A 272,551-nucleotide genomic window follows, 5' to 3' on the forward strand; every position below is an offset into this window, starting at 1 on the left:
GAAAGTGCTATATAAATAAATTGCTTGCTTGCTTGCTTCATGGCCTAAAAAATAAATAAAAACGTGGGCGTGGGGGGACAAATCTGTGCAACTAATGACTCAAATTCTGAAGGTGACCTGTGTTTGAACATGAAGACAGAGAAGGTTAATGACACCTTGTATCTTTCCAACTCTATAGTTCCAAACATACTTTGCATCCAAATGCCCAGAACAAAAGCCAACCAGATTGTTTTATATAAAGACATTTTTAACAAAATACTGCTATAAATTAATGTAGTCAGCTAAAGAGTTGATGTCCTTTTTTCAGTGAAAGTATTAAATCTATTTATTACTAAAGTCGTGACTTTTGGGGGGGGTTTTGTTGTTGTTGTTTTTTTACTACTCAGCCATGACAAGTCAAAAATGGAATAGTTCAGAGAGAGAAACTGGTCAAAGAGCTAAAACCTTTGGGACCCAAATCATCTTTGATACAGATTTTAGCTTTAGGTCTCATGTGGAGTCTGTCACTAAATTTTACTGTTAATTGGCTTAAACTATTTCTGAAATGTGGCTGATGGGGTAAAATGGAGGTCAAAAAATGTGCTAGTGAAAAATACATCCTTTGAAATGTCATATTTTAAATACTGGGAAGACTATCACTGATTGAAATGGTTTTGTCTGTCTATAATAAAGCTGTGCCATTTGGTAGGGGTTGCAGGAGGTACTTCTTCAGTTCTAAAACAAGAATCAGTCACATGTCTGGGAAGGTTCTCAGTCACCTTCTTTCCAAGCTCCTTAGATTGCTGCTATTCATACTGTCACTGTCATTATATTAATGCTGCTATCCTGTAAATATCATACTTACTTTTGTTTGAGTACTTACATTGTTTTATTGTACCTTTTATATTTATTATTGCATTTTGCACCAAGGGAGTGGCACTCCAATTTCGTTGTACCCAGTACAATGACAATAAAGGCTATTCTATTCTATTCTATTCTATTCTATTCTATTCTACCATGACTTGGATCACTGAGAACCTACACAGACAATGTCTATACTTCTTTCTTCTGGCTTCAGATTGAAATTTCAGTGCTCACAGTTCATGGTCTTCAGTTCATCACTGCAAGATTCACAGCAACAATCCAGAAACCCATAAGAAGTCAAACTTCTCAACAGGACATCTAATCAGCGCTCACATGGAGTCATGCTGACTAAACTGTTTGTCCTCCTCCATCCAGCAACACCTTAAAAACCTGAGTGGAAGTTCCTATCTATACTGTGTTTGAAGGAAAGTACATAGGAGACACTGGCTGGAGCAGCTGGATTCCTACAGACACTCAGCCTTTTCACTACAGAAACACCTCCTACAACATCCACTCTTTACACTCTGACTGCTGTGTTTGTGGAAACACTCCAACACACACCGCTTCACATATGAACATAGAAATGTGTGTGAAACAGAGATGAGCTGACATTAAATGTGATGGAGGATTTATTCACAAACATTGAGTCAACACAATAGTTAGACACACATTACCTCTCTGCAGGAGGACAGAGGCCTGCTTTAAACTCAATACCAAGATCCTTTGACCCGTCACTCTTTAAGGAAACACAGCTGGGTCCAGGTTCAGGGTTATGTTTGCGTTTAGTTCCTCGTTTCTTCCTGTGAATAATGATGAGGCAGTGATGTGAGTGCTGAGCTGTGACATGGAGAAGAGTCATGGACAGTTAGAGATGGTCATCTCACCTCTGAGCTTTGGTCTGGCTCTCATGTTCCCCACACAGAGTGCTTTTAGAGGGAGGGACTCCCTCCTCTCTGTCCTCACACTGATCCATGCTGCTCAATTCAGCTCACACACACTTTCTACCTTCACCTGCAGAGGAAACACAAATCATTCATGTGCACATCAACTGAAATCCTCCATCATGTGTGCTGTCCAAAAATCAGCTGCTTCTTTCCTGCTTCATCTCAGTGTCAGCTGAATGCAGTCAGACTTTCACTGACATTCACTGATTTACTTTTAAAAAGTTATATTTCTAAAAATATATATATTTTTAGCAGCAGTGCTGAAGTGTCTGTGAAATGAGGAATTATTTGATCCCCAAAGTAAACTCTAAACACAGTATGATGTCATGTGAGTATTTCTCACTGTTTACATTTTAACTGCTACCTTAATTAACATTTTCTGTTCTGAAACTCACAGCAACAGCATGTAATTAGGCATTTTAATGAACACAAGACATCAATGATAACTTGAACATGTTTTTAAATTATTTGAATACATATGAGTGCTTGTTTATAAATACACAAACAATACACATATGCTTTCAATTGTGTAATTTAAGTGACCTGGGTAGCTCTGTTTTGGAAGTTCAGTTAATGCTAAAAATGTGTTTTGAAGTTTGTACATTCTTTGGAGTTTGTACATAAAGAAAATCACATTTTCTTTACATTAGTAATTCCTTTTGTGCATAATTTTATATTGTTATTAATAAATTAATTAAAGCAACCAAACAACCTGAAGAACCGGTTGGGAGCCAAAAGAGACAGATCTTTTTAGTGAGTCAAGCCAAAAGAGACGTTTCTCTAAAAAGAGGCAGAAATCCCATCACTAGAAACTAAAGCAGACGTGTCTCCGGACCACCAACCCCTGACTTTCTCCCACACCGATGTAGGAGTGGTGCTGAGCAGGATTAATGTCCACAAGGCTGCAGGTTCTGATGGCATCCCCGCAAATGTTCTCAGAGCGTGTTCTGGGGAGCTTGCAGGAGTGCTGACAGAAATATTCAACCTGTCCTTGGCCCACTCTGTGGTACTGGCCTGATACAAATCCACCTCCTTCATCCCGATACCCAAAAACTCCAAACCATTAAGCCTCAACGACTACTGCCCAGTAGCCCTCACCCCCATCATCATAAAGTGCTTAGAGCAGCTGGTCCTAGCACACTTCAAATCCTGTCTCCCCCCCACGCTGGACCCCCACCAATACCGTCAGAACAGGAGCACAGAGGATGCTGTCTCTATAGTGTTGCACTCTGTCCTCTCACACCTGGACAATAAAAACACCTACACCAGAATGCTGTTTATAGACTTCAGTTCAGCATTCAATACAATCCTTCCCTCACGACTCATCAGGAAACTGACAGACCTGGGGATCAGTTACCTCATGTGCAAATGGTTACTGGACTTCCTGACCAACTGGCCCCAAGATGTCTGGCTGGATAACCACTGCTCATCTACCATCACAATGGTTCCAACAAAATCGTTAAGTTTGCAGATGACACCACAGTGACTGGCCTCATCAAAGACAATGAGGGAGGAGGTGGATCGTCTGGCTGAGTGGTACGACACCAACAACCTGCTGCTCAACACCGAGAAGACCAAGCAGCTTATCGTGGACTACTGGAGGAATCCTGACCCACATCCACCCATCTACATTAAGGGGATGGCTGTGGAGCGTGTGAGCAGCTTCAAGTTCCTGGGTGTCCACATCTCCGAGGATCTCATCTGGACGACCAACTGCTCCAAGCTGGTCAAGAAGGCTCACCAGTGCCTCTTCTTCCTGAGGACTCTGAGAAAGAACCACCTGTCTTCAGACATCCTGGTGAACTTCTACTGCTGCACCATCGAGAGCATCCTGAGCAACTGTATAACAGTCTGGTACGGGAACTGCTCTGCCTCGGACTGGAAGGCGTTGCAGAGGGTTGTGAAAACTGCCCAGAGCATCGCCGGAGCACCACTTCCTGCCATAAAAGACATCTACAGGAAGCGGTTTCTGAAAAGGGCTGGGAAAATCATCAAAGACCCCAGTCACCCAGCACATGGACTCTTCACCCTCCTGCCCTCTGGGAGGCGCTACAGGAGCCACCGGACTAAGACCACCAGGTACCGGAACAGCTTCTTCCCCACAGCTGTCAGACTCCTGAACTCTGCCTCCTGACATCTGTCCCACATTAAACTCATGGACTGAACATACGCACACCCCAACCACTCATAACCGAAAACACACACAGTGGACTGAATAATAACATGGACTGAACCACCACTCACAACCACTAGCACTTTATATAACCTCTGTAGAAATTAGCCACATATCTCACTGATCTAAACTGTGCTACCGTAAATTCTGTACAGACAATCATTCTGTACAATAATAATTATAGTTCTACAACTGTTTACAACTGTTTTTAACTTGTTCATATTTCTGTATAGTTTCTCATATTTATATCCTGTTCATAGCCTGTACATAGCTTGTACACTCACTACAGCCTGTACATACTTATAGTTATAGCATATTCATACCTTCATACTGTGTACATTGTAACATACCTTTGATAGACCCATTTTGTAATATATCTATATATCTATATTGTTGCTAATATAAATTTTGTAATATATCTATTAATAAAGCACTTTCTGGATGGATGCAAACTGCATTTCGTTGCCTTGTCCTGGTGACATGCACAATGACAATAAAGTTGGATTCTATTCTATTCTATTCTATTTTATTCTATTCTATTCTAATCTAATTCTAAACTAGAAGATCAAACAGATCTAATGAAGGAAATGTTCCAGATGAAGAAATGTTGCTGCACAGATGACACTGAGCTGGAAATGAAAAATGTAAGTGCGGTTGTTTAGCTGTGAGGGACTAACTACAGCAGGACTGCAGTGAATCACTCGAAGTTACTCCTCCTTGGACTCACACTCACTCCTGACTCTTGGTGGCGCTGTCACTTGGTGTTCGCTCACTCTGTGGTAGAGTATTACTTCCTGTTCCTGCTCAAACACAGTGGTGTTTCTGAGTAGCTTATCTGCTTAGCAATTTAATTAAAAGCTTTTAAATGCATTCTTTTTTCATAGTATAATCTTCACGTGCTTCATCTGAAGCACCCTTTCTGTGTACTCACTACCTAATTTATAGCCAAAGTATTCACCCACTGTCTTTGTACTGTTTCGCTAGCTTAGCTTAGCTCATAGCCGACTCATTAGCACCATGGTTACTTCACCTGTCCCTCCTGCACTTTCCTGCTCATTGTGTCAGATGTTTAGTTACTCCTCGGCCTCCTTTAGCAGTAATGATACCTGTAACAAATGTAGCATATTTGCAGCTCTGGAGGCCAGGATTACTGAATTGGAGACTCGGCTTCGCACCCCTCATTCACCCGTAGCTAGCCAGGCCCCTGTAGCTGGTGCAGCCGAAGATAGCGTAGGCCCCGCTAGCTGTTCCCCGGCAGACCCCAAGCAGCTGGGGAAAGAGGGCGGCTGGGTGACGGTGAGGAGGAAGCATAGTCTTAAACTGAAGCCCCAGGTACACCACCAACCTGTTCATGTGTCTAACTGTTTTTCCCCACTCGGCGACACACCCGCCGGGGTCAAACTCTGGTAATTGGTGATTCTGTTCTCAGCCATGTGAAGCTAGAGACACCGGCAACCATAGTCAATTGTCTTCCAGGGGCCATAGCAGGCGACATTGAAGGAAATTTAAAACTGCTGGCTAAGGGTAAACGTAAATACAGTAAGATCATAATTCATGTCGGCAGTAATGACACCCGGTTACGCCAATCGGAGGTCACTAAAATCAATATTGAATCGGTGTGTAACTTTGCCAAAACAATGTGGGACTCTGTAGTTTTCTCTGGTCCCTCCCCAATCAGACCAGGAGTGACATGTTTAGCCGCATGTTCTCCTTAAATTGCTGGCTGTCTGAGTGGTGTCCCAGAAACGATGTGGGCTTCATAGATAATTGGCAAACCTTCTGGAGGAAACCTGGTCTTGTTAGGAGAGACGGCATCCATCCCACTTTGGATGGAGCAGCTCTCATTTCTAGAAATATGGACCACTTTATTAAACCCCCAAAATATGACTATCCAGAGTTGGGACCAGGAAGCAGAGTTGCAGTCTTACACGCCTCTCTGCAGCTCCTCTCCTCCTGCTACCCCCAAAAACCCATCTCCATTGAGACTGTGTCAGCTCCCAAACAGACAAAAAAACAAACTAAAACCAGCAACAAACAACTTAAACATAAAAATCACAAAGAAAGAACAATACAGAATTCACATCTGAACCAAAGAGTAAAACAGTGAAATGTGGATTATTAAATATTAGGTCTCTCTCCTCCAAGTCTCTGTTAATACATGACTTAATAATTGATCAACAAATCGATTTACTCTGCCTTACAGAAACCTGGTTGCAGCAGGATGAGTATGTTAGTTTAAATGAATCAACACCCCGAGTCATTCTAACTACCAGAAACCTCGAAGCACAGGCCGAGGGGCGGTGTGGCAGCAATTTTCACACCAGCCTATTAATTAACGAAAGACCAAGACAGACTTTTAATTCATTTGAAAGCCTGATGCTTAGCCTCGTCCACCCCAGCTGTAAAACTCAGAAACCAGTCTTACTTGTTATCATCTATCGTCCACCTGGGCCTTACACAGAGTTTCTCTCTGATTTCTCAGACTTTTATCTGATTTAGTGCTCAGCTCAGATAAAATAATTATTGTGGGTGATTTTAACATCCATGTAGATGCTAAAAATGACAGCCTCAACATTGCATTTAATCTGTTATTAGACTCAATTGGCTTCTCTCAAAATGTAAAAGAACCCACCCACCACTTTAATCACACTCTAGATCTTGTTTTAACATATGGCATAGAAACTGAACATTTAACAGTGTTTCCTGAAAACCCTCTGCTGTCTGATCATTTCCTGATAACATTTACAATAATTGATTACACAGCAGCGGAGAGTAGACTTTATCAAAGTAGATGTCTTTCTGAAAGCGCTGTAACTAAGTTTAAGAATATAATCCACCCACTGTTATCATCTTCAATGCCCTGTACCAACATAGAGCAGAGCAGCTATCTGAACACTACTCCAACAGAGGTCGATTATCTTGTTAATAATTTTACCTCCTCACTACGTACGACTCTGGATACTGTAGCTCCTGTGAAAACTAAGGCCTCAAATCCAAAGTACCTGACTCCGTGGTATAATTCTCAAACACTTAGCCTAAAGCAGATAACTCGTAAGCTGGAGAGGAAATGGCGTGTCACAAATTTAGAGGATCATCATTTAGCTTGGAGAAATAGTTTGCTGCTTTATAAGAAAGCCCTCCCGCAAAGCCAGAACATCTTACTATTCGTCACTGATTGAAGAAAATAAGAACAACCCCAGGTTTCTCTTCAGCACTGTAGCCAGGCTGACAAACAGTCAGAGCTCTACTGAGCCAACAATCCCTTTAACGTTAACTAGTAATGACTTCATGAACTTCTTCACAAATAAAATTTTTATCATTAGAGAACAAATTACCAATAATCATCCCACAGATGTAATATTATCTACAGCTACTTTTAGTACCATCGATGTTAAGTTAGACTCTTTTTCTCCAATTGATCTTTCTGAGTTAACTTCAATAATTACTTCCTCCAAACCATCAACGTGTCTTTTAGACCCCATTCCTACAAAACTGCTCAAAGAAGTCCTGCCATTAATTATTTCATCAATCTTAAATATGATCAACCTATCTCTAATAATCGGCTATGTACCACAGGCCTTCAAGCTGGCTGTAGTTAAACCTTTACTTAAAAAGCCATCTCTAGACCCAGCTGTCTTAGCTAATTATAGGCCAATCTCCAACCTTCCTTTCATATCAAAAATCCTTGAAAGAGTAGTTGTCAAACAGCTAACAGATCATCTGCAGAGGAATGGCTTATTTGAAGAGTTTCAGTCAGGTTTCAGAGCTCATCACAGCACAGAAACAGCTTTAGTGAAGGTTACAAATGATCTTCTTATGGCCTCTGACAGTGGACTCATCTCTGTGCTTGTCCTGCTAGACCTCAGTGCTGCATTCGATACTGTCGACCATAATATCCTATTAGAGCGATTAGAACATGCTGTAGGTATTACAGGTACTGTGCTGCAGTGGTTTGTATCATATCTATCTAATAGACTCCAATTTGCACATGTAAATGGAGAGTCCTCTTCACACAATGAGGTTAATTATGGAGTTCCTCAGGGTTCAGTGCTAGGACCAATTCTGTTTACATTATACATGCTTCCCTTAGGCAGCATCATTAGAAGACATTGCATTAATTTTCACTGCTATGCAGATGACACTCAGCTCTATCTATCCATGAAGCCAGATAACACACACCAATTAGTTAAACTGCAGGAATGTCTTAAAGACATAAAGACCTGGATGGTCGCTAATTTTCTGCTTCTTAATTTAGATCAAACTGAGGTTATTGTACTCGGCCCTGAAAATCTTAGAAATATGGTATCTAAGCAGATTCTTACTCTGGATGGCATTACCTTGGCCTCCAGTAATGCTGTGAGGAACCTTGGAGTCATTTTTGACCAGGACTTGTCCTTTAACGCACATATTAAACAAATATGTAAGACTGCTTTCTTCCATTTGCGCAACATCTCTAAAATTAGAAATATCCTGTCTCAGAGTGACGCTGAAAAACTAGTTCATGCATTTATTACTTCCAGGCTGGACTACTGTAATTCTTTATTATCAGGATTTCCAAAAAACTCACTGAAAAGCCTTCAATTAATCCAAAATGCTGCAGCAAGAGTCCTGACAGGGACTAGAAAGAGAGAGCAGATTTCTCCTTTATTGGCTTCCCTTCATTGGCTTCCTGTTAAATCCAGAATTGAATTCAAAATCCTGCTCCTCACATACAAGGTCTTAAATAATCAGGCCCCATATTATCTTAATGACCTTGTAGTACCATATCACTCTATTAGAGCACTTCGCTCTTGCACTGCAGGCTTACTTGTTGTTCCTAGAGTATTTAAAAGTAGAATGGGAGGGAGAGCCTTCAGTTTTCAGGTCCCTCTTCTGTGGAACCAGCTTCCAGTTTGGATTCAGGAGACAGACACTATCTCTACTTTCAAGATTAGGCTTAAAACTTTCCTTTTTGCTAACGCATATAGTTAGGGCTGGACCAGGTGATAGACGTAGGCTGCCGGGGATTCCCATGATGCATTGAGTTTTTTCTTTCCAGTCACCTTTCTCACTCACTATGTGTTAATAGACCCCTCTGCATCGAATCATATCTGTTATTAACCTCTGTCTCTCTTCCCCAGCATGTCTTTATCCTGTTTTCCTTCTCTCACCCCAACCGGTCGCAGCAGATGGCCCCACCCCTCCCTGAGCCTGGTTCTGCTGGAGGTTTCTTCCTGTTAAAAGGGAGTTTTTCCTTCCCACTGTCGCCAAAGTGCTTCCTCATAGGGGGTCATATGATTGTTGGGGTTTTCTCTGTATCTATGAAGCACCTTGAGGCGACTTTTGTTGTGATTTGGCGCTATATAAATAAAATTGAATTGAATTGAATTGAATTGAATTGAAAGCCTCCATAAATCCATCTACACGATCATTGGAGACTGACAGCAGCACTCAGAGGGAACCAGCAGGGGGCGTCACTGAGTCCTGTTAAATATTGTCCATGAATTCTGGAGAACATTTAACTTGAATGTCATTATCCTTCATAAAACAACTGAAGTCCAGAATTTTACAGTTTAATTGTGAGCCTGTTCAGAGTCCACATGGACACTGAGTGTCACTGAACATCACAGTACAGTCACACTACCTCTGTCAAAGAGGATCAAACAGTGTCAGATGTCTGAGGAACGTTTCATGATGTTGATACTGACCTGCAGCAAAGTCTGATGAAGACGCCCACACAGACTGTTAGTTTGATGTGATGTGAGGAGAACAAATCTCTGTTTGAAAGGCTCTGAGCTGGATGTTGAAGACTTTGTTGTTGCTTTGGAGTCTTTATCCAACACCAGGCGTCAGAGATGAAACGAGTCTTCGTGGGTTCTCCGAAGAAAGACGCTAACAAACAAAGAGCAGCTGCTCTATGATGAAGAGGAAACCTCAGAGACTGGAATGAATCAAAGTTGCACTTACTCAGCTTCTTCCCATCAACTTCTTCACTCTGCAGCTCTCTGCTGTCTGGACCAGGTCTGTGTAGAAACAAAGAAAATCCTCTGCTTCTTCTCCGTCGTCAGTCCTCTGTGTAGGCTGCAGGCTGTGTCACATTAAATACTTCAAAACATAAAACAGTCTCATGATGTGGCTCACAGGTCAAAGATCAGCTACCACACTCTGATATAAAAACCCACCCACTTTTCATAGCAATCCGTAAATAATTTTCAAAAGTATATAACCTGACTGTGGGTGTCTCTGCAAGTTGAAACACTTTAAACATTAAACAGGTCACAATATAAAAGAGTCTGATTTGCAGCTCATGGGTCAAACCTCAGTTACTGCTCTCTCATGTGACTTTAGCTCAGTTATTAACCTTCAACAAATGTGCATCATCATCATAATTTCTTCCCTCTATACACATTTTACTGGGCTTTGTGGTGTTCATGATTGAATATATTATCCAGCAGTTGCATAAACTTGACTCTATCCGTCAAATTCCTTCTTGCCTGCTGCGCATCAGTGTTTCACAGCTTTTCCACTCTGTTCCATATCTTTATTTTACAGTCGGCATATAAGATGTTGTAAATAACAGCACTCAGGTTATATCCTCTTGTTGTGTATTGGCTAACTTAAAGCTCCATCTAACACACTCTACTTATGTCTTCAGATCCTTATTTTTATGACCAGCCTGACTCGGGGCATTCTTGCATCCAAAGCCTCTGAGGACCATTTTTCTAAGAGAGCCATTAGTTCCACTTCAATGAGTTCATACTTAGACAGTTCCCACGCTTGGATGCTGTATATGGGCAGAACTTTGTGCCATCAGAAACTGAATCTGAATGAGTTAAATTTGAATTTGAATTGCTCAGATTGATTTGAATTTGAATTAGTCTAATTTGAAATTCAATGTATTGGTTTGAAAATGATCATCACTAAATTGAAATTGAATTTTATATTTTGAAAATGAATTCACGTGCGTAGAAAATGTATTTTATCCTTTAAAAATGTAGCTCTTGAATAATTTCAGTTTCACTTCTACAATTCCGTTTTTTGGGACTTACATCCAGTTCCGGTTCCAGAGTAATCAAGCGCAGATTAATAGAACTCTGTTTTGCCAGTGGACCGAAAGTGTTACTGACGGGAATCTACAGCATCTTGAGCTGGAGCTGGATTAAGATCTCAGAAGTCATTCATCATGTCGCATGACCAGTGGATAAACTCTCAGGCTGGTAATAAATGTATTACATGTATAAGAACAAGCGTCATGTAAACAAATGATAGCTGTACAGTAACTTTTATGCTTATTGTAGCTGTTAGCTAAAAATGCTAATTTAGCGTAGGTTGCCCTGGATTCAGCTTTAACAAACAAATATGATCGACTGTTTCCAAAGTTGTCATCTTGTACCCTCTCAGAGCCCTGTATGCTTGCAGAGACCCCTACAGTAGGGAAACATGCAAAACAGTGTCCAGACCTTTGTATTTTAGCTTTATATATGTCTTACACAGCATCCCAACTCTTTAGCTAACTTAATAACTTTAGCTAAAGTGAATAGTTAGTCTAATTCATTAGTGCAGCATTACTGGATCACCTCTGTTTGAAGTGATATGATATGTGACTATCACTTTGTTTAACTACCATAATAATTCTTAGGTTACTGAGTGCATGCTTAATTAGTTTTTTAAAAAAACATACTGTTCCATTGTTTTGTTTGACAGGCTAAAGTTGTCAGGTCATCAAGGCATCTCCTAAATCAACCAGCTTGTTCTTTACATGCCACCGTCAGACATCAGCAGCATCGGGTTTCCTGTCTGACAGCAGTGTAGTGGCTGAGGAAGGCCGAGGTTCATGCTCAGCTGGTGCTCCTCTACGAGACTCTCCAGTTCAAGGGCTGCTGGGAGCACTGGCTTGATATCAGGCTGTTCTACAGCAGGACCACTTCCAGGAGACTTCCTCTGATACTGGGACTGTTGAACATCCTCATAATCACTCCCATGACAGCAGCTGAAGCTCAGAGGTGTTTCTCCACCTTAAAGAGAAGCAGACGTTCCTGTGAGATGCAGGACGGGAACGTCTGAACGCCGTTGCCATGCTTTCATGGAGAGGAGCTACCTCCTTTCTACCTCCTTACACGTTTACTTTCTCCTCTTCCTTTACTCCTTCATTGTCTCCTCTGTCCTCCCTTTCTCCTTTTCCACTTCCTGTTCTCTCCTTTCCTCGCTCCCTCTATGTCACCTCCTCGTGTCCTTTCTTCTCCTTCCTCTCACCTCCTCCTTCAATCACACTTCCTTCCATCAGTCCCTTGTCTCCTCCTTCCTTGTCCTTCTCTCCTTCCTCAGAGTCTTCCTCGATGAGATAAGCCGATTTTTCCTGTTTATTGTGAACATGAAATATTAGATTTACGTGTTTATTTCACTGACACTTTTTCATCTCACATTTTTAAATTTTTAGACCATTTTAAATATAGTTTTAAAATAACATTTAATTTCGTGTTTATTGAAAATCCCAGCCAGTGATTTAATGTTATTAAACGAATGTTAAATACTTGCCTTGTTGGTTTAGTAAAGTTTATTATTTGTATTTCTATAAAAAACAAATTTTTCTTCACTTAAAAAAAAACTTTTAAAATGTGTAAAAATAGAATGAAGCCTGTGAAAACGTCTCCATGTCAGACTGTGAAGACACCGTCCACGCCGTCGCTGGGCGGAGCCTGGTCTCGTGGTCCTGCATGGAAACCGAGGCGTCCGTCAGAGAGATGAAGCTACAGCCTTTAACACAACAAGTAAGAGTACAAAGTAAAAAACAGCTGATTGACTTTATCAAAGTGGTTTCATTCATTAAGATGTAAATTTGGGATTTCTTTGATTTGACAAACTAAATTTGACTCTGTGAACTTTTTGATTTGACAATATCAGATGATCAGCTGAAAAGCGAAACGTATAAAAAGCTCTTTAATTCTGCTCATTTTGCTGTGAAACAAATGTTCAGATTATTGATAAATGTCTTTTGATGGTTCTGGCCTTTAATGATAATGTGATGATAAACATGAATCTGAGGAATGATTGGTTCTTTAAGAGCTCTGAGAGCTCAGCACTTCCTGCTTTGATGAAAGTTAAACATGAAGCTGGATTTCATATTGAGGAGACTCTAAATGGGCCTCAGGATCTATAAATGTCCTCAGTTTATTTCAGACACTCATGAATATTATACATCTATACTCTGCTGCAGCCTACAGCTCACTGATGACAGAGACAACTGACTTTAAACACACATCCAGAAATAATGTTAGCACTGAGAGCACAGCTGAAAGCATCTGTCCAATCACCGATCGCCTGAAGGAGGCAACAAAGAGCAGAGCTCATTGGCTGTGAGCTGTTTGTGACACTTCAACATCTGCACCAGTTTCCTGCTCATTTCAAACGTCTCCTTGGCATCAAATTTCAAACATGTGTTTAAAAACAGGAATGTTTCCAGTTTCAGAGTTTGATCTGTCATCTCTGTAGGATTTGACCTTCAATATGGATGCAAGTGACTGCAAATCACCGCTTTGTCTGCTTTTTATGGACAATTTATAAACATCACAGGAGCCAGAGATTAATAACAAGTTTGATTCAGTGCACAGAGGTCTATTAACACACAGTAAGTCAAGAAGAAACTCCCAGTGCATCATGGGAATCAACCAGCAGCCTAAACCTATTACGGCAATCATTTCCAGTCAGGTGGTCGGGCTTGTCCACAGGCACAAACTTGGACGCTCAGCTCTCCATTCCTCCTTCACATTCGTCATATATCCATGTTGGAGAGTGTAAATACTGGGGCTGAATGCCCTTTGTACCAGAAAAAAGGGCTGAGCTATCAGCACAGGTGGTAAAAGTACACACACTATTTATCTAAGTAGAATATTCTAATAAAACGTAAAGAAATGTACTGAAAGTAAAAAGTAGCTCATTGTAGGACAATTGTAACCTATTGTAACTGTATGCAAACTGAACCTTAACATTAATAATATAATATAATATAATTAGATGAGAATCCAAATGTTGTTCTAATGTAAATCCTAGTTGTTTCCTTGAATCCGTTCTATAGGGCACAAGCACTGACAGCGAATTGTAAAAGAACTCTTTCCTGTTACATGGTAAAGGGTTTGGACATTGGGGGAAACCCTCAGAGCTTTTGTAGTGGCTCCGCATGGAGAACAGAATCACAGCTCACAATAATTTCTAATGTGAGCTTCAGTACAGGCTGTGATCAGCTGACCTGCTGCTCTTTGTTCATTTAAACAGCTGAACTCAACAAGATGGAAACAGATGTTTCACAGCTACCGTGGCTGATTTCATCCCCTAAGCTGACAGCACACATCAAATCTTTATACTAGACAGGAGAACATCGGTATATAAATTGAACTGAGTGAATCAATCTAAGCATTATCAGCTGAAATGCAACAAATCTCTGCTACACTTGATGTTACTGAACTCTGGCCATGAGCACCAGGCCAACAGAGCGCTTTACTAAACACTTTAAGGCTCATGTAGCCCCATTATTTTATATTGCACAGCTGCCTCGTGGTTTGTGTCACATATTTGTGTTTTGTTGCCCACAGATGTGCATCGTAGTATAGTTTTGGATTTGGACTGCTACACTCAGATACTAACAGACAGAAACAAAGAGAAGCTGTCTTCTCTGAAGATGGTCTGCCTGGACTGGTGATGACACCAGAACGTCCAAACCTTTGAGACTGACTCTCCCAGAGAAAAACAGGGATATAAATTCTGCTGTTAGGACACGCCCCCTTCTCTAACTCTACAGGCCTGGCCAGAGGACCAGAGACGGTTGCCATGGTGATGTGAGAAGCGACGTGTCCATGTAGGGAGATGTGGGAAAGGTGCAGGAGATGAAACGTGAGCCGTACATGGGTCTAAAGGCTTTCCTCCTGCTGCTGAGCGATCACGTTAACATTCAGTTTTTACCACATGCAGTAAAAGTGTTTCCTGCCTGGGTGGGGCAGCCTTTGTCTCTGAGCCAGAGAGATGGAGCCGTGGAAAACTCATCTGAAATTCTGTTTGATTAGAAAGTGTGATAAAGGCTCATTGGAGCATATTTGTCTTCTCTCTCATATAAAAAAGCCAACACAAGCTAACCTGGTAACCCAACAAAAACTCCTCAGTATTTGAAGAACACAAAGTGAGTGTGTTAGTTTGTTTGCAGGACATCCCACAGTGATACATCATTTATCCAAACACGCCATATACAAATCCAAAATGTAAAACAAATTGCAAATGGTTTTAATGACTTTTTTCTTGATGTTGGTCCTGGCTTGGCTAAAGAAATTGTAAAAACTGGGCACCCTCTTAAAACTAAAACTATTAATGTAGCAAACTCAATGTTTATGAGGGGAGTAGATGAAGAGGAAATTATGGATGTAGTTACATCCTTTAACTCCAAGAAATCAACTGACTGTGATGGCATTGATATGCACTTAATTAAAGATATTTTTGGATGTATTGTGAAACCATTTACCTACATTTGTAATCTGTCATTACAAAGTAGTTTATTTCCTGATAAGATGAAAATTGCAAAGGTAGTTCCAATATATAAAGCTGGAGATAAACATCTTCTCACAAACTATCGGCCCATCTCTCTACTACCGCAGTTCTCTAAGATACTGGAAAAAATATTTTACAATAGATTATATGACTTTATCATAAAAAACAATGTACTATATGAACAGCAGTATGGATTTAGACCCAAAAGGACCACAACGCATGCCTTAATGGAGTTTATAGATACAGTAACAACTGCTATTGAAAACAAAAAATATGCTGTCGGAGTTTTTTTAGATTTAAAGAAAGCATTCGATACAGTTGATCACAGCCTTTTACTTAACAAACTATGTACATATGGGGTCAGAGGGGTGGCATTATCATGGGTTAACAGTTACCTTAAAAACCGTAAACAATTTACCCAAATAAATGCCATGAAGTCAGAACTGAAACCTGTTGTGTGTGGGGTTCCCCAAGGATCTTTTTATATTGTATATTAATGAGATATGTGCTATTTCAAAGTCTTTGAAAATTATATTATTTGCGGATGATACAAACTTACTGTGCTGTGGAAGTAACTTGGAACAACTTCTGAATGAGCTAGAAAATGAATTAAATAATCTGAAGACCTGGTTTGACCATAATAAATTACCATTGAACCTGAGCAAAACAAAATTCATAATATTTGGGAATCGCACATATTCTACTAACAGTAAACTGACAATAAATAACACTGAATTAGACAGAGTATCTGAAATAAAATTCCTTGGTGTGATAATACATCACAAACTATCCTGGATTCCCCACATTACTCATATCAAAGGCAAAATATCGAAGTCTCTGGCAATTCTCTATAAGGTTAAGGATCTCATAAATCAAACATCATTATATACTCTCTATTGTTCTATTATACTGCCGTACATGACATACTGTGTGGAAGTGTGGGGAAACACGTATAAGACACACACTTATCCAATATACATTCTGCAAAAAAGAGCAATAAGGATAAAAATAAAGCTACTTCAAGAGAACCATCAAATCCACTTTTTATCAAATTAAATATTCTCAAATTTAAAGATTTGGTTGACCTCAGAACTGCGCAAACAATGTACAAAGCAGCAAATAAATCTTTGCCCCACAACATTCAGAACTTGTTCCAAATAAGACCAAATACTCCTGACCTGAGAGGAATCCTTATGTTCAGCAAGCCAGTAGTAAGGACAAATGTAAAATATCACAGCATTACAGTCAGAGGAGTTAATGTGTGGAACACCTGTACAGATGAAATCAAGACAAGTACATCAATACAAAAATTCACACGATTGTTCAAAAATAATAAATTGCATGAATATAGGAAATCTTCCTCTCAGTGAGTGAGTTGTCTCATTGTGTCCTCATTTTTTATAGATCAAGGCCTGAGTAACCCAAGCTTAAGTGTTCATTAAGGTGTTTGTCACATAGATATAAAATAAGCTCAGAGATTAAGCGGGTGTTTATAGACAGGGTGATTAGTTTATGTAAAATGTAGTTTGTTGTTGTTCTGGTTTATGTGCTGAAAATTTTTATGTGTGTATGTTCAGTGTGTTAGACTTGTACATAGTTAACCATATATGATCAAATAATGTTGAATCCTGGATATGGATTTGTAAGCAATGAAATTTGAAATAAGGGGGTAGGAACAAGAAAAGTGTAAACTTCATCCTACTCCTTTTCGAGCACACGCATTCTGTAGACAAAGATATATACATGAAAACTTGATGATTTTTAAGTTTTGTTTTTTGTTGTTGTTTTTTTTTTCTGTTGTTATTTCAATTATATTTGCATGTTCGAAATAAAATTATATCTATCTATCTATCTAAAAAAAAATGTCAATAACACAATAAGGTTACATTAGTGGAATATTTTTGTGAGCCCGTTGAGCTAATGTGATGAAATCATAACTATATGTTGATTAAAGTCTAATATAAGTACAGTGCTGGTGTGCAGGGCTGTTATATGCTGCTGACATATTATAAACTGTTATGTTTATATCAACCTTTTAGCCTTATAATAAGCAGAGATATTTGTGTGTTTATGTCAAAGGAAAACCTGGAAGGAGAGCAAGAAACACAAACTCAGTTTATTTCGTGTACACGGGCGAAGCTTACTGCGTGGCAAGACACAAGCAAGTCGCGCAGAGCCTCAGTCCGTTCTTTATTTTATAGCAGAGAATAGATTACACAGCATCTCTAGGTGGACCATACGTAATAGAAAAACATCTCTAGATATGGTTATCGCATGAGTGGCCGTTATCCATAAGACAAGAGGAACTAGTATCTTTTGTCATATCAGCTTCAGGTTGGAACTGTCTCTGCCTGAGAGTGTGTGACTTTGTAACTTCCTCACGCATGCTTCTGTTCCTTAATCTGTAGGTTGCAGACACATCATGTTCTCACAAGAAATTATACTTAAGCAAAATAAAGGTTATCAAAGTAAGTAAATGTAAAAAATCTCTTAACAGTTTATCTTCAACATTCAGATCCATAGAGATGATTTGATGTGTGGATCAACAGCATCACTACTCGAAGCACTTTAAAGTGGAAAGATCTCCCTTATTTCAGGTGTGATCACACACTTTGGTTTTCAGAGGAATGGCCTGTAGCTCTGTTTACGACAACACAGACACAGGTCAGTTCTTTGAAACGGGTGTTTATTACTTGGGCTTTCTCTCCTCAGCTTCACGCTGTGAGAACTGGTCACAAGTGAGCAGTACAAACCAATTAGCAACTTTACAGTACACATATTAAGTCCAAACACAAATAAAAACATTTCTCAAACGACAAATACCTCGTTGGCTGCTTGTCCTGAAAAGAGGTCCTTAAGTTCTTGTGTTGCTTTTTCTTTTAGTAAACTTTTAGCTTAAAATCGCCTCATGAGAAACATCTGCTCCCTCGCAGTCCATGAAAAGTCTTGTGTACTCTTGTTAAGGGTATTCTCACGAGACACTAGCTCTTACACTTTACACATGTACATTTCAAATAAAGACATTTCAACACAAACATTATATATATATATACATATATATATATATATAACAGCACCCAGCACGCCCCTGCGGGCGGTTTATCCTTCAAGCTCGGGTCCTCTACCAGAGGCCTGGGAGCTTGAGGGTCCTGCGCAGTATCTTAGCTATTCCCAGGACTGCGCTCTTCTGGACAGAGATCTCTGATGTTGTTCCCGGGATCTGCTGGAGCCACTCGCCTAGCTTGGGAGTCACCGCACCTAGTGCTCCGATTACCACGGGGACCACCGTTACCTTCACCCTCCACATCCTCTCGAGCTCTTCTCTGAGCCCTTGGTATTTCTCCAGCTTCTCGTGTTCCTTCTTCCTGATATTGCTGTCATTGGAACCGCTACATCGATCACTACAGCCGTCTTCTTCTGTTTGTCTACCACCACTATGTCCGGTTGGTTAGCCACCACCATTTTGTCCGTCTGCATCTGGAAGTCCCACAGGATCTTAGCTCGGTCATTCTCCATCACCCTTGGGGGCATCTCTCATTTTGACCTTGGGACTTCCAGGTTATACTCGGCACAGATGTTCCTGTACACTATGCCGCCACTTGGTTATGGCGTTCCATGTATGCCTTGCCTGCTAGCATCTTGCACCCTGCTGTTATGTGCTGGATTGTCTCTGGGGCATCTTTACACAGCCTGCACCTGGGGTCTTGCCTGGTGTGATAGACCCCAGCCTCTATGGATCTTGTACTCAGAGCTTGTTCTTGTGCTGCCATGATTAGTGCCTCTGTGCTGTCTTTCAGTCCAGCTTTGTCCAGCCACTGGTAGGATTTCTGGATATCAGCCACCTCCTCTATCTGCCGGTGGTACATACCGTGCAGGGGCCTGTCCTTCCATGATGGTTCCTCGCCTTCCTCCTCTTTCTTGGGTTTCTGCTGCCTGAGGTATTCACTGAGCACTCGGTCAGTTGGGGCCATCTTCGTGATGTATTCGTGGATGTTTCTTGTCTCATCCTGGACTGTGGTGCTGACACTCACCAGTCCCCGGCCCCCTTCCTTCCGCTTAGTGTACAGCCTCAGGGTGCTGGACTTGGGGTGAAATCCTCCGTGCATGGTAAGGAGCTTTCTTGTCTTTATGTCAGTGGCTTCTATCTCCTCCTTTGGCCAGCCTATTACCCCAGCAGGGTATCTGATCACGGGCAGGGCGTAGGTGTTGATGGCCCGGATCTTGTTCTTACCATTCAGCTGACTCCTCAGGACTTGCCTGACCCTCTGCAGGTACTTGGTGGTTGCAGCTTTCCTAGCGGCCTCTTCATGGTTCCCATTCGCTTGCGGGATCCCCAGGTACTTGTAACTGTCCTCTATATCTGCAATGTTGCCTTCTGGTAGTTCAATCCCCTCAGTTCTGACTACCTTCCCTCTCTTCGTTACCATCTGACTACACTTCTCCAGTCCGAACGACATTCCAATGTCATTGCTGTATATCCTGGTAGTGTGTATCAGTGACTCGATGTCTCGTTCACTCTTGGCATACAGCTTGATGTCATCCATGTACAGGAGGTGGCTGACAACCGCCCCGTTCCGTAGTCGGTATCCGTAGCCAGTCTTGTCAATGATCTCACTGAGGGGGTTCAGGCCTATGCAGAACAGCAGTGGGGACAGAGCATCTCCTTGGTAGATCCCGCACTTGATGGTGACTTGTGCTATGGGCTTGGAGTTGGCCTCTAGTGTTGTACACCACATCCCCATTGAGTTCCTGATGAAGGCTCTTAGGGTCCTGTTGATCTTGTACAGTTCTAGGCATTCCAGTATCCAGCTGTGGGGCATTGAGTCATAGGCCTTCTTGTAATCAATCCAGGCTGTGCACAGGTTGGTCAGTCTGGTCTTGCAGTCTCGGCTGACTGTTCTGTCTACCAGTAGCTGGTGTTTTGCGCCTCTGGTATTCTTGCCAATCCCTTTCTGTGCCCCGCTCATGTATTGACCCATGTGCCTGTTCATCTTAGCCGATATGATGCCTGACAGGAGCTTCCATGTAGTACTGAGGCAGGTTATTGGTCGGTAGTTGGATGGGACCGGTCCTTCTTGGGGTCCTTGGGGATCAGGACCGTCCGACCTTCGGTTAGCCATTCCGGTGTCTCTCGTTAACTAGCAGCTGGTTCATTTATGCTGCCAGACGCTCGGAGTGCAGTCAGCTTCTTCAGCCAGTAGGCGTGAACCATGTCGGGCCCTGGTGCTGTCCAACTCTTCATACTGGAGACCCTTTCTTGGATGTCTGCCACTGTGATGGTTACCGGACCCTGTTCAAGGAGGTCGCTATGGTCTGCCCTCAGATCCACTAGCCACTGAGCATTGCCGTTATGGGTTGCGTCCTTCTCCCATATGCTCTTCCAGTATTGCTCCGTCTCCAGCCTTGGTGGTGCTGTTCTGCTATTGTTCCTCTGCCACTGAGAGTACACCTTTGCTGGTTCTGTGGAGAACAGCTGGTTTATTCTCCTGCCTTCGATCTCTCTGGTGTACCTCCTCAAGCGGCTGGCCAAGGCTGTGAGTCTTTGCTTGGCAGTTTCAAGGCCTCAGGTATGGACAGCTTGCTGTATTTCTTATGCACCTTCTTTGTTGCGCCTTTCTGCAACTCCGTTAGTTGGCTAACCTCCTCCGTGCTACTTTGATCTTGCCCTCTAGCCTCCTTCTCCATGGAGGGTACTGCCCCTGTGGCTGTTCAACTTGTAGCCAAGCATCTCACTGATCACTGCTGCCGTAGTGTAGATCAGCTTGTTAGTGTCGGTAATCATGGTTGTAGGTATCATCCGTAGTGCTGCATTAACATCATCTAGCAGACCTTCTGAGGGTACTTCACGTAATCTTGGTAACCGGCTACGGGGGGTCCAGGTTTCAAGCTTGGCCATGATCCTATCTTTCAGGTCAGTTCCTCTCGCACTCAACGATCCTTCTCCTATCGCACTTGGGGCTATGTACCTAATCTCGAGTGGGGGTGATGATATCTCCCCTGACCTGGCGTCCTGACTCCTCCTTGCCGTAGCATTTATGTTGTACCTCGTCAATCTCTAGCTGTGAGAGCAGTCCCTTCTTTCGAATGTTGGAACACTGAGCTACTAGTTGTTTCGCCGTCATTGTGGATGTTGGGTATATATATATATATTCATGAAATTATGTAACTTCTTATAAATCAGTCATCTACATCATGAAATCTACACAGAACATTTTTAACAGCATTTACACTCCCACCAAAATCCTCATTGACTTAAAATGAGAGATTTTCCTCAAAGAAAATTATAAGGAAGTGATGTTTGAGTGTACATTTAAGTATAGGTCATTTAGCTTTACGTGTGTCTTAGGTGGCCTCAAGTAATGTAACTACTTTGTGAACAGGCCTCTCAACGTAAACTGATTTAGTGATTGGTTTTCCCTTATCAAAGGTAGTGTCACAGAGCAGAAGCTTTAGCTTTCGCACCTTGCCATCTGCGCTGGGCAGGGCTTCCACAACCCTTGCAAGCTTCCACTGGTTTCTTGATGCACTGTCATCGAAGTATCGCAGGATGCTTTACATCATGGTGTAAGGCTGACTGAGACAGCCGTCCTCCCACCCTGAGAACATTGGTTTCGTCCAGGGAAGCATTCAGCTGGCGTAACCAGTTGTGCCTGCTCAAAGTGTGTTTCTTCTGGCCTCTTATTTTCTTTATATCTTCAGCAAACGCCTCTTCTTGTACGAGTTTGATGATGAAGATCTCTGCTTCTCTTCGTTCTTCAAGATTAGTCAACTCATTAGTTCTCGATTGAAATCCCTTAAACTCGCTGACAAATCTCTTGAGCCTGGCAATGGCTCTCACCACTCTGGACCAGTCAGAAAATTTAGTTAAACGGTTTACCATTGGATTCTGTTCTCTTCCTTTAACTGCATGAACATGTGCTCTCCGAAATTCAGGATCAGTAGCCTCAACTTGTCCCACCATTCCCACTTCATGTGGGCGATTTTGCTGCCAAAGGAATTTGGGTCCTTTCAGCCAGTTAGATTCTTTAATTTGAACTGCAGTCAATCCTCTTGGGGCTCCGTCAGCTGGGTTGTCTTCAGAGTTGACATATCGCCATTGTTCAGGTTTTGTTCTAGATCTTATTCACTGGAAGCGGTTGGCCATGAATGTGTGGAACCTTTTAGCATCATTGTTCACATAGCCAAGGACCACCTTTGAGTCAGTCCAGTAATACTCTTGCACATTTTCAATCTCCAGCTCGCCTCTGATGATATCACCAATGCGGACTGAGGTCACAGCTGAAGATAACTCGAGCCTTGGGATGGTTGTTAGTTTGGTAGGGGCTACTCTTGCTTTCCCAAGACAAGTGACTTATCTGTCCTGTTTCACTCACCGCTCTAAGGTATGAGCATGCACCATACCCTTTGAAGCTTGCATTGGAAAAGTTGTGAAGCTCATATAGTGAGACTTCACCAAAATTTGATGGAAGGTAGCTTCTTGGAATCTTTAGAGCTGCCAAATGAGGCAGATCTTTGAGCCATGACCCCCATTGTGGCTGGATGTGGTCGGAGAGAGGTTCGTCCCAGCTTACCTTGTCTCTACACAGCGTTTGAAGAATCTGTTTACCGACAAGTAGGAATGGAGCCACGAAACCTAGTGGATCATAGACTGAGGCAACAGTTGAGAGAACCCCTCTCCTTGTCACTGGGTTTTCTTTTACCACCACTCTGAACTGAAATTAATCCGCCTCAACACACCACTGAACTCCAAGTGTACGCTCGATATGAAGTTCTCCTAGAGCCATGTTTAGATCTTTGGTCTGAGCACATTCTTGTGGTGGAATTGTTGCAATCGCACTGTTGGGTCTGCACTCTCAGAAATAGAGGTACGAGAGAAGAACATTTTTGTACCTATAGGTACATTTTTTGTAAATGTTCCCTTAAAAGTACAATACTGGTCTTTAAAAGTCCAGAAATGCCCCTTTAAAGGTTCAATTTGAAATAAAGTACAAATCTGTACCATTTTGACCTGTACTGCAGTGACAGTGGCAGAATGTGGTAATGGGTCAGCATGGGAAAATCTGGATGGGCCTGGTTAATTGTAAAATTCATATGAGATGTGAGTGTGCTCATAAAAGCTACATGTTATAATCAAATCTGTTGGTCCTCTCTCTGTACGTAAATTATCCTATGATGCAAAGAATATCTGTAACCTACCTTTGTGTAAGTTATGTTAAATTATATTAAAAAACACACACACAATGACATGCAGGCACAACCAAATGATGTTAAAAAAAAAACTGGTCCATTTCCATTTTATTAAGTTCCAGTTATAATTTTTAATGTTTTAAATCTTGGTTGTAGCCTTCAAAAACGTGAAATCATTTTACTGTTATGTTTGGCCATTTACTTTTTCGCTTTTACTACATCCTAGAATTGTTCATTAATTGTGAGGTTTTTATGGAATTTGCAACATCAAGTTAAACCGAGGTTCTTTGGAAGTTAAAATGTCAAGCAGATTTTTATGTTACGGTGACTACATTTTGTAAGTTACAAATATAGTTCGCCAAGACAGCATAACGGTTTCTAAACAACTGCGCATTAATACCACAATGTTGTATTTTCATGTGTCAAGTTCGCAACGCAAGATTAATCCCAAAGGCTGAAAAGCCAGCAGCGATGAGTGCTCCGCCTCCCGCGCTGACTAGCGTTGACACAGAAAATGACTCTCAGGGGTTATTGATGGAGGAGCTCCTTAAAAAGTTGATGGAAGAAGGCATTGATGTGTCAGACGACGAGGCGCAAAGGTTTAGAGGTAAGTCGGGTGTGATTTTGTGTTTTTATAAAAATTACAACGTGTAATTTTACAGTAGAGTTAGCAAAAGTCCGAAGAGCTAGATTTAACATGGGTGAAAGCTAGCAGTTAGCTAAGTTTTAAACAAAGAAAGATACAAATGTGGACTATTTAGACTGTTGGTGGAATGTTCAACGTCTGTCTGCCCGCCCGTATTCGAGTGTTTTATCAATAAATAGTGACTAACCGTGTACAACAATGTAGAAAAATCAATAATTTCTCAAAACGTGCTAGTATGTAAATATAGTTATTAACAAAATCGTTTTCTAAGCAAAATTTATCGCATCTAACTTGTTTCCCGCTCAAAGGATTTTAAACAATGGAAGGTACACATTTGTACCATTCCACCTACTTAGTGGGATTTTCGAATATGAGAGCTGTAAGCTCTGCGCAGGGACACTGTCTGCAAACACCTGTGATGCCAGCTAGCTGCTCGATCAGGGATTGATTTATAATTTCAAATAAACCAAAATCAAGGAGGCAAATTGTGGGCAGCAAAAACAGACAAGATAGCCTAGGATTCTATTCTATCCACAACTCGGGTTATTGTTTTGGTTGCAATGAATAATGCCTACAGCCAACAGGCAATCGGCGCAAGGATTTCCCCCAAAAGAAATTTGAAAATGGTTTTATTTTTATTTCATACTGTACTTTATATTTCAGATAACGATGTACAACATTGAAGGTACAGTTGAAGGTCCAGTGTCCCAAGCAAACCAGAGGTAGGTTGTGATAAATGTCTAAATTTGCATATGCATTTAAGTGCTTGCAAAATGGCTAGTTAATGCTGTTTTCCTACTGTATTGCAGTTCTATACCTTCTTGCCTGCAGTTATTTCCATTCCAAAATTCCCACAAGATGTCCAGAGTCGCTTGGATCTCAAAGAACCAGTCCAGAAAGAACAGAAGTACCGAAACAAAATAATTGGGACTCTTTATGAAATGCTGTCACAGTACACAATGTAAGGGTTCCTTTCTGAATAATTACATTAATTTCTTAATATTAATATTGCTGTTGTACGAGAGGCAGAGAACAAATGGTTAGCCCATCTGCCTCCCAATCTGGAGACCAGCGTTCGAGTCTGGCGTGACACACGGTTCCAATGAACTGGCAATAGTGGTAAAACCATACATCCTGTGTCTCCAGACCTTGTCTGGACTATGATATCCAAAGTGTTCATTTTCGAATTTGCTCAAGAGTAAATTAATAATTCAGGACTGCAGTCAATTAATTAATGAAGTTTGGGAGAGGTGTGGCTGTTTGTCCACGCCCATTTTTAAAAAAATTAAAATCAACTTTAGCTACATTGATTTGACATTGGTCTATAACATACTATTTAGGGTAATAACAATATGAGTAGAAGAATTGAAGAACAGAAAAGCCCCCAGAAAAGGATAAGAGTAATCAGTGTACTGTGTGTTGTTTTTCTTATGTTTGAAACAGGTACCCAACCCACTCAGACTACATCCAGGTCATCAAAGCCCTGATTGTGAAGTATCCTTTCTTAAGAGATGTACACGGAAATGGTTATGTGAGTACCTCTCCTTTTTGTTTCTTTTATAGATTATATTAATATAAAGTAAGCATAATTAACTACTTATATACATTTGAAACAACTAGGACACCTGGCACAGCCAACTCAAGAGAAAGTTCAAAGCAGAACGGGCTCCCCTAATCAGCAACGAAGAAGTGAACCGGGTTAAAGAAAAGTTTGGACGCACGCAGAAACATCGGACCACAGAGGAATCCAGCGGCTCCTGTCTGAAGAGACTGAAGCCCCTCTCGTAAATCCTCACACCCTCAGCCTCTAAGAGCTAAGGTAACATATGTAGTCTTATTATGTTCACTGTAAAGCTAAAAGTAAACATTAATTGAAAGAAACATGTTAACAGATAACATTAACATAGAAAAGGAACTTCACAGTTGATTTAACAAAAGTCAGCTCAACTTGCAATTCCTATTCAACATTTTTGCATTTTTTTCAAAGCATTTGGTGTACAAATTACTGCATTTCGAGTAACATTAACTTATCAGATTTTACTTATGATAATACTGATATCTGCTTTGACAAAGGATTCGTGCTTTGTGGGGAAGATGCAGCCTCCGTTGATGCTCATATCAAGGTGCTAAATGATCAGCACAGGACGCTACATCCTGACACAGCACTGGTGAAAGACCGCATGACAAAAACCTTTGCATGGAGACGTCAAGAGGTAGCTGAAGGAATGTGTACTGTGGACCTATTAAAGAGATATCCATTCCTGGGGACATCTGCAGGGGTAAGAATTGTTAAGATGATTGGGCAAACAGCTAATGATTTTTTTGTCTGTAAATCTGATTATTATTTTCTGTACTAACTGATTAATCAATCTGTTTATTATCTTTAGAATTTTTGTTTCAAGGGTTAAAGCACTTTACATTTATCTCCAGTCTGTGTCTTTAAACATGTCAAAAGTTTAAATCCTCAATGTAAAATGTCATTCTTTTGTCTATTCTACTCTTTTCATTTCCAGTTGTGTGATGAGGTTGATTTAATGCATCCCTGCCAAGACAACATCTGTTGCCGCTTTAGCGAGAACTTCACTGCTGTTCTTCAAAATGTTCTTCAAATGACCAAGGATTTGCCACTGAAGAAGGTCTACATGGAGGCAAGAGAGAATGCACTGGCTGAAGACATTACAGGTACTAATTTGACCTCATACAAATAGTAAATTTTGTGACAATTCATTTGCGCTCTCTTCCAAAGATAATTGATGTACCATAGTGCCATGTCAAGAGCATGTTAATGGGAATTTGCATGCTATCAAAATCTAATGAAGTGCATTTGCATCTGTATGACCTAGGAATTGACTTCAAGGGGCACTTCTCCTCTTGCCATCCATCTTCAAGGAGAAGATAGAAGATTTCATTATCCTTGGAGAGGTAAATGCATGATGCAATGCATAGCCTTTGGCCACAAGTTTCATTCTCGGTGTTTTGTTGGCATGGAGCTGAATTCAGCTGCGGTTCAGCATCACAGCTAAGCTAATGTAGGGGAAACACTGCTGTTAATCCACAGACTTACAGAATGCTCTGGAAATGAACAAAAGTTTTACAGATGTGCATTTTCAGGATAAAGTGCTTCAGCGTGTGTCTGCTATATCTGTCAGCAGTGTCAAATATGAACTTGAGGATGTTTTTGTAGTTGGCCATGTACACACTGAAGCCATACCTATATTCTTTAAAATCAAGTATATTTTGAATGTTGATACTTGTTGGGTATTGTGTGGGAAACTGTTACTTCCTTGCACTTATGAATGTCATTTCCATGCTTACCAAGTGGCAGTTGACAATGACTGGATCCTGTTCAATCCAGGAAATGAATTAGACTTTCAAGCTCTAGACACCTATTTAGTTGATGATAGGCTGTTTGTGTCCTTGAGGTATTCTGTGTGACGTTGCAAGCACATTTTCCACTTTGTCTATATATATGACATATATATATTCTGGCTTGTTGAAGTAGAGCAAAACATTTGTGTGGACAGTTTTTAAATACATGCCATCTCTGTGATCCGTCAAAAACATTGTGTTCAGGTGTTTAATGTCTTTATGTGATTGTTTACTTTTTTTTAAATGAATGTATTTTTCTTGACATGTCCTATGGCAATATACGAATGTAATCAAGGATGTATTCCTGTGGTTGTTTAAATGCTTTGATGTGATTCTATTATCGAAAATAAATGGTTAAATAACCAAATATTTTGGACTATTGGGGGTACATTTTTGTCTCTTTAGGTACGAAATAGGTTGTCGCTGGGGGGGTACCCTCATAGGTACCCTATTGTACCCTTTTCAAGGGAACATTTCTGTACTATAGTTTGAAGGTACATTTATGTCTTAGGAAAGTACATGATTGTACTTCAGATGGTACAACTTCATAAGGTACAAAAATGTACCACGCCTAAAGGGTACAGAAATGTCCTTCAAAAAGGAACACCCCCAGCGACAAGCATTTGTACCCTTTTTGGTACACTTTGGTACCCCTATTTCTGAGAGTGTGTGTTTCCACAAGCCCCGCTGGTTTAGAGACTTATTCCCGTGAAAGAAAAACAAGGCAACAGCGATTGATCATTTACTTGCAAGGGAGGCCTCGTCGGTGTCTACTACACAATGACCCCAAATCCAGCCTCCTCCCGCTGCCTTTTATTGAGAAACAGTTCACACAAAACACATCACAGCAAAGCAACGCCCACATGGTTCTAAGACAAGGCGTTGTATGTATATGTGTGAACTTCTGTATGTATGTAAGAATGTGTGTGTGTGTGTGTGTGTGTGTGTGTGTGTCCTCCTGCTGGGCAGGAAGCTTACATCAAAAAGACCTTCACAAGGATGTCTCTGTAATAAAAGACTACAGCCCCTCACCCAGAACCTTGAGAATCTGGGGAGGGGGACAGAAGAATTCCTTTCATCACAGAGTTAAAACAATGTAGAGATGGTAAGCATAAAAATGACAACATTTAACAATTCACTCTAACATTCCCTCCTGTTTTGTGATTTTTATGCCCCAAATTATTCCTGTGTAGTATATTCTTAGCCATGCACCTCTTGCTTAACATTTTCAGCGCAGGCGTCATTTATACACAGGCTTCTGTCATGTCATTCATTTCAGTCAATTCATATTGTTGTAAAAGTACATAATTAACAAATGTATTAGAAATCATTTTAGTTAGCATTGATCTTATACGCTGTAAAATGCATCCTATACATAAGCAAATCAATGTCAACAGTCCAAAAACAGGAATTAATATTTTCAAAAGAAGGTGCCACCAAGGACCAGACATTCACCAAGCTATCCAGCCTTGTGGTGCATCTACTCCTGTCGTGCGATTCATTATGTATTTCTGCAAGTAAACAACTAAATGTCACAGTCAAACAAGAATAATCAACATACTCAAAAATCAAATGTCACTACAATCCAACTGTATACAGACATAGACATTCAAACACATCAGTTGACTTCATTGTTTGTCCATGTGGCTCTCACCTAACTTCAAAGCTGTAGCCTGGTCAACACCCTTCTTTATGACTCCTATCAACCCCCCAAATCTTTTCACTGTAGGCATCCTGTCGGGGTTAGAGTCAACTGGTGAATTATCTGCATTTACAACTCTTCTCCTGTCCTGTTGTCAACGCAGGAAAAGCTTTGTAAAGGAAATTGGATCAAGGTGTTTTGATCTTCTTGGCTCACAACCTCAACCAGCTTAGAGAAGTGTTTATGATGTAACTGTAGACACAAGGCTTCTCTGTTTACATCTTTCTTGCAGAGGACAAAAAGAATAGGTGATGTTGCACAACTTCCATGGTAAATCTCCAACTTGGACTAATCATTGACTGTAGAAAACATGGACGACGCGACAGCACCCCAAAAATGAAGCCAAAACGTCTCCATCGCCCCCTGGTGTCTGGCTGCAGTATAGGTCATAAACCCCGCCTCCTCCATGTTAGCGGATGGGACTGGGGTCAGACTAAAATAAATTTATTCTCCTTAGATAATTTTTTTCCAAAGATTCTTTCTTTTGTTATCAATAGTTCTCATCATGCTGATTGATATCCAAGGGGTCTCCTTTCCCATAAGTTTGATTCTAATTCCTACCGCGGTGATGTTAAATTGGGGTGAAACATCATCATAACAGCTTTGACTGACAGCTGCAGGCACGGAAACTTGCGTATCTCTGTTCGGGAATAGCAGATAGAGCGTAGGCTCTGAGAGGTGGGCCAGCGTTTACGCTACGAAAACACGACCGACTGTTTTAACCTGACAGCCTGAGGTGTTCTTCAGTAAACTGGACTACCCGACAGAACGACCCGAGGCCCCGCTGCACTTTTTCGGTAAGTTAAGCGTGTTTGTAAGCTACTCCGTAACTACCGTCCTTAGCTAGCTCCTCAGACCTAGCTAGCTAAAATGAGCACTCGGCTGTCAGGGTTCGTTTAGCTAATCTGTGCAGGTGAATGAATTTACTGAAGAAATCAAGAGAAACGCCCCGGGCTACTCAGTCACTAATTACTGTTACTGTACTTTTATTACAAGTATTATACTGTAAAAGCAACAGGCTGCACCCTGCTGCAGCTCCTGTGCAGAGCTGAATATCAAATATATGCCAACAGCATGTTTTCAGTCTCTTGCCACATCTGTAAAGACAGTAACATCTTTTTTTAAAGCTTGTACTTCAGTAACTCCTCATTAATCAAGAACTATGGATTAAAGTACTGTAGTGTACTGTAATACTGAAAAAATGTAAGAGAAGAACTTCAGATCCTGAGTGTGTGAGGACAGAAGAATCAGCTTCATTTCAATTTTGAGGGATAAAATTTATATCTGAGTTTGATGGTTCTGTTCTCTTTGTGATTACAGGAGCTGCCCTCAGATTCAGACCTCAGCACCACCCAGTGACAGCAGACAGATCATCCAACATGTTCACATGTTAACTGCGAAATGAACTGATGAAAACAGTGCAAAGGTTAAAGTACCACATGTGCTGTAGTGAAAGCTGCAGCTTTATTGATAAAGTTAAAGACAAAAAAACAAAAGGATTAATCACTCATGTAACTGTGTCACTATATATATCAGCATTAACAGGACCTCAGTTTGGTGTTTCATAAAGCTGCTGATCTCAGACCTGCACAGCTTCCATTTTAAACACTTGATGTACTCAGCTGCATGAAGAGCATATGAGATTTTCTCTAAGACAATTAAATAAAACCTGGTGAAGGTCAAAGGTCATCACTTGTATGTTGAACTACAAATTTGTCATCTGGAATTCTTTCAGTTTTTTGCAGATAATGTGTTATTTACCATAAAGTGATGCAGAGTTATTCGTACCAGAGTAACCAGAGAGGATCATATATTTTTAAATATATAACTTTCTACAGAACTGAACATAATATCTTTATGTAAAAGTCCGGAGTCTCTGGGGAGTATCCGAGTATTTATAACATTACACAAACCAAAGGTCTCCATCACAGTGTTCATGAAATGCTGGGTTTATCCATCTCCTGGATCGGGCCTACGGAGGAGTGCTGAAGATTTCCCTGTGAGGGAGCTGCTGGTGAAGATCATGAGTCCTGCTTGATCAATGCGATGAGCTTCAGTCTTCCTGGTGTTTCTTAAATGATGCCTCTTACAGCGGGTCAACAGAACTGCTGGCACAGGACAGCTGTGATGAAAGAAAAGGAAGAAGTTTCTCCAAACCTCTGGACCCAGGAAACCCAGCTTGGTCCTGGTGGTCTCCCTCACTAGTTTCTCTCCAGGGTGAATGTAGCTGTTGATATAATATGGACTCTATTATTAAATGAAAAGAACAAATTAGACTACACTACTGAAACGTTCTGCTGATGTTTTTAAAGTCTCCATGTTACCAGGCTGTAGAGGGCTCTGAAGATTTAAACAGTTTTAGATCCATTACACTCACAGTCTTATGTTAAAATCTCAAAGGGCAGCATTATATTTTTGATATTAACAGTAACTCTGGGCTTCTGTAGCGTGTGCAGATGATCTCATCGCTGTCTAAAAAGGGATAAAAAAAACAAGTGTTGAAGATTATTAAGAGTAGCAGGTGTGTAGCATCGCTAACTAGCTAGCAACAAGCCTCCAACACAGTGCGTATGCTAGCGGCTAATCTAACTAACGAATTAACAACAGAGTGAGTTTAGAACTATAAGATGATAAGCTGTGTGTCTTTTTTATAACAGTGACATGGTTGTATTTACCTTAATTAAACGAGTCGTCAGTCGTGGTAAACCAGCAAAAAAAGCTCGAGCAGCCGGGCTACGTAAGTGTAGGGGGGCGTGTTTGCGATCACGTCTAGCGGGTGTGTGGGCGGGAGCGTTACACAGTCGCTCCACCTCAAGTCACTACTGCGCAGACTCTGGCTCCAAATTTGCAAGATGGCAGCCTCCACAAGCGGGATATTTTGGCTTCATTTTTGCACAGTGGGAGGAGGCGGAGTCGCGTCGTCCATGTTTTCTACAGTCAATGGTTGGGACTGTGGGAGGAAGCCGGAGTACCGGAGAGGACTCACACAAACATGAAGCTCAGCACTGAAACAAAGATGGTAGATTTGACCTCAGGACCAGGCGCATAATTTCCAGGGGGGTTACGGGGGTCATGACCCCCCAATAATCAGATCCAGCCAATATAATTACATCATTCCAGTTTATAAAATAATGAATTATGTTGCATAAATAGCTTGTTGATTTTCTTTAATCGTTTCAATTATTATCAGCAAAATAGTTTCATGTTTAATCATCTAGTAATGTAACCCCGCCTCCTCCGCTGCATACTTGATATTACCCAACCAGCTTTCTCTACAAACCTTCACTGTTTGCTGTATGTTTGTTAGCGCAGTCGCTGGTGCCAGAGACTGCCAGTGACTTCAGTCTGAGGGTTTGAAGTTTCCATGTCTGTGTGATGTGTGGTGTGAAGGCTGCTGGTTAAACTGGGACTCACTGTTTAAAGCACTGAGTGCTCATAGAGAGATGCTCCATGAGTCCCAGTACAGACTACAAACATGGTGGAAACTTAGCTTTGATATCCACACACTCTGCACGTCTGTGAGTAACTGTGATGAAGATGTGCAGAGATCTGTGTACAAACAGGAGAAAGACTGTAAAGACTCTGTGCTTCTAACAGCCTCTGTTAACATATGTGAGGCTGTTTGTTGTTGTTGCCATGGAGCTTTTCACTGTTTGGGTCAGCAGGTCATGTGATCAGGTTTGTTCTGCTGGACGATGGTTCAGTGTCAGGGTTTGTTTGCATTCATCAATAAATATCTAAATAAATCAAAGACTCCATGTTTGTTCTTTCATCATGTGACCTCTGCTCATCCATCTCTGTGTGTATCAGGATACATTTAGTTCATAATACACGAGTCAGAGAAATCCTACAAAAGACAGCGTGATGTCCTGTATGGACAGGTGGAAGGAACCAAGTCCTCAGCTGAAACACTCGTGTTTGTCCACAGACAGGAAACACAGCAGGAAACAAAGAAGCTCATGGATAACACACTTCCTGTCAGTCACAATGAGGCTGGAGCCAAACACAGAAAGGTGTTTTTGTCCAGATGAGCCCAGAGAAGAAACACGAGTGTTCACAGACATCAGAAGCTCAGAGAGGTGAAACATGAGGTTGGAGTCCTCGTCAGCATCCAGAAGAGCTGCTGTGAAACCCTGAGTACTCATGACAGACTCTGATGGCACAAACACATCATGATTCAAACATGAAGACAAACATGGAGCTCCTGATCCTCCTGCATGAGAACAAGCTGACATGAGCGCTGTGTCTGAGAGTGTCTCCCTGTCACAGTGACAAGAACACAGCTGCTGCTCACAGTCATTAAACTGACCTGAGGTCAGCTGCTAGCACGTCTCTGTGCTCCTTACATATGAACCATGTGACCTCACATCAGTGCTGTGGATGACTGTAGTCATAGAAGAGTAGAGCTGCAGCAGGTGGTGTGAGGAGGAGGAGGAGGTGGTGTATTCTAGTTAACGCAGTACTGAAACACTCCAGCAGAGGGCGCTGTTAAGTCCTTATTGTAACACAGTTACTGTGTGCAGTTATACTTCATACATAATCTGCACTTATTTCCATCAGACATGCTGTCAGTAAATGATTGTTTCTATTGATTCTACTTCCTGTTGACTAGTTTGATGACAGTGAAACAATCACAGCTGATTGTGTGATGATGTAAACTGTCACTGTTACATTCAGTGTGTGTGACATCATGTTAGTGCAGCTGATAACAGCCTGGTTCTGTTAGAAACACATGAACGTGTCCATAGATCAGTGTGTGTTTAACATGAGAGCTTCAGCCCTGCTGATGTGTTCAATAAAGACATGCAGGAAAACTGATGAGACTCTGAAATAACTCTTTATATTTATAATGTAACTCTGCATCAAAAGAACAACAAAGGATCCCAGACAGGTTTATGTCAACAAAGACCATGTTTCTGTGTTTCTAACAGTTTGACATTATTAGTAAACAGACTGCAGTGAACAGGATTTATAAAGAGCTTATATATAAAGATATGACAGCTGTTTGTTGATCACTCTGTGTTTGGACCTGATCAGTCCAGCTGTTTACTTGAAATACAGTTAAGCCCATAATTATTCATACCCCTGCCGAATTTTGACTTAAAGTTACTTTTGTTCAACAAGCAAGTTCTTTTTTGAGCAGAAATGACACAGGTGTCTCCCCAAAGATAATAAGACGATGTACAAGAGGCATCATTGTGGAAAAGAATATTTCTCAGGTTTTATTTATATTTTAGCCAAAAGTATCATGTCCAGAATTATTCATACCCTTCTCAATAATCAATAGAAAAAAGCCTTTATTGGCTATCACAGCAATCAAACGCTTCCTATAATTGCACACCAGCTTTTTGCATGTCTCCACAGGCATTTTTGCCCATTCATCTTTAGCAATGAGTTCCAAATCTTTCAGGTTGGAGGGTCTTCTTGCCATCACCCTGATCTTTAGCTCCCTCCACAGATTCTCAATTGGATTCAAGTCAGGACTCTGGCTAGGCCACTGCAAACCGTTAATGTTGTTGTCTGCTAACCGTTTATTCACCACGTTTGTTGTATGTTTTGGGTCATTGTCGTACTAAAATGTCCACTGGTTCCCAAGGCCAAGTTTTTCTGCAGACTGCCTGATATTGTTGTTGAGAATCTTCATGTATTGCTCTTTTTTCATGGTGCTGTTTACTGTGATTAGTTTCCCTGGTCCATTGGCTAAAAACACCCTCAAAGCATTAGGTTCCCACCACCATGTTTGACAGTGGGGATGGTGTTCTTTGGGTTGAAGGCTTCTCCATTTTTATGCCAAATGAAGGCAACATCATTGTGACCAAATAATTCAATTTTTGTTTCATCTGACCATAACACTGAAGACCAGAAACCTTCTTCTTTGTCCAGATGAGCATTTGCATGCCTTAGAAGTGCCTGGAGAAGTGGCGTTTTCCTTGGTCTGCATCCGTGGAACCCAGCAGTGTCCGTTGGACTGTCTGCCTTGAGACATTGCCACCAGCAGAGCCCAGATTCACCAGAATGGCCTTGGTGGTGATCCTTGGATTCTTTTTCACCTCTCTCACTATTCTCCTGGCCAGCACAGGTGTCACTTTTGGCTTCCGACAACGTCCTCTGAGATTTTCCACAGTGCGGAACATCTTGTATTTTTTAATAATACTTGTAGCCACTGGAACTTGAAAACATTTGGATATGGCCTTGTAGCCCATTCTTCACTTGTGAGCAGCCACAATGCACAGCTGCAGGTCCTCACTGAGTTCCTTTGTCTTAGCCATGAATGTCCACAGACCACCTGCAGAGAGCTGCTGTTTTTCACCTGTTGAGTTGATCAAAACAGCTATTTCCAATTAATCAGGGTAATTAGGATGCTTTAGAGCAGCTTTGACTATTTGGAATGGTATGGAACTTTGGATTTTCCCAGAGACTGTGACAGTTTGTAAAGGGTATGAATAATTCTGGACATGATACTTTTTGCTCAAATGTAAATAAAAGCTGAGAAATATTTTTTTCCACAATGATGCCTCTTGTACATCATCTTATTATCTTTTGTGAGACGCCTGTGTCATTTCCAGTCAAAAAATAACTTGCTAGTTGAATAAAAGTACCTTTAAGTCAAAATTTGCCAGGGGTATGAATAATTATGGGCTTAACTGTATGTTCATTTACCTGTGACGTTATATTTATATTCTTGTCTCTGTTGAAAAACACATTTTAATGTCCCTCAGATTTTTCTCCCAGATGAATAAATATAAAAATGACACAAACTGACTGCAGCTACTTTTTGTCCTTTCTGTCAGAAACCTTCATGTGACTCATGAGAGACACGTTTCAGCTGTTTGTGACAGATCAGAGGCCAACAAGTCATTTATAACACTTTCCATCATTGTTTAGCACAAACACATGTTGACACAGCAGCGGGGCCGCAGTGAGAGTCAGAGCCAGGAGATAAAAACTCCTGTTTGACCACAGCCTCAGTTTGTTCCTGCAAACACTTCCTGTTGTTGACTGGGTGGAGTCAGGAAGCCAGCGAGGCCCTGCAGGACTGAGACTGCAGACTGGGACGTGCTCTGTGATGGAGATCAACAGCATCACTGACTGTTTCTGTGAGGACACCATCATCCCAGCAGGGCTGTTTCCCAACAACAAGCCTGGACCATCAGAGACCTGAAGCTGCTGCTGAATGAAAGAAGAGGATCTTCAGGTCTGGAACAAGGACGAGCTGAGAGTGTTAATAATGTTACTAATGTTCAGTTACACTTTACTAGGTCACATCTGTGACACACGTCACTTAAATAAAGAAGGAAATATTGGCTCTGTTTTATCTGCTGGGCCCAAAAGTGACTCCCCGTATTTAAACTGCTATGAATAACTTGTTGGTCTATAATATGTGAAACATGTGTAGCGCCTCTACTCAGGACCAGTACACTTTCACTTCAAATAGAGACCCTAGACATCTTACTAGGTTCAGAAGGAGGTTTTGTTTTGGAGACTCACAAAAGGAGTTGGCTTGGAAGCGAATAACTGGGACCTTTATTGCCTCAGTACCATTTGTAAACATGTACAACACAATAAACTAAATTGCACACTAATAGTGCATTTTAAAGGTGAATAGATGTAAAACAGAAAATAAAATAAAATAAAGACACTTAAATGGAAGACTTATACTGAATTGTATCAGAGCTCTTTTGAATGAATGAAACAGATTAAAGTGTTCCTCTTGTGAAGTTTGAATTGTCCTTTAAAGTTGTTGAAACCCAAACAGGTGTACTGTAGGGGAATTGTCAGTGTGTAGACCCTATTATCCGGGTAGGAAAAGTGGTGCATAGGGCTTATCTGAAATCCAGGGTTGCTTGAATCAGTTTCTCAGGCAAATCCCACAATCCGATCGCATGGCTGGCCACACCATTTCACGATCATCCAGGATCTCATTTGGGCTGTTCTCGCCGTTAGTGGTTCTCCAGAATCCTTCTAGTAGTCAAAAAACCAATCTACACAAACAGTGCAGAACAATCAATTTCTTTTCCCATCTTGTGTTTTTAAACATGAGCTCATTAACTTCTTTTCCAAATGTATTAATAACAAATGGCAATCCCTTTAGCTTGACCAAGTTACAAGAGTTACAGTAACTTGTTTGTACCAGTACCAACTATTTTATCAAAATTATATCACGATAAAGAACATCAGCAGCTTAAACAGTAATATAAACAGACATAGCAATGAAAGCGACATTGATCCTTAAGGCTTACAAGCAAATGTGACTTAATTCACAATGCAAATACTATTAAACTTGTAATATGCTCATATCTATTAAGACATAACCATTCTAATATATACAGAGCTAGTGCTTCCATCTGAATACCTCCCCGATCGGAATATGGCTTCGGCGGTGGGGTGGCTAACAGCTATTAGCAGCTAGCATCGCCAGTAAAACATCGTTAGCTCAAAGCATTCAACACTTATAACACACTGTAAAGAACAACAAGAGAAGCAAAACAACACACCAGATTCTCATAGCTCCCGATTGGTTTTTGTTCAAAGGTTTCTGAGCTGAATCGGCTAGTGAAATACATTATTTAACTTAACAGGTAGCTAACAAAAGCACGTGACTCACCGGGATTTTCCAACACAAATAACTTGACAGACGTTATTCCCTTTGTGGTCAGAGTTCGGGGCCTAATAAAATAGTAGCTTATTAGCATTTATACATAAAACAATCTGGTCTCATTAACCGGGTTGCAGCATTGCATACCAAGATGCTTTTTCCATGCGCTCCGACACGCACTTGACCGCCATCAGAGGGAAGATCTCACAGGAAGAGACAGGTAATACTTCCTGCGCACTAGACGCAAGGTCGTCAGAACACAAGACTGCATCACAGCACCCCCTTGTGACAATAACAGGCTATAGCCTTAAATAACAAAAAGGGATTTTGCAGCCCTGTATTTCACATGGGTTACACATGTGTCAAATGTCTCCATCATGAAAGATATCAGGTCATCTTGAGCCACAAAAACATTCCTATCATGAGGTCGAAGCTGGAATCAGTTTGTTGCAGAGGGACGTTTATATAACCCATATTTATCCAGTTAAAGTCACATTGAAATTCAAAAATGTCTTTTCAAGAGTCGTCTGTCCAAGAGGAGCAGAAACAAATATAACAACAGTTATTTAAGCTGTTTTAAAGGCCACAAAGGAGCAGATTGGTTATAATGCAGCTGCTTCACAGGAATAAAGATGAAACACTGTTTTTATTTCATGTGTAACACCTTTCAATCATGTGTTGACTAAAGTCTATTGACCAGTATAAGTAAAGACATCACACACACACACATGGAAACACTGAAACCTGTTTTTGGTGCAGCAGCGGTCCCAGCTGCTCGCCTTTATCTAGACTGGGTCGGCTGCTTATCTCAATATAATCAATGTTTAAAGTTCTCAGTGTTTCTGTGTTGCTTCAGTATAGGATCTCCCAGCATCATCACTGTGCTGTCCAATCATTGTGTGCTAGGTTACCCTTATAGTGCGATGTGTGTTTGCACAAAGAGAAGCATGTGTGTCAAATATAAATAAGCACAGAACAGAAAAAGCTGCCAGTTTCTTCTATTTAGAGTCAAGTTAGTGTTTTGTGTCTTTGTTTGAGGCCTAATGTCAAGCAGAGGTGTGTGTAACTGGACTGCTCTGTTATATGTGTGAAATGTGTGCTTCAGCATCATCTTCGTCACTGCTGATTCCTTTGTGTCATCATGTGTTGAGAAGAGAGAACAGTTATAACGGAGGAGCAACAGGAAGCCCTGAAATCTGCATCAACAAGGAAGTGTTGGCTCACCAGTGATCCCAGCAGAGCCACTGGTTTGGCTCCAGTTGTTATAGATTCAATGATGTTGTTCCTACAGATACATGTTAGCATCTTTATTGTAGTAAAGTCTTGTAATGTGAAGCTAGAAACAAGGCAGGAAACAGCTCCATGATCTGATCTTAATGATGTTGTTTTTATTTCTGTCTTTCAGAACTGGATTGAAACTATCAAAGGTCTAAAACAGCCTCAACCCTCCCAAAGACAAACTTTACACACGTCATCTTTCAGCTACAATCTTTGTTGCAGGGATCTTCTGCCAAACAAGGCTGAGAGAAGATTTCTTACAGCTGTCATGTTGATGCTGTTTCAATCTTTGGGCAAACACACTCATATATTAGGGCTGATATCAGGGCTGCACAAGTTCTTTGTGATCATGAATAATAGAAGTGTGCCTGTTGAAGATCATGTTTCTACATGATTATATGTCCTGTTATTGTTCTGTATTATATTCAGCTTTCAGCATCCTTTCCCAGCCCCTGTTACACCATCCATACAAAGCCAATCTGACTGTGAGCCAATGTGTTTGATAGTTTGTGTTGGATCAATAGATTTGACAGACTTGGTTCTCATCCAGAGGGAAACAGTCCAAATTCAGATCTAATGAAATGATGGAGGCTGTTTCCTACCACGGTGCTAATGTGTGACTAACAAGGCTCATGGTCTCCAGCAGACAAGCGCCTGGAATGAGGTGAGCTGAGTGTTGCTTTGGTGGGTCTGTGCCCACGTCATGCATCAGGATTCATATTGGCAATAGTTCATATCTCTGTTCTTTAGCCTTCATCACAAAGCTGTGAAGGAAAACAAACATCTAACAGGATTTGATGGATGCAAAGTCCACTGAGCTCTTTGTCATTTACAAACTTGTCCAACCAACAAGAGCACAGATGAAAAACACAGTGACACTTAAAGGATTTTGCCATATATGAGCATAGATTACTTTCATATAGATTTTCAATGCAGGCTTTTGGTGAGCCGCTGGGTTGTGTCTAATAATCATCTCAGCATTTTACAATAGAATAGCTCTTTATTAGCTCTTCATTTATTGTTATTGGACATGAAACAAGGAAGCTGTGTTTCTCATTGGATGTTAGTTTCATGTTCATCAGGATCATTTTCTAAAGAGCTGATATTTAGACCATTTACTGCACTGGCTGCACATCCTGTCTACATTTCTCTGTATGTGCTGTGTTTGTCTTTCATATTTCTCCATATTGACACAAACAGTGAACAGCAGTAGATCTACTCTTCATCTGTTTTAGGCCCAGTGAAAGATCTGAAGCAGAAATGGTGTCATTAGGAGAAGAAGAACGGCGAGGAGGCAGCAGCTCTTAAAGATGAAACACAGCAACTTAGCCCTGAGCTCAGAGAGCTTCACATGAAAAAGCTCCTCAAGCAGATCATGTCAGAGGTTTGTCATCAACAGGAGGAACTGTTCATATCATAGAATGAAGGATGCTGTCAGCTGGATGAAGAAGGTTATTTAATGGCAAACGTTCACATTGAAGTCAAATTGTTGTGGTGTTGAACAGATTCATGGACTGATTGTCTCCAGAATGTTAGAAGAGCTTCAATGAATCATTAGAAACAACTTACAGCTGCACAGTTGTGTCAAACACATCTTTGTGTCATTGTGGGATTTTTTTGTGTTTCTACATGTGACACACGTCTAAAACATGCACACAATTTGAAGACAAACAGGGATCATTTGTTCCCACAGCCAGATGCTGAGAGCCATTTCCTTGTAGTCCTGTGTCTATATATATGTACCATTAGATGTTATTGGAATGATTGTCAGCTTTGATAGTTTCATGTATGTTTAGCTGGACGGCTGTTTGATCCTCCACATGTTTAAAGGTGTCCAGTCCTGAGACACTGGGGTGGAAACAGCTGTGATGTCATTGGACTGTCACAAAGACAGAAGTGCATGAAGTGAGCAGCCAAGGAGCCGCTGATGTTTTGGATTCAACAGCATTTGAAAGGTTGACACAGACACATTTGCACATAGAAAGCTGAATTTGTCATATGCCACAGTGAACTCACTGTTCAGTGTTTTTCAGGAAGCTTCTTAACTGCCTCTGCTGCCAAACAAGCAGCTGATGTCCTTGAGAAGAAGCTGAAGAAGTCTTCAACAACAAATACAGGAAGTGGACTTTCAAATACTAGATTCACTTTAGACTCACACAAGAAATGACTCAACTAGCTGTGTTTGATTGACTCCTTTGACTCTATGAAAGCTCAGTGTGTGTCTGTACACAGACTGTTGTGTTGGACTATTATTCAGTTGTCTGCTTTTCAAATGTCTGCATCTCAGTGTAGATGAGGCTGGGGGTCATGGGAGGCCACCATAGCAGTCTCTTCAACATCATGACATCATCATAAATGCTGCTGGACTGTCTGATGGGCTGACGGTGAAAAAGCCGTCGGGAAGGAAACAGAAGACATTTCAGAGGCTGCAGCAGATTTCTTTGATTTGGGGCCTTTTTCAGCTTTATTGGACAGAGCAGTGAAGATAAGTGACAGCAAAGCAGAGGGAGAGAGAAAGGGGGCGTGGTCAGAATCAAAGCCAGGCCAGCTGCTCTCCACCTCGTGGCACATGGTCACCTGCTCATCCTAGTGAGCTCCACCAGCAGCCCTTTCACACAGTTTACACCAGGGGTCCCCAATCCCAGTCCACGAGGGCCGGTGTCCCTGCAGGTTTTAGATGTGTGCTTGATCCATCACAGCTGATGTAAATGGCTAAATGACCTCCTCAACATGTATTGAAGTTCTCCAGAGGCCTGGTAATGAACTAATCATGTGATTCAGGTGTGTTGACCCAGGGTGAGATCTAAAACCTGCAGGGACACCGGCCCTCGTGGACTGGGATTGGGGACCCCTGGTTTACACTGTCAAACACTGTGTGTGGACCTCAGCTAACAATAGGCTACATTTAAGTCTGGACTACATGCTTTTATATTGAGGCAGATTTTTACCTGTTTTTATTCCATCAGCAGCTCAACATCATGAGCAGCTTTGACATAAAGACATCAAACTCAAGCTGACTTTAAACTGGATCTACTTTTAATACAGGGGCTCAAAAACAACCAACATCTTTATTATATATCAGGACAGAAAGTCATTTCATCTCAAATGGAAAACAGCTTTATTTGGAATAATCAGCACTATCAACTGGTTTGGGATCTCCACCAGTTTCATGTCTTTACAGCTTCTCCAACAAAGTTCCTGTAAAATCAGCATCTTTATTGGTTTGATAGTGATTGATTATTCAGTCCCAATCTGCTGTCATCTAAAGAACAAAATGATGTTTCTATGAGTCAAAAAGCTCCAGATGTTGTTCACAAAGAAAACAAAGATTAGGAACTTAAACACAAAGTGTTTGGAGCCAAAATGTTCCCAAGCTGCTCTTTTTGAAATGGCAGAGGTACAGTGGTGTCTAACAGCACACTGTGGAAGGCAAACATGTTCTTGTTGGATGAAACTTCATGAATCCTTTGTAGATTTGAGCTTTTGGAGCCTTTCTTTTCTCTTCAGGTGTACAGAGGCTGAGGAGGCAGGTGAAGCAGGTGGAGCTGTTGTAATGCTGGCAGAGGGTGTGTCTTAGTAACTCTGTGAGGTAGAACTGGATCCAACATTGTGGATGTGTTGATGTTGGAGCCATTAAGATTCTCTGCCACACTGTAGGATTTCCCTGTGATTCACTGCGGGGCATTTTGGAGTCTGTCAATGAAACTCTTCATATTTGTGTTTGACACCAGTTTATAGAAACAGACAAATGTGTCATGCTTTTGTTCGGCCTCCACAAATATACACATTTGTTCATTGGTTGGACTTTTGGAAGGAGACACATTGAAAACCATGTTAATAAGATCTTGTTGTTTCCTGTGGATCCGACACAGAGAGTGGACTTCAGACAGAAAGCGTGGAAGAGATTTTAGAGGCCGTGTGTGGCAACAGGAAGTTTCTGTATGTTTGCTGATCTTACATGTGGAAAACAACACGTGATGTTTGTGAAGTTCTACAATGATCATTGTTCTGACAGCATTTTGAGTGGGAACAGTTCAAACTGAGAGTAGTGGGAGTTATTTACTGATTGAAACAAGCTGAATGTTTCTGTGCACGATGAAGATCAGCAGCTCAGCTGATCAATGAATTGACATCTATCAGTCATTTCATGAGATGAAGTCATCAGCAGACATTTGTTCTAACTGTGTGATAAATGTCAGAACGTCAGGGCTCTGCTTTAGTCACTACTTGATGATCATTGGCTCATTGTTGAATCACGTGGCCCAGTCTGACCTCTGACCCTTTGCTGCAGGTCTTCTGTGTTATCTCCACTTTCATGTCTGATCTTCTGCTGTATCGTCCAAAATAAACATCTGAATCATTTCCAACACTTCAGCAGATCTTTAGTTTGGGCAGCACAGTACACAAAATAACACATATTGTACTATACTGCCCACTTCCTGATCTTATTGGATCTGTGTGTGAGGTTGGTGAAGGAAACACATGTTTACTGAGTGAATCGCTGCCATTAGGAACTAGTTTTTATATCACAGCCTAGAAATCACACAGGACCATTTCTGCAAGTGAAAAGTCCTAATTGGAGGAAAATGATTGTGTAGTTTGTGCGACTGTTGTTTGTAAATGAAGAATTGTCCCAACTACATGTGCTGCTGACCTTTGACCTTTTCTTTAGGTGCACAGAGGAGTCTGTGGAAACATCCTGAGGCAGTGCTACAGATGTCTTCAAATAAAGTGGTGTATTATCCATGTTTTCTATGGATCACATCAATATCCTGATCTAACAAGCCCCCTTTTTGTGGATTTTAGAGCCTCTGACTTTTGCTGCGTCATGCCTCATTTCAAGCACAAGAGCAAGAAGTGGATGAAGAAATGGGGCGAGTGGGGTCAGTGTGGTGCATGTCAGCTGTGCTCATGCTTTCACAAAGAACATGTGTATTCATTGGCAGCATTAAGGTGCACTTTAGTCTTCATAATAATAAAGTATTGTGACTTTATTATTGTGAATCCTCACAGTCATGTTGCAGCTCTGCTTTGCTTTAAGAAAATGTTCTACCAGGATGTTACTTTCCTAAACGTGTTCTCCAAATGTTCCCAAAGACTTTGTTCTAAGTAGTTCTACATGATGAAACATTCACACTAAGTTTAAGAAGGACACACAAACACCATCTGTCCTTTCATCATGTGTACAAACGTGTTCAGATGTCAAATGTACCGTGAATGGATGCAAATGTGGATCGTTCCAATAAAATGAGACAGTTTTGTAAGTGGATCCCAGTTTGAAGTTCATTGAAACCTATAAGAACATGTTATTCAAACCAACTTTATCCAACAGGAAGAAGCATCAGGGGAACAGGAAACATTCAAACATGTTTACTGTAAGAACTGCACAAAGGAAGGAAACACAATCCTACACACGACCACTTTAAAATGGACATTTAGCTTTTCAAACATCAGGGAGTGCTGCAATAACAACACTGTGCCCATTCTGATCAGACTGAAAGATTTATGGAGATTTATCCATGTGCTGGAAAAGGATTTGATATCAACATATATGCAGATTAGTAGGAGCATTTTCTTCATATTGATTTAGAGTTCAGTACTAGGAATATGTAGAATTAACATCTGTGTACATGACGAGTGATGAAAAGTTTCAAAGGACGTCAGAATTGGTGTCTCTATCTGTGACTGTCCCAGAGGAACCTACCTGAGGGATTATTAAAGATCTGTCTATCTAGAAAGACTTGCATTGATTCACAGTGTACAATTCTTTCTAATCTATTAACATCTTCCTCCAAATCCTGTTTCTGCTGCATCAGAAGGGCTCAAACCTCCTGCTGTTGTCTGCTGGACCATCAATTCTACTTTATGATGATCTTCAAAGATAAAAACGCGAGTTTATTTGTGAACTCTGTGAAATGATGTTTAGTTTGAACCAATCCTGTGTCAGCTGCAGCCACATCATTGCCACGCATACAAATGGCTGCGTTCCTGTTTAGACCTGCTGGCTGTCAATGGGCTTCATTCCATTTCAGACTGCCGGTGGTCGCTGTGATCTAAACTCAACATGGCTCCTGTGTTAGAAGAGCCTCTGATTTTAAATATGCACATTGAATAGTTTCTTTGCAACACTATGGAGCTACCAGCCCAGTATATGTAGCCCACAGTAGATGGAGTTATCAAGCTGCATTGACAAACATCAGGACTCATGTGATCCCTACATGTGGACCTTTCACAGATGGATCCAAGTGCAGATTCAACTCTGCATTACATTTGACTTCAGCTGTTACACACTTTCATTTTCTAGCTGTGTCACTTCCTGCTTTTTGGATCAGAGAGTTTATCCATGTCCACAAATGTTTGGCTGCATGTTTGTATCATCTATATTTTCCAGTCTTCATACAGCCGATATTTCATGTGGACTCCAATCTGCCACCTGCCATCACGTTTTCAGGGTTCATTCAGTGTTGAAATGTAGGACAAACAGCAGCACATGTTCTCTAAATGTTTGCAGTCATTTTAAATGAAGCTGATACTACATGAGACATTTTCCACATTTATTGTCTTTGAACAGAGAATAATAAAGCCATCAAACATATACAGGCTGTGCAAATACAAACTTCTGTGGTGCATTTGATGACCTGCAGAGGAGAACAAGTCGGGCTTTTCAGCCCTAACACAACCTCTTTGTTCTCAATACTACAAAACCTTCAAAGGCTGATATGCAAGTTTGCATGAATCACCAACACAGTTGTGTTTGTTTCTAGTACAGTTATAAATAAGCTGATCAAATATCTGCTGACTGATTAGATCCAGTATCTATTACAGATGAACTGGATATCACAGCATGTTGTTAATCCGTCATATCAAACTAAACAGTGTTGCTGGTGTAAATATCCTCCAATAAAGTCAGATGAGGGCTGCTGTTGCCAGGTAACGATGATGTCACACTGGATCTTCTGATCTTTAGCATCGTAGCGCTCGGAGTCTGATGTTGGCTCATGTGTTGTCAGACACCAACATGACGTTCTACTAGTCAAGGCCTCACCTTAACCCACTGATGCTGATCACACAGACCCACTAATAGAACTGTTTGATCAGGTTTATGCAGCGTCACCATTAATGTCACATTTAATCACATTTACATTACAAGCCCACTACAACCATTATCAACATGTTAAATTACATTATACATCTACACTGATTTAAAGCACCACTATTTCAACCTGATTCATTTTTTCCACCTTAACAGTTCATTCCTCAAATCAAACAAGATATTTGACCCTCAAAAAATGTACGAACAAATAATTTTGCAATAAAATATTTTTCAGCTTTTACAAGTGAAATCAAACAAGTGTATTTAACAGTGAAACCAGAGTGGAAGCTGCTCATATAAAGTCCAACCCAGGCTAAAGTAAGTTGAGTAGACCAGCATCATCAAAGTGTCTCTGAACACGGTGCAAGATCGCCATCTGCAGGACAAAACTAGTTTTTCTCCTCGTCAACATCAAGATGACGTCATCGTACAGCAAAACATGCAGATCAGGTGACATGACTGTCTGAGAGGTGGAGTTAAACTGTGGCAGGTAAGCATGTGGAGGAGGAGCAACAACATGACGCAGGAACATCATCATTGCATTACACAGTTTCCTCTCTAACTGGATGCAGCTGTGTGCCCCATGATTGGAAGGTCGGGGATTCAATTCCACTGAACTACCCTGAGGTACCCGTCCCTACACACTACTCCCTGGGCGCTGCATTGGTGGCTGCCCACTGCTTCACTGGGTGAATGGGTTAAATGCAGAGGAGTAATTTCCCTACGGGGACTAACACATACGTATTATTATTATTATTATTATTATTATTATTATTATTATTCTATAAATAGTAAAAAAAAATGCTTTGTGTTGTCAATAGAGACACATTAAACCAAACTTTGCTAGATGACAATAAGCAGAGTTAAATCAGTACAATAAGTGTGGAGCCCTTCCTTCAGAGCGTGTCTGTGTAGGTTCTCAGTCATCCAGGTCATGATAGTCTAAGAAGCAACCACAGCTTCCCTGCACAACATTTTGCAAAGTGAAACTTTTTTTTTTGTCCCATCAACAGTTCACCTACAGAATCTTCTTTGCAGGAGTGCGGTACAAATATCTTTACTGTGAGGAAGTGCAGCAAGAAAATACAACGTTTCCCTCTCTGTGACAATGAAGAAGTGCTTGTTAATATCAAAGGCTCATCATTATAACGGCCACAATGAATATAAATAACAGCAAAGAAAAAAAGTACCAGGAAACTTTTTTTGAGATTGTATCAGCAGCACAGCAGCTTCTGCAGGGCATCGTCCAGAGCAGCAACACATGGATATCACATGAACTTTCAGCACTCAGCTGTGTTAGAGCCTCTTTCACACAATGATTGTCTAATAAACACTCAGAGCTCCATGTTGATGAAGCATGATTCATGAGTGTAAACTAAGATTTATGATGTGTATTTTATGATAGTATTGTAGTTTTTGGGATATTAGACTTTATTCTTAAATTTACAGATTTTTCAATGGCAGCAGGTTTTATTTTTGCAGTCACTGAAGGATAAAACCCCCGTTGTAGAGCCAACAGTCTGCTGCGGGACCCTGAATGCATCATAAGTGTACAGGTAAACTGTCAGGTCAGGAACATGAATCTGATCCTGGATCAGTGTGGTCAAACACACAGTGAGGATGAAACACTGCTTTAATGTTAGTTTCATGTATTTTCAGGTTTATTGCTGCTGTTGGGATCAGCCTGTCTGCAGTATTCAGATTATTTACTGCAGTAAAAGTCCTGCATCAGAATCCTGCTGATGTTCATACATCAAATGAAGGTAAAGTGTTACAGTAGAAGTTTTGTACCTCACACTCGACCATGATCACTCTCATCATGGATGTTTGACTGTCAGGAGAGAACTTTGGATGTTTGGATGAATGTGGAGCTGAAACAAAGTGTTGACAGATGTTTGTGTTTCAAACAGGAAAATGAGCAGAAATAAATCAGCTCTGAACAAACAGCCTGTCAGTATTATTATGGTCTGTGCAGACAAACATGTGCTGTTCATTCACTCAAACTAATCTATTCTGTGTTTTTCTACGTTCAACAGAAAATGTGCTGCGTTCACTGACTCTCTGTTACTGACAAGCAGTTTACTGCTGTGGAAAAGCGGAGGGGACGTAACAAAAGCGGAGTGAAATGGAGTGCTGTGATTGGTCAGAGTGTTTGTGGCTGTGGACCCTCTGTCCCACAAGCCCCTCCCTGGTTTTTCTCTTCCCGAAGTTTTTCTCTCCTGAACTTTGACGCTGATCGTCTCCGTGTGAAGCTCCGTGTTAAGGTAACGTTAGCAGTGTGTAATGTTTCCTGGCTAACATCAGCTGTGTGCAGCTAAGTTCAGCACAAATCTGCCGCTCCATAGTTCACGGTAACGGACTACAGCTGGACTAAGACGCTGACCCGCCCTGAGCTCTGAGTGAGGCCGCTGTACGTGACGTGGAAACAGATGTTTCTGCCGAAAAAAGATAACATGCTGTGAATATTTGCTCTGTTGTTTCTTTCTCTGCTCGCTCTGCTGTCGCTTTGTTTTTAAGAGAAAAAAAACGTTTCAGTTATTCTCTGTGTTTCAGGCTCTGAGTGTTTGTGTTGGAATCTGGACTTAAATGTAAAGTTAAAGTAAAGCTGTTTGTCATCGTGTGTCTGGGATGAAGTCACATCAGAAACAGATGGTTTGTTATCTCTCTGAATAATTAGGAACAGAAACACGCAGGCCCAGCGTCATTACGTCACTGAGTTATTCTGGAGAACGCAGAAACTCCCTCCTGCAGCTGCGCACACTGACGTCAGCGCTGCACAGCTGCTCTCTGCTCTCAGTGCACACAGGTGACAGTCAGTAACCATGGATACAGGTGACAGGGAGGGTTTCTCTTGGATGAAGAGTCCCAATAAAAGATCTCAGCTCATTAACAGACAAACTGGTCTCTAGAGTAACTCGACTGGGTGCGATATGATCCACAGATTTACACAGGTGTGCAGTGATTTGTGTGTTTCATCTGAGGACTCACAAGTGTGTGCTTCAATCCACACATCCCAACCTGAATTGATCCTCACCATTTACACTCAGTTTATTAAATTCAGCTTCACGAATCAAAAACCATCCTGTGCACACAAATATCTAAAACATTTCTGTCCATCACACGTGTGTAGTTTGAGACAAATGTCACGCTGCCAGCTTCATGCAGCTTTCCACAAACTGAGCTATGTTTGTCTTACAAATAAACAGATTTATCAGCATTTCCATTTTTTTCCTTAAGATTTTTTTTGTTGCTTAAAAAAAAATCAACTGTAGCAATGATGAAGAACTCAGTGCTCTGTTTGCTTACATCAGCATCATCCTGTGACTCCAAGCTTTACTTTTCACTCGTTAATGTTTTATTTACATTTTCTGAGCAGCATTAACATGAGTTAGCTTAGCAGAGCAGCTAGCAGTTAGAGCATGAACTCTGTAAGCAGTCAGCTCGGTCCTGGACATTGTTACTGACATAAAGTTGCTCTCTGCAGCCATATTTGACCTTTGTAGGACTACAGTAATGGAGGATTTGGAGGCTGAACTCGGCTCTGTGACACTTTTTGTAGTGAACTGATGAAAGCTGCGTCTCAGATGGATGTTAGTCCAACACATCAGACACGACCTCTGCAGCTCTCAGTTGATGTGCACATGAATGATTTGTGTTTCCTCTGCAGGTGAAGGTAGAAAGTGTGTGTGAGCTGAATTGAGCAGCATGGATCAGTGTGAGGACAGAGAGGAGGAGTCCCTCCTCTAAAAGCACTCTGTGTGGGGAACATGAGAGCCAGACCAAAGCTCAGAGGTGAGATGACCATCTCTAACTGTCCATGACTCTTCTCCATGTCACAGCTCAGCACTCACATCACTGCTCCATCATTATTCACAGGAACCCACCTGGACCTCCACCCAGCTCTGTGTCCTGTAAGAGTGACGGGTCTAAAGATGTCATCATTTATTTTAAAGTGTCTGCTGCAGAGAGGTGAGCTGTTAGTAACATGAGCTGTTTGATGTCAGTTTATCTCATTTAAATGAACTGTTTGATGTTTTCTGGTCTCTAAAATGCATCTCAAAGAAGTCAGTGAACCTTTATTCCTTTATTCTATAAAACATGTCAAACATTTAAACTCCTGCTGCTCACAGTGGGACCATCAATAGTCCTGCACAGTATAAATGACCTCTGGGTGGCGCTCTGTCCTTACACTGTAAAACAGTAGTTTGGAGTTTCCTTCTGCTCATGCTCAGCCTGCAAACCTGTTTCTCTTTGGGATGATGAAGGTAATCTAAGTCTTCATCAGCTTCTGTGGCTCCAAATGTAAAAAGACATTTTTCTTCTCTAACAGGATCAAAGGGAGACCTGCTGAACCTGAACCTGAACCCAGCTGTGTGTCCTTACAGAGTGACGCGTCTAAAGATGCCATCATTCATTTTAAATCCCAGCCTGTGTCTGCTGCAGAGAGGTGAGCTGTTAGTAACATGAACTCTTTGAGTTGGTTGGTTGCTAATAGACATAGATTAGTTCATGTTAGCTAATTAGTGACAGAGGCAATGACTTAGTGAAGAATAAGAACACTGAAGCTAAAAATCTGTCTCACTGTTGTGCTGCTCTTTGCTGCAGCAATGAGTTTATTTAAAAACTTTCACTCTCTGTGTCTTCAGCAGTAAGTGGTTCTGCTTTGTTTGCTGGCTGAGCTAAAACAGGAAAATCCACTTGTTAGCTGTAGTGTTTGTAACGAGGCTAACGAGGAGAAACAGAGAGAGAGAGAACTTTACTAATCCCTCGAGTTGGTTCCTCCGGGAAATTCAGTTGAACAACAGCTGGAACTAATTAGGTACAACAAGACAGGGAGAACACACAACTTAACAAAATCCTGTAGAGACACAAGACTGTCAGAATAAAACTGAAACACACACAAAGACACAGACTGAGTAGATGCAGGAGACAGACAGGAGAGAGAGGGACACAGAGACAGTAGTTACACACATGAAGCTACATCAGAGATTTTGAATGTTGGGTTTTCATAAGCTGTAAGCTATAATCATAGCTAATAATAAAAGCTATAATAAAATTATAAAAACCAAAGGATTGAAATGTTTTACTTTACATGTAATGAGTTGATATCATATATTACTTTGTTCTTTTAAGTTGAATAGCAGACAAATCAACGATACAGCTCTTCTTTCAATTAATGGCTAATAAATATTATGCTGAACACAATCCAAAAGATTGAATAAGTCACATCAGTGTCTGTCTGCTGTTTACTATCACAGCCAAAGTGCCTGACAAATGTAAACAGAGGTTTTCCTACTAATGAATGTTTCAGGATACATAATAACTGCCATTATCCAATCACACATCTGCTTACATTTCTTCTTTTCTCTGTTTTCTAAACTGAGCACCTGATGACCTTTGACCTTTTCTCGTCCATCTTCAGTTGCTGTTAATTTGCGCTCCAGTATGAACACAAATCCCCCAACCTGAGAGTCACCACAACACAACCTAACAGACCCACACCTCAGTGCACAGATTCAGATTCAGGGTTTTTTATTTCTGGGATTTCACACAACCCAGGATTCAAATCATTAATACATAACATGTTTGGACTGACAACATTATGAATGAAATGTGCTCTCTTTGTAAGCAGACCCCCTCCCCCTCCCCTTTAGACAGGTTGTGTGTGAGACTTCAGCAGTAGCAGGTGCACTGAGGCCCTCGCTCACTTTTCTCGTATAGAATTTAGAAAACGCATCGGTGCAAATGACCTGTCTCTATCATGATGTCTTCAGTTTTTCTGTTTGCTGGTTTGTTTTTATTCAGTTTTATTTTGCGAGCTGGTTATTAGATGCTGAGAATCCCCCGCCGCCCCGCCCCTCTCCCCCAGCAAGCAGCAGGCGTACTTCACAAATGGAGGGCGCTTTACTCCCCGCAAATGAGCGATAGGAAACCGATCGGTGCCCAAGTAATCACAAAAATGTGCTGGCATGATGTTGGGGGAGCAACCTTTTTTTGCCAATGCCAACATTGACTCCGCCCCCACCACGATGCCGCCCTGAGCAGCGGTTCATGTCGCCTGTATCAAAAACCACCACTGTACACAGGAGAGGAAACAGAACCATTATTACACACATTATACACTAAATCAAAGAATATTAATGAACCCAGAGAACACATAAACACTGGGTCAGAGGCCGTAACACTTACTGTCTGTGTAACACATTTTTGGGGCGTTCTTATTTCACATCACTACGAGCCGTCAAACATCTCAGCCTAAAAAGAAACACATGAAAGGCTTCTGTTCCTTTATTTATAACCAGGAGATGTCAGATAAATACAGACGACGAATGTCAAAGTCGCAGGTTAAAAGTGGACACTGATTTATTTTGCAGGTAATTTCAAATGCAGCATTTCTATCAGCTCAAAAACTTCAGCTGACAAACTAACAGACAAAAAGAAAGAGAGCTGAAGAAAGATAAGGACAGGGATAAGAGAGCTTACATTTAAAGGTACAGACTGCTCATTAGTGTTGGATAAACTGGAAATGTAAATCTCATACATGTTTTTAAATCAGATATCAGGTCTGTACATGTGAAATTATGTTTTTTTCATATTGTGAAACGTGCTGCAAAAAACTGAGGCAGGCGAACTGTGTTTGATTCAAGCTGAAAACAATCAGAATTAAAAGTTTTTGTTCACATCTACTGATATTAATTATTATATTAATGTCCAGTTCATTTTTATTTCAAACATGTGCATTCACAATCATTACAAAATATAATTCCATTCTTTTGTTTGAAAAGGAGTAGGCAGAAGTATACACTGATTCAAGGGCGTAGATTTGGTTTTGGCATTGGTGGGGACGGATGATTCAACCACCACACCCCGCCCTGTTTCTTTTTTTTTTCCTTTTTGTCTTTGCTTCTTGATAAAAAAGGACAAATATACTTGCCTACATATGCTATTCTACATGCTATTAAACCATTTAAAATTACAATTCATAGTTTTATATGTGAATTATATAATGTTAAATTACTATTAAACAAATGACTGACTAAAGTATTTTAGACTTTAGTTTACTTCAGCCATATTCCACATAAATCAGGTATCATACAAAAATAAAAATAGCTTCAAATAGAGTCAAGACAATAAAAGAATATGACTTTAAGGACTTAAATGTGGGATGGAGCGATTTCGCAGGTCTTTCCTCCCCACTGCTGTCAGACTCCACAACAAAGACTTTTGCAGCTGCTCAAACACACACACGTGCAATAAGACGTTGTAAGTTGTATTTTTACTCAGTTGTACATAACATTTGTATTCTATTTTTATCCTAATGTATATTTTATTCTATTCTGTACAGTTGTGTACAGTATATTATTCTTATTGTATTCTAATTTTCGCTATATAACTTTGCACTGTCCACTTTCTGCTGTGACAAAACGAAAGGTAATCTTATCTTAACACGATTACTTCAGTTACCAACTTCTCTTATACATTAGCACTAAGGGAACACTGAATGACCTGCTGGTTTTTGTCCATAAAACTCATCTAAGATGACCACAAAATTATTATTCTGTGCTTGATGTGCCTCACCTTTGGCCCTGGCTTTTCCCCTCTGACTGCACTAGGACATATTGATAAAATAACACATTGATTCGTGCCATATAAAAAGTGAGACAATTCAGATTCTTTGTCAAATCTACACTAATCAATCAATTTACATCAGCAGCCAAACAATTGTAGTGCAAACTGCACTACAAGGTGGAATATTTGCAAAATCATGACTACCTCATGATATTTTGTCTCAGAAATTAACCCTGTGAATATGTCAGTGCCACTAGGATGAAATTATTGTGTCACCAACATTTTAATGTATAATTTTATCAGCCTCTGTAAACTAATATCCTGGCTTGCTCGAGGCTGCCATCTTTTCTGACATTTTCAATCAAAATTAGACATGTTGCTCTGGGACTGGGAGAACTAATAGAGCTGCCTGTTGTGCAGTTAGTGTCCAAAACACATCATTCATGGTTGCATACAATTTTAGACTGATGTGGGCCAAAACCTAGCATAGCCTGTAACGTTATTATGATGGACACATTTTATGAGTGAGCTTGGCTTTAATTGACTTACAGGTTTCTTTGAAAAATACTTTCTTATATGCACGTTCTTCCTCTTTGCTACCATCCTCCTCTCCTCCTCGCAACGCAGGTTTGCCGCTGCTGAAACTAAACAGAGCTCCTTGAAAGGCTCAGCCAATCACATTGGCCATATTTGTCACATGAGGTCGGACTCCAGTAGAGAACGTAATTTAACTCTTTCTGCACCGCTGGGTGACTGAGACGCTGACAGATCTTTTTTTTTCTTTATATTGGGTTTCTTTTTTTTTTTTTTTTACAAGAAGCGATCAAATTATTGGTGGGGACATGTCCCCTCCGTCCATGCCAAATCGACGCCCTTGCACTGATTAGTCCCTACCCCCTCAAATTTGATTTAATTTTCTTTGTAGCACAAAGTTCAGTGAGCTTTGAACAAAAACGAGTTACTTTTACTTTCTTACGGTGTGTTCACACCGAACGCGATAGGCGCGAGCGAAAACGCCCCAAACGCCCCTAATTTGACGCCTGCACATTCGCACCTCGACGCGTGTCCAACAGAAATCCACCGCGCCTCAAAATTGCATATTTTGACGCGCGTGAACCGGAAATGTGGGAGGGATGTGGGAGGAAGTTGTGCCAGACGGTATCTTTGCTAGATGGCAGCTGTCGAGCTAGCGCTTGAACATGACAGCATGCATAAAAGCAGAACGGTATTTGTACATCAGTGGGAAAATAGCGGTGGCTTGCTAGCTTTTTGTGCGGCTTCCCCGGTCAGTGAAAATGTAAAAGAGAAATGAATGAACTTACCAGGTTGCCCGAACTGTTCACATTTGTTCCTCCAAACTCGGTCCTTTATATTCCTGTCTCGGTACACAAAGCAGCTGGTGTCGTACAGCTCCGGGTTGTTTGCTACGGTGTTGATTAGCCTTCCCTCCATTGAAGAATGAAGGGCTTTGGCTGAATCTGCCCCTTTGACCTGGTTACAGCCACGTCACCAGGCTCCTGATTGGTTGACGCGCGCGATTTGACGCTGGAGTTCAGATTTTTCCAACTCGGCGGTAGAGGCGAAAAGACGCGTATGCACAAAATGCAACACAAAAACTCACGCTGCGTGTTTTTTCCGCGCGAGTCAAACGCCGCCAGACGCGGTACACTGACGCAGCGTTTCAGGCGTTTTGGCGTTTACGACGCAAATCTATGGCAAGCCATTAGTGCCAAAATTCGCCACTTTTCTAACCCGTTTGATTAAGAAACGGCGTAAAAACGCCGTTTAATTATTCAAACGCCGGGAAAAACGGCGTTCTGTTTCGACAAACGCCGCTTTTTCCGACTCTCATGGCGCCCTGAACGCACCATCCGAGTGACGAAAAGCGGCGTTCAAAGACACACGGAAGCGCCGTTTTTACGCCACTCGGCAGAAAACGCCGTTCAAAGATGCATAAAAACGGCGTTTTTACGGCGTTCTGTGCCAGCTGTAACGGCGTTTAAAACGGCGTTTTATTGAAATTATGCAGGGCACTCCCATGGTTCCCTCATCCAATTACTTTCAACTCATTTCACCCAATCAAAGAAGAGGAAGTGCAGACCACACTAATGCATCACCGATTCACCTTGCTGCTAAGTGATTGCCTATTCAGTACCAGTGCTTGTCACAGTATTGACTTGTATTATAATCCCACTATGCATTTTGATGTGTTTAAGGCATGATCAAGCAAACAAACGACAGAATACTTTTTCTGAAACCTTAACTGTGATACATGGCAGCTAACAGGTAATGAGCAGCGCTAGCTCTGCTAATTTCTGAGCTTCTTTCTTATTTTCCTCTTTACTTCTCTTAACCTTTAACTTATGTCTTAGCAATCAGATTCTGCCGTCATGCATTACCGCTCCGTGCTAGTTATGTTGACTTTTCTCTTCTTTTGTCTTCTCTTTTTTCACCCGTATTTAGACACTCGGCGCATGGCTCCTTTGTTTACGTTAGGGATCAGCTGTTAGCGCTGCGCCCTGCAGCTGCGCTACCGGCAGACAGACCCCACGTCCCCAGTGAGGGAAGAGACGGGGTGATGTCTCCCGAGAAGGACACCTTACACACCATCTCTCCTTCCTGTAATCACTGTAAACGTGAGATCGCTCCCTGATATGATTGAGGAGCTAATGACGCTAACCCGGTCACAGTGGCAGTACCCGACACTGCCCGGTACTCCCTCTGTGAGTAGGCTGCCCGGCTTCCAGCTGCTGCGGCCGGACAAGACCAGAGACAGCGGTGAGAGGAAAGGAGGGGACTGGGCAGTGTTTGTTAAAGACAGTTGTGGTATCCCTGGGCACATTGCTGTGAAAGAACAACTCTGCAACAGAGACATTGAGCTATTAGCCGTTAGCATCCGTGGAGGCAGCCTGTGACTCTCTGTGGTCCGCAGACTGCAGACGCAATCTCCGAGAGCTCTTCTTCTAATATCAGGGGACTTTAATCATGTCTCGCTGGACTCCACACTGCCCACCTTCACCCAGTATGTGACCTGCCCCACCCTAGGCAATAAAACATTGTACTTAATGTATGCCAATGAAAAAGTGGCATACAGTTCATCACCTCTCCCTGCCCAGGGAAGATCTGATCGTAACCTAGTGCACCTTGTCCCTGTGTGCAGCACTTGTGCACGGAGCCACCAATCACCCACGCAGTGCAGAGATGGTCCGCGGAGGGCATATGAATAAATAATAAAAGCAAATAAATGACAGAATGCTTTTTCTGAAACAAACGGAGACCTTAACTTTTATCAAAATACCATTTTACTCAAACAAACACTGCCCAGTCCCCCTCCTTTCCTCTCACCGCTGTCTCTCGTCTTGTCCGGCTGCAGCAGCTGGAAGCCGGGCAGCCTACTCACAGAGGGAGTACCGGGCAGTGTCGGGGTACTGCCACTGTGACCGGGTTAGCGTCATTAGCTCCTCAATCATATCAGGGAGCGATCTCACGTTTACAGTGATTACAGGAAGGAGAGATGGTGTGTAAGGTGTCCTTCTCGGGAGACATCACCCCCGTCTCTTCCCTCACTGGGGACGTAGGGTCTGTCTGCCGGTAGCGCAGCTGCAGGGCGCAGCGCTAACAGCTGATCCCTAACGTAAACAAAGGAGCCATGCGCCGAGTGTCTAAATACGGGTGAAAAAAGAGAAGACAAAAGAAGAGAAAAGTCAACATAACTAGCACGGAGCGGTAATGCATGACGGCAGAATCTGATTGCTAAGACATAAGTTAAAGGTTAAGAGAAGTAAAGAGGAAAATAAGAAAGAAGCTCAGAAATTAGCAGAGCTAGCTCTGCTCATTACCTGTTAGCTGCCATAACAGGTACCACAGTTAAGGTTTCAGAAAAAGTATTCTGTCGTTTGTTTGCTTGATCATGCTTTAAACACATCAAAATGCATAGCGGGATTATAATACAAGTGAATACTGTGGCAAGCACTGGTACCGAATAGGCAATCACTCAGCAGCAAGGTGAATCGGTGATGCATTAGTGTGGTCTGCACTTCGTCTTCTTTGATTGGGTGAAATGAGTTGAAAGTAATTGGATGAGGGAACCATGGGGAGTGCCCTGCATAATTTCAATAAAACGCCGTTTTAAACGCCGTTACAGCTGGCACAGAACGCCGTAAAAACGCCGTTTTATGCATCTTTGAACGGCGTTTTCTGCCGAGTGGCGAAAAGCGGCGTTCGCGTGTGTCTTTGAACGCCGCTTTTACGTCACCGGATGGTGCGTTCAGGCGCCATGTGAGAGTCGAAAAACGGCGTTTGTCGAAACAAAACGCCGTTTCTTTCGGCGTTTTGAATAATTAAACGGCGTTTTTTACGCCGTTTCTTAATCAAACGCGTTAGAACAGTGGCGAATTTTGGCACTAATGGCTTGCCATACAAATCTGCTTCAGAATTTTCGCCGGACGCGCAATCGCGTGTCATCACCCTCTTTCCATTGACTTTACATGTAAACCTGACGCTCTGGCCGCCTCTATCGCGTTCGGTGTGAACGCACCGTTACTTTGAGCACAAACAGCACAAATCTGCCGCTCCATAGTTCACATTAATGGACTCACAGCTGGACCAACGAGGCCGACCGCACCCTGAGTGAGGCCGCTGTACATGAAACAGATGTTTCTGCCACAAACAGAAAAATGCTGTGAATATTTGGTTTGTAAGGATGTTTCTGTATCTGCCCGCTCTGCTGTCGCTTTGGTTTGAAAAGAGAAAAAAAGTTTTTTGTTAGTCTCGGTGTTTGAGGCTCTGTCCCAGATGTTTGTTCGGTAGCCTCGGATCGAAAGTTAAAGTTACACACTCAGCACGTTGCATGAAAACAACATGAAATTCAGAATTTTACAGAACTGAACTGATCGTGTAACCTAGAAACACAGAAACACGTTTTTATGGAAAAGTCCTCCTCAGAAATTGGACTGTGAAGAAAAAAAACTGAAATGAAGCGATGATGAGCTGCTCCTCATGTTCCTGAAGCAGAAAAGAAAGAAAGAGAGATTCTGGTTCTCAGAGCAGCAGCAGGGAGGATATCAGGGTTAGATCCAGGAGTTAAAGCTTTGGCTCTTGTTTCAGGATGTTGGTTAGGAGTTTAGATTAATTTACTTTAGTTTACTTTAGTTTAGTTTGAACTCTTGTTAGCAGAGTTGGGATCACATCTGAGGAGGCAGAGGAATCCTTTCAGACCGCTGAGTGAACCAGAGCAGCTCCAGCTGTGTGTCCGAGTAAAACAGCATTTTTTACTATTTCCATGTTGTTGTATATTTAATACAGGTGTTTGATTTGAGCTCTGAGTGCCACATGTGCCACAGTAGTTGCCAAATGCAATGATCTGATTGGTTAGATCAGAAAAAAGTCTGATGAGTGTGTGTGCTGTTACAAACCAAGATTTAAACGTGTGCAGTTGTAACAGTGTTTATGTGGTATTATTGCACTTGCCACAAATGACAGTGCGATGGGGAAACAGCTAAAACTAAGCAACAAGAAAATGGTCTGAGTCAGGACAGCATGGGAACAATGATCAGGTCTCCAAAGTGTTTCTACACTGAGAAGTTTCACTGTGGATCTTCTTCATGTGGACATCAGGTGAACTCTTCTGCTGTGGATCAGAGTTTCACACAGTCACAGAAACGAAGTTCTCCAATTCAGCAAAGAGTTTGAGCTGCATGTGAATGAGTCTCTATGACAGCTGATTGGTGCTGATTACAGCTGTCAGCTGATGTGTTAGTTTCACTCATGATTAAACAACTTCAATTCAAACTGAGGAGATGAAATAGTCCAAATGTGGATTAACCATGCGATTCATGCATCTCCATGAATAAAGTCAGAGCCTGCAGGAGCTTTAAGTTCATCCTTGTTTCCTCAGACTGTTTGAATTCAGTGTGTCAGAGAAACAGAAACATGGAGGTGTGTTCATGACAGCGTCTGATTCCTGATGTCAGAGAAACTTTAGATTATTCAGCAGAGCTGATGAGGAGCTCAGATCTGCATCAACATGAAGTTCACTAGGACAGTCACAGATATCATGTGTGAACATCATGTGATCCTAAAAGTGTATGAGAGCCCATAAAAGTGCTTTAATTCATCCTCAGGTCGGAGTTTGCAGAGAGCTGACTGTATCAAATCCAAATCCAATTTATTTATATAGCACATTTAAAAACAAAAGGTTTGCCCAAAGTGCTGTACAAAAACACAGTGTAAGACAAGATAAAACCACTGACACTTACATAAAACATAATAAAACACATAAACTATCAATGTCAACACAACATATACAAATATCAACTCACGCCAGTCTGAACGCTATCGAAAAAAGGTGTGTTTTCAAAAGCGTTTTAAAAACAGGAAACGAAGATGCCCGTCTAATATTTAAAGGCAGCGTATTCCAAAGTTTTGGGGCCATAACTGAAAAGGCTCGCTCTCCTCTGCATTTGAGCCTTGATTTTGGGACAATCAACAGCAGCTGGTCAGCTGATCTGAGGGTCCGTGAAGGAATATAAGGCTGAAGTAACTCGGAAAGGTAGACTCAGAGCTGTTCCTAATGTTCTGTCAGTTTCTGCTTTTTGTGCTTTGTTGCTGGAAGGTCTTAAATGTCAGAGTCAGCAGGTGAGATCAGGTTTCTGTGATTGATGATGTGGATCATGTGACCTGGTTTCTAGGTTACATGACAGGTCAGAGGTCAGCGACTGTAACTCAGTGACTCCTGTTAATGTGAACTCACTGTGTGTTTGTGGTTTATCTCTCAGACTGGCTGAAGTCCAGAAGAAGATGATGATGGAGGAAGAGGAGGACAGAGCAGAGTCTGCAGGGTCCAGCTGTCCGTCTGTGAGGAGTGACCGGTCCAAAGATCGAAATCCTCCAAACTTCAGTGGTGAACCTGGACCAACGAGGTCAGAGAGCTGAACTCACTGAGTAACAGAAATAATTCTGCTCTGACATTATAATCAGTGTTGATTCTGGTTGATTTTCTGACTGTGTTTGTGAGCTGAGAGGAAATGAAAATGAATTTGTAACAAAATCAGTTTTGTCCAGTTTTCCTGTAAAAAGCTGAACTCTAATCTAAGAGGATGTTACTGACAGGAAACAGCTGCATCATCTGCAGTCTGTGTGATCACAGCTGCTTCAATCATGTTTGTGTCTGCAGAGGTCAGAGGTCACAGTCTGCAGGGTCCAGCTGTCCGTCTGTGAGGAGTGACCGGTCCAAAGGTCTACCTCCAGACTTCAGTGCTGAACCTGGACCAATGAGGTCAGAGAGCTGTGATGACTCCTTTACATGTTTGTGTTTCCTGGATAAATCTGACCTGAAACATCCTCAGATTGTTACAAAGATTCATTAAAAAGAAAACAATGAAAGAGAAAAGATCCAAATGTTAGACTTGGTCATTTGCTGTTTGAGGACAGTGATGCTCATATCTGTGGGGAAAGTGTGACCTGAGTGGGTTCATGTTTGTCTTTAAAGAGCTGCTCTGATTCTCTTTGTGTCTGATCTGTTAAACAGTCTGAGAGGTCACACAGAGACCCAGCAGCTAAAGCCTGGATCATACTGGCTGCTGTTACTCCATCAGGACAACACTGAACCACAGTGCTGTTCATGGAAATCAATCAGTGCAACTTCATTCTGTATTACCAAAAGTACTGACTCGTCTGCCTTCACACACACGTAAACTTGAGTAGCATCCACAGCCACAGCATTTAATATGATGTCAGCCCACCCAAGTGTTGATGACAACTTTATTTTTTGGGCGCAATGTTGTCATACAAGTACTGTTGCCCTGGCAACCACCAAACCAAAAAGTGCGAGAGAGAGAGAGAGAGAGGGTGAGAGAAAGAAAAAAAAAAAAACACGGCTCCCAATAAGGAGCCGGCTCACGTCGTTCACTTCAAAGAGTCGGCTCTAAGAGCCGTTTCGTTCGCGACCGACACATCACTACACTGCACCATTGTGCTTGGTGATGTAAGGCTTGGATGCAGCTAGTCGCCATGGAAACCCATTTAATGAAGCTCTGTTCATCAGCTCATCTGAAGGCCAAATGAAGTCCTGATTGGCTCTGCAGAAACTCTGCACTTCATCATCCACTGACCCCACTCTGTGATTTCCACTTCATGGCTGAGCTGCTGTTGTTCCCAGTCACTTCCACTCTGTTATAATCCCACTAACAGCTGACTGTGGAACATTTAGTAGTGAGGTCATTTCACAGCTGGACTTGATGCACTGGTAGCATCCTGTCACAGCACCACGCTGGACTTCACTGAGCTCCTGAGAGCGAGCCTTTCACAGATGTTTGTAGAAGCAGTCTGCATGCCCAGGTGCTGATTTGGTACATATACGGTCACGGAAGAGACAGGAACACCTGAGTTTAGTGTTTTGGATGGTGAGTGAATCCTGTTGGCAGTATCCTCCTGCAAACTGAGGCCAGAAGAATCTTCCCATTAAACTTTTCTTGTGATTTCCTGCCTATTTAGAGCTCAAAGAGGCCACCAAACATTAGATATCAATGGAAAGCCCAGGATGTCCTCTATCTGTCAAATCAGGAGTTAGTAGGGTAGCTCAAATAACTCAAAAGATATAGACCAAAAACAAATGTCCTTTACAGAGGACATAAATAGGCTGGTTCTCACGAGGATATTGTGTATATGAAGTAAGTATCAGGAGAAAGTAAGACAGACGCAAAGCAAACAAGTCGTTGTTACAAAGAATGTCAAAGAAAAGTAAGAAGATGTTTTAGAAGCATCAAACTGACGGGAACGATCAGCAGGTACAGAAATGTTTAGAGTTGCTGTACAAAGACGTCACAGCAGATTCTGTCAGCAATGTTTCACGTATTTCTAATCTAAACCATCAGAACTTCTGCACCATCTTTTACATTTGAATATTTTTAGCAACAGTCAGTAAACGATTTTAGTAATGAAGAAATATGTTCACAGAGAGAGGAAGAGGAGTGGTGTTTGTGAGGAGGAGCAGCTGTCCTGCTGTGCTTTGTGTCAGGACGTCCTGAAGGATCCCGTCTCTACCAGCTGTGGACACTGGTTCTGCAGACAGTGCATCTCCTCATACTGGGACCAGTCTGCTTCATCAGGAGACTCCTCCTGTCCCCAGTGTGGAGAAAGATCCAGAACCAGAGCTGGACTGCAGACAGCCAGTCAGAGCAGCTGTGTACAAAGTAAGACTGAACATCTGTCTGCTGATGGACTCATTTCTGAAAACTGGACTTCTTGTGTTGTTCAGACATTGAAGAGTTTTCTTTCTGTTTTTCTTTCTTTCAGCAGATGTTGGTCTGCAGGAGGTTTTAGATGAACATAAGATCAGTCTGAGGAGGAGATGTGAACATGTGACTGAAGGAAGTGATGAAACAGGAAGTAGAACCCTCCTCAACACCATCTACACTGAGCTCTACATCACAGAGGGACAGAGTGAAGAGGTTCATACCCAACATGAGGTGAGGCAGCTGGAGACAGCTTCCAAGATGGACGCCCGCCATGACGCTCCAATCAGGTGCCAGGACATCTTTAAAGCCTTACCTGACCAACAGAGACCCATCAGAGTGGTTCTGACCAATGGCGTGGCTGGTGTTGGAAAAACCTTCTCAGTGCAGAAGTTCACTCTGGACTGGGCAGAGGGCTTGGAGAACCAACATGTCAGTGTGGTGGTTCTGCTTTCATTCAGGGAGCTGAACCTGATCAGAGATGAGCAGTACAGTCTTCTGGAGCTGCTCCATGTTTTCCATCCAACATTACAGAAGGTCACAGCAGAGAAGCTGGCTGTCTCTCAGCTTTTGTTCATCTTTGACGGCCTGGATGAAAGCAGACTTTCATTGGATTTCACCAACAGGAAGCTGCTGTCTGATGTCACACAGAAGTCATCAGTCAGCCAGCTGCTGACAAACCTCATCCAGGGGAATCTGCTTCCCTCGGCTCTCGTCTGGATAACTTCCCGACCTGCAGCAGCCAATCAGATCCGTCCTATCTGTGTTGACGTGTGTTGACAGGGTAACAGAAGCACGAGGCTTCACTGACGCCCAGAAGGAGGAGTACTTCAGGAGGAGATTCAGTGATGAAGAGCTGTCCAGCAGAATCATCTCCCACATGAAGACATCCAGGAGCCTCCACATCATGTGTAGAATCCCAGTCTTCTGCTGGATCACTGCTACAGTTCTGGAGCACATGTTGACTGCAGAGCAGAGAGGAGAGCTGCCCAAGACCCTGACTGACATGTACTCACACTTCCTGCTGGTTCAGACAAAGAGGAAGAAGAACAAGTACCACGAGGGACATGAGACGAGTCCACAGGAGCTGACGGAGGCTGACAGGGAAGTTCTTCTGAAGCTGGGGAGGCTGGCGTTTGAACATCTGGAGAAAGGAAACATCATGTTCTACCAAGAAGACCTGGAGCAGTGTGGTCTGGATGTGACAGAGGCCTCGGTGTACTCAGGAGTTTGTACAGAGATCTTCAAAAGAGAGTGTGTGATCTTCCAGAAACCAGTCTACTGCTTTGTTCATCTGAGCATTCAGGAGTTTCTGGCTGCAGTCTACATGTTCCACTGTTTCACCAACAGGAAGACAAAGGTGCTGAAGAACTTCTTTGGGAAAAAATATAAAGAGTCATCGTTGGATGATTTTCTGAAGCAAGTCATGAGAAAATCCCTCCAGAGTAAAAATGGCCACCTGGACCTGTTTGTTCGCTTCCTTCATGGCCTCTGTCTGGAGTCCAACCAGAGACTCTTAGGAGGTCTGCTGGGTCAGACAGAGATCAGTCCAAAAACCATCCAGAGAGTCATCAACAACCTGAAGAAGATGAACAGTGACAAAATCTCTCCTGACAGAAGCATCAACATCTTCCACTGTCTGATGGAGATGAACGACCTCTCAGTACATCAGGAGATCCAAAAGTTCCTGAAGTCAGAGAACAGATCAGAGAAGGAACTCTCTGAGATCCACTGCTCAGCTCTGGCCTTCATGCTGCAGATGTCAGAGGAGGTTCTGAATGAGTTGGACCTGCAGAAGTACAAAACATCAGAGTGGGGACGACTGAGACTGATTCCAGCTGTGAGGAACTGCAGAAAGGCTCGGTGAGTCCAGATGTGATCATTAACATCATTAATTAGTGTAGATCAGTAGTTTAGTTCTTCAGATATACACAGTACTAAACGACTCTCATTAGTTTGAGTTTCTCAGATAAAATGTGTGTGTGCACTCAGCATGATCCTGCACTGACAGTCGTACGCTGTGTGTTGTAGACTCACATCTACATGTAGTACCTGTGTTGTGTCATTAGGGGGCAGTATTTTAAACCTGCTGCTGCTGTTGTTGGTCATTCAGACGCTCCTGTTAGAGAGACAGAAATAAGAACCTATGAAGAGCTTCTTTGTAGTGAAGTGAACTCTGATGTTACAAACAGAGACAAATATCCAGAGCAGTCACCGTCTGAGCTTCTTCTCTGACTACAGACAGAACTACAGACACAGAGTTTAGTGGCATAAACATGGTGAGTGAGATTGAAGGTGCTGAGGAAGACTCTGATTTAGTGTGATTAAAGTGTGTTGTCCTGATGAGTGACAGAGCTGTGGGTCAGAGTGAGGCTCAGAGGTGAACCAGCTGTGCTCTCTTACTGCCACCAGTGGGACAAACTGAGTGAGAAGACACTGCTGACATCTGGACTGAACATGTGTCAAATCTGTGAGCTGATGTCACAGCAGCTCATGGATTCACTCTCATTCCTGCTGCTGATCCTAATGTCTGACTTCATGTCCTCATTAATCACACAGCTGATTGTTCAGTGTTTAGTTGTTGCTGCTGAAATGTCGTCCCTGTTTTCTGCTGATGGAATTCACTGCTGTGTTTCTGGCTGCTGTTTACATCCCCGAGCTAACCTCCTGACAAACGTCATGATGTCATCAGTGCTTTATAGACGGTGGGAGGTTCATGTTGTAACCACACAGTGTTTGTGTCCGTACGCTGCAACCTTCCACACCATCCTTTATTGTACAGACTCAGCAGCAGCTCCATGGATCCCAAATCCAAGAGTGGAGAACAGATTTGAAGTGTGTCACATCCATGCAGTCACAGCTGTTTCCACCATGTTTCCACTGATATTAATCCTGTTCAATGACACGTTTCATATCAGTGAATATGTTCTTTAGGACGTCCACTGACATGTTTAAGTGTCCTGCTGGAAATCACTCAAATCATCCATGAAATCCATGAAAAATCCTTTTAGTGTTTCTAACTTCACCCTCTGTCCTCTCTCTCTCTCCATCCTCCTCACTGCTTCTTTCACTGATAATCACACAAACATCGTATTCAGCTACAAAATAACACAATAATATCATCTGATGATGGTTATTATAAGAGCAGGATCCATATTTGATATCAGAGTAACACACTGCTTGGTTATGTGCAGTCATCATCAGTGACTGTGGGTCAAACAGAAGCTCTCTGATTGGTTGCTGACCTTGGTCACCTGTCCACTCTCACCTGTTTGTGTTTGCTCTCTCTTTGCTGTCTCCATCCTCTCTCTCCTTTCTCTCCCTCTCTGTCTTTGTACCGTCACTCAGGTCCAGTGGAAACAGTGACATTTACAAACCAATCAAAGACAAACTGATCCATGTCAGGTTATAACAATATTCAAAGTGAATACAGGCTGCTGCTGGACACAGACAGGTAACATCATTTTGACTTGCTGTCACCTGGATCTGGACTCATAAACACTGAAGCCCTGAACAGGAATACAAATCATTTTCTGCCAACTAGCGACACACCAGCAGATAATGGCTCAGAAAGCTAAAATGAGCCAATCATTTCTGTGTTTAGTTCCCCTGAAATCAGATCTGATATCAGCAGCTCTGAGTTCATTCATCATTATTGTCCAGTGATGAGATTTCTGCTCCGTTTGGTAACAGTCAGCAGGTTTTTCCTGCGTGTGGACGTGAACAGTCGTACCTGACAGCAGGTAGCAAACAGAGATCATCTTTCCAGCTGGAACTCTTCACTGAGCTGAACTCATTCAAAATTATCTAGATTCAAAACAGGAAACTGTGTTTATAATGCAGATTTTCTGCTTTTATAATAACACATTTTATATTTTCTATAATCACAGACTGACTCAGTGTCGACTCTCAGAGACTCACTGTGAAGTTGTGGCCTCAGCTCTGAAGTCCAACCCCTCCCATCTGACAGAGCTGGACATGAGTGGAAACAACCTGCAGGATTCAGCAGTGAAGCTTCTGTGTGCTGGACTGGAGAGTCCAAACTGTCGGCTGGAGACTCTGAGGTGAGTTCACTGACTGCAGCTGTTGTTGTTTTTCTGTATTTCAGATCTTTGATGTTTCAAACTATATTTTGTTCCTAAATGTTCAGGATGTGTCAGAAGACAAATGTGAAGTTTGGGTGCTTTCAGAAATGTTGTGTCTTTCCAAACGACTGAACAACAGTTTTTCCTTTTGGCTCCAAATAGAAGTGACAGACTTGAGCAGGGTTCATTTAAAGGCTGACAGAAGTGGAGTGGTGACGGGGAGATGTTTGACAGGACAGTGTTTCAGCCTCCACAGGTTCATGTTGTGCTCCATCAGTCAGTGAAGATGAAGTCAGTGCTGATGAGGCTGTAGAGTGTGTGAGGGATGTGAATGAGGATGATGAAGATCTGATGATAGCAGATAAAAACAGGCTGCAGAGACTTTGAGTTTGTGTGGAAACAGAGAGAGAGAAAAGAAAGACATGAATGTCAAAGCTAATAAAGGTGAAGTTAGGAGCTGTGATGATGTTTGTGGTATCAGAAGCTGATCTGGCTGCTACAGAGACGACCCACACAGCTGCTGTGGTGAGGTGTGTGTTAAAGCAGAGGAGCACAGAGCAGCCTAACACAGGCCCAAACATGACAACAAAGCAGGATTCAGGCTCTGTGAGAGGATTTCAAACAGAAGCTGGAGAAGAGAAAGGACTCTGTTGGACTACAGAGAGAAGGCAGCTGAGACCAGTCCAAGTGTTTCCATGGAGCCCAGTGTAACATTCGTTTATACACTAACGTACAGACGTGAACGGGAAAATGAATCCATAGTTTCAAATGTAGAAATAGTTCTCAGTTCATTTACAGAGTTTAATAGAGTTCATGAGGAAATGAGCAAATGTTCAAAACAGCAGCTGGTAGGAAGTCTGCTTCACAAGGTTGGAGCCAATTCCAATAGTTTGTGATGCACTTGAACGCAGCATGAGCAGTTCACGGCCTAACCTGACAGAGACTGTCAGTCTGGACTTTTCTTTATTTCTATTGGCTGTTAGTGAGATTTCAGAGCAATCAGAGACTGTGGGTCTGTGTATGAAGTATAATTCATGTGCAGTTGTTGAAGTTGTACAATGAGAAATGGCAGTTTTGGGATATTTCCTGCAGAGTTTGACAAAGCCAAAGATGGCTTCCAGTGAAGGTGGGACATGATGGCTGACATTAGTGCTGCCAGTTCCATGTAATCACATCACTTTAATGTCATTCTGTTCTGGATCAGATGTGGAACCATCACTGCCTATTTTATTGTTTCTGTAGCTGATTTAGGGAGAAACTAACAGCCTAGGCCACAGGTTTCGAACTCCAGGCCTCAAGGGCCGGTGTCCTGCAGGGTTTAGATGTTTCCTTGATCCAACACAGCTGATTTAAATGGCTAAATTACCTCCTCAATATGTCTTGAAGTTCTCCAGAGGCCTGGTAATCAACTGATCGCTTGATTCAGGTGTGTTGACCCAGGGTTATATCTAAAATGTGCAGGACACCGGCCCTCGAGGCCTGGAGTTCGACACCCCTGGCCTAGGCAGTTTGTGCTTCATCTTTACCCAGGGTACTTCTGTGATTATTCTCATCCTTTCTGACTGGATTAATCCCACATTGACTAACAACACTGGTCTCTATGTGCAGCTGGCTGTGAGGCTCAGGGACTGTCTACAAAGTGCAACACTGAAAGAACATCATCCATAAATACTGAGTAATAACTCGACTCTCATACAGTGAGACTAAAATGCCTTTAAACATCAGGTTATCCTGCTGATCCAAGTCCAACACTGAGTTTGTAAAAACATGTTTGTCAATCATTTTGTTTGGTTTCTGAGGAAAATGATTCAATAACTTGCTGCTAATACACAACATTTCATCATATTTCCTCATAACCCTCTTTTGTCTGACCATTTGATTCCATTTGAATTTGCAATAAAGGATCCACAGAGTTTGGTGACAATAATGACAGTAGATGTTTGTGTGAAAGTGCTGGAAGCAAATGAGTGTGTGATGTTCTTTCAGTGTTGCACTTTGTAGACGCTCCCTGAGCACTGGTCTCACAGCCAGCTGCACATAGAGACCAGTGTTGTTAGTCCAGGTCAGAAGATGACTTGTTGGAATGAAAATGAGCTTGTAGTTTGTCTGCTTTAATCATGTGACTGGAAAAAGGTGTTGGACTTCAAATATGTCCGTTTCTTTCACACTTCACCTTTAAAAGTGAAGCCATGTGGTTCCTGGAAGGAAAAACACGACTTTTTCAAGTCTTTGTCCTGTTTTTATGATAAATGTACGACTTTAATGTGAAACATTCAGAGTTTTTTCTCTTGTTGTGTTTGTTTGAAGCTGCGTCCTGTTGGCTTCAGCTGTTTGGAATTTCCATTTTCTAAACTTCTACATTCTGAACCTTCTTCAGCTCTGAACAGATGATGAAACACTGAATGATTTCAAGCTCACACTTTGTCTAATAAACTTACATCTTTCATTCTTTATACAGATTGTACCGCTGTGGTTTGTCAGAGATCAGCTGTGATTATCTGGCAGCAGCACTGAAGTCCAACCCCTCCCATCTGAGAGAGCTGGACCTGAGCAGAAACGACAAACTGCAGGATTCAGGAGTGAAGCATCTGTGTGGTTTCCTGGAGAGTCCAGGATGTGGACTTGGAACTCTGGGGTCAGTCAGCATGTTTTAGTTGTGCTGAGATGAATATGATGTGAAAGTTGTGCTGACACTAAACTGCAGACATCAGGCTGATATTATACTGATCCACACTGAGGATCTTCATGGTAAAGTCTGTTTTCTTCTTCTCTGGTTTAGTCCATTGACTGCAGCAGAACAATGTTCACATTTCAAACAGAGATACTGAAAGTATCACTTTGTGATACTTTGTGATACTTTGAAGTGCGGCCCTCCACAGGGTGGCGAGTGGCTGGCCGACCTTTCCTAGTTCAGATAAAGGGGACCCCGATTAACTGTGTTCCGTTCCTCCTCACAGTTCTCAGTATCAGACACAAAAATGAGTAATCCACAGCTGACTCTTTAGCAGGTCAAAGGTCACAGCACAATCAGTCTGTGCAATCTGTGAAACAGAAACGGTTTGGAGCAGGAATTATTGCACATTTACAAACTGACATGGCATGCTGGGTAATGCCACCTGGTCAGGTAGTCAGATGCTCTCATGTGAGTCATTTACTGATGACATCACACTGAGTGTTGGTGAATGTGAAGGCCGTTTCTCAATTCCCAAGTATGCAAGTACGTACTCGCGTTCTCGGTGAGTACGTACCCGCCGAGAACGCGAGTACGTACTCGCGATATGTACAATTGGAACACCTGCGTACTTGATGATGTCACAGGTCCGGAGTTTTTACTGCCGTTCCCTCTTAATGTAACTGTGAGTAACATGTTATGAAGCTTAACTTTAATCACAGCCAAACCGATTTACTCAGGAACAAATAAAACACTGAAATAAACCAAACATTAACATTTAGAAGTGATCTAAGTGACTTATATATCATTTGTAACCTCAGTAGTGAAACCTCTATTAATAAAAATAGTGTACATGTACATCCGTGTACATACCTTAATAAAAACAAGCAGGTGAGATGTGAGGGGTCTGATAAAATGTTTGTGTCATTATGTAATCTGTAACTTCCACATAGTATGCTGATCAGGGTGATTTTCAATGATTAAACTGTAATAGAGACAAGCAAACATATTGGCAGACCTGAGAAGAAAAACCCTTTGATCTTAATGATAATGATTTTAATCTTTTATACATGATTGCATTTGAGCTTATTAAAGAGCTGTGGCTCCTGGTCAAGTGAGGGTCAGAAACTCTTGGCAGGCGTTATGATCAGCCAATACACGGTGAGGAGGACAGGAGCTCTGAAAGGAATTGCAACACACCTGCTTACATGACATACGCCTAGAGTTATTTTTATCTTTTATTACTTATATTCTTTAGAGCTAAGAGTTAAGTTTTATCATTCATCACTTATATCCTTTTGAGTAAGTTTTAAGGTTCATTTATGTTCAGTTTAAGTAAGTTTCCTTCATGGTTTGAGTATCATCATTTGAGTGTGACATTTAGTCTAGAAGTCACACATAGTTCAGCTGTGTACGAGCGCAGGCCTTATGTCTGGCGAGGGCGAGAGGTGTGAGGTGAGCCGGGTGCAGGAGAGGTCATGACACATACACAGCAGACACACACACTCACACACACACATACACACCATAGTAGATTCATTTTAGTAGGTAAGAAGTTAAGATGTGTTTTTGCTGCAATTGCAAGTTCTGTTGGCGTATTGTCAGATGGTTACAGGAAGTGCACCAGATGTTCTGGGAGATAAGAATGCGTTCATGGTGCGACACCGGGATGGAGATGAGACGTAATGTTCTTTAAACTATGTTAAAAGTTAACGGAACATTTTGTGGTTTAGGTTGACGTAGGCTGTACTATGTCTGCTTTGCAAAAGAGGGGGCTTTGTTGTCTTACCCCTATAAAACCTTTGTCTGATTATTGTAAGTTCAGTAAGTTCAGGAGGATCAATGTCCACAAGGCTGCAGGTCCTGATGGTATCCCCGGGCGTGTTCTCAGAGCGTGTTCTGGGGAGCTTGCAGGAGTGCTCACAGACATATTCAACCTGTCCTTGGCCCACGCTGTGGTACCGGCCTGCTTCAAATCCACCTCCATCGTCCCGATACCCAAAAACTCCAACCCATCTAGCCTCAATGACTACCGCCCAGTAGCACTCACCCCCATCATCACTAAGTGCTTAGAGCAGCTGGTCCTAGCACACTTCAAATCCTGTCTCCCCCCCACCCTGGACGCCCACCAATTTGCATACCGCCAGAACAGGAGCACAGAGGATGCAGTCTCCATCGCACTGCACTCTGTCCTCTCACACCTGGACAACAACAACACCTACGCCAGAATGCTGTTTATAGACTTCAGTTCAGCATTCAACACAATCCACCCCTCACAACTCATCAGGAAACTGACAGACCTGGGCATCAGTTCCCTCATCTGCAAATGGTTACTGGACTTCCTGACCAACCGCCCCCAACATGTCCGGCTGGATGCTGCTCATCAACAATCACAATGAACACTGGTGTACCACAAGGCTGTGTGATGAGCCCTTTCCTCTACTCCCTCTTCACCCACGACTGCAGACCTGCTGATGGTTCCAACACCATCATTAAGTTTGCAGATGACACCACGGTGATTGGCCTCATCAGTGACAATGATGAGACCGCCTACAGGGAGGAGGTGGATCGTCTGGCTGAGTGGTGCAACACAAACAACCTGCTGCTTAACACCGAGAAGACCAAGGAGCTCATCGTGGACTACAGGAGGAATGCTGACCCACATCCACCCATCCACATTAAGGGGACGGCTGTGGAGCGTGTGAGCAGCTTCAAGTTCCTGGGAGTCCACATCTCTGAGGATCTCATCTGGACAACCAACTGCTCCAAGCTGGTCAAGAAGGCTCACCAGCGCCTCTTCTTCTTGAGGACTCTGAGGAAGAACCACCTGTCCTCAGACATCCTGGTGAACTTCTATCGCTGCACCATCGAGAGCATCCTGACCAACTGTATAACAGTCTGGTACGGGGAACTGCTCTGCCTCGGACCGGAAGGCGTTGCAGAGGGTCGTGAAAACTGCCCAGCGCATCGCCGAGCACCACTTCCTGCCATAAAGGACATCTACAGGAAGCGGTGTCTGAAAAGGGCTGGGAAAATCATCAGAGACCCCAGTCACCCATCACATAGACTCTTCACCCTCCTGCCCTCTGGGAGGCGCTACAGGAGCCTCCGGACTAAGACCACCAGGTACCGGAACAGCTTCTTCCCCACAGCTGTCAGACTCCTGAACTCTGCCTCCTGACATCTGACCCACGTTAAACTCATGGACTGAACATACACACACCCACAACCACCTACACACACACACACAATGGACAACTGTACCCTCAAACACACAATAATAACATGGACTGAACATACACACACCCACAACCACTAGCACTTTACCACTACTGTATAGTTCTGTGTAGATAATCATTCTGTACATACGATAATTTTTAATCCCACAACTGTTTATAACTTACGTAGTTCACATTCTGTATAACTGTATAACTCAGATTTCTGTATAGTTTTTATTTCATATTTATATCCTGTTCATAGCCTGTACATAGCTTGTACTCACTACAGCCTGTACATACTTATAGTTATAGAATATTCATAACATACTTCACACCGTGTACATTATAACATACCATAATAGACCCATATCTGTAATATACTTACACATCTCTATTATTGCTAATTTATATTGTAATATATCTATATCACGACTAAAGCACTTCTGGATGGATGCAAACTGCATTTCGTTGCCCTGTACCTGTGCATGTGCAATGACAATAAAGTTGAATTCTATTCTATTCTATTCTATTCAATAAAATCTTCGCTTTGATCATACCTTCTGGACCAGACTTGTCATTTGCTTGTGAGCCCTCCATACTCCTTTTCTCCAATTTTTGAATCCTAACAGATGTTAGAACGCTTTTATTTCTATTCTAGTGGACACTCAATACTATAGACAGCTGCTGGAGTTTCTTTAACCTGAGTAGTGAGAAGACCGCGAGCGGGAGGGGGGGGGTTGGAAATGATGTGCCGGGAGTCCGCTGTTGAGTTTTGGAGGAAATGCATTCTGGGATATTTAGCTGTACCAAGTCCACACCGATGCATGCTCGATAAAACGGGCGGATCGAGAACACATCCGGGACTTTTTCACGTTCTCGGCTTGATGCGTACTTCGAATTGGAACAGTACTTGGTCTCTGACTGATGACGTATCACGAGTACACGAGAACGCAAGTACGCACAAGTACGCATATTGATAAACGCCCGAAGTTTACTTGTGAATGATTTGCAGCTTTGACTGTAACAGTGTGACGGCAGTGATTACAGCAATAACTGCATGAAGTATTTGGACTGACAAACATGTGGATAGCTTTTGTTCTGAGGGTTTAGACAGTCTGCCTCTGTGTGTGCTAACTGTGTTCAAAGTGTTAGCCAATCACAGCTTCATGTTCTCATTTAGTGACACCATGAACGCACAGTTGAAAATGTTCAGCTGACAGAACTGTTTTATAATCCAGACTTTGAAACTGGCTCTGATTATTTCCTCCTCTGCTACAGTGAGCTCACCCAAACAGTTAAACATACAAGCATTTCTTTTCAAAGCTTTTTATTAGAAACACATTTAAACTTCTACTTTTTAATATCCCAGGAAGCACAAGTAAGCCTGCAGTCTGAGAGCGCAGTGCTGTGTGAGGAGAATAAGGTATTAATAATAATGATGATGATGATCAGCTCATATTAGATAATGTATATTCCAGGAAGCAGCTTCAACAAACTCAGTTTCCTGTTCCAGATCAGCTGATCAGTCAGGAGCCGATACTACCATTCACCATAGCAACGGATAAATAAAGAGCAGCGGTTCCATGTGAATCCAGAGGAGCAGGAATATGAAGACGTGTTAGTGCTGCGTGATATAAAAACGGGGGAAGAAGAGTTTGAATCAATGTGGGTCACTCTGTCATCATCACAGACTTTATACAAAAGCGATCATGTATTATAATGTCCATGCTCATCTTTGAGCAGCTTGAACTTGAGCAGCTTGATGAATCCTAACTTTACATTTGATTTGAAATCTAATGATTCAGCTGGAATCTGATTACATTTCATGATGGAATGTAATCAGATTAAAATCAGAGCATCTTCAGCTGCTTTTAAAATGTTTAAGTTCAGTTTTAGTTTTAAAGTGATTTCAGCCTCATCTTCACTCAGATATTTATTTACTTCATCTCCAAAATCCACCTGCGACACACACGTTTCCATCAGTGTTATTGATTCGAGTCAAACAATGATTGATCATTGTGCAACATAGTAAATGTTTGCAGTGCAGGAAACTTCCAATCTGACAGCAACACCGTCCACAGAGTCTCAGAGTTACAAAGATGGAGATCACAGATTTTTTCTGAGCTGATGGTAAATCTGGGATGTCATTGCTGTTCCCATCCTGATATATTGATCAAGAGCCCCCCCCCCGACTTTACATACACAACACAGAAATCACATGGGAGACGGGTCGGAGACCGTTAGTATTATGGAAAAACACTGAAATGTACAATACAATGGGAAAGTTGAGGAGGAGGGGGAAAAAGAGACCTCTACTCATGCTGGGCTCCTATGAGAGGACAGCTTGAGAACAGAAAACAAAAAAAAAAAACTCCTCTGCACAGAGAGCACAAATGTCCACATCACAACATCTTGAAGCACGTGACAAGCAACAGAGGTGGGTAAGGGGTGAGAAGTAAGCTGATGCAGACACAGCCATCCTGCTTTGCAGCTATTCATCCAGCGCTGGGCCCAGACCCGCCGTCCAGCTCGGCCTTAGAGATAAGGACACAAAGGCATTTGGAACCAAGAGTCTAAGCACAGTTTGTTATCAGGGGAGAAATTGTTTGCTATGTTCAGCTCCAGCCTTGAGACCGCAGCTGGTGCCGATATGGTAGCCGCATGGAAAAGTGGTGGTGTTCTTTAGTGCGAACCACTGCATGTCAATTTTACAGTCGATCTAATGTCCATCACTGGTCTCTCACTATTCCTGTTGGAGAGCCGTGAGCCTCTTCACGATGTTATCCATCCATCCCAAGATGTTATCTAGTTTGCTCAGAGCATGAATGTTCACAGCAGCCGCAAGCTTCTCCAACATGTCATCTGTGCTGCGTCTAATGAGCCCATTCTGAGAAGCCACAGCTCGCTTCATCGTTCCAATCAACATAGCGGGCAGCCTTGTGGGGATTTGAACAGGCGTCCCCCCCCCCTTTTTGTTTTGTTTTGTTTTGTTTTGTTTTGTTCTTCGATAAGCCAGGGCCAAGCCAGCGCTGATCAGCAAGAACCCTGTTATCATGGTTCCGAAAAGGTAGATGTCTTCAATGTCCTCGATCGACAGTCCCGCCAGGCACACGACCCTCCAGTCCTTCCACCCGTCCATCGTGTATCCGGCAGGGAACATCCATCCAGGACATTCGGGCTCTCCCGAGCCCAGGCTTCTCGTTGAGAAGAGGGTGTCAATTGCATTCACGGACCAGTTGATCAAATCCATAATTCGTCTTTTAGGTTATAGAGAACAGACTGTGAGACTCTTTCAGGGTAAAGGGAGAGAAGTAGACAAGACTAGACAGAGACATGAGAAAGCCAAGCAGGAAAGATAAGGGAAGGGAGAGGGAGAAAGTGCGACCACCTTCGTCAAGAGCCAGAGAGAGAGACTGACTGATTGGCTGTAAAAGCTTCATGTTTAGCAAACTAATGTTTAACTGGGATTTCTGCTTTTGTTACAAAGTAAACTTGTGCAGATGAAATCTCTCCTGAGCTTTGACTTTAGGAATGAGGAAATGACTCGGAGTGTCAGTCAGCTGTAGATCAGTTTACAATCTTAACCATGAAAGAAAGAACAGCTAACAGATGTGTGCTCCTCACATCTGTATGAATCCTGTGTATGAGTGAATCTGTGACGGAACTGTAATAGTGTTAAAAAGTAAATGTGACAAGGACATGAATGAAAAACAAATTGTGATTAATGGTGAAGAATGAGAAGAGGAAGCTGACACTCAGCTGTCATGCTGCTAATGTTTCTCAGGACCTGCTGTACGTACATTTACAGTAAAGAAACTGGAAATCATTGTGGAGCTGAGCCCGAGGATTTCTGATGATCAGGTTTATATAGTGGATTGTCATTTATGCTTAGAAATGTTTACTCATATATGCTTAGTTTTATAATTAGTTGTAGATAGAGGTTTGATCCTTAGTAGTCTGTAAAGACTCTGTGTGCCTCCCAGAGTGCTCTGGCATGCACACACAACTTAAGGTCAGGAGAGAGGTTATATCTTCTCTTATTGATTTATGGTATAGGAGGACACCTACTCTGTATCTGGTTAACTATAAGAGCCTTTTGTTCAGATGGACCGCTAGACTCCTGGCACCAGCTTTGGGGAGTCTTCACAGGGTCACATCTTGACTATAGGGAACCTGGCTGAGAGTCTGACGGAGGTCAGGTCTCCCTCATGCATGAGTAACACAAAGAACTTCGCCTGCTTGTGTCTTGCTTTGCTGTGTACTTAAATTGTCTCGTTCCAGCGGTGGGCCTGTGCTAGACAGACCCATCAGACACTGGAAATCTTTTTTGTGGAGCCTAGCCCGAGAATTTGTGATGATCAACAATAATCTGCTGCAGTTGAATCACAACCATGTTTAAATCGGTTGATGTAGAAGGATCATATTCTGACTTTAGACTCTAATCATTAGAAAATGCTGCAGTTCTACAAGTTCCAATGTGGTTAGAGGAACCCTGGGACATGTTGAACAATAATACGATGGAGTTTCGTCATAAGCACTTGGTTTGATTATTGTGGGAAATCTCCAAATATGGCTGACTTTAAACATCAGCTTATCCTGCTGATCCAAGTCCAACACTGATTTTGTAAAATGATGTTTGTCAATCACTTTGTTTGGTTTCTGAGGAAAATGATTCAATAACTCGCTGCTAATACACAACATTTCATCATATTTCCTCTTGTTGTGTTTGTTTGAAGCTGCTTCCTGTTGGCTTCAGCTGTTTGGAGTTTCCATTTTCTAAACTTCTACATTCTGAACCTTCTTCAGCTCTGAACAGATGATGAAACACTGAATGATTTCAAGCTCACACTTTGTCTAATAAACTTACATCTTTCATTCTTCATACAGATTGAGGGGCTGTGGTTTGTCAGAGATCAGCTGTGATTATCTGGCAGCAGCACTGAAGTCCAACCCCTCCCATCTGAGAGAGCTGCACTTGACCTACAACAACCAGCAGGATTCAGGAGTGAAGCAGCTGTGTGGCTTTCTTGCGAGTCCAGAATGTGCACTTGAAACTCTGAGGTGAGTGAGGAATGAATTTTATAAACCAGACTGCGAAGATCAAAGCTGCATTAGATAGCTTACATGAATGAATGAGTGGACATTTTTATGAATTTTGTTAGTTTCTATCATTTTTTTGTGTAATGAAGCTAATAAGATGCTGACCAATAGGTTTTAGTTAAAGATTGTAATGACAAAAAAATACCCGCTATGTTTTTTTTTCTGAACAAAACAGTGGAGTTTACAGCAGGAAGAATGGTAAAAACTGCGTTTTCTATGGACAGTGTTAGCAAACACTCTCCTCTTCTTGAGTGAAAAGCAAAGAAAAAACACCCCTTCCCTATTGGTGTTAGAACATGTCAGCCATTAAAAAAAATTATATGGCAACACTTGGGTGTTTAGGGAGAAGGGGAAGTTTTAGGAGTGACCCGACGGAAAGCGGGCGAGCAAAAGAAAGAGCGAGTCAGACCTGCAGGGTTTAGGCCCGTGGTGTTCTCCTCTGTCTTATACTGAACACAAATAATTTTTTTGGACTGGCACAAATAATTTGTGTGCCTTCTTATTTGACGCAGCACACCTGATTGTTCTGTAAATAGATTTAATTGGTTATAAAAAAAAAAACCCATTCATAAGTTACATTTCAACTTATGAAAATGATTTGTTAAACATGTTTGTGGTTTTTACAGTAAAAAATATAACATTTTTCTACTCGGATTTTGAATTTTTTGTCTGAACTTAGATCAACTGTGCTAATATAGTATGCCAGAATGGAAAAAAATAACTCAAATTTCAGATATTTGTGGTTGTGCTGAAAATAATGATACCAAACAAGGCAAGATAAACAGTTTTTAAAGGTGAAATATAGAGGTAAAATCAAAAGTAGTCAAAATGGCCAATTATACCCTGGACCCCAGAGCACTAGTGCTAACCACTTTTCCCAATTTCAGCCCAAATCCTGCATCTTCCTGTTTCTGACTCCAGGCCAGCTCCACTAACACTTTCTCATCAGACACTGCCACCTAGTGGAGGAAGTCTTAGTTCCATTTGAAGCTTCAGATTACAGTTAGCTCCTTTACAAAGAGGTGGAGGTGGTGGGGCCACAGCACCATCATCACTGAGTGCTATAGGACACTTAACCTTTGTTTCCATATGCTGGGAACTTCCTGTTGTTCCAAGGAGGACTGGAAAATGTGTGAAAATCTCCCAGTCAGTTCCTCACAGCACACTTCAATCATTTCCCTCCCACAACATCAGGACCAGGGCTTTTTCTGTCTTTGGTCCCACTAAGAGATTTCCACACAAACACCTCATCAGTGGGACTCTCAGAGCTACCAGCCCTTTGCTACAATCACAAAGCTCTTCATTGAAATCAATGATATCAAAGCTGGAATCAAATGAGTCCAAGTCTTCTGCTGATTCAGCATCACATTCATCTTTGGTCATTTCATCTTTCATTCTTTATACAGATTAAAGGACTGTGGTTTGTCAAAGATCAGCTGTGATCATCTGGCAGCAGCACTGAAGTCCAACCCCTCCCATCTGAGAGAGCTGGACCTGAGTGGAAACTACCTGAAGGATCCAGATGTGAAGCAGCTGTGTGATCTTCAGCAGAGTCCAGACTACAGACTGGAGACTCTGGTGTAAGTAGAGTGATGGAGTGAGTGGGTGGTGCTGTCAGCAGTATTGTACTAAACACAGTCAGTATGAAACAAAGATCCAGTGTTTCCTGTAAAGCTGCAGCTTCTCAGTGAAGCTGTGAGAGGAGAATGGTGACAGGCTTCAGGATTGGACACAAACACTTCCTGTTTCTGACCTTTATGGTCACCATAGTAACGGCTGACACACTCTGATCAAACGCTGTCAACAGCCAATCGGCTCTCTGAACAAAGCAGCACGCAGACCAATGACTGCATTCATTTCCAAGTTTAAAGCAGTGAAGAACACAGTCTGTAGGTGAGGAAGAATTTAGTGAGAGCAGATGTTTGGATGGAATTCCTCCAGTTAACAGCTGGAAGCGTCCATCTGGATTGTTGGGCTTGTTGTTGGGGTTCCTAAAGAGCTCAGAGTGGACACACCAAGGTTCAAACTAAAGTCCAAACTCAAACTATGAGGGAAAAACATTTTCATCAACTTCAATAAAAATCCAAAGATTAGAAAAAGTGAAGCAACAATGAGTCCTAGTACAGTCCCAGCACTGAAGTCCCTGCTGCTCTTTATACTGGATGTGCTGCATCACTGACTGACAGCTGATGAAGAGTCTCTGGAAACACGTTTATCTCCTCTGCTCTTCCTCCTTCTCTCTGCAGGTGGAGCTGGTGGTAAACAGGACAGTGTGTGTGCTGAGAGAGGAGGAGCTGTGTCTTGATGATCCAGAGAGGTTGAAGCAGCAGCAGCTTGTGTGTAGAGACGCTCTGACTGGGCCATGTTACTGGGAGGTGGAGAGGAGAGCTTCATCCAGCAGTGACTGACAGAGGAATGAAGTGCAGATGACTGTCAGTGCTGCAGAGTGAACTGCTCTGAGAACAGCTCCACTGTCAGACACAATGTAGAGTCCAGCATCATCCCTGTGTGTCCCTCTGGATCTGACAGAGGATCATCAGTGGATCTGGACTGCTCTGTCCTTCTACAGTCTCTGCACAGTCTCTGGGTAATCTGGACTCAGAACCTTCTGGATCTTCTTCAGCTCATTCTTCACAAAAGTGATGATGTTGTCCTCCAGCAGACAAACATCTCTGAATATATTTGATATATACTATAGATGTACTGTAGAGTTAGATATTGCAGTTTGTCTCTTGTAAATACAGTCTGTGACCAGCTATGAGGTGAAATATCTTTCTAGGAACACTAAGTGTTTTCACTCTTCTGTTAGTTTTTCATATATTTACAGAACATTAATATTGATCTCACCTGTCTCACCTCTTTCATTTCTATAGAGCAGTCGATCAGGTAAAAATGATTCAGTACATGAAAAAAGTGAAAATCTGCTCACAGGTGGACCTTTTCATGCTTTTATTCATAACAGGACCAGTGATGGGAATAATGGCATTAGAAGTAACGGCGTTACTTTTTTCAGTAAGAAGTAGTAATTGGATTACTTTTATTGTTACAACGCCTTTACCGTTACCAACAAGAAAATGCCGTGCAGACACATTGCTATTTTTAACACAGACAGTTGAAGCTGATTTCAGCTTACCAGGAGCTAGGGGGGGAGAAACAATTGCGTGAGTGCTGCTGATTGGCTGTGGAAGAATAAAGTAGTCATGGTAAACCAATCACATGACCACTTTAAGATGACATAGCAACAAGATGCTATATACCAGTTTTAAAATTGTGTTGATAGGCCACTTAAGACCAGAGTCATGGTTTAAAAAAAGAAAAAAAAAAACAGTGTTTTTTCCTGAATGCTATCGTCTCCTTTGGCTGTTTAAGGACTAGCAAGCACTCTTTGCTTATGACCTGAAAACTTCCAAAACAAAAAACACCCCTTTCGTGTTGGTGTAAAAAAAATGATATGGCAACATGGCATGTGTTTGTTTGGGGGGGGGGGAGTTTTAGGAGTGATGGTGGAGAGAGAGAGAGAGAGAGAGCAGAAGAGAGAGAGAGCGAGTTTTGAGATGTGAGAGATATGTGACGTTCAGTGTGTTTGGAGTGTGTAGTTAATGTGTAGTGTAGTTTATAGTTTTGTTGCGTGTCAGGCCAATGAGACGACTGTTGAATGTCACAGTTTTGCCAAAAAGGCAGATGGCAGTGTAAACGCTGTCTCCAGGGAAAACAGGAGGAGTGAGTGGACAGAAATGATTTTTTAAAATGGCACAAATAATTTGTGTGGCATCTTATTTGATGCAGAACACCTGATTGTTCTGTAAATAGTTCGAAATGGTTATTTAAAAAAGTCAAATAGCTGCAAAATAACTTGTTGTTTGCAAAACTTGTGCATAGGATTTTAAATTTTACAATTTATATTTGCATTTTAAGTTATGAGATATGATTCAATAAACATGTTTGTGGTTGTCACAGTAAAAAATATAACTTTCTCTACTCTGATTTTGTTCTTTGACTGATTTTAGATAAATTGTGTTAATACAGTATGTCAAAATGGAAAAAAAACCCAGTAAATTCATATGTGAGGTTGTGCTGAAAAGAATGATACCAAACAAGGCAAAGGAAATAGCTTTTAAAGGTGAAATTTAGAGGAAACATCAAAAGTAGTTAAAAACAGCCAATTATACCCTGGTTAAACATAAACAAGTACAGTTAGTACAGTAGTTACTTCTCCTAGTATTTAGTTACTTTTATAATATTGTTACTCAGTTACTTCTTTGAAGAAGTCACTATAACTAAATACTTTTTCAAAGTAACTTGCTGTAAGCCTAACTGAAGAGAACACGTGATCTAACACTGGTTGCTGTGCTGCATTTCTTCAATCATTTACATAACAGAGACATCTAGTGGTTCAGACGGAGAACTGCAGTTTCAGTTTTCAATTTTATTTGTCATATGCAAGTTGGCACAGGGTCAACATTACAATGAAATGTATTTGACGAGCAGAAGACAGTCACTCAGCAGAATGGTACAGTAGAAGAAAAATAAATAAATAAAATAGTAAATAAATTGAAAAATAGTAAAGAGCAAAATATTAATAAGGTGTAGTAAAAGAAAAAAGATTTTCAGTTAACTGACTAAATATATATATCCATCCATCTTCATCCACTTTATCTGGGGCCGGGTCGCGGGGGCAGCAGCCTAAGTAGAGAAGCCCAGACCTCCCTCTCCCCAGCCGCCACCTACAGCTTATCCGGGGGAACACCAAGGCGCTCCCAGGCCAGCCAAGAGATATAATCTCTCCAGCGTGTCCTGGGTCTGCCCCGGGGCCTCCTCCCAGTGGGACATGCCTGGAACACCTCACCCAAGAGGCATCCTTGTCAGATGCCCGAACCACCTCAGCTGGCTCCTTTCGATGTGGAGGAGCAGCGGCTCTACTCTGAGCCCCTACCGGATGGCCGAACTTCTCAACCTATCTCTAAGGGAGAGGCCAGCCACCCTTCGGAGGAAGCTCATTTTCGCCGCTTGTATCCGCGATCTCGTTCTTTCGGTCACTACCCACAGCTCGTGGCCATAGGTGAGGGTAGGGACGTAGATCGACCGGTAAATTGAGAGCTTTGCTTTTACACTCCGCTCCCTCTTCACCATGATGGACCGGTACAGTGGCCACATCACTGAACTTGAAGCTCTCCACCCTTTCTACCTCCTCCATCAATGTAGAGGGTGGAGTGCTCAGATGGCTTTGTTCTGCTGAAGTCGATTATCATGTCCTTGGTCTTGGCTGTGTTCAGATGCAGGTTGTTGTCGTCACACCATTGCTTCAGATGCTGAACCTCCTCTCTGTAGCTGAATCATCGTTGTTGTCCATCAGTCCTATGATGGTGGTGTCATCAGCACATTTTATAATGGTGTTACTGGTGTGGACTGGAGAACAGTCATGGGTGAAAAGTGAGTATAAGAGGGGACTGAGGACACACGTTCAGAGTGAGGGTGGAGGAGGTGTGGCTCCCATCCTGACGTTCTGGGGTGTGTTGCTCAGGAAGTCCAGTATCCAGCTGCACAGTGAGCTGCTGGGTCCTAAGTTGCTGAGTTTATGAACCAGTTTGTGGGCTTGAACTGTGTTGAAGGTAAAGTCCACAAACAGCATTCTCACGTACGTGTTTCCTACTGTCCAGATGTGTGAGGGTTGTGTGAAGAGCTGTGATTATGGCGTCCTCTGTCCACCTGTTTGCCTTCTACAGACTGTAGCAGTGAGAGGTTGAAGATGGTGGTGAAACCTCTGCTAGTTGGTCTGCACATGCTTTAAGCGCTCCACCGGCTGCACCGTCAGCACCAGCTGCTTTCCTCGCATAGACTCAGTGTGGCTCTGACCTGATGCTGCTCCAGCTGGATGGGGGCGTCGTCCCTCTCTGTAACGCAGGATAGGTGTTGGTGTCACTGTTTTGTTGGTCAAAGCGGGCGAAGAACTGCTTTATGGTGTCAGGTGAGGTGATGTGCGGGAGTTTGTTTGTGTGCGATTGTCCTTGTAGCCAGTGAGTGTGTTGATCCCTGCCACATGTTTCTGGAGTGGTTTGTGTTAAAGTGTTCCTCGATGCGCTGTTTGAATCTGCGTTTGGATTCTTTGATGCCTTTAGATCAGACGCCTCTTTGTAGGTTTGTTGGTCTCCTGATCTGAAGGCGCTGCTCTCAGTAGAGCTGCACCTCACTGTTGAGCCATGGCTTCTGCTTTGGGAACACTTTGTCCTTGTTGTTGTTACACTCTCAGTGCAGATGTATGAGAGTACAGCAGATGTGTGGCCCTCCAAGTCTGTTCCTTCTGTGAATACACTCCAGACCATATTGTCCAAACAGTCCTGCAGGGCTGTGGTGGATCCACAGTCTAGTGTGGACTGTGTTACTTCTGGGTCTTAGAGACAAGGTTTGGATTTCTGAGGATGTTTCTGGGGGATCTAGTTTTGGTTAAGTTATAGTTCATCATCATTTCACTTATTTCTTGGTGTTCACATCTCATTTATTTCCCTTTCCTGATACAACTGTTAGTTCATGCTGGTTTAAATGAGTCCTAAACTTCATTGTATGTGACATTAAACATCTTAAATGTAACTTTCTGTAGCAAAGAAAGCTGCAGGAGCCCAGGTTTCATCTTCACACACATCAGGAGCAGCTGCTCCATCACAAACACCACAGAAGAAGAACAACACTGGATCAGATTTAATGTAACCGGCTGTTTTTATCTGGATTTATTTGACACGGACAGAGTTCATGTTCATGGACATCAGGATAAAAACAGAAGATGGAAACCTGCCAGATTTGAGCTGCTCATGTGTCGTCCCTGGGTAGGTCACATGACTCTATCCAACACACAAAGACACACAGACACACAAGAAAAGCCAGAGAAACAAAGACAAACAATCCATCATACTGAGTTAAAGTGATCACAGGTCTGCTTTGTTGGAGCCTTCAAAGTGTCACATGTGGACTGTTCCTTTATTACTACCACTGAAGGCCACGCCCCTCTGGTCATGTGATCATGTGGTTTGTAGGAACACTCCTCTTCCTCAGAGGATCCACCTGTGCTTCCTCTCCTCCACCTGTTACAGTGAGGGAACGTCCTCCATGATGGAGGAGCTGCTGGAAAGTGCTGAGAGTTTCCTCCAGAGTGAGACCTCTGTCACAGTTCAGAGGATCTACGGCAGCAGAGACCTTCATGGACACTAAAAGTCTCAAACACACAACAACATCACACAGACTCCACTCTGACATCACTGATCAATAATCAAACAGATCAAACTGATTGATCAGCCATCAGAGGAGTCGGATCAATGGAGCTGCTTCTGTTCCTGATGTTTGATCCTGGACCTGAACCGTCCCTGCAGAGGAGACACGACAGCTTCACACAGAAACACAATAAAATAATAAGTGAAAGCAGAGAGAACCAAGTGAAAGTGAACAAACAGCTGTAACTGTGAGCAGCACGATTCTCCATCCATGATGTTTCCCTGGCTCCAGGCCACACAGCTGTATCTGTCTGTGGGGCGTTTAAGGGTCAGGCTGAACTGTCCGCTTTTCACACGCTCGTCTTTCTTTCACTCTGTGATGCTGCTCCTGTTTGTCAGGCTTCTCAGGACGGTGCCACCACTCCACCTGAGTGTCCTCAGGCAGCCGGACAGACTCCGCCCCCTCCTCCACCTGACACTCTGAGAGAACAGCAAACACAGCATGAGGTGTACAGACAGCAGCAGGTTTCAGAGGTGTAGAGAAAGCTGAAGCCGATCAGAGCAGAGGACGGAGGCCGTGTCCACACTGATACGTTTTCCTTCTAAAAGCTTCTTTTTCTCTCCGTTTTGGCCTCCACACTGAGACGGCGTTTTTGGTCAAGGAAAACTGAGCTTTTTGAAAAGGCAGTTTTCATGTTGCAATCTGGACTGCAAAAACTGAGCCCTTTGAAAACATTTAAATATCAGTAAATATGACAATAAAATCATGCAAGTAAAACCAACACTATGCACCAATGCACAGTCTGATCAAACTGTGTGACATCAGCATGTTTCAGCTGTGACATCAAAGATCTAATCAAACTAATAATGAATCACTTTGTTTGTGCAGCAGCGTCAGGAAATGTTCAGGAGCTCGTCTCTTCCTTCCAGCTGCTCTGATGGATCAATAAACCTGTGATCATGTTGTAAAGTGAGTTTGTTTCTGCACTGTGTGAACTTGACACACACACTGAGTCAGTTTCTGGAGTGGAGCATCCAGCACACAGTCTGACTGCAGCTCTGCTGGACCTGAGCGATCCCTCTGATCTTCTTCTTTCTAATCCTGTCCATCCTGCTCACCTCCAACCAAACTCTCAGCATCTTCAGCTCTGCCACCTGCAGCTCCTCCTGTCTGTGTGCCACCGTCTCCATCACAGCAGGTCTCACTGCATCTCCTCCTCTTCACTCTTACTGCTCTCCTCCTGTCATAAATCAGCCCTGACCTCCTCCTCATCTCTCCTTGTTTGTACTTTCTCTTCTCTCCAGACTCTCCTCCTCACTCTCACTACAGATCATAACTTTGTCTGCAAACATCAGAGTGTTCATCAGCACTGCAAACGATAAAGGGCTCAGAGTCACCTCTTTGTGAGCCCACTGCCTGAGCCTGTGAGTATTTAGAAAGTAGAAGGACAGAAACTCCAGGTGTGGACGAGGCTCGTTGCATCAAAACCAGCTGCTGCTGTGATTCCTGCTGAAGGGGCTTCAAATAAGTGTCTGAATACTTCAGCAAATATGATGTTAAAGAAACAATCGTAAAGTTGTGTTTGCAGTTTGTCATTATTAGAAACATTATCAGCCACAGGCTGAATGGATTCAATGGAGTAAACTGATACCACCATGACCTCTGACCTCTGACCTGGATCTACAGCACTGAGCCCTGACAGTGAGCAGCACTTGTTTCTTCAGCAGGATGTTTCCCTCCCTGCTGCAGACGGTGCAGGTGGAGGTGTTTGTGTCTCCATCTGTGGGTATTTCAGGGTCAGACTGAGGTCTCCAGGTTACAGCAGCTTTCTCTTCATCTTCGTTGGGTCTCTGTAAAACTTGTGTGTCTCAGTTTGTTCCTGATGTGTTCCTGACTCGTTCTTTGGTAACTAGTCTGCAGCGTCCTGTAAAGTGCTGCAGACATGTTGGATGAAGAAGAACAGACAGACTGAGCCTCCACAGTCGGCCATGTCTCACACACTTCCTTTCTTTGGGCCTCAGCATCAGCAACGTGTCTGCGGAGGATGTAGCTTTGAGTGACCACAGCTGCGTCTTTGTTGACCTTCACTTGAGGACGTGCCATTGGATAAATGAGTCTATTTGAAACTTCAGAAACAAAACTCAGATCAGAAAATGGGAGAAATTCAAAGTTTTGTTTGACACAATCAGCTGTTGCGTCTCGAGCTGCCTCACCTATAAATGTGGCTCTAAAGCAGACAGCAACAAAGTCTGATTTTCTGTAGATCACAGAAATCAATGACAAACCCCCAGAGCGTTCTTGTTGTGCAGCTCACTGCTGCTCTACTTTTACACCTGTGACATTTGATGAGAATCAGCCGTCTGCAGCTCCCTCAGATATTCTCCCCACAAAGCTTTTTGCCTTGTAAACCTTTTAACGCTTTTCTTCAGACTGGAGCGTTCCAGCTTTTTTCAAACATGCCGTTGTGGAAGCAAAGCTCAGCAAACCCAGCTTAGATCCAACATTACATCAACATTATAGATCAGTTTCTCTTTCAGGTCAAAGCTTGTTGAGAAGCCGCTTGCTGCCCACCTCACAGCCTGCTTGAAGAAACACCACATCTATGAGCGTTTCCACTCTGGTTTTGGTCAAATGCATCCACTGACACTGCACTACTAACAGTAAGCAGTTATATTGTGATGTCAGCAGATGGTGGGAAATACACAGTCCTGGTCTTGTTGGAGCTCTCCTGCTCTGAACATCTGAAGCTCTCCACCACATGACTGAGCACAACTCAGGGAGGAACATTTACTGAAGCTGCTGCAACATTTCCTGTCAGCACATTATTGTGTGACAGTCAAGGAGCCACCAGAGGACACCTGCTAACAGGGCTGGGTATCCTCACTCATTTCTACAATCCATTCACTTTTAATCGCTGAAGTTTGCCTCAGACAGTCAGAAATATTATCATTCATTTCCATATTTTTATATCTATAAAAAGGCAGCAGGACAAACAGCTCTCCCTCATACAGCTCCACAGCCGAGGCATGCTGGGAAACTGAGTCCATGTGTCACTTTGAGATCAAACGTGGACACAGCTTCAGTTACAGAATATCAAATATCTACATATAGAAATAAAATCACTGCAGGTCAAATAAATAAATACAATAAAGAAAGAAATAAGACGCGGTATAAGTGAAAAGTCTGAGTTCAGCTCGTCGGCTCACAGAAACACTGACTTCCTGTTATTAATGAGGCGGCTGTGGGAACAGGTAGGAGGCTCCTGATTGGTTCATAAGATGTGAATAAATGTGTCATGTAGCAGGAAGCAAAGCCACATCAGGCCTTAGAAGGAATTCATGAAAGTGTGAAGTCTGTCTGCAGTGCAGTGGAGTGATCTCCTCCCTATGAATGAAGTTAGAAGTCTGGAAGTTTAGGAAGCAGCTGCACGTCAGGAAGCACAAATGTGATGAGGAGAAGGCGTGGAGCGCTGTGTCAGGCTCTGCTGTGGAAACCAATGAACTTTTGCATGTTTTAACTGGAAAAAGAAGCAGGATGTGAACTTTGTAGGTCAAAACAAAGCTCAGGGTCACATTTGATCCAGTACTCGAGTCACCATCAGTGTTGGGCAAGTTACTTTGAAAAAGTAATTCATTATAGTTACTAGTTACTTCTTCAAAAAAGTAACTGAGTTAGTAACTGAGTTACAATATTCTAAAAGTAATTAATTACTTGAAAAGTAACTATTGCATTACTTTAAAAAAACATTTAACCCTCTGGGGTCCAGGGTATAATTGGCCATTTTAACTACTTTTGAAGTTCCCTCTACATTTTACCTTTAAAAACTATTTACTTTGCCTTGTTTGGTATCATCCTTTTCAGCACAACCTCACGTGTCTGAATTTACAGTCATGTTTTCATTTTGACATACTGTATTAACACATTTGATCTAAAATCAGACAAAAAACATAAAATCAGAGTAGAAAAAGTTATATTTTTACTGTAACAACCACAAACATGTTTAATGAATCATATTTCATAACTTTAAATGCAAATATAAACATGCAAACATGTATCTGTAGCAACAACATCATTGAATCTAGAACAACTGGAGCCAAACCAGTGGCTCTGCTGGGATCACTGGTGAGCCAACACTTCCTTGTTGATGCAGATTTCAGGGCTTCCTGTTGCTCCTCCGTTATAACTGTTCTCTCTTCTCAACACATGATGACACAAAGGAATCAGCAGTGACGAAGATGATGCTGAAGCACACATGTCACACATATAACAGAGCAGTCCAGTTACACACACCTCTGCTTGACATTAGGCCTCAAACAAAGACACAAAACACTAACTTGACTCTAAATAGAAGAAACTGGCAGCTTTTTCTGTTCTGTGCTTATTTATATTTGACACACATGCTTCTCTTTGTGCAAACACACATTGCACTATAAGGGTAACCTAGCACACAATGATTGGACAGCACAGTGATGATGCTGGGAGATCCTATACGAAGCAACACAGAAACACTGAGAACTTTAAACATTGATTATATTGAGATAAGCAGCCGACCCAGTCTAGATAAAGGCGAGCAGCTGGGACCGCTGCTGCACCAAAAACAGGTTTCAGTGTTTCCATGTGTGTGTGTGTGTGATGTCTTTACTTATACTGGTCAATAGACTTTAGTCAACACATGATTGAAAGGTGTTACACATGAAATAAAAACAGTGTTTCATCTTTATTCCTCTGAAGCAGCTGCATTATAACCAATCTGCTCCTTTGTGGCCTTTAAAACAGCTTAAATAACTGTTGTTATATTTGTTTCTGCTCCTCTTGGACAGACGACTCTTGAAAAGACATTTTTGAATTTCAATGTGACTTTAACTGGATAAATATGGGATATATAAACGTCCCTCTGCAACAAACTGATTCCAGCTTCTACCTCATGATAGGAACGTTTTTGTGGCTCAAGATGACCTGATATCTTTCATGATGGAGACATTTGACACATGTTTCACATATTATAGACCAACAAGTTATTCATAGCAGTTTAAATACGGGGAGTCACTTTTGGGCCCAGCAGATAAAACAGAGCCAATATTTCCTTCTTTATTTAAGTGACGTGTGTCACAGATGTGACCTAGTAAAGTGTAACTGAACATTACTACCGTTATTAACACTCTCATGGCGTGCTTTGAAGTTAGCGTCAGCTAAAGTAATATACTAGCAAAAAACTATTTCCAGGCTCAACTTCCATCATACAGATGATGCTCGTGGCAAAAGAGTAACGTTCAGAAGCCTTTTCCTTATGAAATCTGTTCTGTTCATGAGGAAATCATATTCAAACTGATTAAATAGACATTTTTCAGTAGTTAGCTGCTATGTGCCCATCTCAGTGTGAAGTGAACTCGAGTCTGTCTGTACTGGATTTGAATTCATCGTCGTCACTCTAACAGCAACACAGCAATCCGGCTCACCAGTTGGTGATAACGACCTACTGAGCCTGCTAGCAGATGCAGGAGGGCCAATCTGAGTAACAGTTATGGGCTGATAAATGCTAATAAGATAAGATGAGATGAGATGAGATAAGATAAGATAAATCTTTATTAATCCCTCGGGTCGGTTCTTCTGGGAAATTCGGTTTCCAAAAGCACAGCACTGACAGAAGTTACAGAGCGTGAGCAGAATATTATATATACACACATATATAAATAAAATATACGAAGGGGATAAATAGAATAAATAGGAATAAGAATACAAGTGAATTGCACATTTCATGTATTGAAGTCTATTGCACCGTTGACTATTAACAAAAGTATTGCACAGTGAAGTGAAGAGGCACTACAGCTTAGTTGTTCCCCCCTCTTTTGTCCTCCTGTTTCTCCTCCCTCTCCCCTCCAGAGAGGAGTTAAACAGTCTGATGGCGTGTGGGACAAAGGAGTTTTTAAGTCTTTTGGTTCTTGTCTTTGGGAGAAGCAACCTGTCGCTGGACAGACTCCTCTGGTTGTTTATGGCCGTGTGCAGAGGATGCCCAGCATTGTCCATAATGTCCAGCAGTTTTTTTAGTGTACAGCTTAATGCTGACCACAGAGCCAGCCTTCCTGATTAGTTTCTCCAGCCTGGATGAGTCCTTCTTTGCTGTGCTGCTCCCCCAGCACACCACGCCATAGAAAAGTACTCCTGCAACCACAGACTGGTAAAACATCCTCAGGAGCTTCCTGCAGATGTTAAAAGACCTCAGCCTCCTGAGGAAGTACAGTCGGCTTTGGGCTTTTTTATACAGGTGCTGCGTGTTGCATGTCCAGTCCAGTTTGTTGTCCACCCACAGCCCGAGGTACTTGTACTTGTTGACCACCTCCACCTCTATCTGAACTGGCAGTGGACCTTCTCTGGACCTCCCAAAGTCCACAACCAGTTCCTTAGTCTTTGAGGTGTTGAGTTGCAGGTGGCTTGCGTGACTCCATGCGGCAAAGTTCCTCACCAGACTTCTGTACTCCTCTTCCTGATCATCCCAGATACACCCTATGATGTCTGTGTCATCTGCAAACTTCTGAATGTGGCATAATTCAAAGTTGTAGCAGAAGTCAGAGGTGTACAGGGTGAAGAGAAGAGGGGACAGCACAGTTCCCTGTGATGCTCCTGTGCTGCTGACCACAGTGTCAGACATGATGTCCTTCAGCCTGACGTACTGTGGTCTGTCAGTGAGGTAGTCGGAGATCCAAGTGACCAGGCAGGGGTCCACCTGGATCCTGTTCAGTTTTTCCTGAAGCATACAGGACCGGATGGTATTAAAGGCACTGGAAAAGTCAAGAAACAGGATCCTGACCGTGCCTTTTCCCCCGTCCAGGTGTGAGTGGGCTCTATGTAGGAGGTACAGGATGGCATCCACCACTCCGACGTCCACCTTGTATGCGAACTGTAGTGGGTCCTGGGCATGTTGTACCTGTGGTCGGAGGAGGTTGAGGAAGAGCCGCTCTAGAGTCTTCATAAGATGTGACATCAGTGCAACCGGTCGGAAGTCATTCAGCTCATTATAATGCCCATTGATGGACTGATAACATGAATTTTAAATGTCAGCTCCCTCCAAAATAAGAGCTCAGAGGTCTTATTTTGAAAGCCAGAGTTTGTTGAAGCTGTTTCCTCGACACTGAACAATTAGAAAAAGCAGATTTAAAAAAAACTTCATGTCATCTGTGCTCATTAAACTGACATCATGCAGTTTATCTTCTCACTAGCAGAGGGACACAAATCACCATCAATTAAGAGTTCAATGAGATGTTTGTGACATGAGAGCTGTACCTATTGATCTGATCAATATGGAAGTTCATGTTTCTTTGATTGGATCAGTTTTTAAAAGCAGTTGTTTTTATAGAATGACAGAAGCATGAGAGATGCTGAATGCCTTTAATATTTGATACACTGAGTGCTATTGGATCTCCACTTATTCAGCCATGATGGAAACATCCCATTAAGAAAGAGAAATCAAACATTTGAATCATTTTAATGAGCTCAAACTTGTTGAACATGCAGAGGAGCTGGTTGTGAACTGAGCTTCAGACAAACACAACATACTGAGATTCACTGTGAAGCTTTGAGAGGAAAAAGACAGAAAAACAACATGTGGATCCTGGAATAATGGGAGCTTCCATCTTTAAAGGACTGAAGAAGTTTACAAGGAATCATTTCAAAAATTTTCAAACATCAACTGATTGAATCCATGAATCTGAAAACATGTTTGTGAGTGAAAGAGACAGACATGTACAGACTGAACTATCTGTTCAACAGTCAGAATGTTTCTCTAACAGGAGGAAACTCTTTACACTCCACTCAGCACAGGGACACTGAGGAACCAGGAAACCTGACCCAAAACCCAGGATAAAGAGTTTGAGTGAATGTGGTGTTGAAGGTGTGGAGGTGGATCAGAGTGTCAGAGGAGACTCTGTAGAAGGACAGAGTGCCAGCAGGACAGTCCACATACACTGCTACTCTGTTAGAGACGGAGGAGGAGGAGGAGGAGGAGGAGATGGATGTTTGTCTCTTATTGTGCCAGACAGAATGAGGACCATCATCAGAGCAGTACAGACTCCAGGACTGATCATTCCCTCCAAACAAATAGTCATTACTGTCTCCTTTCCTTCTGATTGTTCTGTAACTCACTGATATAAAAACGTTTCCTCTCCACTCGACCTCCCAGTAACAGCGACCAGTCAGACCATTTCTACACAGCAGCTGTTTCCAGTAATCAAATCTGTCTGGATGATCAGGATATGACTGAACCTCCTCCACACGTGTCACCTTCCTGTTGTTGTCAGACAGTTGGAGGTTTGTGTTCACTGTGTTTGTGTCGATTGTGAGTTGACAGGAATCTGATGGAGAGAACAAACACAATCCAGCTGCAGTTATTGATCCATCATCTGTTCATTGATTGACACTTTGACGATGACTCCTGACATGATGAAGATGGTTGAATGTGTGCTGCTTTGTTTTCATGAATCCCATTAAAAACACACTTACACTTCCTCAGACCTGGTCTCAACCATCGGACTCCAGCAGGATCCACCCTGAAAGGAGGAGGGGTCAGAGCAGCACAGTCAGCATGCACACATGGACATTACATGGCTCTCATACACATACTGTTAGACACTGAGGAAGGAACAGTCCAAGATTTTCAAAAATACACTTCAATCCATACGTGGATCAAACTGCTAATGATTTGGACTGATCCTGGATCTGTCAGTACACCACTGTATTGAATGAAATATAACTGATTCAAACTGTCTGTGAAGGTTCTCAGTCATCTAGGTCATCGTAGTCAAAGGAGATTGGAAAGAAAAGCATCTGGACTTCTTTGAGTTGCTTGCTCACCTCTCATCCGAGCAGCTTCTTCAGTTTGAAGGGTCAAATGGTGGAGAGTCCCAGATTTAAACCCAGTGGGAGTTTCCCCCCAAAGAGGGACAAAGGACCCCCTGATGATCCTCTACCTAATCACATGAGCCAAGGTGTGAAAGTGGGTGTGGGTTAAAATCAGCCAAGGTTTCGGGTGAGCTCATTGTGAAACCTGGCCCCACCCTATCATGTGATTTCCTGAGGTCAGATGGCCCAGGATGTGAGTGGGCGTTAAGGCGTCTGGGGAGGGAACTCAAAACTGGATTATAGATGGCAGACAGTTGGTGTCGTAAACCACCGCCTCTGTTCAAAGATGGTCGCTCACAGCTTCTTTCACTCCTCTTTCAAACCATCTGCAGGGCTCTAGACTAACTTTTTGACATGGGCGCACCGGTACGCCTAACTTTAAAAATTTAGGCGTACCGGCACAAAAGTTAGGCGCACTCAAATTTTTCAACCGCATCACTTAACACCGCAGTTTTACATGTGCACTTTCTTTGGGGGGAAGTCCATACAGACAATATTCATTTCTAAATTATTAACTAAAAAACTTGTGCTTAAATTGCTTTGTCAGTATTGTAGAAAATGTTAAACTTAATCATCATCTTGGCTCCTCTGATGACCTGTTTGCTGCTGCCTGCTGCTGAAAGGCAGTGGGGAGAGGGGACACTTGGGCAGTGCATTTATTGCAGCATATAATGTGTTTTCTGGATACACTGCTGCTTTTTCAGTATTCAAAGATTGATGGCACCGTGCCAGAGCTGGCTATGAATTTCAGACGGATCAGGCCTCAGCTTAACACAAAAGTTATCAATAGTTCTTTTCATCTTTTCTTATTACCCGCAGCTACATCCACTTCTGTCAGGCCTAGGCTGCTCACTAGGGCTGAGTATCATCACTGATTTCTATAATCCATTCGATTCTGGTTCTCAAAGTCCTGATTCGATTCAATTTAGCCTCAGACAGTCAGAAATATTATAACTCTGATCATTTATCAGTACCGATACATGTGAGACTTCATCAGAATTGTGAACATCACAGCAGATGCCTTTGTGTCAAAGTAACTGAGAATAAAACACAGAAAAACATGAAGGAGATTTTCCTGGTCTGGTGTTTTATAGCAGATAACCTTAAAAATATTCTGCAATTTTGCATAATTTTAAGAAGTTTAAATTTCTTCAGTATTGAACAGCAGAAATTAGGCTTTCTTGTCCGAGGTCATTTAAGTGAAAAAAGAAAAAGAAAAGAAAAAGACAGCGGCCGACAGCGCTGTAAACAACGGTAGACTGGTGGGTAATAAGCGAATGAATAATGCAGAAAACAGAGAGAGAGAGAGGGAGAGAGAGAGCTGTGCATGAAGTGTGATTTTTATCGTGGTGGAAACAAAACAGCAAAAGTAAGAGGGAATTCATGACAACATTGATCAAATGTGAAGCGCAGTTTGGTGCTTCTTTTGCTGCTCGCTCGGCGAATTTTGGTTGGAGAGAAAAAACTTGCAGCTCAGAATCAGCGCAAAAAAGATGGAAACACAGCGCGGACCCGACGCATCAGAATCACTAAGCTCCGACGGCGTGTCCGTGTTCGGGCCGTGGGGTGAGAAAGCCGAGAAAGACAAAGCTGATTCTGATGCGTCATTTCCGCTCTGTGTTTACGTCTTTGTGTGGAATCCGTTAATGAATTGATATCGCTTTATTCAAGCTACTCACCTCTCTCTTCCACCGGCACTTTCAACTGGACCACGGCCAATCAGAGAAGTCCCGCCCCTGACTATCTTTGATTGGTTTAGACCACGATAGGGGCATAATGTGTGTCTGTTGTTGACCACATGGAGAGTTGCAGAGAGTTTTTGTTTTTGTTTTTGTTACCCGCAAATATTTGGTCACACCGGTACGACCAAATTTTTCCATGGTGCGACTAAAAAAAAAAATTTGGTCGCATTTGTGACCAAATTGGTCGCACTCTAGAGCCCTGATCTGTCCTCTCTGTCCAAAATGTGAACGTTGGCATCCTCACAGAGTGACCTTTGTCCTTTAGATGCAGATGAATGCTGAGTCTTGTCCCGTGGAGGTGGCTCTTCTATGTTGTGCCATGTGCTTGTGACGTGGCTGTTTGGTCTCTCCAATGAAGAGGTCTGGGCATTCCTCGCTGCACTGTACAGCATACACCACCGCCGGGGGGTTCAGTGGTCACTTTTGCAAATATGCGATGTCTTGATAAATCAAGCAGATATTTGAAATTTACACAGCTACTTTTTCACCTGAAAATATGTTAAAAGTTTATTTTGTGACCCAGAAACATTAATAAGACTAATTTTAAAACTTAGCAGCGGCCGCTATTGTTGGCAGCTGAAATTTGGCTGGGCCGCGCTATGAATTCTGGGATTCGGTGGGCCACGAAGGACACACCCGACCCATCCTTCAAATTCGGGGAAATGAAGGATGCATTTGTCGGCTGCATTTGAAGGAGTCGACGAATTGGGACAGCCTTCGTCGCCTGGCTGTGATGTAATCGGCCTTCAAATGCGGCCTCCGGAGGATGCAGCCGACATTTTGGGACAGAGCTATAGGGAAATATGCTGCAAAACAAACTAAACTAGACTAACTGCATAATCTAAAGGTTGGGGAATATTCTGCAACATGTTTAACATGTTGATCCTGAATGTAGTTCATTGCTATAAGTCAGTGTTGGAGTGGGATTGGTCCTTTATGTTCGTTGGTGACCACACCCCGATGCATTATGGGATATGTCTCACAGGAAGCTAGACGCTGCCGAGGAGGTTGCTGTCATGATTACCAAAGTTGTTGATAAAAGTTCAAACTTGGTATGCCTGGAAATCTTTGTGCATACCAGCACTAGTTTACAACACAAAATAAAACAGGCTGCATGAATATCCTCTGCAGTTTCATGCAGGATAAACAGGTTCGTTTGCTGCACTTTGATGGTAAAGAACAGTAAAGAACAATGTGACTGGCACACAGTAGCTGTGGATTCATGCTCACAGTTAGCTTACATCAAGTGTAGCAGAGATTCATATGAATTGTAGCTGATGGTGCTGAGATTCATTGATGGATTTCCACCTTCACACCAACTTCATACCATCTAGAAAACAGACAGCATAAAACAGGGGTGGGCAACTCCAGGCCTCGAGGGCCGGTGTAATGCAGGTTTTAGATGTGTCCTTGATCCAACACAGCTGATTCACTAGCTGGGCCCACGTCCTCATTTTGAGTTTGACAGCGTTTTAGAAGGTAAAGGTGAATGCTTTGACTTGAATTGAGCTGCGGTTTCGGGAAGGCCTCGAAGGGGACTGGCGACGGCTTCTGGGCCTGGCAGATCCCCATGTACTAAATAGAAGTGAAGAAGTTGAAGAATGGAGAAGAAGGAGGGAGGGAGGGAATGATCAACTTGCAGAACTAGGGGAACCTATATAGATGACAGCCAGAATGAGTGTGTTTGGAGGCATGGTCTTGCTCCTGAAAGGGCTGGTGTCCTGCAGGTTTTAGATATCACCCTGGGTCAACACACCTGAATAAAATGATTAGTTCATTACCAGCCCTCTGGGGAACTTCAAGACATGTTGACTGGAGTTCAGCAGCCTGTACACTATTAGGTTGTTTAGCCAGACTGAAACAGTGCAGAACAGGTAGCTTTGTGCAGAGTTGCAGAGAACATCGCCTATTTTTATGCTGCTAAGAGAGAATAACAGGAAACAGCTTGGGGTGAAAGAGCGTTGAGACTGTTAGTGACTTGCAACCATAACTTAACTGTAGGACCTAACTGTAGGTCTACTTTTAATTGAATTCTCAACATGACTTATCAGTTATCATTAATGTTCCTGCAAAAAGACTCCTTGGAGACCCCCTAAATAAATATCCATGTACTATCCAGCTAGACTAGTGTGTCCGTCACTGAAAATATCCCTGCATGTGTGATTGTTCACGTCTCATCTGCAGGAAACAAACGGGAAATGAGTGAAGGACACAGGAAATGTTTCTAGTTCTTCCTCCTCTATCAGACATTCTCTCCATACCTGAGAGTGTCCAGTCTCCAGCGTGGATCCTTCAGTCCAGCCGACAGCAGCTTCATTCCTGAGTCTCCTGGATGATTGTAACTCAGGTCCAGCTCTCTCATATGGGAAGGGTTGGAGCTCAGAGCTGAGGCCAGAGAAGTACAGCCTTCCTCTGTGATCAGACAGCCTGACAGACTGCAGACACGCAAAGCAACAATCCATCTGTCAACAATTATTTTCTCTTTGTCACAATAACATCTATCCATTAACATCCATTCAATTTAACTTTATTTATAAGTGAAAATTCCCAACAGACAACAACAGTCATCTCAAGCTGTTTAACAGTGTAAGGCACAGGTGTCGAACTCCAGGCCTCGAGGGCCGGTGTCCTGCAGGTTTTAGATGTGTTCTTGATCCAACACAGCTGATTTAAATGGCCAAATTACCTCATCAACATGTCTTGAAGTTCTCCAGACGCCTGGTAATGAACTAATCATTTGATTCAGGTGTGTTGACCCAGGGTGAGATCTAAAACCTGCAGGACACCGGCCCTCGAGGCCTGGAGTTCGACAGCCCTGGTGTAAGGTAACACCACACAATATGAGTGAGAAAGCCCAAACCATCAGACAATCCACTGTGAGCAGCATTTGGTGATGGTGGGAAGGAAGAACTCCCTTTGACACAAAGATCCTCCCAGTGAAAACAGGCTCCAGGAGGAGCATCTACCATGAATGGTTGCAGGGTGAGGGGAAAGAGAAGAGAAGAGCTCAGCGAGACAAGAACAAAACACAAACTAAGGAGAGAGAAGACAAAAGTTAAGGACATGCAGTAGTGACATATAAAAGCATCAGCAGTGAAAAGAGGGGAGTGGAGAAGAAAACAGAGCATCATGGGAAGTCCACCAACAGCCTGAGCCTATAGCAGCATAACTAAGGGATGGTTCAGTGTCGCCTGATCCAGCTCGAACTATAAACCTTATCAAAAAGGAAAGTTTGAAGCTGATCTTCAAAGTAGAGAGGGTGTCTGTCTCCTGAACTCAAACTGGGAGCTGCTTCCACAGCAAGTTTGACATAGCCAGGCTTTCTTTGTGTTTGCTGCTTTAACAAAACATAAAATCCCAGTCAGAGATGATGAGCATCATCACAGTGATGATCATTTCTCTGTTAACCCAGGCTTTCTGCTTCAAGATCTGTGCACGCTCACATAACAAGGAGACCCTTAAACATAATTTCACTCATTTCACTAAACGGATGGACTGAGCACAGCCTATAGGTGAACTGGTGCTAGAAGTCATAAAAGTATCAAATAAAACAATCAAATTCAACACTTTAGATGGAAATATGATATTAATGCTGCAGACAATCATTAATCTGCTGAATTCATGACTATCAACAATGCAGCGAGTGGTAAAATAAAGATTTGAACTCAGTGTAAGCTACACTTAGAGCTCTAAAACTGTAACTGACACATATTTAAACACTACATGTTACTCAGGACATTCAGTTCTGACACTCGCCCACAGTCCAACAAAGGAAACATGGACATCACATCAGTTTGTCACCACATCAAAGTCTAATATATTATGGCTGGGCAAGTTAACCTGTTACTATCTCGTTAACTCATGAACTGATTAACGCCAAAAATTATTTTATCGCACATTAACACAGTTTTTAAAATCTTGATTATTGTGAAAGTGCTCACTGGCTGTAATAACAAAAAGCCATGGGTCACAGGGGGGATGGGATGTTAATTGGTGATGGCTTGAAATGTGCGTCATTATGTGTCTCAACCAATGAGAGCATTGATGGTGGGCCTAATACTACTGCAGCTCTCACATGAACCTTGACAGAAAGACAAAGGCGGGGACAGAAAAACAGAGACAGGTACAGATCTTTGACATAGACATGTTCATTTTAAACTGTTGCAGAGGGCAGTGTTGATAGAACTAAAGTTAATTGCAAGCACTGCAAAGTTGAGTTTTCTTATCATCGGAGTAGTCATGTCTGAAGTGTCACTTAAATGCATTACATGCTGTTGATAAGTATGACAAATAAAAGTTTACTTGACAGCTCTATAAAATTAACTGTTTATGGAAAAGCATAATTCACATTTTAAATGATCATCTGTGGAAAGGTTTGAATCCTGACCAGAGATTTTCAACTCTACACTGTGAACTCTTTAGTCCAGCAGACAGAAGCTTCACTCTTGAATCCTGCAGGTCACAGTTACTCAGGTCCAGCCGTCTAAGTCTAGAGAACTGGGAGCTTAGAACTGATGACAGAGCTTCACAGCTTCTCTCTGAGAGGTTACAGAAATTCAGTCTGGAAAAAAATAATAATAACAATTGTAATCAAATGAAACCATAATTAATGTTGAATCTAAAATCTATAAAACAAATACTCATGTAACATTCGTTAATATATTTCACTATATTAAATCTTGTCTTTCTACTTTTAAAGGAAACCTTACTTTCTAAAGGAAACCCCTAAGGTACAACATCATGTGGATGACCTTGGATGAAATATTGAATTGGTTAATTTTGAAAAACAAAATGTGATTTGATCTGACCTCAGAGTATCCAGTATGTCTGCTGGTTGTAGTCCAGCAGACAGAAGCTTCATTCCTGAATCCAACAGGTTTTTGATACTCAGGTCCAGCCCTCTCAGACTAGAGGACTGAGAGCTGAGAACTGAGGACAGAGTTTTACAGCTTCTTTCTGAGAGGTTACAGATGTTAAGTCTGAAAAAAATAACATGAAAAAAGACTGTTGTTAAAGTGTAATCAGGTTGCAATAACTAATCCTGTATATTAAAGTGTCCTTATTGCTTCTTAATTCAGATAAAACTGAGGTTATTTTTTCTCCTCCTTGAAAATCTTAGAAATATGGCAACTAACCAGATTCTTGCTTGAAGATGTTTCACCTGTCATCCGGGATACTCCCACTAGGTTTAAATCTGGAACTCCCCACCATTTGACCTTAGAACTGAAGAAGCTGCTCGGATCAGAGGTGAAATGTCTTCAAGCAACTTAAAGAAGTCCGGACACTTTTCTTTGCAAGCTCCTTTGACTACGATGACCTGGATGACCTTCACAGACATAAGCAGATTCTTACTCTGGATGGCATTACCTTGGCCTCCAGTAACGCTGTGAGGAACCTTGGAGTCATTTTTGACCAGGATATGTGCTTCAATGCACATATTAAACAAATATGTAAGACTGCTTTCTTCCATTTGCGCAAAATCTCCAAAGTTAGAAATATCCTGTCTCAGAGTGACGCCGAAAAACTAGTTCATGCATTTATTACTTCCAGGCTGGACTACTGTAATTCATTATCAGGATGTCCAAAAAACTCGCTGAAAAGCCTTCAGTTAATCCAAAATGCTGCAGCAAGAGTCCTGACAGGGACTAGAAAGAGAGAGCAGATTTCTCCTGTTTTAGCTTCCCTTCATTGGCTCCCTGTTAAATCCAGAATTGAATTCAAAATTCTGCTCCTCACATACAAGGTCTTAAATAATCAGGCCCCATCTTATCTTAATGACCTTGTAGTACTATATCACCCTATTAGAGCACTGCAGGGCTACTTGTTGTTCCTAGAGTATATGGGAGGGAGAGCCTTAGGTTTTCAGGCCCCTTTACTGTGGAACCAGCTTCCAGCTTGGATTTGGGAGACAGACACTATCTCTACTTTCAAGATTAGGCTAAAGCAGTTATTATAGTTAGGGCTGGCCCAGGTGACCCTGAATCCTCCCTTAATTATGTTGCAATAGACGTAGGCTGCCGGGGATTCCCATGATGGATTGAGTTTTTCCTTTCCAGTCACCTTTCTCACTCACTATGTGTTAATAGACCTCTCTGCAGTGAATCATATTTATTATTAACCTCTGTCTCTCTTCCACAGCATGTCTTTCATCCTGTTTTCCTTCTCTCGCCCCAACCGGTCGCAGCAGATGGCCACCCCTCCCTGAGCCTGGTTCTGCTGGCGGTTTCTTCCTGTTATAAGGGAGTTTTTCCTTCCCACTGTCGCCAATGTGCTTGCTTATAGGGGTCATATGATTGTTGGGTTATTCTCTGTATTTATTATTATAGGATATACTGTAAAATATAAAGCGATTTGAGGCGACCTTTCTTGTGATTTGAGGCTATACAAATAAAATTGAATTGAATTGAACTTATTGTCTCATGCTGAGTAGGTTAGTAAAACTTTACTTTAACTTGGAAATTATTAAAAATGCTAAGAAACAACAAAAATGGGAAAAGCTTGGCTTTACTGGCTAAATTGTTTCATTGGTAATATTTTCTCTGGTGAGAAAAACAAAAAAGAGACACATAAACAAACAGAATAAAAATTGATCTGACCTCAAAATATTCAGTTTGGCATGTGGACTCTCCACTGCAACAGACAGAAACTTTACTGCTGAATCATTCAGGCTGTTGGCGCTCAGGTCCAGTTCTCTCAGACTACAGGACTGGGAGCTGACGACTGACAACAAACGTTCACAGCCTTCCTCTGATAGGTTACAGCTGCTCAGCCTGAAAAAAAGAATTTGTGATCAAATTAAACTTTCATTTTCATTTTAATAAAATTCAAACATGGGAGAAGAAAATAATTTGAATTTTAGAAACACAATTATACCAGTTTACCTAAATACCTTCTGGTTTAGAAATTCTAAAAAACTGTAAACCTCATAAAAAAGTCAATCTTCTCTAATGACGTTTTACATTTGAGGTCCACAGCAACAAAGTTCACACTTCTCTGGTAGGCAGCTCTGAGCACCACATCCAGAACACCTTGGATTTTGTTGAGAAGGCGAGAGATGTCATTATGGAGGTAGATGAAACAATGGTCTCGTACAATATTACATCTCTCTTCACTTGCATCCCAGTTGTGGAAGTGTATGAGCTAGTTCGTAAGAGATTACAGGATGACCCCAACCTCAGCAACAGGACTTTTGGAACTGTGTCTTCATCCCACCTATTTCACATACAAGAGTAAATTCTACAATTTCACATATCGTCGCCAATTTGAACATAGAAGAAGTGGATAAGAGGACTATGTTATCCTACCCTGGAAGACCACCAAGTCTTTTGTTCAAGTATGTGGATGACACCAGGGGGAAAATCTCAGAACGTACCAAATCTCACAGATTCAATTCAATTTAATTTTATTTATATACAGAGAAAAACCCGACAATCATATGACCCCCTATGAGCAAGCACGTTGGTGACAGTGGGAAGGAAAAACTCCCTTTTAACAGGAAGAAACCTCTGACAGAACCAGGCTCAGGGAGGGGCGGGGCCATCTGCTGTGACCGGTTGGGGTAAGAGAAGGAAAACAGTTTTTTGGACATCCTGATAATAATGAATTACAGTAGTCAAGCCTGGAAGTAATAAACGCATGAACTAGTTTTTCAGCGTCACTCTGAGACAGGATATTTCTAACTTTAGAGATGTTGCGCAAATGGAAGAAAGCAGTCTTACATATTTGTTTAATATGTGCATTGAAGGACATGTCCTGGTCAAAAATGACTCCAAGGTTCCTCACAGCATTACTGGAGGACAAGGTAATGCCATCCAGAGTAAGAATCTGGTTACATACCATATTTCTAAGATTTTCAGGACAGAGTAAAATAACCTTAGTTTTATCCGAATTAAGAAGCAAAAAGTTAGCGGCCATCCAGCTCTTTATGTCTTTAAGACATTCTTGCAGTTTAACTAAAGGGTGTTTGTTATCTGACTCCACGGATAGATAGAGCTGGGTGTCATCTGCATAGCAGTGAAAATGTATGCTATGTCTTCTAATGATGTTGCCTAAGGGAAGCATGTATAATGTAAACAGAATTGGTCCTAGCACTGAACCCTGTGGAACACCATAACTGACCTTAGTGTGTGAAGAGGACTCTCCATTTACATGTACATATTGGAGTCTATTAGATAGATATGATACAAACCACTGCAGCACAGTACCTGTAATACCTACAGTATGTTCTAATCTAATAGGATATTATGGTCAACAGTATCGAACGCTGCACTAAGGTCTAGCAGGACAAGCACAGAGATGAGTCCACTGTCAGAGGCCATAAGAAGATCATTTGTAACCTTCACTAAAGCTGTTTCTGTGCTGTGATGAGCTCTGAAACCTGACTGAAACTCTTCAAATGAGCCATTCCTCTGCAGATGATCTGTTGGAGATTGGCCTATAATTATGTAAGACAGCTGTGTCTAGAGATGGCTTTTTAAGTAAAGGTTTAACTACAGCCACCTTGAAGGCCTGTGGTACATAGCCGATTATTAGAGATAGGTTGATCATATTAAGATTGAAGAATTAATTAATGGCAGGACTTCTTTGAGCAGTTTTGTAGGAATGGGGTCTAAAAGACAAGTTGATGGTTTGGAGGAATTAAGTATTGAAGTTAACTCAGAAAGATCAATTGGAGAAAAATAATCTAAATGAATATCAATGGTACTAAAAGTAGCTGTAGATAATATTATTATATCTGTGATATGATTATTGGTATTTTTTCCTCTAATGATTAAAATTTTATTTGTGAAGAAGTTCATGAAGTCATTACTAGCTAACGTTAAAGGGATTGTTGGCTCAGTAGAGCTCTGACTGTTTGTCAGCCTGGCTACAGTGCTGAAGAGAAACCTGGGGTTGTTCTTATTTTCTTCAATCAGTGACGAATAGTAAGATGTTCTGGCTTTGCGGAGGGCTTTCTTATAAAGCAGCAAACTATGTCTCCAGGCTAAATGATGATCTTCTAAATTTGTGACACGCCATTTCCTCTCCAGCTTGTGATTCATCAGCTTTAGGCTACGTGTTTGAGAATTATACCACGGAGTCAGGTACTTCTGATTTGAGGCCTTAGTTTTCACCGGAGCTACAGTATCCAGAGTCGTACGTAGTGAGGAGGTAAAGTTATTAGCAAGATAATCAACCTCTGTTGATGTAGCGTTCAGATAGCTGCTCTGCTCTATGTTGGTACAGGGCATTGAAGATGATAACAGTGGGTGGATTATATTCTTAAACTTAGTTACAGCACTTTCAAAAGGACATGTACTGTGATTAAGTCTACTCCCCACTGCTGTGTAATCAATTATTGTAAATGTAAATGTTATCAGGAAATGATCAGACAGCAGAGGGTTTTAAGGAAACACTGTTAAATATTCAGTTTCTATTCCATATATTAAAACAAGATCTAGAGTGTGATTAAAGTGGTGGGTGGGTTCTTTTACATTTTGAGAGAAGCCAATTGAGTCTAATAACAGATTAAATGTCATGTTGAGGCTGTCATTTTTAGCATCTACATGGATGTTAAAATCACCCACAATAATTATTTTATCTGAGATGAGCACTAAATCAAAGAAAAATCCGAGAAATCAGACAAAGACTGTGTAAGTGTTACAGGCCTTCGGTGGGGCCTGTTTTGAAACTGTTTTTTTAACAGAAAAGCAGAGACAGGAGACATGAGTTGCGTTCGGTTTGCAGGCTCTTCCTCGTCTGATTTATTAACAGAATTTAACAATGTCCTTTTCTTTTCATTTAGACACACACATTTCTCTTTTAACAACAAAAACACATTCAATTAGGTCCATAGCTCAAACCCTTTTGGTTACCTTGCACTCTCGCAAGAATAAACTTATAAAGTAATCATTGTATATGAGTGTCCTTATTTACAATAAATCTGTAACCAAATTCTACTGCTGTTCAGCGTCAAAAACATTTCTGTGCAGCAGCATTAACACTGCAATTAACCTGCTTATGTCGCCATTATACTTTCTTTATACGTTAACAGATTCAAACTAGGGCTGCTCGATTATGGCAAAAATGATAATCACGATTATTTTCACTGAAATTGAGATCTCGATTATTTGACGATATTTATTTAACAATAACAATGTATTGAATAATGGCTTTAAAGATTGTCAAAAAATAATATAAAATAGTGTGCAAATACTGATTACAGTGCAAATGTTTGCAATATAAAAAATTAATGAAAAATGTAAACATCTATGTTTAGTAAACTTCAAAATACTGCACAATATTTGATCCACGTCTGACTCCGCAAACCCATAATGTTTCCACCAGTGTTCCCTCTAATATTTCATGTGTCTGAGCGAACACACAAACTCCCTGAGCGGTCCCTTGGACCACTGTGAGCGACATCAGACGTGTGCACTGTGGTCACGCCAGCATCTAATCCATCCAAGTTACATTGTTTATTAAAATAATCAAATTACAGCATTTACATTTATGTTAGACTACTTTTAATTAACTGCTTTAACCCACTTACAATGAAAATTTAAAAAATCCTGTTCATGACCTGTGTACTATGTTAACACTATTGGAAGTAAAAATAACTTGAACTCCAATTTTGAAAACACAACTTTCTTTCTTTCTTTTTTTCATAAAGCTCTGACTTGCATTATGAGTCTGTGGTCTGGGAGAGTCCTATAACTCTCTGTCTGCAAAATACAGTATATAATGACCAATGTTGGGCAATTAATTACATAGTTACTACTTCAAAAAAGTAACTCAGTTTGGCAAACAAAGTTTTTTGCAGCTATTTTTTTTTAATACAGCCAAGGTGTTTTTAAATAAACATTTCAAACTATTTACAGAACAATCAGCTGTTCTGCATCAAATCTGATGCCACACAAATTATTTGTGCCACTCCAAAAAATAATTTCTGTCCACTATGAGATAAAGGAGAACAACAGCCTGATACCTGCAGGCCTGACAACAGGAGATGTATCACTGCTGTAACACCTGTAACATTCAGCAGTCGCCTCATTGTTCTGACACACATAACAAAACTATTGACTACACTACACACTAACTACACAAGATTTGCGCTAAACATCTCAAATCTCTCACATCTCAAAGCACCGCCGTCACTCCTAAAACTTCCCCCCATTTCTTAACAACTAGATGCCACGTTGCCATATCATTTTTTGATGGGTCGACACGGTACTTTTTTCGACAAATAGGAAAGGGTGGGGTTTTGGTTTTGTTTTTGCTCACAGGCGGAGAGTGCTTTCGGCGTTTTCCTTATAAACGCTGCGTTTTACCGTTTCTTCCGCAGTAAATATAAACAACGACAGTATTCAGGAAGAAAACCAAACATTGCAGATATTTTTATCATAACTCTGGTTTTATGTGGCCTATCAACACAATTTAAAAACTGGTATAAAGTCCACACTTTTTCCGTCAGTTGTTCCGTCTGTCCTGCTCACATCTCCAATGGTTGTACACGTTGTCATTAATGTGGCTTCACTCCACATCAGCCACGCCGCTTTGCTAGCTAAAACACCGGTGTCGGCACATAAGGACGCTGTCATAGCCTGTCAGCGACGCTGACTGGCTGCGTATATAGGAATGTGAATCGCATTATTGGCTGGACTATAGGATAAGGTGGCATCGTTCTAATCCCATACAGGAGCAGCCAGTCACTTACTGACTAACACTGCAAAACAGAATTGTTAAAGTTTTTATTTTAATTTCAATTCAGGTTAGATTTTTTTTGTGCGCAATGCAGATTTTCTGTGCGCAGAGACCGTGCTAGCAGTGTGCAATTGCGCACGTGTGCAGCTTAGAGGGAACATTGGTTTCCACACCACTGAAGTCGTGGGCACAAAACGAGATATCTGGACTTTGACGTGTCAGAGCCGAGTTGTTGCTGAATTTAGTGGTCTGTTTCAGTGGTCTGGTCAGTGCTTAGTCCTGTGTTTTGTTAGTTTATTTTTTCTTTTCTTTCTTTTTTTTTAAATAATATTATTATTTTCTTGGACTTGGAGAAGGCATTCGACCGTGTCCCTCGGGGTGTCCTGTGGGAGGTGTTGCCGGAGTATGGGGTGTCTGGCCCATTGCTACGGGCCATTCAATCCCTATACAACCGTTGCAAGAGTTTGGTTCGCATTGCCGGCAATAAGTCGGACTCGTTCCCGGTGGGTGATGGGCTCCGCCAGGGCTGCCCTTTGTCACCGGTTCTGTTCATAATTTTTATGGACAGGATTTCTAGGCGCAGCCAAGTGGCGGAGGGCTTTCGCTTCGGTGGCCTCAGAATCTCATCTCTGCTTTTTGCAGATGATGTGGTTCTGTTGGCTTCATCAGGTGAAGGGCTCCAGCTCACACTGGAACGGTTCGCAGCCGAGTGTGAAGCAGCGGGAATGAGGATCAGCACCTCCAAATCTGAGGCCATGGTTCTCAGCCGGAAAAGGGTGGAGTGCCCACTCCAGGTCGGGGATGAGTTCCTGCCCCAAGTGGAGGAGTTCAAGTATCTCGGGGTCTTGTTCGCGAGTGATGGGAGAAGGGAGCCGGAGATCGACAGACGGATTGGTGCTGTGGCTGCAGTGATGCGGACGTTGCACCAGTCCGTCGTGGTGAAGAGGGAGCTGAGTGTAAAAGCGAAGCTCTCAATTTACCGGTCGATCTACGTCCCTACCCTCACCTATGGCCACGAGCTGTGGGTAGTGACCGAAAGAACAAGATCGCGGATACAAGCTGCGAAAATGAGCTTCCTCCGAAGGGTGGCTGGCCTCTCCCTTAGAGATAGGGTGAGAGGTTCGGCCATCCGGGAGGGGCTCAGAGTAGAGCCGCTGCTCCTCCACATCGAAAGGAGCCAGTTGAGGTGGTTCGGGCATCTGACAAGGATGCCTCCTGGGCGCCTCCTGGGTGAGGTGTTCGGGCATGTCCCACGGGAGGAGGCCCAGGGCAGACCCAGGACACGCTGGAGAGATTATATCTCTCGGCTGGCCTGGGAACACCTTGGTGTTCCCCCGGATAAGCTGGAGGAGGTGGCTGGGGAGAGGGAGGTCTGGGCTTCTCTGCTTAGGCTGCTGCCCCCGCGACCCAGCCTCGGATAAAGCGGATGAAGATGGATGGATGGATGGATGAAGTCGTTTTACCTCTCTTTTCAACCAACGGCATTCTTTCTTCAGCAGCCATTATCCTCTCCTCTCCAAATAACTTCTGCTTAGCTTTCCGGGCTTCCCTCGGGTCCTCTTAATTGTTGTGACGCGTGTTCGAAACGCAGAGAGGTGCGCTCGATTTGCCACACGGAGCAGCGCGAGAGTAAAGCACGAGGGAGGTGCTAATAATCAACTCAGTCATTTTTAATGATCGTTGAAAACCCAGATCGTAATCGAGATTAAAATTCGATTAATTGAGCAGCCCTAATTCAAACAATATATTACATTTGCAAACAATAAACAAAAATATTCTATCATTGCTCACAAACAGTTTACAATCATCCACAAACAGTATACATCAGACTATTTACACTTGACACATAAGAACTGGGTAGGTCCTAATCAACTGTAACTTCAAATAATGTCAGGATAAAAGAAGTGTCTAAGAGCTGCATTTGTCACAAAATAAAACAAGTAATAAGACCAGCTGCCTATTTAGACTTCGAGTGAAATGGCGGCTTCCATTACAAATGGCGGTATAGTTAGCTTTCTTTCAGTCGGTGAAAACACACTCTCACAACATTCGTGGTCTTTAACCAAAGACAGAAAAAGGTTTCTTGCCTTTATATGTACATTGCAGTGAGCAAACTTAAAGTACTAACCTGTTTTTTTAACAGAAAAGCAGAGACAGGAGACATGAGTTGGGTTCGGTTTGCAGGGTCTTCCTCGTCTGAGGCACAGAAGCATTGCAACGGCCTATCGCACTCACAACTATCTCCCCCTTGTGGCAATGCCACGCAATTACATTGTCTATAACTCTAAATGAAAAGTGCAATACCACCATAAAATCAGGTCTGTTACATCAAAAACAATTCACAAAAAAAATATAATTGTAACCATACACTTGTGGGCGTCACATAAGGCCCAGGTGGACGATATATGATAACAAGTAAGACTGGTTGCAGAGAGGCGTGTAAGACTGCAACTCTGCTTCCTGGTCCCAACTCTGGATAGTCATATTTTGGGGGGTTTAATAAATTGGTCCATATTTCTAGAAACGAGAGCTGCTCCATCAAGTAGGATGGATGCTGTCTCTCCTAACAAGACCAGGTTTCCTCCAGAAAGTTTGCCAATTATCTATGAAGCCCACATTGTTTTTTGGACACCACTCAGACAGCCAGCAATTTAAGAAGAACATGCAGCTAAACATGTCACACTTGGTCTGATTGGGGAGGGGACCAGAGAAAAATACAGAGTCCGACAATGTTTTGGCAAAGTTACACACCAATTCAATGTTGAATTTAGTGACCTCCGATTGGCGTAACTGGGTGTCATTACTGCTGACATGAATTATGATTTTATTGTATTTACGTTTACCCTTAGCCAGCAGTTTTAAATTTGCCTCACTGTCGCCTGCTCTGGCCCCTGGAAGACAATTGACTATGGTTGCCGGTGTCTCTAGCTTCACATGTCTGAGAATAGAATCACCAATCACCAGAGTTTGACCCCCGGTGGGTGTGTCGCTAAATGGGGAAAAACGGTTAGACACATGAACAGGTTGGTGGTGTACCTGGGGCTTCTGTTTAAGACAATGCTTCCTCCTCACCGTCACCCAGCCGCCCTCTTTCCCCAGCTGCTTGGGCCTGCGCTCTCTTCGGCTGCACCAGCTACAGGGGCCTGGCTAGCTACGGGTGAATGAAGGGTGCGAAGCCGAGTCTCCAATTCAGTAATCCTGGCCTCCAGACCTGCAAATATGCTACATTTGCTACAGATATCATTACTGGTAAAGGACGCCGAGGAGTAGCTAAACATCTGACACAATGAGCAGGAAAGTGCAGGAGGGACAAGTGAAGTAGCCATGGTGCTAACGAGTCGGCTACGAGCTAAGCTAAGCTAGCGAAACAGTACAGACACAGTAAGTGAATACTTTGGCTATAAATTAGGTAGTGAGTACACAGAAAGTGTGCTTCGAATGAAGCATGTGAAGATTATACAATGAAAAGAGAATTTATTTAAAAGTTTTTAATTAAATTGCTAAGCAGATAAGCTACTCAAAAACAAAAACTAATTATATTGTTTTTTGTGCTTTGCAATAGAGACATAAGAAACAACTAGGTCAGAGGGTGACAGGTCACCTTGGCAACAGAGGCTTCAGTAAGAGGAAGTAAAGAAACAGGAAGTTTTAGTGCAGCGGCACATTAATAAACCAGACACAAAAAGTGGAACTAAGTAAACTGTGTGTCGGTGTGACATAGTGCAGAAATATATGTACGGATTTAGCTGGTAAAGAATTCAGACCTGAGCATATGTGTTCGTATGGCGGGTCTCCATTTCCGGAAATGTAAAGAATAAAGATTATTTTTGGAGCTTGACCACTCTGAGTCCAGTCTTTCTCTGTCGCCAAACAGGCATAATATTATCCAGGGGGGGATATGAAAAGTGGCAGGTTAACCTTCTTAGACTGTGAGATTTCCATCAGTAATGGGGAACATCTAAAAGCTGATTTTACCGGAAACCTTAAGGTTTGACTCTCATCATCCAGTGGAGCATAAATTGGGTTTCATCAGGACACTACAACATAGAGCAAACTCCATCCACAGACACAGCGGCAAGGGAAGCAGAAGAACATCACATCAAGAAGGCCCTGAGTAAATGTGGTTATCCCAGCTGGACTTTTGTCAAAGCTGGGAAGACGCCTAAAGAAAGCTCCAGCCGATCCAGGAGAGAAGGGCAACCACTGACTAAGCAAAAATCTGTAGTGATCCCGTACGTGTCAGGAGTATTAGAACAATTGAGATGCATTTTTTCAAAACACAGCGTGTCGGTGGCTTTGAAACCCAAAAACATGCTGCGCCAAAAAATGGTCCACCCCAAAGATCGGGTCCCCCGACACAAACAGAGTAACATAGTGTACGCTGTGCCAGGAGGATTGCCAGGATTTATAAATCGGGGAAACCAAACAACCTCTGGCGAAACGGATGGCACAACACAGAAGAGCCACCTCATCAGGCCAGGACTCTGCAGTCTATTCACATTTACAGGCCAGTGGACACTCCTTCAATGATGAAGATGTACAAAACTTGGACAGGGAAGAACGCTGGTTTGAGCGCAGAAATAAAAGAAGGCCATTTACGTGAAAAATGAAAGACCATCTCTGAATTGAGGAGGGGGCCTAAGAGTACATCTTTTCCCATCTTACAATGCTGTGATTGCAGCCATTCCCCAACTCTCTGTGAATGGTACTCATGAACATTGATCAGTGGTCTTTGATCAGTGGTAATGAGAATTTGCATGATTATGATGAAGGAACTGACCTCCCAACCCATTGTTCCTTCAGTGGTGCTAGTTTCAGTCATTATGCAAATGTACTGTTTATAAGATTGGGGAAACCTGCAGTCAGCTGAGACTGAAGAAGTCACTTGGATGAATGACGAAACATTTCTCCCACTGAAAACGCTACGTCCAGATGAACAGAATCAACTTTTGGAGATTAAAAGTATCATATATTTGACTGAGTGACTGATGATCATATAATTCACTATTTTCAATTTTTTTTTTTAACCTCCTAGGACCTGGCGTCCACATATGTGGACATCACATTTTGGGTTATTTAGACCAAAATACCTTGTAAGTGGATACCCTGATATCCACTTACGAGGACATTATACTGCTACTGTTCTATCAAAATTTTAAACAAATATCCTCATATGTGGCTCTCATTTTTCATAAAAACAAAAATAAGGTAAAAAAAAATCTGGTTATTCTTTGTTTTTACATTCATCGGGCCCCAATCAGCCCAAATATCAAAGAGAAATTAAAAATGCATGCCGTGGAAGAGTTCAGGTCTTAGGAGGTTAAGGCTAGGTTCTTTGAACTGAACATTCCTGATTATTTTGTTAAGTCGAATCTCAATTTTAAAAATGAAGAGATGATCACATATTTACTTACAGAGCTTTGTTGGAGGCTTTGACCACTGGCAGCATTCTCAAAAGCGCCTCCTCTGAAGCAGAGTATTTCTGCAGGTCAAACACATCCAGATCTTTTTCTGATGACAGTAAGATGAAGGCCAGAGCTGAACACTGAGCAGGAGACAGTTTATCTGTGGAGAGACTTCCTGATCTCAGGGACTGTTGGATCTCCTCCACTAGAGAACGATCATTCAGTTCATTCAGACAGTGGAACAGATTGATGCTTTTCTCTGCAGACAGGCTCTCACTTAGCTTCCCCTTGATGTACTGGACTGTTTCCTGATTGGTCTGTGAGCTACTTCCTGTCAGTATTGACAGGCCTCGTAGGAGTGTCTGATTGCTCTGCAGTGGAAGACCCAGGAGGAAGCGGAGGAACAAGTCCAGGTGTCCATTTGGACTCTGTAAGGCTTTGTTCACAGCACTCTGGTAGAAGTGTTTCTCTGCAGAGTCTTTTGTTTCAGATGTCTGGGAGGTTGTTTGCTGTTGTTCCAGCAGATTAATTCCAGAGTTGATGAAGGTCAGATGGACATGAAGAGCAGCCAGAAACTCCTGAACACTCAGATGAATGAAGCAGAACACCTTGTCCTGGTACAGTCCTCTCTCCTCTTTAAAGATCTGTGTGAACACTCCAGAGTACACTGAGGCTGCTGTGATATCGATGCCACACTCTGTCAGGTCTGATTCATAGAAGATCAGGTTCCCTTTCTGCAGCTGATCAAAAGCCAGTTTTCCCAGAGGCTCAATCATCTTCCTGCTCTCTGGACTCCAGTGTGGATCTGTCTCAGCTCCTCCATCATACTTGACCTTCTTCACTTTGGCCTGAACAACCAGGAAGTGAATGTACATCTCAGTCAGGGTCTTGGGCAGCTGTCCTCCCTCTCTGGTTTCCAGCACATCCTCCAGAACTGTAGCAGTGATCCAGCAGAAGACTGGGATGTGGCACATGATATGGAGGCTTCGTGATTTCTTGATGTGGGAGATGATCCTGCTGGCCTGCTGCTCATCTCTGAATCTCTTCCTGAAGTACTCCTCCTTCTGTGGGTCAGTGAACCCTCTGACCTCTGTCACCATGTCAACACAGTCAGGAGGGATCTGATTGGCTGCTGCAGGTCGTGTGGTTATCCAGAGGCGAGCAGAGGGAAGCAGTTTCCCCCTGATGAGGTTTATCAGCAGCACATCCACTGAGGTGGACTTTCTAGGGTCAGTTATGATTGTAGTTTTGTGGAAGTCCAGAGGAAGTCGACACTCATCCAGACCATCAAAGATGAACACAACCTGGAAGTCTTCAAAGCTGCAGATTCCTGCTTCTTTGGTTTCAGTAAAGAAGTGATGAACAAGTCCCACCAAGCTGAACTTTTCCTCTTTCAGCACATTCAGCTCTCTGAAAGTGAATGGAAATATGAACTGGATGTCCTGGTTGGCTTTGTCTTCCACCCAGTCCAGGGTGTATTTCTGTGTTAAGACTGTTTTCCCAATGCCAGCCACTCCCTTTGTCAGCACTGTTCTGATTGGTTCATCTCTTCCAGTTGAGCCTTTAAAGATGTCTTCTTGTCTGATTGTTGTTTCTGGTCTGTCTGGTTTCCTGGATGCTGTTTCAATCTGTCTGACCTCATGTTCATCATTGACCTCTGCAGTCCCTCCCTCTGTGATGTAGAGCTCTGTGTAGATCTGATTCAGAAGGGTTGGGTTTCCTGCTTTAGCGATCCCCTCAAACACGCACTGGAACTTCTCCTTCAGGTTAGATTTCAGGCTACGTTGACAAACAGTAAGAAAACGTTCTGAAAAAAAAAAGCAAAACATTACGTCTCATCTCCTCAAAGCATGTATATTTGGCTATATGTTGGTCTATTTCTTAAGACAATAGCAAATGTTCTAGTCATCCATCCATCCATCCATCCATCCATCCATCCTCTTCTGCTTATCGGGGGCCGGGTCATTGGGGCAGCAGCTAGGGTGGTGAAGCCCAGATCTCCCTCTCTCCAGCCACCTCCTCCAGCTTGTCCAGAGGATCATCAAGGCATTCCCAGGCAAGCCAAGAGATATAATACCTCCAGCGTGTCCTGGGTCTGCCTCGGGGCCTCCTGCCTGAAACACCTCAAGCAGGACCACCTCAACTGGCTCCTTTCGATGTGGAGGAGCAGTGGCTCTACTCTGAGCTCATCCTGGACGGCGGTACTTCTCACCCCATTTCTAAGGGAGAGGTTAGCCTTCTGATGAAGCTTGATTCTTCCTCTTGTATCTGCAATCTCGTTCTTTCGGTGACTACCCACAGCTCATGACCATAGTTGAGTGTTTGGGACACGGAGTGACAATTGAAAGCTTCCCTTTTACACTCAGCTCTCTCTCTTCAAGAGCCAACAGAATCAGATCATCTGCGAAAAGCAGAGATCAGCTTCTGAGACCACCCAGGTGGAAGCCTTCTGCCACTTGGTTACATCTAGAAATTTTGTCTCTGGAAGAGTCCATCTCACACCATAAAGTTGTATAAGGATCGAAGCACTTCCCACAGAACACTCCAAGGGACACTGCTGAATCCCTTGTCTATGTCCACAAAACACACTGGACTGGTTGGGCAAACTACCATGCACCCTCAAGTATCCTTGAGAGGATGAAGAGCTGGTCCAGTGTTCCACGACCAGGACAAAAACCGCATTGTTCTTCCTGTATCTGAGGTTTGACTAACGGATGGACTCTCCTTTCCAACACCCTGGCATAGACTTCCCAGGGAGACTAAGGACAAAAATCCCTTATAATTGGAACACACCCTCCCCTGATCTCCACACAACATTGCAGAGGCATGTAAATCAAGACAGTTCTAAAACATGCAGAGCCTTGGGAAACTCAGGGTGAACCTCTTCCACACCAGGGCTCTGCCACTAAGGAGTTGTTTAACTGCCTCAGTTACCTCATCCCCAGTGATAGATGAGTCACCCGCCTCTTCCCAAAACTCTGCTTTCTCCACGGAAGAGGTGCCAGTGGGATTAACAAGGTACTTGAAGTATTCTTTCCACTGCCTGACAATGTTCTTAGTCAAAATCAGCAGTGCTCCACCCGCACTATACACAGTGCAGGTAGAGCACCGCTTTCCCCACCCAAATAGCCTGACAGTTTGGCAGAATCTCTTCGAGGCAGTCCAAAAGTCTTTTTCCATGGCCTCTCTGAAACACTACTACACCTGAGTTTTTGCTTCAGCCGCCTCATAAGCCACATTCCGCTTGGCCTGTCGCTGCCACCAAAGTCCCACAGGCTAACCAAGCTTGATAAGACTACTTCTTCAGCCTGATGGCACCCTTCTCTTCTAGTGTCCACCATTTGATTCGGGGGTTACCCCCACAACAGGTACCAACCACCTTGCGACCGCAGCTCAGTGCAGTGGCTTTGAAAATGGAGGTGCTGAACATGATCCATTTGGACTCAATGTCTCCAGTCTCCCTCAAAATGCTGTTGAAGCTCTGCCGGAGGTATTTGCTGAAAGACCAGGGCCTCTGCCGGTGATCCCAGCGCACCCTCACTATATGTGCAACAACATCACTTGAGGACTGAACCAGTCATCAAGCAGTTTAAATCTTTAGAGAAATCATCTTACTGCAATAGAGATGGTCAGCCAGCTTGTCCTGCTTCATCCTCCTCAGGAAGTCCAGTGTGATCTTCACAAATGCCTCTCTGCTGCTCATTTGCTCATCATCCTTTCTCTGACTCTCTAAGTATTCTGGGTAATCTGGACTCAGAACCTTCTGGATCTTCTTCAGCTCGTTCTTCACAAAAGTGATGATGTTGTCCTCCAGCAGCTGGAACAGAATACTTTATGATTGAGCCAATCAGACTGAAATCATGGAGCCAAACATCAGATCCATGTTGGACACACTGACAATCCACTGGTCTACAAAGAGCAGCATGGAGATGACTGTGAACAGAATAGATGTAAAAGTAGTTGTTGTACATGTACAGACCATAAATATGGAGTCCAGCTGTGTTTGATGCTGCTGGGCAGACTGACCACTGGGAACCTCTGAGCTGTCCTGGTCCACTCTGTGGAGGAACCATGAAGAATTAGTTCAGGCACAGGATAAAGATCCAGTAGTTTTCTGCTAAAATAACTTCATCTGAATCCAGTTTGCCAAGCTTTATACTAAAAGATTCTGAAGATATCAGGCATTTTTAGTCTGTTTTCTATTAACTTTCTTCCAGTGGGGATGTAAGGGATGATGCTGAGAGGAAAATTTGAGACTTCATTAAACTGATAAATTCACTCACTGGAAGGTGAAACTGTGATGAGCAATCAACTAATGCTTTCGGGAGGCCAGAAGGTCCCTGAATGTAACTCTGCAGTAAATTCATCAAGTCTATGAAACCTGATAATGTCCTTCTGTTTTCATTCTACACAGAACAAGTTGAGTCCTTTTCTCATTTGTTTGATTTTAGTTCCCATTTGAGTTTTTTGAGTCTCATATTTGGAGTCAATTCTCCTAAATGATCTGAGAAAAGAACAATAAATAGTATATATAACCCTTGTGCCCCCCAAGAATTTTGAACTTTTGACATCTTCAAGGTTAAAAATGCACACGCACAAAATCTGTCATAAAACCCTCATAAAACAACATGACACACACACACACGCTCTCTTTCTAAACCCAATTGTCTCTTTATCTCAAACACACACACATACATTCCAAGCCTTGATTTGTTCATATTTCATTTGTTCTGTTGTGTTTTTCTTTATTGTTGAATTTTTTAAGTGTCAGTGCATTTCACATCATAAATGTTCCCACTGATAACTCAGATTTGAAAAGTACATATTTTTACTGTGGAGTACAGTAAAAATGCAAAATATCACTGTTTTCTTCAATATGAAATGTTGACATTACAGGATGTATGGTTTTATCCTGCAGAGATTAAAAATGTAGTTTCAGTGGAAGTGAATGAGACATTTTTGTCCACAAATGTGTTGAAAAGCAACACAGACAAATTAATAATGCTATTAAACCAATTTTGTTGCTGAGATGTCCAAGACTGTAATTAATTTTCTCAATTAATACCTCAATGTTTAAACCAGCATTTAAAGGGTTAAAATTCTGAAAATAATTTAAGGTTTGATCATTTTGAAAAGGGCTCAGTGTTTTATGTGATGTGTGAAATAAAAGGAAAAAATGGGAATTTTGAGGATTTTATGGTAGATTTTGTGCGTGTACATTTTTGTCCACGAAAGTGTTGAAAGTGTGAAAAATGCATCAACACAGTATGGATGACAAGAAGATGTCCCGTAAAATCCATGTCACAAGCTATAAGATGGCCAAAATGATCGCCAAGTTAAATTGAATGTACATTTTGCATATTTAATGAATGAGTGAACTTTTTACTTTCATGAATAGAATAAAAATTTTGTGCCATTGTTAGAATATATTTTACAACATCATGACTTTATATGATTTGGAAATTACTTTTGATCTCTATTGAAATCCTGCCAGGACAACAATATTTGTTTGACTGGATTGTGCCAAATATAAAGTTCTTATCAAACATCAGTTTCTGACCTCATAAATGCTTCTGAAAGAAAAAAATTACAAATTCCCATAAAGACTGCTAAACCTGTGAAAAAACGTTTTAGAAAAGTTCAAGCTGTTCAATCATATTAAATGGATTAAGAATGTGATGTCACTGAAGCTTAAATGTGTGTGAATGCAGACAAGTGAGTACTTTTGGCAGTATAGTGTGCAGTTCAACTATATTCATTGTATTGATTTCCATGAACACCACTGTTGTTCAGTGTTGTCCTGATGGAGTCTCATTAACAGCAGCCAGTATGATCCAGGCTTTAGCTGCTGGGTCTCTGTGTGACCTCTCAGACTGTTTAACAGATCAGACACAAAGAGAATCAGAGCAGCTCTTTAAAGACAAACATGAACCCACTCAGGTCACACTTTCCCCACAGATATGAGCATCACTCTGCTGAAACCATAAATTACCAAGTCTAAGATTTTTATCTTTGTTGTTTCATCGTTTTCTGTTTAATGAATCTTTGTACAAATCTGAGGATTTTTCAAGTCATATTCATCCAGGAAAACATAAACATGTAAAGGAGTCATCACAGCTCTCTGACCTCGTTGGTCCAGGTTCATCACTGAAGTATGGAGGGAAACCTTTGGACCAGTCACTCCTCAGAGACGTACAGCTGGATCCTTCAGACTGTGACTTCTGACCTCTGCAGACACAAACATGTTTTATTCATTAATAGATTCTCTGATAAAGTCACTGAAGCAGCTGTGATCACACAGACTGCAGATAATGCAGCTGTTTCCTGTCAGTAACAATCTTCTTAGATTAGAGTTTAGCTTTTTACAGGTCAACTGGACAAAACTGATTTTTGTTACAAATTGAATTGAACTGAATTTGAATTTAATTGAATCTTTATTTTGAACATGTTAAAAAGTACAACCACATAGAAATAAAAAAGAGACAAACAAACAAACAAAACGAAAACAAAATGAAAACAAAGCAACCACAACTACAAAAAACAAACAAAGAAAAAACAAACACAAAACACTTTGATGTTCAAAAAGGAGAAGGAAGAAGCCCTTGAACCGCTTTTTAAACTGACTCATGCTCGGACATTGCTTCATTTCTTTACTTAATCTTTTCCACAGCTTCACTCCACACTCAGAGATGCAAAAACTTTTTAGTTTTGTACAGATACAAGGATGTTTTAAATTTAATTCCCCCCTCAAATTGTATCACCATTCCCTTTTAGAATATTTTTGGGAAGTAGGTTGTTTATTGCTTCATACATAATTCGTGCCATCAGAAAATGAACCAAATCCGTGAATGTTAGTGTTTTTGATTTTAAGAATAGTGGATTTGTATGATCTCTGTAACCAGTTTTATGGATTATCCTTATGGCCCTTTTTTTAATATAAAGATTGATGGTAGTTAACATTTGTAAGTATTGCCCCAGACTTGTAGTCAAGACTGCCTAAACCGAGACCAAGACAAGACCAAGTCGAGTTGAGACCAAGACCGAGACCAAGTCGAGACAAGACCAAGATTCTTCTTGGTCTTGTCTTCTTCTTCTTCACTACAAAGTGTTGAGGTTTAAATTTATAATCTTAAATGCTTATATGCTGATTATATTGCCTTATATAAGTAAGGCCCAACTCTGAGTACACTCTGTGCCAAAAAGTGCTGACAGGAACTGCATGCTTTGACAGAGAAAATAGGACCTGCAGCCAGAAAGTGAAACTGAGCAGAGTGTTTGATTGAAACTTGAAGTGGGTGTGATGTTTGGTACATAAATAACTAGGCTTCCTTTTTGTGCTTCAGACCTGGGGTGGTGTGTTCCTGTGTTCAGGTCTCCATATCCCAGGATATGTAAAATTAAAGATCATATTTAAAGTAAAAAGAACACTTTTGAGCCCTGTGTGTCTTTCTTGGCCATTCAAGAATGCAAAGAACGGAATTTAATAAAAGCACTCTCTAAGCACGGCTCTTAGAGCTGATGCTTTTGCGCATGACACATTATCGAAGTTACGTTTTGTGTCATGGATACTGTTGACTCCAGAAGCAGGGGCAGACATTTTTTACTAGGCTCTGTTTTCAGTTTTGTTCAAAAAAGAATGACTTCATATAGGGAAAAATATATATCACATCTGCAGGACACCTTAAACTAGTTTTTTAATTAAGCAGCAAGGCAGAACAAAGTCGGGGCTGTATCAAGACACAGGGACTAAACCCCAATTCAACCAGACCCAGAACTGATCCAGAATTAAAACAGGACGACAACAGTTCAAAATCAGGACTACTTAGGACTTAACCAAGACAGAACCAGAATCAGAACTAGATGATAGTAGCACTAAAAATCATCATAGACCTGCACTACACTTATTTTTTAATTCTACCAAAGTCCACTATTTAGATTCAGAAAGGTTTATATAATTATTTAGCCTTGTTGTGCAAACAAGCCTGCATAACTTAATAAATATAGAATTTGAAAAATAACAAATGGTATCTAAAAAGTTACACTAGGTACTAGATACATGTTCTGGTGAGTTTTGGCCAACAACACATTTGACTAACATGTGTGTCTCACCTGCTCTCCCTCTCTGTTCTGTCCTCATTCTCCTCTCCTTCTCCCTCTCTGCTCCCCTCTCTCTCTCTCTGTTCCTCTCTCTCTCTCTCTACTCCTCTCTGTCTCTCTGTGTTCCTCTCTCTCTGTTCCTCTTTGTGCTAACAATCAAGCCAATACGGTGGCCCTGAAGTGCAAACCACAAAAACAAATCACAACACGCACAACAAATTGAAAAGCGCAAAAACAAATTGAAAAGCGCAAAAACAAATCTCTTAACGCAAAAACAAATTGAAAAGCGCAACAACAAATCACTTAACGCAAAAACAAATTGAAAAGCGCAAAAACAAATTCACTTAACGCAAAAACAAATTGAAAAGCGCAAAAACAAATCACAAAACGCAAAAACAAATTGAAAAGCGCAAAAACAAATTGAAAAGCGCAAAAACAAATCTCTTAACGCAAAAACAAATTGAAAAGCGCAAAAACAAATTCACTTAACGCAAAAACAAATTGAAAAGCGCAACAACAAATCACTTAACGCAAAAACAAATTGAAAAGCGCAAAAACAAATTCACTTAACGCAAAAACAAATTGAAAAGCGCAAAAACAAATCACAAAACGCAAAAACAAATTGAAAAGCGCAAAAACAAATCTCTTAACGCAAAAACAAATTGAAAAGCGCAAAAACAAATCTCTTAACGCAAAAACAAATTGAAAAGCGCAAAAACAAATTCACTTAATGCAAAAACAAATTGAAAAGCGCAACAACAAATCACAAAACGCAAAAACAAAAACCAAACCGGAAGAGGTAGGTACCAATGCTGCAACAACAGGCATCACTGATTGGATGATGGATCCGGTAGCCTTTTGAACCGGAATTTGTTCTGCCGAACGTGGTTATGAGAAAGAGCAGTCAACGGCTGTATCCCAATTCAGGGTCTGCAGCCTTAAAGTACGCAGCCTCAACGATCCTCAAGGGCCGCGTGACTTAAAAACGCTAAGGCCGGAAGTGCGAGGCTTGTGAAATGGGACGGTCTAGCCTCCATCGCTGCCCAGGTTGCCTAGCAACCATAACACCAACCGCTGGAAACGTTTCATACAGCTTTGACAGAAATGAAGGAGAACATATTTTTTGTTCGTGTGTTTGTTTCTACACGAGCTTTGTGTGATTTAATAAGTATCTGAGGCTGAGACCACAGGACTGTAAAATATGATTGCTGGCCTTCATATCTGTACTGAACAGTCATTTAAGATTAGCTAGTAAATAACAATTAGCTAATGTTGTTCATGAGACTAAAGTCAGTGTAAATATGATATGGCCAATATCATAGTTATTATATTAATCATAAGTTATTACAGCAGTGAGTTTGAACTCTCAAATCAAATCACTTCTATTGTCACATCACATGTGCAGGTACACTGGTACAGCACATGTGAGTGAAATTCATGTGAGTGAACTCTGTGTCTAATACTGAGCTTCAGTAAAGATTCAAGTTGCAGTTATTTATATGTCCTATCACCTTAAATCTTCACTCAAAGACAAATATCTTTGACAGTGTATATACAGATGTATTATATATAAGAGACAAATATTGTCCGTGTAATATGTTGGCATTACTAAATTTGGCTCAATGCTTACATATATGTGTAAAAAGAAAATGTACGAGCTGTGATAACTGTTTCTGATAGAATGAAGATCAGACTGATATATGAAATATCCCTTTATTGGGTGAGAAAATCAGACCATGTCATAACTGCTTTAAGTCATACAGAATAGATATCAGAGCCATAAACAGTGTGTGAATGTGTGCGTGAATGGGTGGATGACTGGATGTGTAAAGCGCTTTGGGGTCTTTAGGGACTAGTAAAGCGCTATACAAATACAGACCATTTACCATAAACAGGCTGACTTCTGCTAAATGGGTCAAACTGGGCAGAAAGTATACAAACACATAACATCCTTATAGAATATGATGTAACACTATAGATCAACTTACCTCAGAATATATAAAGCATATAAACAATTACAGCAATATGATGCAACAAACACAGCAGTGCTACTAATCCAAAATACTCAAAGCTTCATAGAACTGAAACAAACATTTATTTTTAGCTCCATTCTGCTGCTGATACATACTTTAGGTTTCTGAATATTAAACTTGTTGCTGCCTTTCATAGTGTGTAACTTGAAGGCCCTGAGTACTTTCTCCCACACTGAAAACACTGGAATGATAACATTATTTGAACATTACCTAATAAGACTGATTCAGGACAGACAATTAGTTATGTTAAACTTTCCTAGCAGTCCTTCACAAACAGGGAACAGTCTGTCTATTCTCTCCATCTGTCAGCTGCTGCTGGCTCTTCCTCCTCCTCTTCCTCACACACTGCTGAGTTTGTCCTGGTGGATCATCAGGGTGCAAAGCCTCACAGATGATGTGCAGCAGTGGGTCCCTCAGTCTGTCCTCACTCTGGACACTTGCAGTTGTCACACATGGAAATCAAATGTGTGATAAGCTGCAGGATTCAAACACAAGTGTAACTTATAAATACATGTTCATACTTTTATTCCACAATCAGAGAGAAAGAAACAGAGAGAGAGTGCAGGACAGACAGACAGGTGACAGTCTCAGGTGTACACACTGCTACAAAACAGCACAAGAGAAGGAGGATTTAGTGTTTGTGTTATTACGAGTGCTAAACAAGAAGAGTTCCAGATGGTACAGTGGACACATGTGTGACTCCTGTGATTAAAGCATCTTTCTTTCAGCTTAACGAGTGAACCGTCAGCTCGCTCAAACACACGTTAAAGTCCGTTTGGCTCGACACCACCGAACAGAGGCAGCAATATAACATAGCTAACATTAACAGTGCAGTGAATCCTGCTTGTGCCGTCATATTCAGGACTGCAAACCGAGCAGCATCACTGACTTTCAGCTTGTTGTGTTTGTGGATATATGACTGACTTTAATTATCCATAAAATCATCACATTCTCTGTAAGATTAAGGTCAACTATTGTATTATTATATTTTAAATGCTTTAAAACAAAGTAAACGCTGAAAGTACAAACATCGCTAATGGCAAATAACTTTGCCGACATGTGGCCAACAGTAGTGTTTTAATGTTCCTCATTATTAAACATTTGCACATAAAAAGTGACATCATATTCAGTACTTACGTTTAACAGTTTACTCTTCGCCGCTACGCTTCTGCCGTCTGCGGCAAAATTATCCACAGTGACTGCCGCGCTATAAATTGTGGGATATGTTGGGCCACGAAGTCTACATCGCCACAGCCTTAAAATTCAAGGAAATGAAGGTCGAATTTGAGGGCCGCATTTCGAGCAGCCTTTGAATTGGGACAGCCTTGGCGCGCCGCTGTGACGTGTCGGCCTTAAATGCAGCCTTTAAGGCTGCAGACCCTGAATTGGGATACAGCCAACATGTTTTGTCCAAGTTGTGGAAAAAAGTTGGTAGAGCAGTCACCAAACTTCCGAACAGAACAACTTCCGGTTCAAAAGGCTACCGGATCCATCATCCAATCAGTGATGCCTGTTGTTGCAGCATTGGTACCTACCTCTTCCGGTTTGGTTTTTGTTTTTGCGCTTTTCAATTTGTTTTTGCCTTAAGTGAATTTGTTTTTGTGCTTTTCAATTTGTTTTTGCGTTAAGTGATTTGTTGTTGCGCTTTTCAATTTGTTTTTGCGTTAAGAGATTTGTTTTTGCGCTTTTCAATTTGTTGTGCGTTTTGTGATTTGTTTTTGCGCTTTTCAATTTGTTTTTGCGTTAAGTGAAATTGTTTTTGCGCTTTTCAATTTGTTTTTGCGTTAAGTGAAATTGTTTTTGTGCTTTTCAATTTGTTTTTGCGCTTTTCAATTTGTTGTGCGTTTTGTGATTTGTTTTTGTGGTTTGCACTTCAGGGCCACCGTAAGCCAAACACCAACATCATTAAATATACAGTTGAAACCAGATATTTACATACTCTTCAGATAAAAACACTTTTTTAATTGTAACATCAAATCAGACTAAATGTTTATTTTTTTAGATTGATAAATATAAAAAACACATTTGTTAACTTTAAGAGTAAAGAGAGAAACTATCTGTATTTCTTAATTGCAAATGGACCCAAATTGTATTCAAAATTGAGCCACACTTATGGAGCTCCACAATTCTTTTCCTGGTGTTTTGGTTGACATCTCTTGATTTTCCCATGTCAAAGAAACAGGCTCTGTGTTTTGGGGGTGCCTTTTTTGCATCCACAGGTGTGCCACCAATTTACTCACATGGACTCTACTAACCTATCAGAAGCTTCTTCAACTCAGAATGGAATCGTCTGGAGTTTTCTTATTAATTAACAATAAACTTAGTGTATATGTACTCCTACATTTGATGAAAGTGATAAAAAAATAGACAGATCTGTCTCTCTTTATTCTGACATTTAACTAATTCAAAAGATATTTCAATATTTATTTATCTAAAACAAAACAAGTTTGCTCTGAATTGATGTTTAACAGTGTTTTATGTTTTCTCCCTAAAGTGTATGTAAATATCTGGTTTAAACTGTGAATATACTGCTGTGTATTGAAATTCCTCTTTTTTTGCATAGAAATATACTGAACAACATACAAAGCATAATATATAAAATAACATCTACCTGAGTTTTTTCTTTGAAAGAAGCTCCTTTCCTGTCCATTGTTGTGTTCATCAGTACATAAAGCACTCTAAATCGGTTTCAGTTATTTAACAACTGAAAATATGAAATAAACATGCATGTAAGCTGAGACTCTCTAAAAAAATCAGCATTGTTGTTTGGCTTTTCATTTCACCATTTGTTGATTCACTCCAAGAGCAAGTAACGCAACCAAGTGATCAGTTTGATATCAATATTTGTGATACAACATCATATTTACATTATTTGTACAGTACGAACGATTTGCTTTGGTACCTGGTTAAACTTAAGCTCTCCTCAGTCTGCACCAAACTTGCAGGCAGCTTTTTCCCCTCGCTCACGTGCGTAAGTGCTGTGCTCAGTCGCCCAGTGCCTGAGCTAAGATCATACCAAAATAAGGGTGAATTTATGATTGTACGCAATGCGCATCGAATACTGTGTGTAGTTTTTGTTTTATACAGTTGTCAGTAGGGCTGCCACGATTAGTCGACTAGTCACAATTACGTTGACTATCAAAATCGTCGACGACTAATTTAATAGTCGACGCGTCGTTTGAAGCTTTGTAAGATCCCAAAAGACGGAGTAGTAGGATTTAAGAGTGTAATAACGGACTGAAACAGAAGATGGCAGCACTGCATGTACAAGGATGCCAGCTGCCGTTAAACCCCGAAGAAGAAGAAGAAGAAGCTCTGTCCCAGAATTCATAGCGCAGCCCTGCTCAGTTTCCAACAATGGCGGCAGCTAGTTAGTTTTAATAGTACTCTTATTATTCTTTATAGGTCACAAAATAAACGTTTATCATATTTTCAGGCGAGAATGTAGCTGTGTAAACCTCAAATATCTGCTCAGTTTATCAAGACCCCACTTTTTTTCAAAAGCGCTCCGGCGTTTTCGGAGACGTCTGTTACCCACCAGCTTGATAGCTAGCCGGGGTTCAAGGCTCACTATAGCCGGTGAGAACACCGGACTCCCGGCAAAACGTTTTCAAACCCACCGCCGTCTTTCGCTACTCAGGTTAAACATGATATATAAGTCACTTAGATCAGCGGTCCCCAACCTTTTTTGCGCCACGGACTGGTTTATGCCTGACAATATTTTCACGGAGTGGCCTTTAAGGTGTCGCAGATAAATACAACAAAATAAAACTAGTACCAGTACCGAAAAAAAGATTTATTCATAACACACGTGAAAAGACCCAGGAAAACCGAGTTAACGATAAAAACGATAACAAAATAACGCTGAAACCGATAAAAACCCTGAAAACCATACATTTCACACCTGAGCCTCAACTCTCGCGGCCCGGTACCAAACGACTCACATACCGGTACCGGTCCGAGGCCCGGGAGTTGGGGACCGCTGACTTAGATAACTTAAAATTGTTATTGTTTGGCTTTTTTTGTATTTTATTTGTTTCTGAGTAAATCGGTTTGGGTTATAGTATAGTATCGTATAGTATATAGTTTTTACACACCTGAATAAACATCAAGCGGACAACTGATTATCAGAAGTGTGAGATGCTCGAGAACATACTCCGGTGTCCTGTTATATTTTAGATAGGAAGGAGCAGACAGCTGAGTTTATTAAGCTTCACCGAAACAATCTGCAAATTTCATTAAAATTTAATAAACTATCATCTTGTCTTTATTTTTAGTTAGTACATACCTTAAACACTTAAAGCTATAAGCTAATGATAGTTAGCAGATGCATGCTGGTGCAATAAGCGGTACGTATTACGTCGAATGGATCCATGATCTGATTAGTCGACTAATCGCAAAAATAATCGGTGACTAGTCAACTATCAAAATTATCGTTTGTGGCAGCCCTAGTTGTCAGTCAGGCATCTAACTATGAAACAAATTACACTCCAAAAGACCCCGGGCTTATGAAAAAATGTAAGCCACACCCCACCCTCCCCACCCCCGCTGATGGTTGACTCCAAATCTCCAGACCACTATGTCAATCTGAGAAAACAAGACCGAGACAGCGAGACAGCGAGACCAAGACTAAGACCAAGACCAAAATCAGTTGAGACCAAGACAAGACCAACACCATGTAAAAGTAGACCGGTCTTGAGACAGCCAACTCTACTGCAAATTCGGTGTAATCACTGAACAGTAAAGAATGTGGAGTGAAAATTCATTTTCATTTTCTCTCAGCACACAAACACAGTCATAAAATCAACCAGAATAAACACTAATTATAACGTCAGTGCAGAATTATTTCTGTAACTCAGTAAGTTGTGTTCTCTGACCTCTTTGGTCCAGGTTCATTACCAAAGTCTGGAGTGTGACCTTTGGATCCGTCACTCCTCCCATATGGAGAGCTGGATCCTGCAGACTCTGCTCTGTCCTCCTCTTCCTCCATCATATTCTTGGGGACTTCAGTCAGTCTGAGAGGTAAACCACAAACACTCAATGAGTTCACATTGTCACTACCCAATCCATACCAGAAACCGATGTGTACCACGCATGTGTGAAAGGTGTCTACTTCCGTTCGAAGCATTTTACGATAGTTACAGGTCAGAGTATCTGTTAAGATGTTAACAATAATAAGTATCTCTTAAAACATTTTCAAAATAATGTAGACAAAAAGATCAGGTCTATCCAATCCGCACCATGCATGTGCAGATATTCTCTTCTTCTTCATTCATTTAATGGCAGTTTACTTCCCAGTGTACGAGTATAAGATAAGATAAGATAACCTTTATTAGTCCCACACGTGGGAAATTTGTTTGTATACCGCCACTTGCTGACCAAACGAATGAGCCCGATTGTCAACTGAACTTGCGTCATTAAAAATTGTGTTTCTGTATCCGTGTTAAATTTGATTTAGTGATAGTCAAGTGTGTTTATGCTTGTCTGTGTGGAGAGGATTGCTTGGAATTGTGATAATGATGATGTCCACTATCACTGTCAATTGTCACTAAACACTTAATCTGGCGGATGAATCTTCGCGTGACATATTACTAAGTCTGTGTTATTAGGTCTGTAATTAGGCGCCATTCTTCTTATTTTACAGGGCTGTTGTTCAATTGGGGGGAGGCAGAGCTATTGAGAAATGCTAGGAGCTAACTGGGCGCTAATCGTGTCATTCAAATATATTAACTGTCACAATGTTGTCAAAGAGAGGAAGTGATGTAAGAGTCGCACTTGCGTGGTTCGGATCGGGTTTCCTGTAAGGATTGGGTAGTGACACACATTATTTTATTTTTTATTTAGCCTTTGCACAAATTTACACACTCTCAATGGGAGATAACAATAACATCTGAAAAAAAGGGGAAAACCCCCCCAAAACAAATATAACAAAAGATAATAATAATAATAATAATGATAATAATAATAATAATAATAATAATAAACATTTAAAATATGAATATGTGAAGGCCATTCTTATGACATTTTACATTTTCTTTTCTGGCAACATTTCAACATACATGAGAGGCTTACTTGGTACAAAAAACTGAAACACATTCTTTAAAAGGATAGAAATTGAGTCGCGGGACTTCCGGTTAGGCAAGCTACAAGATGGCAGCATAGGAGAACCTGTGGCTGACGCCTGAATTAAAAATAACCCATAGAGACCCGATTTCGTAAAGATTCTTATAAAAATAAGATAATTGAGTAAGGGTTACAAGATGCCAAGAACTAAAAATAGTACGAAATCTACGCAGCACGAATTGCACGACGAAGACGGAGAAGGCCAGAGCTCACCAGCTGGTAGCATCATAGAGGACAGCGATATGCTAGCAGAAGCAAAAGATTACGCTAGCACAGCAATCTTGGACCTTATTCTCTTAGAATTTAGGGAATTCAGAAGGGATAGTTGTGCACAACTGAATTAAATCAGAGAGGAAATAAACAAAACCAACAAGAGAGTGGAAGAGGTAGAAGAAAGAATTGTGGATGTTGAAACTCAAGTACAAGCTAATGAGGAAGCAGTAACAGAGATGCATATTGAGATAGATGCCAAGCTAACAGACCTGGAGGGATGGTGTAGAAGAGAAAACATTCGGATATATGGTGTCAAGGAGGAGTCGGAAGATAACTCTACATCAATGGTCGCATTTGTGGAGAGTTTATTACGACAGAATCTGAAGTTGCCAGACTCCACTGAGCTACGAGTGGAAAAAGCACAAGGCGCTTTGATGTCAAAACCACCGCCAGGAGCGACGCCACGGTCAATAGTCACCAAAATGTCTAGTTACAGAATGAAAGAAGAAATATTGAAATTGACCTGGCAGAAGCGTGGATTCGACTACCAGGGCAAGATAGTTAATTTGGATCATGATTATCCACCAGAGGTTTTAAAGCAGCAAAGGGAATATGCAGAGGTGAAATCTGTTTTAAAAGACAAGAAAATCCGATTCCAAACTACTTTTACAGCAAAGAAGAGAGTCTTTTACCATGAGGGAACAGTGCTGTATGGCTCATTGGAGGAGGCGACAGGTGACATGGTAAAGAGGGGATTCCTGGTGACAATCATCAAATGTCCTCTGAGGAAATTAGCCATATACACTGGTAAAGACTTTTTATTTCAAAGTTATATACTGAAGTGCAACGCAGAAATTGAAAATAGGCGGACGTTTTACCTATGCTATTAGTAGAATGGACATTGGCCGGCTGGCAAAGGAAGGCCCTGTCTCACATAGAGAGGGGAGGAGGAGAGAGGCCCCCCTAAAACCCCCCTTCTTCATCGGGGCTTATTAAGTGTCATATTGGAGACCCCACAGTTGGAAGTCTTTTTTTTTTTCATTATTTTATTTTTCTTTGTCCAAATAAAGTTTATTTCTGTAGCTGTTGTTTTATACAGCTTTAATGTTTATATTAATGTTTGCTTATGTATGTTTAGGGAGTGGTCTGATAGTATTTGTCGTTGCTACTTTAATAATATTCAAACAGTAAGGGTATGCTTAAAGATATGGTAGAAATCATATCATATAATGTAAATGGCCTGTCGAACCCTATTCAACGTAATAAAATCTTAACTAAAATGAGGAAAGAACAAGTAAAAATAGTGTATCTACAGGAAACCCATCTAGACTGTAAGGAGCATGAAAAACTGAAAAGAATGGGTTATACAATAGTTTTCTCCTCTTCCTATAAAACTGGACGAAGGAGAGGAGTGGCTATCCTGTTATCAAGCAAATTACACTTTGAAAAAATATCCGAGATAAGTGATAAAGAGGGACATTTTATTTTGGTAAGGGGAAACAATGAGGGGAATCCATATGGGCAGAAATCTGTGCCATCAGAAACTGAATTTGAATAAGTTAAATTTGAATTTGAATTACTCGGATTGAATCTGAATTGTAACTTGAATGAAAGCTTTTGAAAACTGAATTTGAATTAGTTTAATTTGAAATTGAATTTATGGTTTGAAAATGAATTGATTTGCTTTGAAACTGCATTTTATCCTTTAAAAATTCAGCTCTCGAATAATTTCAGATTCACTTCTCACCATTCAGTTTCAGTTCTACAATTCAATTTCAGTTCCAAAATTCAGTTTTTGGGACTTACATCCGGTTCGGTTCAAGCGCAGATTAATAGAACTACAGACTGATAGCGTTACTGACGGAATCTACAGCGTCTTGAGCTGAATTAAGACTTCAGAAGTCCAGTAAGATCCAGTAACGCTGCACTAATGAATCAGACTAACTATTCACTTTAGCTAAAGTTATTAAGTTCGCTAAAGAGTTGGGATGCTGTGTAAGACATAAATAAAGCTCAAATACAAAGGTTTGGACAGCGTTTTGCATGTTTCCCTACTGTAGGGGTCTCTGCAAGCATACAGGGCTCTGAGAGGGTACAAGATGACAACTTTGGAATTCTACTAGAAACAGTCGATCATATTTGTTTGTCAAAGCTGAATCCAGGGCAAACTAGGCTAAATTAGTGTTTTTAGCTAGCAGCTACAATAAGCATAAAGGTTACTGTACGGCTATCATTTGTTAACATGACGCTTGTTCTTATACATGTAATACATTTATTACCAACCTGAGAGTTTATCCGCTGGTCATTCGACGTGACGAATGACTTCTGAAGTCTTAATTCAGCTCAAGACGCTGTAGATTCCGTCAGTAACGCTATCAGTCTGTAGTTCTATTAATCTGCGCTTGAACCGAACCGGATGTAAGTCCCAAAAACTGAATTTTGGAACTGAAATTGAATTGTAGAACTGAAACTGAATGGTGAGAAGTGAATCTGAAATTATTCGAGAGCTAAATTTTTAAAGGATAAAATGCAGTTTCAAAGCAAATCAATTCATTTTCAAACCATAAATTCAATTTCAAATTAGACTAATTCAAATTCAGTTTTCAAAAGCTTTCATTCAAGTTACAATTCAGATTCAATCCGAGTAATTCAAATTCAAATTTAACTTATTCAAATTCAGTTTCTGATGGCACAGATTTCTGCCCATAAATCCAATCACGTTGTTAAATATATATGCGCCCCCTGGAAGCGATATTTATTTCTTTAAGAAAATTATAGACATGATGGTAACGGAGACAGTGGGTTTTCTAATCTGCGGAGGAGATTTAAATATACATCTACAACCAAAACCAGACATTCCCAATAGAAAAGCACAGAATACCAAAACATTAATTAAGAATATAAATACATTGATGAAGGAGGTGGGACTGATTGATATATGGAGAAACTTGCATCCCTACCAAAGGGATTATACTTATTTTTCCTCACCACACTCGTTATACACAAGAATAGATTATTTTATAACTTTTGGGAAAAATAAAGATAGAATAAACACTTGTGAAATTGGAGCAATAGACTTAAGCGACCATGCACCAGTATACCTGTTTTAAACCTGGATTTAAACATGCAACCAAAACTCAATAATTGGAAATCAAATTAAAGTTTAATTAATGATCCTCTTTCAAAGAAAAAACTTAAGAAAAAGATTCACTTCTATATGGAAATTAATGATAATGGTGAGGTGCCTCCTCCTACTGCTTTAAAAGCCGTCCTGAGAGGGAAAATTATATCAATATCCTCTTATGAGAAAAGGATCAGTAATAATAAATTAGAAGAGTTACAAAATAAGTTAAAAGAATTAGAGAAAAGGCATAAAAGAAAAACAGCACAGGATATATTGGAGGAAATCATGAAAACAAGAAATGAAATAAATGATTTGGCTACATATGATATTAAAATAAATTTATGTTTCTTAAACAAAGGTATTATGAGGGAGGATCTAAAGCAATGAATGTCTTAGCCTGGAAACTTGAAAAGAAAATAGCAGATAATACAGTTCACAAAATTAAACATCCAGTGACAAAACTAATAAAAAAATAAACTATTAGAAGTTGAAGGTGCAATTGAAACATTTTATAAGACTGTTTATGCTAATAAGACAGGGAGTAGTATAGTTGAAATGGACAGTTTTTTAGACTGTCTTGATTTACCAGTACTGAATGAAGAACAGAATAAAACTTTGATTGAAGATATAACAGAAAAGGAACTAAGAATAGCAATAAGTAAAGTTAAAATAAATAAATCCCCAGGATCAGATGGATATACATGGGATCAGAACGATGCCACCTTGAAACGAAACCGAAAAGAATATTGAAACCGGAAAAAAAAAATTGATAGTGAAAAACAATTAATTGAAACTGTAATTTTTTTGTTTATGCTTACAATTTTTTTTTTCAGTTTCAATCCAGTTTTTTTTCCAGTTACAATCCATTTTTCAGTTTCAATCCATCTTTCGGTTTGAGAGAATAATGCAGAGAATAAGAATGGAGAGAATAAGAAGGAGAATAATGCAAATTAAAATTACATAATGATTTCACAATCTTTATTTAGGGGTATAATGTGGCATAAGATAATATAATAATCTCACACAATAGAAACTAACCAGAAACAATTTAATGAATGGGATAAAATTTTGTCAACATACATATGGCAAGGAAAAAGGCCCTGAATTAGATTTAAGACCTTACAACTTAACAAAGGAAGGGGGTGGGGCTTACCTTCTCTTAGGGATTATTATAGGGCTTTGGAGCGTGATGTCACGGAGGTGGGCGTGGAAAGGATTTTGGCCCGATCCGCCATTTTGGGGGTCTAAGCAAAGCGCAAGTGAGTACTTGCTGTGTGGTCGGCTGCAATGTTCGATCTTACGACCGGCACGGGAATAAGCTTGGGTTGTCTTTTTATGCTTTCCCAACCTGGAAGCAACATGAAGGAGTTTATGTATCGGATGTTACCAAACGAAGGCGTCTAGCCTGGATAGCAGCCGTGAGACGAGCTGATATCAAGTTCTGTTACATCTCCAGATATCAGTTGGTGTGCTCCAGACATTTTCATTCTGGTAAGTTCTAAATATGTTCATATCACACTTTATAGCTGAATAATATTATCGTTGGTGGTCTCGGAAGTTATAGAAATTGCGATCAAACATCGAATGGAGTGACTTTGCAGACATATGTGCTATGTTAATGCACTCCAGGTGACTTATGAATGACGACGTACTCACAGTTTGGCGGCTTGAAAATAGCCAAATCTTGCATCCAGCCGTTTGTAAATTGGATGTGCGCCTCCAGTGACTTGTAATTACGAAACTGGTTCGCAGTGTAAGCGCTTACTCCACAAACAAGATACGTGAAGATATCGGGGTAGGACAGTGGCGGTAAGTCGTCGGGGTCTTTACTCCACTGCCGTATTTCATTTGGGTCCAGATTTGCTATGCACTCTATTTTTTTTTTTTTTCAAGTACCGCTGCTTTGTCTCTGAACGCAATCGGTCTCTATACAGTCCGTTTTATTTTGAGCTGCTTTTAAGCATGTTTCTTGTCATCCTCGTTCCAACACAGTGTGTTTGTTTTGATTCGTAGACCCCGAAAATGGCGCCGTGCTCCCACAATGCATTTCGGCGTGACGTCAACTCCAAAGCCCTATTGGGCAGCACAATTAAGGCCTATGATATGCTGGTGTAATCCTTCATAAGACATTTAATGGAAAGACATTGAGACAGCAGCCTGCAAGACTTAATAAAAACAATTGAAAATCCATGGATCAAGTTGACTTTTAAAATTTGGGAAACAGTAATGAAAGAATATAAACTAGAAGAGGATAAAGCAATTCTTAGTGGTGTGCATATGACACACATTTTGCTCCAAATAAATTCGACACTAGATTTAAAGATCGGACAAATAAAGGATTAACAGCTTTATATACGGTAATGGAGGAAGGGAGAAAATAAGTTTTAATAAAATGAAAGATAAATAATAGAAACAATAGAAATAGAAACACAGGATTTTTATAGATATCTACAGATGAGGCATTTTGTCAACAAAAAGATAAAAGCTAAGGCTGAATTAAGTAAACAGCTGCTGGACGTATTTAAAAGGGCATACAGTTCAAATAAAAACAGAGGCATTATATTTGGCCTTTATAAAGGATTAACAAATATGAAATTACACTTGACCTCATATATCAACGAAAATGTAGCAGCTCACAGAGCTGGAGGGAATTTGGGTGGAAAAGCCTGATAAGATATTTTATTATACCTCACCAAAAATCTCACTATGAGGGTAACCCTCCCGCTTGCTGGAGAAATTGTGGAAATACAAATGCAAATCACTATCATATTTTCTGGGACTGTCATGTCATTAAAACTTGGAAGGGAATACATGCAGCAATACAAGAGACATTTGGAAGTTATTTACCTTTGGACAGTAAAACTCTATGTTTTGGACTCATGCCAGAAGGATGGACAAAGAACAATAAATAGTTGTTGAATGTTTTACTGGCAGCAGGCAAAGAAGCCATCACAAAAAATGGCTTTCTTCTGAGAGCCCAACTATGATGGATGAACATCACAATGGATATTTACAGGATGGAGAAAATGACAGCAGATGTGAACTACAAGAGGGACCTGTTTGTATCACGATGGAAGAAATGGATGGACTATATAAAAAGGCCAGTTTTTGATTTTGACTGTGTGAACTATTAGAAGACTAGAGGGTATATTAGTTCTATTTATATTTTTTCCTTTGTATTTTTTATTTATTTTTCTGTTTTGCTTCTTTTTCTTTTTTCTTTTTTTGCTTCTTCTTTCATTCATTCTTCTTTCATTCCTTTTGTATGGATATTTTGCTAAGCTACCAATTTGCTCTTAAAGGCAATCTTAGACCCTTAAACAAAGTCCCTACAGATACAATTTCAAGAAAGTCGCTTTTATGGCTGCAAATCTGTGGAGAATTAAACAGCGAAAAAGGAAAACTATGCTTTAAAGGAAACACAATCGCCGGAGCCATGTTTTATGTCAAGGAAAACATACTTTCTCCAGCAGGTGGTGAACTAAGACTGTCTTATTTTCTGGACCAAGGTGGAAGATGATTCAATGTTCCTTATGTCAGTAAGCTACATCACAGTGCCTAGTCGTAACTAAGTCAAGCAGGGCCTGAGTTCCATTACTGTTCTAGTACACAGCACTGGTTGGTTAATATAATAAAAAGTTGGTTGCACTGAGACTGCTCATTTGAAAGAAATTATCAGCAAATATCTGGGTATAAAGTTAATAAAACACTGGCAATGGATATGGGATATGGGAGGAAACATTTCACAAACATTCAATGATCAAAGTGGTTTTAAATGGCCAAACAAAGGGATGAAGTATTTAGGAGTTCAAATTCCTCACTCATTATCAGACTTGTTTAAAGTAAATTGCAGCAGGATGATTATGTTAGTTTAAATGAATCAACACCCCCAAGTCATTTAAGTACGAAACAGAGCCCGAAGGGGTGGTGTGGCTTATTTGAAGAGTTTCAGTCAGGTTTCAGAGCTCATCACAGCACAGAAACAGCTTTAGTGAAGGTTACAAATGATCTTCTTATGGCCTCTGACAGTGGACTCATCTCTGTGCTTGTCCTGCTAGACCTCAGTGCAGCGTTCGATACTGTCGACCATAATATTCTATTGCCACGATTAGAGCACGCTGTAGGTATTACAGGTACTGCACTGCAGTGGTTTGCATCATATCTATTTAATCGATTCCAATTTGTGCATTACCTTGGCCTCCAGTAACACTGTGAGGAACCTTGGAGTCATTTTTGACCAGGATATGTCCTTCAATGCACATATTAAACAAATATGTAAGACTGCTTTCTTCCATTTGCCCAACATCTCTAAAGTTAGAAATATCCTGTCTCTTAGTGACGCTGAAAAACTAGTTCATGCATTTATTACTTCCAGGCTGGACTACTGTAATTCATTATTATCAGGATGTCCTAAAAACTCCCTGAAAAGCCTTCAGTTAAAATGCTGCAGCAAGAGTCCTGACAGGGACTAGAAAGAGAGAGCATATTTCTCCTGTTTTGGCTTCCCTTCATTGGCTTTCTGTTAAATCCAGAATTGAATTCAAAATCCTGCTCCTCACATACAAGGTCTTAAATAATCAGGCCCCATCTTATCTTAATGACCTTGTAGTACCATATCACCCTATTAGAGCACTTCGCCTCGCTCTGCAGGCCTACTTGCTGTTCCTAGAGTATTTAAAAGTAGAATGGGAGGCAGAGCCTTCAGTTTTCAGCCCCTCTTCTGTGGAACCAGCTTCCAGTTTGGATTCAGGAGACAGACACTATCTCTACTTTCAAGATTAGGCTTAAAACTTTCCTTTTGCTAAAGCATATAGTTAGGGCTGGACCAGGTGACCCTGAATCCTCCCTTAGTTATGCTGCAATAGACGAGGCTGCCGGGATTCCCATGATGCATTGAGTTTTTCCTTTCCAGTCACCTTTCTCACTCACTATGTGTTAATAGACCTCTCTGCATCGAATCATATCTGTTATTAATCTCTGTCTCTCTTCCACAGCATGACTTTATCCTGTGTTCCTTTTCTGACCCCAACCAATCACAGCAGATGGCCCCGCCCCTCCCTGAGCCTGGTTCTGCCGGAGGTTTCTTCCTGTTAAAAGGGAGTTTTTCCTTCCCACTGTCACCAAAGTGCTTGCTCATTGGGGGTCATATGATTGTTGGGTTTTTCTCTGTATCTATTATTGTGCAATCTACTGTACAATATAAGGCGACTGCAGTGATTTGGTGCTATATAAATAAAATTGAATTGGATTGAATTGAATTAAATTATGAAGTTAGAGTTCCAAAGGGGCAGCACGATGGCATGGTGGTTAGCATTGTTACCTCACAGCAAGAAGGTCCTGAGTTCAGTTCCACCATCAGGCCAGGGTCTTTCTGTGTGTAGTTTTCATGTTGTAAGTGGGCTAAGGCACTTAATTAAAAGTAGTCCAACATAAATGTAAATGCTGTAATTTAATTATTTTAATAAACCAATCGCTACAACAGCCAGCTCAAGGAATGCCATGAAGAGTAAGGATCTTGTTTGACAACTCACCTGACAAATTTTCATTCGAGATAAAACATTTCCTATTAAAAACACCACTATCATATTGTATTCTGGGAGACAGGTTCAGAACATCTTCTCGGTAACCTGCAGACAATATTGTGTTAATTCTGTTTATCACCTGTGGTGTGTATTTTGGTTTTTGGTGTGAATTTATACAAACAGGAATTACTTTTATACCTTATTTTTGTATTATGCATCAAACTTATGCAAATCAGTAAAACAAAACAGAGAAGCAACTCCTTTCTTAGCTTCTGTGATGCATATACTTCTCACACCTTAAACCAGATGTTAATGTGCTCAAAGTTAGCATGACTCATGTTACCATCTTGTATTTCTAAAACACAGCCTCAGTGTTCGCCCTATAGACTCTCAGATGGAAACACAAATGATCTAAATATTCACAAATGTCATCAGGCCATCTTAAACTCTTAAGTTTTGTTGTTTTTATGTTTTAAATAAAAAACTTCAGTTTTTTCTATCTATAATTTTTCTAATCTAATGACATTGTCCAGGCAGAGATAAGTGTTTTACCTGGTTGTTCTTTCTCTGATCTTTGTAGGTTACAGAAACAAGATCCTGTGATTGGTCCTTTCTTAACGTATTGGGAGGTGGCCAGGTTGCTAGATTTAAAGGAAAGAGATGGTTTTGATAGGAGTTCGAGGGAATTGGGGCAGATGAAACAAAGGGAGTCTGCACTTATACTCCTGATGGAGTGAGGGAGGTTGACCAGCTTGCATTGCCGCAGTGTTTACAGAGCCGTGTCCTCAGTCTACTCCACGATGAGTATGCCATCAAGGGGTTGAGCGTAGGGCTAGGCGATATGACCCAAAATTCATATCTCGATATTTTTTAGCTGAATGGCGATATAAGATATATATCTCGATATTTTTTTTAAAGCCATAAAGTAAGAACAAAAAGAGAGTTCTTAGTCAAAGCTGTGTCCCAGATGTCACACAGGCACTTTTATTAACATACAGCATAGATGTACATGAAAAAATTACTCAAAAATAAATTATGAGCATTTATTAAATAATAATGCTCCATAAATAAAAGAAAACAATGTTGTTTTGTGCATAACAAAGAGCTCACAATTGTGCAGTCAAAATGTAAACTAACAGACGCTGAGCATAATAACAAAGACAGATTTCACAGCTGCTCTGTTCCCAACTTCTACTGCGTGACTGACAGCCTGGAGTTTGAAATCCGCTCCGTAACCATGTCTCTTAACAGGTGCCATTTATGGTCCTTATACACACAGTACGGTAATATTACGTTGAAGCGCAGTACGTATTACTACGCGAGGCTCCTCGGTAGCCGTAATGCTCCGACAATCCATTATACGGTGCAGCTCCGTAGCTTACCAAAGTCGTACTAAAACACATTTTGACGTATTGCTGAGCGCCGTGTACCACATAAAATCGGTTCGCGGTCATCAAGCACAACCAGAATTCATACATAAGGCGCGCAGTCAATGTTGGGTCTGTCTAGCACAGGCCCACCGCTGGAACGAGACAATTTAACTACACCGCAAAAGCATTGAACACCAAGTAGGCAAAGTTAGTTGTGTTACTCATGCATGAGGGAGACCGGACCGGAGCCAGATGTTGTTCCGCGCACTTGGCCTCTGTCGGACTCTCAGCCAGGTTCCCTGGTCTGGAAGTCCAGCAGTTCATCTACACAAAAGGCACTTAGACTAAAACTGACATAGATACGTTTATCCTACCATAAAACAATAAGAGAAGGTACGACCTCTCCCATGCTCCCAGCGTGTGGGTGTGAATGCCAGAACACTCTGGAATGCACACAAAGTCTTTGCAGACTATTAAGGATCAAACCTCTACCAACATGACACTGATTATAAAACTCTAAGCATATATGAGTAGATATTTCTAAGCATAAATGACAATCAACAATACAAATCTAACAGTCAACTTTTAAGAAAATGAAAGGATTTTAGGCCGTGCAGCCCCTCTGGGCTTCATGGCGTTAGCATAGTTAGCTCGTTAGCTTGGTTAGCCAGCCCCACGCACGGGGGCAATGCGCAGTAACTTGTTAACGGAGATTTGCCGTGTCCATCTTGTCGCTGCCTTCAGGTGAAACAATGGAGGAGGAGGGGGAGTTGTGTTCCGCAAAGGAGAGAGGTGAGTCCAAGTAACGTGTCGTAGAGACAAAAGTGGACGAAAGAGAGGCAAACTTGTGGTTCCACAAGTATAATTATAACGTAACATAGACTATATTGATATAAAGGATATTGTCACATCTTATATCTCGTATAAAAATATATAGATATTTTTTAAAAACTCGATATATCGCCCAGCCCTAGTTGAGCGTACACTGCAGTTGGTGCACTTGCGATATTATTGGCCACACATGTATGCAGATATTGAGAGATGGTGCAGAGATTGTGAAAGGTGTGTTCTTTCTAAGGCTGTTGTGCCAAAGATTAAAACCTTTATGGGTAGTATTTCTGCATCTCGGCCTCATGAAATTTTGGCAATTGATTTTACAGTACTTGAACCCTCAACTTATGGTAAAGAGAATATTTTGGTAATGACTGACATCTTTTCTAAATATACTCAGACTGTCCCTACGAAAGATCAGCGAGCCAGCACAGTGGCAGAGGCTTTAGTGAAGCATTGGTATCATTTATTTGGGCATCCAAGTCGCATACATTCTGAAATTTTGAAAGTGCTTTGGTACAACAGTTGTGTAAGATTTATAAGACAGAGAAGAGCCGAACAACACCCTATCATCCACAAGGTAATGGTCAATGTGAACAATTTAATCGTACACCTCATGACTTGCTGCGTGCCCTGCCTCCTGAACAAAAGCGCCGGTAGCCCCAGCATCTCTCCCAAGTCACAAATGCGTATAACACCACATTACATCAGTCGACTGGTATGACTCCATATTATCTGATGTTTGGGCGAGAGCCACGTTTGCCAGTGGATTTTTGGTTGGGTGCTGGCAGTGAAATTGATGAGGACGTCACTCTTGAAGAGTGGGTGCACAAACACCAAAAGTCCCTGGCTGCTGCACATGATGTTGTGCAGCAACGGTTAGAAAGGAGAAGGGTTCAGAGAGATTTGAATTCCTGTAATAAATGTGCTAGTCCTGATTTGGAGCAGGGGAATTTGGTGTATATGAGAAACCACTCTGTAAGAGGTCGCAATAAGATTCAAAATTTTTGGGATCCCACGCCCTTACAAGTAGAGCAACCTCCTCCTAGTTATGGCGTAGTATATTCAGTCACTCCTGCTGGGCACACTGGTCCACTTCAACAAGTACATCGAACTGAGTTGAGAAACATTCCAATCAGGGAATTAAATGGAGATCGAGATAGTGGTCTACAAATGTTAAAATGGGATGATCCAACTGAAATGTTGGCCACAAATCACATTATGGTTGATGAAATTCTGCAGTGTTGAAGGAAGGGATGTTGAGTCCCACACATGTGGGGGTGCCCCATTTGGATTGTTCTGGGGACCAAGAACCTGGGGAAGAAGATGTTGCCAGCTTGGCGCAAGGGCCTCGTAGGTCAATGAGGAAGACTGCTGGACAGCATTCAAACCCATTTAAATTGCCACAATCCACTATAAAATGAGCCAAATTTTAAGTGTGCTTTCTTTTCAGGTCATCATCGGGTCGCCAGTGCCATTTGAAGGGGAGGGTTGTAACAAGTGTCACCTGGCAGTTTGTTGCTCTCTGTCAGGTGATTGGCTGAAGAGCTTTGAAAAGGTAATGGGTATGTGGGGTGAAGTGGAAAAAAACAGAGGTGATTAATTCACTCGGGTGCAAGTAGGTATACTGTCGGTAAGAGACTTTTGCCATTTTGTTTGGATCATTTGTTATTGTAGGTGCCCATTTTTAATGCGTGCTGTTGGACTTTTTTAGTGTGACCACAGGTTTTAATGGAGGAATTGATCACGCTCTAGATCGACTGCCCGCAGGGAAACTGATCAATATTGTAGGTATATTGAGTGTTTGTTTTAGTTTTGTGATTTTGAATGGTTTAAAAATGATATTTTATTGGATAAAATTTATTCGATAATGTTGTTTGTGTTTTTCAGCTGTGCATGTGCATGATCCTTTTTTCATTCTTTTAATCGATTTGTAATTTTGTTTTGGTTAGTCTGTCCAGCCGTAAAGGCGGTTATTGATTGGGAGTGAGTTGTGTAAGGGCGGACTAACCTCCCTATTTGTTTTTGTTTATTTGTCTGTGCCATTTACCTTTATACCCCAGATTGCAGGTCATGCATAGCGCTGATTCCCAGCTTTGCTGAGACCCGAACTGTTTGCAGTGCGTGCCACAGGTAAATCGATTGCAGTGTCGCTAAACATGGTTGTGACAGTTTGCAGTGTTGTGTTATTTTTCGCACTGTTTGTGTGGTAAGTCTCATGTGCAGCTGGGATATCAGCAGTATGTGTTGTGAATCCTGTCTGGAAATAACTGGGAAATTAATGTGATAAATAAATTACCAATTTATTTCCTTGCCCCTTTTACTCACACCTTGTCCTCGGTTACATTAGGAGTAGCCATTTGCGTCGCCCTAGATTTATCACTGTAACCGTATGAAGCTCTTTCAAAGTCACTTCCAGGGGGCTTTCACCTGCCTTCCACTTCCTTCTGGAGTAACTGTTTGCCGGTGAACTACTTTTTAGGACATCTAAATCACGTTTCCTAATCAGACCTGCAGATTGTACACCAGCTTATTCCGCTATCTGGAATCCCCCCTGGTAGTGATACACATTAACAGAAGTAACAAGTAAGTAAGTAAGTAAGTAAGTAAGTAAGTTACAGTCGCTGACCTCTGACCTGTCATGTAAACTAGAAACCAGGTCACATGATCCAGAGATCATGTGACAGAGATTCTCTGAGATTCTCATGATCTCATCCAGAGATCAGAGAAACCTGTTCTCACCTGCTGACTGTAAAATTTAAGACCTTCCAATAACAAAACACAAAAACCAATACAGAATCTTGGTTTATAATAGTGCATCCAGTCACACTTGTGAGGCACTTTTCTCTCCATAGAAATCACACAAAATGCTCACAAAGGTTAACTTTATATCTTTTTAAAAAAAAAACAAGCTCAATTTTTGTGATCTGACCAATCAGATCACTGCATTTAGTAACAAGTTCTGTATTAAATATACAACACTGAAATAGTAAAAACAAATCTGTTTTACCTTGGATACATAGCTAGAGCTGTTCTGGCTCACTTGGCAGTCTGGAATGATTTCTCTGCCTCCTCACCGCCATCCTGAAATATGAACCATAGCTTTAACTTACCGCGGTCAAGGGAGCTGTCATTTGTGAGCTGCGGTTAAGCCAGCACACATAGACCAGAGGAGGAATGTGTTGAAAGTTGGACATCAACTATCAAGAATGATTTTTAATGAATTTTTGAATATGCAACCAGACTCTCCCAATAGCTGTCCCAATGCAATTGTGTGTGCGCGTGCGAACTTGCGCGCATGCAAGTGTGAGTGTGCAAGTACGTGTGCGCGGTTCTATGACTTCGATCGGGAAATAAGGAGTAAAGGCGCTGCCATAAAGGCCGGTGTAGAAGAGCAAGAAAATTCAATGAGTTGAACAAGAGGCGGCTGGCTTGACTGCGGCTCACAAATGATGGCTCCATTGACCATTATATTTAACTTTAACACATCTAATCCTGAAATTCTCCCTGCTGCCGCAGCTCGGAAAACCAGAATCTCCTTTTCTTTCTTTTCTTGTTTTAGGAACATAAGAACCAGCTAACATTAACATTTAATGCAGTTTCATTCAATCCGAGACAACAGAACAAACAACCTGGGACAACCTCAAACACTGAGACTAACAGAAAACGTTTTTTCTCTTTTAAAATACAAGCAACAGCAGGCCGATCAGATAAAGAAACGTCCTTACAAACCAAATATTCACAGCATATTTCTGTTTGTCGCAGAAACATCCATTCCACGTCACTTATAGCAGCCTCACTCAGGGTGCGGTTGGCCTCATTGGTCCAGCTGTGAGTCCGTTACCGTGAACTATGGAGCGGCAGATTTGTGCTGGAACTAAGCTGCACACAGCTGATGTTAGCCAGGAAAACATTACACACTGACTTAATGGAGAGACCGGAAATACAAACACACACAGTTTGTTGTGTGAAGAAATCAAACTGAACAAACAGTAAAGTTCCTAAAGACAAACTGTTAAAGGAGGAAACAAAGCAAACTTACAGTTTCTTCAAACACACCAACAACAAGCTCCACTGCAAGAAGTTCAGGAAGTGAAAGTAAACTTTGAGGCTAATGCGGCGTTTGAGGACACTCGGGAGCATCGAAACACTGTGCTGCGTTCAAGTAAACCTCGGAAACTGTCAAACCTCTGGCAGGTCATGATTTATTCCTGCTGGTTTTCCAGTTTGAACCACAAACCTCCGTCATCACTTTTTTGTTCTTCTTCCTGCAGTGTTTGAATATTTCAGCACTAAACTGGTGTTTAAATTTTCCTGCACCTCTGGAGGTCAAAACACAAACTGCATGATGTCACTGTAACCACTACAGTGACAGGAAGTGTTTTTAAATGATGAAACATGTCAGTGATGCTGATAGTGTGTTCATCACAGACGCTCAGGCTTCATGTTGACATGAATCAAAGCAGAGAAACTGGAATGAATCAGGTGTTGTAGAAGATGGAGAAACAGGTTGGAGAGAGATGCTGCTCCTTCTTTGAGACCAAACATGTCGTGTTGTTCACGTGCTGTCAGCGTGACGCAAAGAAACCATGGAAACAAAGTGTGAGTGAAATCAGTCCAAAGTAACAGAGTGAAGAGCAGCAGATGAAGCACAGAGGACACAAAAAGGAAGGAAAGAAGGAAACAAGGTCCATCTGTGTCCTTTCAAACAAACAAACATCAACGTCCAGGACTGAAACATGAATCCACATATTTATACACATATTTATTTAATGAGAATAAAACAAGAATATTTATAACACATCAACAATAATGAGGCCTGGGATCCTCCTGGTTACAAACAGGGTCCAGGACTGGGACACTCAGGTGGATCCTGCAGGGTCTGGTTCAGGAAAAGGTGGAGACCAACAGAAACAGTTTTAGTAGAAAGGTATGATTTCATTTATGTGAAGAGATCAGAGCATTATTCTGATTATTAAGCTTAAGTCAAATATACTAATGCGCACGGCGCCGTGACACTTAATGATCTGTTATTGTACATTTGTCACATGTGTGTATTTGTTGTTGTATTGTTGCTGCCATGATGCATCACATGGGACCATCACACTACCACCACCATATGTGACTGTTGCTATGAGGCTCCTTTTCATTGATGCTGTGTTAGTTTCAGATGTAACAGGACTCGTCAGAAAGCTTTTGTCTCATCAGTCCACAGAGTCTTTCCCAAACGGGATCATCAACATGTTGTTGGACAATGTGAGACCATCCTTTGTGTTCTTCTTGGTCTGCAGTGGTTTTCTCCTTGGACTCCTCCATGGATTCTCTTTCTTATTGTTCAATGATGACCTTAACTGAGGCCTGCAGGTCTTTCATGTTGTTCTGGGCTCTTTGTGAGCTCCTGGATGTCGATGTGCTCTTGGAGTCATGTTGGTGCCACTGGCTCCTGGGAAGGTTCCCCACTGTTCCCCACTTTCAGCATCTGAGTGACTAAAACAAAGTAAAAAAAAAAGTGACTAAAACCAGATTTATGAAAGTGTCATTTCTCTGTGTCCCACTGATTGAAACATCAGCTTGTATGAACTGTTCAGTCTGATGGATCCTCTGAAGTGTGTCAGTGAGCTGTTGGAGTAAAGCTTAGTCAGACTTGGACCTGGTTGGTAGTCGTCATAGATCTGGACCACGGCTGGCTTCAGGTCGTCCACTGGGAGCTCCTGGATGATCTCTGTGGTTGATGGTGTGTCCTTTGATAACTGGACGAGACAGAAACAATCGCAGACACAGTTTGTACCAAAGATCATCATCTGGTGTCCCCACTGTGGACTTCTCTGACCTCCTCTAAGGACACCAGAACAGGATCTTCCTTTGGTTCAACACGACTCACCAGGAGGCCACGTTTGAGCTGTGAGGAGATGACATCATCACAGTGATCACATGACGTGTTGGTAGAGTCTAATTACTCACACTGTGGGGAACATCCAGGACCACCATGTTTGTAGTTTTCTCCTTCCCACTGTAGCTGTGTTTGAACAGTGTGTGCACACATGCTCTTCATCACCCACAGTGACTCCACGCTGGTACAGACTCTCCTCTAACCTGTCACATACTTACAGGGATGGATTTCCACAGTCAGTCTGGCTCTGGCAGATCCACCTGTGGGCTCCACCTCTGTGTGGACTTTCACAAACTCTGAAACTGGAAACTTTCCTGTTTTTAAACACACGTTTGAAATTTGATGCCAGTGAGATGTTTGAAACGAGCAGGGAAACTGGTGCAGATGCTGAAGTGTCACAAACAGCTCACAGCCAATGAGCTCTGCTCTTTGTAGCCTCCTTCAGGCAGCCATCAACGATTGGATGGATGCTTTCAGCTCTGCTCTCAGTGCTAATATTATTTCTGGATGTGTGTTTAAAGTCCGCTGTCTCTCATCAGTGAGCTGTAGGCTGCAGCAGAGTATAGATGTATAATATTCATGAGTGTGACACAGGCTCACGTGGGTGAACTGTCCCACTGTGACACACTTGCACTATCCTCACTCTGAGAGCAGGTAACAGGAAGTGTGAGCTTCAGTTTTAATGCTGACATCACAGACAAGTGAAGAAGAACAACAGCGACATTTACTGAACACCTCTAAGTTTCTGAACGCATCAATGTTAGCGTCACCGGTCTTTGAACGCCACACCACCGAGTCCTCCTAAACAGCTCAGAGCTGTGTTTAGTGTCCCGCTGTGACGCGCTGATGTTCAGTTTTCACCAGTTTGAAGAGAACATCTGTTCACTGAGACTGCACCACCTGCTGTCTGAGGTCCAGGAGAAGAGCAGCAGCTGGAGCAGCTGACAGGTGGAGGTGGTGGAGCTTGTTGTTCCTGTGTGAAGAAACTGTAAGTTTGCTTTGTTTCCTCCTTTAACAGTTTGACTGTTTGTTCTTGTGATGTTTGGACCTAAATGTTCAGCTATTATTTCAGGACAAACTTTGATCACTCTGGTGTTTGAAGACAAATCCACATGATTATAGATTATTGATCAGCTGGAATCAAACAGTCTGATTTCTTCATAAACAAACTGTGTTTGTTTGTGTCCTGTTTAGTTTGTCCTCTTCTCCTTTAGTGCTGACAGTCCCTGTAAAACATGCAGTCTATTTATAGCTGAACATGATCCTGTAGCTGGGCCCTGCAGTCAGTGCAGGCAGATATCTTAGACCTGATCAGGGGAAACACTGGGGGCTCAGCCCTGGAACCACAGCAGCTGTTTAAAGTTACTGAGTGTATTTGACAGTAAAGTGAATGTAAATGTGAGACACTGTGTGCTCACAGCTAAAGGCTGCAGTCAGCTGTGTTAGAGCATCTTTCACACAATGATCCTTTAATAAACACTCAGAGCTCCATGTTGATGAAACAGTCATGTGTGAGCTTGTGTGCTGACATGTTGACAGAGTGACTTCAGAGCTTTTATTGAGCCATAATGGCTCCTTTAAACTGTCGGACGCTCACCTGCTGCACTCTTCATCTCCTCTGGTCTCTCCTCCTCCTCTCTCTCCTGTCCTGGTTAGAAAAACAAACCAATCAAACCAGATTATTTATCAATTTATTTTAAACATCAGCTCAAACTTAATCAAACACATCATTACTGCAGTCATCATCAGTCAGCGCTCTGCTGTTCATTCATGTTGGATTCTGTTTCCACTCAGTGACGTTTTTCACTCTGATGCTCTTTGAATGCTCAGACCTGCAGATAGTTTAATAGGACAACAAACTGTAACCAGTGAAATGTAATTTGCCTCCAAAATGCTACGAATGGGAACAACATGATCCATCAGTGTAAACTAATATTTATAATGTGTGCATTAGTTTGTGTGTGACCTCTGAGGACTCACAAATGTTTCAATCCAACACAAACACAAATCAGTCTGATTACATGTTTGACAAAAACCTGAACAATGACTGATCAGCTCAGTTTATCATGCTCACCTTCACTAACCTGATCATTGTGTCTTTAAAAACCTTCCTGTGGGTCTAAACTTCACTAACATCTCTCTGCATCGTTTGCAGGCAGAGGAGACGTGCTGGCAAAGTTTAAACTGCATCAACATTTACACTTTGTTTTCTTAAGGTTTCACTGCTGCTGCCTAAAAACAAAGGAATGAAGAACTCAGGACTGATTGTTTGCTTCATCTGTGACGTCATGCTTTAGCTCTTTAACATTTTAAATAAATTTTCCTGTAAAACAGTCAATAAGTTGAATAACAGCACTGATATCAGTGACAGTCCAAAAGACTTTGGTGCTTGGTGAAGCCACCAATGTTTTAAGAGCCAATGAATGCCTGTTTTTTCCAGATGAACTGGTCCTGCTGCTTAAGCACTAAAGCTAAATGCTACTAACTGCTCATAATGTCCTCCTGTATATATTCACTTCATGTTTATAATGTTCTGTCTCTTTGTGCACAGTCGAGGAGCGCGTCAGGATACATTTCACTGCGTATTGTACTTGTATAACTGTGCACGTGACAAGTAAAGACTCTTGAAAGGACAGTATAGGTGACCGCACTGATGCCTGTTCATAATTTCACCAAAGCTAATAAACTGTTGGCTAAATGTTCTTGTTGTCAGAGGTAAACAGAGGTGAGAGGAGCAGATCATAAGGATTAAATATATGCTGAATAACTAAATGCTGCTAGCAGTTAGAGGATGAACTCTCTGTAAAGCTGGGCACAAGCTGTGGGACACTTTATTGATCCCCTTAAAAGAGATGACATGTGCCAAACTCGCGGGTTAAAAGTGGGACAGTGAATGACTGCAGGTGTCCATAAGTTGCAGTCATGGTACTTCAGCATCTACCTGGCCTACTGAAGAGGAGAATTAAGGGAAAAACATGAAGAGAAACAGAAACATGGAGGTGTGTCCATGACAACGTTTGATTCCTGATGTCAGAGAAGCTTGAGATTATTCAGCAGAGCTGATGTGGACCTGAGATCTGCATCAACATGAATGTTACATGTTGGCGAAATTCTTCTCTGCATTTAACCCGTTCACTCATTGAAGCAGTGGGCAGCCTTTGGGCGCCCAGGGAGCAGTATATAGGGACAGTACCTTGCTCAGGGGTACCTCAGGGTAGCCGTTCAGTGGATTCAAACCCCCCAACCTTCCGATTATGGAGCCACCACTCTACCTACTGAGCTATCCCTGCCAGAGAACTGCTGGAGAACTAAATGCTGCTAGTAGTCAGAGTATTAACTGTCCTGGACATTGTTACTGACATAAAGCTGCTCTCTGCAGCCATGTTTGACCTGCTGCTTTGTAGGACTACAGTAATGGAGGATTTGGAGGCTGAACTCGACTCTGTGACACTTTTTGTAGTGAACTGATGAAAGCTGTGTCTCAGATGGATGTTAGTCCAACACATCAGACACGACCTCTGCAGCTCTCAGTTGATGTGCACATGAATGATTTGTGTTTCCTCTGCAGGTGAAGGTAGAAAGTGTGTGTGAGCTGGTGTGAATTGAGCAGCATGGATCAGTGTGAGGACAGAGAGGAGGGAGTCCCTCCCTCTAAAAGCACTCTGTGTGGGGAACATGAGAGCCAGACCAAAGCTCAGAGGTGAGATGACCATCTCTAACTGTCCATGACTCTTCTCCATGTCACAGCTCAGCACTCACATCACTGCTCCATCATTATTCACAGGAACCCACCTGGACCTCCACCCAGCTCTGTGTCCTTACAGAGTGACGCGTCTAAAGATGCCATCTTTGATTTTAAAGTGTGCAGAGAGGTGAGCTGTTAGTAAGATGAACTATTTGGTGTCAGTTGATCTAATTTGGAGTGAACTGTTTGGAGTTTCCTTCTGCTCATTCTCAAAACAAAATTTTCTTCTCTGATAGGATCCATGGGAGATCTGCTGGACCTGAACCTGAACCCAGCTGTGTGTCCTTAAACAGCGATCGTTCTAAATATGAACCCATTCATTTTAAAGTCCAGCCTGTGTCTGCTGCAGAGAGGTGAGCTGTTACTAACATGAACTGTTTGAGTTGGTTGGTTGCTAATAGACATAGATTAGTTTATGTTAGCTAATTAGTGACAGAAGCAATGACTTAGTGGAGAATAAGAACACTGAAGCTAAAAATCTGTCTCACTGTTGTGCTGCTCTTTGCTGCAGCAATGAGTTTATTTAAAAGCTGTCATGGTCCTGGGCCACGTTGGCCCAGTATTCTTAGTTTTCATGTGTTTTTGTACTTTTGTTCTTTCATTATGCCATGGTTCCTAGGTTCTGCCAAAATGTTCCTTATTTGATTACCCCCTGTGTGCCCCTCTGTGTATCTGTGAGCCCTCGTTTCCCCTCCTTGTGTCTTATTCCATGTTTTCCCCAGCCCGTTATGTCTGTGCTCTCTCTCCTCCTGTCTGAACCTCTGTGCTTCCTGTTTTACTTTGACAGTCTCCCGTCAGTGTTGCGTTTTCTCCTGCCTTGTCTTGTTATGATTATCAGTGTCACCTGTGTTCCTCGTGTGCTCCCACTTCCCTCGTTAACCCTCTGTGTATTTAGGTCTGCGTCTCCCTCAGTTCTGTGTCGCGTTCTCCCTCATGGCTGTGTTTCCCTGTGTGTCTCCAGTTATCCATGTCCCAGTTTAGGTTTGTTATATTTTTGTACTAGCCTGCAATAAAGCAGTGTTTTGAGTTCACTGCCTCGGTGAGTTTTTTGCGTTTGGGTCCTTCTCCTGCCTTTACACAGCCGAAACATGACAGAAGAACGCGACCACGACATGGACCCAGCAGCTCACAATCCCTCCGCTGAACTCCGCGAGGATCTGATCTACACAGTGGAGTATCACTGTCAGGAGTGGGCAGCGCTGCCAGGAGAAGAATATCGGGAGACCGTAGCCATCCGTTTACAGAGGATGGTGTCTGGACTCCCATGGCTATTCGGCGCGCTACACCCCCTCATTCAGGACTTCCTCGTCTCCACCGTACGTATCCGCCCAGAGCTGCCTCTCCAGTATGAAGAGCCGGAGGATGTTCAGCCTGGTCCGCTGGAGGATTCGCGGCCCGGCCCGTCTCCTCCCCCTTCTCGGCGAAAACGGCGTTCGCGCCGCCGTCGCTCCAGTACTGCTGAGCAGGCTTCACCCGTGGGTGAGAGTGACTGTGCGTCACACACTCAGCCCGAGTTTTCTGATCCCGGACTTCATGCCTCATGCACCACTGTGAGTAACTCTGTTTTGCCCGCCATTGTGTTACTGGACTCGGATAACTCCGCCACTTTGTGTTTGAACTCTAGAGACACAATACAGCGAGGCACCTCAGTGTCAGATTATTCACCAGGTGCTTGCGCTAGTAATCTTTGTGTTTTTGAGCCCTCAGGGTCTTGTAATACTCGCAGTGATCTCCCTGAGTTAGCCAATATGAATGTTTCACCTGTGGAGTTAGCTGAAGCAAAGACTGTTATCTTACACCAGCCTCACCTATATACTGCTACCAGCATTGTAGCTCCACAGAACTGTTTTACTCAGCCTGTACATTCAGAGGTCTCCCAGTCTGAGCTCAGCCACACACCACCAGCATCATCAGCTCTAGATGTAACCGTGCATGATGAGCAGCACAAACCATCTGAGACGGAGTGTTCTATAGCTGATGCTCCTTCAAGTGACTGTTTCATGTTCCAGCCCGTTTTGTCTCTAGACATTTCTGATATTTCTCAGCCACCTTCTCAACCAGCCACTGCTCTCTCAGCTCCTCAAAGAGTTACTGTGAATGAGGCCTGTGTTGTTGAGCAAGCCACTTTAACGTCTACTCCTAGCATTCTGCCTGAGCCAGGTGACACAGAGACTATTAGCCATTCCTCTGCTATGAACAGTTTAATCTTTAAACCAGCTCCTGTATCTGTGACTCCCAGTGTTGCTCCATCAGTTTCTCAGGCTCTGGTTTTTCCTGTGCCACAACTCGAAAGTGCTAACTCGGACGCTGCCTGTGTAACCTCACCTTCTCCCGTGCCTGTTAAGCAGGAGACTGTTTCTGTTTTTCCTCGTGGACTCCTTGAAACTGTGCATTCAATGCCTGCTAAGGTTAAGAGCCGTAAGGTTTTGTCTGCTGTACATACACTGGCAAAAGAATTTGGTTTGAGCACTGCAGAGCTGTTTGCACAGGTTAACTTTTCTGTTCCTCGGTCATGTCGCTTTAACTCTGTGCGCCATGCTTTTCGGCCAAGTTTCATGGACTCTATGCGTACCACGTCTCGGACTACCTCTTGTACTAATGTGTGTAGTATTGCTTCACGCCCAGGTTATCCAGACACTACTTGTGTGAATTCCCCAGTACCTGTAACTGCTCCTGAACTCACTCTTCCTAAGACTGCTAACTATAGGATGGACAGCTTAAGAACAGCAGAGTTGCTGAAATCAGCCTGCCATAAGTGTCTGATTGCTAGTGCAGTGTTCAGCACCATTAACCTCGTTTACCCAGTGACTGTAACTGTTCCTGTGCTTCGCTCTCCACCTGCAGTTCCTGTACCCAGGGCAGCTCAGGCCCAGCTTTCCCTTGCACCCGTATCAGTTCCTCGGGTGAGGGTGGCTGAGGTCCAGCTGGTCCCTGCTTCTGTCCCCAGCCTGGCAGAGGCTCCGTTCATCCCGGCACCCGTACCTGCTCCTCGGGTGGGGTTGATGGACACCCAGCCATTGCCAGCACCTGTTCCGGTTCCCCGAGTGAGGTCAGCTGTGACCCTGCCGACTCCTGCACCCGTCTCAGTTCCTCGGGTGGGAGCAGCAGAGGCCCAGCTAGCACCTGCACCTACACCGGCTCCCAGGGTTGAGGCAGCCAGAGCCCAGCTCGTCCCTGCACCCGTATCTGTTCCTCGGGTGGGGATGGCTGGTGTTCGGCCAGGCCCACTACCCGTTCCTGTTCCCCGGAGGAAAGCAGCCAAAAGTCAGGCACCTGCTCAGTCACAAGTTCAACCACCTGCTGATCCACCATCACTGCAACCACCGCTACAACTTGCACTTTTGTCCATAGCACAGTCATTAGCTCAGTTATTAGCACAGTTTCCTGTTTTGTCACCAGCTCAGTCTCTAGCACAGTTATCAGCTCAGTCGTTATCAGCTCAGTCATTAACTCTGTCACCAGCTCAGTTGGTAGCTCTGCAACCCGTTCAGTTACTGCCACCCTCTGCTAGAAGCTCTTGTGAGCCCACTCAGCCAGCTGAGGACTGCGTGGTGCTGACAAAGCTTGGACAGACTGTTTGCACTGCACAGCCCCAGTCGTTGCATCCCAAGCCGACTGCGTGCCCTGTGCAGCTACGGTTAGCGTCCCCTCAGGCAGAGGTCTCCGCACCTGCTGGCTCTGCATCTGTTCTCGCTGGGGGTTCAGGAGGACCCCTTCAGCACTTCCTCGTCTCCGCTGGCGGCTCCGGTCAGCCCGGCCAGCACCTCCTCGTCTCCGCTGGGGGTTCAGGAGAACCTCTCCAGCACTTCCTCGTCTCCGCTGGCGGCTCTGGTCAGCCCGGCCAGCACCTCCTCGTCTCCGCTGGCGGCTCTGGTCAGCCCGGCCAGCACCTCCTCGTCTCCGCTGGGGGTTCAGGAGAACCTCTCCAGCACTTTGTCGTCTCCGCTGGCGGCTCAGGTCAGCCCGGCCAGCACCTCCTCGTCTCCGCTGGAGGGTCCAAGTCGCCTTCACCCACGCCTGGTCCGGCCTCTGCATCTGCTTCGCCCGCGCCTGGTCCGGCCTCTGCATCTGCTTCGCCCGCGCCTGGTCCGGCCACGGCCCCGGCTTCTGCTCCGCCTGGTCCAGCCGCGGCCCCGGCTTCTGCTCCGCCTGGTCCAGCCGCGGCCCCGGCTTCTGCTCCGCCTGGTCCAGCCGCGGCCCCGGCTTCTGCTCCGCCTGGTCCAGCCGCGGCCCCGGCTTCTGCTCTGCCTGGTCCCGCCTCGGCTTCTGCTCCGCCTGGTCCTGTGCCCACCAAGCCTCGACCGGTACGCCCGACGCTTGAGAGCCGCCGTCTTCCACGCGGTCGGCCTCCGGACCCGTTCTGCTGCCGCCGCCGTCTTCCACGCGGTCGGCCTCCGGACCCGTTCTGCTGCCACTGCCGCTTTTCACGTGGCCGGCCTCCGGAACGGCCGAACTATGAACTTTTGTGCTGTCGCCCCCCGGGTCGACCTTCTGTTCTCCATGGACGCTGTTTCCCTGGACTCCAGCATCTTTTGTTTTGGACTGTTTTTGTATGTTTGTGGACTGAGTTTTGGTCTCCTGCTCCTTGTCTTTTGTTGGGTTTTGTTCCCTCCGTCCTGGTCCCCCGCCGCCCGCCCTGGGTGGGTTGTTTTTGGTTTTTCTTGTTTTTGGTTCTCGGGTTTCGGCTGTCAGGAGCCAGCCCGCCCAGTATTCTTAGTTTTCATGTGTTTTTGTACTTTTGTTCTTTCATTATGCCATGGTTCCTAGGTTCTGCCAAAATGTTCCTTATTTGATTACCCCCTGTGTGCCCCTCTGTGTATCTGTGAGCCCTCGTTTCCCCTCCTTGTGTCTTATTCCATGTTTTCCCCAGCCCGTTATGTCTGTGCTCTCTCTCCTCCTGTCTGAACCTCTGTGCTTCCTGTTTTACTTTGACAGTCTCCCGTCAGTGTTGCGTTTTCTCCTGCCTTGTCTTGTTATGATTATCAGTGTCACCTGTGTTCCTCGTGTGCTCCCACTTCCCTCGTTAACCCTCTGTGTATTTAGGTCTGCGTCTCCCTCAGTTCTGTGTCGCGTTCTCCCTCATGGCTGTGTTTCCCTGTGTGTCTCCAGTTATCCATGTCCCAGTTTAGGTTTGTTATATTTTTTGTACTAGCCTGCAATAAAGCAGTGTTTTGAGTTCATTTTCGTCTCGGTGAGTTTTGCGTTTGGGTCCTTCTCCTGCCTTTACACAGCCGAAACATGACAAAAGCTAAAACAGGAAAATCCACTTGTTAGTTGTAGAGTTTGTAACGAGGCTAAAGAGGGGAAACAGAGAGAGAGAACTTTACTAATCCCTCGAGTTGGTTCCTCCGGGAAATTCAGTTAAACAACAGCTGGAACTAATCAGGTACAACAAGACAGGGAGAACGCACAACTTAACAAAATCCTTTAGAGACACAACACTGTCAGAATAAAACAGGAAACACACACAAAGACACAGACTGACGAAACATGGGACATGTACACAGGCAGGGGCGGTCCTAGCCTGTTTGATGCCCTGGGTGAACCCTCCATATATACATTAGCTACATCAGAAATTTTGAAACTGCGGTTTTCATAAGCTGTAAGCCACAATCATCAAAATTATAACAAATAAAGGCTTGAAATATCTTACTTTAAATCTAATGAGTCATCATATATTAGTTTGACCTTTTAATTTGAATTAGTGAAATAAATGAACTTTTGCACGATATTCTAATTTTTCCAGTTTCACGTGTGTGTGTGTGTGTGTGTGTGTGTGTGTGTGTGTGCGTGTGTGTGTACACACATACATACACATACACACAGATAGCATTGGCTAACAAACAGCCATTATAATTCATCATACACTGAGAATAGGAGACAAATCAACAATACAGCTTTTCTTCTAATTAATATTGTGCTGACAACAGTCCAAAAGACTCAATAAGCCACATCAGTGTCTGTCTAATGTTTACTATCACAGCCATGTGGCTAACAAAGGTAAACAGCAGTTTTCTTAATCCCTACTAATGAATGTTATCCTGTTTCAGGATATGTAATAATTCCCATTATCCGAAGTCACATCTGCTTACATTTATCTTTTACTTGTTTCTCCTCTTCTTTTCTCTTTTTTCTAAACTGAGAGCCGATGACCTTTGACCTTTTCTTGTCCATCTTCCATTGGTTTTAATTTTACACTCCAGTATCATCACCCATCCCAACCTGAGAATCACCACAACATAACCCAACAGACCTACACCTTAGTGCAAAGATTCGGTTTGTTTAGGGTTTTTTTTTTTCTTTCTGGGACTCCAGGTGCACCGAGGGCCCTCGCGCTCACTTTTCACTTATATGTGTGTAATAGAATTTAGAAAACACATCAGTGTAAATTACTAGTCTATATCATGATGTCTTCAGTTTTTGTCAAGGTGGTTTACTGAGTGGACTCAGGCGCAGAGCTCAGAATAAAGACAGTGCGTTTATTTACAGTGAAGCAAGGTTGACAACAGTTCAAAATGTGCAATAATGATAGTTAGTGCGTCCTTCTTCCCATGAGTGGTAGTGAGGGAAGCACTCTCCTCCTCCGAGTGCTTCCTTGTGCCAGTGAATCCTCCGTCCCAATTCCTAGGTGCACACAAATGACAGCAGAGATGAATACGTTGAGCAACCAACACTGAGAGAACCCAAGCGGCTCGTAACACTACCAGGCTTAGTGCAATACTCCAGCACTGTCTGTCGCTCAGCCACACCATTAAATAGCCCTGCGCAAGATGGTAGATGATTGGCAGCAGCTGGTGAATTGATTGCAGGTGCAGCAGCTCCAGGCGACAGCACTTCCGGGTCGGAGGTCCCCTGTTGCTAGGTTACCTCCGTACACACAACAGCGGAGCCGGAGGGGAAAGACAGAGCGAGAGGAGAGACACACGCACACATATATACACACACCGGCCGGTCGACCAGTCGGGGCACGGTCTTTTTTGTGTTTGTTGATTTATTTTTATTTATTCTTATTTTGCGAGTTGGTTATTAGATGCTGCTCCAGCCAGCCAGAGAACACCCCCCTCCCAATCCATGTGCAGCAAGCAGCAGGATGCACTGTGCAAATGAGGGTGCTTTTACCCCCCGTAAATAGGCAATAGAAAACCGATCGGCGGCAGTGCAATCACAAAAATGCACTGGCATGATGTTGGGGCAGCATGGGTGCAAGCAACTTTATTGCCAATGCCCATGGCACCGTCCCCACCACGATGCCACCCTGAGCAGCGGCTCATTTTCGCTCGTATCAAAAACCGCCACTGTACACAAGGGGAGGCAAGGAAACAGAACCATGATTAACACTAAATCAAAGAATATTAATTAACCCACAAAACACATAAACACTGGGTGAGAGACCAGGACCATAACAGTTAATGTCTGTTTAACATATTTTTGGGGCGTTCTTATTTCACATCGCTACGAGCCGTCAAACATCTAAGCCTAAATAAAAACACATGAAAGGCTTCTGTTCCTTTATTTATCACCAGGAAATGTCGCATTAAAAGAGATGACATATGCCAAACTCGTGGGTTAAAAGTGGGACAGAGAATGACTGAAGGTGTCCATAAGTTGCAGTGTGCTGCCCCTTTAAGGCAGGCATGATAATTTGTGTGTTTTTTTTGTACCAGCAGACTTGCCATAGTACCTCACCAGTGAAAAACAAGAGCACCTGGCTGCAGCCACTGGGGAGCGCCATATTGCGACCTCCACACTAACCGGAAACACGTGACCTCCACACTAACTGGAAACACGTAACTTCAGTTAAATCGACTTTGACAGCGAAAACTAAATTGAATTTTTGTTACTATTGATGCTGCTGATAAATAAATTTGATTCTAAGTGTTTTTTTTAACCCAGATTGTTAAAAAAAAAACCCCACTTAGAATCAAATTTATTTATCAGCACCTTTCGCGGACTCGCTGTTTTGCTGATTTTTTTTTTTCTTAACAGCACATTGTTTTGTGCGTTCTGATTGCTGTAGACCATTGTCAATCAATCTAGTGCCGTGTCTTCTGCACAGCAGCGGTCCCCAACACCCAGGCTCGTTTGGTACCGGGCCGCGAGAGTTGAGGCTCGGGTGTGAAGTGTATGGTTTTCAGGGTTTTTAATCGTTAAGTCGGGTTCCCTGGGTCTTTTCCCATGTTGTAGTCGTCTGTCTTATTTTGAAAGAACTATTTACGCGTTACCATAGCCACCAGAGCATTAAGAAGCAGAGAGGAGGACGTTGCTCTCAGTGTTGTTGGTTTCAGGAGTATGCTGCTAATAAAGTTACACAATCACACAGTGAATTCGCGTTTATTATTATATTTACCTAAATACCACAGTTTTTTCTTTGTCTGTATCAATTTATTTTGTTGTATTTATCCGCGACATCTTAAAGGCCGGTCCGTGAAAATATTTTCTGACATTAAAATGGTCCGTGGTGCAAAAAAGGTTGGGGACCGCTGCTGTACAGTACAGAATGAGTTTAGTTTGTCGAATTTATATAAATCTTCGATCGCTAGCTGTGTGACTCTGAAGTGCTGTACTGTATGTTTGTAAGTTTTCTCCCCGACAAACACAACAATGCCGACAAAACGTTTTGCACGGTTTCATTTTATAATGGACTTATGTTTCTACGAAGGTTTGAACTTTAAGAGTGTTTAAACAAAAGAAAAAAGTGTGAAAATGTTCATGCCTGTCTGAGGAAAGTGTATAAAGCATGTAGTGAGGGGTTTTACAGTCTTAAAACAGCTACAATAATTGTAAAAAATAAAGTTTGCTACTTCGCACATTTCACCTACAGCGGGTTATTTTTAGAACGTAACTCCAGCGATAAACGAGGGACCGCTGTATTATTAATAGTAGAGTCTGGGACATCTAATTGATTAACATCAACATTGATTATTGTGCACTATTATTTTTGTTCAAGGAAAGCAAAAAATATAAAACTCTCTCAGCTTGTCCGTTGCCAAAAATGGCCGCTTTTGTGTATGTTCACAAAATGCTGTAAAATGTATATTTATTAAAACGTTTATCTACTTTTACCGACTTTAAACCGACACTTTAAATTAGCACCAGTCCTTTTCAGCAAAACCAAAATTTTATCTACATTCTGTTTTCTACACTTTAAATGCCAGTTAGGTTATATATTACCAGTAACTTTTCAGATAAAACAGTGATAAAGTCCTAATCGTTTCATAAAACTTCGTATTTTTTTTCATATAAGCATCGGGGACAAGGCTGTCTTGCAATTGTTGAGGTCACTAGTGTACGCCCTGTTTCTTCCAGGATCACTCTTCATTTGTAGGTTTTAGTGGACTGCTACTACTGTGAAGTGGTTTTCATGGGACAAAGGCATTGTATTCCAAGATCTGGGAGATTGTAGAGATGAGCAGTGATGCCCTTCTTACCATCTTTCCAGAAATATAAGTGATCTGGAAGCTGTTAGGCTTACTTACAGCAGTAGCACTTTTTGCACCTGCATAAACTCCAGGACACATTTACTAAGTGTTTGTTGCTGTGTGTGCTGCAGCTGCAGCTTTGATTTTTTTTTTGAGAGTTAATACTTTGGCTATATATGAAATGTACAAGAGTAAAAGTGTTTTTAGCATGTGCTTCAAAGATAAGTTTGACTGGGAACCTCAAAGCTCAATAACCTGTATCAACAAAAATTCACTGCAGCCTGTGTAATATTTGATGCGTCATAATTTATTCCAGTCTATCTTGCAAATACATATTTGCGTTGCAATGTCATGCACAAACACACACAACTATTAGATCCTTAAGATCAAACCTGTGTTATTCTTTTGATCCACTGCAGTGTAGTGGTCAAAAAAAAAAAAAAGAAGTGAAGTGGCCACAAATGGCCAGGATAGAGCCCGGAGGGTTAATGCGTAAAATGTATAAAAAATATTATTGATTACGGGGTAAAACATTAATGTTAATATCAACAATAAGCTTTTTACTCTGAAGTTACAAGTATAAACAATGCTGTTACATTTACACTTAAATTTTTTACTATTAGTATGGAAACAAGTGAACAACATTTTATAATAAGTTTAACTGGAATTCTGTACACTGAAAAAAAATAACAACACATAAAAAACACAAACAAACAGCAGGGCCTTCATCTGTCCATTAAATGTCAAACATCGCATTGACCTGTAGTCCCTGCTTGTCAGCACATTTAAAACGAGCTCCATGTCCTCTGCAAACTGAAAAACAAAGAGGAAGAATTTCCTCTACACAAAAACACTGCAGATGACAGGCCAGGCAAACATCTATTGATCTGTTTGAATGCCTCCTCGTCATGTGAGCCTTGAAGTTTTTTTTTCATGGACTTTCCACAAGCCACAGTTTCATTTAGCACAGAGGGTAGAGCACATGAATGTTCTACCAAAGATTCAGAAAATGGTTTAGATGGTGGAGACAAGACATCGAGAGGGAGATGGGCTCCACGGAGAGTTCAGTGGGGAGCAGTCCTAAACGCTGACATGACAATAATTGACTTGCCATATCCCCACGCTGTATGACTGTCATGTTACAGACAGGGCAGTGAAAGTGCACCGGCATATCATTTTGTCTGGAAGAGAAAAAAGAAAAAACAACAACATGTAATTTAAATGTAGTTGTATAGAATGCAATCAGTTTATCTAACAATCAGATTGTACATATTAACAAAAATATCCAAGCCATCCTCAATAATGACAGCAAAATGGTGTGGATCACAAGAGCTGTCAGGAAATGTGGTGAACAGGAAAAAAAATACATATAATGAAAACACACTTTTTTTCTCTTGCTGATGAATGCACTGAATAGTACAATGTGAAAAGCAACATTTAAGTCAACAAAGAGACTCCAGAGGTGCTGAAAAGAAGTGCATATTTATAACTTTAACTATGAGGTATATTTAATACCAACATAACTTTGAAAGGTATGTTGGTATTAAAGGAGTTTATAAGGCTCTCCGCATCCAGAACGCCGAGAAGGATCGGCGGCTGGCGTACCTGGAGAACAGAGTGGCGGATTTGGAGCAGTACACCCGGATAAACGATGTCATCATCACGGGGCTTCGCATCAAACCCTGGTCATATGCCCGGGCGGTCGCCGCTGACAATGTAGGAGGGCCAGGAGAGGAAGATGTCAACTCCACGGAGCTTCAAGTGGTTACCTTTCTACGGTCCAAAGGTGTGGAAGTGGATTATAACAACATTGAGGCTTGCCATCCTCTACCCCGAAAAAATGAAAGTGACAAACCAGCCATCATTGTGAGATTTGCTAACAGAAAACACAAAACAGCACTGTTAAAACAAGGAAAGAAACTGAAAGGATCCGATGTCTTCATGAATTAACATCTGACAAAAAGAAATGCGGACATCGCCAGGAAAGCACGTTACTTGAAGAAACAGGGAAAAATTCAAAATACATGGACCACCAACTGTAAAGTATTCATTAAACCAAATTGGAACACCGGAACAAGCCAAAGTGTTGGTCATCAGAAATATGGAGGAGCTGGACAAATACTGAGGTTCAACTTACACTGGAGGTATGAATACACACGTGACGTGACACACAACACAACACATGGCATGGTCTAAAAGAACTTCATCTGCATCCGGCAACAATATCAATATAACTCATTGGAATTCTGTTTATGATAATCTGGAACTGAGAACATTTCGATACACAGACCATAATGTTCTAGACTTAGAAAAGGATATAGACCTGGAAAATAATTTCTTCTACAACATCATCAATAACTGCTGCTACTTCACTGATGAACAGTTTAAACACACCATCAACACGGAAAATAAATTATCAATAATCCATTTTAATAGCAGAAGTCTGTATGCCAACTTCAACAACATAAAGGAATATCTAAATGAGTTGACAAATCCATTTGGAATTATTGCCATTTCTGAAACATGGATCAATGCGGAAAAAGGACTAGACTTTGGACTGTGGCGGGATATCATGTGAATTTTGTAAATAGAAGGAACAAAAGTGGAGGGGGAGTGGCTGTGTATGTGGATAAAAACCTAAATTACAAGGTGGTGGAAAGTATGACAACTGCGATTGATAATTTATTAGAATGTATAACAATTGAAATTTATAAGGAAAAAGAGAAAAATGTAATAATTAGCTGTATATATAGAATACCTGGCTCTAGTATTTAATGACTTCATAGAAGAAATATTCTCTAAAACAAATCAAAAAGTTATGTTTATCTGTGGTGATTTTAATATTGACCTGTTGAATCCGAAAAAGCATAAAATGACCGACGAATTCCTAAACACTATGTACAGTTTGAGTTTACATCCTAAAATAACCAGGCCTAGCAGAATTACACCACATTGTGCCACCTTACTTGACAATATTTTCACCAACAATATGGAAAACAACATCGTGAGCGGATTATTAATTAATGATATCAGTGATCACCTACCAGTTTTTGCAGTTTATAACACTAATTATAAGAGAAATCAGCATGAAGAACAACTGAGATACAGATGAGTAAGGACAGAAGAAACTATGAATGCACTTAAGAACGATCTATTAAATCAGGACTGGGACAATGTGTACAAAGAAACTGATATTGATATTGCATATGGCATATTTTTAAAAATACTCATGGAATTGTACGATAAAAACTGTCCAACAATAAAATACAACAGAAAGCACAAATATTCAGATAGACCATGGATCACTAAGGATTTACAAAATGCATGTAAAAAGAAAAATACACTCTATAGGGAATTCCTAAAACATAGAACAAAAGATGCTGAAAATAAATATAAAAAATACAAAAATAAGTTGACCAATATTATACGTGTATGTAGAAAGGAGTATTATAGTAAAACATTGAACAACAATAAACATAATATGAAGGGAATATGGGATGTTTTAAACGGTATCATTAAAAATAATTCTGGACAACAAAGTTATCCTCAATATTTTATTGACAATGGCAATATTATGGAAAACACTGCTGATGTGGTCAACAGCTTTAATCATTATTTTGTAAATATTGGACCAAATCTGGCAGAACAAATTCCTGACTCACTGCCATCAGTAGACTGTAGTGAATGTCTGATTGATAGGAACCCTAACTCAATGTTCCTCACAGCTGTGGAGGAAAAAGAAATAATTGACACTGTACACAGGTGTAAATATAAAACATCTACTGATTGTAATGATATTGACATGATAATCATCAAGAAGGTCATTGAAGGAATTGTAGGACCTCTAACATATATTTGCAACTTATCATTTCAGACTGGAAAAGTTCCAAACAAAATGAAAATAGCTAAAGTTGTGCCGCTGTATAAAACTGGGGATAGACACCACTTCACAAATTACAGGCCAGTTTCTTTACTACCACAATTCTCCAAAATCCTAGAAAACCTGTTTAATAAACGATTAGACAAATTCTTAGATAAATATAAATTACTCTCTGACAGTCAATATGGATTCAGATCAAAAAGATCAACATCTCAGGCATTAATCGAATCAATTGAGGAGATTACGAATGCTATAGATCAGAAACAGTATGCAGCTGGACTATTTCTGGATCTCAAGAAAGCATTCGACACAATCAATCATGACATATTAATTAATAAACTAGAACGGTGCGGGATCAAGGGGTTGTACTGCACTGGGTGAAAAATTATTTAAGTGACAGGAAACAATTTGTGAAGCTGGGTGTCCATTCCTCATCATGCTTGCACATTGCTTGTGGTGTTCCACAAGGCTCTGTACTGGGTCCAAAATTATTTATTATTTATATAAATTATATTTGTAAGGTATCTGATATATTAAAACTAGTATTATTTGCAGATGACACAAATATTTTTGTTCTGGGGAATCTAAAGGAACTGCTGGATACAGTTACTTCAGAAATGTGCAAAATTAAAAAATGGTTTAACAGGAACAAACTATCTCTAAATCTAAGTAAAACTAAAATAATCTTATTTGGGAATTCCCTTAGAAATGCACAAGCGCAGATTCATATAGATGGTGTGGAAATTGAAAGAGTACTTGAAAATAAGTTTCTTGGTGTGATTATAGATGATAAATTAAACTGGAAGTCTCATATAAATCATATACATAACAAAATTTCAAGAAGTGTTTCAATCTTGAGTAAAGTAAAACACATTCTGAACCACAAATCACTCCACATTCTCTATTGTTCCCTGATTGCACCGTATTTGCATTACTGTGCAGAGGTTTGGGGCAATACCTACAAATGTTCGCTATCATCAATCTTTATATTACAAAAAAGGGCCATAAGGATAATCCATAAAACTGGTCACAGAGATCATACAAATCCACTATTCTTAAAATCAAAAATTCTAAAATTCTAAAATTCACAGATCTGGTTCATTTTCTCACTGCACAAATTATGTATAAAGCAATAAATAACCTGCTTCCTGACAATATTCTAAAACTGTTTTCTAAAAGGGAGCACGGGATACAATTTGAGGGGGAATTAATTTTAAAACATCCTTGTATCCGCACAACATTAAAAAGTTTTGCATCTCTGTTTGTGGAGTGAAGCTGTGGAACAGACTAAGTAAAGATATGAAGCAATGTCCGAGCATGGTGCAGTTTAAAAAGCGGTTTAAAGATATGGTTTTTACAGGGTACAGGGAGGAGGTAGAAATTTGATAGGGTGTTCTTCTCCAATATTTTCATGTGTGTGCGGGTGCACGGGTATGTTGGTATGAGTATATATATCTGTAGGTTGTGTATCCTTTGAGGTGTTACTGGGGTTATTGAAAATGTGTATATATGTGTATGTGTATATACGTAGGTATGGATAGATAGAAACATACATATATGTATACATACATATATGTATATATAAGAAAAGATTTTTAGAATATCAACAAATTAAATCCATAGTAAAAAAGAGATTTAACCTCAGTCAAGCTGAATTACAAACACCACCAAGTGCGGTACACTTTCTTACTCTTAAATCCCCCAAATTATTATCTAAAATATACAGAACACTTTCTAAAATAGATGAATCAATATCCCTTCCTATTGCAAAGTGGGAAGCAGATTTATCAGTAAGCTTAGACCAAAACTTCTGGTCTCAGGTATGCTTAAAAACCTTTAAATTGATTAAAAATCCCAGTCTGCAATTAATACAATACAAAATACTACATAGAGTGCACTATACTGGTCATCGGATGTTCAAGATGGGCTTTACATCTTCCAACAACTGCTCACACTGTCAAGGCAATACACCAGACAATTACATCCACGCCCTTTGGTTCTGTCCACCAGTGCAGAAGTTTTGGTGTGAGATATGTGAAGACTTATCAAAGTGTCTGAAATGTAACATTCCAGCCTCTCCTTTAGTATGCTTGCTGAGCAACTTGGATGAGGTCACTGCAGAAATAAACACAGCCCACATTGTTTTTACAGCCCTATGCATCGCCAAGAAAACGGTTCTCATGAACTGGAAAAATAAAATAATCTTAATTCTAATCAATATAAAAACCATCTAATAGATCACATTAGTCTTGATACAGCCTCTGCCACCACATTTGATCAATCCCTTTGGGCTCCTTTGATCGGCTTCATCACCTAGTGGGGTGGGGGTCATGGTTTGGTCCTGCCTTCGCTATTGTGGTTGATGTGGAGGTTGGGATGGGCTTAGGGCGCCAGGAGAACCCCTAGAGACGTTATCCCTGGAGGGCTCAACCCGGGGGGTTGTGGTCATAACCTGGTTAGTGGCTCTGGTCGCTCTTAGAGGGTGTTCTCCTCGTGGCTACCAGCGGGGCTGGGGGATGGTCTGTACTGGCGGACGTGGGTTACTGGCCTGGTAGCCTGGCTGCCCCTGAGTGGATCCGGGGCAGGCAGGAGGGCTTGGGGTTGGGGTGCTTCGTCTCCGTGATGGGGCTCTGGCTGGGCCTTGGGGCTTCGGGTCCTCGTCGGTGTGTCGCCGAGGTTGTGGGCGGGTGGGTGCACGGGGCTCAGCCCTGGGCAGGGGGCCTCTGGTGCATCGGCCTAACTGGGGGCTCTTCAACTGGCAGGGAGGTTGTTCCATCCTTGCAGAAGTCCACTCTGCAGGTGGGGAGAGACACAGGAGAGGTGGAGAATAAACCTAACCTGGGTGTCTGTTGTCTTGTGTAGTCTGGAGATGATTGAATGTTGGGGTGGGTATAGTTTCCTCTGCGGTGGGGTGGGGTGGGCTTCCCCAGGTCCTGTGGGGCTTAGCGGTGCTGCTACCATAGGCCCCAGTCTGGATGGGCCTGGGCTCCCTTGCCCTGGTGGGTACTAGAGGACGGGGGTGCCTACTGGGGTCAGCGGGGAGCTGGCCCTAAGGAGGGGCATCTTGCCCCTCCTTCTTTTCCACCCCATCCCGGCTGCCTCCTCTTCCCGCTCCACCACACCCACCCACACAGGTAGGGCCTTGGGGTGCGGGTGTGTCACCAGGGTGCAGGGAGGCATTCCCCCCTCTGTCCCCTTCTGGCCACCTGTGCCTCAATTTTATTTCACAACTTAGACATCCACATTATTCACACTCTCATAACACACACACACACATATATATATATATAGGGCCTTGAGGGTGACCACGTTAACGGCGCCCAGAGGGACGGTCTGTGTATTCAACCCTACCTCTGGCGCGGTGCCCACCTCTCAATTTTAAATCCATGTAGACATTGAGGGTTCTCGGGAGGGGCCGTGCTAACACCTGCTGCTCTCTGGCAGCAGCACCATGCCCTCCCTTGTTTTAAATGCACTTTAGAACAACACGCAGCAACACTACACATGAGCGGGAGGAGGGAGGTATGGGGTCTTCACACACCCCCGTTCTCTACTAGCCATCGGGCGGGGGCTGGGAGGAGGTGTTGGCTGTCCGATTGGCCTCCCTGTTGCTGCGGAGCCTGGGGCGGTCTGCTTGCCTCCACCCGGGGAAAGGGTCACATCTCTTGGGTCTGGGTGCCGTTTCCCCTCTGGGGGGCGAGGGTACCTTGACCCGGGGCATAGAGTATGTTTGGGGAGTATGATTGTGTGTACATGTCTATGTATGTCTGTCCCTACGTTGGGTGAGTGCTGAGTGTTTGTATATGTGTGCATGAGGGTGGGAAAGCATGTTTAAGTCTGTGTGTCCCTGTTTGTCTGTGTCTATATGTCAGGTCGGGTCTTAGACTCCACCTCCCTGGGTACTCCCAGGCCCTCCAAGTGTGGAGGCCTATCTCCCCTCACCACACTCCCTGCTGGTAACTGATGCCCTCAGGGGTTGGTGCATTGGTGGTTCTTGGTGTCCGGGGCTGGGCGCTCAGGTATGCACCAGCTCACTCCCGGTGGCTACTTGGCGGGGCCTGGTGCCTGTCGCTCGGTCAGGCCTCTTCCGGGGCAAAGGGGGCCCTCGGGCCTTGGGCCTCCAGCCTCGGGGCCTGCAACTCGGTTCACTCTGGCACAGCTGGCTGCCGGCAGAGCCGGCGGGCACGCCAGTGCAGCCCCCTCTGGCTTCTGCTCCGTGGCTACTGGGTGACCCCCTCGTCTGGGGATCTCCTCAGCCCTTCCCAGGAGGGTGGCACGGATGCCCCTCCGGTGGTACTCCTTGGGCTCTCGCACTCTGGGGCCTCTGGATGTCTGGAGCCTGGATCTCCTCCATGCCTGCTTCATGCCCTGGGGGACGGGGCTATGGGCCTCCACACCCTCTAGCAGACCGTTACATGGGCAAACCTTTTGTATACAAGCGCGTTGATCCACACAGGTGTGCACACGGGTGTTCACTGTTCGTAGACATAAACTACAACTTTCTTAGAAAAAAAAAAAAAAAAGGAAATACGACTTGGCTGTTGAGAGAACATCCAAATTGAGTCAAGATGCCACTCCCTATTACCCTCGTACTCAAAGCCCCTGCAGGACAGGCCCATTCACATTCACATTGCTTAAATCCATCCAAGGATACGTACAGATACCACACACAGTCACATGATATGAGGCAATACAACAGTAGCTACCAACCGCCTCAATCTCATACAGGTGCTGCCAGAACTGACGAGCCCACTTCATCATCGACCACAGACCTGGCCAAGTATCTAATATGGCGAGAGATGATAAGCTCTAGGCTGTTATGGTTCGACGATCAGCCAGAAAATTATTGGGCCTGGAAGCAATCCTTCCACAGTTCTACAGAGGCCTTAAAACTGACGTCAAGAGAGGAGCTAGATTTGCTATGTAAATGGGTGGGACCAAAGTCATCAGAGCATGCTAAGAGGATACGAGCGGTCCACATACACGATGCAGCTGCAGGTGTAAGAATGGTATGGCAAAGGTTGGAAGACTGCTATGGATCACCAGAAGCAATTGAAGAGGCTATCCTGAAGAAAGTGTGTGATTTTCCAAGAATCTCAAATCAACAAAATCAAAAGCTGAGAGAGCTGGGAGACATTCTCTTGGAGCTTGAAGCTGCCAGAGCCGATGGGTTCCTACCAGGCCTCAGTTATCTGGACACATCTTGGGGCATCACTCCAATCGTCCAAAAGTTGCCATACTCCCTGCATGACAAGTGGGTGTCTTTAGCATCTCGATACAAAGAAAATCACCAAGTGTCTTGCCCACCGTTCTCCTTCTTCGCAAAGTTTGTTTGTGATCAAGCTAAAACGCCCAATGATCTAAGCTTTGCCCCTCTCACAGGTGGTTGGAAGACAGGGAAGTCAGAACACTCCTTCAAACAAAACATGAAAATACTAATTTCTGTCAAAAAGACAGAAGTCTCCTCAAACTCTAAAAGCATGCAAGCCAGCCCCTCAGGGAAGAGGAGGGCCGAACCAGATGAACAATGCCCACTCCACAACAAACCACACCCCCTCAGAAACTGTCGTGGTTTAAGGAGTAAATCTTTAGATGAAAGGAAAGCTTATCTTAAAGAGAATAATATTTGCTTTAAGTGCTGTGCTTCATTCACTCATCTAGCAAAAGACTGCCACAAAAATGTTCAGTGCAGAGAGTGCAAGAGTGAGAACCAACCTACTGCGCTACACCCAGGGCCAGCCCCCTGGATATCAGAGACTCCTGTAACCACAAGAGAGCAAGGCGGGGAGCAAGGAGAAGAAGCTCCTCAAGCTGTCACAGCAAAATGCACAGACATTTGTGGGACTACCGTCAGAGCAAGGTCGTGCTCCAAAATCTTTCTTGTCAGAGTTTATTCAGCCGGCCAGAGGGAGAAAGCTGTTAAGGCGTATGTTGTCCTCGATGGGCAGAACAATAAGTCCTTGGGAAGAACACAGCTTTTGAGCTCTTTGGAGTTACAGAGGGCACAGCAGCATACACCTTGAAGACCGCCTCAAGAGTTATTGAAACAACAGGGTGCCGAACTAACAATTTCATCATGGAGTCATTAGATGGTAAGACTCACATTCCACTCCCCACCTTAATCGAATGTGACATGCTCCCTGATGATAAGTCCGAAATCCTCACACCTGACATTGCCAGACATTATCCACATTTCAAGCGGGTTGTGGATAAAATCCCGGCTATAGATCCATCAGCAAGCATCCTGATCTTGATCGATTGAGATGTACCACAGGCACACAAGGTTCGAGAGCGATGCAATGGGCCCCACGATGCCCCCTACACCCTGTGTCTCGACTTGGGATGGGTGATTGTGGGAGATGTTTTACTCGGAAGAGCCCACAAACTACAGTTTATAAACGTCTATTGGTGCAACGTGCTGAATAACGGTCGTACATCTCTGTTCAACCCTTGCACTAACAGTCTACTTATCAAAGAGAAGCTGGACACTCAAGAGCAGCAGCGTCAGTTTCCAGTAGCTAACACATCAGAAATCCTGTTTGATGGGAAAGATAGCCTTGATGAAGGGGTCTTCCACCAAACGACACATGACAACAAGCCTGCTATGTCTTTCTGGAAATAATGGACAATGAGGTCTTCATGGACGACTCGAATAGTTGGGTGGCACCACTACCCTTCAGGCAACCAAGGCGCAAACACCCTAACAACCGAGCCCAAGCAGTTAAGCGTCTTTAGACATTACGGCACATGCTGGAAAAGAAGCCAGACATGAAAGAACACATGATTGCCTTCATGCAGAAGATCTTTGAGGCAGGTCATGTTGAACCAGTACCACCACCCTCTGGTGAACAAGAGTGCTGGTATTTGCCAATCTTCGGAGTGTATCATCCGCGAAAACCAGGTCAGCTACGGGCAGTGTTCGACTCCAGCACTAAGCATGATGGTGTCTCACTCCTGCTGAGTGGCCCTGACTTGAATAATTCACTTTTAGGAGTCCTCATCCGCTTCTGCAAGGAACCTGTAGCGGTAGCAGCAGACATAGAAAAGATGTTCTATTGCTTCAAAGTCTGCCATGATCACCGGGACTTCCTACGTTTCGTCTGGTTCGAGGACAATGACCCCACCAAGCGCATCACAGAGTATAGGATGACCGTACACGTATTCGGCAACAGCCCCTCTCCCGCTGTTGCCATATACGGCTTGAGAAGAGCAGCTCTGCAAGGACAGGAAGACCACGGTGCAGAGGCAAAACAGTTTGTTCTAAAGAACTTTTACGTGGACGATGGTCTTGCTTCCTTCCCCACCGATGACAATGCCTCTGAGCTTCTGCAACATCATCACTTACATCCCTGATAAAAGAAAGTTCATAGAAAACAGAAAATATATCTTCAGAATCTGAGAGTTTAAAACTTGACAAACTTGATTCAGATGAAGTTATTTGAGCAGAAACTGCTGGATCTTTATCCTGTGTTGAACTAATTCTTCATGGTTCCTCCACAGAGTGGACCAGCAGAGCTCAGAGGTTCCCAGTGGTCAGTCTGCCCAGCAGCATCAAACACACCTGGACTCCATATTTATGGTCTGTACATGTACAACAACTATTTTTACATCTATTCTATTCACAGTATTCTCCATGCTGCTCTTTGTAGACCAGTGAATTGTCAGTGTGTCCAACATGATGTTTGGCTCCATGATTTCAGTCTGATTGGCTCATTCATAAAGTATTCTGTTCCAGCTGCTGGAGGACAACATTATCACTTTTGTGAAGAACGAGCTGAAGAAGATCCAGAAGGTTCTGAGTCCAGATTACCTAGAATGCTTAGAGAGTCAGAGGAGCAGCAGCAGAGAGGCATTTGTGAAGATCACAGTAGACTTCCTGAGGAGAATGAAGCAGGAGGAGCTGGCTGACCGTCTGCAGAGCAGTAAGAGGATTTCTCTAAAGATTTAATATGATGCATAATATTTACTAATGTCTCAAGACATGGATCACGTGTTAAGTAATTTCTTAGGTGGACTGAAATTGTCATGAGTATTGTGTAAAATGTGAACTGATTTTTTTTTTCATTTAGAACTTTCAGCTACTGCTTGTTATCGTAACCTTAAATCTGCTCTGAAGAAGAAGTTCCAGTGTGTGTTTGAGGGGATTGCTAAAGCAGGAAACCCAACCCTTCTGAATCAGATCTACACAGAGCTCTACATCACAGAGGGAGGGACTGCAGAGGTCAATGATGAACATGAGGTCAGACAGATTGAAACAGCACCCAGGAAACCAGACAGACCAGAAACAACCATCAGACAAGAAGACATCTTTAAAGCCTCACCTGGAAGAGATGAACCAATCAGAACAGTGCTGACAAAGGGAGTGGCTGGCATTGGGAAAACAGTCTTAACACAGAAATACAGCCTGGACTGGGCTGAAGACAAAGCCAACCAGGACATCCAGTTCATATTTCCATTCACTTTCAGAGAGCTGAATGTGCTGAAAGAGGAAAAGTTCAGCTTGGTGGGACTTGTTCATCACTTCTTTACTGAAACCAAAGAAGCAGGAATCTGCAGCTTTGAAGACTTCCAGGTTGTGTTCATCTTCGATGGTCTGGATGAGTGTCGACTTCCTCTGGACTTCCACAAAACTAGAACCCTATCTGACGCTAGAAAGTCCACCTCAGTGGATGTGCTGCTGATAAACCTCATCAGGGGGAAACTGCTTCCCTCTGCTCGCCTCTGGATAACCACACGACCTGCAGCAGCCAATCAGATCCCTCCTGACTGTGTTGGCATGGTGACAGAGGTCAGAGGGTTCACTGACCCACAGAAGGAGGAGTACTTCAGGAAGAGATTCAGAGATGAGGAGCAGGCCAGCAGGATCATCTCCCACATCAAGACATCACGAAGCCTCCACATCATGTGCCACATCCCAGTCTTCTGCTGGATCACTGCTACAGTTCTGGAGGATGTGCTGGAAACCAGAGAGGGAGGACAGCTGCCCAAGACCCTGACTGAGATGTACATCCACTTCCTGGTGGTTCAGGCCAAAGTGAAGAAGGTCAAGTATGATGGAGGAGCTGAGACAGATCCACACTGGAGTCCAGAGAGCAGCAAGATGATGGAGTCTCTGGGAAAACTGGCTTTTGATCAGCTGCAGAAAGGAAACCTGATCTTCTATGAATCAGACCTGAGAGAGTGTGGCATCGATATCAGAGCAGCCTCAGTGTACTCAGGAGTGTTCACACAGATCTTTAAAGAGGAGAGAGGACTGTACCAGGACAAGATGTTCTGCTTCATCCATCTGAGTGTTCAGGAGTTTCTGGCTGCTCTTCATGTCCATCTGACCTTCATCAACTCTGGACTCAATCTGCTGGAAGAACAACAAACACCCTCCACGTGGTCTAAGTTATTTAGCAAACCAAACATACAATCTCTTCACCAGAGTGGTGTGGAAAAGGTCTTACAGAGTCCAAGTGAACACCTGGACTTGTTCCTCCGCTTCCTCCTGGGTCTTTCACTGCAGACCAATCAGACTCTCCTACGAGGTCTGCTGACAAAGACAGGAAGTAGCTCACAGACCAATCAGAAAACAGTCCAGTACATCAAGAGGAAGCTCAGTGAGAATCCGTCTGCAGAGAAAAGCATCAATCTGTTCCACTGTCTGAATGAACTGAATGATCGTTCTCTAGTGGAGGAGATCCAACAGTCCCTGAGATCAGGAAGTCTCTCCACAGATAAACTGTCTCCTGCTCAGTGGTCAGCTCTGGTCTTCATCTTACTGTCATCAGAAAAAGATCTGGATGTGTTTGACCTGAAGAAATACTCTGCTTCAGAGGAGGCTCTTCTGAGGCTGCTGCCAGTGGTCAAAGCCTCCAACAAAGCTCTGTAAGTAAATATGTGATTAGTCTTTTATTTATAACATAAACAGTGTAATGTGTGATGGCCGCTTAAACATATTTAATTATAGCACTATAAAAAAGTACATTTTATTTAATTTTTGATAGCAGCAGTAAATGTCAGAGTGTCTTAAACATTTCTGGGTGTCAGCTTTTATCAAAGTCATATCCAGAATCATCCTGTAAGTAAACTTTATTTATACAGCAGCTTTCACAGGTCAAAAACCACAAAGTGCTTTACAACAGACACAGGCAATAAAAAACAGAGAAGATAAAAACTTTAAACAGCAAACACTGAACATCATACAGCCTAAAACTAGTTAAATGCCACTCTGAATACGAAAGTCTGAATAAATGAGTTAGTGGGACCAGTAACAGCCTTTGACTGGAAGATCTCAGACTGTGAGAAGAGCTGTAGGATTGTAGAAGGTCAGAAATATAGGCTGGGACTTGACCACACAGTCTTCACACAGTCTGTAAACCATGACAGTTTGTGACAGAATCCAATGATCGGTGAGGACCCAGAGGACACTGACATTTACACTGTGCAGAATGAGACTTGAGACTTTATCTCATGCTTTGTGGACAACTCTGATAGAAGGACTAATCACTATATCTGCTTTAGTAGAAATCATTTCCATTAAACTTCACTGGTTCAGTCTCCCAGAATCTCTCGATCATATCTTGACCTTATCCTGGAGTGACTAACCCTCACTCACCCGGATCTGAGCCAGCCTTCCCTCTCATTGCTGAGTACTTACAGACTTGCTTATCACCTGTTCACAGAATGAGGAGTCATCTTCCCCTAACCTTCCACTACCCACGTTTAAAACAAAGTATATCTGTTATTGTGCTTCACCTCAGCAGTGCAGTCAGTCAGCTCCCTCACTCATCACTGCAGCTCAGCTCACAGCTGATGATAATGATAGTGATGCACTTCTTTGCTTCTGGCACTGCTCAGACCCACTGGGGGTAATGGAGTTCAGGGTTGGGCAGTTATTTGAAAATGAGTCAAAACCAACATTCAGAACCTCTAATTTAATTCTAAGGTGCAGGCTGTTTGAAGATACTCCTGTTTGATGAATCCAGCACATTACAACAGGGTGGTAGATGCTAGCAGGCAGCTAGCAAAGGAACAGTTCTGTAAAATGCTATAAAAAATATGAACAAACGCTAATAAAAACTTTACATTGTTAAGGACAACAAGTGACAATTTCTGAATGGCATAATCCCAGTTCAGGGTTGTGAGGGGGGTGGAACCTATCCCAGTTGGCTAACACAGAGAGTCAGAGAATCATTCACACTCACACCTATAGACAGTTTAGGTTCACTAATTAACCAAACCTCACCTGTACTATTTTTACTCATTATCGTGCTGCAGTAACACAAACATTTCCCTTGTGGGACGAATAAAGTATCTAACCCCATTAACTGCATGTCTTTGGAGGAAGCAGGCCAGGTCGTGGATTTGAACCCAGAAACCTTTTTGCTGTGAGGCAATGGTGCTAAACACTGTTCCACCGTATAATTACAATAATGCAAAATAAAACATGTAGATGACCACAAAAAGAAAAATACCAGTAGATGGTCCTATCTGAATAGATGAAAAACGTTGTTTTCAGGTGGTATTCTTATGACAGAGAAAAATGTTGTTCAATATATGCTTTTATCTTTAAATTTATTTAAAGAAGAAAAAAACAAAAAAAAATCCTGATTGAGGTTGTCATAATTCATGCACAACAGGGTTGCATAACAGTAATTACAATGAAACACGTCATACATCTATAGTAACATTAAACAACCAGGGTAACAAGCAGGGTATGAAGTGACACATCAGTGTCCAATGTAGTGGTTTCTGTGCAAGTATATCAACACTGACAAATACAAGAAAACAGCCTTTGAATAGCTGTCCACTGTAGTTACCACTATGTGTGAAAGGGTTTAAAAAAATTATCGTCAAATATGATCAAAAGTGTGAGCAAACATGCTGGAAGTAGCTTGATAGGCTATTTTCACAAAAAAATCAATATATCTTGAAAATTATTTGAAATATGAGGGAGGGTTATTACCCCTTATGTCAAACAAGTGATTTATGACCCCAATAAAATGATTTATGACCTAGGAAGTAATAAAGGAAGTAATAAAACATATGGTAGCCATAAGAATATGATAACCACTCTTAATCACAATACCATACCTTGTTAGGGACTCCCCTCTATCCCCAAAACCAGCACACAGCCTAAATTGTCCGTCTTACTTGCCCCATCTCAGCTCCCGAATGATTCTTACCTCTTTTCGAAACTTTGCGCCCAAGACCAACTCCGCCTCCGAGGCTACATGTCCGATTTACCTTCTCTACAATAGGTTCACTGGCTGGCACAGACTCAGGATAAATAATCTAACATTTAGGCTTACATTTAACTGATAAATTAATTAACAACCCTAGCTCTTTTTTTCTCAAAAAGAAAAAAAGACTTTCTATCTTTTCTCTAACAACATGGATCCCAGACCTGCCAACCTGACCCTGCTCGCCCAGACCCCTGTAACCAGCCACAGGGCTTCCGCGACTCCAGCGCAAGTCACACGACTGCATCTTTGCAGGGTTCAGCCAGCACCGGTTAACCCCTTGAAAGAGAGATTCCGTCTCAGCTCCGGCGGATTTTGGGGCTACGCCTTCAACCTCAGAGAGAGCGAGCTCTATTTTTACCAGCTGAAAGCCGGTGAAAGTTTTGGCCCTCTAACCCCCACGATTGCCTTAACATCGTCTGACTGGGATGTTTTGAGCCTCATTGCAACACCCGAAATGCAGAAGAGCCTGCGGGAGACGAGCTTGCAACAATCGCGAACCAGGGATCAACACACCCATATCAACACACCCGTGTTTGATGGACGGATACGTCCATCAAACACGCAGCAGCGTCCTTTAAACTTGATGAAAAAAAATCTTCACATACAGCCAGTGGGAGACACGGAGCACGCCATTCTGTCGCTGGTACTGTAGAGTGAGCTGTCAGATAACCCAAGACGCTCTTACAGATGAATTTGTTTTGGACTTTTCAAACAGCCAGTCTGGTGTTTTCAACACCATGCTGCGAATTCCCAAGCAGGACTGGTTGAAAATGGTGGGCAAAAGGGGTGGAAAATTCTTAGAACTTTTTAAGTTGAGCCAGAGTTCGGTGGAGCTGGTTCTCGTGGGATAAACGCCCACACGCTCTAGTTAGCACCGCCTCATCCGCCCATTACCCCGCCGCCTCCTCCGCCAGTCCTTTTAAAACCGCAACGCTCAGTTTTCTCCACACCACCCGACAATGCTCACACAGGACAGCTTCGGAGCCCCTGCCGCTGCGGCTCATTCATGGTTCGAACCTTCCGCTGACACTACGCCGCCAACGCCAAGCCCTCCGGCACATCTGGCCACAACGCCTCCGGCCACACCGCCTCCAGATCTGGCTGCTTTGCCTGCAGAGACTCCGCCGCCGTTATCCCCTCGAGGCTGGAACTCACCCAGCCACCCGCACCTCGCAACTCTCGGTTGGCAAATCCCAGACCAGACTAGAGATGGCACGATACCACTTTTTAATGTCCGATACCGATTCCGATATCATAAATTTGGATATCTGCCGACACCGATATGAATCCGATATAGCATATTTTGTCATCAATAAAACTGTTTTTTATAAATATCTTGCTGCATTTTGTATAAGTTCATACTCAAGTTTTAAAAAACAAGAGACTGAAGCTATTCTGTTATACCTGTATGCAAAAAAAAACACTCAACCCAAAACATTTTATAGTTCAGCAACACTGATCAATCTAATAAATTTAAACCTACACCATCCTCCCTATTCTGGTATTTTAAAGAGTACTTAGCTACCTAACTAATAGGGTTGCCAACTCCCAGCAAAAATATTAGGGAACCACCCCCTGCCCTTAATCGATGTAATCAACTTTAATTTAATGCAAGTGTAAAACAAATGCACAGAAATAAATTATTTTTCTACAATAATTAAATAGATTCACATCTTTCTTCAACAGAATTGCAGACTGCACAGATGGTACCTTCCCAAAGGAAAAAGTACTATAGCTTACTAGGGTGTATATTAGACTTATTAGTTACTATATACAATAATGGATTTCTATACATTTAATCAGATGACCACTTTTGTTGTAAGATTCAGATAATTCAAAGTTTTTAAATGAAATAACAAAGAAAAGTATTTCTTTGTGCTCCCCTCTTCCTGTTAATACCCTACCTGGCCCCCGACAAAACTTTGCTAGACCCGCCCCTGCACAGTTACCAGCTGTCAGCTACTTAGAAAAGGATCGTGTTGTTATTTGTCTCTCAGAAACAGTTCAAAACTTCCCTTCAACTCATTCATGTCACCTAAAAGGTAAACCTGTTTCTCCATCACCTGCTCAGCTCTGATGATTCAGTAAGGACATCTCCTGGTTTCATCTTCATGTTTCCCTCTCACCACATATCCAAACGGATATCATGACCAGCAGCTTTTACAGCCGTGGCTCCAGCAAACCTCAGCTGATACTAGAAAGTAATATTAAATACATTCTAACAACAGCTTATCACGCTTAAACGTGCTGCTGTTGTTTATCTGCTGATCTCCTCTTTCTAGCACAAAGTGGGCGATAAACAAACAAGAAAGACGGGACTTGCGGCAGAAAAGCCAATCAGCTGATCATTGATCAGTTTCATGTTTGAAGTAATAGCAGGAGAGGAAGGGGAGTGAATGAGAGAAGTAGATGCAACTGCGCAGCTAAGACAGAATAACTCGGTTCCTTTTCGCCTCAATGTGGAATTCCGATGGCCAGTCCAGCTGTGGCTCAATATATCAGTTGTTAAGCTTAACGTGGAAATACTATGCAAACATTCAGGGATGAACTTACACACTTGCTTTACTTCTCTGGGATAATTTTCGCCGAGATGAAATGCTGTGGTTAGGAAGCATGTAGCGAGGCTCCAAATGCTCCAACAGACCACCGACAGGTCTCTATCACGTGACCCATACTGCTCCTATGCGCTGAGCTGGGTTACGCCAAGTAGCGCGTTTTGTGGGGTGAATTTGTGATACTTCGGATCGGATTACATTTTTATTATTTCTCTCCGATATCCGATCCAGTAATATGGGTCAGTATCGGACTGATACGATACATAATATCGGGTCGGTCCATCTTTAGACCAGACCCCCGGTGAGTCTTCAGGGTCTGATGCCTCGCTTAAGCCCAAGGAGCTCTGGACTTTGGGGGATCCTGTCTTCTGAGCTGTTTTCCGAGAGCCCGAAGACAACGCTCCCCAGCCCGGAGAGAGCCATGGATAGCCTTCGGCCGTGGACGACGACGAGGCTGCAAGTCTGCTCCCCACTGCTGTGTTGGAACTCACTAAACTAACGGTAAAATACATAATTAATTCACTAATCCAGAAACACCAACAAGATGTCTGTCAAAGATGTGAGATCTCCCACCCCTCGCAGAGACGACATTCTTGTATTTTCCCGTTAGAAAAATATTACTCTTTCTGGTACTATGATGTACTCTGTAAAAAATTCTGGAATGGACATTTCACCAGCACCTTATTACAAATTCTGCACCTTGAAGGCTTCGCACCACCTCCGGCTCAAGTCAGAGGCGTTGCTCAGGCCTATCTCTTTGAGCTCAGAGTAATAAATAATTACCTGAATCCTACAACCAAATTTTCATCTGATATAAAATGTATAGAAATCCATCACTGTATATAGTAACATCAATAAAGCATTATGAGGCGGAGGGCATGGGGTGGTTCCCTTTTTTTTTTTTTGCTCGGAGTTGGCAACCCTATTAGTTAGATTGCTTGATATTTCCGCTAAGTACTCCTTAGAATACCAGAATAGGGAGGATGGTGTAGGTTTAAGTTTATTAGATTGATCAGTATTGCTGATCTATGACATATTTTGGGTACAGTGTATTTTTTGCACACAGGTATAACAGAATAGCTTTAGTTATGTTTTGTTTTTTAAACTTGAGTATGAACTTATACAAAATGCAGCGAGATATTTAAAAAAAACATTTTATTGATTATAAAATACGCTATATCGGATTTATATCGGCAGATATCCAAATTTATGATATTGGTATCGATATCGGACATAAAAAAGTGGTAGACCACAAATACATGTAGATATGTCGATGTGTTACAAGATTTATTACACAGCTATAACACTAGTTATCATGGTTCCATAAAAATGGCACCGAATGAAGTAAATTCAGAACACACAACGTTAGTATTTCAAAACCTATATGGTACTTCTCCTATTCCTTGCAGAAAAATCCCCCCATGGAATTTAAAAAGGGAGATCACGTGAGGCTGTCTAATGTTAGAGGTGTGTTTGATAAGCGGTACAAGCAAATCTTCACGGATGAGATATTTGCTATAGACCAGTTCATACCTAGAGATCCTCCTGTTTATAAAATCAAAGATTACGACGGGGAACCAATTATCACTAGTTTTTAGGACCATGAGCTGCAGAAAATCAATCTGGCTCAGGGTAAGCTGTATCATATAGAGAAAATTTTGTCAAAACATAAACAGAGGGGACAGATATATTTCCTTGTGAAGTGGTGGAACTGGCCTGAAAAGTTTAATAGCTGGATTAAAGCCAGTGAGCTTATAAACCTGACATAAAAAACCCCGGACCTCATTTTCACGTTGGTATGGCATGAGTGTCAGGTCACAGGGCTTTTACGTAACGCTACCCTCAAATGCAAGCTTGAATGTATTTAAAAATAACACCAGTAGCAGTTTCCGTGTGGATCTTGCCCACCATCTCAATCTCGATGGGGCCTGGGAGGTGGCTCTCACTGAAATTTCATCTCTATACATGGCTTAATCTCCCAAATGATAAGGCTTATTTTGAATGGAGGAAAAAGAGTGATGCAGAGCAGAAGCCCAATGACGCGGTTAAGACAAAAATATGCGTTGGTTTTTATGAGGATGCTAGCACGTTGAGATCAGAGGTTGAGGCCTGCCTTAGGCCTATCGAGTCAGATATTTATCTAAAATATAACCCAATTGTTAAAAAGTTTGAATTCACATCTGGAGGGCTATATCATCTCAGGTTTTTCCCACCACTTACATATATGCTTGGTGTCACGCCAGAGGTCTGGCAGCGATTCGAGCGCAAATTTGCACCATATCCAGCAGATATAAAGGAAGGGTGTTAGGATCCCTGGGTCATCGACCCAGTGGTTTGTGTTTTGGTTCTTTGAGTTTGTTATTTCATTATATTCTAGTTTTGCTTTTTGGGTTTTTGGATTATTCTTAGTTTAGGTTCTCTGGGTGGGTTCTGTTAGTTTTAGTGTTCTGGTTTTCTGTCTGTGATTCTGAGTTGCTGTATCCCCACGTCCAGTCAGTGTCTGTGTCTGTAAATTCAGTCTGTGTTGTGTTTCCTGTTTTACTTTGAAGGTCTCTGTCTTTTCTCAGTGTGTTCAGTTTATGCTTCTTTGTCTCGTTAGTCCTGATTTGCCCCAGCTGTGTTTCCCTCCTGTTGCCCATTCCCTGATTACTCCCTCTGCGTATTTAAGCCCCGTGTTTTCCTGTGCTCTCTGTCGCGTTCTACCGTTTACTTAGCTGTGTGTTCTGTTAGTCCTCTGGTTTAAGTTTATTTTGATTTTTTCCAGTCATGTTATGTTACCCCTTTTGAGTTCAGTATTAAAGCTGTTTTGAGTTCACCTTTGGTCTCCAGAGTCTGCACCTTGGGTCCTATTCCTGTCTGCACACAGCCTGCACCTAACAAAGGGTTGTTATCACCTGTTCTGTTATTCCGATATTGCAATGCTGCAGCTCGTGGGTGATAGCTACTCGCCCCTGCTGCCTACTGTCAAAATAGAGGATAATTACGGAGATATTATCACACAGAGCTTTAACAAACGAGACTACATACCCCTTGCTCGGAAGCATATCGAAAATATCCATATTGAAATCAAAACTGATCGGAACGAACCTGTAAACTTTACGTATGGTAAAACGATAGTGAAGCTACATTTCTGGTCAGTCAGGGATTTGTTATAACTCATAGCAACATGGATAATAATAGATTTATAAAGTATTACGAATCCCAAGCTGGTAATGGTCTCTCTGGATTTTCGGGCGCGCCCTTAATTAACAGACGCGGCATAGCATCTATTTTCTCAAAATTGTTCAGATTTGTCACTCCATTCATAAAGCGGGGTGTGAGCGTGGCAAAACCTCATTTGAAGACCGCTGTCAAGGACATAGCCTTGGACGTGCTGACTACAGCTGTCAGTAAGTTCAATCACTTGGACACAGCAGAACGTCAAGAGGGTTCTGGGCTAAGCATAATTTTGCGTAGGCCCTTAAAACGTCCTCCGGGTCAAAGACTGACAGAGTTTAAAAAGCCAAGAAAGGGTGTCAAAAAGAGACAAACAGGTAAAACCGCCAGACGTACAGGACGCAAGTCTAAACAAGATATTTTCTAAACTAAGAACAAGCAAGAATATCTATACTTCACGAACGATCAAGCGAGTGTACCTTAAGTGGATCTGTTTACAGCACCTCTGAATCAGTTTTCAATCGAAGACAAATGTTATTCAGAAATTTTTTCAGCCCTGACTGATAGGGGACCTCTGGAATTCTATGTGCCTGGAAACGGGTTGCAGTACCTGGATTTAAATGACACATTGCTGAAAATAACAAACGCCGATGGCAGTGATATTGCTGCAGACGCTAATGTTGCAATTATAAATTACCCTTTAAATACCATTTTCTCACAATGTGATGTGACTCTGGGTGACAGGTTGATTTCTCAAGCCACCTCAACTCACCCATATAGGGCCATAATTAAGAGATATTTAAATTACTCCGAAGAAAGTCTGAAAACTCAATTTAGTGCAGGTCTCTTTTTCAAAGATACTGCTGGCGCCCATGACTCTCATGTTGTTAATAACGGCCCTAACAGAGGATTAGTCAGGAGAGCTGTGTATAGTGAACATTCAAGAGAGTTTCATGTTTTGGGCCCCTTGCACTCTGACATTTTTTTCTGTGAAAGATTATTGCTCAATAATGTGGATTTAAGGGTTAAGCTCATGAGAGCCAGCGATGCGTTTAGCCTGATGCCGCGTCAAAATGCCAATTACAGTCTGAATATTCTAGGTGCCTCCATGTTCGTAAGAAAAGTGACGGTGTCTCCCGCTGTGCGTGTCGGTCATGCATCTGCTCTCATGCATGCCAATGCCTTATATCCGATCTCACGGATTAATGTAAAAATATTTTCAATACCCGAGAATTCCCGGATATCACATCATGAAAACCTGTTTCTGGGTTCACTGCCCAGATATCTTGTCATGGGCATGGTAAACCACGAAGCTTTTACAGGAGGATATGATTATGCCCTTTCAATTTCCAGCATAAAAATTTAGAGTTTTTGGCTTTGTGTCATGAGAGTAAACAGATACCAGCCAAAGCTTTTCAACCCAATTTTGCTGAGAATCAGTGCGTGAGGGAATTTTACAGCCTGTACACGGCTACTGGAAGAAACCTGAAAGATCTATCCTTGTGCATTGACAGACAGGAATTTCAAGAAGGATACTCTGTTCGTGTTCGTTATGAGCCTTTCAGATGACAGCCAAGCATTATCACCAATAATAAATGGCAACTTTAGACTTGAAATGCGCTTCAGAGTCCCGCTGCCTCACACAACACCACTCCCTTTATGCTTGTTATGATTTAATACTTCAGATCAATTCAAAAGGACAAGTTTTGGTTGATTATTACTGATAGGTTTCTGTTTTTTTCTTTAATCATGAACAGTCATGAATTGGAGAGTATCATGAGGCTGCTAGTCGGTGACAGATTCTGTGGGGTTTGGGCCTCAGACAAGTTTCTGCTGCTGCTGAAATGTTCGTTTAAATAGCTTGTATATCATATCATATCTGATCATAAATACAGATCCCAGGAATAAACCTGGAACTCATTGGCTGGCAATTTCATTAGATGAAGATGGGGGTGCAAGTTATTATGATTCGTTCAGATTCCCACCAGATTATCCATTTTACCCCAAAAGAATTCAATAGAATAGAATTCAACTTTATTGTCATTGCACATGTCACAGATACAGGGCAACAAAATGCTTTGTAATGTTTTTGAAGAAGCATGCTGACCGTGTATCTTTCCATCAAAGACAGCTGCAAGCCATGCTGTCTACAGTATACGGTCAGCACTGTATATTTTTTTTAGCCCAGAGATCCCGTGGAAAGACTTATGATAATGTACTTGCTTTATATGGCTCTAATCAAAAGAAAAATGATGCCACGGTCTCGTGCTTTGTAAAATGATTGATCAGATGTGTATTAACATGTTGTCACGGTCTGTGTCGGCAGACCGTGGGGAGGTGGGGAAACAGGACCCAAATACCGGACTCTTCAGTGCAACAGTGTTTATTTACAAAGTGGTGAAGTAAGCAACAATAAATCCCCTAGTGTCCCAGACTCCGTGTCGTGTCTTCTTCCCAAAAAGTCCCAGTGAAGTGCTCTCTGCTCCTGTGTCTCTGCACTCCCCGTGCTCACTACTCTCTCTCGTCCCACATTCCTCCTGAAGGAAAACAATAGAGGCAGTCGTAAACACACTATATCCCAGCCGGCATACCCTCACACTTTCCGACTATGCTAGAAGACTGACGTGAAGTCAAACGCAGTAATCCAGCGTCGGTGGAAGCTCCATCGCGCTTCTAAATAGCTCCCCCTGACGAGCCCAGATGAGGAGCAGGTGTGTGGCAAGGACTTCAGGTGTGGCCAGTCCTCAAGCCAGGCTACGCCCCCAGGACTGAAGGTGCCTGTAACTTGGCCACAGAAAAAAGGCAACACACACACATACCTGCCAACATACAGATGCGAACAGAGGCAGTGCAGACAACACACAAAATGATGATAATGATGATAATAATAATAATAATAACAACAACAACATTGCTGTACTGCTCACGGACCCCGAGTCCCCAGAGCTTGGTCCGTGACACATGTAAAGCTAGAAATTTTAACCAAACTTCATGCTCTGAAAACTTTTAATGATTGTCACTTGTGTTAAAAATTATTTTTAATAAAGAGTAAAAAAGTATTGGGGGAAAAAAGTAGCGTAATGTTTTTTTTTTTGTTGTTGTTGTTCAATAAAAACATGAGAGATAATTAACTTTAAAAATAACAAAAACCATGTTTTATTTGGTTTTGATTACATTGATTACATCAGAAATTTAACAAAGTGGGTGATAAGGCAATTGTCTTGCTTTTCTTCTTTTTTTTTCTTTTCAATAACATCTTCCTCTGATGATGCCTGGTATTCTCGTGTTTCTTGTGAATGTTTAAGCTCTGCTGTTTCCCTTCGAGCCGATATGTTACCAATTGTGGAATGGGGAACTTTTAGGTCCGCCAAGGTTTGTGCAAGCAAAGTCCAGCCTGTTGGTTTGATGCTTGTCCGAGGGCTCGCTAAAAACCTCATCAAGTCGAGCATATGACTCCCTGGTATAGGCTTCTCTGTATGCATCAATTCATCTGGGTTTAAACCCTCAGCCTCTAATATCTCTCTCATATCATTATCCAAATCAGCCTCAGCCTTGTCTCTGATGCTTGTCCGAGACGCATTTCCATGCGTTTCATGTAAGCGTTTGATCTGCTCAGGTGAGATCAAATACATTTTCTGCATTTTTATTCGCGAATGGCGCCTATAGCTAGATCCGCGACAATGGGTAGCATGGTTGTGAGAAAACACAAAGCTGTTGTCCAGGTAGTATTCCTGATCTCAGCCTGAGCTGCTCTGGACAGGTCGGGGTTAGATCTATCAATAAATATCTGTGTGGCTCTTTCGTGGCTTCTTCAAAACTCTCCAAGAAGAACTGCAGACGTCCTGGACAAATTTGTCTAGCTAATGTATTAACTTGTAATTTATCACGAGGGTTTTTAAATAACACCATATAAGTACTGTTCAGACTGATCGTTCTGCTGTGTTTACCTTGTAGAAACACATTCTGAGTCAACATCACGACACTCATATTTTTATGGTGTCTGTACTGTGTGAAAATCCAGACCACTTCTGGATAATAAACCCACACAACATTTTGAACAAGCTTATTCAAAACATGTACACAGTTTTCAAATACAGATTTGACAAAAAGTTTTTCCTGAGCCACTAGGGCCGACAACCATGCAGGAATATGGGACTTGAAATCTCGGATCAAACTCGATTAAAGCAGGCTGAAACATTTAAAAAAAATTAAAAAAAATAATAATAAAGTGAGACCTCCTGGTAGCATTCTACGCTTGTCATAAACAACCCAGATTTTTGGGAGGAATGATGAATTTTGCAGTGAGAAACCTGCTTTATTGTGGATAATACCATGCTGAGGGGCCTCAAGTGTAGACCCTGCTTGACAGTTATCGATGTAATTGTCAACAAGGTTCTTTACAGATTCAAAGTTGACCTTCTCGCAGACATCATGTGTTTGTGTGATCCCTTTTGCTTTCAAAACAACTTTACCTTTTTTGGTCATATAACCATAACTTTTAGGTCCAGCTGCAACAAACTCTGTGATGAAATCATCATGATCTAACTCATTTGTGAGATCGCCTAAATATCTACCTAATTCTAGTTCAGATTCATTTTGTATAGTGAGATAAACAACGCTATCAGTAACATAGTAATTAGCTCTTTCCTGTAACTCATCCAAGTAGCTGTACAGTTTCATACGCCCATATGAAGCATTAAGATGTTATCTGTGGAGTTTGGGAGTGGAGTACAGAGGTCACCATAACACCATTGAATAAGAGCCACATCATCACTGACAAAAGAGAAATAGCTCACTTTGTATTTTGGAGAAAACATAAGGTTAAAGAATTCCTCTGGGTCACTCACGAGTTTGCTCTCTGTGAGATTATTTCTCTGCCCAAATTTACCCTTTCTCTCAAGTGCCATACTGCCATGATTTTAGCTATTTTATAACCTTTTTCAAAGGCCAGGTTAAATTCAGGAGTCGTCCACACGCCTCTGAGAGGTCTTTCCTCGTTGCTATGGTTACATGCCCCCTCCTGGTTGTTCATTTGTGTGGCAGAGAGTAAAGACAAGCTTACCTGACTGGGTTTTATAAGGTAAAACAGGAAAATAAAGGGCCTTGGGTGGGTATACAACCGCTTTGATAAACCCAAAGTAGTTTTTTGTGTCCTGAAGATTTCGAAAAATTATTTGAGTATGACCTAAGGGGTACCGACATGTGCTATTTACAAACGGATACAAGGAGGTAACATCCATGTAACTAATTTTTTTCACCACGCCCAACGCTGCAGCACAGCCGCGCTGGGCTTGTGTTACCACCGAAGAGAGCGTGGCGAGGATTTAAGGGCTCTGGTGGATCATAACGTTTGAGAAAGCTGATTACACCCTCATCAGTACGTTTTAACTCGATCGATTCATGCTCCTAAAATATCACAAGCTGCACATTATGCTCGGATCTCAATCTAGCGAGCCTGTCTTGAGTGGCCATGTTAATGTATGAAAAAGAAACACCTAACAGGGGATTGAGATCTGCCTGATTTGAAAAACAAGTAACACAGCCGTGGAAGTAGCAGCCTAAAAATTCCCAGACTTATTTTTTACCGCTAATCTCGGCATAGCCATCTACATAATAACTACCAAGCTGTTTTTCCCCTTGATAGAGTGCATGTCTAATAAAAACCCCTTGTGTGTAAGAGACATATTCGAGCCATTGAATTGAGGATGAGGAAAATAATTTGACCTGATTATGGTAATTTGCAGGACACTTTATTGCTAAAGAATTCGCTGGCATAAAGTTTGTTAAATAAGTTTTTAGGCACGCGCTGGCTAGGCTATTACAGCGAAAAGGATTGACTCCTGTCTCTTCAATAAAACCGTTTCTGAACAATGTGCAACCCCCAAGCTTTTATATTGTGAAAACATCGTTTTCACAATATAAAAGGGCCTCTTTCATAAAATCAAAGGTGTCGGAACTGACCGAATCATACCATTTGTAGAATTCTTTCCTAGACTGTGTTGTCATGCACTCGAGACTATAGGCGGAGGGGGGAGGATAAGAGCCCACATAACTCGTGTTTTGTTTCGAGCTGAAAGAATGAGGGAAAAAGCCCTTAACACTGTCTGAAAAACCCATGGCTTTCGGGATTGACGAGAGAGGCATTGGAAGAAAACAGCATGAATCCATATAACGTTGATTAAAGTCAGGGTCTGTAAAGCTGATCACTTTCGATCCTTGCATGCTCAAGTATGGTTTTAAACCTTGCTTTACCATAACCCTGACAATAATGTAAGCATCAACACCCTTGGCATTATGAGCGATAAAGATAGAACCCTTCAAGAGAGGTCATGTGATGTTTTAGTACACAAGAGATAAGGAGTGTGTTCACCATGATTGCAAATGTTTCAAAATCATAGAAAATCAACTTGTTATGTTTTGTCTTGCGTTCTAAAACCTGCATGTAGCACTTATGTGTTTCATGATCACTAGAGTTCTCCTGGCGACAGATTCGACATTTGCTCTTTTCACACTTGTGTGTTTTGCCATTTGCTGCTAGACAATAAAGTAGCGAACACTTAACACATTTTTATAGAGCTGACAGTTGCTGGCGAGTCTTCACGCCTCTGAACGACCTTTTTATAGTTCTGGAAACAAAGCGGAGACCTACAGGTGCGATTGCAGTCTGGACAGACAATAGGAGACAGGATGTCGCGACTACACGTGGGTTACATACAGACCGAGCAACGAGCAGGGCAGAAACGGGTTAAGATATGGTTATATTCTGTGTAACAATAATCGCATACATACTTTGTGCCCATAAAACCTTTTAAATTCTTAATAGCATAGTAATGGTTTTCGAATAAAAATGAACAGAGAGTTTTTTTGCTAGGTTGTGAAGTAGTTTGAAATTTACAGAGATTGCGATTATGCTCATTACGGTAAAATACAATAATTTCACACTGTGGAATGTTTTCAAAAATATTTATGTCGTTAAAGCTGACTGGTATCATTATTTAGACCTGCCTTTCGCTGAATTTCTCATTAAAATCTGGCTGCAGAAGGTGGGCCAGACTTATGGCAAAACATAAATTATTTGTAGGGTTATGGACCACGTACAAAAAATGATTTTTCTTTTTAACAATTCAAGTACCTGTCTAAGCATTCACTTTCCACTACCGGACGGGGGTCTAACAATCTGAGCTGTGAGTTCAAGTGATCCATCACACATTATCGACCCGTTTGACTGTACGGTTCTCAAGAATAAATTTTCAAATTCAGACAAATTGTGATTATCGCGTAAAATGACTGAAACATTATTTTGTAACTGCTGCCCTCTGAGCTCTAACTGTACAACATCGCCTAGTCGTGCATGTGCGAAAACCCTGTTTGTTATTTCACAGGCACTACCCATTATACCTTGATAATATTGAGCATAATTGGGTATATCGTCTGGAGGTGGGAAATTCAAAATTTCTCTAATTTCAAGGTTATTAAATCTTTTTCTGACAACTATAGAGGGCTGTGTTGAATTGCTGACGCAACTCTGTTCTGGATTACTGGCTTGTTGAAAGGAATGATCGCTATGATGGTCTACAGGGCTGTCTTGGAGTGGTTCATTTGCGGGTAATTGCACATTGTTTTGGGAAAAGTCGGACGATTGTTGTTGGTTATGAGAATGATTGAAATGGTTTTCATTTAACCTATTTATCTGGCTTAACAGCTCTAGGGGTATTTGAACCTTGTCCTGTCTTTCTGCCAAGGCAGCTAAAGTCTGGTTAAGAGCAAAGAACAGTTCAGAATAAATGGTTTGTGATAGGCAGATTTGAGAATGAGCAATGTTTGACTGTTTGGATCTCACCGGACTCCACACCCGAACTTTGAAAGCTATTTTGCGAAAGAGTTTCACTAGGTGCTAATCGGGCGAGAGCTAAATTGAGCAATTCTAAAGGATCATTATCATTGATCGGAGCAGTGTGCTCACTGCTTTGTGAAAATGTATTTTGAGATTGATTGATATTTCGGTTTAACATAGCTAGAGCTAGGTTTATGGCTAAAAATGGGTCACTAATATCCTGTTCCTGGTTATCCATTATTCACGCAGAAGAATGTAAAAGGAGAATGTTTAAAAACCAAACAGCTTATTTATTTCTTATTTGATCAAGGACATTAATTCAACAACGAAACATACTGCTCAAAGAGCCAGAGAAACAAGCTGCTGTCGGCTATGCCTTGTCCTTGTCCTCTTCTTGGTCCTTGCGCTCACAGTATTGAACGCGCTGAGGCGTTTAATGCCTACACCTAAGAATTAGATTAATCATGAGAGTTTCTGACTCAGACTTTGATTCTGAATTACCTAGTTTGGATTAAACAAATGCAAATAAATTGAAATAAAGTTTTCCACCGGGGCATGCAACCTGTATCTCTCGCCATACTGAACGTTACAAAAGCACAAGTTTAACTAAGCACTTCACTATGGTTTAACACATTTTCAGACACACACACAGGTGCGTGCAGGGCCGCGCACACACACACAGGCGCGCACATGAGGACACATGCCCTGGACCACAGCAGATGGCATTTTTGGCGATAAAATAGTAAAAACTTTTTTGGGGCTTAAAAATGAGAAAAATGCTATTGATGATAAAAATTGTATATATATAATAATCAGATATTTTTTTTAATTAAAGAGTTATGAAATATCATAATTTTATTAATATCATATTGTTTATTAATATCATATTTTTATGACTGTCATATGTTTTATTACCCCCTTTATTACTTCCTACGTCATAAATCATTTTGGGGGGGTCATAAATCACTCGTTTGACATAAGGGGGGTAATATCCCTCCATATGAAGCCAAAATCACACACCGGCATGCAATTCAAATTGGAGATGATTGAGTAGAAAGCCAATGATAATTTGAGATGCAGACACCCGAACAGCTGTGTGTGGATGTGCCAGCAGGTACTAAACCAGTGTCAGTAAATCTACCAGCTCTTCATTGTTTCTGTTTACCAGTATGTTTTCAAATTTCAGGTTAGTTAGTCAACCTTAAACAGTAATGCTGACCGCAAATCGTTTTTTTTTCCTTTTGCCTTAGGCTGAGTGTGCCTCATCTCTCCGAGAGAGGCTGTGAAGCTCTGTCCTCAGTTCTCAGCTCCCAGTCTTCTAGACTGAGAGAGTTGGACCTGAGTGTCAACAACCTGCAGGATTCAGGAGTGAATCTTCTTTCTGCCGGACTGACAATTCCACACTGTAAACTGAATACGCTGAGGTGAGATTGAGTGATGTTGTGTTTTTCATCAAATTAGTAGATTTAACTAATAAAAATGTTCTACTCAATTAAATAAAGGAAGATAATGAATACATTTTAATCAAAGTATAACATCAAGTCAGTTTAATATTTACTTTTAATTAATTAATTACTTTTTGATCAATGTGAGCTGCTTTGGTGTTAATGCCCTGCCCTCACTGCCCGGCACATGGAGCCCAGTTGGCATTTGCCCTAGGATACCAGAATTGATCGTTCACTCTACTGATTACCATTTTTGTTAGTGTATTTTTGTTAACGGTTTATTTAAGCTATTAAAGGTAACTTGTTGTTGTAAGAAATTAAGAATTCCTGAAAAAAATTAGTACCATTTTGATATTTTCTTCTTCTTTTGATCAGTGTATTTTAACCAGTGTCTGTCAGTATCATTTGTTTGTTGTATCTTAGTAAGGAATGTAGGATTCCTGTAGAAACAGGATTACATATTGCTAAATCTAACAACACTTCAGTGCACCCTCACTATATTTTAACAACAGTATTTGTTTAATGTTTATCTTTCATTTTCAGACTGAGTCACTGTCAGTTCTCAGAGAGAGGCCATGAAGCTCTGTTCTCAGTCTTCAGTTCTCAGTCCTCTAGTCTGAGAGAGCTGGACCTAAGTAACTCTGACCTGCAGGATTCAGGAGTGAGGCTTCTATCTGCTGGGGTGAAGAGTCCACATTGTAAAATGGAAACTCTCAGGTCAGGATTTAAAATTCATTTCAAACCTGATTTATATTATTGCATAAACAGTAACTATATAAAAATGTCTGAATGTAAATCATTGATTAGTGATATTTGTTCACCTTATGTTTTCATTTGCATTGAAATGTTCAATCTGTATGGAATGCCGGGACTGACATAAGGAATTAATTAAATACACCATTAAATAATTAATAAAATGTGACAATAATTAATTAAAATTGGAAATAATTAATTTAATAAATATTTCTGACACATTTAATTAATTTTTTAATGGTGTATTTAATTTATTCATTTTGGCACTTTTGTCCCCTTCAGCCCCCCCCATGAAATAATTTTATCTGTCAACCTCACCCATCAAATTCAGGGGGCGGGATTAACGCTGATCGAGTCAAAACCATTGCCTTGGCCTAGTGGCCATTGTTTTTAGAAGGCGTGTCTGCACACCAACAACCGGCATGTGGAAACTAACAGAACTGTACTTTGAAAAACCCTGTTTATGTGTTACTTTTAATATTTTTAGCCGAGAATGTAGTGGCTTAACATTCAGATATCTGGTCGGTTTGTCAAGATAGAGCTTCTTTGCAAAAGTGCTTCGATGATTTCGGAGATGTCTGCCCAGTCTCACGGCAAAGCGTGGCATAGACCCGCTTCCCTCGCAAGCAATTGAGCTGTTATTACCGCCAACAAAGCGCAGGTCCGGGTACACAGCTGTCATAACCCCCGACTTCACTGACTTCATTTACTGAGATTATATTTATCGTGTTTTTATTTCCTGATGTTCATGTGTGTCATACGTGTTTCAGTGGTCAATTCTGAATTATAACTAATATTAAAAACATGTTTAAGGAGGAGAGAGAGCAAATAAATCCGATTAACATCTCATCTTTGTGTTTTTTGTTCAATAATCAGTGTGACCTGTGTATATACACATAAACTTTATTAAAAGAGATAACGTTGGTTTTTCCATCATGTAGTAACTGCTAGGTTTAACTATACAAAGGTCATTAGACATATACAGACTTCATGATGTCTGGCTAATATTTTTATTGTGAATATCAATCATGAGGGTAAACGGCCCTGTACACCACGGAGCGAGGTCAGTATATCCACGATATCTTCAGCTCTGAGTTAACACAGAGTTTCCCAGCTGGATCACATGAAAGTGTCGGCAGCATCAAACTAATTTAATCGTCATCTACGAATAATTCACGGGTCATATCAATATTACTTCACAGAAAATCATCCTTATTACTGCCAGCTATTCCAGAGATGTGAAAATCTACAACATAAAGAATAGGGCTGAACGATTATGGAAAATAATCTAATTGCGATTTTTTGCCCCAATATTGCGATTGCGATGCGATATGCGATTATTTTTTAAGGTCTTTGTCTTCTGTATTATTAAACAAAGACAAGCAATACATCATATAGTATGGCCAATACTATATTACATTAATTTTAAACTGTTCTTTCCTGGAAGACAGACCTCTGTTATGATGACATGAGGTGAACAGCCTCTGTGGTGTGGTCGTGTCCAAATTCATGGGCTGCATCCTCCTGAGGACCCGGCCTTCGCGGTCTACGTGGGTCGGGTCCTAATCAGTTTTCTGTTTGACGTTTAGTCAGCTGTATAAAAACCAAGGAGGAACCCACTCGGGGGATTAATAAAGTTTTATTTTATCTAATCTAATCTAATAACTTTAATCTCAGCCAAACCGATTTACTCACGAACAAACAAAACACTGAAAAAGCCAAACAATAACATTTTTAGGTTGTCTCAGGTACTTATATACTACTTTTAACCTGAGTAGCGAAAGTCCGCGGTGATCTGAAAATGATGTGCCGGGAGTTGTGCCGTTCTCAGCGGCTTCAGTGACCCTCGAGCTCCCGGCTCGCTATCAAGCTGGTGGGTAGCAGGCGTCTCCGAAAACGTCGAAGCAGTTTTGCAAATATGCGATATCTTGATAAACCGAGCAGATATTTGAAGTTTACACACCCATATTCTCGCCTGAAAATATGTTAAAAGTTTATTTTGTGACCCAGAAAAATTAATATGAGTAATTTTAAAACGTAGTACCGGCCGCCATTACCAGAAACTAGAGTTTGGCTGGGCCGCGCTATGAATTCTGGGATATGGTGGGCAAAGAAGGATACATCAGACCCATCCTCAAATTCGGAGAAAATGAGGACCCATTTGTCGGCTGCATTCGGAGCAGCCTATGAATTTGGACAGCCTTCGGCGCGTCGCTGTGACGTAATCGGTCTACAAATGCGGCCTCAGGAGGATGCAGCCCATGAATTTGGACACGACGAGAGTATAATCGCAGCCTTTGCGGTTAGAAAATTGCACTTGATCATATCGCGATATTATCGCAAATGCAATATTTCGTTCAGCCCTAATAAAGAACACAAAAGTATAGCAATCTAATGCAACACTGTAACAGAGATAAACGCTTCAGTTTCTCACAGATCAAAGTGGAATGAAAGTGATTGGTTGAACAGTTGTTCGTGATCTGTGTTATCTGCATTTTCAATCAGCTTAAGAGACTCAGCAGCAAATTAGAATAACATTTATACATTTAATAAATCACCAAATTAATACACGCAAGAAACGATCAAACCTGTTCTGACAATTTGAGTTTGTATTCCGTCAGCTGCAGACGTGCTGCTGTTTAAATGTTTGAGCGCGAAGATTAGATAGAAAACAAACGTCAAATATAGACTCAGTCTACGTACACATTTGATATGAGGCCAGCATGTGTAGTGGCTGTGTCCTGTTTTAAGATCATATATGTAAAATTGTTGCCTGACCTGCGTCGATCCAGCCGCTCAGAGTCCGTGGTTACCATGGTTACTGCATAAGCAGCTGTAATTTAAACAGCTGGCACTGAGGAAACTTTCGTAAGCTCAGAGGGGATCAGGCGTTTGCTGTGGCAGCACCAAAATTGTGGAATGAGTTGCCTTTACATATTAGACAGGCACCTTCCTTATCTGTCGTTAAATCACGTCTTAAAAGATATTTATTTACCTTTGCTTTCAGCACAGCAGGACTTGTTGATGTCTCTTAATATGTTAAGACACAATATTCTTATTAATTATATTATTTTTAATTTTAAGATATTTTATTTGTAATTTAAACTGTTTTCTCTCTGTTTTATATTTGTAGCACTTTGGCCAACATTGTTGGATGTAAAGTCCGTTATAAATAAAGATGCAAAGCTATGCTACCATCTGAGCTCTCCATCACCCGAGAGAGATGACAAAACACAGGCAGAATTACAGCATGAAACCAGCTTTTCTCCTCCCAGACGTTCAATCACAGACCTGCAACAGAAACAAGAATCAAAGATTCAAATGAGAATGTAGAGCATTAACTTACTTATGTACACAAAAATGCAGGGGACGTGTCCAAAGGCAGACGTCTGGCAGCAGCCATCATATTTCTTGCACTATCTGTACTGAGTGTGCTGACTTTATTTCAAATGTCCCACTGCTGTGCAACATGAATCAAATGTTCTTCACGTTTCAGTCAAATTTTTCTGTTTTCATTACAGTCAGAGCATGTGAACGCAGCTCCCACTCTTCATTAATATCAGGTACTGTAACTCCCAGGTAACTATGGTTACCCAGCCACGTCCAGTACTAAACCAGTACAACAGCTGGTGCACGTTGTAACACCGTGGCTTTCGTAGTCTCTCCTTTTTCTTGGGGGAGGGGACTTGCCCGGTACTAATTACCTTGAAATCATCCAGCTGTCATCCCTACCAACCCTGATAAGAAGTAACCTTGAGTAGCCTTAAAGGACAAATCTGTGTCAGTTCCACCTGTTAAAGGTAGCTCCACTATTGATGGGGTCACTTGTTATTTCCGGGATAAGTTTAGTAGCATTATTATTATTATTATTGTTATTATTATTATTATCATTATTGTTATTATTGTTATTATTATTATTAAGGCCGGGGTAACCTGCAAGAGCTGTTTGCATAAAGAATAATACTCAGACTTTTAGGTTTTATCGTTTCACAAAAGGTTTAGAAGTGAATGTCCACAATTTAATTGTACTTTAACCTATTAAGCCCCAAAGAAGTTTTCTGAGCTTCCTGCTTGAAAATGAAATGCCCAAAATAAACACAGTATTTCTCTGCAATTACAAACTCTGTGTGAACGATCTTGGTATCAAAATTAAGCTAACACTTGTGAGATTTCATCAGAGGTGTAAATATTGCATTAGATATCACTGTTTCAAAGTTACTGAGACTATAACCCATTTAAAAATATACTTCAGTTCACATTTTATTTCGGAAATTCAGTAACCAGTACTGTTAATACATAAATATCTAGACGTTTTACAGGAAAGCCGATTTTGGCACACATTGCACAGATTGGACACCATATATCAGTCAAATTGTTTAGGTATTAAAGATCAGAAATTATTTTATTTCATTAACAGGCCTAAAAATGCTTGTTTTTTTATATATATTTTTGAAGAATTAACCACACTATCTGCAGAACTTTGTGCCATCGGAAACTGAATTTGAATAAGTTAAATTCAAATTTGAATTGCTCAGATTGAATAAAAGCTTCTAAAACTGAATTTGAATTGGCCTAATTTGAAATCCAATGTATTGGTTTGAAAATGATCGTCACTAAATTGAAAGTGAATTTTATATTTTGAAAATGAATTCATTTAATTTGAAATTGTGTTCCATCCTTTTTTAAATTTAGCTCTTGAATACTTTCTTCTTCCTTCTCTCACCCCAACCGGTAGCAGCAGATGGCCCCGCCCCTCCCTGAGCCTGGGTCTGCCGGAGGTTTCTTTATTATGTTTCTGTCTGTAACAATTACAACACTCTCACCACATTTGTTAACAGTTCTCTCAACAAATGTGTTTTCCCTCGTTCTTTTTTATCCAGCTGAGACTGTGGGTATAAATGTGTCATAAACAGGAGAAAGCAGTGCAGGTTCAGTGTAATCAAACCTCAGACTGAGTTCAAAATCATCATCATCACCTGTCCCAGATACCACATCAGAACCATGATGTGTTTACTCACATTTAAAAAGGTGGAGGTCAGTGTGAATGGACTGTTGTCATTGGTCTGAATGTGCCTCTATAAACATGTGCTCTTCAATATTATTTTTTTCCTAATGAACAGAAAATGAGACTTAATAAAATCCTTCTGACTGTGGCCGTTGTTGGAGCAGGTTGGGCCCTGGGTTTGAGTCCCCCACTGTACCACAGTGGCTTCTAGCTTTGTTTCACAGTGTGTAGAACAACAAATAAAACCAAATCCCAAAAAGCTTCAAGTCAAAAACACATCAGACTTTGAGGGGCTTTTTTCACAAGGATGAGGAAGCAGACTCGGCCCCAAACAGCTGGATATATGGATGGTTACCACAGCAACCGCAGCAGTGTGCTCTCAGTATATTTAGTTGTATAAAGGTGTTTGTGGTGTGTTGCACTGAATAACTAAGCAGCTGAAACAGCCTCATGTATGTTGACACAGGGAGAAAATAGCGTGAGAACACTGTTCACAGCAGTCACAGCTCACTGGCTTCAACAGTCTCTTCATTCCTTGTTTGGATGTCACTGATATCATCTTCTGCTCTCACACTGACCACCTGTTGGAGCTAACATGCTAACATGGCTAACAGCAGCATCACTGCATGTAGTCCTTAGTGATGGAAACTGGAACCATGAAGTCAGTGATGCTGAAATAAGCATCTCCACAGTGACACTAATGGTCACTATCGTGACTCTTTGGTGATATTCTGTGAAACACTGACAGAGATTAGCACCAAAGAACTAAAGAAAGGCTAAAAGGACGTTCAGCCCATCAAATCCCTCCTAGGAACAGGAAGTCTAGAGAGGAAATGGAGCAGAGAAGGAGAATCAGCAGTTGAAATGTCTGAGTTTTAAACTGGTGACCCTCTAAAGAGGTTTTTAATGACTCTTTGTTTTCTTTGCAGCTTTTTTCACCATTTGAACTGTTTAATATCAGATTTAGAAATAACTTTTGGATAGTTTTTCTACATTTCCACTAAAATGTGACACAAATAATGACTTTCTGACTTTACTTTGGACTAATCTAACGACTCAGCCTGGCTATGTTGGACTTGGTGTGGAAGCAGCTCCCAGTGTGAGTTCAGGAGACAGACACCCTCTCTACTTTGGAGATCAGCTTCAAACTTTCCTTTTTGATAAAGCTTATAGTTCGAGCTGGATCAGGTGACCCTGAACCATCCCTTAGTTATGCTGCTATAGGCTCAGGCTGTTGGTGGACTTCCCATGATGCTCTGCTTTCTTCTCCACTCCCCTCTTTTCACTCCTGATGCTTTTATATGTCACTACTGCATGTCCATAACTTTTGTCTTCTCTCTCCTTAGTTTGTGTTTTGTTCTTGTCTCTCTGAGCTCATCTCTTCTCTTTCACCTCACCCTGCAACCTGTAGATGCTCCTCCTGGAGCCTGTTTTCTCTGGGAGGATCTTTGTGTCTAAGGGAGTTCTTCCTTCCCACCATCACCAAGTGCTGCTCACAGTGGATTGTCTGATGGTTGGGGCTTTCTCTCTAATATTGGAGGCTGTTACCTTACACTGTTAAACAGCTTGAGATGACTGTTGGTGTCTGTTGGGAATTGTCACTTATAAATAAAGTTACATTGAATGGATGTTAATGGATAGATGTTATTGTGATAAAGAGAAAATGATTGTTGACAGATGGATTGTTGTTTTGTGTGTCTGCAGTCTGTCAGGCTGTCTGATCACAGAGGAAGGCTGTACTTCTCTGGCCTCAGCTCTGAGCTCCAACCCCTCCCATCTGAGAGAGCTGGACCTGAGCTACAATCATCCAGGTGACTCAGGAATGAAGCTGCTGTCGGCTGGACTGAAGGATCCCGGCTGGAGACTGGACACTCTCAGGTATGGAGAGAATGTCTGATAGAGGAGGAAGAGCTGGAAACATTTCCTGTGTCCTTCACTCACTTCCTGTTTGTTTCCTGCAGATGAGACATGAACAATCACACATGCAGGGATATTTTCAGGGACAGACACACTAGTCTAGCTGGATAGTACATGGATATTTATGTAGGCGGTCTCCAAGGAGTCTGTTTGCAGGAACATTAATGATAACTGATAAGTCATGTTGAGAGTTTCATTAAAAGTAGACCTACAGTTAGGTCCATAAATATTTGGACAGAGACAAATTTTGTAACTTTAGATACACTTTATTAGGTCACAGGTGTACTGTACGTGAGATAGTGGCCACTGTGTACCTAATAAAGTGTCAGCCATGTGTATGTTTCCCATGCTGTATGTCCACAGTCACAGTGACAGTCAGTGACACTGACAGAAGGATGAAACAAGGCTGTGAATCATTTCAGTCTGTGTGTGTGACAAAGAGGCAGACAGGAGCAGCTAACATTTGGAAATGGAAGTGTAAATACTGCAAACTCTGATAAGCTAATGCTGCTAATGGGCTGTGTTAAAATCAATAATTCATTCTCATTGTGTTGTTTGACAACAATTACAGAAAAATATGTACTTGAGAAGACATTTATTGTGGATTCAACTGTGAATGTAGAGCTTGTCAGACTGCATCATGGTCACTTTTCCCTTGGGTTATAAAGATGTGAAGAGTTTATGCTAAGAAGGCTGCCACTATCAGCTAATGCTAATACTGGTTTGACTTGCTTTCTAACAAGGTGAGCAGCTGAGCTAAGCAAGTTCTTTGCTCCACTCTGTGTTTGAGAGTATTAGCATTAGCTATTCAAATTGTTAAAAACCAAGACAAAACAGTGTTAGCATTATCGGATAATGCTAATTCACATCAAATTAGTATTAGCTGCTAACAGGCATCCTACTGAGCATTAGCTGCTCACATTGTTATAATGCAGGGAAAACGTGTGAGTAGCATTAGCTACTCACATTGTTAAAATTGAAGGGAAAACGGTGTTAGCATTATTGGATAATGCTAACTCAACTCAAAATAGCATTAGCTAATAACAATATCCTACTTAGCATTAGCTGCTCACATTGGTATAAAGCAAAACAAAATGGTATGAGCATTAGCTGCTAATGCTTATTTATCTAAAATTAGAATTCGGCGCTAATGGCCTACTTAGCATTAAGTACTTACATCGTTATAATGCAAGGGAAAAGACTATTAGCATTAGCTATTCCCATTTTTAAAATGGAAAGTAAAAAAGTACTAGAATTAGTGGGTAATGCTAACTCGGATCAAAACAGCATTTGCTGTAATGGCGGCCAAGTTAGCATTAGCTGCTCACATTGTTATAAACTAAGGAACAACGGTATTAGCATTAGCTGCTAATTGTTAGGCACTTAAAATTAGCATTCGCCGCTAATGGTAGCATACTTTGCATTAACTCCTCACCCCTCGTTATAACGTGAGGGTAAAGAGTATAAGCATTATCTACTCACATTGTTAAAAAAGAAGGGAAAATATTATTAGCATTAGCGGATATTGCTAATTCACATCAAATTACCATTAGCCGATAACGTCGACCTACTTAGCATTAAATTCAAATTTTCAAATTCAAATTTTATTTGTCACATACACAGTCATACACAGTACAATATGGAGTGAAATGCTTAGACAACTGCTCGTGACCTAAAATAAAAGACTACAAATAGGATAGGAAATAAATATGAAAATTAAAATAAAGGGTAAATTTAACTAGGAAAGAATAAAATAGAATATAAAAATTAAAGTTAAAAATAAAATAACTGTACAACAAAATACACAATATAGACAATATATAAGAATATATGAAGGAATATAGAACAATAAGAGCAGCTGTACGAGTAATAAATGGTAATGAAAGAAATGTAATGTCCAGGGTTGTGCAATCCACATATTTAAGTGTCTTGTGCAGTGCAAATACGCTTACAAGTGATTTATTTAAGTGACTTGTGATAGAGTGATTTGATTTGATTACCACGCAGTGTAGTTGTGCAGTGGCCACTAGTGTAAACAAATGTCCAGAATGTCCAATGTGTGTGTAAAAATCATATGTGTGGGTCAGTACTATGTGGTGGTGTGATTGAGAGACAGTATCGCCTGCGGAAAGAAGCTCCTCCTCGGTCTCTCTGTGTTGGTCTTCAGGGAGTGGAATCGCTTTCCTGACCTCAACAGAGAGAACAGTCCATTGTTGGGATGGCTGAGGTCCTTCATGATCTTCCTGGCCTTGGTCCAGCACCGCCTGCTGTAGATTGAGTGCAGGTTAGGGAGCTCGGAGCGGATGGTGCGCTCAGCTGATCGTACAACCCTCTGTAGAGCTCGTCTGTCCTGCTTGGTGCTTTTCCCGAACCAGGTTGAGATGTTTTCCGTCAGGATGCTCTCTATCATGCAGGAATAAAAGTTCCCGAGCACCTTGGAGGGCAGTTGGAAGTCTCTCAAGCGTCTGAGGTGGTAGAGACGCTGTCAGGCCTTTTTCACCACAGTGTTGATGTGACAGGACCATCACAGGTCCTGCGTGATGTGAACTCCGAGGTATTTGAAGCTGTCCACTCTCTCCACTGGGCACTCGTTGATGACGGGGGTCTGGTAGTTCCTCTCCTGCTTAGTACTGAAGTCCACTATCAACTCCTTTGTCTTACTGGCGTTTAGAAGGAGCTTGTTCCTCTGGCACCAGTTCTCCAGATTCCTAATCTCCTTCAGGTAGGCCGTCTCGTTGTTATCAGAGATCAGGCCCACCACGACGGTGTCGTCAGCAAACTTAATGATGGTGGTGGAGTTGGTAGTGGCCACACAGTCATATGTGTACAAAGAGTACAGCAGGGGGCTCAGAACACGCCCCTGGGGGGCTCCAGTGCTGAGAGTGATGGAGGTTGAGACATGTCCGCCCATCCTTACTGCCTGTGGTCTGCCAGTTAGGAAGTTGATCCACTGACACATAGATGAGCTGAGTCCCAGGTGCTCCAGCTTGGTGGTGAGTGTGGAGGGAATTATGGTATTAAATGCAGCGCTGTAGTCGATGAAGAGCATTTTAACATAATTCCCCCTTCTAGTGTCCAAGTGAGTAAGTGATGTGTGGAGGAGATGAGAGATGGCATCGTCTGTGGAACGATTTGGACGGTAAGCGAACTGTAGTGGGTCCAGTGTGTCTGGTAGTGAAGAAATGATGAAGTCTCTGACCAGGCGTTCAAAGCACTTCATCACTAATGAGGTGAGGGCTACAGGGCGATAGTCATTGAGAGAAGCAGGGTGTGGTTTCTTCGGGACAGGAACAATGATGGACTCTTTGAAGCATGTGGGGATCACCAACTGAGATAAAGAGATGTTGAATATCTCAGTGAACACAGGTGCTAGCTGGTATGCGCAGACTCTGAGGATACGACCTGAGATGCCGTCTGGTCCTGCTGCTTTCCTGGTGTTCACTCTCTTGAAGGCTCTCCTCACATCATGCTCGGAGATGATGAGCGCGTTTCCGGTATTGGCAGTATCTTCCTGTCTGCAGCCATTAGCGCTGCTAGCATTAGCATCGCTAGCGTCTTTAGCTGCAGCCTCGAAGCGAGCATAGAAAGTGTTCAGCTCGTCTGCCAGAGTCACATCCTTGTTCGTCATATCGGTTATTGGTGCTTTATAATCTGTTATTGTCCTTAATCCCTGCCACAGGCTCCTAGAGTCACTCTGTTGGAGTTATGACTCTAGTTTCCTCCAGTAGCGCTGCTTCGCCTCTTTCACCACCTTCCGCACGTTATATGACGCGGCTTTGTACGGGTCCATGTCCCCCGTCGCGAGTCCCGTGTTGTAGGCAGCGGTGCGGGATCTCAGAGCGTTGTGGATGGTTTTATCCACCCACGGCTTCTGGTTGGGAAATGTTCTGATAGTCTTTTTCTCCATGGTATCATCCGCTAGTTTCCCGATGAATCCCACAACCGCTTCCGTAAACACGTTGACGTCATCATCGGAGCTGTTTCTGAACATGTCCCAGTCTGCGTCATCGAGTGCGTCCTGTAACGCGGCCCCCGATTGGTCCGTCCAGGGCGCGACCTTCCACTGAACCGGAACTTCCTATTTCAGCCATTGTTTGTATTTTCGCATGAGGAAGATGGCGGTGTGATCGGATTTGCCCAATGGAGGGCGAGATTGTGCCTTGTAGCCATCCTTGACCGTAGTGTAACAGTGGTCCAGTGTCCTTTCACCCCTGGTGGGGCAGGTGATATGTTGATGAAAGTTCGGCGCTGCGCGTTTGAGGTTGGCACTATTAAAGTCACCTGTCACAATAAGCGCGGCATCCCGGTGTTGTGTCTGGTGCTGTGTGAGTTCCTCATGCAGCTCGCATAAGGCAGTGACCGTGTCCGCTTGTGGTGGAATATAAACGGCACTTATAATGACCGATGTAAACTCCCGAGGTAGATAAAAATGACGACACATGATGGACAGTAGTTCCAGATTTGGTGTGCAGGAGCGTGTGAGAGGAACAACGCCCGTGCTGTTGCACCAACTGTTGTTCACCATTAAACACACGCCGCCTCCCCTTGACTTCCCCGAGTCCCGTGTCCTGTCCATGCGGTGAACCGAGAAGAACTCGGCCGGCTGGATGCCGTGGTCCAGCACCGCTGGGTTCAGCCTTGTCTCGGTGAAGCAGAGGAGATTGCAGTCTCGAATGTCTCTCTGGAACTTTATCCTGGCCCTAAGGTCATCAAGCTTGTTCTCCAGTGACTGGACGTTGGTGAGCAAGATGCTAGGCAGAGGTGTGTGGTGTGCACGAGCTCTCAGCCTGTTCCTGACACCGGCTCGTTTCCCTCGAGGCCGCCGCTTCGCGTCGCGTCCTTTGTTCTCCCTCAGGATCTCACTCGGCCAGCTCTGCCATTAGTTGCTCAGATTGTTTGAAAACAAAGGACAACATTGTCAGCATTAGCGGATAATGTTTATTCACATCAAATCAGCATTAGCTGATAACGTCGCTCTACTTAGAATTAGTTGCTCACATTTTTTGAAACCAAAGGAAAACAGTGTCAGCATTAGCGGATAATGCTAATTCACATCATATTCGCATTCGCTGCTAATGGCGACCTACTTAGCAGTAGCTGCTCATATTGTTATAAAGCAAGGGACAATGGAATTAGCATTAGCTGCTAATGGTTTTTTACCTTAAATTAGCATTAGCTACTAATGGCAGCCTACTTAGCATTAGCTGCTCATATTTTTATAAAACAAGGGAAAATGGAATTAGCATGAGCTGCTAATGAATTTTCACCTTAAATTAGCATTAGCTGCTAATGTTAGCCTACTTAGCATTAGCTGCTCACATTGTATTAAAGCTAGGGATAACGGTATTAGCATGAGCTGCTAATGAACTGTCACCTTAAATTAGCATTAGCTGCTAATGGCAGCCTACTTAGCATTAACTCCTCACATTGTAATAACGCAATGGAAAAGGGTATAAGCGTTAGCTATTCAGATAGTTAAAAAGGAAGGGAAAACAGTGTTAGCATTAGCAGATAATGCAAATTCACATCCAATTAGTATTAACCGCAAACTGCGCTAATCAGAGCAGTTAACACTGCTAACGGCCCTAAGAGCTGTTCCACAGTAACTGTAGCCCTGACAACACTTTAAATAAAGCCTATAGTTAAACTGAGAGTGATTGTTGTTGGACAAACTATGTTTTGCTGCTAATCATCCACAGCAATACAATTAGTTTAGTGATATTAGACTGCTGTTAGCTGGCAGTGGGGGGGCCCTCTTTCTGTGACTGACTAGAGGATTCAAACCATTCAGATGACAATATTCACATGACTCCCTCTCCTTCAAGTGTATTTGTGAAAATGTTGGACTGTTCCTTTATCAGTGTCTAACACTATGTGTATGAGAGCCATGTAATGTCCATGTGTGCATGCTGACTGTGCTGCTCTGACCCCTCCTCCTTTCAGGGTGGAGCCTGCTGGAGTCCGATGGTTGAGACCAGGTCTGAGGAAGTGTAAGTGTGTTTTTAATGTGATTGATGAAAACAAAGCAGCACACATTCAACCATCTTCATCATGTCAGGAGTCATCATAAAAGTGTCAATCAATGAACAGATGATGGATCAATAACTGCAGCTGGATTGTGTTTGTTCTCTCCATCAGATTCCTGTCAACTCACAATCGACACAAACACAGTACACACAAACCTCCAACTGTCTGACAACAGGAAGGTGACACATGTGGAGGAGGTTCAGTCATATCCTGATCATCCAGACAGATTTGATCACTGGGTTCAGCTGCTGTGTAGAAATGGTCTGACTGGTCGCTGTTACTGGGAGGTCGAGTGGAGAGGAGACGTTTTTATATCAGTGAGTTACAGAAGAATCAGAAGGAAAGGAGGCAGTGAAGACTGTAGGTTTGGATGGAATGATCAGTCCTGGAGTCTGAGCAGCTGTGATGATGGTCCTGTTCGTGTCTGGCACAATAAGATAAAAATATCCATCTCCTCCTCCTCCTCCTCCTCTGTCTCTAACAGAGCAGCAGTGTATGTGGACTGTCCTGCTGGCACTCTGTCCTTCTACAGAGTCTCCTCTGACACTCTGATCCACCTCCACACCTTCAACACCACATTCACTCAAACTCTTTATCCTGGATTTAGGTTCTGGTCTCCTGGTTCCTCAGTGTCCCTGTGCTGAGTGTAAAGAGTGTCTCCTGTTAGAGAAACACTCTGACTGTTGAACAGATAGTTCAGTCTGTACATGTCTGTCTCTTTCACTCACAAACACGTTTTCACATTCATGGATTCAATCAGTTGATGTTTGAAACTCTTCTAAATGATTCCTTGTAAACTTCTTCCTCTTCAGTCACAAACAAACAGGAAGTGATGTCACATGTGTTCCTGTCCACACAGCAGAATGAGTCTATTGCTGACAGTGATGTACAAACAGAGTGAGCATTTCTGAGGCCAAAATAAACTGAGTAGTTCACTGAATGAACACTGTGAGCTCAGTTCCTTCATCATTAGTATGGATTATATATGTATATGTATTATATTAGTATCATATATATCAGGTGCTGCTGGTTTCAGTCATTGTGCAAATGTGCTGTTTGTAAGGTTGTAAAGCTGCAGTCAGCTGAGACTGAAGAAGTCACCTGATCAGTGAGCAAACGTGAAAACGTCCAGATGAACAGAATCAACCTTTTGAGATCAGCCAGCAATGCAGCATCATTGTTGTTCAGGTTCAGAGGTTTGCAGGAATGAACTGATGACCAGAAACAGCTGCAAAGTCCAATAAAATACCAGCTGGAGTTCAGCTGCATTTGAAGAAGTCAAAGAAAAGTAAGGATGGCAAAGGGCGATGTTTTCTTCCAAAGAACTGAAAACATGGTCGACGCCTCATTAGAAGAATCATCTGGACATTTGTGAGGAACTCTAACCAAGAAAGCAACACAAGAAAGCAACGTCACACAGATCCAACAGACAGTTTCCATGACTGCAAGTGTTCAGTGTAAAATGCTACATTGCATTATTGCATCCTCTCACCACAGGAGGCGCTGTTGGCACCACTGATTGCTGATCAGCTGTTCTCTGATGATCTGATTGATCCTGGGAATAACGGGACTCACTGAACTCTGTGACACAGTGAAGATTACAGAGTTTAACATCTGACTGACGTCACACAGACAGAAGGATGAACCAGTGAGGCACAGAACACAGTTACTGGAGATACTGGATCAGCTCCATGTGAACCTCTGATGGAGAAGCTGCTGACCCAGAGAAACATCAGGACATGACAGGCAGCTGCACTGATCTAACAACATGTAGCAGAGCTGATCTATGTTAGAGGATCTATCACAGCAGCTGAAAGTCCAACACTGGATACCAGCTGAGCCTGTGCTGAGTGTTACAGGAAAAGAAACACTGACACTGGGAGACACAGTGATGCTGACTGGGGCACAGAGCTGAATGATGCAGCATCAGGACACTGTTTCAGTCTGACTGACAGAGAAACCTGTAGCTGCATCTACATGTGAGGCAGAGGCCACACAAGCAGCTTTCTATGTTTCACAGTGACTGAGATCTTCAGTGGGGTGGACATGCTCCTGTACAGACCTCTGAGGAGAACCAAGGTGCAGTCAAAGAGTCCAGTCTGTCCTCACAGATGTCAACATGTGGTTTCATCAGGTCTGCTGTCAGCTAGCAGGCTCACATCAGAATCACTGTTCCTGAAAAACACAGTCTGTGTGACATCATCAGTCAGCTGATCGTCCCAGATCTGAATGGTTTCTGTCTCTACTGAGGAAGTCAGAGAATCTCACTGAGGTGTGGATCAGGTCTGAGTGAGCTGTGGAGGGACAGCTTTAAACAGTCCACAGGTCTCACGTCCTGCTCAGTCTGGTAGCAGATACCTCGTATTGTTCCAGATGTGCTGACATCACCAGCAGCAGCAGCAGCACAGCTGTGTGATACGATGAATCTCAGTTATTGATCCAACACACAGTAAATACAAAGATCAGGATTTATGAGAGTAATCATTATGAGTCTGAACACATGATCACTGAATGTTAGTCTCCACAATAATAAGCTCACACAAGCAAACACAGCTTTCAGCTCTTATTTTGAAACTTCTTTAGAGAGCTGTGACGTGCCTGGCTCTGAGGCACTTGGGTCAGCCTCTGTTGTTTAGAAGTGTTACAGACTGTGAATGACACAGACCTGTCAGTTTCATGTTTGTCTGTAACACAGCTCAGGGCTCCATGCTGAACGCATCCATCCAGTGTTATTGATCCAGGACTTATACCAGCATTGGGATCAATACTACACAATCACATGTGTCCACGTGATGGATTTGACCAGCTTTATTCATTAATGATCAATCAACTTATTTACTGCATCTGAGTCCAGCTTCATTTAAATGATCCAACCATGAAAATGACATCAGTCCTACAGAAGCACTTAATGCTAACAGGAAGTCATTTATTAAGGTGGAATAACACAGAGAGACACAACCACTCACAGTTAACCTGACCCCACTAACTGCATGTGTTTGGACTGTGGGAGGAAGCCGGAGTACCGGAGAGGACGCACACAAACACGGGAGAACATGAAGCTCAGCACTGAAACAAAGATGGTGGAGTTGACCTCAGGACCAGGTGTGTAATTTCCAGGGGGGTTATGGGGGTCATGACCCCCCAATAATCAGATCAAGCCAATATAATTTCATCATTCCAGTTTATAAAATTATAAATTATCTTGATTTTCTTTAATCGTTTCAATTATTATCAGCAAAATAGTTTCATGTTTAATCATCTAGTAATGTAACCCCGCCTCCTCCGGCATGTACTTGGTATTACCCAACCAGCTTTCTCTACCAAACCTTCACTGTTTGCTGTATGTTTGTTAGCTCAGTCGCTGGTGCCAGAGACTGCCAGTGACTTCAGTCTGAGTATAAACCATCACCATCTGAGCATAGAAACAGATCAAAAAGAACCACAAAACAATTTCTATATCTAAATTATCAAAAACCCCAAACGTCATAAAACGATCCTAAAACCCCTTTCAAATTAAACCTTAAATCCTGTAACTCCCCCTTTTGTGACACATCTTATGTGTTACAAACTCAAAATCCTTCACTCGAGCTTAGGACATTAAAAGAAAAAGGTTAGTCATATCATATTAGATATTCATGCTCCGGCTCTTCAAACCTGTGTTTAAGGAATGAAATCAAATTAATCATTATGTCCAATCTTTTCTTGGCTCCATCCCCAGCCTGCATCCTTGGAACTTCCTAGAAACAAAAACCTGTGTGTTAACCAGAACTTCACATTTCATACTCAGTTTTCCCACTTATGATCCAACCTGCGTTATAAGAAAGGAAACTTAAAACAGAACAGTTATCAGTCATGTGTCCAACCTTAGTCCAGTCTTTATCTCAGTGTCCAGTCGGTCCAACCTATGGTCTGCCTCGTCCGTCCAGTCACCATCCATGTACACACATTCACTCACACGCATTCACACCAGGTATTGCTGATAGTGGCGACTTCCCGCACAAATAATCAGATTTTCCACTCTCAGCAAAATCAACTCATTTATTTTCTTTTTACTTGTTTCTAGGAAAATAGTTCTTTATACTTTTGGACTGGATTGGCTCGCGGCAATCCTTTTAGACAGAGACTTAGCCTTCTCCTCCGCCCATTGTAATCTGGAAATTTTACCAGCGCTGTTATTCACTCTTTTGCAGGCCTGCTTAGAACAAAAATGAGAAAAAAGAGAGCTGATTATTGGCTCATCAAAACACAAAACAAAATCACCTGACAGGTTTTTCTAAGTGCACTGTTACAAAAATGATAGACCCCTTCGACATGTGCATGTTTGATAAAACTCCCTCTATTAAAATAAGAAAACAACACAAATCTAACCGATAGAAGTAACCCATCACTACACAACAACCTCAACAATCTTAAACACAGAACATTTTGCCACAAGTTCTTCAGGGTCCTGACACTCTCAGGTCAACTAACATCACCTCACCTGCTCAATACACAGAAAATCTCGTTAAACACCACACAACTTGCACACCATCAACACTAAATTCTAAACTTTCTCTTCTAAAAACTACTACACACTAAGCGAGTTGGACAAGATGATAAACAAACTCCTATGCTAAACCTGCTATCTGATCTTCATGAACTCTTTTGTATTCTAAGGTTAACGCATTTTCGATTTGTGTGTGTGATTGTGTATATGTTTCTTTTCGTGGTTTTTTCAGACTCCCTCACAAGGTTCCACTTAAACAGTCAGTTTTTCTCTTTCCCAAATTTGATCTCCTCCTTAAATAACAACATTCCTTGTCCTCAGCCAGAAGTTAGAGCTGATTTTCAGGTTCAGGGAACAATTCACCCTGAAAGACAGTGAGTGTTTCCCCTCTTTGGCTCATCACTCGTCATTGTTAATGACATTTCCCCCTGTGCCCCAGCGGCTTTACCCTTGAAGTCCCGTCTCCTCCAGTGAGTCCAAGCTCACTTAGGGACCTAGGTTCAAGCAATCGTGACTGCGCCTTGCCTTAGGTTGTCCCAGGGTTTCGAGGTGGGATCTTACCCGTCATGGGCTGTCCAGCCTTCCATGCTTCGCCTGACACGGGGCCAAGTGGGCACGGGTGCTATGAGGGAGGGACACACTGACTCTGGAAATCAAAGGAGTGTAAGCTGCTTTCTTCATTTCATCAGTATATTAAGCTATCTCACTTCTTGATTATTCCCAACATTTCACCTGTAACAATTTGTGTACGTGTGTTTTCTATTCATTAATGTAATTGTTAGTTCATGTATTTATTTTCTCAGTCTTGCTTTTTCTAAAACATGTAATTAATATATTTTATTACTTTTCTTAAGACATTCAGTCTCTAATTGCTCTGTTTTCATGCTGCAACGTCTCTCCCCAGCTATAATCAGACTTCCTGTTTGACGCACACACTCTCCAGTTTGGCTACGCACACACTTCTCTCAGACTTCCTCTTTCTCCCACACTCTGCTATGTACCTACGTAGTATTATTATTACTTTATTCATTATTTTGTACAAATCACACAGAATCATTCAAATCAAGTACTCACAACATTCACACACTTAGACGCACTCAAAATACGCTTTCCTAAGGGTATTTTATCAAACATGCTTGCTTAGAATCAGAAAGAGCAAGTAGACAACACTCAGTCACTGCGTCTGTCCTCTTAAAAAGAAGAGAAATAAACACATATGGGACAATTCTCCCCATCTTAGACAAAATGTGACCTTAAATGTCCGTTTCTAAGTCATGTTCTTCTCTACACACGACTCTTGGCCTCCAGGGCATAAAACTTTAAGCATAATCTTTTACTTTACCAGAACTAGTTTCTTACCAGAACCCTCATACGTGCAATAAGACTGCTATATGTGCAGTTCTTTCTTTGACAAAGTTGTATTTTGTATTTTCTTACTCAGCTGTATATAGTATTGGTATTCTACTTTATTCTATTTTATTCTATTGTATATATTATTTTATTCTACTTTATTTTATTGCATTCCAGTGTTTTCTAATTTCTGCTGCATAACTTTGCACTTTTGCTTTAACAAACCAAATTTCCCAGCTGTGGGACTAATAAAAGTCATCTTTATCTTTGACTAGCCCTAACCTAAATCCTGTCTCATCCACTGCTGAAATTCTAGTCCAATGAACACGTGTTGCAGTTTAAAATTAAAAGAGGAAGTAACTCACACCCAAGAACTGTGTGTGTGTGTTAATGTCTGTGTCCCTTTAAATGAAAAAAAGGTGAACACATGTGGTGAGTTTTCCTCAATTTACACAAAATATGACATTAAATATCCTTTTCTAATTCCTGTTCTTCTTTAAACACCATGAATGACCTCCAGGTCATAACCTTTGGACTTATAACTCTGATATAGGTCCACACAGCGCACCAAGCACAGAGAAAATTCAACCTCAGTGCTTCAGAATTCTCCTCAAAATTCAGAAACTGTTTCTGTCATTTATCTCCCCAAGAACTTCATCATATGGACCTCGCCGGGTCCAGTAATCTTCAGCACACGTATCTCACTGCAGCCAGTGAAGATTTAAAAACAGTTTATTGTCTCAGTTTACCCAGTATTCACTTATCAGGTGGACCGCAGCCGATCCATACATCTCAACACAATTGTGTGTCCACATTTACACAACTTATTCTTTACTTGTATCACAACACATCTAGTAATATCATCAGAATTACTTCAACATGGTAAACATTGATTTTCCTTTAAAATCAACTTACCATTAAAACTCAAGATCACAGCTGACTCGATTCTCTGAAATCCTGAGTCAGTTAAACACCTGCTCAACTCACGGTGTTCTTTTCTCGGACCCCTTCGTCCAAGCTCACTCTTTTTACCCGGCATCTCCCCAGATTGTTACGAGATCTTCATAGACCCAAAAGTAAGCATATTATTTCCCTAATCAAAAGTGAAGCCGTTCCTCACACAGTAATTCTTCATCCAACAGCCTTTGTGTTTTGAAACTAAAAAGAGGAAGGAACAGGGCCCAATTTTAAACTGTGCATGTTGTCACTGAACAACACACACACAGACACAGACACAGGGCAACTCTTCCTGGATCATTTATCAACGTTTGAACAAACACAGTCCGCATTGATTATTCTTCTGGACCTCAGCAGATCCACCAAAATTCATGTAAATATATCAACCATTAACCGATTTATTTTTTTTCCTCAGACCACGCCGGATCTGTTAGTATCAACAAAGCTGCACACTCAGAATTGTGCAGCTGATTCTTCTCATCAGACCACGCCGGATCTGTTACTTCAGCACAATAAACACTGATTTTCCTTCAAAATCAGTTTACCAAGAGCCACAAAACCATTTCTGACTCGATTTTCTGAACTTCTGTGTCACTTAAACATCCTGACAGCACCAGGTGTTTTCTGTCGGACTTCCTCGTCCGAACTTAATCCTTTTACTTACAAATAAGCGTCTCCCAAAATGATCCTCTTGATCATTAGCTATTCACCGAGCCCACAACTCTCGGCAACACCACCTGACATATGCCCACGCCGGAGCTCCTCTTTGAAGTCTCAAAGAGGTACAGGATTCTCCAATCCCGTGAGTTTGACACTTATTAAACCATAAGCTGACCAATAACTCTTATATTCTTCTTATTCTTAAACATGCATTGGTCTCCTTTTCTTTTTACCATGAAATACCATATAACCTTTTAACTCAGTACTGTCTGTTTCTCAAAGTTTCATTATCCTTGCTTCAAAGCTTCTCATTACTTCCAAGTTACTCATTCATTACTTGACGTTTTACTTTATTCTAGAATTCAGTTTTACCCCTACTGCGCCAATTTAGTAGTTAAGATCATCTACTCAGCGAACAGATAATTTAGAATTCAGCCAATTTGCACAAATTTGCTTATTGAACAGGTTTGTGCGTACCTTTTAATTTTTAGACCGGTCTCCTGTTCGCCTCATATCAGATCCAACCTTGGCCACATTAGTTCTCTCTGATTTAATCTAGAAACTTCACGGTCTGCCGTACACAGAATCTCTTTTCCTTTTCTTTAACAAGAGATACTCAAAAATTCTGCAAATTCTCTCCACTCAGGAGGAGGCTCACAGCTCTATTTCTTACTCTGTTTCTGGTTGGATTAAAATAACTCTTATATTAGACTCACCCTGTCCAGTGATACTGTATTTCAAAATCACCAAAGGCACGCTCACAAAACAGGAAAATGCTTCAGCAGCCTTAATGGGATCTCCGTGGGCCTCTCACTGTCTATTTCAAGCACCTATAATGAAACAACGGCACAATGAGCATGCCCTTTATCCACCCCTCATTTAATCAATGTATCTATTCTTTGTTAAAATTAAAGGGAAGTCACCCAAATTTTAACTGCGCACTTTTCCCCAGCAAAAAGAACGAAAAAGAGACTTTACAGCCTCTCTCACACACAGCCTGCAGCCGGCTGGCACTTAAATCATTTCAGACAGTTTCTTACGTCACGGTTTCCAGCTGTATGAGTGGGTCCCTACAACCCGGATATACACACCGCTGCTCGTCTTTAAGAGACGTCAACAGGTCTGCAAATTCTCCAGGAATATCAACAAAACACAGCTTTTTCTTGGCCCACGGTGGTCCACAAATTTTCACTGACCACAGCGGGTCCACAAATTTTTCACTGACCACAGCGGGTCCACAAATGCATAGGTAATACTTTTAATCGTCTCTCATAGCTCACAGTATTTATTCTCAGAGTTACTTCAACACAACAGACCTTAGTTTCACTTTACTGCTCGGCTGGCTTTACTGCAAAACCTCAAGCTCACGGCTGGCTTGAGTTTCTCTTAGCTCATATATCAACTTCCTCGGACTCTTGCGTCCGGTATTTTACTCTTTTTCTCACAATTAAGTGTCTCCCTAACAATGATCCTCTGCGATCACCGGGGCTATATCTGAGGCTACAAAATCTCAGCGGGGCCCCTCCCCTAGTTTAATACCCAGGAAACGTCTTTCCCGGGGGTGGAGTCCTTCGGCTCCGTAACTTTTAGACACTTATAATCTCTTTATTCCTCTCTATTTCCTTAAAACAACATCTCTAGTTACTTTTAGCTCAGTACTGCTTTTTCCAAGGCGACCATGAATGCAACACTACTCTTAAGTTTCACTTTCGTTGCAACAAAGTTTTTCGTTTCAAACAAAACTCAAAACAGAGATCAACGGATGACCACTTGACTACATGTTCTAGAATTATAATCCAATACAGCACAATTTCAGTTTAAGAGGTTTGTGCCTTACCTTTTTGCGGGCCCAATAGTCAAGCCATCACCGTGACGTCTGCCGTTCGATCACCTGATCTGGCCTCGACCTCCGCCGACAACAACAACAAACACCTGCTGATCGTCAGTTGCCCGCATCCTCCACCAAATGAAGCGAGATCATTCAACTGCAAACCAGACAACAAACGACGGAGGCCCAGAAAAGTGCAATCAAACGATGAGTTTATTGACAACGGAGAACAACCGTCAGCATATGGCTTATTTGCTCTGACAAAAATACACTGAGTTCTGGTTTTATAGCATAGAGGATCACACCCCCACATACACGTCAATACAGGTCAAAAATACATCATGTCCAGTCATTGTTTACAGACAAGGGTACATCTGGTACATCTCTAATAACTATAAACAGACATATAACTTCTCTTTTTGATAACACCTTCCATGCACAATCATAGTCCTAAGCCTTCAGAGTATCTGAGGGCTGGTTATCTCCTCCAGTCATCTGTTACCAGGTCGCTAAAAGGGCAGCCAGTTACAAAGAGGTCAAAGACACTTGCCTTTTAAGGTAACCAACTTCAAGCTACAGGGTCTCTAAGAGCTAAAAATGGACACTTGTCATTAATCACTAAGTAGACTAAATTGCAGCAAGTTTCAAATAAGAAGCAGAAGACACTTGGGCCTTCGCTCAGGCCTGCTACTAGATTTATGTGTATTGTAAGCATGCATGCAATTAACCTGCTATGTTCTCATCTTCCCTCAACATGTATCACCTGGACACTCTCACCAGTGAAGCTTAAAACCCTCTTGGATAGAACATCAACTCTAAACAAGCACAGATATGCAATGTGTATAAATGAACTAAACCTGTGAATAGAATGAATGTGACGACAAACATATTCAATCCAATATGAACCCTGTAAACAATATTACTGATAAAATAATACTGTAGAACATGTTATTAATGCATTTATCATAAGGCAGAGTATATGGCAGCAATAAAAGAATCTCTAAATCCCAACATAACTAATATTGATTAATATAATAACTATAATATTGGCCATCTCATATTTACACTGACTTTAGTCTCATGAACAACATTAACTACTTGTTATTTACTAGCTAATCTTATATGACTGTTCAGTACAGATATGAAGCCCAACAATCATGTTTTACAGTCCCGTGGTTTCAGCCTCAGATAGTTATTAAATCACACAAAGCTCCGTCCCATTTCACAGCCTCGCACTTCTGGTCTTTTTGGTCTTCGGAGATCGTGGCCTTCGCAGTCTACGTCCTCCTCTGAAGGATGCAGACCCTGAATTGAGACATAGCTATAGACTGGAAACAGAGAAACATGCTGAACATTTGAAGCTTTGCAGCAGAAATGTTCATGTTACAAATACAGCAGAGCTGATCTGGGATCAGTGTGTTCACACCTGCAGCTACAACAAGGTTTCATGTCTCCACACGTCAGCATGTGAACTTTACTCTGACTCAGTCTGAGCAGTCAGACGGCATATTTTAAAGTTAACACATCAAAACACACAGAGCCGAGCCCCTCCCACCTGTGCTGAGTTTCAGGTGGAGTCCCGCCTCCTTCCAGGAAGCAGCTCACCTGTGTGTCCGTGTTTAGTGTCCAGGTGTGGAGTGGAGCTTGTTGTTGGTGTGTGAAGAAACTGTAAGTTTGCTTGGTTTCCTCCTTTAACAGTTTGTCTTTAGGAACTTAACTGTTTGTTCAGCTCATGTTGGATTTCTTCACACAACAAACTGTGTGTGTTTGTATTTTCGGTCTCTCCATTAAAGTCAGTGTGTAATGTTTGAACTGACCTCCCAGCCCATTGTTCCTTCAGTGGGCTGGTTTCAGTCATTATGCAAATGTACTGTTTATAAGGTTTGGGGAAACCTGCAGTCAGCTGAGACTGAAGAAGTCACTTGGATGAGTGACGAAACGTTTCTCCCACAAAACGCTACGTCCAGATGAACAGATTCAACTTTTGGAGAGTAATGTTTTCCTGGCTAACATCAGCTGTGTGCAGCTTAGTTCAGCACAAATCTGCCGCTCCATAGTTCACGGTAACGGACTCACAGCTGGACCAACGAGGCCGAGTGTGTCCGCCACTCTGAGCTACTTTCGTGTTTGTGTACTTGTAGTTTGTACTTTGTGGTCGTGTCCAAATTCATGGGCTGCATCCTCCTGAGGACGCATTTGTAGACCGATTACGTCACAGCGATGCGCCGAAGGCTGTCCAAATTCATAGGCTGCTCCGAATGCAGCCGACAAATGGGTCCTCATTTTCTCCGAATTTGAGGATGGGTCTGATGTATCCTCCTTTGCCCACCATATCCCAGAATTCATAGCGCGGCCCAGCCAAACTCTAGTTTCCAGTAATGGCGGCCGGTACTACATTTTAAAATTACTCTTATTAATTTTTCTGGGTCACAAAATAAACTTTTAACATATTTTCAGGCGAGAAAGTAGGTGTGTAAACATCAAATATCTGCTCGGTTTATCAAGATATCGCATATTTGGAAAAGTGCTTGACGTTTTGGAGACGTCTGTTACCCACCAGCTCGATAGCTAGCCGGGAGCTCGACGGTCACTGAAGCCGCCGAGAACGGCACAACTCCCGCACATCATTTTCAGATCACCGCGGACTTTCGCTACTCGGGTTAAACGTAGTATATAAGTACCTGAGACAACCTGAAAATGTTATTGTTGGGCTTTTTCAGTGTTTTGTTTGTTCGTGAGTAAATCGGTTTGGCTGAGATTAAAGTTATTAGATTAGATTAGATAAAATAAAACTTTATTTATCCCCCGAGTGGGTTCCTCCTTGGTTTTTATACAGCTGACTAAACGTCAAACAGAAAACTGATTAAACAGAAGTGTGAGATGGTCGAGAATTTACGCCAGTGTACTGTTATATTTTACATAGCAAGGAGCAGACGGCCGAGTTTATTAAACTCCACCGAGACAGCGGTGACGTTAATCAGAAGGCTAGACCGTCCAATTTCACTGCCGTTTACTTCCGGCCTACCCGACCGTCTGAGGACCCGGCCCACTTAGATTGCGAAGGCCGGGTCCTCAGGAGGATGCAGCCCATGAATTTGGACACGACCTGTGAGTTCACTCAGAGCCCACAGAGGACGCAGCGTACGTGATGACGTTGCAGCCCTGTCACAGTGATTAATATTTACACCTGAGTTCTAAGGCTAAGCTAGTCAGACAGCATGCTAACGCTAAGCTAACGCTAAGAGCTCTTAAAGATACGAGTTAAAAAGCTGTTAAAAATGTTAAAAATGTATTTGAGCACTTTGTGAATGAAAGCAACACAGAGTTAGTTGATGGTTACAGAGCAGCAGACTTTGTAGATGATTATTTATTCTAGCTGACATGTAAACAGACTGTTGGCTCCTCATACAGGAAGTGATGCTTCACTTTCAGCGTCTGTGGGTTTGTCTATCAGTATCAGTGAATGCATCGTGTGTGCTTCACGGCTCCATCTAGTGGACTGATAGTAGAGCAGCTGATGGCAGCTTCCTCTGCCTCACACTGCTGTTTGACTGCATTCAGCTGACACTGAGATGAAGCAGGAAAGAAGCAGCTGATATTTGGACAGCACACCTGATGGAAAGGAGGATTTCAGTTGATGTGCACATGAATGATTTGTGTTTCCTCTGCAGGTGAAGGTAGAAAGTGTGTGTGAGCTGAATTGAGCAGCATGGATCAGTGTGAGGACAGAGAGGAGGGAGTCCCTCCCTCTAAAAGCACTCTGTGTGGGGAACATGAGAGCCAGACCAAAGCTCAGAGGTGAGATGACCATCTCTAACTGTCCATGACTCTTCTCCATGTCACAGCTCAGCACTCACATCACTGCTCCATCATTATTCACAGGAACCCACCTGGACCTCCACCCAGCTCTGTGTCCTTACAGAGTGACCGGTCTAAAGGTGCTGGTATTGACTTTAAATCAGACGTGTGTCGTCCTGCAGAGAGGTAATGTGTGTGTAAATGTTGGTGTGTGTTTGTGAATAAATCCTCCATCATGTTTAATGTCAGCTCAGCTCTGTTTCACACACATGTTCATTTGTGCAGCGGTGTGTGTTGGAGTGTTTCCACAAACACAGCAGATACTCAGAGAGATGATTTTTAGGAAGGGGAGATGTTCTCAAACTCTCTGTCCTAAAACTCTTCCCTCAGTCTGATCCCCACTTCCTGCTCCTCAGCAGTGCTGCTGTTTTCATCAACCAGGACAGAAATGAACTGAACTGTTGTTTCCTCATCAGGTTCTTTCTGTCTGCTGAATCTGTAGAGAATCAAAGTGTTAATGATCCAGTTTGTTAGATGAACGTGTGAATGTTGCAGTGTGCTGTCAAACAGTAACATAGTAACTGTGACGTATCCTGATCTGACAGTAGATCATGTTGGTGTTCTTGGTCACATGACACAGGTCAGCTGTTCACACAGAGTTCAGCTTCATAGGCTGGAACAGTTTGGAATAATACTGGGAACAATGGTTCTTATATGGAGCTTTTCTCCTCTGAGCACTTTGATACTCACCTCATTCACACATGGAAAGCAGTGCAAATAAATGCAAACATGGTTTTCCTGCACTCATCTTTTATCAGGATGGATGACAGTGTGAGCTGTTTCTATCACATTTAACCTGACACTGAACTTTGCATCATTTCTATACAAAACTGAACACAAGTATGAAAAAAGTGTGTTTCACAGTTTTACTTTGAAAAACAAACAAACTGCAGGTAAACAGTTTGATGGTTGGAATGAACAAACAAACAGACTCAGCAACGCACAGACGTCCAAGCTTCATATATCGGTTGTTAAGCTTAACGTAGGAATCACAAACATTCAGAGATGAACTTACACACTTGGCTTTATATGTACTTTGAGTTTAAAGGTACTTGATCTGTGAATGATGACGTATCACACGTACATTTACTGAGAAACAGCCTTTAACTTTAGAAGCAAAGTTCAGTTAGAAAAACATTGAAGTCATTCAGAGTTTAAAACTCAACAAAGAAGTGTCAGTGATCAGGATAACAGTGGAAGGACTCTGGAGTATCATTTGTGTTATTGATCATTTTGATCTCTGACGCTGAAACTACAAATACAGATGCAACAAGAGAAGCAGCAAAAGGGACTGAACACAGCTTTTAGAGGATAAATTCACATTTTAATAATGAAAGTGGCCTCGTGTGTGTGTGTGTGTGTGTGTGTATGTCCATGGTTCCTCCACAGAGTGGACCAGCAGAGCTCAGAGGTTCCCAGTGGTCAGTCTGTCCAGCAGCATCAAACACAGCTGGACTCCATATTTATGGTCTGTACATGTACAACAACTACTTTATTATTAATATTAATAATAATACATTTATTTAAAGGTCCCTTTCAGAACACCAAGGACTCTGTGGACTAAATGACCAAAAGAAAACAAACTTTGAAATCAGACGGAGCAAATGTGATCACAGGGAAACGTTTTAAACATCGAGGCTTTAAACAGAAACCAAAGTGAAACAGTTTGTAGTCGAGATCAGTGGGAATGAAGCTGAAGAACTGTTTCTTCAATAACTTTGTAGATGACAAATATGATGGAAATTAGCAGCATTAGCACTTACTAATGATGTGAGTTGACACTCGGCTGTATTGAGACGACCACATTAGGTGGTCCTCAACTGTAATGGAAACCAGTGGATCCAGTCCACTCATGGCGACCTGTGGTACTAATGGAAACGGGGCCATAGATGTGTTTGTGCTTAATAACAATGAATCACAGGATTTTTACATTACTGTTAAAATCTCATGTTGTTTGTTAAAGTGTGCAGTTCAGGGTGTGTTACTAAAACTGTGGTTTGCTCACTTTCCATCCCCCATAAGAAGCAGCCATTCAGCTTCTAAGAGTTACACAACCACACATATCTATCAAGGTAACTCTGGTCTAACACACTTGGATTTAGCTTGAAGAATGTTCCTGTACGAGGACTGAAAATGATTTAAAAAGCAGTCAAAGAACAATTTTGACGCACCTTCATAAAGCCTGCAGAGCAAAGAAAAACTAGCTGAAAGTCTGGCTTCTCTTATGAAAAGTACAGAGAAATTATGGGTTGTTCAACACTTGTGCTCAATATAAGAGTTTAAATAAATCTAAAGAATAAGTCAAAATCCTACAATCATACTGATAAAACCATCTACAGCTAACTATCCAAGTGGATTTGTTTAAGACAGCTCCATCTGCTGGTGGCCCTCTGCAGGTGCATGAAAGAGGCGTGTTTATAGTCAAAGTAGTAGAGAAAGTAAACACCATGGGAAGGAGGAGGACTCTCAGCAGCTTCCAGCTCATATTCAGACATTTGACTTCTCACTGAAAGCAGCAAGTTTGAGTGTCTGTACCTTAATTAGAAGAGATAACATGGCCATAGTAATTAGAGTTGATGGAGCAATGCTGTCCTTGTAATGTAGTTTATGATTTTTATACATCTGTTTGTGGACAAGTCCAGTTTTTCTGTAGAGCCTCTCAAGTTGGTGACAGCAGTCAAAGTTCACGTGTAAACCAGAGCAGCAAATCAGGTCCAAATGTGTTGTTCACAGTGAGTGGGATCATCAGTGTGCTGCTATGTTAACATCCTGCAGCAGCATTTGTTTGGTCAGAGAATGGATAGATCACTAAGTCATTGTTGAGTTTAGGGGGATGGGAGACAGTTGGAGTAGGTTCAGCCAGTTGACACACAGTAGATTAAAAATAACTGAAGGCAGGAGCAGACACCTGTATGACTTTCCACCTCTCACATAGATTATTGTCCCTAGGCAGAGCCACAGGGCTGGTAGATGTAAACAAACCTGGAGGAGAGGATTTATTCAACTGAGAAAAGTCACAGAGTTGTGTCTTGATGCTCAATCATCCAGGTGAGTAAATCCCAAAAAGGTTGATTCTGTTCATCTGGACGTTTTCAGTGGGAGAAACGTTTCATCATCATCACAGTGACCTCTTTAGTCTCAGCTGATTGCAGGTTTACAACCTTATAAAGAGGACATTTGTATAATGACTGAAACCAGCCCACTGAAGGAACAATGGACTGGGAGGTCAGTTCATTGATCATTGGTACGCATATTGTCAGGACCATTGATCAACAACCACTGATCAATGGCCATGAGTCCCATTCACAGAGTTGGGGAATGGCTGCAATCACAGCATTGTAAGATGATGACAGATGTACCATTAGGCCCCTCCTCCATTCAGAGATGGTCTTTCCCTTTTCATGTAAATGGCCTCGTTGACTCCGCCCTCAAACCAGCGTTGACATTTCCTCAGGACCTTCTTGATGTGATGTTCTTCTGCTTCCCTGGCTGCTGTGTCTGTGGGGATGGTGTTTGTTCTGTGTTGTAGCGTCCTGATGACGCCCAGTTTGTGCTCCAGTGGATGATGAGAGTCAAACCTTAAACACTGATCTGTATGTGTAAACAGAGTGAACCTTTAGGACCAGTTGTCTGTATGATCATCTCAGTCACCTGAAACATCTCCAAGTTTCTGGCTTCGATCATCAACCTGTGGGTAGTTCAGCTCTGAACACAAGTGAAATGTTTCTCCCACTGAAATCACTGCATTCATATGAACAGAATCAACTTTTTGGGATCATGGAGTTGTGGAGAATGTCTCAGTTAATCAGATAAAGTCAGACTTACAATTGGTGAGGAGATCGTGGATGATATGCTCCTTGATCGTAAAGAAGTGGATGTTGTGTAGACTGAAGTTCAGAGTGGTGGGTCATTCATAAAGTATTCTGTCCCAGCTGCTGGAGAATAACATCATCACTTTTGTGAACAACGAGCTGAAGAAGATCCAGAAGGCTCTGAATCCAAATAAGCCCCAGTGCTTGGAGTTTCAGAGGGAGGATGATGAGCAGAGGAGCAGCAGAGAGGCATTTGTGAAGATCACAGTGGACTTCCTGAGGAGAATGAAGCAGGAGGAGTTGGCTGACCGTCTACAGAGTAAGAGGATTTCTTACACAATGTTTTAAGCTGCTCGACAAATGAGAGACTTGTGACCAATGTTCCCTCTAAGCTGCGCACGTGCGCAATTGCGCACTGCTGGCACGGTCTCTGCGCAAAGAAAATCTGCGTTGCGCACAAAAAAAAAATCTAACCTGAATTGAAATTAAAATTAAAACTTTAACAATTCTGTTTTGCAGTGTTAGTCAGTAAGTGACTGGCTGCTCCCATATGGGATTAAAACGATGCCACCTTATCCTATAGTCCAGCCAATGATGCGATTCACATTCGTATATACGCAGCCAATCAACGTGGTTGACAGGCTATGACAGCGTCCTTATGTGCCGACACTGGTGTTTTAGCTAGCAAAGCGGCGTGGCTGATGTGCAGTGAAGCCACATTAATGACAACGTGTACAACCATTGGAGATGTGAGCAGGACAGACGGAACAATTGAAAAAGGGAAAAGTGTGGACTTTATACCAGTTTTTAAATTGTGTTGATAGGCCACGTAAAACCAGAGTTATGATAAAAATATATACAACGTTTGGTTTTCTTCCTGAACACTGTCGTTGTTTATATTTACTGCGGGAAGAAACGGTAAAAATGGCGTTTTATAAGGAAAACGAACGAAAGCACTCTCCACCTGTGAGCAAAAACTAACCCCCACCCCCTCTCTCTTTCCTATTCGTCCAAAAAAAGTACCATGTCGACCAATCAAAAAATGATATGGCAACGTGGCATCTAGTTGTTAAGAAACGGGAGGAAGTTTTAGGAGTGATGGCGGTGTTTGAGACGTGAGAGATTTGCGACGTTTAGCGCAAATCTTGTGTAGTTAGTGTGTAGTGTAGTCAATAGTTTTGTTGTGTGTGTCAGAACAATGAGGCGACTGCTGAATGTTACAGGTGTTACAGGAGTGATACATCTCCTGTTGTCAGGCCTGCAGGTATCAGGCTGTTGTTCTCCTTTATCTCATAAGGGACAGAAATTATTTTTTGGAGTGGCACAAATAATTTGTGTGGCATCAAATTTGATGCAGAACAGCTGATTGTTCTGTAAATAGTTTGAAATGTTTATTTAAAAATGCATTGGCTGCATTAAAAAAACATAGCTGCAAAAAACTTTGTTGTTTTCCAAACTGAGGTACTTTTTTGAAGAAGTAACTATATAATTAATTGCCCAACATGGGTCTTTATATACTGTATTTTGCAGACAGAGAGTTACAGGACTCTCCCAGACCACAGACTCATAATACAAGTCAGAGCTTTATAAAAAAAAAAAAAAGAAAGAAAAAAAAGTGTGTTTTCAAAATTGGAGTTCAAATTATTTTTACTTCCAATAGTGTTAACATACTACACAGGTCATGAACAAGATTTTTTAAATTTTCATTTATAAGTGGGCTAAAGCAGTTAATTAAAAGTAGTCTAACAGAAATGTAAATGCTGTAATTTGATTATTTTAATAAACCATGTAACTTGGATGGATTCGATGCTGGCGTGACGACAGTGCACACGTCTGATGTCGCTCACAGTGGTCCAAGGGATCGCTCAGGGAGTTTGTGTGTTCGCTCAGACACGTGAAAAATTAGAGGGAACATTGCTTGTGACACCAGTGTGTTCAGTCATTTCTCAGTGGGTCAGAAATTGTCATCAGCATTTTGTAAAATGTGATTTTTGAAGTTGTATTTTTATCATTATTATTCAGAACTTCCAGCTGCAGTTTGTCATCCTAAACTTAAATCTGCTCTGAAGAAGAAGTTCCAGTGTGTGTTTGAGGGGATCGCTAAAGCAGGAAACCCAACCCTTCTGAATCAGATCTACACAGAGCTCTACATCACAGAGGGAGGGACTGCAGAGGTCAATGATGAACATGAGGTCAGACAGATTGAAACAGCATCCAGGAAACCAGACAGACCAGAAACAACAATCAGACAAGAAGACATCTTTAAATCCTCACCTGGAAGAGATGAACCAATCATAACAGTGCTGACAAAGGGAGTGGCTGGCATTGGGAAAACAGTCTTAACACAGAAATACACCCTGGACTGGGCTGAAGACAAAGCCAACCAGGACATCCAGTTCATATTTCCATTCACTTTCAGAGAGCTGAATGTGCTGAAAGAGGAAAAGTTCAGCTTGGTGGAACTTGTTCATCACTTCTTTACTGAAACCAAAGAAGCAGGAATCTGCAGCTTTGAAGACTTCCAGGTTGTGTTCATCTTTGATGGTCTGGATGAGTGTCGACTTCCTCTGGACTTCCACAAAACTACAATCCTAACTGACCCTAGAAAGTCCACCTCAGTGGATGTCCTGCTGATAAACCTCATCAGGGGGAAACTGCTTCCCTCTGCTCGCCTCTGGATAACCACACGACCTGCAGCAGCCAATCAGATCCCTCCTGACTGTGTTGGCATGGTGACAGAGGTCAGAGGGTTCACTGACCCACAGAAGGAGGAGTACTTCAGGAAGAGATTCAGAGATGAGGAGCAGGCCAGCAGGATCATCTCCCACATCAAGACATCACGGAGCCTCCACATCATGTGTCACATCCCAGTCTTCTGCTGGATCACTGCTACAGTTCTGGAGGATGTGCTGGGAACAAGAGAGGGAGGACAGCTACCCAAGACCCTGACTGAGATGTACATCCACTTCCTGGTGGTTCAGGCCAAAGTGAAGAAGGTCAAGTATGATGGAGGAGCTGAGACAGATCCACACTGGAGTCCAGAGAGCAGGAAGATGATTGAGTCTCTGGGAAAACTGGCTTTTGATCAGCTGCAGAAAGGAAACCTGATCTTCTATGAATCAGACCTGACAGAGTGTGGCATCGATATCAGCGCAGCCTCAGTGTACTCAGGAGTGTTCACACAGATCTTTAAAGAGGAGAGAGGACTTTACCAGGACAAGGTGTTCTGCTTCATCCATCTGAGTGTTCAGGAGTTTCTGGCTGCTCTTCATGTCCATCTGACCTTCATCAACTCTGGACTCAATCTGCTGGCAGAACAACAAACGACCTCCCAGAGGTCTGAAACCACAGAATCTTCAGTGACTCACTTCTACCAGAGTGCTGTGGACAAGGCTTTACAGAGTCCAAATGGACACCTGGACTTGTTCCTCCGCTTCCTCCTGGGTCTTTCACTGCAGACCAATCAGATTTTCCTGCGAGGTCTGCTGACACAGACAGGAAGTAGCTCACAGACCAATCAGGAAACAGTCCAGTACATCAAGGAGAAGCTCAGTGAGACTCTGTCTTCAGAGAAAAACATCAATCTGTTCCATTGTCTGAATGAACTGAATGATCGTTCTCTAGTGGAGGAGATCCAACAGTACCTGAGATCAGGACGTCTCTCTAGATATAAACTGTTTCCTACTCAGTGGTCAGCTCTGGTCTTCATCTTACTGTCATCAGAAAAAGATCTGGATGTGTTTGACCTGAAGAAATACTCTGCTTCAGAGAAGGCTCTTCTGAGGCTGCTGCCAGTGGTCAAAGCCTCCAACAAAGCTCTGTAAGTATATCTGCACATTTAAAATTTTTATTCTGACCTTTAACTCGTTGCTTCTAAATGTAGATAGAGGTTATTGTGCTTGGTTCTTAAATTTCTAGCTGGAGCCTATCGCAGCTACCAAAAGGCAGAAGACAAAAGGCAGGGTACACTCTGGAGAAGTCGACAGTCTGTCACACTCACACTTACATTCTCACCTATGGGCAATTTAGAAATATTAATGAACCTATTCCCACTAACTGCATAGCTTTGGACTCTGGAAGGAAGCCGAAGTACTGGGAGAGAACCCATGCAAACACGGGGAGAACATGGAAACCAACCAGGGTCTTTGCCCTGTGAGATTATTCTGTTATCATATGTTACCTTATATATGTAATCAAAGTAGTTGAATTATGATACTGCTGTAGATCATATTATACCCCTTAATATAGAGTGTGTGATCAGTATGTAGTTTTAGTTTGCATTATACTTCTGACCTAAAAGAGTGTGAAAATCATTAGATCTATTGGATTGACCTGTATTACTCGACACTGTTGAATGTGTTACACTGTTTCTTGACATTTCATACTGCTGAATCATGAAGAGAATGTTGTGTGCAGAAGACCTTGTGCTGATAGCAGAAGAGACAGACCACATTCCATACCCCCACCTTTACAGAGAGCAGAAAGACAGGGAGCCGAGGTCATAACTTAGGCGCCGTAAGAGAGAAAGAATGTGAATGTTTAGGCTTTTACGACTAGGTGGGGGCCACTAGAGGCTATAAAAGGCTGAGTAACCCGTCACCATTTTGAGACTTGCTGTGACCCTCTGCAGGCAGGTCTCCCCATCATGATGGTTCTTATGCTCTTAAGTGTTGAATTGTATGGAAATAAAATATTGTTGATTGAGCATTTATACACCGAGTATTGTCCTTCCTTCAGCCCAAAGATTAAAAGAATTGGGAGATTTTAACAACTTGGTGCCGGTGACCCGGATCTTTGGTGTGCTGAGGAAGGGCAGATTTGGCCTGTGGTGAGATCGTGGGGCGAGGCGAACAGAGGGCCGGCCTAAACAGAAAGGTAAGCACAGCCTGATGTATTATAAATACCAAATGTGCATATTGGGCTTTCCAAATTAATCTGTTCGCTGAGTTACACCTATTTTCACATTAAATTTGTCGGTGTCTGGTTTTTGGCGCAAGATACTAACAACATAAGTTGAGGCTGAATTCCAGTGTGTTAAATGAACTGCTTCTAGCAAGATACTAATAACATACTACGTTGAGTCTAGTTGCAGCTGAACTGCTTCTAGCAAGATACTAATTACATACTACGTTGAGTCTAGTTGCAGCCCACTTTACCTTCCACATTTAGCTTTGTCTAAGACTGGCTTCTGTAGCAATAATACATTAGAATCTTTTTTGGAGATGCGGCCAGAAGTCCAGTACATTGAATAGAGGTTTTGAAGTTGGTTTATGGTGTCGGTTGAGCCCTCGTTGATGCGGCCATAAAATTAGTATAGAATTAAGGTAAAGCAGATACTGGCTTGTGGTGCGGTTGAGCTCCAGTAACGCGTTCCGTAGGTTTTGGTTTATGATGCGGCCGTGTTCTGGTGATGCGGCCACAAGTGCAGTATGAGTGGTAGCTGGTTTCAGCACATTGAATAGAGACTTGACGGTGGTTTATGGTGCGGTTGTGCCTCCAGGGATGCGGTCATAAAATTAATAAGTAAAATTTTTACTTAGTATGAAATAAATGTAAAGCAGACGCTGGTTTATGGTGCGGTTTTGAGCCTCGGGGATGTGTGCATCACTTCTGTTTTACGATGCGATTTTGCCCCGTTGTGGCGGCCATAAGTGCAGTGAAAGGGGTACCTGGTGTATGGTGCGGTTGTGCTTCGGAAGAGTTCTAACAGTTGAGCTCAGAGGTTTCTGTGTAAATTTCCACTGGTGAAAAGCGCTCTCTGTGGGTCTCACTGCTGGTGAAATGCGCTGTGTGTGTGAGGGATTCCAGGGATTCCACCATTTGTCAGATGTTGGTGGAAACGAACTAAGGACTTTGTTGTTGTGAAGCCATCCATCCATCCATCCTCATCCGCTTTATCCGAGGTCGGGTCGCGGGGGCAGCAGCCTAAGCAGAGAAGCCCAGACCTCCCTCTCCCCAGCCACCTCCTCCAGCTTATCCGGGGGAACACCAAGGCGTTCCCAGGCCAGCCGAGAGATATAATCTCTCCAGCGTGTCCTGGGTCTGCCCTGGGCCTCCTCCCGTGGGACATGCCCGAACACCTCACCCAGGAGGCGCCCAGGGGCATCCTTGTCAGATGCCCGAACCACCTCAACTGGCTCCTTTCGATGTGGAGGAGCAGCGGCTCTACTCTGAGCCCCTCCCGGATGGCCGAACTTCTCACCCTATCTCTAAGGGAGAGGCCAGCCACCCTTCGGAGGAAGCTCATTTCTGCCGCTTGTATCCGCAATCTCGTTCTTTCAGTCACTACCCACAGCTCGTGGCCATAGGTGAGGGTTGGGACGTAGATCGATCAGTAAATTGAGAGCTTCGCTTTTTACACTCAGCTCCCTCTTCACCACGACGGACCAGTGCAGCGTCCGCATCACTGCAGCGCAGCACCAATCCGTCTGTCGATCTCGGCTCCCTTCTCCCATCACTCGCGAACAAGACCCCGAGATACTTAAACTCCTCCACTTGGGGCAGGAACTCATCCCGACCCGGAGTGGGCACTCCACCCTTTCCGGCTGAGAACCATGGCCTCAGATTTGGAGGTGCTGATCCTCATTCCCGCTGCTTCACACTCGGCTGCGAACCGTTCCAGTGCGAGCTGGAGGCCCCCACCGATGAAGCCATCAGAACCACATCATCCGCAAAAAGCAGAGATGAGATTCTGAGGCCACCAAGTGAAAGCCCTCCGCCACTTGGCTGCGCCTAGAAATCCTGTCCATAAAAATTATGAACAGAATCGGTGATAAAGGGCAGCCCTGGCGGAGCCCATCACCCACCGGAAACGAGTCCGACTTATTGCCGGCAATGCGAACCAAACTCTTACAACGGTTGTATAGGGATCGAATGGCCCGTAGCAGTGGGCCAGACACCCCATACTCCGCAACACCTCCCACAGGACACCCGAGGGACACGGTCGAATGCCTTCTCCAAGTCCACAAAACACATGTAGACTGGTTGGGCAAACTCCCATGCACCCTCAAGTATCCTCGAGAGGATAAAGAGCTGGTCCAGTGTTCCGCGACCAGGGACGAAAACCGCATTGTTCCTCCTGTATCCGAGGTTCGACTAACGGACGAACTCTCCTTTCCAGCACCCTGGCATAGACTTTCCCAGGGAGGCTGAGGAGTGTGATCCCCTATAGTTGGAACACACCTCCGGTCTCCCTTCTTAAAGATGGGGACCACCACCCCGGTCTGCCAGTCCAGGGTACTGCCCTGATCTCCACGCAACATTGTAGAGGCGTGTCAACCAGGACAGCCCTACAACGTCCAGAGCCTTCAGGAACTCGGAGCGGACCTCATCAACACCAGGGGCTCTGCCACCGAGGAGTTGTTTAACTGCCTCAGTGACCTCGACCCCAGAAATTGGCGGGTCATTCCCTCATCCCCAGACTCTGCTTCCTCCTCGGAAGACGTGTCAGTGGGATTAAGGAGGTCCTCAGTATTCCTTCCACCGTCTGACAATTTTCTCAGTTGACGTCAGCAGCGCACCACCAGCACTATACACAGTGCAGGTAGAGCACCGCTTTCCCCTCCTGAGATGCCTGACGGTTTGCCAGAATCTCTTCGAGGCAGTCCGAAAGTCTTTTCCATGGCCTCCGAACTCCTCCCACACCCGAGTTTTTGCTTCAGCCACTGCCCGAGCCGCATTCCGCTTGGCCTGTCGATACCTGTCAGCTGCCTCTGGAGTCCCACAGGCTAACCAAGCCCGATGGGACTCCTTCTTCAGCCTGGTGGCTCCCTTCACCTCTGGTGTCCACCATTTGGTTCGGGGATTACCACCACGGCAGGCACCAACCACCTTGCGGCCGCAGCTCAATGCAGCAGCCCGGCAATGGAGACGCTGAACATGGTCCATTCGGACTCAATGTCCCCAGTCTCCCTCGGAATGTTGTTGAAGCTCTGCCGGAGGTGTGCGTTGAAGATCTCGCGGACTGGGGCCTCTGCTAGACGTTCCCAGCACACCCCCTCACTACGCGTTTAGGTGCACGGGTCTGTCCAGCGTCCTCCCCGCCACCTGATCCAACTCACCACCAGGTGGTGATCAGTTGACAGCTCAGCCCCTCTCTTTACCCGAGTGTCCAGAACATATGGTCGCAGGTCTGGTGATACGATTACAAAATCGATCATCGACCTGCGGCCTAGAGCATCCTGGTGCCACGTGCACTTATGGACACTCTTATGTTCGAACAAGGTGTTCGTTATGGCCAAACTGTGATTTGCACAGAAGTCCAATAACAAAACACCACTCGGGTTCAGATCAGGGAGGCCGTTCCTCCCAATCACGCCCCTCCAGGTCTCGCTGTCGTTACCCACGTGAGCATTGAAGTCTCCCAGTAGGACAACAGAGTCTCCAGGTGGGGCACCTTCCAGCACCCCAGGGACTCTAAGAAGGCTGGGTACTCTGAACTGCCACTCGGGCGCATAAGCGCAGATGACAGTCAGTACCGTTCCCCGACCCTGAGGCGCAGGGAACAAACCCTCTCATCCACCGGGAAAAACCCCAATGTACCGGCAGCAAGCCGGGGATATTAGAATACCCACCCCAGCCCGCCGCCCTCACCAGGGGCAACTCCAGACTGAGACAGAGTCCAGCCCTCTCCAGGAGACTAGTTCCAGAGCCCAAGCCATGCGTGAGGTGAGCCCGACTATATCTAGCCGGTACTTCTCAACCTCACGCACTAACTCAGGCTCCTTCCCCACCAGAGAGGTGACATTCCATGTCCCTATTGCCAGTCTTGGCAGCCGGGGATCGGTCCGCCAGGGCCTCGCTCCTGGCCGCCACCGACACACATTGCACCCGACCCCTATGGCGCCTCCCTGCGGGTGGTGGGCCTGCGGGAGGATGGGCCCATGTGTCCTCTTCGGGCTGTGCCCGGCCGGGCCCCATGGACTAAGGCCCGGCCACCAGGCGCCGCCCTCGGGCACCCTCCTGGGCCTGGCTCCAGGGCGAGGCCCCGTAACCCTATCCGGGCAGGGTAAACTGTTCCCTCGATGTTCTTTTCATACGGGTCTTCTGAATCGCTCTTTGTCTGGTCCCTCACCCAGGACCAATTTGCCATGGGAGACCCTACCAGGGGGCAAAAGCCCCCAGACAACATAGCCCCTGGGATCCCTGTGACACACAAACCCCTCCACCACGATAAGGTAGCGATTCACGGAGAAGCAACAGTGTTAATCACAGCACCACCATGCTGCTAAAATGTGCTGCTGAAAGGTGCACACAAAGGTGCTGTTAGTTTTAGTTTGCTAAAACAAATTGTTTCATAAGTTTAAAACAGCAAAAAGAATTTCAAAATATTTTAACCATTATAATTTTACATTTTTACATGGATTTCAACTTTGATATTTTACCACCTTTTAATAAAAGACAGTTTAAACCTGGTTGCAAACAGATAAATTGATTAACTAAAATATATAAACCAGTTAAAGAAAAACAGGAAAATGTAAAAATTGAGGACGAGAGTAAAACAATGATGGTCCAAAAGAGGTCGATCAAACAATTGATTTTAATGAATACACGCAGCGTGGGGAGACGTACACTGGAAACCATCAGTTGTAAATCCCCGTCCAAAAATACACTTCAGATTGCTTTTATAACATCAGGGTATTATGACGCCCCCTCATGCGTTTACAAGTACATAATTTGCATCTTAAGAACATTCTTTGCCTCTTTTACAGACACTGATCAATTCTAAGAGATAAATGCAGACACAGAAGTTCCCCTTTCTGGCATCCATCCAAATATGGTGATGATCTCAGGCCTTTGAGGTCCCCATGGACTTGTCCTCCTACTGTCACCTGTTGCTAGGCAAACTCAAATGCAACAAGAAGCTGAATACATTCAGGCCTTCACTCAAGCCTGCTTCTTGATTATATGTATTATTACAAATGCTTGTTATGTGGTTTAATGCAATGTTAATTAATACAATGATAATGCCAATAATAAGTATAAGTAGCAGTAAAATATTCCTTATTCCACATAACCAAAAACATTACACCTAACCCTAATTAAATCAATAGGCTAACACAAAATAAATCTTCTTTGTTTATACAAAATCCATATTCATATAAATTATGTTGATTACAAAATGTTAATATTTGTAAATTAAAACATATTACATTTATTAATCATTTAAATTCCCTTTCCTAGACATCCTTAGGACATCTAAAAACATTACTCAGTACAAAGTTCAAATGTTGAACATCACATTGACCTCCAAGTTAGGTCACATTTGGCTGGCCAATTCATGGACCTAGTTTGGACGTCATGTAGATGTCCAGAATTAGTCACGGACCAGTGTATCCAGTGTATCCACATGACATAATCAATGTTCACGGGATAATAGCAGACACTTAAAAGTTGATGTCTACCATAAACCGATGTATATGGATTGGAATTTAAGGTCTGACTCTCACCATCCACACATCCTGGACAGAGAGGAACGCTGGTTTGAGCAGGGAGTCAGAGAGGCAATTTACATGAAAAGGGAAAGACCATCTCTGTATCGAGGAGCGGGCCTATCTGTCACCATCCTACAATGCTGTGATTGCAGACATTCTCTAACTCTCTGTGAATGGTACTCATGGCCATTGATCAGTGGTCTTTGATCAGTGGTTGTTGATCAATGGTCATGACAAATTGCATATTAAGGATCAAGGAACAGACCTCACAAACTCATTGTTCATTAATGGTGCTAATTTCAGTCATTATGCAAATGTACTGTTTATAAGAGTGGGGAAACCTGTAGTCAGCTGAGACTGAAGAAGTCACTTGGATGTGAAGCGAGATCAATCAATTGGAGACCAGAACAACAAACGACGGAGGCCCCAGAAAAGTGCAATCAAACGATGAGTTTATTAACACCGGAGAAGAAACATCAGCATATGTCTTCCTCTGACAAAAATACAATGGATGCGGGTTTTATAGCAGTGAGGATCACGCCTCCACGTAGGTCAACACAGGTCAAAAATACATTGTGTACAGTCATTGTTTACAGACAAAGGTACATCTTGTACATCTCTAATAACTATAAACAGACATATAACTTCTCTTTTCTATAACACTTGCCTTTTAAGGTAATAAACTTCAAGCTTCAGGGTCTCTAAGGGCTAATTATTGACCCTCGTCATCAATCACTAAGTAAACTAAATTGCAGCAGGTCTCAAAGAAAAGCAGAAGACACTTGGGCCTTCGCTCAGGCCTGTTGCTAGATTTATGTATTGTAAGCATGCATGCAGTTAACCTGCTATGTTCTCATCTTCCCTCAACATGTATCACCTGGACACTCTCACCAGTGAAGCTTAAAACCCTCTTGGATGGAACATTAACTCCAAATCAGCACAGATATGCAATGTGTATAAAATGAACTAAACCTGTGAATAGAAAGGTCAATGTGATGACAAACATATTCAATGCAATATGAACCCTATAAGAAATATTACTGATAAAATAATACTGTAAAACATGTTATTAATGCATTTATCATAAGGCAGGTTATATAGCAGCAATAAAAGAATCTCTGAATCCCAACAGATGAGTGATTAAACGTTTCTCCCACTGCCAATGCTACATCCACATGAACAGAATCAGCGCTTGGGGATTTACTTACCTGGATAACTGAACGTGCATCAAGACATTTTTGCTATAATAATATCCCTTTCCCACTAGTATCTACGAGGTTTGACTTGAAGCAATTTGACTCGACACATTTTTGGTTGTTATCCATTGCAATTGAGTACCACCTAATGAGTGTAGGGTATTTATAGCAATGTGTCTTAAGGTCCCATGGCGGTATTTGTATATGATACATTTGCCACAACAAAGAACATCTAGTCAGTGGTATATCTGCTGCTCAGTATATGAATTTGTGTCGAACAGAGGCAAGTTAGCAAACTATTGGAGTTGCAGAAAGGTGCAACTAATAAGGTGTCTAAGAAGTACAGCAAGCTGTTCATACCTGAGACCTTGGGAAACTGCCAGACGAACACTCACAGCCTGTACCACTTGAAGAAGTACGCAAGAAAGGCCATACAAGAACCATCCAAGGTGCACTCTCAGTGGCAGGGGAACAATATGAGAACAGCCGCACCATGACCGGAGACAGAGCAGTACTGAAAGATTATATGAGAGAAAGCTGCAATCTATAACAGCCATGCTCAGTGCTAATGGATCTAAGAAGAGACCACAAAATGTTCCTCTCACTGAAAACCTTACGCCTGAACAGAATCAGATTCTTTAGATCATAGCAAAAATTAATTTCACTAAATACTTGCTTTTATGTCATTAGTTTTTGAGAGATATATGTTCAAACATTGCCTCAGATAAAGTATCTCTGACCAAATCTCTCAGCCCCAAACTGGTTTCCATTTAAATATATAAAATGCAATTGTGGTTTTACTGAACAAATACCAAATGCGCTAAAGTTGTCATCTGGGGAAGCAAATATACAAGATTTGATTTGATTATTGTGTTAACTACATAAATATGTATTTTTCTTGTATATATTCAGTGCATAAAGGTATAAAGAGATTTCTTTTCATTACAAACTGCATTTGTTGTTTCAGGCTTAGTGTTCCTAACCTCTCAGAGACAGGATGTGAAGGCGTGTCCTCAGTTCTGAGATCCCAGTACTCCAGTCTGAGAGAGCTGAATCTGAGTATTAACAGCCTGGAGGATTCAGGATTTAAGATTTTTTCTGCTGCATTGGAGAGTCCACATTGTAGACTGGAAATGCTCAGGTCAGATCTTGTCTTAATTTCTTTTCATTCATTTAGAAAATCAACCAATTAAAGGATTTGGCTAAGTTCATTTGTATCTAATTGTTGTTGTTTCATAATATGCATGTCCATAATAAAGTAAACAGCCTTTTTTTTCTAACTTTAACACAAAATAATAGGGATTCTTAAAAACAAACATAAAAAATAAATCAAAATTGAATATTGCTGTTAGTAGTAGATCTTCACTATAACTTGATTATAGTTTGACACCAATATTTGTTTTGATGTTTGTGTTTTGTTTTGTTTTTTCAGATTGAATATTTGCAACCTCTCAGAGAGAAGCTATGAAACTCTGTCTTCAATTCTCAGTTCCCAGTCTTCTAGTTTAAAAGAATTGGACCTGGGTAACAATAAACTGCATGATTCAGCAGTGAAGCATTTGTCTATTGGACTGAAGAGTCTCAACTGTAAATTGAATACTCTGAGGTCAGATAAAGTAATATTTTGCTTTGCAGTAATTCGTCTGTTGTTTTCACATCTTACTAGGAAATTTCTGAAGAAAACAAAAATCAGGACTGAATGTTACTGAATTTTGTAACTCCTCACCGCACCTTAACAAAAGTTGAGTTAGTTTAATTGTTTATCTTTTATTTTTCAGACTGGACCACTGTAACTCCTTAGAGAGAAGCTGTGAAGCTCTATTCTCAGTCCTCAACTCCCAATTCTCTAATTTGAGAGGGCTGGACCTAAGTAACAATGATCTGCATGATTCAAAAGTGAATCTTCTCTCAGTTTCAGTGAAAGGTCCACATTGTAAACTGGAAACTCTAAGGTCAGGATTCAGACTTTTCTGTGATCACCTGTATAGATTTGTCAAATAATCTTTTATTTAATTTTGGGTTGAATTGGTTAGAAATATAAACAAAAGATTTTTCATATTCACATTTTTGTTTATCTGTTAAAAGAATTATTTCATGTAGTGGTCAGTTTAGAGATCTAGGACTTTTTTTAATTTATATTGCATGTTTAAGAAGAAAATGATAACTTTTATAGCAGCTTTATTCATAAAAGAAATGGCCAACTATTGTGGCTATTTATGTCTGGGGGAAAAAAAAAACAAGTCAGGGCTTTGCTGAGCTTCCTGGAGCCTATTTTCATTGGCAGTATTTTTCTGTAAAATTAATTTCTTTCTTCCCACCATCACCAAAACCTGCTCACATTGGATTGTCTGATTGTGGGTTAGTCTCTAACATTTTAAGGTGTTACCTATGAATAAAGTTAAATGAATTTGATTGGACCTAAGTAGTTAGCTGTTGTTATATCTGACAAACAGAAAATGATTGTTGACAGATGGATGGTTGTTTTGTGTGTCTGCAGTCTGTCAGGCTGTATGATCACAGGGGAAGGGTGTACCTATCTGGCTTCAGCTCTGAGCTCCAACCCTTCCCATCTGAGAGAGCTGGACCTGAGCTACAATCATCCAGGAAACTCCGGAATGAAGCTGCTGTCGGCTGGACTGAAGGATCCAGGCTGGAGACTGGACACTCTCAGGTATGGAGAGAATGTCTGATAGAGGAAGAAGAGCTAGAAATATTTCCTGTGTCCTTCACTCACATCCTTAGTCTTTCATGCAAATGTAACAATAACAAAAATAAGTTTTTACTGGGCCATGTTAAAATAAATGTTTAGTTATTATTCTCTTGTTTGATATCAATAAGAGAGAAAATATGTACGGGAGATAATTTATGGTGGATTTGGCATTAAATGTAGATTTTGTCAGACTATGGGTCGTGGTGTGTGAAAGGAGCGGACTCAAACGCAGATCTCCTTTCGCAATGAGACAGTAAATTTATTTACAGTGTGAAATAATAACAGTCCAGTGTGAAATCCTTCGGCCGTGGCTCCCCGTGGTCAATTCACCCAGCTCCCGAAAGTGGAGTATGGCGATGGCAAAACAGGCGACACTCCGTGCATTAATTCCCCGCTCATGATTCAGCTCCTGTGTTCTCCTCTCCACCTCCTGGTGCGAAAGACAAAAAGAGTGAGAAGCAATCCAAAAGGAAGTATGAAAGAGCACACGATCAAAACACTACTAACGAGCTTAGTCTAATGATCCAGCGCTGACTGAAGCCTGGTCACAGCGTTAAATACATCGGGGTTTGATGGCGGATAATTCATAATTCATAATTCATGGCAGCTGGTGAGTGTTAATTAATCGGCGGTGTGCAGAAACTCAGAACGGAGCTACTTCCGTGTTGGTGGACGTGCCTCCGGGGAAGCGTGGCTCCATCAAAATAAACACAAACATAAACGATCAGGTTGCCCAGCAGGGCTGGTCAGACCATGACACTATGTCATGGTTACCAAAATTTAGACAGAAGCAAAGCGGCTTTCCTAGCATTTACTACTCACTCAGCTAAAAAAGGAAGAGAATCAGCATTAAGTGTTGCTGAACTGTACAAGGTTTGTTAGACACTTTAATGTGTGGTATGCATGTCATGACATTAGTAAACAAATATTAAAGGTCATGAATGAGAACAAAGACAAGGAAATGTCCTTTCCAGCTAAACAGGAGAGGAAGATAAAGATAATGAAGGTCACAGTTTAAATTGGTCCTATTTAATTCAATATAGTGGTGTACTGGCAGATCCAGGACCAGTCCAAATCATCAGCAGTTTCACCGTTTTCAAATCCACATATGGACTGAAGTGTATTTGGGAAACTGTTGTACTGTTCCTTTATCAGTGTCTAGTAGTATGTGTATGAGAGCCATGTAATGTCCATGCTGACTGTGCTGGTCTGACCCCCCCCCTCAGGGTGGAGCCTGCTGGAGTCCGATGGTTGAGACCAGGTCTGAGGAAGTGTAAGTGCGTTTTTAATGTGATTCATGAAAACAAAGCAGCACACATTCAACCATCTTCAAACTGTCACATCACTCATTCACATCTCTGATCTCAGGAGTCATCATCAAAGTGTCAATCAATGAACAGATGATAGATCAATAACTGCAGCTGGATTGTGTTTGTTCTCTCCATCAGATTCCTGTCAACTCACAATCGACACAAACACAGTGCACAGAAACCTCCAACTGTCTGACAACAACAGGAAGGTGACACATGTGGAGGAGGTTCAGTCATATCCTGATCATCCAGACAGATTTGATGTTCATCCTCAGCTGCTGTGTAGAAATGGTCTGACTGGTCGCTGTTACTGGGAGGTCGAGTGGAGAGGATACATTTACATATCAGTGAGTTACAGAAGAATCAGAAGGAAAGGAGACAATGCTGAATGTGTGTTTGGATGGAATGATCAGTCCTGGAGTCTGTACTGCACTGATAATGGCCCTCATTCTGTCTGGCAGAATAACAGAGAAACATCCATCTCCTCCTCCTCTTCTGTCTCTAACAGAGCAGCAGTGTATGTGGACTGTCCTGCTGGCACTCTGTCCTTCTACAGACTCTCCTCTGACACTCTGATCCACCTCCACACATTCAACACCACATTTGCTGAAACTCTTTATCCCGGATTTTATGTCTCTTCTGGTGCCTCAGTGTCCCTGTGTTGAGTTGAATGTAAATAGTGTCCTCCTGTTAGAGAAAGACTCTGACTGTTGAACAGATACTTCAGTCTGTACATATCTGTCTCTTTCACCCAGAAACATGTTTTCAGATTCATGGATTCAATCAGTTGATTTTTTAAACTGTTCCAAATGATTCCTTGTAAACTTCTTCCTCTTCAGTCCTTTAAAGATGGAAGCTCCCATTATTCCAGGATCCATATGTTGTTTTTCAGTCTTTTTCAGCTCATTAAAATGAATCCAAATGTTTGATTTCTCTTTCTTAATGGGATGTTTCAATCATGGCTGAATAAGTGGACATCCAATAGTAATAGTACATTCAGCATCTCTCATGTTTCTCTCATTCTATAAAAACAGCTGCTTTTAAAACTGATCCAATCAAAGAAACATGAACTTCCATATTGATCAGATCAATACGTACAGCTCTGATGTCACTGACATCTCGTTGAACTCTTCATTGATGGTGATTTGTGGTCCTCTGCTGGTGAGAAGATGAACTACATGATTTCAGTTTAATGAGCACAGATGACATGAAGTGTTTTAAAACCAGCTTTTTCTAATTGTTCAGGGTCCTCCAGGAAACGGCTTCAACAAACTCTGGCTTTCAAAATATGTCCTCAGTCTGAGTTATCAGTCCATCAATGGGCGTTATTAGCAGTTATCAGCCCCATAACTGTGGCTCAGATTGGCCCTCCTGCACCTGCTAGCAGGCTCGGTAGGTCGTTATCACCAATTGGTGATCGCTGTGTTGCTGTTGGAGGGACGACGATGAATCCAGATCCAGTACAGACAGACTCCAGTTCACTTCACACTGAGACGGGCGCAGAGCCGCTAACTACTGATAAATGTCTATTTAATCAGTTTGAATATAATTTCCTCATGAACAGAAACAGATTTAATAATGAAAAGGCTTCTGAACGTTACTCTTTTGCCACGAGCATCATCTGTATGATGGAAGTTGAGCCTGGAAATAGTTTTTTGCTAGTATATTACTTTAGCTGAGGCTAACTCCAAAGCACGCCATGAGAGTGTTAATAACGTTACTAATGTTCAGTTACACTTTACTAGGTCACATCTGTGAGACACGTCACTTAAATAAAGAAGGAAATATTGGCTCTGTTTTATCTGCTGGGCCCAAAAGTGACTCCCCGTATTTAAACTGCAATGAATAACTTGTTGGTCTGTAATATGTGAAATATGTGTCAAATGTATCCATCATGAAATATATGAGGTCATCTTGAGCCACAAAAACATTCCTATCACGAGGTAGACGTTTTTTTTTTTTTGCAGAGGGATGTTTATATATCCGATATTTATCCAGTTAAAAGTCACATTGAAATTCAAAAATGTCTTTTCAAGAGTCGTCTGTCCGAGAGGAGTAGAAACTGCAACAAATATAACAATAATTGTTTAAGGCAATTTTAAATGGCCAAAAAGGACCAGATTGGTTATAATACAGCTGCTTCAGAGGAACAAAGATGAAAAACTGTTTTTATTTTATGTGTTACTTAGCACTTAGTTCCACAAAAACGATGTGGGCTTCATAGATAATTGGCAAACCTTCTGGAGGAAACCTGGTCTTGTTAGGAGAGGCGGCATCCATCACACTTTGGATGGAGCAGCTCTCATTTCTGGAAATATGGACAAATTTATTAAACCCCCCAAAATATGACTATCCACAGTTGGGGCCAGAAAGCAGAGTTGCAGTCTTACACGCCTCTCTGCAACTTCTCTCCTCCATAGAGACTGTGTCAGCTCCCAAACAGACGAAAAACAAACTAAAAACCAGCAATAAACAGCAGGATGAACATGTTAGTTTAAATTAATCAACACCCCCGAGTCAACTACGAGAAATCTCGAAGCACAGGCCGAGGGGGCGGTGTGGCAGCAATTTTTCACACCAGCCTATTAATCAACGAAAGAACAAGACAGACTTTTAATTCATTTGAAAGCCTCATGCTTAACCTTGTCCACCCCAGCTGTAAAAATCATAAACCAGTCTTACTTGTTATCATCTATTGTCCACCACTGTCAGAAGAATATGAGAGTCTCCGGCATGTTTGTCACAAATGGAAATAAGGGAAGTTGTTGTGTTTGTTACAGCGTAGAATCAAATAAATAAAAAGAGTTATGTATGCATCAAAACTGCAAGTCATGCAAGTGCGTCAAAGGGGCCTAAAGAGGAACATGACATGTCCATAGATGGTGTTTCCATCTGGAAGATGTCTAGACATGTCTGGACCGGTCCATAGAGGTGTATAAAGAGGGGAGGCAAAAGCGGAGAGGGGCTTTTTCCTCTAGTCCCGAGCTGGTGAGTAGGTTGAGAAGAGACTGAAGATCCGCGGTGAGAAGACGAGTGAGGGACGGCAAGAGGAGAAGTCATAACCCTTCACCGTGGATCGACTGATTGAATTATGAGTTGTGAGCTGCTTACTCATGGTATGCTGAGTTAGGATCGGAATCAAGAAGGTGAAGTTGGGGAGCCTTGTACTGGGCTACACATTATCTTTCCTTTGGACTTCGGTCAACACAGCGGGGAGCTGGATACTATCAGTGCACATGATGATCCTGCTTCCCTCCTAAAAGAAGACCCACCTCAACAACGGTTGTAGTCATTTAGCAACAGAATAGTTAGGGTTTATAGTATGATAAATTGATTATTTGGATTTGATTAATTAAATTGATTAAATTGCAATTAAGCTGTTTGCTAACCCCTGCTGAAATCTTGCTTTAATAAAAATTATCTATCTGCATTCAAAGTCAGAATTGTGGACATTCATTCTATTACTTCCTTAAAACAGTAAATGGTAAGACTTTATGTGTGTTAACTCATAACATCAGATTTAGGGTTCTTATAGGTTATTCTAGTCAATCATTATAACACGTCCTCGGGACCTACTGTCCAGGTCACTAAATTTTACTCAGCACAATAACAAGTGCCATAGATCATTAGAGGAGAGCTGCCGTTAATAAGTGTGACTGACAAATATGTTTCATTAAGGTTGCCAATGAGAGCATAGAGTCAGAGGTAGTGCAGGGCGGGCGCTTAGACGAAGGCAGTTAGCGGCTGAGCGAATCTCCTCGCCACCGGCTTAAACTAGTCTCAACATCACCTAACAGGGTAATACCCGTAGGGATTAAGGGACTCTGACCCGAAGGATGGAGAGCCGGTCCAGACAACCTGTACAGGGGTAACTGGGATCTAACAGGGCCTTACACAGAGTTTCTGTCTGATTTCTCAGACTTTTTATCTGATTTAGTGCTCAGCTCAGATAAAATAATTATTGTGGGTGATTTTAACATCCATGTAGATGCTAAGAATGACAGCCGCAACATGGCATTTAATCTGTTATTAGACTCAATTGGCTTCTGTCAAAACGTAAAAGAACCCACCCACCACTTTAATCACACTCTAGATCTTGTTTTAAGATATGGCATAGACACTGAACATGTAACTGTGTTTCCTGAAAACCCTCTCGTGTTTCATTCATGTGTTCTCCCTGCTGTCTATCGTCCTTTGCCTTTCTGTTCACCCTCCTTCTTGTTCGTGTGTTGTAGTTTAGTTTTCCCAGTTCACGTTGTCTTTAGTTCTGTATTGCCGTGTTCAACTTGTGTTTACTTTACAATAAATCCCCTTCGCATCTCCACTAGTGCCTGCAATTGGATCCTCCTTTTTTTTTCTCCACACGGCTCACTCCACTCGCCGTGACAGTATGGACCGGCCAGATATGGATCCAGCGACATTCACCCCACCCAAGGAGCTTCAGGAGGTCAATATCGACTCTGCTTCAAAATTAATCAACCTGTGGCTTGAGCATGAGGGAGAAGCAATTCTCTACAGTGTGGAAGCCAGGCTACAACAGCTTATTTCCGGTTACCCCTGGCTATTGGACTCACTGCACCCGCTCGTACAGGATTTCGTTCTCCACGAACTTCACCTTCACCCCTCTGCCGCTACCGCTTGCCTGCTCGCTTCAATGGAGGACATGCGGTGCGAACTGCCGAACATGGAATTACCCAGCCCGTTGGAGCCGTCTCAGAGAAGGAAGCGACGTTCACGCCACCGGCGCGTCACCCCACAGCCGGATGTCGGCAAATGTAAACAACCGGCAGTGGTGAGTGAGAGGGACACTGTTTCTGCTTTGTCTGATACAAGGACTATTTTTTATGTGGCTATTTTTTGTGTTTCTACCGAGGATACAAGGGGTTTCTCTGTCTCACCCATGGCCATTGCTCCAAAGACTGCCTTTTCTGAGCCCACATTCAGGGTTAATGATTGTGTCCACTCTGTTGTTTCCAAGCCTGGAGTTACTGAGTGTAGCACTATGAATTTAGGGAATAAAAATGTTAGGGAAGCTTTTTGGTCTGCATCGGTTACTTCAGGGAAAGCAATCAGCCTCGCTGAAACAGTCTCTGCTGACCATATTCTCCCATCCACACCTCCACCTTTTTTTGTCCAATTGATCTTTCCGAGTTAACTTCAATAATTACTTCCTCCAAACCATCAACGTGTCTTTTAGACCCCATTCCTACAAAACTGCTCAAAGAAGTCCTGCCATTAATTAATTTTTCGATCTTAAATATGATCAACCCATCTCTAATAATCGGATATGTACCACAGGCCTTCAAGGTGGCTGTAGTTAAACCTTTACTTAAAAAGCCATCTCTAGACCCAGCAGTCTTAGCTAATTATAGGCCAATCTCCAACCTTCCTTTTATATCTAAAATCCTTGAAAGAGTAGTTGTCAAACAGCTAACAGATCATCTGCAGAGGAATGGCTTATTTGAAGCGTTTCAGTCAGGTTTCAGAGCTCATCACAACACAGAAACAGCTTTAGTGAAGGTTACAAATGATCTTCTTATGGCCTCTGACAGTGGACTCATCTCTGTGCTTATCCTGCTAGACCTCAGTGCAGCGTTCGATACTGTTGACCATAATATCCTATTAGAGCAATTAGAACATGCTGTAGGTATTACAGGTACTGCACTGCAGTGGTTTGTATCATATCTATCTAATAGACTCCAATTTGTACATGTAAATGGAGAGTCCTCTTCACACACTAACGTCAATTATGGTGTTCCACAGGGTTCAGTGCTAGGACCAATTCTATTTACATTATACATGCTTCCTTTAGGCAGCATCATTAGAAGACATTGCATACATTTTCACTGCTATGCAGATGACACCCAGCTCTATCTATCCATGAAGCCAGGTAACACACACCAATGAGTTAAACTCCAGGAATGTCTTAAAGACATAAAGACCTGGTTGGCCGCTAACTTTCTGCTTCTAAATTCAGGTAAAACTGAGGTTATTGTACTCGGCCCTGAAAACCTTAGAAATATGGTATCTAACCAGATTCTTACTCTGCATGGCATTACCTTGGCCTCCAGTAAAGCTGTGAGGAACGTTGGAGTCATTTTTGACCAGGACATGTCCTTCAACACACATATTAAACAAATATGTAACACTGCTTTCTTCCATTTGTGCAACATCTCTAAAGTTAGAAAATATCCTGTCTCTTAGTGACACTGAAAAACTAGTTCATGCATTCATTACTTCCAGGCTGGACTACTGTAATACTTTATTATCAGGATGTCCTAAAAGCTCGCTGAAAAGTCTTCAGCTAATCCAAAATGCTGCAGCTTCCCTTCATTGGCTTCCTGTTAAATCCAGAATTGAATTCAAAATCCTGCTCCTCACATACAAGGTCTTAAATAATCAGGCCCCGTCTTATCTTAATGACCTTGTAGTACCATATCACCCTATTAGAGCACTTTGCTCTCGCTCTGCAGGCCTACTTGCTGTTCCTAGAGTATTTAAAAGTAGAATGGGAGGGAGAGCCTTCAGTTTCCAGGCCCCTCTTCTGTGGAACCAGCTTCCAGTTTGGATTCGGGAGACAGACACTATCTCTACTTTCAAGATTAGGCTTAAAACTTTCCTTTTTGCTAAAGCATATAGTTAGGGCTGGACCAGGTGACCCTGAATCCTCCCTTAGTTATGCTGCAATAGACATAGGCTGCCGGGGATTCCCATGATGCACTGAGTTTTTCCTTTCCACTCACCTTTCTCACTCAGTATGTGTTAATAGACCTCTCTGCATTGAATCATATCTGTTATTAACCTCTGTCTCTCTTCCACAGCATGTCTTTCATCCTGTTTTCCTTCTCTCACCCCAACCGGTGGCAGCAGATGGCCCCGCCCCTCCCTGAGCCTGGTTCTGCTGGAGGTTTCTTCCTGTTAAAAGGGAGTTTTTCCTTCCCACTGTCGCCAAAGTGCTTGCTCATAGGGGGTCATATGATTGTTGGGTTTTTCTCTGTACCTATGAAGCGCCTTGAGGCGACTTTTGTTGTGATTTGGCGCTATATAAATAAAATTGAATTGAATTGAATTGTGTGGAGATCCTTGTGTACATATTGAAACCTGTCTGTGTTCTCACTCAGCCAGGCTTTTCAATTGGCTGTTTGTTTTTTAATACGTGACCTTTGCTAAAGTTCATCCAAAGGCAGAGGTGCAAATGATGTGTGACAGGATGTAAAGATGTGTTTGTCTGTAGGACAACAGTTTAGTGATCCTGCTCTGTGGCTGACAGGCTCAGTTTATCTCCAGCTCAGTACTAACAGGTGAATATTCCACAGGCTGAGGTGTGATGTTAGAGGGCTGCTCGTGGTGGTTGTGCTGATCCAAGACAGGCTCAGTTGGATAGATCTGAATGCACATCTTTGTCAAAATACTGCAGTAAGTTCACATGTGGTAAATCCACTGCATCGGCACAACCGTCACTACCAGTCGACTAATGTGACACTTGCAGACCTAGTGATGCTGGTGGTTTGTACTGAGTGTGAGACAGAGATGACCCCTGACCTCAGGGTGGAGAAATCTTTGAGAAAACTCTGCGCACACTTTCACAGATCTGACTCAGCAAAAATGTAGCCAAGGTCACATGTAAGAGGACAGCCAATGAAAAGGCTGGGTGAGTTCAAACTAATAAGCTGACACAGTCAGATACATGCCTGTTTTAATGGCATGTTTATTTGTCTGTTTTGAAAAGGATTTTATCCTAATAACTCAGTTTAACTATCACAAGAATGAAATGGTGCAAATGTAAAATCCTTGAGCTCTATTTTGAGTAACTTTATGATTGGCTGCATGTGATGTGGGGACATGTGGCAATGATAACAAAACAAACATAACTTAGTCTGCATGTAAATAGGCTCTGTGCAACTTTGAATCAGCTCCTGTTGGCCTCCAGGTTCTGGAAACACTTCCAAGCAGAGCTGCTGCTTTGCAAGCCCGACTGGGAACAGTTCCCAAAGCAGGTGGTCCCAATCATGTCAGTGGTTGCCGTGTGGGTGAGGAAAGGACTCACAGGTAGGTGAAGGCTGGTGTTTATTATTGATAGGTTTGTAGCTTGAACCTATTCGCTGGAACGTTGAAGGCAATGTGATTACACAGCAAGCAAGACACGAGTAGGCAACATTCTTAATGTTTCACGTGCACGGGAGAGAACTGGACAGGCGCCGTTCCTTCGCTTGACCCCAGTTGCTCTCGTCCGCTCTCCCGTAACACTGCTCTTTTATTGTGGTTACATGAATATGCATAGGTTCATTAACATATGACCTCTTTACATAGGTATACATGTGAACAAAGAATACCATGTGTGTGTGTGTGTGTGTGTGTGTGTGTGTGTATATGTGTGTGTGGAATGTGACTCCCCAAAGCTGGTGCCAGGAGTCTAGCGGTCCATCTAAACAAAAGGCTCTTAGCCTAAAACAGATATACGTATGTTTGCTATACCATATATCAGCAAGAGAAGATACGACCTCTCCTAGGAGGTGTGTGATCTATGCCAGAACACTCTGAAGAGGAGTGAACGCACTCCCCTCTTCATGCTACACAGAGTTGTTACAGACCTCCTAGGATGAGACATTCTTTCAATCTACAAATGATTATATACTTCTAAGCATATATGAGTAAATATTTCTAAGCATAAATGACAATCACAATACAAATCTAACATTTCCCCCCTTTTGGCAATTATGCTAGAAAAGTACCCAGTTATGATCCCGTCATGTCTGACAGTGTCAATGCAAACATTTTTATACTCAGCATATGTAAACCTACACAGTTTGACAAATATATTAGCAGTTATCCAAGTTCTCATTAATCTCATCCAATGGTAACCTGCATCCTACAAGCAAACAAATGAATTGTTAACGGTCAAAAGAGAAATTAACATTTCAAAAACACTCCAGCTCGGTGGTGCTCCTCTGCAAGACATGTAAATCACACGTCTCTCTACAGGGTGGTTTCAAGTTCTGTAGGACGTCATAAATGTGTCTTCCAGTTGTTTCCATCACTGTTCATAGGACCAGAGTCCAAATGTATGTAGAATAGACAGTCAAACATACCAGTTGAGTTTTGTTGTTTGTCAACATGGGTCTCAGCTCTCGTGAAAGCTACAGATCTCTTCTGCACTCTAATTTTATGGCCTCTGCCAACCCCCATCACCTCACTTCAGGCCTCTGTCCTGTGGGGGATATTTATGCCTCCTCCATTGTCCATCCCGTGCAGGAAAACCCTCTGTGGAAAGGATGTTGGATCCAGTTATCTTACTGCTGTTATGATCCCAGCAGTCTTCAGTGTGTAATCGTATGCACAGTATAGTGACACAGCATTAGGTGATGTTCATAGGAAACTGCTGTCATCACCACCATAGCTTCTGGTTCCTGTGCTTTTCACAGAATCATGATGCCATCCTTGGACTCCCCCTGCGCTGTCGATGGAGCTTGGCATGCTCCCCTCATCCTTCAGGTGCCCGTCTGTCATCCACAATCTCCTCTGTTGGCCTCTGGAAAGCCCCCTTGGCACAGCTCTCATTCCAACGCAGCTTCGTGGTCCTTGCTGTGGCTCCGAAATCTGATCTCATGATGGGCCCCAACCAGCTCAGCCTTTGACCTCAACCACTGCCTGGACTGTCAGCTATGCCTGGAATGGGTTGCTTCTCACTGGGCCTCTGAAGATTTCTCAGGAGATTCCTTTCAGCAATACTCTGACTGCTGCACCTGTATTTCCTTGCTAGGAGGAAAAACTCCTATTTGGAAAGCACGTAAAGCATCATCAAACCACATTCTTTAGTTCAGTGAGCTTCATTTATGGACCATTAAAGCCTCATCTGAACATGGATGCACCACTTTGCATAGGTTTAATACCCGTTGACTAACTGTTAATCACACAAAAATCATAAAAACATAGTTTAGAAAACATAGAAAACATAGTTTCATGTAACTCTGTAATTCTGGACCCCTCCTCTTGACGCATGGACACTCCCATGAGTCAACTCATCAAACCTAGATTCCTGTCTGAAAGAAAAAGGTTAGCTAGATCACGTCCCAGGCAACATCAGGGCGTCTCCCCCTCTGGAGCAGCACCACCCCGGACCTATAACCTTGCAGTAAAAGCTGTTAGTGTGTTTTGCATAACAAGTTTGCTTCACATCTGGCTCCGCCTGGAGCCATCATACACACCATCATGGCCTGGAAAACAAGATCTGGAAGTAAAATCAAACTTCACACTTATAAACAATTGTATCATTAGAGTAATAAAGCATTAAGTCATCAACAGGACAAGTATCATGTGCAGGTTTTCTCAAATCAGCAAACTACAATTATTACCATAATTCACCCCAAACATGGATCATCCCATGTACTCAGTTAGCATTAATGTAATCGGTGACTTCCCTTAAGCAAAGTCACTCCATGTATTTAACACTAGGAGCTCAGTAGTGGCCAGCTAATGAGCCCCATATCAAACTATTCCATAAACACTGCATCTCTTAGTTGCTTTCTCATGTTACTTGTCCGTCTCTGCTGAATCCTCTACATGCACTCTTAGAAAAAACAAACATTAGCAACACACATGGACAATCCTGGTGATCAGGCACAAGTTGACAGGTTCCAGAGGTGCTACAAAAAGACCATAAAGTTAGCCATCCATAGCTGTGGAAAGAAGTAACACTAGTTTCAACACAGGGAATGTCTCGCATGTTATTCACATCGTCAAAGTAACCTTCACATTTCCCCAACAACACAGTGTAACAGCATCACCAACTCATAACCTGTAAACACAGTTTTCCTCACACATAAACCCAGAAATCCTGTAGTAGAAAACATCAACCAGCTATCCTGGTATAAATCACATGATCAAATCACATGAAGAACTGTAATGCTGTAGAAATGTTAGCGCTGCGCAGGTGTATACACACTTTGTCACAGTGACCTCTGTGAGCAACACAAGGTAGTGAATAACACCCCTGGTAGATGCGCAGACACAGAGAGTGGCATTTAAAAGGTTAAATCATCACGCAACCTCGATGTTGTTGTCATCTTTCTGCTCCTGTAAAAAGAAACACACATAGATTCATCTGCACCTTTGTCAGGTGGGGGTTAACTTCGCACAGTGATGTCAGTCAGTCTGTCAGTTTCTGTCCGCTTTTACCAGTCAGTCAATTTTTTTTCCTCTTCCACTCATTCATTCATACATTCATTCATTCTTTCTTTGCTGACAGTGGAATTATCATCGCATTTCGTTTCCACTTCTCAGCAAAATGACGTCATTTCAAAAAGAAAAAGAATTTAGACTGGATTTTCTCGTTGAATCCTTTTGGACAGGAACTTATTTCCTAATTGTCCCAGATAAGTGACTTTCTCCTGAGCCCATTTTAATGTGGAGAAACTCACTTGCAACAATTTTCTCGACGACGCGTCGTATAGCGCTTCCGTTCTAATCGTGCAGATCTGCTCAAACAGAGATCATCAAACAAAACTTTCAGTGCACTGTGAAAGTATCAAAATAAAAAGGCCTCGTTCAGTCATGACACACGCTCCTCATCTCAGGAGGGTAAATCATACCATTAGCATGATTTATCATACCATCATACTAATTGGCAGGCTCAACTTCACAACAAAAGAAAAATCATCAGCTAGATAAACTCCAACCCAACCATCAGCCGCACAACACACAACATAAGCCTCATGTCTCATTAGCTATGAATTTTAATCCCCAGGACTGTACTTTTTACTCATTTAGGCCACAGATCCATCTTAGTCATCTTTTCTCTTTCCCTGTCATCATAAAACATGTGACATGTTGTCATGCACTTCACAAAAGAAGTTTGTTCTCAGATATTCAGAGTTGTGTATCTCGGTGCAGGAGTCACTCGCACATCACAGCAGGAAACTCAGTGTTTTAGAGTCTCCACTCCAACACATCCCATTCACTCGTGCTAGAATTCAGTCACCTTTCAATAATCTAAGAACCATCAACTAATTTGCATATCAGCTATTAACCCACTAAGATGACAGGACAACAGAAATGCATGTTCAAAATATCATCACAAAAATGGAATTTCCCTCATACAGTAAATTACTTGTGCTGCATCAATCAGGCAGAAAGCATCTCCCAGTTTACTATATTAACAACTAAATTTATTGTCTGATCACTGGTTGGTCAAACCACAATCTTTTTTTCCCACAAAAGTTAAACTGTTGTCCTGCAACCTAGAGAGTTAACTGTCAGCATTGGATAAATTCAGCATTTGATAACAAGTCTCTGTTAAATTTACACTATTTTAGCACTGATGAGAGATAACAAGCTGATTTTCATTGCATGTGTGTTTGTGTTATTAGGCAGGTTTAATCGATGTCTGTGGAGCTGCATCTCCAGCAGGGCATGTTCTTAAAGCTCCCTTTCCTACACACTTCTCTGCCATTCATTGATCATTTTTTAACTAATGTGCTATGAGTCCACTGGTCTTTTCATCACTTCTCATCACACTAAGTGACTTGGACAAGATGATAAACAGACCCACATGCTTAAGATGCTGCCTAATCTTCATGGGCTCTCTTGTGTTTGTGTTAGTAGGGTTAATGCATGTTCTGCTTGTGTGTGTGATTTTGTATATGTTTCTTTTTGCAGTGTTTCAGACTCCTTCACAATTTTCCTACTTAAGCAGTCAGTTTTCTTTTCCCAGGTTTGCTAACCCAAATTTTGATTTCCCACATTAAACAACAGCATTCCTCTGTGTCCTTACTTACTCTCACTCTGTTGTCCTCTCCCACTTCAACAGTCCAACAGCCGGCAGTTCTTCTTCAGCTTTGTCCTGTGTTCCACTGTCTCTTCTTGCCATTTTACTCCGAAAGTGGCAAATGTCAACCTCCAACAGTCTCCTCAGTTCTCCTCAAAAGTCCTTTTCGCAAGCACAGTGACTTTGCAGCTTGTTGGAAACACAGTGTCATTCATCCAATCAGTCAGGATGATGGGTTTACTTTTCTTCTCCACTGCTGTTTGTCCACACTGCTGCTGCTTGCTGGGTCTTTTTGCTCAGGACTTTGCTGCTGTCTCTTTATCTGTTATTTATCATTTATCATGTTATTGCTCTTTGGAACTGCATTCCTTGTCTTCAGGGAGGAGTGAGAGCTCACTTGTGAGGATGAGGGACACATGGAGCTGTAAATAAGTTAGCCAAAAACTTGGCCCGAATGTTTCCAATGATGTTAAACTATCATTTTTGTCCGACCGCTGCATACTTTACATACTCGAGTTATCATAGTTCTGTTTCTCTCTCTTTGATGAGTTCTCAGCCAGCTCCTGATCTGATAATGTGTAGCTTGCTCATCAGCTCAGAAGAGACAGCAACACAACCTCACACAGTGGTTGGGTGCTTTGCCCACAGTGGCAAAGACTTACATTTTCATATTCAATTCAGCTTCTCCATCATGTAGTTTTCAGCTGTTTCACACAGGGTTCAGCATAATAGTTGTTTTCACAGGCGTACTCTATATCTCAACAATGGCTCATAATAAGACGACAGTTTTCAAACAAGTCAAGTGCCTCTATGCACCTAATTAGGTAAAATATTTACCTATTTTACTTCATCTCATATGTCATTGTACTGAATTTGAGCAACCTTAAGCTTAATGCAGATTGCTTTTAACAACTGGTTAAAGTAATGGTCTGGAGCACAGGCTGTTGTTGATCAGGGCAATCTAAAGAATCATCTAAACATTTTGTGTCAGCACGGGGTGGGGGAAAGCCATTCACCAGAGCATAGCTTAACTGCTGCTGATGTGGGCTGGCCTTCTCCACACGCTCTTCAAGGCTGCTGTTTTCCTGAAAACTTCTAACATATGAATCTCTTCCATTTATAAGCATGCGATTAACCGCACGGCTCAGGTCCGCATGAAACCCGCGCGACCGTGCTCGCGTGAACCCGCGCAGCTAAGGAGCCGTCACTTTTTTTTTTTTTTTTTTAAATACTGTGCACTCCCAGGAGCGAAGTCCAGCATAAACGTCTGTCACGCTCGGACACACTCTATTGCTTAGGAACCAATGATAACAACAACAACCGTGTCCCAGACCACGCCTGCTCCGCAGTCATTAACACAAACACAGCAACACTCTTTTGGGACCCTAACCCAGTCGCGTGACTCAAAACCCAATGAAGGGACGCTCGGGACACAAACCCAGGGCGACACTCACCGGACGCTTGGGCCCTTGGGCGATTTCACCAAAACCTCTCTCTCGGGACCCCGACCCAGTTCTGGGACCCTAACCCAGTTCTGGGACACTAACCCAGTTCTTTTTCAACTTACTTGGCGTTGCTTAACGTGTAATATCAGCCTCGGATCCCGCCGATCGTCATTCGTCGAGGAGAGAAAACAGACAGCTAATCCACCGGCCCGATGACAAATTCTCACGTCTCGCTGACGTCAGGGTTCTCTCCTCGGTGAATGCCGACTCCAGGGATCCGGCTCGGAGGACCAATTAATGATAGGTTTGTAGCTTGAACCTATTCGCTGGAACGTTGAAGGCAATGTGATTACACAGCAAGCAAGACACGAGTAGGCAACATTCTTTATGTTTCACGTGCACGGGAGAGAACTGGACAGGCGCCGTTCCTTCGCTTGACCCCAGTTGCTCTCGTCCGCTCTCCCGTAACACTGCTCTTTTATTGTGGTTACATGAATATGCATAGGTTCATTAACATATGACCTCTTTACATAGGTATACATGTGAACAAAGAATACCGTGTGTGTGTGTGTGTGTGTGTGTGTGTGTGTGTGTGTGTGTGTGTATATGTGTGTGTGGAATGTGACTCCCCAAAGCTGGTGCCAGGAGTCTAGCGGTCCATCTAAACAAAAGGCTCTTAGCCTAAAACAGATATACGTATGTTTGCTATACCATATATCAGCAAGAGAAGATACGACCTCTCCTAGGAGGTGTGTGATCTATGCCAGAACACTCTGAAGAGGAGTGAACGCACTCCCCTCTTCATGCTACACAGAGTTGTTACAGACCTCCTAGGATGAGACATTCTTTCAATCTACAAATGATTATATACTACTAAGCATATATGAGTAAATATTTCTAAGCATAAATGACAATCACAATACAAATCTAACAATTATCACGAACACAGGATGACTGGCTGAGCTGAAATGACTGAAGCAAATACACGTACAGAGTCGAGCACATTAACATCAACAATGACGCTGAGCAGAGAGAAACTGCGGGTTTAAATACACTGGCTAATGATGACGATTAGGGACACACAGCTGAACAGAACTGAACTAATAACACACAGGAAGCAAACATGAAAACAGGAAATGTGAACAGGTGAATAAACATGAAACAAGTGCAAACACTGGGCGAACACCAGGAACCCTGACACACCAGTGACACCAGGATGGGAAGTAACTGTGCCATGTCATCAATGTGGATCCATGGAGACTGAATGATTTCGTGATATATATTGTGATAAAATCACTTCTGTCTGAACTGTGTGTTTCCAGCTGGTTCGAGGTCACAGCTTTATATTCATTAGATATGAAACCTTGATGCTTGTTTGAAAGGACACAGATGGACCTTGTTTCCTTCTTTCCTTCCTTTTTGTGTCCTCTGTGCTTCATCTGCTGCTCTTCACTCTGTTACTTTGTGACTCTGGTTCTCCTAAAGACACGTGGGTGGTGCTCTCCACCTGTAGATGGAGCAGCAGCTGGTCTGGCTGAGTTCCTCTGACTGTCTCTAAATTTCACTAACATCTCTCTGTATCGTTTGCAGGCAGAGGAGACGTGCTGGCAAAGTTTAAACCTCATCAACATTTACACTTTGTTTTCTTCAGGTTTCACTCCTGCTGCCTAAAAACAAAGCAATGGTACCAACGATGAAGAACTCAGTCTCGACTGATTGTTTGCTTCAGTATCATCTGTGACGTCATGCTTTAGCTCTTTAACATGTTAAATACATTTTCCTGTAAAACAGTAAATAAGTTGAATAACAGCACTGATATCGAGTGACAGTCCAAAAGACTTTGGTGCTCGGCAAAGCTTCAAGTTTCAGGTTTTATTGTGATGTACAGATAAACAGAGCAGCCACATTTATCTAGAATGAAACTCTTTGGCTCCTCAGCTTTACATGAGCATATAGAGTGTGCAGTTATATTATGAAGAAAATAACAGACAATAGCACTATGATAATAATAATAATAATAATAATAATAATAATAATAATAATAATGAAAAAGAGAGACAAAAAGTATTAAATATTTAGGGAATTTAAGACAAGTTGGTATTTACAGTTCGTGTTAAACTTGTGCAAGTGGCATTTGTTGAAGTGACAGTGTGCAGAGTTAAAGTTAGTTTGCTGTCTTGTGTAGTTAGTGTGTAGTGTTGTCAATAGTTTTGTTGTGTGTCAGAACAATGAGGCGACTGCTGAATGTTACAGGTGTTACAGGAGTGATACATCTCCTGTTGTCAGGCCTGCAGGTATCAGGCTGTTGTTCTCCTTTATCTCATAGTGGACAGAAATTATTTTTTGGAGTGGCACAAATAATTTGTGTGGCATCAAATTTGATGCAGAACAGCTGATTGTTCTGTAAATAGTTTGAAATGTTTATTTAAAAATGCCTTGGCTGCATTTTTAGGTAAACAGCTGCAAAAAACTAACTATATAATTAATTGCCCAACATTCGTCATTATTTACTGTATTTTGCAGACAGAGAGTTACAGACTCTCTCCCGGACCACCGACTCATATTCATAATACACGTCAGAGCTTTATTTTTTTTTTTTGCATTTTCATTGTAAGTGGGCTAAAGCAGTTAATTAAAAGTAGTCTAACATAAATGTAAATGCTGTAATTTGATTATTTTAATAAACCATGTGACTTGGATGGGTTGGATGCTGGCGTGACCACAGTGCACACGTCTGATGTCGCTCACAGTGGTCCAAGGGACGCTCAGGGAGTTTGTGTGTTCGCTCAGACTATTTAATGAAGCTTCTTCCTGAGTCCTGCAGATCCTTCTGTGAGATTCCTACAGGATGTTTATGAATCTGGACATTTTGTCTGGATTTAATTCCTCACTTCTGACTGGTGTCACAAAAGTAATATATTGTTAGTGCTTATTTAGTGCATATTGTTACTTGTTTTTAATATAGTCTAAAAGGGCCAGCTCTGAGTAGAGCCAAAATTACTCACAGGAAACTGCATGCTTTTGCAGAGCACAGGTGGTGCAGACAGAAAGTGAAACTAAGCAGAGTGTTTTGAACGAAACTTAGAGAGTGTGTGACGTGCTGCGGAAATATATATATAACCATGTTGGCTGCTGCTGCTTTCAGACCTAAGCTTGTGTCTTTGTGTGCTCGGTCTCCATTTCCGGAAATGTAAAATAAAGATCATTTTTTGAGTTTTGACCACCCTGGGTCCAGTCTTTCCGCCAAAAGAATTAAAAGAACGAAATTTAATACTGGTGTGGTCCCTGTTTATTTGGAATAAACAATAATAATATTCAACAATAAACTGGATCCATTTGAATGATACTGAGATATTGGAAATGAGTGAAACTGTATTGATCAGAACTGCAGCTGAAGAAATATCGGTTAGCCTGGATAAGTTCCTTCAGGACTTGTTGAACTTGTTGCTGACACAGATCAGGATCAAACTAAATCTGAAGTGGACGGGAGACAGATTTCTTTCTGTTTTTGTTTTTTTGTCTATCCTTGGATTGTGAGTCATAAATTGATGTGCCCTGGAAACTGTGTGTATATTTCTGTGTCTTCTATTTCCCATAAACCAACAGACTGGAGTCTCCAAAAGTTGAATCTGTTCATCTGGACGTAGCGTTTTGTGGGAGAAACGTTTCGTCACTCATCCAAGTGACTTCTTCAGTCTCAGCTGACTGCAGGTTTCCCCAAACCTTATAAACAGTACATTTGCATAATGACTGAAACCAGCCCACTGAAGGAACAATGGGCTGTGAGGTCAGTTCCTTAATCATAATTATTCAAATTCCCATGACCATTGATCAACAATCACTGACCAAAACCCACTGATCAAAGAACACTGATCAATGGCCATGAGTACCATTCACAGAGAGTTGGGGAATGGCTGGAGACTGGAGTGCTTGATGTTGTCACACGAGTCTTTTATTTGAAGGATTCAGTTACAAACTCCTCCTGCAAATCTAGACTCTGGTCCGAGCTCTCTGTGAATGATTCACATATTTATCCCTGTTATATGTATTTATGCGTCTCTCGCTCACATTCTGCTGTGGCTGCTGTGGAAACTGAATCTCCCGGAGGAACCCACCCGAGGGATAAATAAAGTTTCAGCTAATATAATCTAAATCTATCTAATGATTGAGTCCATGTGTTTGGTCTCTGAGCTGTAAGCAGCTTCATCTGCAGCCTTCTCTTCCATTGACCCAGAGGAATTCCTTTATCCTATAAAACATGTGGAACATTTAAACTGGTGCTGCTTCCAGTAGGACCATCAATATTCCTGCACACTGTAAATGACTGGACTAGTTTGGAGTTTCCTTCTCCTGATGCTCAGCCTGCAAACCAGTTTTTCTTTGGGATGATGGAGATATTTGAAATCTTCATCAGCTTCTATGGCTGCAGCAAATGAAAAGCACATTTTTCTAACAGGATCTGTGGAAGACCTGCTGGACCTGGTCTGCAGATGGTCCCATTCATTTTAAAGTCCAGCCTGTGTCTGCTGCAGAGCGCTGAGCTGTTAGTAACATGAACTCTTTAACTGCTTGATGTTGTTGGATAGAAACTGCAAACACGTCGTTCCCTCAATCCCAGTGAAACTGTCTCTTTGAAACAAGCCTTTGGTTTGGAAACAGCTGAAAATCCATTTCAGCAAACAGGAAGTGAAACATGTAAAAACATTTGATTCTAACATGAATTAAAGCAGAAACCGACTGAAATCCAACAAACAAAGTAACCAACTCAGAATAGAAACAAAGTGTTGCTTTGTACAGAAACAGCAGTAAATTAAAATCATTAAATCAGGCGTGTGTCGTCCTGCAGAGGTAATGTGTGTGTAAATGTTGTTGTGTGTTTGTGAATAAATCCCCCATCATGTTTAATGTCAGCTTCGTTTCACACACATGTTCATATGTGAAGCGGTGTGTGTTGGAGTGTTTCCACAAAAACAGCAGTCAGAGTGGAAAGAGTGGATGTTGTAGGAGGTGTTTGTGTAGTGAAGAGTGTCTGTAGGACTCCAGCTACTCCAGCAGGCGTCTCCTTTGTGCTTCAAACACAGGCTGCATTTGAAGCAGACCCCGTGTCTTCTATCAGTAACCTCTTCATTGAATCTTCAGTCAACCTGTTGATTTCTGTACATCAGAACCACATCAGCCCAGACCCAGGCATCTACCAGCACAAGTACACAGCCTTTATCTCACATGTTTGAGTATTCGTTCACCTTCATCTGTTTGTCTGTTCCTATTGACAGCTCTTCATCCAGTCCACCTTAAACACAGTGGGTGTGTTGATGGGAATGGGAGTTATCTTATGGAGCTGTTATTGCAGTAAAACTGTTTGTGTGTATTTCAGTCCATACGAATTACAAAAGTCGACTAATGTGACACTTGCAGACTGAGTGATGCTGGTGGTTTGTAGAGGGAGTGACACAGAGCTGACCCCTGACCTCAGGGTGGAGAAATCTGATAGAAATCTCTGACTCAGCAAAAATGTAGCCATGGTCACATGTAAGAGGACAGTCAATGAAAAACATGTAGAGGCAAACAAAGAAAGCAAACAAAGGTTAGCAGAGCTTAAAGAGGACGTTGCTCTGATCAGTGGAAGAAAAAAGCTTCATAGACGTGATGCACACACAGTCTAAAACATTGGCTCGCTCAGCGCAGCCCTCCAGGACACAGCTGTGTGGCCCCGCCCACCTGTCCTCACCCTCCTTCTGCTCCACACATCAATGGTCCTGGGCTGAAGTGGTCGTCCCCAGTCAGAAGAAGGACTCAGAGCTGTTTCTGAACCACACCACAGGACATGTTTGCAGACTCCTTAGCTTCAGCACCTGGCTCCAGATACAGAGCTGCTAACACAGGTTTTATTGACACTTTTAATCTGTTTGTGAAATCATTCCTCTCTTTTGGAAACCAACAGAGTGCATCCCAACTGCTTAGGAAGCCAAATCCTAACAGCTTTTGTGAGTTCACTTGTTTTTGCATTAGATAATATGCAATGCAATACAGGTCATCCCATAGACAGCCGTGCAGCACCGCGTACCTCATCACTCCAATCCTGTTTTTAATCTACAAGGAAACCAAGAAGGCTCACTGCTCTGTGCAAGCAAATATGTTTTTGAAAGGTGTCCTGATTTCCTCAAACTACCAGTCTTTTACATCTTGTACAATATCAGGAAATAATGTTTTTTTTTTTTTTTTTGAAAGCTGTGATGCTGCTTGGAGACATAATTACAAAAGTAACATGTTCAGCAGCAGCAGCTCAGAGCTGGAAGTACAAGTGTGGCAACATGTGGCCAGAGTGGTGACAGAGTTGAACACTAACCTCTGTTATGGTGGATAAATAATGCAGCTGCATTATTAAGGCCCCTCATGGCTGTACAATACATCAGCAAAGGACAATATTCCCAACTAGGAGTAGAGCCGAACCCGAATACGGTATTCAGAAAGGCACAAATAACCTGTATTTTACGAATACTTATTTCCAACAAATACTTTAAAAAATAAAATAAAAAAACGGGTGTGGGTCACAATCAGCCAGGGTTTCGGGTGAGCTCATTGTGAAACCTGGCCCCACCCTATCATGTGATTTCCTGAGGTCAGATGGCCCAGGATGTGAGTGGGCGTTAAGGCGTCTGGGGAGGGATCTCAAAACTGGATTATAGATGGCAGACAGTTGGTGTCGTAAACCACCGCCTCTGTTCAAAGATGGTCGCTCACAGTGGACATAGATGGCTTCTTTCACTCCTCTTTCAAACCATCTGTCCTCTCTGTCCAAAATGTGAACGTTGGCATCCTCAGAGTGACCTTTGACCTTTAGATGCAGATGGACTGCTGACTCTTGTCCGATGGAGGTGGCTCTTGTATGTTGTGTGCTTGTGAAGTGGCTGTTTGGTCTCTCCGATGTAGAGGTCTGGGCATTCCTCGCTGCACTGTACAGCAAACACCACATTGTTAAGTTTGTGTTTAGCAGTTTTGTCTTTGTTGTTTGAGTCACTGAATCAGGAATTCTGCCTCCTTTTGTTCTCACACTGGGTTTAATGAAAGAAGATTTCTGTTTGTCCATTAAAGTTGTTTGTTGTGATCTTTTAAAGGATCCTGTGATGATCCAGAGCCTGTCTTGTCTCCAGGAGTCTCTCAGTGACCTGAGCAGCAGCTACAGCTCTGCTTGCCTCTGTGTTCACCTGCAGGAGACGTGGAGACCCGCGCTCACCTTCTGCAGCACTGAGACACAGTTGCAGTGAGGGAAGGTCAGTCATCCTTTAGAAGGACATCATTCGGGCTTTATTAGCATCACTGTGACTGTTATTGTGTTTGTAGGAGGTTTCCTCTGCTGGTCTCAGACAGCAGCAGAAACATCAGCCTCCCTGTCAGTGGAGATCAGTTCTTATGTGCTGTTGGTCAAACTCAGCGCCTCCCCGACTGCTGAGGATCTGGGATACACCTCTGGTATTATCAGGTGGCTGACTGGGCAGCAGAACTATTACGGAGGCTTCTCCTTCTCCTTGAGTTGATATAGAGTCTTGGACCAAATCAGAAATGTCACGAGTTCAAAATATTGGGGATGGATACAGGAGGAAAACCAAAATAACAACACTGGTCCGGCCGGGTCAAGTCAAACGATGATTTTAATGAACACATGTGTGGGAGATGGGACACTGTACGCAGACAGCACCAGATCTCTCTCCGAAAACCACACAACAATAGTTTTTATGAAAATCAGGGTATTGGAATGCCCCCTCATGCGTAAAGTAGGTACAGTACAATAAATGTTGACAACTTTTAACACATTAAAAGAACATCTTTTTCCCGAGGCCAGATCCTTCCCAGTAATCTTCTAACTCTGCTTATCCCCTGGAACAAACAGTCTCTCCTGCAAGCATAATCAAACAGCTACAAGGCTTTGCAAACTATTATTTAAATGTTTGAACTCCCCCCTCTACATGAGTTTAACTACTGCTTGTGTGTGTGCGTGTGTGCCTCGACCTCAGCATTCACTCTGTCTATAAGGACAGAGGCCAACTCAGCATGTGTGCAATAACCTAACTGAAACCATACAGTTAATCTGTTGAATAAATGTTCTAATCAAATGCCACTATTCAAAGCTTAATAAAAAGAATATAAATGAATAAAGGATAATGATGAATAACATGGTATATGTGTTTTGTAAGCGTGTGCGGCCTTCTACGCTCTACGTCACTTCCCTCAATAGATCAGCCAGACATCCCGCTGACTGTAGCTTTTAACCCTTACTGACATGAGCCCAACTCCATAATAAGCACCAAGCGGCAATATGTATAAAGATGATCATGGTTACACCTGCAATGAAAGATTATATGATTATACCAACACCTGTAAATAGAAGATTAACATGAGGTTATAACAATCACTGTAATACAAACGTTAATGTAATGTCAATAGCTTCAATAAATGCTTTAATGCCATGCTTATTATATGATTCTGATGTAATGATAAAATAACAGTAAAATATTCCTTCTCATTCCCTCTCTTGACCTCTGGATAACATCCAGAGGTCACCACAGTTATTGCCGTGTCACACCCTCGACCTACACAGCCACTTCCGTGTCCATCACCGGCATCATGGACATCGGAGTAATCACTCCTGGGTCCACCGCCCTCATAATGACCTTTTCCAGCAAACCTCTGGCACAAGGAATGAGACAACAACCACATGTGACCAAAATACCCACCAGAACAGAGAAGGAAAGCATGACCGAGATCACAACCCCTTTCCACCGTCCGAACACCGAGGTCAGCCATCCCCCCAGTGGATTATCAATCCCCGAGTGTTCATGCATGGTTGTAAACAGACTCTTCAGGGCCTCCAGAACTCGAGTTACTGACCCATCTGGAGCCGTGTTCTGCTCCGCTAACCCCTCCATGGCGTCTCTGAGACCTCGCGTTTTGTTCTCGCCCACTGTTCGATTCCACTAAGCGGTGTTTCGGATGGTGCTGGACTGGCATGACCTCCGTGCTCAGACAGTTTGCGTGGGCCGGTCTGCAACAAATAAACCAAAAAACATACAGCTGTGATTAATAGCATAACTGACATCAAACATATGATACTAAGTAATATCTTGATAATTCGTGTCCCATCACGGGTTTCTGATCATTGTGATGGCATTGTGTTCTAATGAAAAAGTAAAAAGTAATAAAAGTGATGACGTAAAAATCATAAAAGTTCAAAGCTCTTTTGTTAAAGCCTCTTTCTCAGATGTTCACTTTGGCACCGCTCCTTTTTGCAGGCGCAACGATTTCCTCCTCGGCTGCTCTTATTTCTTCGGCCTTCCGGGTAGACTACCGGTCGGCCCGTTGCACAGGTGAGAGGATTTATTCTGCCTCTGATTTTCACCTGTGATGGGTGGAGGTGGATTTTCCCCCACCGGGCCGTTACTTCATATGGACCCGTCCAGCAGGGTTGCTTCCAGGTCCGGGACCTCTCCTTCCCCCTTGGGCCTTTCGCAAGCCACCCGTTTGGTGAAACTGGACACAAGCGCTTTTAACTTGTTCCCGTAGTCTGCGTGGGACCTGTTCCCCCTCGTCTCCTGTTCCACCGAGACCACCGTCCAAGGTGCCGGAAACCTGTGGACTTGTTTCGCCATTTTGGCTGTTAACACGGGACGCCCGTCTGGCCCCCGCCACAAGTCTCCATCCTGCCAGACTCCTTTGTTTCTCCACACCCCCTTTTCCTCTGGCGATGCCTCCTTACACTCGTCAGACCCGTCGTCCGGTGTCCGTTCGTTTCTCTGTAAGAGACAGAAAACCAAAACACCTCCCTGCCTAATCTTCATAATCTAATGTTGTTATCCATTGTTCCTCTAGTGATTCAAAATCGGTTTAGCACATCATGTTCAGGACTTCCTGACCAGTGACTTATTCTAATCATAATCTATGTGTGTGTAAGCGTGTTTGCATTTACCCCTATGCACTCAAAGCCAATACCTACAATATATCAGTCCGGACAATCACGCCGAACAAAGCTTATGACCTTCAAAAGACCGAGCGCCAACTAATCATGAGCACATTTGCAATGCGTGTATGAAAATTATTAACCACTCATTTTAATCAAAGACAGCAAAAACAAATTAACCATTTTTAATTCTAACATTTGCCCCCCCCTTTTCACAAAAATCATGTCTTTCCTTCAACCTACCGTCCCACAGTTTCCACTCCAGTGTGGTACTCAGCTCCTTGTGAACACAGGCATTTTATCTTCTAAACGCCATTCAGTTTATTTCAATCATTAACGCTTAAACATGGAATAATTATTTATGCTTCTCAGTTGTTCCCTAAAAAATTCTGGGACCATTAAGGTCATCATAAGTTTAAGTTTTTACCCTACCTGCATTATTAAACACACAAGTAAAGACATAAAAATGTTCATAAAACCATCGCTTGATGTTAAAACTCAACTTCCCCCCCTTTTGACACACTCCCTTGTGTCAATTCATCCGAGCTGGAAAATTGAAAGAAAAGGTTAGTGACATCATATCTCAGAAAGTATCAGAAATTCTCCTCTCCCAAATCGTTGCTCCAGCCTTGTCATCCTGTGCTAGGGAATGAAATCAATTTAGTTATCATGTGAGATCTGTTACACTCCGGGCTCCGCCCAGAGCCTGCATCTGCAGAATTGCCTAGAAACAAAACCTGTATTAACATGCACTTTACATATAAAAACACCTCTTTTAAATTTTATTTCCCCCTTTTTATCCCTCACTGAGCACAGCAGGGGAATCTATGTCTTGATTCAGCCATGAATCCAGCCCACCTTATTCATCACTGAGCCCAACCGTCACTGGCATCTGATAGTGTGGCACTACATATTCTTCTCTTAGTGTCACTATTTTCAATCTGTTAATTACAATTCTCGAACATGAAGTAGACTGTGTCTATAACAAGTCAATACAGCTGTAAGCGTGGCCAATTATCAATCAATTAACAGTCAATAACAAAATGATCGCTTTTATTTTATGTATGTTTAAGTTAACCACCTACCCAGAGGGTTCTTCAATCCCAGAAAATTCCTTCTCCTCATTTAATAAAGTCTGTCATCCTCCTGGTAACTGGTCCATCCAGAGCTGTATCATTTTGAAATATATATACAACAAGCCAAACCATACCTTGGTCACACCAACCCTTTTCCACCCTGAGGATGTCCAACGCCATCCTTCTGTGGTTCGCTAAATTATGTTTATCTAGAATTCCACTCTGTCTCTAAATTTTGGAGAATTTTATGCTTGTTGTCAAGATTTGAAGAATCTTGAGACATGCACATTCTTTCTCTCACACGGCGCCTAAGTAGCGGCCTCGGCTTCCGTCTTATCTCCTCCTGATGAGATGGGGCAGAAGACCTCTCCGGTATATTCTGCTCTCTTCTAATCAAACAAATAAGGTCATAACTCTCTGAAAACAGTATTTCTTATAACTCAGTCGTATAATGCATCATAAAACAATATCATTCATTCACAATAAATCAGCAGTCCAATGTGATACAAATCAGTTTAACAAATGTAATAGTTATCACCTTCTTCTAATTCATAAGAATAATGCAAACTAAAACTACATAACAGTTTCACAATCTCTAATTAGGGGTATAACGTGACATAAAACGATATAATAATCTTACAATTCCCCCTTTGATCTCTTTCTTTTTTTTTAAAAAAAGAGATCACCTACACCTCATAATCCAGTTTAGCGAGGTCCATTGCTTCTTCCTAGTCCTAAGGCCCTCTGTCCCCCTTTAACGAGTGGACCCCATGTATAATGACTTCTATGTTAGCACATATCAGATGCAACACAAACTAAATTTACATCAACAACACAGTTTTTGAGAAATTTTATGTTTGGTGTCAAATTATAAGAATTCAATTCAAATCTATGGTTTTATCACCCCCATCGGGGCTTACCTTTCTCACCTTTCATAATATTTCTCCCTCAAATATTCGCAATTTCCCTCCTTGGGTGGCGAAAAGCTGTTGGTGTGGTCAAGCGGGTGCTATAGGAAACAAAAACTCAGGACAGAACAGTCACCAGTCATGTACTTCATACAGAATTTGCATATATTTTGATTTCATATTGATCCTCTGAGTGTAATGGTACATTTTAATTTGAATTTATCAAAACTAAACACAATAGTTTTCTCTTTCTCTAGCTTGCTCTTGTTCTTATGCAGCACCACATCCTATCACATGCCCCCGTCGGTTATATTCTACTTTTTAAATTTCTGACTATTTCAAGGGTGAACCCAAATCACATGGACCAGTGTTTGTTATTCCATATCTCTATTCTGAATGTGAAGTTTTCCATTTCCCTGTTATTCATACATATTATTAAAGTTTTGGCTTTTTCTCTATAAAAGTTAATTGACTTTTTACAGTGGCCGTAACTCAAAATTAGCCACCAAAGGGTTAAGTCTGCAGCTCCACACTCTCATGTGAAGCCACATTCTCCCCCTCTGCTCTCTCTTATCCCCCTGCTCCTGCAAAAACAAAACAAAACAAAGTATCCACCCATCTGTTGCAGGCTGGGTGAATTGTTGCTCCACATTTACTAATCCTAAAGTCTGTGTCCTTTTGTCTCAGTATCGAGTCAGTCAAAACGTTTAGTTGTCAGTCTATCACAGTCCAGTCACATGCATACCTTCACACACATTCATACCAGATATTGCTGATAATGGAGTCTCACGCGCAACCTATTCGAGTATCCATCACCAGCAAGATGACGTCATCATTTTAAAGGAAACAATTCCTTGTTTTTTGGACTGGATTGACTCGCTGCAATCCTTTTAGACTCAGGACTATATGATGTAATCAGTGTCCCATATAAGTGAATTTCTCCAGAGCCCATTATACTCATGGAGAAGCACACTTTGCAACTGTTTCCAGTAAGAATATTTCATAGCACTTTAAACTTCAATCTGTTAGGCCTGGTTTAAAGAGCTGATTGTTAAATCATGAACTCACAAAATATCAAAATATCACCACTGGTGGATCACACCTCTCCGATTTTCTTAACTCAGTGCACTGTAACAAAAGCAAAAACAAATGTAACCAACAAAATACTAATAAAACAACACATACTAGGGCCCATTGCAGACATGTTCAAGCATAAAACCATCTTTCTCTCTCTTAGAGAAAGAAAACAATCCAAACCTCACTGATAAAATCAACCTAATGCTAAGCAAAACCCAAAAATCAACCAAAAAGTTTTTCTTCCTCCCGGAACAACATGGTGTGGGAATGAGAACCTCAGGTGCTGTAGCAACTTTTGTTCCTCCTTCAATCAAATCTCAGTCATAGAAAATGTGGCGCTCCGAAATAAATTCACATCGTTAATTCATCCTTTTCATTCTGTACCACTGCTCCTCATCAGGCTGTGTCAAGCACAGTAAACAATTCATTCAAGGCCTTGAGCCATAAACAGACATCACGCACAGACATTGTTTTCATAACCAAACTGTTTTAGACCTTGTCCCTTAAATCTACATAAATGACCTCTGGGTGACAAAAAAAACACATTTAACCAATAATAAAACACCTTTTAAGTAATCAATGGCTTCTTATAAAAATTATGTATTTGGATGTTTGTGTGCAGCATTTTGTGTATCAGCATAAGCATTTGTTAGCAAAGCATTCTTCATTGCATCAGCATGTGTGTGTATCACTTCTCAGTGAATCAGCATTTCGATTTGTGTGTGTGTCATTTCTCACTCAATCAACATGTGCACATGTGTTCATGTGTGTATTTCTCTTCATTCTGAGTCAGTGTATGTAGATGTGTGTGTTTGTGTGTGTTTGTGTTCATCACTTTCCTGTTCTGGTGTTCTGGGTAAACCACAGCCTGAAGCGTGCCCTGGGGTCCTGCCCTCCTCCATTTCAGTCTGTTTGCCACCCTTGCTGCTGTTCAAAGTTCAGTCTGTCCTAGTTCTGGCCCCAAATCAGGCAGTCCTTTTCTCCAGTGTCCATGTTCATTGCAGGTGAAACCTTCATCTTCTCCTTGTCCAGCTCCTCCTGAGCCATGCTCAGTTTCTGCTCTGATGCCTTGAGCTCTTACTGAGGGCAGAAACCTCAGAGTCTTTTCCGTACACGTCATATTGAAGCTTATTGATGTTTTCCTTGCTTTGCTCCAAGGCCTTCTGCAGCTCTGCTGTCCGGCTCTTCTCAGAAGTCAGCTCCTGGCCGAGCCCCGACACCTGTGCCTTCAGCTTATTTTTTCTTCTTGTGCTTCTGTCCATTCTGAGGTGCCTCCTGACCTCAGTTGCTCCTCCTGTCTCTGGCACGCCCTTTTTGCTGCCCGATCATCCGTGTTGGTCCATCACTGTCCTGCACAGTGTTAAATGCAGAGTTATTAAGGTCAGCATTCTGTTGCTCGGCCTCACTTTTCATCCGGGCTTAATGGGCGTCTCGTCACAGCTCCGTCAGCTGAAGCTGTCTGGAAATTTCCCCCGTGTAGTGAAACGAGCCTTGGATTTAACGCTCTCCGTCTCTGCTGCCTGAGATCGCTTTCCTGCAGCACTGTTGACATTTTCAGATTGTTGTTATGGGTCCAGCTGTTGCAGCATTTGGTCAGGGTCACGTCAAAGATGGTAGAGGGGAGAGCAGGAGTCCAGGTCAGCCTCGGCTTTCCGGGCTGGCAAAGCAGCCTGTAATTAAACATAAAGAGAAAAAAAACAAAAAACAAAAACAAAACAAAAAGAGACGAACAGGAAAATGATGTTGTTTTGGCTGTGTTATTCAGAGAGGGGAGAAACACCGGGCCAGGCCCTGTGTCAGCCTTCTCTCCCCCCTTTTTTTTGTTTTTTCTTACCATATAATCAACTCATAACCCACCAAGTTGACAGGACAACACAGGTACCTGTTAAAATTCTTAAGATCATGTTTAAAAGCCCAAAAAGCAATTTCCTTCCTTCAGTAATCACTTCTATTATTCAATCAGCAGAAAACATCTCACAATTTGACTCTTAACCACTAAATTTGTTGTTTCATCGCTGGTTGGTCATACCAGTGTCTTTCTTTTGGAAGTTAAGTTGTTGTCCTGCAACCCAGAAAGTTTATTTGTTAGTAATGGATAAACTTCATCATTCAACAACAGGTGTATGTTAAGTTTCGCTGCTTTAACCTTGCTGGAAAATCTTCACATGTTCATGAGTGTAAGCTGTTGTTTCATTGCGTGTGTGTGCATTTGTAGGCGGTTTATTTTTAACTTTTTTCTCAAACAAGGCATTACCTTAAAAGGAGCCTTTCTCTCACATTTCTCTGCTTGTGTGTGTTTTTGTTTCACCTTTTGTTGTGATGCTCCGGACGCCTTCCCAACCTCCACAAGTCCGTTGGCCCCAATTTTATGTGTTACAGCTTCTCTTAATTTCTTCTCTAATTCTCTCCTCGCTGCTGTCAGTTCCACAGCTGCTGATTCTTGGGTGTGGTTCCCATTACTATAATTTTGTTCCGGCCGCTGTGCTTGTGGTGGGCGGTTGGTCCAGGTCCGTAGCCACCTTTATTAACACACTAAAACATACAATTAGTATTTCTTTTCTTAAGACGTCCATTCGCTCCATCTGCCTAGATTTCACTCTCTCTCTCGCTGGGTTCACACTTCACACAGTCTGGCAGTTGCCTTTTATGGGCATGCAGAGTTCCGGTCATACACACAGCTACTCACACCCAGCGGCTGCAAAGCCGTCTTCACATTATCTATCTGCACACTCAGCCACAATCATCCGCTCCTCAATATGAATGTATAAAACCAGTATTACCCCTAGAAACACACACATCCTCAAGAAAATTCACTGTATTTAATCATTTATTCGTACTCACTGTGACAAATGCAACTCATGTAAAGAAGATCCCCTATAGGTGAAATTTCAATTTGGCACGGCCCTGAAATAAGCATGCCTTTTATCTACATAAAATGAAGTTGCTACACCACATATGGTGGTAAAATTCGTGCCTAATCACCCCCTAAATAATGATAGAACCAAAGAGTAAAGTAAATTAAATGTAAATGCTTATATTATTGAACTGAAAGAATAACCACTTAAAGATCTTATAAAATCATGCTTCACACCACAAAAATGAACCAAATCATTTTATGATTTTATCAATTTCAAATAAAATTTTCTTTAAAGTCTGTCTATAGGTGCAAATCAATTTAAACTTTTCACCAGACTTATGTTAAACTGCCCCTAACAAGTCCACTTTATTGCGTGCTCATAGATTTTCTTTTATCAGAGTTATTCACCAAATGTACTTTGTTTAAGCTTATTGATCTGTCACGCTTATTAGTGGCTCATGACTGCTTAAAGCCTATGTCTTAACTTGACCACAGAGGCAGAGCATCATTCAACCCTCCAGAATGACAAACTCTACTTTCTCTGTATCAAGATAGCTCATACTCTAAATACACCATACATTATACTAAAATCAAAAGGTAACTGCATTTTTCAAACCTATCCATCTATGCGTTTTCAAACTGAAAGAAAAAGAAACTTAAACTCTTATAGCATCACGTATACATTGCTTGAATCAAAAGCATTTTCAAACTCTAAAACATCCAGCTTTGGATCACAAGAGAAATATGCCAACCACAGCCATTAATCATATATTCACAACAATAAATCAAAACTCATTTTTACTAATATGGTGAGCAAAATCAGCATCTTATTTACAGGCTTTTAACAATATTTGCAAATCATGATTATAACACTCAGTAATACGCTAAACAGGAAGTACAAGCCCTCTGTGCGCTTCACAGCAGCCACCTCATTTGCATGTTCACACACAGTCTAAAAATAGCTCGCACCGCTGCAGCGCGCTGTTGTCACACAGAGCCTCCTTCCACACCAAACTCTCTTATTTTATATTACAAAGACGTCTTTTATTTACAACTGCAGAGATTATCAGGCCTATTCACGCCTACACAATTTCGACAAATTTAAATTAACGGTCCAACCGATAAACTCCCCGAGTTTTTTGCGACCAATTTAACCAGTATCCGTCCCCGACGGTGGCCCGATTTCTAGTGCCCTACCTGAATTTAAAAGCGTTAACCAACCCAAACTTTGCCTGAAGCTCTATTTTTGGCACTTCACAGCCAAGGCTTTCTCGAAGTTTTAAGTTAAAGTTTCACGCCCGAAACCGGGTTTCTGTTGACCAAAAAAGCGCAAACAAAGAGCCTCAAACTCTTAGCTTGTTCCAGGCTGCCCTGTAATCTGCAGTCAAGCCAACTGTGTTATCCCTATTCGCCGATAGGTCGATGGTCCGCGTCCGAACCAAAGAGGGAGCACAACCTCCGGGCTTTGCGCTTCTTAGCAGCCCCGCTGCCGTTCTTAAAGAATTTATAATACTTTGAAATAACAGTCAACACCTCAGAACAAGTGTATGACTGACGCAGGTCCGACCTTATGACCAATGGGGCCTCTAACCCACAAAATAACCAATTCCCTAACATCTACGTGAGCCTCTAACTCACTTTCACTGTTTTCCTTTTCCTTATTCACTTTTACTCAATACTTGGGACTCTAACCCACTTAAAACTTATCCTTATTCTTCACTTTACTCAATACTTGGGACTTGAACCCACTTAAAAACTTCCATTGTTCTTATTTCAACTTCAACTTCTCATGAAATTTTCACCAAAATCAAAACAGACATTCACCAGTAATTTCAGTGAGCAGACTTTTAATTTTGTCAATGTCCAATTTGGTACACTTCGGAGATAATTCAACAGGTAGTGCCTCACCTTTTAGATGTGCCGGCTTGCCCACTCACTTCAGACCACTGGCTCGCGCCTGTCCGTTCGACCCCCTCGGACCGTCCAAGCCTCCAGATTCAATTTCCACCCCAATACCACAGGACGAGCCCCCAAACTGTCACGAGTTCAAAATATTGGGGATGGATACAGGAGGAAAACCAAAATAACAACACTGGTCCGGCCGGGACCAGTGTTGTCAAACGATGATTTTAATGAACACACGTGTGGGAGATGGGACACTGTACGCAGACAGCACCAGATCTCTCTCCGAAAACCACACAACAATAGTTTTTATGAACATCAGGGTATTAGAACGCCCCCTCATGCGTAAAGTAGGTACAATACAATCAATGTTGACAACTTTTAACACATTAAAAGAACATCTTCTTCTTCCCGAGGCCAGATCCTTCCCAGTAATCTTCTAACTCTGCTTATCCCCTAGAACAAACAGTCTCTCCTGCAAGCATAATCAAACAGCTACAAGGCCTTGCAAACTATTATTTAAATGTTTGAACTCTCCCCTCTACATGAGTTTAACTACTGCTTGTGTGTGTGCGTGTGTGCCTCGACCTCAGCATTCACTCTGTCTATAAGGACAGAGGCCAACTCTTCATGTGTGCAATAACCTAACTGAAACCATACATGTAATCTGTTGAATAAATGTTCTAATCAAATGCCACTATTCAAAGCTTAATAAAAAGAATATAAATGAATAAAGGATAATGATGAATAACATGGTATATGTGTTTTGTAAGCATGTGCGGCCTTCTACGCTCTACGTCACTTCCCTCAATAGATCAGCCAGACATCCCGCTGACTGTAGCTTTTAACCCTTACTGACATGAGCACAACTCCATAATAAGCACCAAGCGGCAATATGTATAAAGATGATCATGGTTACACCTGCAATGAAAGATTATATGATTATACCAACACCTGTAAATAGAAGATTAACATGAGGTTATAACAATCACTGTAATACAAACGTTAATGTAATGTCAATAGCTTCAATAAATGCTTTAATGCCATGCTTATTATATGATTCTGATGCAATGATAAAATAACAGTAAAATATCCCTTCTCACCTTCCATGATGATTCCTCGTCTCCCTCCTCTTTCTTGGGTTTCTGCTGCCTGAGGTATTCACTGAGCACTCGGTCAGTTGGGGCCATCTTCCCAATGTATTCTTGGATGTTCGTTGTCTCATCCTGGACTGTGGTGCTGACACTCACCAGTCCCCGGCCCCCTTCCTTCCGCTTAGCGTACAGCCTCAGGGTGCTGGACTTGGGGTGAAACCCTCCATGCATGGTAAGGAGCTTTCTTGTCTTTATGTCAGTGGCTTCTATCTCCTCCTTTGGCCAACCTATTATACCAGCTGGGTACCTGATCACTGGCAGGGCGTAGGTCTTGATGGCCCGGATTTTGTTCTTACCGTTCAGCTGACTCATCAGGACTTGCCTCACCCTCTGCAGGTACTTGGTGGTTGCAGCTTTCCTAGCGGCCTCTTCATGGTTCCCATTCACCTGCGGGATCCCCAGCTACTTGTAACTGTCCTCTATGTCTGCAATGTTGCCTTCTGGTAGTTCAATCCCCTCAGTTCTGACTACCTTCCCTCTCTTTGTTATCATCCGACTACACTTCTCCAGTCCGAACGACATTCCAATGTCATTGCTGTATAGCCTGGTAGTGTGCATCAGTGAATCGATGTCTCCTTCACTCTTGGCATACAGCTTGATGTCATCCATGTACAGGAGGTGGCTGACAACTGCTCCGTATCTGTAGCCAGTCTTGTTAATGATCTCACTGAGGGGGTTCAGGCCTATGCAGAACAGCAGTGGGGACAGAGCATCTCCTTGGTAGATCCCGCACTTGATGGTGACTTGTGCTATGGGCTTGGAGTTGGCCTCTAGTGTTGTACGCCACATCCCCATTGAGTTCCTGATGAAGGCTCTCAGGGTCCTGTTGATCTTGTACAATTTTAGGCATTCCAGTATCCAGCTGTGGGGCATTGAGTCATAGGCCTTCTTGTAATCAATCCAGGCAGTGCACAGGTTGGTCAGTCTGGTCTTGCAGTCTCGGCTGACTGTTCTGTCTACCAGTAGCTGGTGTTTTGCGCCTCTGGCATTCTTGCCAATCCCTTTCTGTGCCCCGCTCATGTATTGACCCATGTGCCTGTTCATCTTAGCCGATATGATGCCTGACGGGAGCTTCCATGTAGTAATGAGGCAGGTTATTGGTCGGTAGTTGGATGGGACCGGTCCCTTCTTGGGGTCCTTGGGGATCAGGACCGTCCGACCTTCGGTTAGCCATTCCGGGTGGCTCTTGTTAACTAGCAGCTGGTTCATTTGTGCTGCCAGACGCTCGTGGAGTGCAGTCAGCTTCTTCAGCCAGTAGGTGTGAACCATGTCGGGCCCTGGTGCTGTCCAACTCTTCATAATGGAGACCCTTTCTTGGATATCTGCCACTGTGATGGTTACTGGACCCTGTTCAGGGAGGTCGCTATGGTCTGCCCTCAGATCCACTAGCCACTGAGCATTGCCGTTATGGGTTGCGTCCTTCTCCCATATGCTCTTCCAGTATTGCTCCGTCTCCAGTGGTGGTGGTGCTGTTCTCTTATTGTTCCCTTGCCACTGAGCGTACACCTTTGCTGGTTCTGTGGAGAACAGCTGGTTCATTATCCTGCCTTCTATCTCTCTGGTACAACCTTTGATCATCATTTATGTCCAGTTGAGAATGAATCTGTGCACTCACATATTAAATGAACTGAAATCAGTAGTGTGATCTCCAGTCTTGATATAAGGAATGAGAGAACTGACAGCTGTTATTTTAATCAGCCTGTCTCAGTTGTTTTAACTCTAAGTACCATAGAGTAATGTGGTAACATCTGGACTGACGAGTTGCTGTCAGCATTTTAATCGCTAGTTTAAAGGCTGTAGGTTGCAGCCATTGCTCTAACACTGTATAAATGTAACAGGGCTCAGTGCTGGTTCTAACAGTCTGAGCTGCTTCCAGCTTTATTTGTGAAGAGCACAGCAGCTTACAAAACACGTAGCTAGCTCATACAGCTGCGACGTAAAACTTTCATAAGCTAAGATGACCTTAAAATAACGGGGCTATGTGAGGTGATGCTAGCGTTAGCCACGTTAGCACGTTACCTTCAACAGGTGGTCAGACTGAGTAAACAAGCACTCAGTCTGAGGTTGGGCTCTCCGTTTCGCTGCAGGATCCCTTCATTCTTCTCATATCCGTGTCGAGCTGAGTGTAAATCCCGAGGCTGAACAGCCTTTGTACAAGCACACACGCTTTTTAGCAGGGCGAAGCTATGAGCTAGAAAAATCCAAGTAGACAGCCTGTGTCTGACCAACCAATCAGAGAGCTCCTTACATCCCACGGCGTGGCTAATTTGAATAGCAGCAGGATTTTTAAAATGAAGTTGTTGATCCAACTGCTAATCCAACTGCTAATCCTCATGTTAATCCCTGAGCGAACAGGAAAGGGAAATGGATTTTGAGTATGCAGTTTATTAAAGTGCAATTCGAAAAAGGTTTTTGAAATGCAGTTTATTAAAGTGGAATTCAAAAATGTTTTTTGAAATGAAGACTTAAAAAGCATTTTAAAAATCTGTTTATTAAATTGGAATTCAAAAAT

General features: G+C 42.2%; 5 long non-coding RNA genes and 2 pseudogenes across 5 annotated transcripts; 6 read left to right on the plus strand and 1 right to left on the minus strand.

The window, feature by feature from the left end:
• Window positions 1–4,840: 4,840 nt before the first annotated feature.
• LOC120437912 lies at window positions 4,841–5,827 on the plus strand (annotated as a pseudogene).
• Window positions 5,828–10,874: 5,047 nt separating this feature from the next.
• Window positions 10,875–14,889, plus strand: LOC120437925. Its single transcript, XR_005611506.1, has 3 exons — window positions 10,875–11,156; window positions 11,644–12,707; window positions 14,526–14,889. It is a non-coding gene; the product is annotated as an uncharacterized LOC120437925 (long non-coding RNA).
• Window positions 14,890–24,187: 9,298 nt separating this feature from the next.
• On the plus strand, window positions 24,188–26,059 carry LOC120437915. Its single transcript, XR_005611493.1, has 5 exons — window positions 24,188–24,262; window positions 24,965–25,023; window positions 25,111–25,262; window positions 25,745–25,832; window positions 25,922–26,059. It is a non-coding gene; the product is annotated as an uncharacterized LOC120437915 (long non-coding RNA).
• A 10,622-nt stretch (window positions 26,060–36,681) lies between these two features.
• On the minus strand, window positions 36,682–38,311 carry LOC120437919. The gene is made up of 3 exons (XR_005611499.1): window positions 38,116–38,311; window positions 37,978–38,039; window positions 36,682–37,354 (listed from the first exon to the last, which is right to left on the minus strand). It is a non-coding gene; the product is annotated as an uncharacterized LOC120437919 (long non-coding RNA).
• Window positions 38,312–50,076: 11,765 nt separating this feature from the next.
• Window positions 50,077–237,790, plus strand: LOC120437909 (annotated as a pseudogene).
• Window positions 69,816–79,679, plus strand: LOC120437920. Its single transcript, XR_005611500.1, has 3 exons — window positions 69,816–69,861; window positions 78,003–78,176; window positions 79,622–79,679. It is a non-coding gene; the product is annotated as an uncharacterized LOC120437920 (long non-coding RNA).
• Window positions 217,323–218,987, plus strand: LOC120437927. The gene is made up of 3 exons (XR_005611508.1): window positions 217,323–217,384; window positions 217,469–217,570; window positions 218,834–218,987. It is a non-coding gene; the product is annotated as an uncharacterized LOC120437927 (long non-coding RNA).
• Window positions 237,791–272,551: the final 34,761 nt, after the last annotated feature.

Source organism: Oreochromis aureus, linkage group 3, assembly GCF_013358895.1.
Source record: "Oreochromis aureus strain Israel breed Guangdong linkage group 3, ZZ_aureus, whole genome shotgun sequence".
Taxonomy (NCBI): domain Eukaryota; kingdom Metazoa; phylum Chordata; class Actinopteri; order Cichliformes; family Cichlidae; genus Oreochromis; species Oreochromis aureus.